The 288,358-nt window shown below is 39.0% G+C and overlaps 1 non-coding gene across 1 annotated transcript; it reads right to left on the bottom strand.

Moving 5' to 3' along the window:
- Nucleotides 1-283,888: 283,888 nt before the first annotated feature.
- LOC127693186 (U6 spliceosomal RNA) lies at nt 283,889-283,995 on the bottom strand. Its single transcript, XR_007979639.1, has one exon. It is a non-coding gene; the product is annotated as a U6 spliceosomal RNA (small nuclear RNA).
- Nucleotides 283,996-288,358: the final 4,363 nt, after the last annotated feature.

Here is a 288,358-nt window from a genome sequence, read left to right as displayed (position 1 = left end):
AAATTCCTGAAGCATCATCCAGAAACACGTGGGTAGTCATCTACAGATCTTAGGAATCTTCAACATAATTCTTATGCAAGCATTAGAAAAATAGGTTCACTTAAACAAACAGAAAATTCATAATAGCCAGAATCTTCAGCCTCTAGATCATACTGCATGTTCAGAAACTACTGGTAGAATAATTGAATCGAAACTGTCTTTTTACTATATTGCTGGTCTGAGGTTAAAACCTAAGAGTTTTGTCCAAGGACTTTGGACCTCCATTGTGATTCTCCCCAGTCCATCCTTCCCTAGAGGAGTAAGTAGGTCAGAGCACCAGCACAACAATCAGAACCAACTAGGAAATAAAGGAAATGCATGTGGCTGAGAGAAGCATGACGTCTGTGAGTCAGAGTGGTCAGTTATGGCTACAGAAGGAGCATTTTTTCATAAAATAAATTTTTAGAAGGCATTTTGTTGTCCCAAATAGAAATTCTAGATCATTATAAACATGTTTAAGTCTAGAAATGTGAATGCTGAGATTTGGAGGAGAGGATGAGGGAGTGGATGAGAGAGTGGAGGAGACAGGGTGGTGTGGGTGGCCTGTAGCTCTTCTTGATGACTTTGTTGCTACAGGAAATGCGGGTATCCCATGAGTGGAAGCAGCTGCAGCCTGACACTGAGGGCAAGAAAGAGAAGTTGTGCAGATATAGCCTCAGAAAGCCACTCCTGCCCTCCTCTTTAAATGTTCTATTTGAAACCTCTCTCTGTACTCTGTAACCCAGTCCCACTCCCCTCTCATAATCTGGTTCTCCCAAGATCTTTAATGGCCTGTAACTGGCCCTTCTAGGTAGTACAATATTGGACTATAACTCAGAAATGGGAAGTCCTGACTATGTCTCCTCAAGCATTCTTTATAAAATATGCATGCATTGGTCTTTGGGAAGTAGAAAGAGAGTGGAGAAGTAATATAGCTGGGTAAAACTAATAAAGAAATTCTTTAAGCAACTATGATAAATGTGATTTACTTGTACATAGACTCATATATAATTTTTTACATGTCATGAGGCTATTTATGTGATTTGGAGATCTTGATGTCAGTGATAGAGAGAGTCGTATGTAGAAAACTGGCAGATGGTAAGGCCAGCATTTCTTCTCTATTTTACAACATGACTTTCATGTTCTAAGATGTTCCTGCACATTTATAAGTCTATGTAAGGATATTTGGATTTTTGATATTCAAACTTGGTTGGTTTTGTGTGTTAATATGACACAAGCTAGAGTTATCATAGAGAAAGGAGCTTCAGGTGAGGAAGTGCCTCCATGAGATCCAGCTGTAATGCATCTTCTCAATTAGTGATCAAGGGGGGAGGGCCCATTGTGGGTGGTGCCATCCCTGGGATGGTAGTCTTGGGTTCTATAAGAGAGCAAGCTGAGCTATCCAGGGGAAGCAAGCCAGTAAGGAACATTCCTCCATGGCCTCTGCATCAGCTGCTGCTTCCTAACCTGCTTGAGTTCCAGTCTTGACTTCCTTTGGTGATGAACAGCAATGTGGAAGTGTAAGCTCAATAAATCCTTTCCTCTCCAACTTGCTTCTTGGTCATGATGTTTGTGCAGGAACAGAAACCCTGACTAAGTCAAAACTTGACCAGACAAAGTTAGGTTTTATTTCTCTTTTAGATTTTGATACCTAACAAGCATTCTGACTGTGTAAATGGAATTTTGGATCACTATTTGACCAGCAATACATTGGGTTGTTCCACTAGAATGTATGTATTTAGTAGAACAGGTAGCTTGAAATTGATGATGGCACCATTGTGTTCTGCTCCCCTACTCTCCCTTAATACAGACTATACAGGTGGTCTATAACTGATCTACAGACTGCCAACCTTATGCAAGAGTAAAAATAAGCCAGCAGCCATAGCATGTGTTAGGAAACTAATTTCAGGGATTATGTTTTCTGAGTTGTAGAAATAGTAGTTATGATTTCAAATGTATTCCTTGTAAGGAGCTATGGAGTGAATGCTAACTCCACATCTTTATGCCTTAGATTCAGTTCCTTATGCTATCCTGGAATGTGGAGGGGTAATTTTAACAGTGGGTTGGTTGACACCGCACAATCTTTTCATGAAAATAAGAATGATGGTGGTGGGGGAGGGTGAGGTGATTCATTTTGTAGAGCACTTGCCTCATAAGCATGGAGACATGAATTCAAATTTGTAGAGCCCACAGAAAAAGCCTGACAAGGTGGTGTGCACTTGTAATTTTAGTAATTGCGAGATAGGAGTGGTATACTGGCAGACACTGGGAGCTCATTCACCAGCTTCTTAGCCTTCTTGGCAAAGCTCCAGGCCAACGAGAGATGGAAGGTGGAAGGAATTCAAGAAACAACAACCACAGTTGTCTTTTGTCCTAGTTTGCTTGCCATTGCTGTGATAACTTTCATGATCAAAATTAACTTAGGAGGAAGGAATTCATTTAATCTTATAATAGAGCACAGCCCATTGTTGAGGAAGTCAGGAGAGAAACCCAAACAGGGAAAGATCTTGAATCGGAAACCATGGGGAAACCAAGTTGCTGTCTTGTTCAGTTGTTTATCCCCTGGCTTATGCTTGGCTAACTTCTTGCAGCTCAGATGGAGCCACCCACAGTTGGCCCAAACCATGATTTTAGTGAATAATTTTTTGGTATCCATTTTGCCAGTGAACCTAGAACTTTTCCTGAAATTGGCTGATCTGTGCTTCATCTGGGATTCTTCACTGAGCTTTTAAGTGGTAAGTATAAACCTGCAGATACCTGGAGAAAGTCGTGAGTACAGAAGTTGCTAAAGGGTCTGATAGGGTGTCTCTGTCATACCCTTTATTTCCAAAGACTTTGGTATGAATAAATTCTTGGTCCAAGCAATATGTAGTTAAGTCAATATCTTGAAGGGTTGATGTTATTATATAGCTTTCTGGTCGGATTAGTGAAAACTAAAAATTTCCAGGCTACTTCAACCTCATCTAAGTGCCTTTAGGTAACAATAGGATTTGTTAAGGATAAATATATTTTCTTAATGTATTGAAGTTCTATCTTTCCATGGCTCTGTGTATACATAGGGCCTTTAGGGTGGTAATTAAGATGAAAAGGAAACCATTTTAAGTTGGGATTTTCACTTGGTAGCAGTGATGCCCTTACCTGAAGAGAAAGAGATGCCAGAATGTTCTTTCCATGGGAGCTCAAGACAGACATTAGCAGACAGAGAAAAGATGGACAAACCAAGAGAAGAGAACTTGATAACAACCTGTCATGATGTCACCTTCTACCAAGGACCAGCCTTAGCTTTGGAAGGTATTCTGAGGAAGGGATGTTTGCAAGCAGTGAAGAAAAGGACTCAAAATCAAATCATGGATCTAAGCTGACGTCCTATGTTCTGCTTGAGACAGCTTTCAGATTGCTTTCTCTATGTTCTGCTCTCTCTGGGGATCTCCAGATATTTCTCTCTCTATGCTCTGCTCGTGCCTGTTCTCCAAGCAATTTTATCTTTTTTTTTTTTTTTTTTTTGGTGTTTTGAATTTGTTTTTTTCGAGACAGGGTTTCTCTGTATAGCACTAGCTGTCCTGGAACTCACTCTGTAGAACAGACTGGCCTGGAACTCAGAAATCCACCTGCCTCTGCCTATCAGAGTGCTGGGATTACAGGCGTGTACCACTACACCTTACAGATCATAAGCCCAGTCTTTTATTTTATGTATCAATCCAGTCATTTACTTCAGGTTTCCTTTTGATTATCCTATGAATCGGCATCCCATGACTCCAGCCCCTTAATTCACAGGAGACAGCAAACTCCCATTTTCTTTTAAAGTTGCAAAATAACTCAGAGATCTGCCTGCTTCTATTAGGTACAGACAATAAGCCTGCTAGGTAGGATCCTGTTCTGAAATTACTGTTTCTACCATTCCTGGGCCTAGCCTTGCTCTGTCCCAGGCTGACCCTAACTCAGGAATCTGCCTGCCCTTGTAAGCATGAACAAAAAACTTAGCTGGGGGAATCTGTAATCACCACTTCCTAAATCTCTTTATCTTTTCCTTGGTATTTTTCTGACAAGTTCACTCACAGTACAGCTGCCTCTGTTCCTTTAGATCTGTGAAGATCTTTTTACAAATCATATTGCATCCTTATATTTTGAATAGCTGAGAAATTATATTTTTATTTTTTTATTTTTTATTTTTTATTCAATATATTCTTTATTTACATTTCAAATGATTTCCCTTTCCTGGATTCCCCCCTCCTCAAAAGTCTCATAAGCCCTCTTCCCTCCCGCTGTTCCCCAATCACATGCTCCACTATGTTCATAGCAGTCCTATTTATAATAGCCAGAAGCTGGAAAGAACCTAGATGTCCCTCAGTGGAGGAATGGATACAAAAAAATGTTGTATATATACACAATGGAGTACTATTCAGCCATTAAAAACAACAAATTCATGAAATTCTTAGACAAATGGATAGAACTGGAAATTATATATTTTTGAACTTGTTGTTAGAGTTCTTTTCCACAGCCTTAAGGGCTGTCCTGAATGTCCCAGTACTTACTATGTTGCTGAGACATTAGCCACATCTTCAGCTCTCAGATATTTGCTGCTTCAATTATCATGAACTCATTAACAAGAAGGAGATTCCTTGAAGGAGGAACAAAAGAATATGTAAATTATTAAACAAACAAGCCACAGCAGCCATGGACATTCCTGGTGGCCCTGCCACAGGAACAGAATCCACATCATTCCACCCCAACCAGGGCCATGCCAGACTCATCAATCTTCATCTTGGATTTCCGTCTAAAGAACTATGGACAAATACATTCCCATTGTTTATATCATTATGAGTATGCAGCCTGGGCAAATGAAAGCCCTGAAGGATTTTGACATGTAGACATCTCAATCCTGATGCTTCCTCCACAGAGACTGCAGTGTTCACAGCCCACAGTCTGGTTGATGGATGTCATCAAACCTATGCATACACATCTCCTTTGGCTGTAGAAGTCCTTATTTCCTTTTATTGCCTTTTATGTAGCCATGTATGCCAAGAAACTATGCTTAGAATTGCTTACATTTCAGAATTTCAGTGGATCTCCTTATATCCATGGAAGAGGTTTTCTGTTCCAAACTATTACAAGGGAGACTCCTAGAGTCCTTTCTTATTTTTTTTGTGAAGATACTACAGCTTTTCTCAACTTCGGGCATAAATTTCTTGTGCTGGATTTTTGTTTGTTTTAAGTTTATAGCCTTGCCTGAATCTCTGAGTGGAAAAAAAAAACTCACAAAAATTTAATGAAGAAATTTGGGAGGCTTACAGCTATAATCCAGAATCTATTTCTAAACCTCGAAAAAACTTTTGCATTTTCTCTTTCAGCCTTTTCATACTGAAATAATGTCATTAAAAAAAAACATTTTTGAGGCAGAACTGGACTTTTAGAAATTTGTATCGACTTAGTTTAGGATTGAATAACCAAACTGGATAATAAGATTTTTGGGGGAGTGTAAAACTAAGATTACATTATAAAGTAAGGGGCTAGCTGTATGTACATATATCCTTGTGTATATGTACAGGTCTGTTCACCTCTCTCTCTCTTTTCCCATATATACATGCATATATATGTATATGTATGTTTATGTATATGCGTGTGTCTACAAAGAGTGCTATAAATAATTAGACTTAAGCAGTGCAGCTACAGCAAGCACACAGGTTTGAAGAGAACAATGTCCATTCCTATTTATTAAATTTCTTATTGTTAAAAATCATCAGTAGAGCAGGCTGGAGAGATGGCTCAGGGGTTAAAAGTGTTTGCTGTTCTTACAGAGGATCAGAAGTCAGTTCTAAGCACCTACAATAGGCAGCTCAGAAGTTCCTATAATTACAGCTCCAGGGGATTTTAAACCTTCTTCTGGATCTGTTGACATCCCTCTGGGTTGCAATTGCATACTGCATACATATATGCACTAGTAAAAATAAATCTTAAAAACTTAAAAATGATCATTAGTAGATCGTCATATTCTATATGTATGAAAATCATTGTGCTCATGAATTAACTTGGTGTTTTTTTCCACTTATTTTATTGTCTGTATTTTGCCATTTCAATTTTAGAGCCTCAAGGTTCACCCACTCGCATTTAAATCTTTGAGTAGGTTTTACAATGGCAGGCTGTGGGAAAAGCTGATTATTAAGACTAAAAAAATAATTGTGATGTTCTGCTCACGAGTTTCATTTCATTATCAATTATAGATTAGAGATAAATATTCCACAGCTAGCCTTTATGTCTTTGATTAGGTCACATTAATTAACATTTTGATTTCTAATTTTCTCAATTGGTATCTATTTTTATATAGTCAACTACCCACGTGGCATTAGACAAGTGTGTGAGGTTTGGAAATAAGAGAAGTTAACTTCAGGTAATTTTATCAACCTTGTATCAAATTTAAGAAAAGAGGTAGGTTGTATCAGAAATTCTAACAGTGAATTCTTTAGAATAAAAAAAAAACTTTGCTAAAGAACAAACATTAAGTATGCAAAAACAAGTTTTGCAAACATGAGATACATGAGGAAGTCCTATGGACAATTACAGCCAAAGCTGGAATTTCTGAGGATACGGTTTTCAGCCTTCCAAACCTGTCAGCTATGCATTTAGAGCAGGGAAGCACACATGAGACCAGTGTGTTGGCAGCACGTATTTCTCAACTTTCTTGTTGCAAAATCTGTGTGATATTTGTATTTCCTTGGCTTCTTTAAAGATATTCCCTGACATTCTTCATTTTTTACTTTTTTTATTCGATATATTTTTTATTTACATTTCAAATGATTTCCCCTTTTCTAGCCCCCCACTCCCCGAAAGTCCCGCAAGCCCCCTTCTCTCCCCTGTCCTCCCACCCACCCCTTCCCACTTCCCCGTTCTGGTTTTGCCGAATACTGCTTCAATGAGTCTTTTCCAGAACAAGGGGCCACTCCTCCTTTCTTGTACCTCATTTGATGTGTGGATTATGTTTTGGGTATTCCAGTTTTCTAGGTTAATATCCACTTATTAGTGGGTGAATACCATGATTCACCTTTTGAGTCTGGGTTACCTCACTTAGTATCCTGCTATACCACTCCTGGGCATATACCCAGAGGATTCCCCACCATGTAATAAGGATACATGCTCTACTATGTTCATAGCAGCCCTATTTATAATTGCCAGATGCTGGAAAGAACCCAGGTATCCCTCAACAGAAGAGTGGATGCAAAAAAAGTGGTATATATACACAATGGAGTACTATTCAGTCATTAGAAACAATGAATTCATGAAATTCTTAGGCAAATGGATGGAGCTAGAGAACATCATTTTTTACTTTTTATTCTTCTCTCGTATATTATATCCCAACCTCAGTTTCCCCATCCCTCCTCTCCCCTTAGTGTCCCTTCTCAACCTCGACTCTCCCCTAGAGCTACTGTTCCCTCTGCCTCCCCTCAGAAAAGAGCAGGGCACCCACGGATAACAACTAAACATGAAAAATCACGTTACAAGAAGACCAGGCACACACCATCACATCAAGGCTGGATAATGCAAACCTAAGATTCTATCACCTTGAAAACAAATCAGTTTTACAGTTTTGAAATTACAAGATAAGATATTAAAACCTGTAAAATCTTTTATTCATCCTTCCCCTGTGCGCGCGCATGCGTGCGTGTGTGTACATGTGTGAGCACATTTGTGTGTGTGTGTGTGTGTATGTTTATAGATGAGTGTGTTCACTGGTACACTCATGTGTAGATTTTACAGTTCAACACTGAGTGTTTTCCCTTATGGTTCTCCACTTTAGGTTTTTGAGACAGGGTCTCTCAGTGGACCCAGAGCTCTCTGGCTCCAGCGAGCAAGGGCTCCCTCTGTCCTCCCTCTGCCCGGTGGTGCAAGGGTAACAGACTTATATCACACTTGGATTTTTTTTTTTAACATGGAGTCTTAGCCAGTAATCTATTGCTAAGAGGAGACACCATGATAATGACAACTCATGAAGAACAGCATTCGATTAGGCCTGGCTTACAGTTTCAGAAGTTCCGTCTGTTGTCATCATGGCAGGCCATGGCGGTATCCAGGAAGGCATGGTGCTGAGGAAAGAGCAGAGAGTTCTACATCCAGATCCACAGGCAGCAGGGAGAGAGGGAGAGAGAGAGGGAGAGACAAAGAGAGAGAGAGAGAGAGAGAGAGAGAAGGAGAGAGAGACAGAGAGAGACAGAGAGAGACAGAGAGAGAGAGAGAGAGAGAGAGAGAGAGCCAGACAGAGAGACAGAGAGACAGAGAGAAAGACAGAGAGACAGAGAGAAAGACAGAGAGACAGAGACAGATAGAGACACACACAGAAAGAGAGACTGGGCCTGTAACCTCAGAGCCCAACCCCTGTGGCATACTTCTTCCAACAAGGTCACAGCTCCTAATCCTTTCAAATAGTACCACTCCCTAGATGTTCAAATATATGAGCCTATGGGGCCATTCCTGGTCAAACAACCATACATGATCTGGGGGTTTTGACCCAGGGTCTTATGTTTGGACAGTAGACAATTTATCCACAGAACTGTCCATTCTTCCTGTACAGAGGGCTTATATTCAAGATATACAAGGAATTCAAGAAGGTAGACCCAAGAGAGCCAAATATCCCCCTTAAAAATGGGGCACAGAGCTAAACAAAGAATTTTCATCTGAGGAATATCGAAAGGCTGAGAAGCACCTAAAGAAATGTTCAACATCCTTAGTCATCAGGGAAATGGAAATCAAAACAACTCTGAAATTTCACCTCATACCAGTCAGAATGGCTAAGATCAAAAAGTTAGGAGAAAACAGATGCTGGCGAGGATGTGGAGAAAGAGGAACACTCCTCCACTGCTGGTGAGGTTGCAAGCTGGTACTATCACTCTGGAACTCAGTCTGGCGGTTCCTCAGAAAACTGGGAATGATACTTCCAGAGGACCCTGTTATACCACTCCTGGGCATATACCCAGAGGATTCCCCAGCATACAATAAGGACATATGCTCCACTATATTCATAGCAGCCCTATTTATAATAGCCAGAAGCTGGAAAGAACCCAGATGTCCTTCAATGGAAGAATGGATACAGAAAATGTGGTATATTTACACAATGGAATACTACTCAGCAACTAAAAACAATGAATTCATGAAATTCATAGGCAAATGGTTGGAACTGGAAAATATCATACTACATGAGGTAACTCATTCACAAAAGAACACACATGGAATGCAGTCACTGATAAGTGGATATTAGCCCAGAAGCTCAGAATACCCAAAACACAACCCACATATCAAATCATTCCCGAGAAGAAGGAAGGAGAGGGCCCGGGTACTGGAAAGCCTTGATGCAGCATTGTAGGGGAATACCAGGACAGAGGAGTGGGAGGGGGTTGATTGGAGAATGGGTGGAGAGAAGAAGGCTTATGAGACTTATGGGGAGGGGGAAACCAGGAAAGGGGAAAGCATTTGGAATGTAAACAAAGAATATATATTAAAAAAAAGATTGACAGTAACGGTGGGCCAGAAACTGCTATGCTGCAAACTGAGTGTCTAACCATTGAACAAAACTGAGAAACATTGGAAAAGATTCAAACCATCTGATAAAAAATGGTTTCCTGTGTCAATATACTCAGCTTTGATTGCTGTGTGTTTCCAAAGTAACCAGAAACTTTCAATTTTAAATTCTGGTCTCACAAATAATTTATTTCTTGCGCCTTAATGTCAAGATGAAAAGGAAAAAAAAAACCCTCTGATTTTAGCCTTTTTACCTTAAGAATATGAAGTCGTTTTGTAAATGCCAGCTATGATGAAGCAAGGATTTGCTGTGAGCACAGGGGAATGTTTCCAGCTGGATTATCTTCTGTTTCAGAGCAAATGGAAAGCTGCTAGCCACCATTGACCTTGGGCTCAGTCCTTAGACTTTTAACACAAGTTTGTCTTCTATTAAAATGAAGAATTTTATATCTTACTTTCAAAGATAACTGTGGATTGTCTGTGACACAAATGAATCACTGAGGATGAGAAATTTAGTTGGTCTTACTAAGTGTTATTGTTCATCCACTGTGTTTTAAAGTCTCTCATGTCTTTTGCTTTTGTTTAAACTATTACTTTTGTATCTGTGAAGTTACAGAAATAGCTTATTATTACTCACAACTCAGAATTTAAACTCTATACCTCTTTGTATTAACAAAGATACAACATAATTTCATAATTCTGATTAGATAGATGAATAGAGTTCATCTTTCCCTCTCCATTTACCCATTACCTCTCTTCCTTCATTCTTTGCTTTCTCCCTTCCTTCCTCTCTCTTTTTCTCTCCCTCCCTTCTTTCCTCCGCCCTTTCTTTCTTGTCCTGTTCTTTTTGCTATGAGCCCTGGCTTACCTGGAAATCATTCAGTAGCCTAGAGTGTTTTGAACTCAGGATCTTCCTCCATACATTTCCGGAGTGTTGTTTTTGTTTTTGTTTTTGTTTTTTGTTTTTTGTTTTGGTTTTTTTTTCACAACTTCTTTTTTAAAAAATTAATTGATTTTTTTTACACTCCATATTTTATTCAGACCCCCCTGCTGTCCACCCTCTGACTGTTCCATATCTCATACCTCCTCCCCACCCCCTGCCTCCATGTGGATGTCCCTACCCTCCATCCCAACTGACCTCTAAACTCCCTGGGGCCTTCCTTCTCTGAATGAACACAGACTGAGCAGTGCTCTGCTGTATGTGTGTTGGAGGCCTCATATCAGCTGGTGCATGCTGCTTGTTTGGTTGTCCACTGTTGGAGAGATCTTGGGGGGTCCGGATTGAGACTGCTGGTCCTCCTACAGGGTCGCCCTTCTCCTCAGCTTCTTTCAGCCTTCCCTAATTCAACAACAGGGGTCAGCTGCTTCTGTACATTGGCTGGGTACAAATATCTGCATCTGACTCTTTCAGCTGCTTGTTGGGCCTTCTGGAGTATGATCTTGCTAGGTCTTGCTTTTGTGAGTGCTCCATAGCCTCAGTAATAGTGTCAGCTCTTGGGACCTTCCCTTGAGCTGGATCCCATTTTGGGCCTGTCGCTGGACCTTCTTTTCCTCAGATACCTCTCCATTTCCATCTCTATAATTCTTCCAGACAGGAACAATTGTGGATCAGAGTTGTGACTGTGGGATGGTCTCTGTCTCCCTCATTTGATGCCCTGTCTTCCAGCTGGAGGTGGGCTCTATAAATTCTCTTTTCCTACTGTCAGGCATTTCACCTAAGGTCCCTCCCTTTGAGTCCTGAGAGACTCTCACCTCCCAGGTCACTGGTGCATTCTGGAGGGTCCCCCCAACCTCCTCTCTCCTGAGGTTGCCTGTTTCCATTCTTTCTGATGGCCCTTGGGGATTCAGTCCTTTTCCCTCACTCAATACCAGATCAGGCTCCCCTCTCTCCACCTACTTCTATTGATGGATTATTTCAATGTTGTGGTGCACATTAATTGGAAATATGCTATCTGCTTATCCCACTTAAAGACATAAATAGTGTGCCTAAATAGTTGATGGAGCTATCTTAACAAAAAACTTAACCTTATTATGTTCTCAAAATTTTAAATCTTCATCTCCCATCACCAACGCCTCCGATTATCATCCTCTCTACCTCCCATTCTTTCCCAATCAACTTTGAGATTCTCGCCCATCTCTTTCTTCCTCCCTTTTCCCATAGACTACAGTTTTTATTGCCCAGCTATTCTTGGGGGTGGGGCCTGCCCTGCAGTATAATCAATCTAACAGGGTTCACATAATTAAAGAAAACTGACTCATCTCTTAGCAGCAATCAAATGCCAGCATCTCCCTAGTTCATTGTTGGATTTCATCCCCACCTTCCCACCTTCAAGCTGGAATTTTGACTGTCTGGAGCTTGTGTAGGTCTTGTGAAAGCTGTTAAAATCATTGTGAGTCAGTCCATATGTGCATCTGCCTTGTTGGGTCTAGGAAAACTCTTCTTGAGTTTTCTTGATGATATCCATTACCTTGGGTTCTTATAATCTTTCTGTCCCTATTCTGCAAAGTTCCATGTGGCAGTGTGAAATAACTGTCCCTTTTAGGGATGCATGTTCCATAGTATTTTCATCTCTGTACTTTGATTAGTTGAGAGCTTCTGTATTAATTGTCAGCTATTGCCAGAAGAAGCATCTCTGATGATGGTTGAGAGATGACCTATCTATGGATGTAGCAATAAGTCATTAGAAACAATTTTAATGCTATATCCATTTAGCAGAATAATAATACTGGGTTCCTCTCTAGGACTTATGTTCTATCTTGCCACAGGTTCTTGAACTCTTTAACAGTGTTACCTGTGGGTTTTCATTTCATGGAGCAGGTCTTAGATCCAAGTAGATAGATTGCTACCATGACAGTCATACCATCATTGTACTAGTAGTTATATTTTGTCAAGTCACTTGTTCTAGCTCTCAGAGTTTATAGCTGGGTGAGATTAAGGATTACTTTTTTTCTCTATGAGTATGCCTTGCATCTTATAGCATTGTGAGCACTATCCAGTAAGGATGAGGTTTCCAGGAGTGCCAGCTTGATTTCTCTTTGATCTATGACTAAAGTGTCTGGTGTCATTGACAGTAGGGTCTTACTATTACATTCTAGAGGGTAGACAAGAACATTGGTTAGAGAATGAAATTCTTGAGGGTCTTTGTGACCCCATTGACCAACAATTCAAAAGGAGGCAATACATTACTGGTACCAAGATTTTTATTTGCTAGCATGGAATATCTAGTTGGGATATTGTCCCCCCATTGTAAGGTAGCTCTATTAAACCCACTTTATGTATGTATATATGTATGTATGTATGTATGTATGTATGTATGTATGTATGTATATGTCTATATTTTATGAAACTTTTATAATGGTAGGCATTCTTATGGCTTTTTCAAAAGGCTTTAGTGTTAGTTGTACCTCCCTATATTTTTTCTTCTACACTGTCCTCCCATCCCTCACCCCAATGTAACCCTTCTTGTTCCATCATTAACCTCTAAATCCTGGATACCTTCACATTAATTCTCTCTATTGAAGGCCCCTATGCCAATAGCCATTTGTAAATTCCTGAAATGTGGATGTTTTAACTAGAATACATAATTATGAAGATTCAAAGCTGTTATTCAGAAAAGAGAGAGAGAACATGCAACATTTAACTTTCTGCCTCTTGGTAACTTTATTCATATAATTGTTTCCAGCTCTGTGAATTTACTTGCAAATTTCATTTTTCTTAATGGCTGGGTAATATTCTATTGTGAAAATCTACCACAAGTAATTATAAACAAAGACAATGTGAGGGATTCTGGTAAATTAATAAAAAATGGTGGATTTCTATCCATACTCAGGCAAGAAAGCTTAATCAAACTTAGTAGCCCCCCCCACACAAAGACAGCCATGAAAGTGGGAGGGAGACTTGTTGGGAAGAAGAGAGGGGAAGAGATGAAATAGGAAAACATGTTGAAAACTGCTAAAAATTACTTTATTAATGGATGAAACTGTCAGACAAAAGCAACAAAAAAGGAAAAGTTATAGGCTTAAATAAACAGTTCAGAACATACAAAGACACACACACACATACACATACACTAGAGACATACAAAGACACAGTCATACATACATATATACACAGACACACAAAGACAGACACACACACACTGAAAAGACACAGACATACACAGATACACAGACACACATAGACACAGAGACACAGACACAAACAGACATATAAAGACACACACACACACACACACACACACACACACACAGAGAACCATCCATCTGCCTCTTAGACTTAGCCACTAAGAAATACAACTTAAAAGCACAATGAAATATTTCTCCCTGCTAGATTGCTGAGCACAAAATATAGTAAAACAATGGGTTGGATTCCAGAAATTTTCCAGGAGAGTAAATTTCAAGTATTCTCACCACACAGGAATGTTTGATTGTGTAACCAGTTCCCCAAATACATATGTCAGAACATCACGGAATAGGTGCAAATTTTTTGTGTCAATCATGCCTCCAGAAAACTGGAAAAAGAACATAAAAATGAACAAACGCAGAAGAGTTTAGTAGTTTATAGACTTGGTGCAAGCATACAATGGGAACCTGACTATCAGTGATGGGAGGAGAAATGGATCCTACAGCCTTTATTAAATGAGAGGCAGAAAGAAGAGGGAGGTAACAGACAGAGGACCAGCCTACAGGTTGTCAGTCAAAACCAGAGGACTTAGTACATTTCCAGGTGCTTGAAGTATTTCTTTTGTCTCATGGTTTTGCTGCCATCCCTCCCTGGTGCACATTCAACACCAACACCAATCTTTAAGGTGGATTAGAATCAATCTCAATTTAACTGAGGTAATGATGAAAGTAAATAGGAGGCCACCTTACAAGATTTTTAACAACTCCAAAAGCTATATATTATGTAAAGTTCTGACAGATAGTTGTGTTTGTTTCTTTTCTGGATACTGAGCAGATAAAATGCTTTTTGTCACTTTCTTTTAGTTCCATTGACAAATAATTTCAGCTCTAAGTTTTTCGGCCAATAACTCATGGCCACAACAAAGTATTTCCAAATGAACTTTGAAAATTGAGTAGGCATTGCCATGTTAGTAAGCCAGAATAATTCCTAGCTGTGCTCTAAGAACTTGTCCTCATATCCGCAGGTAAGTGTAGACCTCTATTCACCAAGGCAACTTCTCTTTGCAACAGATGGAGACCACCATGGAAAACCATAGCAAGTCAAAATGCAGAGTTGTGGAGCCTAGTTACAAGAGACAGTGAAAGCATAGTTCCTGCTCAGAGATCGCTGGGAGAAAGGAGGCAGGAATGATGTATGAGCCGTGAGAACAGGAAATTTTCTGTGAGACTGTGTCTCCTGTGAATGTCAGAAGTTACACCCATAAAATATCCCTAACAGGGCTGCCTAAACATTACCTGAACAGCCATAATACCAATAGACATGCTAAGATGGCTGGGGAAAAGCTAACAAACCTCAAACCTACACACAGACCTACAGGCAACTAAGGGATGCCAAGAACTGGAGAAATAGCCTTCTTGAGGGAAGAGCACATCGATTGGTTATCCAGTACCAAGTGGTCAGCCCTGAAAACACGTACACACACATTACATTGAACAGACTAAGTACACACACACACACACACACACACACACATGAATGACACATCTCAAGAGGACATAATTTATTGAAATTGAGATCAACTGGTCAGGAAGAATGTTCTGAGAATTTCAAATCAGTGATATGAAATGAAGATGTTTTTACACATAATGTGTAAAAAGAAAAGGTTTATCAGTAATTATGTAACATGTATGTCCTTCTTTGTGATTACATCCAGTAAATAGATTTATATATACTTTTAATATATACAAAATACTTTATCCTTTCCTTCCCTTCTCTCTTCCTCTCTCCCCTCCATTCCTTCCCCTTCTTCTCTATGTTTGTCCTCTCTGTCTTCTTTTTTATGGACTTCACATTTTTGTCCCCACAACTTCTGTTTTTGTTGTTGCTTTCACTTATGTCAAGTGTTTCACCTCACCAGGAAATCGCTTTGTTTTATTATTAATTTTTTAATGACAATATCATTGTGTAAACACTGTTGAGAATAACTTACTAATGGATGGAGTTTTGACTAGGAAGAAAATGTAAACTTCATTGTGCTGAGACTGTTAACTCTGTAAAATGCTATTGTTTAGAAATACACAGGGCTTCACATTGAGACATAGATATCTTCTTAAGCTGCTTTCTGTGAGGCAGACACAAAGCTCAGTTTTTGATTGGCAACTCCGAGGGCAGCATCTCTACACAGAGCACAGCTAATTTGCTGCAGTGTCATGATTTTGAGTTTGACTTGATCATCTGTTCGTTGTTTTCGATCAGGGAATTCCCCAGAAGAGCCCCCTTCAGGTCACTGGTTTCTTCAGTAGCTATTGCTGATGACAAGGTTGTTGAGAAGGTACTGTTGGAGTAGAAAGTGAAGTTCCTGGGAAATCTGTGGCCTGGAGGTATGCCATGAGTCTTTGGTGGAGTTTATAGACTGGTTGGAGAGCCGGATATGCTAGTCCATTTCTTTTTACTGAGACAAAACACCCAAGAAAGGCAATTTAAAGAAGGAAGGATTTAATTTGGCTTGCAATTTCTGAGGTTTCTGCTCATCATAGCAGGTAGGTCATGACAGTGCAAAAAAGGCTCACTCATGGTATCCAGGAAGATGAGAGAGGAAGGAGGAGGGGGAGGGAAAGAGGGAGGAGGAGGGGGAGGGGAAGTGGAGGGGAAGAGGGGAAAGGGGAAGAAACCTTTTCCTTTCCCATTTCAATCTACCTGTACCCTTAGACTGTGTGGTGTAACAGCTCACATTTGGGGCTAGGTCTTTCCCCCTTCATTAATTTCTGGAAATCCATTTGTAGAAAGTTCCAGAAGTGTGCTCTACTAACCTCCTGGGCAACTCTCAGTTCAGTTAAGCACATGTTCTAACATGTGACCTTACTTGCCTGGTCATTGAAGGATAGCTACATATTTCTAGCATATACCTCATTGTAGAGAATCTGTATGTTATCCAAGGAAATATAAGAGGGACTACACCAACTCCAGTGCTTAATTTTGGGTACTTTGATATTTGGTCCAGTAATTTAGTTGTTTCTGCGAGGCTCTATTGATAAGATTAACATTTACATTGGTTGATGCAGTGGTTAAACTTGGTTAGCAACCTGACAGGGTCTAGAATCACCCAGGAAACAAACTTCTGGGTGTGTTGGTGAGAGTGTTTGTAGACTGGGCTAACTGAGGGGAAATAACTTACTTTAGCTGTGGGCCACACAATTCTATGGGCTGATAGAATAAACACGGAAAAATGGAGTGGAGCAGAATTCTGTCTGTTTCTCAGATGCAAATGCAGTGTGGACCGGGCACCTCAGGGCCCTGCCTCCGTAACGTCCCTGTGATAACGGACTTTCCCTGTGATCATTGTCACACATCATCAGTGAGCTCCAATAAAGCCCTTCTTCCTTAAATTTTGTTTTTGTTTTTGTTTTGTTTGTTTGTTTGTCAGGAGTTTTGTCGTGGCAACAAGGGAAGCAACTGACACAATAGACTGTGTCCCAGAATGTGGTGGCTTATCTAGTTGGCCTGGAAAAAACAGAAAGACCAATTTACCAGAGAGATTCTCAGGCCAGAAACCTCTGAACTACATCCATGATGCCAGTTTTGCCTGGGTCTACTGCGGCTATCTTTATACTTGAACGTGTGTGTGTGTGTGTGTGTGTGTGTGTGTGTGTGTGTGTAGGTGTTTGTGTTTTTGCATGTCTGTGTATTTATTTGAATCTATGTATACATGTGTGTGCAGGCAGGATCTGAAGGCCAAAGAGGCAGGGAGAAATTGGAGCATCTCTTGGAGCAATAGTTACAGACATGCATGCCTATTACGGGGCTGGGATCTGAATGCTAGCTCTCATGACAACACAGAAAGCATTAACTGCTGAGCCATCTCTCTAGCCCCTAAAATGGGATTTAAAATACAATAATTCCTATCCCTTTGCTTGCTCTTAAAAATTAAAATGTTCAATGACTCTAAAAACAAAGCAAAAATCAAATGAACAAACAAAATCTATGCGGCTCTTAGGTCTATGCTTAAGTTTGGAAACTGTTAGAGATTCTTCTATGTAATCTTGGCTACAAATCTATCCTGGGTTTGGTCAGGGTGCCAGGAAAGTATCAACCAATATTTCAAAGTGTTAGAAGCTGTCCTGAGTTTTTAGTAGACTAGGAGCAAAGATTCTGTGTAAAAATGAGAAAAGAGAAGAAAAAAAAATGCTTTTGCCTCCTGAGCTCAGTTAGATCCAATATGATAAAGAATATAATTCATGAGTTACTACATGTTTTATGACTTCCCACAATTATTCAAACATACTCCAAAGTTTTCATTTCCCTCTGATAAAGGCAGGCTATGCAGTCAGCAACTGGACAGCAAAGAAGTTTTTCTCTTTTTGTCAAATGTCAATGAAGTAGGAGCTATGCCAGTCAGGAAGAGGGGTAGGAGAAGCCAACAGAGTCTGCTCTGCACTGTAAACACTGGGGATAATCAGATTAAAGTGAATTTGAGAAGTTGGCCTCTGTTGCTTAGCCAGGCAAGACGATGTTTGTGTAAGCCACTGGGGCTAGAATTCCACTTCTCTTGCATAACAGCGTTAGGCATTTTATAGTCCCACATCCAAATAAACATGGGATCAGGCACTTGTCCTTTTCTTCAGCTTTTATATGCTAGATTGTTTTTGTGTGTGGATGTGTGAGGCGTCTCCTCAGCTTCTCCTCCTAATAATCTGAGACGGGTTGCTTACTGAGCCTGGAGCTTGCAGAGTGGCTAGCCTGGCTAGCCAGGGAGCCCTAGGGATCCTCCTGTCTCTACCCTTCAGTGCTGAGATTATAAGTGTGATGCTTCAAGTGCCAATCAAAACTCCAGTGGGTCCTCAGGTTTGCATAGCAAGCACTTTAGCCACTGAGCTGCACCCCAGCTTGATATACTCAGTGGCCTTCATCAATATGGTGATGTATCAAGTTCTTTCCAGGAGAAGAAAAAGCATGTAAGAATGCTCACATTTTATGCAAACTGATTGCCTGGATTTTGGAAGTCAGCTTGCCTCTTGGCTGTGAGGCATACCTTTTTTTTTTTTTTTTTTTTTTTTTTTTTTCCATTCTGAGGCAGTGAATGCCTGAAAATGCATGGTCGGTGAAGCCATGGAGATGCAGAAGCCAGGCTGTCAGGGAATGTGCTGGCGGAGTGAAAGCTCATCAGCCAAGCTTCTGATAGCAGTACCCAGCGAGCTTGAATGCTGGCGGCATCAGCACAGATGTCAGGCCTGGGAGCTTTGGGGACAGCATCCTTGTCATGGATACCTTTAGGGACCAGACTGGAGAAAACAGAAGCATTTAAGTCAAAGGGCCTGCTTGGGTTATCCCAAGCCCAAATCCCGATTCCTCAATACCTGCTAAAGATCCTGAGACCCGAGAGGGAATGGACAGCCCTTTTTGACTTAGCTGGTAATGGAGAGGCAGAAGCATGGGAAATATAGCTTGATGGTTAGAATCACTGAAATGGGAGAAGGAGAGCATGGTTGAAGGAGAAGGAGATTAAGAATCGCTATAGGAAACTTCTAGTGAGCACAATGTTTAAATACCTCCGTCTTTTGTTTTCCCTTGAATGTCTCAGTAATTAGACAAACAACGGCAGCAGAATTATCGGTAGATAATTGCTATGATAGATCCCAAACTTATAAATTTAGATAGATAATTGCTGTGATAGATCCCAAATTTATAAATTTATATTGTTAGGGTCAACATATTAAAACGTGAAGTCAACATTTCAGTCTGAGAGTCCTGACTCTGGCATCTTTGGGATTTCTGTTTCTGTGGTAGAAGCAAGAGGCGCAGGATAGACGGGGTCTGCTCAAGCAGTTTTCAGGGGCAGGTTTGGTAGTGAGGGGATGGAAGACACAGTCAGGCTAGACTTGTGGAATGGAACTCAGTGGCAAAACTGCCTAAAGGAGGAGGAGGAGAAGAAAAAGGAGAGAGAAGGAAGGGTTAAGAAACCATAGGAAGAAAATGTGAGAGGCAGCAACAGCTTTAAGCGCAGGCAATGAGCAAAATGAACATATAATATACCGTAACTCTTGTAGAACAGGGGACAAACTAGAGCAGGGTTTTTACATCACTGTAAGAGCTGCCATTACAGGTTCATGACACGCCACTCGACTGCAGGAGCTATGGGCAGTTAGTGGCTATGGCAGGGTGGAAAAGTGGCATTTTCTTCAGTGGTGTAGCATATCAGGAAATTGCACATGAGCATGTAAATAGCCGTTTACCTATGCTACCGTGACTGAAGCCAATACAACTTAAAACAATGTGAAAGGATAAGGGAATTAATTGGAAAGAGGAATCGGGCAGTGGGCTTGGGATGGGGACAAGAGATGAATCTGATGAAAGCACATTACATGTGCACACGAAACTGTCACAATGTAACACATTACGTATGATTAATACATAATAAGTACTATGTATTAATATTATACACATGTGTATAACACATTATGTACAATATATAATTAATATAATTGATAAAATGCAAAATGTATAATATAATTAATATCGCTAATATAAAGCAATCTGAGATTTCCCTTGCCTTTGCCATTCTGCCTTTGTGTTTGGGGATTCCTCGTGATACTGTAGAGGCAAGCAGGAGCTTTTGCCAAGAGCCAGCCCAATCTGGAATGGTTTGAAGCAGGACACAGCATTGAACATAGAGATAGCTTTTAAAGATTGGTGGTTTCTGGACCTCTAGCTCTCTAATTATACTGCCTGCTTGTTAATAATGTCTAAAAAAATCCTAAAAAGGTTTTGCTTATTCTATGGTTTAAAACCACTGGCATGAGCAGCTAATACCTGTTGCCTAGCAGCAGGGAATTAAGAATTCAATGCTATCACCCCCTTCTCTGTCCAGGTAGCCAGAAGCCTCTCTGGTGAGGCTGCTTAACTCTTTGTGAACCAAAGAGAAAGGAAAGGAAAATAATTAAGATGCTTTATACAGGCAAATATGCACACACACACACACACACACACACAGGCACATATACACACATTTACATTTTCATTCACATTCTCATTTACACATTCACATTTTTTGTTTGAATGTGTCTGTCTTCCTATGGGGCTGCCATCACCTTCAGTTCCTTCAGTCCTTCCCCAAACTCTTCTATAGGGGTCCCTGACCTCTGTCCAATGCTTGGCTATGCACAAACACTACTTTCTGCTTTTGATAGATCAATAGTAAAGAAAGGATTTGAAGCATCACCATAAAGCTGGAGACTTAATAGATATCTATAGATTATACTGCCTATCTGGTACCTATATTCAGTTTATATTTTTCCTTGGGATGGACCAATATGTTAGACCATAAATTAGTATAGATGAATGAAAATATTGAAATCACATAAAACATGTACTATTGCCATAAAGGAATGCAATCAGAAGCTAATGACATGAATTTTGAGTATTCATGAAAAACTAAAATTAGAAAATACATAGCTGAATAACCAATGATAAAAGAAAAAAAAAACAAGGAAATTAGAAAACACTGAGCAATGAAGGAAAATAAAGACACAATGAACATTTATAAAATTCAGTTAAAGGAGAGCCAGAGGGAAATTTGTGGCTGTAAATGCTTTTATTAAAAGAAATCTCAAGTGGTTCAGCCTTGAATTTTAAACCTATTGAGGAGAAAAAAAAAGCAAAGTAATCTAAAGGAAGTAGAATAAAGAAAAAAAGTGAAAAATGAGAGTGAAAGTTAAAAAAAAGAAAAATGGAAAGATAATGAAGAGAATCAGCAAAGCCTGAATTCTCTTCTTTGGAAACATCAATAAAGTTGATGGACGTAAAAAAAAAAGCCAGTTGCTCCGTCGGTTAAGGTGCTTGTGGCTAAGCCTGATGATCTGAGTTCTCTGGGCCTCTCCAAGAAGGAGAGAACAACTCCTATAAGTTGTCCTCCGATCTCCACATATGTGCCATGGCATGCACATGCATATACAATGAATAAATGTAATAATTTAAATATTACTAACAGAGAACACCCAAACTAATAAAACCAAGCAGAAAGTGAGATCACTGCTACTGACTATAGAAATAAAAATAACCACATTACTGTGTGATGATTATTATTGATTGCCAATTTGATAGGCTATGGAATGATCTAGGAGACAAACCTCTGCAGGTATCTATGAAGGAGTGCTATACTGGATTGGCAGAGGTGAGAAGGCTTATCCTAAATATGAGCAAAACCATCCCACAGGCAGGGGTCCTGGCCAGAATAAACAGAAGAACTGATCTGAGCACCAGAATTCATCTCTCTGTATTGCTTGATTGCTGTTGCAATGAGACCAGATACCTTACAGGTTCTGTCACCATGCCTTCCCATCATGGTGGACTGTATCTTCAAATTGTGCACCAAAGCAACTCTTTCCTCATTCAGTTACCTTTGTCAGGTGTTTTGACACAGCAATCAGAAAAGTAGCTAATACTCGGGGACACACTCCAAACAACCATATATCACTTTATAGATACTTTCAATGAAATTCCATATAATGAACGAAACTATTTAAACAACTCAAGTAGAAATGGAACATAGAAAAACTTTAGAGATAGAAAGTTGGATATAGACCCCCTAAAATGGCCTTGGTTATTCATGGAAAAGATATACTAAAGTTCTAGCTCAGTAACTCAGAATGGGATCCTACTTAGAAATCAAGTTATTGTAGAGAGTAATTGCTCCAATGAGCTCATATTGAGAAGGAATAGGTTTCCTAATCTAATCTGAGTGCAGTTCTTAGGAGAAGGGGAGACAAGCACAGACGGGGATGATGTGATGACACGGGAGGGGAGATGGAGGAAGAGCTTCCTGTTATGCTGCTGGTTGCTTGAAAACATCAAAAACCAGAAACGTGGGGACAGATGCTACCCTACAATTTCAGAATCATCATGGTTCTGTCAGTCTTTTTGCGGCTAGATCCAGGACCCAACATACCTGTTGCTGGGTGGCATCCTTTTTGGCTATGATGGTAGCCTTAGGAACAATTTAAGAAATTGAGTTTCCAAACATAAGATTTTCCACAAAGTATAATTCAAGCAGGATGGCTTTCCTGGTGCATTAGATCCAATGTTTGATGGTTAATAAGCATTACTTCTTCCCAAAGTCCTAAAAAAGAAAGAATACATTTGTACTGTCTGGTTTTGTGTCAACTTCACACAAGCTGGAGTTATCACAGAGAAAGGAGCTTCAGGTGAGAAAATGCTTCCAGGAGATCAAGCTGTAAGGCATTTTCTCAGTTAGTGATAAAGTGGGGAGGGCCCCTTGTAGGTAGTGCCATCCTTGGGCTGGTAGTCTTGGGTTCTATAGGAAATCAAACTGAGCAAGGCAGAGGAAACAAGTCAGTAAGATTCCCTCCATGGCCTCTGCATCAGCTCCGGCTTCCTGATCTGCTTGAGTTCCAGTCCTAACTTCCTTTGGTAATGAACAGCTATGTGGATGTATAAGCCGAATAAGCCCTTTTCTCCCCAACTTGTTTCTTGGTCATGTTATTTGTGCAGAAATAGAAACCCTAAGACAACGTTATATCTTGTTTTCCTGTAACTGGAATACAAATACTCTAAGAAATAAACATTGTTTTTTATGATTTTTAGACACAAGAATTCTCATGAAATTCAAGAAATCAAGTAACTAAACAAGTAACTAACCTATACTGTTTTCAACTTCGATTTATCCCATGAATATGAGGTTGTTTTAACCTTTGCTGACTAATAAATGTAATCCAGCTTATCTCTAGGATAAAGAACAAAGAATAAAAATGTTATGATTTCAATATACAGAGAAAAGGCATATGAATAAGTTCAAATATTGAGCTCTATTGAAGATACTGAAGAAAACTAGGAATAAAAAGGAACTTCCTGAATAAAAAATATCTATGCATAAAATACTCCTATCTCACACCATGCTTAGTGGTAAAAACTAAATGCTTTCTTTTTTTTAATATTTTTATTTTCTATATTATTTGTTTACATTCCAAATGATTTCCCCTTTCCTGGATCCCCCCTCCCCATATGTCCCATAAACCTTCTCTCCATCCCTTCTCCAATCACCTCCCTCCTTTTTCTCTGTCCTTATATTCCCTTCCCATGATAGATCAATCCTTTCCAGGATCAGGACCCTCTCCATACTTCTTCATGGGAGTCATTTGTTATGCAATTTGTGCCTTGGGTATTCAGGGCTTCTGGGCTAATTAATATCCACTTATCAGAGATTGCATTCCATGTGTATTCTTTAGTGATTGGGTTACCTCACTTAGGATGATATTTTCCAGATCAAACCATTTGCCTAAAAATTTTGTGAATTCATTGTTTCTAATTGCTGAGTAGTATTCCATTGTGTAAATATACCACATTTTCTGTATCCATTCCTCCTTTGAGGGGCATCTGGTTTTTTTCCAGCTTCTGGCTAAACACACCTATGGTCACTTGATGTTCGACAAAGGAGCCAAAAATATCCAGTGGAAAAATGATAGCCCTTTCAACAAATGGTGCTGGATCAATTGGAGGTCAGCATGCAGAAGAATATCAATTGATCCATTCTTATATCCTTGTACTAAACTTCACTCCAAGTGGATCAAGGACCTCCATGTAAAACCAGACACACTGAAACTAATAGAAAAGAAACTGGGGAAGACCCTTGAGGACATGGGCACAGGGGAAAAGTTCCTGAACAGATCACCAATAGCTTATGCTTTAAGATCAAGAATTGACAAATGGGACCTCATAAAATTACAAAGTTTCTGTAAGGCAAAGGACACTGTTAAAAGGACAAAATGGCAATCATCAAATTGGGAAAGGATATTCACCAACCCCACATCTGATAGAGGGCTAATATCCAATATATACAAAGAACTCAAGAAGTTAGACCCCAGGGAACCAAATAACCCTATTAAAAATGGGGTACAGATCTTAACAAAGAATTTTCACCTGAAGAAATTCGGATGGCTGAGAGGCACCTTAAGAAGTGCTCAACATCATTAGTCATTAGGGAAATGCAGATCAAAACAACCCTGAGATTTCACCTTACACCAGTCAGAATGGCTAAATTCAAAAACTCAGGAGACAGCAGGTGTTGGCAAGGATGTGGAGAAAGAGGAACTTTCCTCTACTGCTGGTGGGGCTGTAAGATGGTACAACCACTGTGGAAATCAGTCTGGAGGTTCCTCAGAAAACTGGACATGAGACTTCCAGAGGACCCTGCTATACCTCTCCTGGGCATATACCCAAAGGATTCCCCGGCATGCAATAAAGACACGTGCTCCATTATGTTCATAGCAGCCTTATTTATACTAAATGCTTTCTCTTAAGATCAGGGGCTAGTACAAGGATGCCCACTACCTAGTCTTATACAGATGCCATCCAGGACAGTTGAAAAAGTTATATCAAAATCTTCTGGCTTCATAGCTTTCACAATGCAGGGTTATGCTATGTAGGATGCTGATATAGAAGGCATGATGACCACAATAATGATCAGCTTGGCAAGACATGCCCATTGGTGAAATAATGGCATGAATATTATAGGTAGCCAAACTATTTCTGATTGGATTTAAGGCCCACGCTATTGATGGAACTCAGACCTGTTGGTGTAGCTTGGGCCAAGGACCTGTGGCTGTCTAAGTTACAGGACCCAGGAGAGTTCCTCCTTCTATTTTGCTAAATGGGCATAGTATCAAACTACCATCTAAACACTTGTCTTTGTACTCATAGATTAGTGTATTTCTCTACCTTCGTCAGAGAAGTTTCTTTTTTCAGTAGATGGTAATTGATGTAGAGATCCACAGCTGGTCAAGGCAGAGAATATGAGTCCATGCAATGCTACGTCTTAAATGGAATGTCTATATCTGTCTTACTCAAGATGTCTATTCCTGCACAAAACATCATGACCAAGAAGCAAGTTGGGGAAGAAAGGGTTTATTTAGCTTACAATTCCACATTGCTGTTCATCACTAAAGGAATTTAGGACTGGAACTCAGGCAGGTCAGGAAGCAGGAGCTGATGCAGAGGCCATGGAGGGATGTTCCTTACTGGCTTGCTTCCCCTGGCTTTCTCTTATAGAATCCAAGACTACCAGCCCAGCGATGGCAAACCTACAATGGGCTCTCCCCCCTTGATCACTAATTGAGAAAATGTCCCACAGCTGGATCTCATGGAGGCATTTCCTCACCTGAAGCTCCTTTCTCCTCTCTCCTAACTCCAGCTTGTGTCAAGTTGACATACAAAATCAGCCAGTATAATATCATTTGTACCATTCTCAAGACTCAGAGTCATTGCGGAAGAGGAAAGATTGGAAGAGGCAGAGTCAGTAGATGACTATAGTAAAATGATACTTCCTAGACACCACAGAGCCACGGCACACAGAAATGCACAGCTGCTCTGTTGTCTGCACAAGGTCTGCATAGAATCAAGTTGGCCAAAATTCCAATGTGAATAGGGGAGCGGTTCAGCAAACTCCAGTCCTATATCCTATTGGCAATTGAAAGCTTCCAAGGGAGGAGGAATCAGTTTGCTTCAGGGTTGTGGCCTCTGAAAGGCTGCTCATGCTCCAGTAGATGGTCCTACACTTGTGCAATGCAGGTATCACTAATTGGACCCAGTAGGATTTAAAAAAAGAGGACATGATGTTTGGAGAGAGACATAGAAGTATGGGAAGAGTGGAGGGAGCCAGTTACTTTACTGGGTAGGTATGATCAGAGCACACTGTATGCATGTATTAAATTATCAAAGAATAAATAAAAGTATATTTAAAATTAGCATCAAGTCAGAAAGAATTACAACTCTTTGTATGTTCAGATGGAGTTTTCTTGCACATCAAAGGTTTAAATAAACTAATTTACAATGAATTATAATAAAATTTCTGTGAAGTGGCACGGTGTAAAGTCAATAGATAAAAATCAATCCTGTTTCCATACAGCAGTGTTTGGGGGTTCCTAAGTCAGCTCCTATGTCCTGCAACACTTTACTGGGTTCAGTGGTTGAGAATGCTGAAAGTCAGGCAGAATATATACTGTTCAGAAAGCAAGGGATTCTCTAGCATGTTGCTTGGGAAATACATTGAAAAGAGTTACCTATCTATCTATCTATCTATCTATCTATCTATCTATCTATCTATCTAGAGAGATGATAGAGATAGAGATAGAGATAGAGATAGAGATAGAGATAGAGATAGAGATAGAGATAGAGATAGAGATATAGTTGCTGGAGTGCTGATTAAGTAGTTAAAAACACTTGAGATTTTTGTGGGGAGGGTGGGTTGTGGATCCTGGTTTAGTAATCAGATCCCACATGGTGCCTTACATCCATTTGTAACTCCAGTTCCAGGGAATTCTACTCTCTCTTCTTAACCTATGTGAGAACTGCACACACATGGTGCACTCATATAAGCAAAACACTCATACACAAAAAATAAATAAGCATTAAAAAATGTTATATGTGACAATTTGAATTTTTTCAGACAAAGTTTCTTTGTAAAACCTTGACTGTCCTAGCACTTGCTCTATAGACTAGGCTGGCCTTGTACTCACAGATCTTGGCCTGCCTCTGCCTCCTGAATGCTAACATTAAAGGTATACACCACCATCACTCAGCTGAAAATTTGAAATTTTTTATAATAGATACTTAGATTTGAGAAATACCCTTAGGAAAAACTAAAGAAATTGAGTTAGCAATCAAAAGACTTTGCACAAAGTATAATCTAGGCAGGGATGACTTCCCTGATATATTTCACCAAATGCTTAGCTGAAAGGCTTTTTGTTTCCAGGAGAACTTGTTAAAGCCCAGAAATCTTATTAGAGCTGCCATGTCATTATACCAAGCCATGTTCTTTGTATGGTTAGAGTTTATGCAGCCACTGCAGAGATCAGAAATAGGGTTTACAAGGTCTGTCTCTAGGATTATAGAAACAGTAAGGATTGTTTGGGAGAAGAGATTCTCCAACCTGTAGAGCTGTCTTTGAGTCATGCCGGGAGCACGAGGCATGGAGCCTTCATGAGTGGTCATGAATGCAGGGGGTGGGCCTTTAATGGTGCAGCTGCTTCTGAGTCACTCCTGCTTCTTTAAGTAATTTCTACCCATATTCCCATAAATGGCCTCACTAAAATCTTTGGTTTACTATGTAGAAGTTTGGTGGATTCCTTACTTTGGTCTGTTATCAGTGTCCTGTTTGGGTAGGTAGATATCTGTTTACATCTCAGGAAAAGACATACAACATGGGCCACAAGGCAGTGTTCTACTTTGGTTTACCCGTAGCTGTGAGTAAACACTGACCAAAGTTGAGTTTATTTGGTTTTCATATCCTGATCACAAGCCATCACTGAGGGAAGTCAGGGAAGGAACTAAGGTAATTCTTTGGTTTACATGCCTTGTTCAGCTTGCTTTCTTAAAGAACCCAGGGCCACCTGACCAGGGATGACACTGTTGGGCCCTCTCACATATCAATCATTTATCAAGAAAATGCCCCAACAGACATGCGCACAGGCCACACTGATGGAGGCACTTGCTCAACTCAAGGTTTTTCTCTTCCTAGGTGAATTTTACATGAAGTTGACAAAACCCAACCAGCCCAGTCTAGATTTTTAGTGTAGTCTGTGGTTTCATGTTGCCCTGAAATGAATACAATACTTGTTGCCTAGCCAGTGCCCAGAGCTTGGCATAGCCTGGATGTGTGAGAGAACAATTCTGTTCACCTGCTTTGATATCTTTTCTCTCATTGCCTTTCAAACTCCACTTAGCTGTTTTACCTTCCAAGTGATTGTATAAGACCTGGAGTGTAAACCATTCATCTTTTATTTCACCAATTAAAATTCATCACGTCTCCTCTAAAAAGGCCCACCAAGAACAGAAAAGATGAAGGGCTCAGAGATGCGGACATGAGAGCTGTAACTGGACAATTGCCTTTGGAAACACAAGTCAGTAGGCAGATTGTTATGGCTTCCTAGGGTTCAAATGTTTCTAAAGGTTGATTTTGTTACGTGTGAACATTTCTGTCAGCCACAGCGGTGATCTTTAAATGGGTCCCCACTTTGACACTTGTCACCAAGCAGCTTTCCAGAGAATGCAACTTAGAGAGGTTTTTGCCTTATCGGTCAACACAGAAGGAAAGTTGCCCATCAGAGTCACTGTCATTGCTGAGTCAGATCTTTCTGACCATTCCTCCTAGTTGGATACTACAAGGCACAGAGGTATACAAAGGGTTACAAATCAAAATAGGATTTCACACCCTCCTTGTGGGCATGTCCTAGGATGGAGGGTCTTTAATCTTTCTCATTTATTTTATATCCATTAAATTAACTTGAAAAATTACCTCACTTTTCTGAGGTCATAACCAAGGCCAATAAAGAAGTGGTTTTTCTACCAACTCAAGCATCAGGATGAATGGTAACACTGAATGCGACTTCCTTTTTTCTGGGAGGGCAAGGAGTTTTCAATGAAAGGAGGGTCATGTTCCTCTCCAGCAGACAGAGCCACAGTGGGGCCTCTTGGCTGTTGTACTTTTCAGAAGAGTCTTTTTCAGGTACTGTGCTTGGTTTATGTTCTGAGACAATTGCTGTGCAGGCATAGTTGTGTAGTTCTCCCTGCCCCTTGGCAGTTGACAGATACTGGCTGTAGGATTTGGTTTAAGACTAGGGCTCTGGAAGGGAGTGGCTGGTACACATGACATAGCGTTCAGAACATTCTCAGTCTTCAAAGTGATTGATTTAATTTCTTTCCTGATCACAATTATACAATCTCCTACTTCAACAAGCAATGGGATTTCTGATGAGAACTGTTGTACTAGATTGTTCTCTTTGAATTTGAAATGTAAATAAATAAAATAACCTCTATCTATCTATCTATCTATCAGAGATATCTATCTCTGATAGATAGATAGATAGATAGATAGATAGATAGATAGATAGATAGACAGATAGGAAGGGTAGAAGGCTTGAAAGTAGACAATGTCTTTTTTCAGATTTATATGCAAATGGCTAGTTGACTGATTGTGCTGGATGCCCTGTGTTGACTCTACTAGCTTTAATAGAACAAGGGGTGCTTCATACAAAGCCAGTTTCATAATAAGGAGGAGAATTCCAATCCTAAAAATTTGCTTATCAATTCTTAAGGTCTCACTCTCTCCACAACACTGGCTACAGGTAGAATTTCCCAGCCTTTCCCTCTGCCCCATCTGTAGTCACCCTTCCCTGTTCTCTTTTGTTTCCACTGAAGTTGTACTGTGGTCCCTCAAACATAATCCTTCCCCATGAGGTTCCACAAGCCATTTCTTCCAGTGCCTTGGCATCTTCCCTTTATCATTTGCTTACAGTCCATGCTGCATGGCTATGAATACACTTTAGAGTGTCTGCAAATTCTCTACTTTATAAGCAAAAACTTTTATATGCATTTTAATTTTAATTAATTTTATCTTCATTGAACTTAAAATTATTTTATTTATTCATTCATTTATTTATTCTCTCTTTCTGTCTCCATCTTTCTGTCTCTCTGTGTATGTGTGTGTATGTGTGAATGTGTGTTCCACAGAGTACATGTAGTGATCAAATGATAACTTGTGGGAATTGGTTAGCTCCTTCAATCATGTGGGTCCTAGATACTGAACTCAGATCATCTGGATTGGCAGCAAGCACCTTTTCCTGCTGAGCCATCTTACCTTAACTTAATTCTTGCAAGAAATAGATGCATATAGCTAGAAAATATAAAATAAAAATATAAGCTTAGAATACTAATAGGCTTATGTGTTTGAATACTAGGAACTGTTTGAGAAGGATTTGGAGGTGTGACCTTGTTGGAGAAGGTGTGTCACTGAGTTTTAGTTTCCAAAAGAATCCTGTCATTCCCAGTGTGATATCTCCTGTTTGTGGGCTAAGATGTGAGCTCTCAGCTGCTGCTGCAGCCACCTGTCACTATGCCTTTGTTCTACCATCATAGACTCTAACCCTCTGGAACCATAAGCACAATTGAAACTTTTGTTATAAGCTGCCATGGTGATGGTGTCTTTTTTTTTTAAAAAACTCTATCTACTAGATATTTTTTTTAAAGATTTATTTATTGTATTATTATATGTCAGACACCCCTGAAGGGGGGCATCAGATCTCATTACCAATGGTTGTGATCCACCATGTGCTTGCTGGGATTTGAACTCAGGACCTTTGGAAGAGTAGTTGGTGCTCTTAACCACTAAGGCATCTCTCCAGCCCAGTGATGATGTCTTATTTTATCACTGTAATATATTCTCTAACTAAGACAGCTTATAATATAAAGTTAGCAGTTTCTTGCCTAACCTCTACCCAGTTCACTAGTTCCATTCTTAAGAAGAACTACTCTGAGATATTTCAGGTGTATTATTTTCCTCTAGTTTTATAAACATAGTGTTAACAATTTCATGCCAACTGAGCTACCTATAGAGGACATTTTCCTCCTGGTGAGATGCCTATGTGCTATGTACTATACTATAGGTTTCTAGCTTTCTGTGAGTGGTGGTGCATATTGAGGTAGGATTTGGCAACACAGCTCTCTTTTTGACATTTTTTGCTCCTGTATATAACCCCAATAATATTCATTGGTTCATCAAGTTGGATTTTGATGGCGTATGTTGTTCTTTGTTTTATGGTTGGCGCTGTAGCTGGGGTGAATAGACATCTTTTCCTGTCTCCCCAGGTATAGTGTTACACAAGAACCAACATGCCTGGCTAAATTTCCCAGTTTTTAAAATGTTAGGGAAATATTTCCCAGATTTATTGATGGATGGAATGTGCTACAAACTTTTGAAAGAGCATACTCTAACTGCCTACAGCCCACAACACACAAATTTCTCATTAGAGTTTAAAAAATTCTGGATCTTATATCCAACTAAACTGTAAGTTCTTGCAATTATGTCAGGTTTGAAACTTATGTTTTTAGGAGTTCAAACTCCAGCCTTGGCCTCTTATGGAATACTTGAGCTGTGACGTTGTATGTCACAGTGAACTTCCCTTTGTGAGCATACACTTTTTTTTTGTAATCTCATAAAAAAGAGGAATTTTTAGCCAGGCAGTGGTGGCACATGCCTTTAATCCCAGCTCTTGGGTGGCAGAGGCAGGCAGGTCTCTGAGTTCAAGGCTAGCTTGGTCTATAGAGCAAATTCCAGGGTGGCCAAGGATACATAGAGAAACCCTGTCTCAACCCCTATCCCACAAAACCCAAAATAGTAAATAGACAAACAAATAAATAAATAAAATGCATTTTTAGTTACTAGTTACAACACTTGGCTGTTCAGCTGTCATCCTGCCTTGCAGTTAAAAAAAATAAACCCTATCCTATCAAACTCTTAATATAACAAATAGTTATACTTCACACATGCGTGCACATGCACACACACGCATATACACACACACATGCACACACACACCTGGGTTGTTTATTGAGATGGCGCTTCTTCAAAGGGACTTCTTTCACGACTGTGACTGTACATAGATGATGGGTAGCTTTTCTTTCCATTGACAAAACCCTTTTTATCTGCAAACCAGTGTGAGTTAAAACAGAATTGCCTACGATTCAGCATCTACTCAATGTCTCTTGCTATGTTAAGACACTTTGTTTAAAACAACAATAATTCTTCAACCTTGGCCTCGCCGTAATCTGAGCTAACTTTGAAGAAAATTACATCATTTTGATGTATTCATAATTGCTCTAAAGTACAGGATGGGAAAGCAGGAGAATCCATTTCAGTAAATGGCCTTGTTTGGAGAAGAAATCTCTGCTCCTTCTGTGAGTGGGCAGCCACAACGGCCACTCTTTCTAGCTGGGAATGATACGACTCTCTGAGCGCTCCTTGTGTGAGCTTCTGATGGATAGCTCTTGCTTTCCCAGAGGACTAAAATCAGGTACTCATGGGAGCTTATACATGGGAGAGTCTGCTTCAACAACCTTCCTTCCCCCAACACAGCATGTAACCTCGAAGTAAACATGGGCCTTTCTAAGGGTGTTGGTACACTCATGTTCCCAGTTGTCAGGGGTTTTTATTTAGCTTTGTTATGGTTGCATGTCCATCGTAGAGATCTTATGGAGGGAGCCAGGCAGAGACCTGTCGAAAGTGGAATGATTTCATCTTTGGCTTTGGGAGGATTCTTTCTAATACTGGAGCTGTCCTGTCTCCCTGAAGGTAGCCAATGCTACATGACACAGCCGCAGCACCCATGGACTCACTCTTGCTGCAGTGACCCTGCACAGGACCAATATAAGGGAGGACCTGCCACCTTCTTCTAGGGTAGAGATTTGTGAGGTCCCATCTCTCTCTGAGGGGCTAAAGCCACACATTAGGTATTAGTGCTTCTACTTCTATTACCAAATGAAGTTTTTAATGAAAAGTTACAGTCACCACCCCACCCCCCACCTCCTGCCCCCACCACATCCATGGCTTGCTTTTGGCACTACTATGGTCAATCATGGTGTGAAAATGCTGTGGGAAATTTCATCAATGAGTTATTTTCAGAGAGAAGGGGGTGGGGGAAGAGAGTGCACTGTACAGTACAAAAGTCTCTATTTCAGTACTAGTCACTGTTGCTCTCTCTTCTATACGTTGCATTTGGAATATTCTTCAAAGACTAAGAAACTATCAAGCCTTGATTCCCAGCATGCTTTGAGAAGTCATGGGACCTTTAGGAAGTGAGGTCTGACAATTCACATATCAAATGATGCCCAAGAAGAAGGAAGGAGTGGTTCCTGGTCCTGGAAAGGCTCAGTGCAGCAATGTAGGGGAATATCAGGACAGAGAAGTGGGAAGGGGTGGATTGGAGAACAGGGGGAGGGAAGAGGACTTATGGGACTTTCAGGAGGGGGGATCCAGGAAAGGGAAAAATCACTTGAAATGTAAATAAAGAATATATCAAATAAAAAAAAAAGGAAGTGAGGTATGATAGGAGGTCAGTCTTTTCCTCTTTTTCTTTTTCTATCCTGGACATGAATTGAGAATTTTCATTTAGTATATATACCCATTATGATGTGCTGCCTTGCTTCAGACCCCAAATCAAGGGACCAATCTACTCTAGATTGAAACTTCCAATACCAGAACCCAAAATAGACATTTCCCATTTATAAGTTAATATGCCTCAGATATATTTCACAATAATGAAATTACTGACTAGCAGACTTTTGGTGCCTAATTTATAATGTAAACATTATTGTAAGTATTCACATATATAAGAGACCACTATATACACAGGGTTCAGTAGTCTTTGTGGTTTCAGATACCTACTTAAAGGCTTTGTGATAGATCTTGAAAAATAGTGACAAGTGAATACTAGCTAGTCTTATGATTTATTTTTTATTTATGTATATGTTCAAGCCTGTGTGATTGTATGCCATTTATGTGCAGATGACCTCAAATGTCAGAAGAGGGTGTTGGAGCTATGAGCAGTTGTGCACAGCTCCAAGTGGGTGCTAGGAATTGAGTTCATGTCCTCTGGAAGAGAAACAAGGGCAAGTAACTGCTGAGCTTTCTCCAGCCCCAAACTCTTAGAAGGACTCAACTGGAAATTGCATGCAATCTGTGCGATCTTTTACTTCTATTTATATCCTGTGGGGGTATGGATTAAGCCATCTGATGCATTCTCTAGTTTTCTAAAAATGCTATTATCCTATTTTAATATATTGAAATAAATGCTGACAAATTATGAATATAACTTATGACATATTTATCTTTATAAAGCATGGCTTTGGCAGAACATGTAAATAATAGATATATGGATTGATCAGAGATCTCTGTAATTTGAAAACCAACATTAGGTGAATTACTAGTTAATGTTATGCCACACTGTGTAGGAAAACATGTCTGTAATCCAAGTACTAGAAAGGCTGAGGCAGGAGGATCTTAAGGCTACTGTAAGATTCTGTTTGAAAACATCCAAAAGGTTGGTGTTACTATCATATTGGTAGGGTATACTACATGTATTTCTGCAAATATTTAAAATGCCATGATGGTTCTCCCTTTATCTGTCTGATATCATGGTGCGTGGGCATTTGTATACAGGCTGTTCATGGGCTTACTCCTGGAAAGTTTTGTGCTTTCTGGGGCCAATGATACAAGGTTTGTCAGCTTAAATGCCTTAAGCAGGGGCACACATAGAACAGTTTCCATACACATCTATTCTGTGACAGAAGAGTCAAGATAGACTTTTGGGTTTTGAGTCTAGATCGGTGGGTGGTTCTCAACCTTCCTAACCCTGCACAACTTTTTAATACAGTCCCCCATGTTATGGTGACCCCCGTTGTTACTTCATAACTGTTCTTCTGCTGCTGTTCTGAATCATAATGTACATACATGGTATGTAGGCTACCAGATATGCAATCCCTGTGGCGTTGTGACCCACAGGTTGAGAACCGCTGGTGGAGGCAGTTATGATCACACACACAGAATTGTACTCTAAACCTCTTGCCACTGTTTCATTCTTAATAAACTCATTCCAACAGTATTATTGTATAAAGATAAAATCATCAGGCATAGCAACAAGCTTTTCTCTGCACTGTTTATAAATCTTCAACAGCAAAGAGTTCGTTAGAGCCACCAAAGGCCGCCAGACACAAAATGGGTATTTCCAGTAAGTCACAGCTGATGATAGTTTCTCAGTGGCTGCTTTCCCCACTTCTGACAGCAGCAAAATGGTTCAGAGATCATTTCAGAGAGATCTGAGGGAAGGCGACAGTCACAGAGAGACTGAGAGAATGCCCATTAGCAACCCTTGTTTGACAACTAGTTAATATTTGTGTTCAAGGATAAATTGGTATTAGTGAAAGTAGAATTGAGCTAATCAAAGCCTTGTATCAAAGCTTTAGGATCAGTGGTAAGAAAGCTTCCATTTGTTAGAGAAAGCAGATGGGACTGTGCACATGCTGTGCTCACACAGTGCCTGAGGGGTGGTAACTGCTCCCTGAAGTAAGTCAATATGCTTGACTTCCAAAGGACAAGGGCACCCAAGAGAATCAATGCCCTCCATCTGGGCCTCATTCTTAGAGTTCCACAACCAAGCAAGAGAGGAATTTCTCTCTCTCTCTCTCTCTCTCTCTCTCTCTCTCTCTCTCATTTCTTATTTTTGAGGTTTAGAAAGACCCTGGCTATCACCAATAACATTCTTTGGTTAGTACAGAAAAAAATGTCTTCCTGCTAAGTGGACTGGAAGAAAGATCAGATTAGAGGTTCTACCTGATATAAAAATATTCTAAAAATCTCATGAACCCCACATGACAAAACAAAACAAAACAAACAAAAATTGCATATACTTATCTCTCTCCCAAATGCCCATAAGAGCCCTGTCATTTTTCCTTGTGTGAAGGGCAGAAAGAAGGACGTGGGATATGAAAGAAGAGGATTCCAGAACCCGCATGGCATCTCTTCCCCCGAGGGACCTGTTAATAGTGTTCTGTGCTGGAGGCCTGGCATGGGAACTGACTGAAAAAAGGAGCTGAGACCTGGGACTGAGATCACCAGTTTGGCTTCTTGTATGATTTGAGTACAGTCAGGAAACAGACCTTCCTCCAGTCTCAAAGCTTTCTTCTTCTCAGTCTAGTTCCTCACAGGAGAATCCTTCCTCTGCTGGTGACAACCAGAGCAGTGGTTCTCAACTTGTGGGTAGTGACCTCATAGTAGGGGATGTTGAATGACCTTTTCACAGGGGTCACATATCAGATGTCCTGCATACCAGGTATTTATATTATAAATCATAACAGTAGCCAAATTACAGTTATGAAATAGCAATGAAATAATCTTATGATTGGGGTCACCACAACATGATTTACTGTATTAAAGGGTCACAGCATTTGGAAAGTTGAGAACAAGGGTCTTCAGTCTCTGTTGCAAGGCTGAAGAAGCTGGTTTCTGACACTAGCAGCAGTGTAGATGAGCCCCCAGTGAAGGCGATGAAGGCAAAGGGGAGACCCCCCCAACATTTCCCCTTATGACTTTCTTTTATATAGACCACCTTTGAAAGGTGCCACCCACATTTAGGAAGGGTCTTCCCACTTGAAAATGACCCAGGCAATAAAATTTCACACAGATGATGTGGTGGCATATCTCCCTGTTGAGTCCACATCCAGTTGAGGTGATAAGCAAAATTGACCATTGAAGGACAAAATTTATCCTGTTGAATCTTAGGCCCCAGATACAAAGATATGAGGTCTGGAATTTGGCAACCGTTTCATCACCATAAGGAAGGCAGCCTGGGAATGGAGGTTTCTCCCCAGCTGAGACAGTGCAGTGAAACCATAGGCTTGAGTGCTATTAACTTAACTGCTAGACTATTTCTGACTGGTAGCTCAGAGCTACTTCTGGGCTGCTGAGGTACACAACCTTTAGATTTTATTGTTGAATCCAATATTAGCTGGAGGGTTCAATATTTGCTATGGGTTCAATTCTATTAATTTGTCTCCTGGGGGTAGGTCAGATATCTGACTATAGTCAGTTACCTTATGAAGTGAATGAGGTAATTTATAAAATATCACGTACGATGTCACTAAATATAAATGTCATTGGTTGTAGGGCATACTACTATTTAAGCATGATAAGGAAAGGAAAAGACATGTCCATAAGCTATAATATGAGGGCATGTTGGGACTTATATTAAAAGATGTAAAAAATACTAAAAGAAGGCTTTAGAATATTTAGACATATGTCTTACTATTTATTGTATAATCAAAGGAAGATGAACTTGAAGCCACTTGGTTAAGACCTAACTGACCTCCAGGTTCATTATTTACAGTATTTGGACTCCATTTTCTATTTTGAATATGGAAATACGATTTTATCCTTTGCCAACAGGAGAGTTGATTAGTATAGAATTTCTTAAAAGACAGCTGCATGGGAGAATCCAAGAAATTTTTTCTAAGCCTTGGGTTTGAACCACATTTATAGTCAGTGATAATTCTATCATAAGTGCTGTTTGTCCAGCAGCAGTAATAAAATTCTTACCCATATCTCAGATTTAAACATTGTTTCAATGGTTTGTCAAAGGCAATGGGAGTGAACTTCTGCCCTAAAGTTGACACAATATTGAGCCATTTCATTTCCGTCTTACTCATAGGAATCCAAATGACACTGGAAATGCAGCATTCATATGAACTTAGTTACCTTATTGTTTTTCTTCACCAGCGATGGATGAAAGGCTAAACACGTGAGATTGGTTAGGATCAAGATTATTGTATGCATGTATACAGCTGTCAAAGACTAAATAAAATATGCTTCTAAAAAGAAAAGCAACCAGGCATAGTGGTCCACACACCTTTAATCCCAGCTCCCACAGAGACAGGTGGATCTCTGTGACTTCAAGGCCAGTCTGCTCTATGTAGTGGGTATCAGGACAGTCAGGCATACATGGAAAAGCCTGTCTCAAAGGAAAACATGTGTGTGTGTGTGTGTGTGTGTGTGTGTGTGTGTGTGAGAGAGAAAGAGAGAGAGAGAGAGAGAGAGAGAGAGAGAGAGACAGAGACAGACAGAGAGACATAGGCAGAGAGGATAAATGTAATTATATTAGTATTTGCATTTAGTTTCCTAATAGTTCTAATTAGATAGTCTAATTGTTTTGAAATTTGAAACATTTTGTGAATGTTCTTTAATTTTGGCACCTAAAGATCATCACTCAAAAGAGCACGTTGCCATTTTCTTGAAAACTTCAAGTCATGACTTTCTGACCATCTTAAGATTTACTTTATAGTTAGAGCAACATAATAGAATTCCAGAAATGTCAGGGAAAGTTCATCCTCAAGTGCTTACCTTCAGCAATTTGACTTAAGTCCCAATTCTTCCTCATCAGAGACTCCGTTTGTTGTTTGAAACATCACCTGTCTGTATCTTTCATTAGAACTTAATACCATCAGATTATTAAGTTCTGAAAGTAAATTCTGTGGGATTGCCAGACTGCATAATATGAGTTATAAAAATAAGATTCTTTAATTTAAAATCTATTTTTGCTTTTTTCATAGTCTGAACATATTACTGGTATAAAGAATAAAAAGCTAGATGGTTGGAAATTGACTGGGGAAAATAATAGCTAGCAATAGCATTATTAAATGATTTTCTTAACCTTAGATACAGTGTTGTATGGTGTCATATACAAACTATTGATCCTGCACATTCAATCCAGGGTAAATGGAGGTACTGGGACCTAGCTTGAACAATACTATATAATACAGGGTCTAGAAAGGGGCACACTCCCACATCTGGAAAGACAAGAAGGTTTCAGGGTAAAGATTTCAGGGTAAAGAAGGTTTCAGGCTAAGAGTAAAGAGGGTCAGGAGCCTCAGTACAGCCCTGGGAAACAGGCTAACTCACGCTGGAACCTGCCTCGTGCTTTACCCTGAGCTCTGTACCTGGTAAGTTGTATTGAGGACCTGGAGGAAGAGAAACTGCAGTGGATGTGTGGAGAGTCATTTTCACCAACTGTATAGGGGAGACACTGGTTTCCAGCACGGCCCTGCATCTGTTCCCTGGGCTCCTACTTAGGTGCCATGGAGCTTGTGACTGTAGGACTGTCCCGCATTTCCCTACTGGAACTGGAAAGAGGGGGGACACCTGATCAAGACAAAAGGAATGAAGAAAAGGGAGCACCATCACTGCGTATAATCAGTGACTGGAATGGCTTGTGAGTTCATATGAGAAATTCTCTTAAGGATTCTAAAATCGTATGGGGTCCTTTATAAAAAGCTGTGTGCGTGCGTGCGTGCGTGTGTGTGTGTGTGCGTGTGTTTTTAAAATTCTTCCCTCATATATTACATCCTGACTACAGTTTCCCCTCTCTTTCCTGCCCTAGTCTCCCCCGACCCTGGCACCTTCCCCTCCTCCCAGACCCTCAACCTCCTCTGCCTACCCTCAGAAAAGAGCAGGCCTCCGAGGGACATCAACCAACGTGACATAACAAGCTACAACAAGACCGTGCACATATCATCACATCAAGGCTGGAAGAGGCAACCCCGTAGGAGGAGTAGACTCCCACAGCAGGCAAAAGAGTCAGAGACAGCCTCTACATTCACTGATGGAAACCTCACAAGAACACTTTGCTACTTATCCATAACATAAACAGAGGACTTCGGTCAGACCTCTACAGGTTCCCTGATCTCTACAAGCACCCATGAGTCCCAGTGAGTGAATTCTGAGGGGCTTGGTATTCTTGTGATGTTCCTGACCACTCTGGTTCCTATGATCCTTGCTCCGGATCCTCCACAGGACTCCCGGAGCTCCATCTAAAGCTGGAAAGTTGTATTCTTGTGAGTATGAAATGCAATTGGCAGCAAAACCTGATAGCATCTGTGTGACATCATCTAAAATGGGAAGCTCTAGGGTTCAGGTGTACCCTGCACAGATTGGAGACTGACCTATCTGAGGCAGCAGAGAATGAAGAAAAGAACAGACACATATACAGAGAAGCTGGGATTGCGGGGACTGGGCACTGTGATAGAGATATAGTAGCAGTAGCCCAGAAACCCAATGAGTTTATTCTATATATCTGGGTGGAGAAGGTGCGTTAATTGTATACAAGTGAGTGAAGAGGCAGATTTACCTCATTAGGGTAGCGAATCTCTGTGGGAGAGAAGTCTCAGGCTGTACATATCCAGGAGGGGGGAAGCTGTGGTCAATACTTTCTGTTCACTCTGTCAACATTCTCGCACAAAGCAAGGAAAGTCCTGGCCATTCCCATGGGTCTGAGACATTGAGGTTGCTGCCACGGCTGTGCTCATTTCAATAGCACGTGCTCACCGAGAACTTCATCTGCTCTTATATTCACTCAGGACCTCCAGTGCTCCCCACAGGGCTCTTTGGAAATAAGGCTCAGTTTATATGGATTCATGGTTTACTTGATAATTAGAGCTGTCTATCTCTCCAACTATCTCTTCACCCACCCTTCCATCCATCCATCCATCCATCCATCCATCCATCTATCCATCCATCCACTTAGTGACCCATTCATCCATTTGTCATCTACTGAAGAAAATATTCTAGAGGTCTAACACAGGCACAAACACACACACACACACACACACACACACAGTCACCGACACAGATAGTCAGACAGACACACACACAGAGACAAATACAGACACACCAACACATACAGACACACACACACAAAAACCACACACAGACACACACACAAACAACAAAGATTTTCATGGTAAGTGTGACACCACGTCTTTATTTTTTATTGGATATATTCTTTATTTACATTTCAAATGTTATTCCCTTTTCCAGTCCCCCCCTCCCAGATAGCTACTATCCAATCCTCCCTCCCACACCAGGTCTTCTAAGCTAGTGAAAGTAGAACATAGACTTATCTTTTATTGGAGAGTTGTTGGAGTTGTCTTTGCACAGCTACTCTGGGGAGACTAAATTCCCAGCCACCTCCCCTCCCACAGAGAGGATAGCAAGGGTGTATATGCCTTGTGTGGAATCTGCTCCATTCCTCTGTAATGTAGGCTAGTCTGAGAAACTGCTTCTGTAGGATACAAACTAAGACAATCCAGGCCAATCATTTAGTGTGTGTCCAACACTATAAACACAAAAGGGAGCAAAGCAGACAGTTATTACTGGATAGTTACGACCTTCTGTTTCCTATGGAACCCCAACAGTTCCTAGTTAATTATCATGAAGCACACCTCATTGTTCCTTTAAATTCTTTGTATTTATTTTCTCTCCTAATTTTATAGTCTATAAAAAACATTATCTAAGATCACATGAAAGACTGCTACCCTGGCAGTTTCTGTAACATAAGTTTGTCCCCATGGATCTCATGATATTTTGGTGAATAGTGAGTGAACTCCATCCTATTTAGATTCCAGTATAAATTTAGCTGTTTACAGGATGTTTGTCTGATTAATGGACAGGAACGGATGAATAATGGAAATACAGCAATGTTCATATGATAATGACCCAAAGTATACTTGTGTTATGACACAGATATTAAAGGTCAGGCTGTTCTAGAAATTCAAAATCCATCTTAGAGAACATTTAATCTCTCGTGAGATTGTGGACTTCAAACACAGTGGCCTTAGGCTTTTGTTTTGATGAACGGTTTTGATATAAATTCATATGAACTTCACAGGCCTGTAAGGGTCTGCACCAGGTTCTCTGTGTCTATATTATGGTATCTGTGTTTTATTGTTCTTATGGGATTCCTGAGTGTGCTAATGAGTAGTTTTCTGATTCTTGTGACTTCTCTTGGACTCTTTTCCTTCACTTTATTTGCCTTGTCTAACTCTGATGTGAAAGTTTTAGTTTTATTTTATTTTGTTATATTTGTTATTATTATTATCTCAGAAGCACATTATTTTCTAATGAGAGGCAGAAAGGGAGGCAGAATGTAGGGTGAAGCAGAGGAAATATAAACTGTAACCAGGTTATGGTATGTGAGAAAAGATCCTATTTTTAATACAAGGAAAAAAATAAATTCTTGTGGATAAATCTGTTTGTTGTTGATTAATGTGCCTCCAGATGAAAACTCATTTGTTTTTCCTTTATGTGGGAAACACAAAGAAACCAGCAGCCTGCACAAGGGTATTTGGCATGCAAGGCTGTGTCAATACAACATATTGCAGAAGGTTATGGACTCTGGAGCCTGGCAGCTGTGGTCAAACTGTGGTTTGCACAAACAACCAAACGTTTGATCTTAAGCAAGTTGCCCAACATCTATACTGAACTGCATTCCCTATAGCCTTAAAATGAGGCTGAAATTGTGTCATTCTCCTGAGATTGTTTTGGAAGGAAAATGCAAAGAAACATGTAAAGTCCCCTGGTCCTCATCTGGCAGGTACTTAGTAGGAACTCAAGTCACGTTAGCTGTTGTTATTGTTGCGACAAAGCTTTATCTGATTGTTTTCTTTTCCCTTTGAAGTGCAGAAAAATCGATTCTATTAAACGTTTAGAAATTTAACATTTTCTGTGCCTGGGAAGCAAGACTGCTTCATCTTTAATTCTTCCAAACTTTGTGATAATGTTGAGTTGGGACACTAGTTCCTCACAGAAGAATCTCTTCCACACCAGAGCCACAGTTAAACCCACGATCCTCCATTTGGGGGCTCCCGTGGCATGTGTTCTAATGTTTCTGTGTCACAGGTGGAAGCATCTTACAAATTATACCAATGGTTTGTTCATCTAAATTTACTTTTTACTAAAATATCTTAACGGTTACTGAATGGTTTCTTCCCTCTCTGCCTTTCTTTCTTCCTTCCTTCTTTTCCCCTTGTTTATACAAAAAAGCCAAAAGACTTTGGAGAAACAGTCCAAGAAGGTATTGGGAAATAAAGATGCAGTGTCTTCCCTAGATGAAAGGAATATTACTATTTCAGGCCTGCCCAGCTATATAGGAAGCTATTAGGGTGATGGGCATCAAAGACTCAAAGTTAAACAGACTGTTAAGTTAAAGAAACAATAAGATGAGATGTTCACCCATCCTATTAAAGAAGGAGATGAAATTACAGAAGATGACTTAAGGAGAGACACAATATCTTCTTTAATTTGGAGAGAAATATCAGATATGAAACATGGAGTGCTTTGGTTTTGAAGGAAATATAAATTAAAAGAGACAGTGGACTTCTTACACAGTATGTACCCTATTAACCTGGAGTATGAGGACATTAACTTGTTATAGAAAATGAACTAGAAAAACCAATAATGTGGCATCAGTCGGTACTGACATGAAGGATAGATTTTTTTCAAAACTTTCAGAGCAGTCATCAGTCATCATGTGAAAAGAATCACGGTTGTGGAAAGGGTTGATATCCTTTCTAACAAAAGGAAAATGGTGAGTTTATGTATTTTTTTCATGAAATTTACCTTTGTTCTTAATAAGAATTTAACAGAAAGTTTTTTAACACAGCATTTTGTTAATTATTTGCTATTTCCCTACATGCCATACTATATCTTTAGGTTCTACTGCTTCTTGTAATTCCTCCCACAGACATCTTTCATGCCCACCATGTCCTCTCTCTTTTTAAAAAATAACCCACTGAGTCCATTTTGTGCTGGGTCTTCCACTGGAGGCATGATAGACTTACATTTAAGGGGAGAAATTGGTATTAAATATTGTTGCACCATTTCCTAAAAGTTGTTAAACTAGCACAGCAAATAATACATTAGCTATTGTTTGCAGAGCATAAAGGATTATAAATAAAACCCATAGCATTGGCATTAGCATCTTCTCAAAATTAAATGGTTATTTAGGATTATTGAATGAGAGGCACAGACAAGGGTGAGCAGCTAATACAGTTTGCTTCAAGTTCCTTGTAGCATCTGGGACCTGTCGACATTCAGCAGTCAGGAGAGAAAATTCATATAGTTTGATTTCTGATGCTGTGATAAGCACTTCAGTCAAAATCAACTTAGAGGAGAAAAGGGACTGTTTGGTTTCTACTTCCAGGTCATAATCCAGCACTGAGGGAATCCTGGATAGGAACTTAAGGAGGAACTTGGAGCAGAAATCATGGAGGACTGCTACTCATTGGCTTTGCCTTCAGGCTTGCTCATTGGCTTGCTCTCCGCCTCATGCTCAGCTAGGGTGTTTGTTTGTTTGTTTGTTTGTTTTACATATCTCAGGCCTTCATGTCTAGGAAGATGCTGCCCCTTCATGAACTGGTCCCTCCCTCATCCATCATTAATCAAGACAGTGTCCCACAGACCAATCTCATCCAGCCACTACCACAGGTAAGGTTTCTTCTTTCAAGGTGACTTTAGTTTGTGCCAAGTTGACTGCTGAATCTTACAAGGACAGAGTGTTGGGGGATATTGATGGCTCTCCCTAAGGTATAATGCAGCTCATTTTAGAGATTCATGGTTAATTGCTCATGCATGACAGGAATATAAACTTCTGAAGTTTAATTACCAGCTCAATTTTCATCTCTGGGTATGGCTTCCTCGGTGTTTCTTGGGCCAGTCATAGTTGAAAGCTGCTGATTGACTTGAGAGGTGCCTTTGTCTATGCTCACAGAGTATTCAGAGTAAATCAACTGATCACTTCCTAGAGGAAATTCCCTTGTTCTCGGCTGCCTTTCTGATGTCTGCCATAGCATCCCTGTGACCAAGGGGACAGTTAATCTTCTTCTGAGGTAGGTGTGTCCCTTGCATCCTCCAGGCCCTACTCTGCTCTGCTTTTTCCTTTTGTCTTAGGGTTTTGTAACTGTGAAGAGGCGCCATGACCTTGGCAACTCTTATAAAGGAAAACATTTAATTTAGGGCTGGCTTACAGTTCCAGAAGTTTAGTCCATTATCATCATGGTGGGAAACATGGCATCCTGCAGGCAGACATGGTGCTGGAGAAGGAGCTGAACCTGCAGGCAGCAGAAGGAGACAGTGTGCCTCACAGGGCATGGCTTGAGCATAGGAGACATCAAATCCTGACCCAACCATGATACACTTCCTCCAACAAGGCCACACCTCCTAATAGTGCCCTTCTCCTATGGCTAAGCATTCAAACACATACATCTATGGAGGCCATTCCCATTCAAACCATCATATCTCCCTACAAAACTTTCAGACTACAAAATCGTTCCTAGGAAGGCCCCTCTTACTCCTATATAGCTGAAACATCATGCCACCGAGTCTGCCACTGCCTGTGAGGTGTCATATTACACAAACTTGCTTAAAATATATACCCAGAAACTACATCTTCTCTAGGGTTTGTCTTATATGGTAGCCTAGCCATTTTGCCTGCTGGGCCCATGAGTCCATGTTTTTGGATGGAAAGGAGACCTGAGCTAGTTTGCACCCTTCTGTCTCATCTTCTAATGGACATTCAGTGGTGAATATCAACAGTCATGCTTACGGAATGAAGGGTATATGCCAGGCATATAGTACCAAATGCCTTTTATGAGTCATTTTATTGGGTCCCTGGTGATGTCTTGTGATATAGAATTGACTATCCATTCTCAATGATAGAACTGAGGTTCAGCGTGGCTAACTATGCTGTCCAAGGCCATAAAGGCATTAGTGACAGAGTTGTGAATCCAATGCCAGAGCTTTTATAAACAAACCCATTCTTCTTGTATGTCTGTGCATGTGCATGTGGGTGCATGTGTGTGATTGGGGGCACTTCCCATGATGCAGTGTGCATGGGAAGGTCATAGGACAAATTTATGTATTTGGTTCTTTTCCTCCACTTGTGCATTGTGTGTTATCTGTATGTGTGTTGTGGGGGATCTAACTTGTTAGGCTAGCTCACTGTCCCTAAAACAGCATTCTATTATTATTACTATTATTATTGTTATTATTATTATTATTATTATATGTGTAGTGTGCACACACTACAATATGCATGTGGAGTTCAGTGGACAATTCTGTGGAGTTGGGGACTGTTTCTCTCTTTCCATCTTTACATTTGCTGTGTGTCATAGTCAGGGTTTCTATTCCTGCACAAACATCATGACCAAGAAGCAAGCTGGGGAGGAAAGGGTTTATTTAGCTTACAATTCCACGTTGCTGTTCATCTCTAAAGGAAGTCAGGACTGGAACTCAAGCAGGTCAGGAAGCAGGAGCTGATGCAGAAGCCATAGAGAGATGTTCCTTGCTGGCTTGCTTCCCCTGGCTTTCTCAGCCTGCTGTCTTATAGAACCCAAGACCACCAGCCCAAAGGTGGTACCAATCACAAGGGGCCCTCCCCTTTGATCACTAATTGAGAAGATGCATTACAGCTGGATCTCATGGAGGCATTTCCTCACCTGAAGCTCCTTTCTCTGTGATAACTCCAGCCTGTGTCAAGTTGACACACAAAACCAACCAGTACACTGTGAGTTGTGGAGACTGAACTAAGGCCATCAGACATGCTTTTGCTTGCAGAGTCCTCTGGCTAGCCCCAAACCTTGGGCTTTATGTAGTTGACATATGCAATATGTTAATTACAATTCAGACTCAGTATCGGGCTTAGTGATTCAAACCTTAGAGAAAAGCCATTGCTTTAAAAAGTTGTTTTGCTTGTTACATGAGAATTCAGAGCCACTGTATTCAGATGCAGTGGTCTGGTTACCCTATATGGCAAGTGCAGGGCTGTCAAGATGGGAAGCACCTCTTCTTGTTCTGCATTCATGGTAGTGTGTTCTCACCTTTATAAAGTGTATAGTTTGTAGATTGAGTGGTCTAGACTTAATGCCATGGATATTTTGTAGGGTAGCAGGTATCATTCTGACCCCTTGACTGCTCTTATCTTGGTTTATTTCAGTTAATTAATAACTAGTTTGCTCGTGGTCAAAACAGCTAGAGGTGGTGGGACATACTCAGTCCTTCATTGTCCCTGTCGTTGTGATCACAGCTCTGGAGGATCATAGCATGCGAACATGGATATTGATAGCCCTCAGGCTTGGGTGTGAATCCTGGCTCTGCCCCCATCTATGTAAGTGACTTTGCTCTTAGCATCCAAATATTTTTTATTTATACAGTGGTATACACCAATGATACCTGCCTCATAGGGCTGTAGAGATGAGATAGTTTATATACCATGAGACGTGATATTTTTGAACTCCCTGTGTGAGTGTAAGCCAACTGCCTACTTAGTTTGTTTTCTTAAAAAAACACTCTCATTCCAAGCAAATTTGTAGTCAAGGTCTGTCCAGGATTATCAGTAGCCTGGAAGGCCCTATTTCTGCTAAGTAGATGGTGCAGACAAGATTCATAGTCAGGGATTGGGACAACATTGGTTGAATGTTTTGTGGCCAAGATTGGCGATAACGGGTCACATAAAATGTATTGGTGCTCCATTATCTATTTTACATACAAGCTAATATCCAGTAAATGATCAGGATGGGATTCCAGGGTAAGAGTGAGACAGGCTGGCAGGGCTCTGCTTGGCTTAGTTTAGTTAGTGATTGCCTCCAGTGATCTCTGCCGTACATAGTGATGGCAGATACAAGGAGTGGGTGGGCGTCTGATGACTGATCCAAGCTTTGCAGGCAACAGGATTGCAAGCCTGGAGTGCATATTGGGAAAGCAGGGTGGCAGCAGGAGGCTGAAACCTGGATTTGAACATTTTATTCTTAGGGGCTTCCCATTGTCCTAGAGATGATTGGATTTGGGGCACATTGCTGAATTTTAGTAGCTAGGGCATCAGGCAATGAACAGAGAAAATGTGATGCTGGGTGCTTCATCTGTGCTACAGAGCTAACGAAGCTAGCCCACCTTGGAGAAATATTGTATACAGCTTTGCTAATTAGTGTCAGTAATGATCTTCAGAGCCACCAGTGAGTGCTGAACTGATGCCAATTATTTCTTAGGAATAACCTGACTCAGAGGTGTATCGACTTTATTGAAGAGAAGATCTGATGCCCTCTTAATTTAGTTTCAAAACTTGTTTCCCCATAGATTAAAGGAAAACTAAAATCTTCAGCCATATCAGCAGTTCAAAGTTTGGTCATTTCCCAATATGTGAAGGAAAGGGCGGGATCATTGCTCTGGATCTAGAGCCTTACTTAGCTCCAGAACGAGCTTCAGCCAGCCTGGATCTTTGACTCCCCTCTCTGTGAAGGAAGCGCAGAGGTCAAGACCCTTCAAGACATTTGGCTTTAAGATTCATGAAGAGAGTGGCTTGTTTTTTTCTCTTTAAAATTTTTTTCACTGGTGTGATACATACATGTTCCTGTATGTATGAATATGTATGTGCAGCTGTGTGTACAGGTGTGTGCATCTATGCATGCATGCAAAGGCCAGAGAAAGATGTTGGGTATCTTTCTCAAGCACTTTCTCACTTTCTACATTTTTGGGGGCGTGGGTGGGTGTAAGGTGTGTGTGTGTGTGTGTGTGTGTGTGACACACATGCACCATGGTCTATTGCCTTGTTTCGGAACAGTCTCTTTAGTTTATGGTTCCCTGCTGTATAGACCAGTCTACCTGGCTTATGAATTTTTGTTAACTTCACCTTTTAGGTCTCTGCAGGATTGCACTGGGATTGCAGGTGCACACACCACTGTACCAAGCTTTTACATAGGTTGTAGGTGTGTAAACTCAGGTTTTCAGGCTTGTGTGTCAAGCACCTTTTCCACTGAGCCATCTGCATAATATTTAACCTTATTTTGAGACAGAGTCACTCATGAACCTAGAATTGACTGATTTAGGAAGACTAGCTGCTTGGCCAGCAAGCTCCAGGGATCCTCCAGTCTCTACCTCTCTAGCATGTGGATTACAGGCATGTGCTGATGCGCCCAGACCTTTCTTTATTTAGTTGCAGGGATCTGAACTCAGTACTCGACTTCTCATGCCTGTGTGGCAAGCACTTCACTGACTAATTCATCTCCCAGCCTTCCCTCTAGGCTTCTGAGAGAGCAAATAGCAATCATCAAGTTTTCAGAAATCCTGCCATCTAACTACTCCATATTCAATACATGAATGTATTTATGAGCTTGTTAGACCTGGTAATTACCACCTCCTGACTTTCATTTTTCAAGTAGTTCCATTATTCATTATTTGTTTTGGCAAATGATATCAGGTGTACTGGCTAGTTTCGTGTGTCAACTTGACACAGGCTGGAGGTATCACAGAGAAAGGAGTTTCAGTTGGGGAAGTGCCTCCATGAGATCCAGTTGTGGGGCATTTTCTCAATTAGTGATCAAGTGGGGAGGGCCCCTTGTGGGTGGTGCCATCCCTGGGCTGGTAGTCTTGGGTTCTATAAGAGAGCAGGCTGAGAAAGCCAGGGGAAGCAAGCCAGTAAGAAACATCCCTCCATGGCTTCTGCATCAGCTCCTGCTTCCTGACCTGCTTGAGTTCCAGTCCTGACTTCCTGTGATGAACTGCAACGTGGAAGTGTAAGCTCAATAAACCCTTTCCTCCCCAACTTGCTTCTTGGTCATGATGTTTGTGCAGGAATAGAAATCCTGACTAAGACATCAGGGTACATCTTACAGTCCAAATGATCAACAGCAAAAAGAAAAAAAAAGGTGCTATTAATTCATTAAGGGGATTTGGAAGGAAAAACAGTAAAAGCACAGTTACTTGAAGACAAGGACCTCACTAATTAGCAGAGGACTCCTCCATACTCGGGTACCACCATCACTTCTGCAAACTTGAGTACCACCATCACTTCTTTGTGTTGTTCTGGATTCTGTGCATAAATTCTAGTGTGTTTGATGGAGGAAATCTTTGATGATTATTGCTTGTCTAAGCATCAGTACATTTTCTGCCAGGCCGAGTAGAAAAGAATATGTGCTTTAATTTATTTTATACCTATTCCTTCAGGGAAGGCAGGCTACTAAAAGTTACAGGGTGGTAAATATTTTCCACTTGTTTTCAAGGCTGTGGTAAGTGAGTCATTTTTCACTTGCCTGATATGTTCCTTGCTCAGAAATTCTTTTAGCCATTTCAGTCAAGGCTGAGGGCCCTGATGAAAAACATTAGTGCTTAGCTCCTGAAGCTTGTCATTAATGGGAAAACAGGCTGGATGTTAGTCATGCAAAATAGAATTTTCAACTTCTCTGGAACTTTATGAAGAAATGTGGTTAAGTCCTTAAATTCATTTAAAACTCATTCCCACCCACTTCTAAAGCAGATTTGCGGTGACTAAGAGCCCAAGAAATTGAAGCTGCAATTGAAATTCATCATTATGTGCTGTGCTGGAGGTGATTTGGTTAGTGGAAGCTTAATGGGCTCGTTATTTGGTAAGGATTTATACGTTTTTTTTATCGCTTTTTTATTTTTACATAATTATTATCAGTACTGATGATTTGGAAAACAAATGCAAATGCTTCTAAACTTACAGTTTTGGGGAAAAGGTCTGAAAGCATTTACATGGAATTTTGGGGTAGTGAGGTACGTGCTGGGTGAATACAGTACGGTAGATGTTCTAGTTGCATTATGTTGCTGCGATAAGGGCTTTGACCAAAAGCAACCCAGGGAAAGAAAGAGTTGTATTTTGTATATTTCTAGGTCCCAGTACATCACTAAGAAAAGTCAGGGCAGAAACTTGATGTAGAAGCTGTGCTTGTTGGCTTGGTCACTTACACTCCTGCTTAGCTAGACTTCATATATAACTCAGGACCATTCTTGCAGAGATTGGTTTTTCCCACAGTGGAATGGGTCTTTCTACCTCAATTAATAATGAAGACAATTCCTTATGGACATGTCCACAGACCAACCTGCTGAAAACAATTACTGAATTGAAACTCTTCCCAGATGGTTCTAGGCTGTGTCAAGTTGACAGTTAAAGCTAAGTAGGATACTCGGCTACTTTACAAATTTGACATCCTTAGAATAAAAGAGTTTAAAAAATTCCATTGTTATTATTATGTTTCATGTTGTTGTATCCAAAATTTAAAACTGGTTACTTCTCAGAAGATTTATGTTGATCTGGAAACAGTAGAAATGGAGCTGCCAATGATTTCAGGTACTTTTATTTCTATTTTGCTGTTAGTGTTTAGTATGCTGTAGATTGACTAGAGAATTGTAATCAATTCAAAGGTACACACACCAACATCTCTGAGACTAACACACATCTTAAGATTGCTATCAATAAAGAGATATAGCTTTCATTTACTTTTAAAACTTTACTGTTATTTTTGACAATTGTATATGTGTGGAGAATGCATTGTGATCATATTTACCCCATAGCTCCATCTTGTACCTCTTCCTCTCCTGCTGATTACTGTACTCTTCCTTAGTAGACTCTTACTATCTACTATCGTCATGGTGTGTGTGTGTGTGTGCTGAAGACAGAGTTTGAAGCACTGCCCTCTCTTACCTAGCCTTACAGTGTTTCCTGCCTCACTTTGTGACATGCCTTGAGCCTTGGGGGCAGGTGACATAGATGTCCCATTTAGAGTCGAGCACTCAATTGTCAGTATTCCCAGCAATCTGACCAGTTGTGAGCCTTCATTAATAGTCACCATCTACAAGAAGAAGCTTCTCCAACCCCAGGATGAGAGCAGCACCATTTTATGAGTAAACCCTAAATATTTGGGAGGCAATGCGGCTATGCACCCGTTTGGCAGAACATCAGTAGTACAGTCTCTCCTAGGGGCTGTGATTAAAAGGAGCAAACTTGGTTAGAATTCCTAGTGGAATAACTGATCTCAAAGCCCAAGGTGGCCTCATTCTCTCAGTGCTGCCATCAAGAAGCCACTTACGAATGTTGGAGATAGGCCTTGAATCTGGTTGTTTGGAAACTTTCAATTGGCAACTTGATAAAATGCAGGAAGTACCAATAATCAGAGCTTACAGAATGGGTGTTGGGACTGGCAGGAAGTCCAGAGACAGCCATGGAGAACTCATTCATTATTCCATTGCCAATACTCTAAGCTCAACATTTACTTAGAATAATTTCCTGGAATAAGAAAAAGTCTCCAGGATACCTTAACAAATTTATTGCACTTATATTTTATATACGTATATACATAGTCATAAAATATGATTTATATGGTTATTTACCAGATAGTCTTGTTTCTTAAATGCACATAAGATGAAAATTTACATTATCATATTATAGACAAAATATGAAACTCATATTGTTTCAGTTTCCATAACTAATATGATCGAGGCCACCGATGGCGTCTGGCGTCAACTTAGCCCTGTAATTCCAAAGAGGCCAAAATAGTTAAGAGAAAGTGAAGACATCCTGTGTTATTGTTTCAGGAAGCCTGGTGCTCTTTCCAAAGAGGCCTGTGATTCAGGAGCTGCCTCCTTGATTATGGGAAAAAGTGAGACTGGGGACTACACATGTGTTTCCAATTTGGAGTGGGGCGGCCCGTGTGCCTACAGTGCATTCTATCTTAAGGATCATGGGAATCTATTTTCCAGCCTCCCTCAACCTCATGTTCAGTGTGTATACAACAGTATATTTTTATAAACATACTTTATGCTACCTCCTTGCCCCCTTTTCCCCAACGAATCTGCAGATATTTTTTGTTGCTTCCTCTTCAGGGAATTTTGGGTAAGACATAATAAAGATGGGCCTTAGTTTTAAAGCTTACAATAATGAAGTACATATCTTTCTAAATGTCGATGTGGTGGACAGATGAAATCATCCTGTTTCTCTAGGGAAAAAATACCCTGTAAATCTAGGAATGGTCTCAGCAGGCTACATCAAGCTCAAAGGTAGAACAGGATATGGCTTGAATTGAAAGCTAGGACCTTGGCATTTGGACTTCAGATAGATTTGAACAGCTGACAGGTTTTATGCTACCAGTACTTACCTTAAGATAAAATGTTCAATACAAAATATTTCACGGGCTGTAGAAATGGCCCAGTGACTAAGAGTGCTTGTTTGCTTAAGTATGAGAACTGCAGTTTGGATTCCAGAACCTACCCAAGCTGGATGTGTCTGGGAAAGGCCTATTTTTGCTCTGAGAGGTTTGACACCCTCTTCTGGTCTCTGTGTGCACACCACCACATATGCTCATAGACATGGATGCAGGTATGTGCATGCACACATGCACAAATACACAGGCAAGGAAAGGAAATTTCTTAAAAATATTTTGAATCCTTCATAACCAACACTATCTTTGAAATTTTCTGTTTTCGAATTAGTGCAAATCTGTTTCTAGTTATGAACAGTGGCCTACTTTTCTCCCCTAGTAATTTACATACTCTATTTTAAGGTGATCAAATGCATGGGGCAGTCCCTAATAATTGTCGGGTAATGTCTATGGCCATTATTTTCAAGTCTTATATTCAGGAGAAAGGGCTCTAAAATCCACATGTAGCTATAGGGCTAGTGATAGAGGGGAACCGCAAGACATATAGGGATCACAGTTCTACAACAAGACAAAAACCAAAGAAGGTCAAACTCTCTTCTCTTTGCAACACTCAATATTTAAAAAAAAAAGTTTAAGCATCACTGATATGGCAGGTGCACTCCTGGACAGCTGGGGCACAGCAGTGAACAAAGCTAACCTTTTGCTCATGGAAGAAAAAGTCAAATAACTATAGTTAACTATACATAAATCATATAGTGTGTTAGAAGGAGATGCATTGAAGGGTTAAAAAATTAGAAAATGGGTACTGCTAATGTGTCCTGATGGGAGAGACGCTATTAGGGAGACATAATTAGGATATATATTAGAAGGGAAAATGTGGGCACAAACTTGAGGAAAGTTAGGCAAAATCAATGGGAGAATACTTATCTTTAGGTAGACACAAGAGCGTGAATAGTTTCAGCTCTGGGGCATGTTTGCAGTGTTGGACTGACTGAGCAATAGGAAGGAGTCTGATGGAGGGAGAGAGGTGGGGTGGGTTGAGGGGGCGGGGTGGCTGGACAAATGACAGGTCAAAAGGGAAGGGCTATCATCTGAGATCCAGGACTCTGTGGGTTCAAGCCCTCTCCTGACCGTTTCTCTGGGCAGCAGCTTCCCTCTGACCTTAGACAGTTGAGAGTCACCTCAGTCTTTATACATGAAGCGTCTGAGCTCCACACCATCTTTCTCTACGTCACAGTGTAGTTCTTCCTTTGGAAAAACCCAGGTTTCAGTTTCAAGACACCTCTTTAAAGAGGCCTTTTCTTAACACTGCTGTCCATTCCCACAAGTCGCGTTTTTATCTTATGAAGTGATACCTGACTTCTACAAGAAAACCTGTGTGTTATACAGATCAAACCAAACAACAAAAAATAAACAAAGGTAAACAAAACAAAAACCTCTTGTGATTTCTACATAAAGAAATCTGCTGGTCTCGGAAGGAGTGTACTTTAAATCACTCCTACCAAGTAAACACTGGCGAAGGACTAGGCCTTGAATAGACTTTCTGGAGAAACAGGCTTAAGTAAATAGAGACAACTATCTCAATGAAAGCATATACCCTCTCCACTGTTTGCTGGCTTTGATAGTCTCATTATAAAGCCTAGACTAGCCTCAAATTTGTAATCCTGATCTAGCCTCCCATGTGCTGGGCTTACAGGGGTCTCCCACAATATTTGCCCCATTCCTGGTGTCTATAGTATTGGGCTCATAGTTAATATTTCTTCATTCATTTCTTTGACACCAGAATTCCCTGTTCCACTAACCATTGGCCCAGTTGTAGGTCTGAGGATGGATGGATGCATGGCCAAGTATCAAGAACTGGACCGGTTGTGAGAACTTCTCTGCTAAGGCCACCATGGAGATATTACAGGGAGAGTTGCTAACTATATACTGGGTGCTTTCCAGATGGAAAAAGGAGAGACTGAGATCTGGTGACATGGTAAGGAGCCTGGTGAAATAGTAGGGGAACTGATGTCATGGCTGACATCTGGTAATGTGGTGAGAGACCTGGTAATGTGGTATGGATCCTGGCAATATGGTAGAGGATCTGGTAATGGGGTCCTTACTCCTACTGTACCTGAACCTGTCGTGCTCTTGTTCAATGTAGCTATCATGACATTGGTGTGAGCTAAGTTGCCCTCACAATCAAAGGAATCTTAAGAACACAGGCATCAGCTGGTTTTAACCCTCTTTACCAACAAATAACAATGATTCCCATCCAAGCTGAGGTACTACTAGGCCCTAAAAGTAACATGGCTTCTAGCTGTTAGAACTGGTGTGCTGATTTGTCACCTTGACACCAAATTAAATCACGTGGAAAGAGGGAACCGCTAGAGATGAATTGCTCCCCATTAAGTTGAACTATGGGTACATTTGTGGGCATTTTCTTAAATGTTAATTGATGGAGGAGAACCTAGACTACTGTGGGCGGTGTCATTCCTAGGCAGGTAGGCCTGGGCTTCATAAGAAAAGTAGCTGAGAAAGTCATGGAAGCAAGCCAGTAAGTAAGCAGTATTCCCCTGCGGTCTTGTCCCTGTTTCAGCTCTTGCCTCTGGGTTTCTGCCTTGAGTTCTTGTCTGGGTTTCCCTTGATGTTAAGACTCTAAAGTGTAAGATGACCACTCTCCTCCCCCAACACTCAACCCAGAGTTTTTGTTATGGTGTTTATTAGTGCCAGAAAACAAATTAATATACCTGTTATAGTGATAATTTTGCTCTCATGGGGTTCATGCTGTGCCCTATTGTGGGTTTGGAATTCTGTATACAAGAGTTTCTTCTCTAGTAAAGAGAAGATTTGATTTCCTTCTCCAACCTATGTATCCTTAGTTATTGCTTAATCATTATAAAGATCCCTAAAGGACCTTAGAAAATTAAATTAGGCTTATCAGCATGCAAAATTTCAAGCTCATTAAGGAGGGCCCTAGAAATGCAATTTCTTCATATCTTCTTCCTTCCCACAAATGAAAGTTTTCTAGCTATGAGATACATTTGTTCCACATTTTAAAGCCATTCATGTTATTGGATTTTAAGACAAGCCAAGAGGAAAAAATTGATTTGCCCTTTGCTTGTTTCTTACTTTGGTGTCTGTTTCCCAACATCTTGGGCCATCAACACCATGACCCATGGTGCTCAGAGGAGCCTAGTCTCCTTTGTTGGCCCTGCTGACAAATCTGCACTGTCCCAAAGAAACTACAGAGCAACCCATTTCTGGGTATATATGGAAAACAATTTAAAACAGGATCTTGAAGTGGTATTTGGACATCCAAAGTTATTATGACATCATTCAAAGTAGACATAAAGTGGGAGAAAGCTAAATCTCTGTCAGTGGATAAAAAAGATGAAAAAATAGCATCTATACTCAATGGAATATTAGTCAGGCTTAGAAGGAAAGGAAGCATACCGTATAGCTACACGTGGTGGAACCAGGATCCTGAATCTGGCTATGGATTTGAATCCATAGTCATAGGTAATAATTTCCCTGCACATGGATGCACTTAAGTACCATAGATGACTCACCCCAGGCAGTCGTGGGCATCATCAGGCCTGTGTAGATGCTGATTTAAGTCCAGTTTGTGAATGCAGAGAGCTGACACCTACCTTCAGCCCACAATGTACAAAGCAGATGTGTTTGGCAGCTGAGCTGCCAAATCCCTGATACCACATTGATTAAGCATCATATTTTCCTATCTGATTTCTCTGCTTTTCATGAGGCTATTATTTAGTGTGCAGCAATAAGGGAGAGTAAACACAGCTCTGACTTTTTGGGAAGTAAATATCAGCTAGAATAAGCATTTGGACTCCCTCAAGGCTTTTAAATCTACTGAAATGTCAGGTGCAATGAGATTCTGGGCAAAGGACAGCACAGCAAATCTGTGGATATTATAAAAGTTCCCCCAACGCTGAGCTACTCAAGTGTACCAATCAAGCCTTACCTTGGCTGGAGTCACCTGGGATCATTGGATGACTCTAAATTTATCTCCATTGGTGGTCATGAGTGGGCATTTAACCTAGCTGTCAGTTCAGGTCATTATCTAAACTGCAAGCACAGATCTCTGCCCCAGGGTCTCTTTACCACATCAGGGGCATCATGTGGAGAGGACTAGCTGGCTCCCTCCCTGTTGGAGGGAGGAGAGGGCTGTGAGGCGAAACTTGTAATTAATAGATTTGGCTTTCCTGGGTAATCTTGTTAAAGGAAGAATTTTATTTAAGAGTTTCTAGGAGAAAAATTCCATATTTTTGTTTATTTCCCAGATGAAGGCACAATATAATCTGTGATCTGGAATACCCAGTGGGGGAGGAAGAGAGAGAGAGAGAGAGAGAGAGAGAGAGAGAGAGAGAGAGAGAGAGAGAGAGATGCATCCATCCTTATCACCTTTGATTTTAGACCAGAACCATCTACACCAGGTTCCTTATATGTTCCTGCCTGAATCCTTAGACTTCCCATGTGAATATTCCACATAGCAGTTGGACACTAATAAAAGATGACTTTTCCCATGTGTAAATATTTCAGATGGGTCAAAATTTATGGCTGTGTTTTTATAGGCATTGAAATGAAATGGTTATATTTCTTAAAATATTTTTCCCCATCACTTATATATCTCTAGCCTGGGGTGAAGGGACTTTCAATACTAATATCAAATGTCATGCAGCTGAGGTATAATAATAACAGTAGTCTAAGGTCTCATTCTTGGCACCAAATTGAGTAGAACCACCAGGACAGCTGTAATTCAACATCCTTATTTAAAAAGCATTTCTATTTTCTCTGCATTGAAAACATTGTCAGCATTTACTCCATGTGAATATTGATTAAGACTAAAATAAGTTTCTCTTGAGTATTTTTTTTTTCTTAGCTGTTTCTGTACTTTACAAACCTGTGGAAAGACAGAGATACCTTCAAGGTATACTTTTCAAGATCTTCAACTTACTATTTCTTAGAAGTTAACTTTCCTTTAATTGGAGCTTAAAAGGCCATGCTGGGAACTCATAAATCTCTAAGAAAGCCTATTAATTAAGGAAAGTTTAGATAATTTATGGTAGTTTTGAGAAATACTCAAGTCACAGAAAAAAGTACTCTGAAATTCACATTCTCCTTATTTTGACCTCTGGAAACTTCTGATTTATTATCATGAGCTTGGGTGGTTGATGTATTCCACAGATGACCATTCAGGCATTGAGGGGCTCTGCACAGTGGTTTTTATGACTGTGTGTGTGGGAATAAGGCAGTGATCTGGTGGGAGTAAAGTCAGAGTTATCAAGTCCCTTAGTGTCAAGGAACAGGGTAGTTAGAGGTTCACAGCCTACTAAGTCCCAGACTTGCAGTGATTGCTGCAGTGTCTTCGTTTCTGAGGTTTGATACAATTATTTCTATCCAACTCTTAGTTTTATCCAAGATGCTATTTGGTATTATTCTTTCTTCTATGAACTATGATCTGGATCCAAGGACTCTGATAGCAGCTACACATCCTTTTCCTCCTGTGCTCTTCGTTCTCATGTCCTTTCTTTGAAACCTACATTAAAAGCAGAGACGTTGTCTCCAGAAGGCAAAGAGCACAGTGTAATCTGAGAGGATATGGAAGATGTAGGAAATCATCATCGTTATTATTTTTTAATCTCAAAGAACCTTTTTGAAATCATAATTTGAGGAGACAGACTTTGGTCCTGTGGATATATGAAATTGTGATACTGTTCTGTCCTAAGGAAGAAACAGGAAAAATAAGTAGATAACTTGCCTTTGCAACCTCCTGGATACCTGTGTAGTCAGACTTTGAAGCAAGGTGCTTCATGTTGCTCTTTTCCATTGGGAAGTGTGTTTATCTCTTCTCTATTGCTATAACAGAAGACCAGAGGCTAGGAACTTCATAATGAAAGAGAATTTCCTTTAGCTCACAGCTGGGAGGATCAAGGGCATGACATTGGCATTAGCTAGGCCCTGTAGCAATGATCTCAGCCAGATGGCATCATAACAGTATGAGCACACACACGAGGGAGGGATCACATGGCAAACCAGAGACCCAGAGGGAGGAAAGGAGCCAGAAATAACCTCACCTGCCCCTTAAAAGTCCCTCTCTGTTTCACACTGAGAACCAAGCACACGAACTCTTGGGAACACACTTAAACCACAGAAGGAGATGATCAGGGCATAGATACACAGGTGTGGTGTTTGACCATAACAGGTATGATGGTTGAATGTGCTGGAGGGACATCTTTGAATATAGAATAATGAATCCCCTCCTCCACTGCAATTTATGAAACAAGTTTACGCATTGGATTACAGTGTAGTTAAGCCCCTGTGCCTATAACCAGCACTATTTTAAGCATGCTTCCCAGGTTTGTTTCAGACATTTGTATAGTAAGTCAATAGTTTTCTATGACCCTTTTATTTGTAAAAACACATTTTAATCTTTGTTGCTCTGCTGAACAAATCAGGTTTTACTATTGGCTCATGAAGAATAAATACTGGAATTCTGTATGTCAGCCTCACTGTTTATGAGACTACTGGCATCTGATGATGTTGCAAGCTCAGTTCTTGAATAGGGAACCCATCACTGATTTTATGGACAATTCCTCAGATGAGGCTCCCAGTTCTAGAACCTTAGACATGTGCATATCTGAACCATTAAGTATATGAGTGGTCAGGCTTAATGGCTAGTGGTTTATTATCACAGGTTCTTTATTACTGTAGAGAGAAGCACTTTATTCTGTGAAGACTGCTTATTGAGGGTGAAAATTATGAGTCATTTTGTAACTTAAGCTCTGGTTCATGAGCTCGGGATATGTGAGATTTAAATTCAGAATCCATGGACTGGCAAAGTCAAGAGAGATCCTGCTAGGAGCAGATGCTAATGTCTTTCATGTATGCCATACTATATCAGTGGGAAGGAAAATCCCAATAGTCTCATAAGCAGAATTGAACAGAAACATATGTCGAATTTTACTGGAGCATGGTGGCTGGCAGTCTAGACCTAGTAGGTTCCACAAAATAGTGGTCCAGTGTCTTTTTAATTAATCATGCTTATTGTTAGGGTGTATCCTTCACTTACCTTTATGGTCTAAGACAGATGCTATAACTGTGTCCCTGAATTACCCATAAGAAAATTTCTAGCCTGTTTCATGTACTATTTTCTCTTAAGATCCAAAATTTAGTTTGTGGAGAGGCCACAGAAGAACATAACAAATGGAATGCTTTGACTGGGTTAAAAGAAGGATCAAAGTGTTCATCTAATGCTTGACACTTTCCTCACTAAAAATGGGAAAGATGTGAAGGCATCTACTAATGTATAGTCCTGAAGGGAGACATACGTGTGCCATGAATAAGTCTAGGAAAGAAGGCTTTCTGGATCTGATGATGGGAGAAGTCTAGATTAAAGGGACTTAAGGAGAAGTGTGATTAAAGGGACATTAGAAAAAGGTGGAAAAGTAAGAATAATAGGAAAATCAAATATGGACAATGAATTGGAGTTTAAAAAGAGCAACTATTAGAGCAAGTATTAGAAGAAATAGGGCAGAAGTAAAGGAGCAACATGAATACAGGCTTATCGGTTATATGCCTCCCTTTCTCCTTCTTTGTAGTTCAGCATATTTGTATGACTATGGGCATATTTAGGAGAGATTACAAAATAGTTACACATAAGAGAAGGACAGTCATGACAGTTATCTGTGATAACTTTGAGCAAGTCTCTGGACAATCTACCATGCCTCAGATGATAAGAGGCCAGATGATAGGTAGGTGAACAGAGAGGAGTATTCCACAGCTGCTGGATGGCTGGATTAATGGAAGGTAGCAGTTACTCTTTTAGGGTGTTCATTTTCTCAGTGAGTTAACCAGCCAGGTCACTACACAGTGGTGGGAAGATAAGAAGCAGAAAATACAGAGTAGTTATCTTAGGCATTGGGACATCAAGTTGTGATTTGGAAAATGGCAAAGAGTGGACTATTAACAATATTATCTGCTGATTAATCAGAGGAAGGGCTTTAATGGACTAAGTAAGGAAACCCCATCCCCAAGATGGAGCATGGAACAGAAAGGCAGAGTACAGGACAGGATTGAAGGGTCAGAACTTGTGACAGAAAAGGGGTCTCCTCAGTATTTACTGTAGAGCTTTATGCATAAAGAGGGAAGGAATGAACCAGAAGGTATCAGAACATTATCAGGGACCCACGTGCACTCAGATCTGTAAGTAAAAGGAGAGTGAATGAGATCTGTATTTGGGTCTCAGTGCGGGTGCTGATATTGCGACTATGCTAGTAATAATTCTGAACATTGGCTTTAGCTCTGCATTTCCTGGTGTTCAGGCAAGGAGGCAAACAAAACAAAGTATAATGGCTTGTATGGCTTACAATGTCTGATAAACAATGCATACTATTTTCTAGGCGAGTCAAAGACTGAACATATTACTCCTAGAGAAAATTATTTTGTGGGTTTGTTGACAACAAGCAACTTAATTGAAAATCTCCTTGAGAGCAATTTTACAGAAGACTTAAACTCATTTTACTATGTCCATTTCATATTCCAAATCTACACAGAAGCAGATGGTATTATGTTAATTATTATGCTGAGAAGACATTTATGGAGTATAAAAATAATATAGTCTAGTGGCTTTCTGCTGCTCAGCTCACACAGGGAGAGACCCAAGAGCGTCAGGAGAAGAGTAGAATGCTTGCTGTGTCTTTCAACCTTTAAACACAATTGATCTCAAATGCATTTAACATTTACTTAGGGATTAAACCATCAGTAAACAGGAAATAAGCAGGGGCAGATGCCAGTCTGATATTTATTCATGTGAAATATGAATAGTCTGATTGCCATTACTTTAGATAGACATGAGGACACATTGTTGAACAAAATGGACCAAAGATCCTTGTCCTGGTGTTCCAGACTCTGAATTGCTTCTTGATTGTATAGATGACATTACTGGCTTTGGTGTGGACACAGAGAAAGTAGCCAAGAGAGGAATGATCTTAATTTGTTGTCGTTGTTGTTGTTCATCCATTCTGCAGTTCATCGGTGGTGTTTAACACATGAAGTATGCAATTTTTAATGAATCAACGCCTGATCAGACAGAGATGGGTGGCTCCAACTTAAGGACAGACTGAGAGGCTGTGTGTAAATAGAGATAAATGAAAGTTAATTGGGTCAGTTCTTTGTCTAATAAGATAAGGTTGTCCTTTTCTTTAGAAGTCTTCAAGAATTTGGGTTGTTGGGAATGTGATTCCTTTATTTCTGAGGTGCAAAGCTAAACTAGATGCAGTACAGAGGTGCCTGAAAAGTCTCTAAAATCAATTCTGACTTGGGACTCACTATTCTGCTCTCCAAGTGAACGTCCAGTGTGCGCTAGGTTGTAAGTCTGGCCTTGTTTGTGTGTGGCAGAAGGAAGAACCTAGAAACTAGGAAGGGATTCTGGGAAATATGTGGTTTGACAGGATGCTAATGCTGTGAAGTCTTCATTCCTGTGGTGCTGATCTGGACTGGTTGCTTCAGGAAATGTCTTCGTTTGGGTTTTTGTGCTGTGAAGAAACACCATGACTGTGGCAACTCTTAAAAAGGAAAACATTTCACCGGAGCTGGATTATAGTTTCAGAGGGTTAGTTCATTATCATTACACAAAGAATGGCAGTATCCAGCAGACAGGTGCTGGAGGAGCTGAGAGTTCTATATCTTGATCTGAAAACATCAGGGCAAAACTGTACCACCCTGGGCATAGCTTGAACATATAGGACTTCAAGACCTACCCCTACAATGATGCAATTCTTCCAACAAAGCCACACCTCCTAATAGGCCCATTCCCTGTAGACCAAGCATTCAAGCACATGACTCTATGGGGACCATTTTTAGTTGAACCACCACAGGAGAAGCCATTTCTACAATGATGAAGGAGGACTTGAACAGGGAGTTGAAACATTTTTCTTTGTGTTTTCTTGGCCTGTGTTAGAAGCATTTCCCCTGCTGACTTTTACCTGGGGAGTAAAGAGTGATTTAAAATGGATATTAAATGAATGTGTTCTCAGAGTCTCTCAGTTGCCTGTGTTGATTTGATGTGGGTAGAGGGGACGCTCAGTGTGATGTGCGGTGGTGTATACGAACTCAAGGTGGTGTATACAAACTCAAGCCTGAAGGCAAGTTAGCAAAATAACAAATCATGAGAGGGCAATCATTCCCTGAGATTTATTTATCCCATAGGCAGGCATGAAGGCAAAACTCCTGGTCTTGCTAACATTGTGTCTCATCTCAGAATGCCAGGAGTCACAGAAATCACTGGGTTGAGACCACTAACTCACATCTACTATACCTCGGACCTGGGGACCTGGACACTCTATAACACCAACAATAGGAGTTGCTTCCTGATCAAAGAAAGAGGAGGTGACTGGAAAGTCTGTCACCCTTAGCATCTTCTCCCGGGATTATGGTCTTTTTAAATCCTTTGCGTCCTTTTATTCATCAACCCCAGAAACATTCACCTTTATTTCTTTTTTTTTGTTTTTATTAATTTATTTATTTTTATTTATGTATTTTTGTATATAAATTATATATTTTTATTTTCTTTATTCTTTGTTTACATTCCAAACGATTTCCCCTTTCCCATTTCCCCCCTCCCAATATGTCCCATAAACCGTCTCTCCACTCATTCTCCAATCATCTCTCTCCTTTTTCTCTGTCCTGATACTCCCCTCCAATGCTAGATCAAGCTTTTCCAGGATCAGGACCCTCTCCTTACATCTTCATGGGAGTCATTTGTTATGCTAATTGTGCCTTGGATATTCAGAGCTTCTGGGCTAATTAATATTCACTTATCAGAGATTGCATTCCATAAGTATTCTTTTGTGATTGGGTTGCCTCACTTAGGATGATATTTTCCAGATCCAACCATTTGCCTAAAAATTTCGTGAATTCATTGTTTTTAATTGCTGAGTAGTGTTCCATTGTGTAAATATACCACATTTTCTGTATCCATTTCTCCATTGAGGGATATCTAGGTTCTTTCCAGCTTCTGGCTATTATAAATAAGGCTGCTATGAACATAATGGAGCATGTGTCTTTATTGCATGCCAGGGAATCCTTTGGGTATATGCCCAGGAGAGGTATAGCAGGGTTCTCCGGAAATGTCATGTCCAGTTTTCTGAGGAACCGCCAGACTGATTTCCAAAGTGTTTGTACCATCTTACAACCCCACCAGCAGTGGAGGAGTGTTCCCCTCATCTTCATTTCTTACTAGATAATATTCATTATCTTTTGCAGTTTTAGTGATGTCCATGGTACTAGAAAATAACAGTGAATTTTGGACAAGTGAGAACAGCTATGTGGGGATTTATTTATTTGATTACCATTCACTAATTATCTACCATAAATAAATATTTGGTTAGCAGGAGAATGAAGGCATAAATACATATTCCCCAAGCACTCTAATAATTATAAAGTAAAAATTCTAAAATACTTTGGAAAATAATGGAAAGAACACTGAACAAATAAATATAGTATGAGATCCAATATCATAGTAAAAGATAATTCAATGGCTACAGAGAGTCCAAATAAAACACTACATCTTTTCCCTTCGAGAACTGGATGTATGTGAGGCTCTTGTATCATAGCCTTGAAGACTGAGTTGGTAAAATGCTGGGCATTAACCATGAAGCAGAAATGGAGATGGCATGAATTGAGCTTGTGTTCAATTATGGCACTCGGCAAAATAGGAGAGAGTAGCGAGGTGGGTGGAGCCTCACTATTCAGCAAGTGTGGATCAAATATTTCTGTCAGTCATGTTCTCGTGCCATGGTTAGGAGCCTTGAATATCCTGCTGGTGATTTGGAAGATGATGTCTCTGTGGTCACATTTAAGTCCTAGCCCAAACCTAAGCCCAAGTCCAAAGAGAGAGTGAGACAGAGACAGAGACAGAGACAGAAAGGGAGGGAGAGAGAGGGAAAAAGAGAGGGAGAGAGACACAAAGAGACATAGAGAGACACAGAGATCAAGAGAGCTTAACTGAAGAATATTAAGAAAATTTAGATGAATGATGAGGGACAGTTGACATAATACAATGACAACTGGGCAATAGGGGTAGAAAGGCAGGGTTGGCTTGGCTCCCACGGTAACCACGGAGACTCTGTTACCATGCCACTGCACTTTTACTGTCAGCGATTTACTGTCACTGTACTTGTTAGCCTATAGCAGTGCCAGTGTTGTGAAAAATATTATACTGGAAACACAGATGGACACGTTTGTGTCTGGTCACAATGTCAGAATTTAGTAACAATAAGATAAGCTCCCTCGGTATCAGTGGCTGCGACTCACCAATCAATCTTGAGTTCCCTTGACAGCGTGTGACTGTCTTTGATTCCATTCTAGTTAGTAATATTAACTTGCAGATCATACATTGCACTTTACAGGGAGGTATGTAGTTACAGAATACAAATGGGTTAGAGAGGCTGCAGAGTTCAAAGAGGCTGTACTGAAGGCACAGTGCTGAGAGAGAGGCAAGGAAAAGAGCCTTTGGTGATCAGAAAAGAAGGTTTAGGAAATGTAGGTGCACAGCTGCAGGCACTCAGGGACTCAGACACAGGTCCAGACTGACAGCAACTGAGTGGTTCAGGATAGGGTCAGAATTGGGAGTTCAGATTTTGTGACACATGCACTGCCCCCATTTAATGGTGGGTGCCATAGTACCCGAGTATCAGGTGTCATTCTCTTTATCCAGATGACAAATTGCATCTTTCACTGGTCTAACATATCTAATAAGTTCACGGGCCTGGCTAGCATACCTTTTTAATACCCACAAGTCCAGATGCTTTTTATTTTTTTTAAGATAATTTTGTAAACTCAGAGAAAATGGTATTTTATTTGTGTGAATGAGCTATTTATTAGTTCATTTAATTAAACAGTGTTTTATTGCTCTCTGTTGTATGCTGGAGGGGCTGGAGAGATGGCTCGGTGGGTAGGAGCTCTTGCTGCTCTTTCAGAGGATGAGAATTCAGTTCCAAGCACCTGTACCAAGTAGTTCACCACTAATTGTAACTTCAGGTCCATAGGATCTGTATTATTTTCTCGAGTCTGTGAGTACTCATACATATTTGCATACACTCAAGTGCACACACATGTGTAGACACACAAACACATACAAATAAAGATATAATAAGTCTTTAAAAGGGGAGTATTGGAAACAGAGCAACAACAGATGGCTAATTCACACACCCACTGCAGTTTATTTACTGAGAATGAAGCAGAGGAAAGCCATACAGTCTAGAAAATGACGTGTGGGCATGTGTTGTTTTATTTTTAAACGTATCATTATGTCTTATCTTTAGAGATTATAATATAGTTATGTCATTTCCCTGTTCCTTTCCTCCTCCAGAACTTCCCATGTATCCCATCTTGCTTTCTCTCAAATCTGTGACTTCTTTTTCTTAAATTGTTGGAACACACACACACACACACACACACACATATACACACACACACAAACACACACACACACACACAGAGATCATCTTTAAGAACATACATTCAAGTAACATTATACACACCGAGCAGGTTGCTTTATTTTTTTTATTCGATATATTTTTTTTTACTTACATTTCAAATGATTTCCCCTTTTCTGGCTTCCCACTCCCCAAAAGTCCCATAAGCCCTCTTCCTTCTCCCTATTTCCCCATCCACTGCTTCCCACTTCCCTGTTCTGGTATTGCCCTATACTGCTACACTGAGTCTTTCAATAACCAGGGGCCACTCCTCCATTCTTCTTGCACATTATTTGATGTGTAGATTATGTTTTGGGTGTTCCAATTTTCTAAGCTAATATCCACTTATCAGTGAGTGCATACCGTGATTGATCTTTTGAGTCTGGGTTACCTCACTTAGTATGATGTCCGCCAGCTCCATCCATTTGTCTAAGAATTTCATGAATTCATTGTTTCTAATGGCTGAATAGTACTCCATTGTGTAAATATACCACACTTTTTGTATCCATTCCTCCGTTGAGGGATACCTGGGTTCTTTCCAGCTTCTGGCTATTATAAATAGGGCTGTTATGAACATAGTGGAGCACATATCCTTATTACATGGTGGGGAATCCTCTGGGTATATGCCCAGGAATGGTATAGCAGGATCCTCCGAAAGTGATGTGCCCAGTTTTCTGAGGAACCACCAGACTGATTTCTAGAGTGGTTGTACTAATTTGCAACCCCACCAGCAGTGGAGGAGTGTTCCTCTTTCTCCACATCCTTGCTGTCTCCTGAAGACAAAGGACACCATCAAAAGGACAAATCGGCAACCAACAAGTCGGGAAAAGTTCTTCACCAACCCTCCATCCAACAGAGAGCTAATATCCAATATATACAAAGAACTCAAGAAGTTAGACCCCAGAAAACCAAATAACCCTATTAAAAAATAGGGTACAGAGCTAAACAAAGAATTTTCACCCGAAGAAATTCAGATGGCTGAGAAGCATCTTAAAAAATGCTCAATATCATTAGTCATTAGGAAATGCAAATCAAAACAACCCTGAGATCTCACCTTACAGGTTGCTTTATTTTTAATCATGTCTCACAATGTTAGTTATGTAGTAATAATTTAAACATGAAAATCTTGTAGCCATAACATAATCACATGAACCTACTTGCGGCTTCTCATTCTATAGCTCCATGAGTTACTGAGAAAATAGTCTCATGTATAATGAACATAGAAGATATTTGAAAACATGTTTTATACACAAGTGGGTCAAGTGTGCACACCTTGATAGCAGTTAAGAGGATTTGCTCCTTCAGTACCAGAATTATACAAACTACATATTTAATTCATGATAAATTCTGGTTCTGTAGGATGGTAGGGAAAGACGCCATTTTCTGTAAATAGCTTTGAGTTAATCTGATATCTTTGTCTTAAAAAGGAAATTCAAATTATGTGCCACTCACAGAATCAATTCAAGAAGCATTCAAATCTAATTACATTATAGAAACAATACAGCTTCTAAAGGATAATGTAGGAGAATAAGTTTTTAATTTTGAAATGGTAAAAGACTTCTGAAATAAGATAAAAAAACTGTAATGCAACAGGAAAGCTTAATAAATGAAGTTATACTTAAATCAGAACTTCACTTCTTCACGTAATTGTGAGAAACTAAGCCATAATGTTGGCAATAACTGCAGTATATAACAACAGCATGTAAAGAATGCATGTTAAGGAGAGATAGGTAGGTGAGTGGGAAATTGAGCCTCTGAAAAAAGACTATTCACATGACCAGTGGCATTTGAGAAATTGTTCACCCTCATTAACATGAGGAAAACACAAATAGCCACAATGAGATACTTCATTGAAACACACAGGGCTAAGGAGACAGCTCATATTATAAAGTATTTATTGTGCAATCATGAGGACCAGGATTTGATCTCCAGAATCAATGTAAAATCAGAACAAAAGAAAGCAATGGCAACGCACAAAGCTGGATGCAGCAGCATATGCCTGTAAGTCTGTAATTGCAACAATGAGGAGGTAAAGTGAGCGGGGTCCCTTGGGGTTGTCTAGCAGAATTGGCAAGCTCCAGTTACACTGAAAAACCCCTGTGTCCCAACTATAAGGTGCAAAGGGACTAAGGAAGATGTGTGGCGTAGATCACTGACCTCCCCGTGTGTGCATACATGAACCTGTACACACATGTGGACACACACATGGACATGTACACACACCCACAAGCTTGAAGGAGTGAGGATAAGCAACGGGAAGGTGTTTAGACTTCTGATAGAACCATCCTGGGAGCATGAGCTAGCAACTGCTGCAAGCTGAACAAGACAAATGCTGTGAGACAGCAAATTACTATCAGTGCATACACACACTTCTGCAGCAAGGGACTTGTCGAAAGACATTTGTCATCTCCTCTTCCCATCAAAGCCTCTCACTGAGGAAATCCCAAATTGCTCGTAAATATTGAAATGAACAAACAAGCTATTGTATTCATACAATGGAACAGCATATTGCGGGACAAATTAATCTACAGGTGCATGGAGGAGAAGATAAATCAGCCAGACAGTGCTTAAAAAAAAAAGGAAGCAGCCATACCTGTAAAAAAAAATCAGGTATGACAAATGTGAGGCTGGAGGAATAACACTGTACCTCCTAGTCTGGGTTGTGCTTCCATGATCGTGGTGCGTTCTTATGTCTTATGATTCATCAAGTCATGTACTTAAGGTTGCATTTTTCTTCTGAATGCATTCTGTAGTTTACTTTTTAAACAATTTAGTGATTTTTTTCAATTTCCCTTGGTGGTTTGTTTTAAAGCCATCCTAAGAATTGTAAGAGTGTAATTATTTTAGCCCTCTGACTTTTAAAACTGGTGTATTATTTTTCGGCCATTTCATTGATGTACATAATGTACTTTGGTCATGTTTAGCCCAGTATCCTCCTCTTGTTCATCCCACTCCTATTGATTCTCCTTTAAGCAAGTCCCTTCCCTATTTTGCCTCTCATTTATGCTGTTTTGTTCTTTTGTGACTCACTGGATTTAGAGTTGCTTGGCTGTGGGTCTATGTCCTGGAGCATGGGCAACTTCTTAGCAGTGATACCACTCAGGGAAATGGCTCTCACTCCAACAGCAGCAATTAAACGGTCAAAGCTCCTTGTGGAACGTGATGGGCTCCATCTTGAGCAAGTAACCACTGCAGACATGTGTTCATGAGCACAGCAGTGGAGTGGTTAGTTTGATAGCTGAGCTTGAGTGTCAAGGGGTCACATTTTGTAAAAAGGAAGCCCCCGTTGAGAAATTTCCTCCATCAGGATGAGCTTTTCTTGACTGGTAATTGATACAGGAGGGTCCAGTGCACAGGGAACTCTACCGTCCTATGTTGGTGGGATAGGACTATATTAGAAAAATTCCTAACACAGCAAGCAAGCTAGTAACCAGAGTTCTTTCACGTTTCTGCTTCACGTTCCTGCCCTGCTGGAGTTCTTGCCTTAACATTCCTCAACCATAGACTGTAATGGGTAAGATGAAACAAGCCTTTTCCTCTTCAAGCTGTTTTTTGTCATGGTGAACAGAACAAGAACAGAAAGAACACAAGAACAGAAAACAATCCAGAAAAGTTAGTTTCAGTTGTCAACTGGAAGCAATCTAAGGAATCCTTGATGAGGAGTTTTTTAGATTAGGTTGGGGTGCCTGAAGGATGCCTCTTCAGCATTTGTGGGAGAGATTTTCTTAGTTGGGTTGCTATAGTCAAGAAAAGCCATCTTGAGTGTAGGTGACAACATTTCATGGGCTGGGATTACAATTACAACAACTGACACTTGTAATAACTAATCCAGTCCTGGGACACCTAACTTATTCCTTAAAATAAGGCTGACTCAGTCTCAAATGGACTTAACTCAGACTCTATAAAAGAACATGATCTACTAGAGATAGCAAAGCCCTCAGAGACCTAATCATGTCCATTAGGGCCCATCTCTTCTCAATGTCCTATCCCTTCTCAATATGATCACTATAGAGAGTAAGTTTCTGACACGTGGGTCATTAGGGTGCAAACTATAGCAATCACAGCAATGAGTGGTTCAGTTGCTTAGGTCTTTGACTAAAACTGGTCAGGAAGTTCGAGATAGAACAAGATTCCACAGTTCAATTTATACTTTTCATAACAATAAATGAATAGGATTTCTCCCAGAGATTTTGAATTTCTAAACCAAATTGGTGGTGACATGTGACCATGCAAATAACTTGAGGTCGAACTGAAATGTGGATAGCACCCTGAAGTATCTGAAGCACATGGGAAGGCACCTTTGCACTGTGAATAATAGTTTTCAACTCACAGGAGGTCGTATATTAAATATCCTGCATATCAGATATTTATATTATGATTCCTAACAGTAGACAAATTACAGTTATAAAGTAGCAACGTAATAATTTTATGGTTGGGGGTTAGCACAACATGAGAAACTGAATTAATGGGTCACAGCATTAGGAAGGTTGAGAATCATGCTTTAGAAGAATATTCTTTGTGTGCAGGAAGAGGACTTCAGCTATGTCACCATCTTGGTTTTACAAAGGTAGATTTGAAGTTCTTTTAGCATCCTAATCAAGATTGGGCAACCTCAAAATTTTTCAGGTAAAGATTCAGCTTGGCTCATGGCCATCTTTCCAGCCAAATTTTAGCATGGCTTCCCAGACATACCTGTTGCTGCTTCTTTATGGCTTAGTTTGAAGTGTTCTGTTTTCAGATTGTAACTAGAGTGATTTTTCCCTATACAAAATGTGTTCCAAAGACTATCAGTCTCTCTGGGAATATTTTAAAGTGTTAGTTTGCCATAGGTCTCTTGAATAAAATGAACAGAATGTGTCTTTAATAGAATGATTCCCTCAGAATTCAGGACAGATTAAGCAGCTATGCTTTAGTTAATTTTCAGATTAAAAAAATCCTATTAGTTTATTTGAATAATGGAGAAACCCAATATCAGATATCGATATTTTAGATATTCTCAACCTTTTGCTGAATAAATAACATTATTTTTTAACCTCTCTTTTTGGAATTGACACTTAGAACATTATTTGAGAAATTATATTGGGACCTTAGATATAGTTTATTCTTATTTTCATTTACTGGCATTTTTCAAAGGAATTAAGTGATTCTAAGTACATGAAAAAAATAATGCATTGTTTCAGACTCTGCCATGGAGGAATGGTTGTATGTTAACTAGGGTATAAAGTAGTCTTATATTGATAGTGAAGGAGCACTTGTAAGAAAAATAGAAGGGTTCGGTGGGAAAACGGGGGGAGGGAAGGGGGCTGATGGGACTTTCAGGGAGTGGGGGTCTAACAAAGGGGAAATCACTTGAAATGTAAATAAAAACAGGGAGAAAGTTTCTGAACAGAACACCAATAGCGTATGCTCTAAGAGCAAGAATTGACAAATGGGACCTCATAAAATTACAAAGTTTCTGTAAGGCAAAGGACACCATCAAAAGGACAAATCGGCAACCAACAAATGGGGAAAGATCTTCACCAATCCTGCATCAGATAGAGGGCTAATATCCAATATATATAAAGAACTCAAGAAGTTAGACTCCAGAAAACCAAACAACCCTATTAAAAATGGGGTACAGAGTTAAACAAAGAATTTTCACCTGAAGAACTTTGGATGGCGGAGAAGCATCTTACAAAATGCTCAACTTCATTAGTCATTAGGGAAATGCAAATCAAAACAACCCTGAGATTTCACCTCACACCAGTTAGAATGGCTAAGATTAAAAATTCAGGAGACAGCAGGTGTTGGAGAGGATGTGGAGAAAGAGGAACACTCCTCCACTGCTGGTGGGGTTGCAAATTGGTACAACCACTCTGGAAATCAGTCTGGCAGTCCCTCAGAAAACTGGGCACCTCACTTCCAGAAGATCCTGCTATACCACTCCTGGGCATATACCCAGAATATTCCCCACCATGTAATAAGGATACATGCTCTACTATGTTCATAGCAGCCCTATTTATAACTGCCAGATGCTGGAAAGAACCCAGGTATCCCTCAACAGAAGAGTGGATGCAAAAAATGTGGTATATCTACACAATGGAGTACTATTCAGCCTTTAGAAACAATGAATTCATGAAATTCTTAAGCAAATGGATGGAGCTAGAGAACATCATACTAAGTGAGGTAACCCAGACTCAAAAGGTGAATCATGGTATGCACTCACTAATAAGTGGATATTAACCTAGAAAACTGGAATACCCAAAACAATCCACACATCAAATGAGGTACAAGAAGAAAGGAGGAGTGGCCCCTTGTTCTGGAAAGACTCAGTGAAGCAGTATTCAGCAAATCCAGAACGGGGAAGTGGGAAGGGGTGGGTGGGAGGACAGGGGGTGAGAAGGGGCCTTATGGGACTTTCGGGGAGTGGGGGGCTAGAAAAGAGGAAATCATTTGAAATGTAAATAAAAAATAAATCGAATAAAAATATATCGAATAAAAAACAAAGGAAAAAAATAAAAATAGAATAGCAAAAACATGTGCTTACTGCTACCATAATTATTACCACTGGTCATGCTATCCACCCATGGATAAGGTGCCCAGATATTTATCATAACTGATTTATAGCTGAGAAAAGCCAATTGGAGTGGCTATAACCATCCTAGTTGGAAGTGTCAAATTCAGAGAACTGTACTGACTGATCTTTTAGACCCACTGTGTCATGCTGTCTCTGTTACATTTTCAGTATGAGAGTCTACGCTTTTCAAGTTTCTATCAAAGGAGTCCCAAGAGCTGTAGCTATTCTCAGTTTGGGGTTTGTACCTTTTAAATGCATGCTGCCACTCCCCTTGAGCTACTGTGCCAGCTCACATGCACTGCAGGCTACAAGGCTGGCACTGCACCCCTGAGCTTCCTTTTGCACTCCAGTTCGGGAAGCAAGGACAGCTTGTCAGTGTAGGGGATTTAACAGTTCTGGGGCAGCCATCAGCTGGTAGAGATTAGGAGACAATGAGTGGCCCTTTCTCTGTCTCCAGTGGAAGCATTCTGTATGCCTTTTGTGGTTAGGATTTTAATTGTCAGCTGGCTACCATGTAGAATACCTGAGAAGACTGTTTCAGATGAGGAATTGCATAGGTCAGGTCAGTCCGTGGCTATGTCTGGGATTGTCTTGATGGTTAACTGATGGAGGAAGACCCAGTCCATTGTGTGTGGCACCATCTCATGGGTTAGGCACTAGACTGTACAGGCATAGAGAGGGCTAGCTACAGAGCAAGTAGGCAATGTGGCTGCTTGTGTTTCTCTCTTCATTCCTGACTGTGGACTGGTACTTAAAATTCCTGCCTTGCTGTTCCTGCAATAATGGTCTGTAACCATGAATTGTGAGCTAACTACACCCTTTCCTCCTTGAGTTACGATTAATCAAGAGGTCTTATTGCAGCAAAAGCCACGAGACTGTAGCACCTTTGTTTCTTAGATCTGTGGTCTACAGTGGTGACCACATGCTTCCTACATACTCCTCTTCTCTGTCTCTCATACTCTCAAATCTCCTACTCCTCCTATCTAAGATTTCGTCTCAAAAAACCTCTCCATTACTGGAGTCCTCAGTTCAGGCTCCACATTTATGGAAACTAAGGCCACAGCTCAGTTGACTTCAGGGATCAGGTAGATGATAAAGAAGATGGAAAAAAATGAGGTGTACTTATGTACAGGACTAACTTACATAGGGAACAGAGAGAAATCACTTCTGATTTCTAATGTAACCGTTCAGTGTTCCTGAATATGCCTGCCCATCTTTTTGCTTTCATTTTTCTTTTCTTTTCTTTTTTCTTTTTATTTATTTTATTTATTTAAGTTTTTAAATTTATTTTCTAAATTTTTTGTTTACATTCCAAATGCATTCCCCTTTCCCGGTTCCCCCCTCCCCACATGTCCCATATGCCCTCTTCTCTTCACTCATTCTCCAATCACCCCCCTCCCTTTTCTCTGTCTTGATACTTCTCTACAATGCTGGATCAAGCCTATCCAGGATCCAGGCCCTTTCCTTACTTCTTCATGGGAGTCATTTGATATGCTAACTGTATCTTGGGTATTCAGGGCTTCTGGGCTAATTAATATCCACTTATCAGTGAATGCATTCCATGTGCATTCTTTTGTGATTGGGTTACCTCACTTAGGATGATATTTTCCAGTTCCAACCATTTGCTTAAAAATTTCATGAATTCATTGTTTTTAATTGCTGAGTAGTATTCCATTGTGTAAATATACCACATTTTCTGTATCCATTCCTCCATTGAGGGGCATCTGGGTTCTTTCCAGCTTCTGCTATTATAAATAAGGCTGCAATGAACATAGTGGAGCATGTGTCCTTATTGCATGCAGGGGAATCCTCTGGGTATATGCCCAGGAGTGGTATAGCCGGGCCCTCTGGAAGTGTCATGCCCAGTTTTCTGAGAAATCGCCAGACTGATTTCCAGAGTGGTTGTACCATCTTACACTCCCACCAGCAGTGGAGCAGTGTTCCTCTTTCCCCACATCCCATCCAACACCTGCTGTCTCCTGAGTTTTTAACCTTAGCCATTCTGACTGGTATGAGGTGAAATCTCTGGGTTGTTTTGATTTGCATTTCCCTAATGACTAATGATGTTGAGCATTTCTTCAGGTGCTTCTTAGCCATTTGAATTTCTTTAGGCAAAAATTCTTTGTTTAGCTCTGTCCCCCATTTTTTTTAATAGGGTTATTTGGTTCCTTTGGGTCTAACTTCTTGAGTTCTTTGTATATATTGGATATTAGCCCTCTATCAGATATAGGGATGGTGAAGATCTTTTCCCAATTTGTTGGTTGCCATTTTGTACTTCTGATAGTGTCCTTTGCCTTACAGAAACTTTGTAATTTTATGAGGTCCCATTTGTCAATTCTTGATCTTAGAGCATAAGCTATTCGTGTTCTATTCAGGAACTTTTCCCCTGTGCCCATGTCCTCAAGGGTCTTCCCCAGTTTCTTTTCTATTGGTTTCAGAGTGTCAGGTTTTATGTGGAGTTCTTTGATCCACTTGGAGTTGAGCTTAGTACAAGGAGATAAGAATGGATCAATTCACATTCTTCTGCATGTTGACCTCCAGTTGGACCAACACCATTTGTTGAAAAGGCTATCTTTTTTCCACTGGATGTTTTCAGCTCCTTTGTCAAAGATCAAGTGGCCATAGATGTGTGGATGCATTTCTGGGTCATCAATTCTATGCCATTGGTCCACTTGCCTGTCACTATGCTAATACCGTGCAGTTTTTAACACTGTTGCTCTATAGTATTGCTTTAGGTCTGGGATACTGATTCCTCCAGAAGTTCTTTTATTGTTGATAGTAGTTTTAGCTGTCCTGGGGTTTTTGTTATTCCAGATGAATTTGAGAATTGCTCTTCCTAACTCTATGAAGAACTGAGTTGGGATTTTGATGGGGATTGGATTGCATTGAATTTGTATATTGCTTTTGGCAAGTTGGCCATTTTAACTATGTTAATCCTGATAATGAGCATGCAGGATTTTTCCATTTTCTGAAGTCTTCTTCCATTTCCTTCTTCAGAGACCTGAAGTTCTTCTCATACAGAACTTTTATTTGTTTGGTTAGAGTCATACCAAGATACTTTATATTGTTTGTGGCTATTGTGAAGGCTGTCATTTCCCTAACTTCCTTCTCAGTCTGCTTATCCTTTGAGTATAGGAAAGCAACTGATTTGCTTGAGTTGATTTTATAACCAGCCACTTTGCTGAAGTTGTTTATCAGTTGTAGGAGTTCTCTGGTGGAGTTTTTTGGGTCACTTAAGTAGACTATCATATCATCTGCAAATAGTGATAGTTTGACTTCTTCCTTTCCAATTAGAATCCCATTGACCTCCTTATTTTGTCTAATTGCTCTAGCTAGTACTTCAAGTACTATATTGAAAAGATATGGAGAGAGAGGGCAACCTTGTCTTGTCCCTGATTTTAGTGGGATTGCTTCAAGTTTCTCTCCACTTAGTTTGATGTTGGCTACCAGTTTGCTGTATATTGCTTTAACTATGTTTAGGTATGGGCCTTGAATTCCTGTTCTTTACAAGACTTTTAGCATGAAAGTATGTTGTATTTTGTCAAATGCTTTTTCAGCATCTAATGAAATGATCATGTTTTTTTTTCTTTCAGTTTGTTTATGTAGTGGATTGCATTGATGGATTTCCTTATATTGAACCGTCCCTGCATCCCTGGGATGAAGCCTACTTGATCATGGTGGATGATCGTTTTGATGTGTTCTTGGATTCGGTTGGCAAGAATTTTATTTAGTATTTTTGCATCGATGTTCATAAGGGAAATTGGCCTGAAGGTCTCTTTCTTTGTTGGATCTTTGTGTGGTTTTTGGTATCAGTGTAACTGTGGCTTTCTAGAACAAGTTGGGTAGTGTTCCTTCTGTTTCTATTTTGTGGAACAGTTTGAAGAGTATTGGTGTTAGGTCTTCTTTGAAGGTCTGATAGAATTCTGCACTGAAGCCATCTGGTCCCGTGCTTTTTTTTGGTTGGGAGACTTTCTATGACCCCTTTTATTTCTTTAGGGGTTATGGGACTGTTTAGATGATCTATTTAATCCTGATTTAATTTTGGTGTCTGATATCTGTCTAGGAAACTGTCCATTTCCTCCAGATTCGCCAGTTGTGTTGAGTATAGGCTTTTGTAGTAGGATCTAATGGTTTTTTGGATTTCCTCAGTTTCTGTTGTTATATCTCCCTTTTAATTTCTAATTTTGTTAATCTGGATACTGTCTCTGTACCCTTTGGTTAGTCTGGCTAAGGGTTTATCTATCTTGTTGATTTTCTCAAAGAACCAGCTCCTCGTTTTGTTGATTCTTTGTATGGTTCTCTTGGTTTCTACTTGATTGATTTCACCCCGAGTTTGATGATTTCCTGTCTTCTACTCCTCCTGGGTTAATTAGCTTCTTTTTGTTCCAGTGCTTTCAGGTGCATCGTTAAGCTGCTAGTGTATGCTCTCTCCATTTTCTTTTTGGAGGCACTCAGGGCTATGAGTTTTCCTCTTAGCACTGCTTTCACTGTGTCCCATAGATTTGGGTATGTTGTGTCTTCATTTTCATTAAATTCTAAAAAGTCTTTAATTTCTTTCTTTATTTCTTCCTTGACCAAGGTGTCATTGAGTATTGTTCAGTTTCCATGTGTATGTGGGCTTTCTGTTGTTTTTGTTGCTATTGTAGACCACTTTTACTCCATAGTGATCTGATAGGAGGCATGGGATTATTTTTATCTTCATATATTTGTTGAGGTTTGTCTTGTGACCAATTACACGGTCGATTTTGGAGAAGGTACCATGAGGTGCTGAGAAAAAGGTATATTCTTTTGCTTTTGGATGAAATGTTCTATATATATCTGTTAAATCTAAAAGATCCAAAGCTTCAATTAGTTCCACTGTGTCCCTGTTTAGTTTCTGTTTTCCTGATCAATCCATTGAGGAGAATAGAGTGCTGAGGTCACCCACAATTATTGTGTTAGGTGCAATGTGTGCTTTGAGCTTTTAGTAAAGTTTCTTTTATGAATGAGGGTGCCCTTGCATTTGGAGCATAGATGTTTAGGATTGAGAGTTCTTCTTGGTGTATTTTTCTTTTGACCAGCAAGAAAAGTCCCTCCATGTCTCTTTTGATGATTTTAAGTTGAAAGTCAATTTTATCTGATATTAGCGTGGCTACTCTGGCTTGTTTCCTGAGACAATTTGCTTGTAAGGTAATGTTTGTCTTTGACCCTGAGGTGCGTTTCCTGTATGCGGCAAAATGTAGGGTCCTGTTTATGAATCCAGTCTGTTAGTCTATGTCTTTTTATTGGGGGAATTGAGTCCACTGATGTTAAGAGATATTAAGAAATAGTGATTATCACTTCCTGTCATTTTTGATGTCATTTTTTATATTTGATTGGTTATGTTCTTTTGGGCTTGATGAAAGAAGGTTACTATCTTGCTATTTCCAGGGTGGAGTTTCCCTACCTGTATTGGTGTTTTCCCCCTATTATCCTTTGTAGGCCTGGGTTTGTGGAAAGATATTGTGTAAATTTGGTTTTGTCATAGAATATCTTGGTTTCTCCATCTATGGTGATTGAGAGTTTTGCTGAGTATAGTAGTTTTGGCTGGCATTTGTGTTCTCTTAGAGTCTGCATGATATCTGTCCAGGATCTTCTAGCTTTCATGGTCTCTGGCGAGAAGTCTGGTGTAATTCTCATAGGTCTTCCTTTATATGTTACTTGGCCTCTTTCTCTTACTGCCTTTAATATTTCTTTGTTTAGTACATTTGGGAGGTAATAATGTACTGTGTATAATGATAATTATGTGGCGGGAGGTATTTCTGTTCTGGTCCAGTCTGTTTGGAGTTCTATAGGCTTCTTGAATATTCATGGGCATCTCTCTCTTTAGGTTAGGGAAGTTTTCTTCCATAATTTTGTTGAAGATATTTGCTGGCCCTTTCAGTTGTAAATCTTCACTCTCATCTATGCCTATAATCCTTAGGTTTGGCCTCCTCATTGTGTCCTGGATTTCCTGGATGTTTTGGGTTACACTCTTTTTACATCTTGCATTTTCTTTGAGTCCATGGTTTCTATGGTATCTTTGGCATCTGAGATTCTTTCTTCTATCTCTTGTATTCTGTTGTTGATATTTACATCTATGGCCCCTGATTTCTTCCCAAGGTTTTCTATCTCCAAAGTTGTCTCCCTTTGTAATTTCCTAGTTGTTTCTACTTCTGTTTTTAGATCCTGGATGGTTTTGCTCAGTTCCTTCACTTGCTTGTTTGTGTTTTCCTGTAATTCTTTAAGAGATTTTTGTGTTTCCTCTTTCATGACTTCTGCCTGTTGACCCAAGTTCTTCTGTATTTCTTTAAGTGATTTTTGCATTTCCTCCTTATTGGCTTCTATCTTTTGACCCATATTCTCCTGCATTTCTTTCAATGATTTTTGTGTTTCCCTTGTAAGGGCTTCTAACTTTTGATCCATTTTCTCCTGAATTTCTTTAAGAGATTTATTTATGCCCTTTATGTGTTCCTCTAACAGCATCCTGACCAGTGATTTTACAGCCAAATCTTGTTTTTCTGGTGTTTTGGGGTATCCCAGACTTGCTGATGTTGGAGAGTTGGGTTCAGAAGGTGCCATATTGCCTTGATTTCTGTTGGTAAGATTCTTACGTTTGCTTTTTGCCATCTGGTTATCTCTGGTGTTAGTATGTCTTGTTGTCACTGGCTGGTGCTTGAACCTCCTGTTAAGGCTATTTCTGTACAACTGGATGACTGGGTTTCCTCTGGCACAGATTGCTGTTTTGCTGCCCTCCTCTTGGATGCTGTTGGAGCCCTGGTGTGTCCTGCCCCAAGCAATGTTATATTTGGGTTGTCTCTGTGGACCGAACCTGGTGCTGCTTCTCTGCTCTGTCAGGGCGTGAAGATTGTGGCAGGGATCCCGTGCTGGACCCACACCTGGCTGGCTCACAGACATCCACTGCTCAGCCCAGGACCTGGGTGCAGGCGGCAGCCTGCAGCTTGGTGTTCTTAGTCCCCAGAGGTCTTATACCCAGGATATCTTGGTACCTGGGGTTGCCTGTCCTGTCAGCCTGAGCACAAAGATGGCGGCTGCCAACTTCCCGCAGGACACAGGACTCATGCCTGGCTGGCTCACAGACGAACTGGGCGCAGGCAGTGGCCTACCACTCGGTGGTCTGCGTCCCCAAGGTCTTAAACTCAGAATATTTTGGTACCTGGGGTCACCTGTCCTGTCTGCCTGTGCGCAGAGATGGTATCTGCCGACTTCCCACAGGACCCAAGACCTGTGCCTGGCTGGCTCACAGAGGATCCCCTGCTCAACCTTTCTTTTCTTTTCTTTTCTTTTGTCTTTTTTTCTGAGAAAGAGTTTCTCTCTGTAGCCCTGGCTATCCTAGGACTCACTCTGTAGACTAGGCTGGCCTTGAATTCAGAAATCTGCCTGCCTCTGTCTCCCAAGTGTTTGTACTTAATGGTGTGTACCTAAGAAACATTCACTTTTGTGTTGGTAAAGAACAACATTGCTGCCTGGCCTGGGTATTTAGGTCTTCTTGAGAAACAACAGCAATAACCACCAGAATGGACACCCAATCAAAGGATGGAAGCTTCTTAATCACCATCCCATGGGAGTGTTTGCTGGCTCGGCCAGAACTTGTTGTTTTAAAGCAGAGTTAAAAACCTGATACTCATCTGGAATTTATGGATATTGTAAATACTAACAATTAATTCAATGTATTAAAAAGCAATTTTGGGGCTAAACTATTTAAGATTTCTAATTTGAAGCCAATGTCCCTTATAATTTCTATTTCATTAAAGCCTTGGCATGCTAATTGCAAATAATTATTTTTCCATTGCCTTAATGTCTTCTGTCACAAACCTTACTTTATAATATGTTGTTACCTTGTTTTTGTAAAAGGATAAATGATTTACACCTAAACTGCAAAAATGTATTTTTTTCAAGCAGTATTTTATATTCATATAGCTTCATGATCTGAGCTGCCTTGACATTTCTCCTGTATGGAAACCAGAGGCGACTGCAGCTTTTTCAGTTGTGTTGAAAGCAGAATGGTTTCTGGAACTACACAGATGATTTGACATCATGGGGTTGGTCCTTGTGAGTTTCTCCTGGATCATCTTGTTCTGAAATCACTGTTCTGGGGAAAGGCATTTCTTTGAGTTTCTCCTGCTCCGTGACATTCGGGTTATCTTTATTGCAGGAATGCCTTGTTACATATGGGAAGCCATGGGGAGGAAAAGGAAGGAAGTATACTGTGACAGTTTGAATATACCTGACCCATGGTAAGAGGCACAATTAGGAGGTGTGGCCTTATTAGAGAAGGCATACCCTTGTTAGAGAGGAAGTGTGTCACTGTGGAGACAGAGCTTTGAGGTCTCATATAAATGCTCAAGTCGAGTCAGTGTGATCTAGTCACCTCTCCTAGTACAGGTTTCCATGTTAGTTGGGGTTTCATTGCTGTAAGGGACAATATCACCAAGGCAACTTAAAAACATTAAATTGGGACTGACTTACAGTTTCAGAGGCTAAGTCCATTATCATCATGGTAGGAAGCATGGCAACCTGCAGCCAGATATGGTGCTGGAGTGGCCAAGAGTTCTACATCTTGATCTGAAAGCAGCTAGAAGGAGACTGTGTTCTGCAGGCAGCCAGGTGGAAGGTCTGGATCACACTAGACAGACTGGAGCATATATACAAGGCCTTAAAGCACCACCTCCATAATGGCACACTTCCTTTAACAAGGCTAAGCCACAAATAGTGCCACTTCCCATCGGCCAAGCATATTTAAACCACCATACATTCCTTTCAGGATGCTTCTTAGAGGATCCAAGATGTCCTCCAGGAAGAGTTATGATTAGACCCAAGTCTCCTCTGGGTATTTAGGAGGCTCCATTATTTCTGTTTCTTCTAGATTGTAACCCTCAAGCACCATGAGTCTGGTATTTTATCAGATCCATCCCTAATACCTGTTCCTTCTCCACCAAACCCTCTGATAGATGATTCTTTCATTACTTACTTAAATATTCACGCACTGGGTAACATTCTTTAGTCCTTGAAGGTTTATTCCAACTCGAATTTCAGTCATAGCTACTGCCCTGTAACAAGTGACCAGCATGACTTGCCAAAGGGTTATCTATATCCACTCTGTCCCTGGGCCAGTTTCTTCTTCACAAAAATGCACAGTGCTGTTTAAAAATTAAACTCTGGTTACATCACTCAGTTTCTGCCTTGCCATCTTATTAGGTTCATGATCCTTATCACCTCTACCTGCCCACTTCTTTCTCCCTTACCCCTGCATTCTCACCATACTGGCTTCTCTCGGTTTTTCAAGGCTTCAGGCTGCCATCATCAATTAATTGTTTCCTACAATTCTATAGCCTGGGGACATTGGAAGCTACTACATCTCATGCCCTTGGATGACCAAACTCCTTTACAATTAAACTCAAATGCCACTTCTTTAGGGAAAGTTTCTACCCATAGAGTGGATAAGATCTCTTTAAACAATAATGATGCTGTTGTTGGTGATAATTATGTTATGAATAATTCTCAAAATTTATTGATTACCAGTGATGGCCTGGGTCTCTTTTAAGAACTCCAGTTAAACTTCCTGAACATTTGGGGACATTAGTATTCTGATTTTATAAATGAGGAAATCCAGACATGGGAGGTAAACTAACCTGTCCAAGAGTCCATAGCAACTTTAGTGACACACTGTTATTGTAACATGAAGCTTTTCTTCATATTATCTATTATAATTTATGATTGTACCTTTAAGTTTATAATCCTTTAAGCACTAATGCATCACTTAATGTTGGGCTTTAGGCGATGAGAATCAGGGCTTTTGGGTGCATGTGTATCTGATTACCACGGAGTTTAGTATTCCCTGCCTAGAGGATGAAAATATTCAATAATGGAATGTTTTTGGAGAATATTTGTCACTTAGATAACTATAAGAAATAAGTTACCACATCAACTTTGTTGATTTCTAAAAGCATCTGCAATGAACAAGAAAGAATACCACCTAGAAAACAAATAACACCACTAAAACATGGGTTATTATAAAGTCTCTCTGAAGAAGCATGTACCTTAATTTAACACTGAGCCACTGAGGAGGCAGCATACACTAGCTGGTGTGAGGTCTCTGACACATATATAGTAGATGACTGCCAGGTCTGGTCTCAGTGAGAGAAGATGTGCCCGCCCCTCAAGAGACTTGAGGTCCCAGGGAGTTGAGAGGTCTGGTGGGATCATCCTCTTGTTGATGGGGGTGGGGGGAAGAGGAATGGGATGAGGAACTGACAGAAGGTGGACTGGGAGGGGAATAGTGACTGGACTGTAAAAAAGATTAAATAATACTAATAATACTAATAATAAAATCTAAAAAAAAGACTTTAAGGAGCAATGATACTGGGTGACAGTAAATTATTTCCAAAACCACAGAAGGCTTTGTACTTAGTTTCAGCAAGGATATACTACAAATGAATTGTGACCCATTAGATTTGGGCCTTGTGCCTATCCTAGAAAGTTGCTTTATCCTACATCATAGGACTCCCTTAATTAGCTAAGCCTGACTGTGCCCATCAATAATGGATGATCAGTGTGTCTGGTCACCAGATTATAGGAGACTGATAGCAGACATATTTAGATAACAATAAATAAGAGATACCATGTAGTCCTATATGCTATACTGGCCCTGTTATTAAGGGCTCATTGGCTGATGCTAACATAGAAAGGGACATATATATGAACACACACACATGTATATACACACACATATATATCCTGCATATAATTTGATTTCTCATGGACTCTGTTACAAGATAATATATTCTTTACTCTGGATTGTTTAACAATTTTATTTCTTAGTATTAACATCTTGGCATTTGTATGCCTATGATATATGTGTACGTGCACACTTGTGTCTCAGTGCTAGGATCTCAGGTATGGATCCAGTGCTCAGTTTATATAGTTCTGGGAATTGAACCCAGGGTTTTACACATGCCAAGCAAGCACAACACCATAGAGGATAACTCCAGCCTGCTACACTCTTGACAAATGTTTTATTTCCTTCAGAAACATACTTGGATGGTTGAATTGCCTGATTTCCTCAAAGACTACTCTGTTGTTGTGCTGCTTTTGGAAGCAACAGATTCATTAAAATTGAATGAAGACCACACAGATCACACAGCTTCCTGTTGCTGACCGGGCAGCTTCAGTAAAGGCAGTGGTGAAGGTGAATTGGGGTTCCTGCTGGCTGAACTAATAGTGTGACCTCCACTGAAAATATAAGTGTATTCCCAGTTCATACAAACAAGCTGAAAAGTAGCATAGTTTTAGCAGTGACTTTCTTTTCTTTTCTTTCTTTGTTTCTTTGTTTCTTTCTTTGTTTCTTTCTTCCTTCCTTCCTTCCCTCCTTCCTTCCTTCCTTCTTCTTCTTCTCTCTCTCTCTCTCTCTCTCTCTCTTTCTCTCTTTTTTGTTCTTTCATTCGTTCTCTCTCTCTTTCATTTTCCTTTTTTTTGGCTAAGCAATTCCTTTAGTTTTGTTGCTGTTGTTATTGTTGTTGACAATTTTTAAAAAGTGGAAGGAACATCTTCAGAAGAGCCTAAGAGATGGTTTTTAAGGATGCTTAGGGTGGCACCCTAAGCATGGAGGAATCCATTCCTTTACACTGACTGGTTAGCTTCCTTCCACTTGAGGAAAATCCATCCACAAAACAAACAAGTTTTCAAGTGTTTCAGAATATTCTAGAGGAGTTACTTTGAATTTTATATGTGTTTGAAACTTTTTATTTAAAGATGGCAGTCTTTATATTGCAAATGTGATATATTTTAAAAGTGAAGTCACTGGGGGTTCCAATTTATTGTATTTTCTGGGATTAGTGGGCTCATCTATTTTCTGAGCAGATAGAAATCATAACACCTCTTTCAACCAGGCAGTGTTCTGAGACCCCCAAGGCACGTGATGAATGGCCTGAGCATTCACAACTACTTGAACAGAAATGTTCTTTATGTCACATTACCGAGAGAAAATATATGCTAAATTAGATATAATATAAATATATAAAAATTAAATTAGAAGTTGAAATCACAATTCATTTGCTTCTTTGATTGTGATTTATATTTTTATATTAAAGAAAATAGAAATGTGTTTTAATTAATTGGCTTCTGTAAATAAATATCATAAATCAGAATCAGTAAAACAAATTTATCCTAATGAGATATTTTCTTGGTTTACATACATATCTAAGTAAGGTGTTCTATTGTTCAATTTACCTTCCCCCCCCCCACACCTCTCTTTTATTTAGTGGCTCACTGACAACACAATTTTGTTTTCCCAAATTTCCCAGGATATAAATTCCAAGATCAAGGATATAGCAGACACAATTTCATAAGGGTGTGCTTTCAGGTTCAAAGATGGTTTGTCTTAGTTAGGGTTTCATTGTTGTGAACAGACAGCATGAGGAAGGCAACTCTTATAAGGACAACATTTAATTGGGGTTGGCTTGCAGGTTCAGAGGCTCAGTCCATTATTACCAAGGTGAGAACAAGGCAGCGTCCGGGCAAGAATAGTGCAGGAGGATCTGAGAGTTCAACCTCTTGATCAGAAGGCAAATAGGAAAAGACTGGCTTCCAGGCAGCTAGGACAAGGGTCTTTAAGACATCCACATCTACAACCACACACTTCTCCAACAAGGCCACACCTACTCCAACTAGGCCACATCTCCAAATAGTACTCCCTGGGTCAAGCATATTCAAACCACCACAGTGTCAACCCATGTCCTCTCATAGTGAAAGAGGCAAGCTCTCTTACTCCCTTCTAGAAGACTACTAAGGGTAGGGCTCTTAGAACATAATACTCTCCCCAGTTTCACATCCTAGTGCCACCATTTTGGGATAGGAATTCTTTAGGGGCTGTGTCAACCTAATATTCACAACATAGTACTTCCTATTACTCTTTCTTCATATCGAGTCTTGGTTGTCATTGTACATATGACTCATACTGTGTTTTGGAAACTCTGGACCCTAGGTCTCAAAGTTCTGTGAAATTTCTGCCCTTTTTTCAGAGGGCTTAGATGTCATATGAAGAAAGATGGTGTGGTTTACTGAATGATGAGGTGTCTCATGAAGAGAGGACTAAGCCTTCCCTCACTCCCCATAACAGACTTTCCAGCTCCCACTGACCCATGAAATGAGTCCATCATCCACAAGAGAGATCCTACATAAGACCACTTACCCAAAGATTTTCAATAAATATCTTCATTCATTAGCAGCAATACAAATACTGTTTTGGAGGCTAACCAGTGGGAAAGTTGTGAAGATCAATATAGCCTGGTGGCAGAGCTGCCAGAACACTCACCAGTAAACCTGAATATCGTAGGCTAGCATACCCATAATTCCAGTTCACCAATTTCATTTTCCTGGTAAGTGCTACATTCTTAGAGAAACAAAATCATGTTTGTGGGTTAGATGGGGACTTCTGTAGACTCAACTCTTAGCTGAAGGGTTACTGGAAATTGATTGCTGTTGCGGATGCAGAATTACATTTCTTTGAGCAGTGGTGTTCTCTGATAAGTTTTCCATGCCTCAGTGGATGACTCCGCACTGCATATGTGGGCAGCACTAACTGAAGTCAGTATAGAGTATAGAGAGAACATCTTGTATATATAAGAATATATGGATATATGAATGTATCACCTGTCAATTAAAAAGCTTGTGACTTAGTCAGGAAATGGAAGGTGGAGCATCTGGGAAGAGAATGAATTCTGAGATAGAGCCAGACAGGAGATCTGTCCGGGAAAATGTGAGGAGCCAGACACATGGTATCTGAGCCCTGGTAACTAGCCACTAGTCACACTGCAGAATGTAGATTAAAATAAGTGGGTTGTCTTGTTATGATTTTAGTCAGAGAAGAGCCTAGCTATATGGCCAAGGTATCTGGAAATATAGTCTGAGTCTTATTTCTGAGAGCATGGGGCTGGGAGGAAGAACCAAGACCTAACTTTACACAGAAGGTTAAAAATAAAATTGAAAAAAGAAGACACAAAAGGAAGGAAAGTTTTGTCAGGGATTCTGAAGGGATCTGAACAGGGACAGCTGGGATAGGTATGACAAAGGCATTATGTATAGTTATGAAATTTTCATATAAAATATTAAAAATAATAAACTTAATAAGATAAATTACTAAACCAAAATAAATAGTAGTCACATTTTTGGAAAGTCACATGATAGTAAAAGAAAATATAGATAGTTAAAATTAGCAGTGTATAAAAGAGAGAGCTAAGGGGCTAGAGAGATGACTCAGTGGTTAAGAGTACTGACTACTCTTCCTAAGGTCCTGAGTATAATTCCCAGCAACCACATAGTGGCTCACAACCATCCGTAATGGGATCTGATGCCCTCTTCTGGTGTGTCTGAAGATAGCTACAGTGTACTCATATAAATAAAATAAACCTTGAGAAAGAGAGAGAGAGAGAGAGAGAGAGAGAGAGAGAGAGAGAGAGAGAAAGGAACCCAGATACTAGAAGTTCTGCCCTTGGATTCTTTGCATCAGTGAGGCTGATAAGATCCTAAGAATGACCTATACTTCAACACAGACTCAAGGAAAACACTACTGACACCAATCCATTGAGTTTTAAGGTTTCCAACAGTATAAAACTAAAACACACAAAAATTCTAATCAGAAGCTAGCTGCCAAATATTAGCCTCCTTATAACTCAAGCCATTCCATGTGCTAGGCAAGCAATCTCCCCACTAAGCTACACCCCAGCCCTTCTCACTCTGGATTAATGAAAGTGATATCTGTTCAGCTAAAACCTGTTTTGTATGTAGTCCCCCAAACTTCTGATATGTGGCACTCACAGTGTCAATTACGGCAGTTCTCAGTCAGCCAGACAATCACAAGAGGAAATAAGCAAGTGAATCCAACTGCTAATATGTTTGGCAGGTTCACCATATTCATCGCCTTTTGACTTATGACATTTTCAGCTCACAATGGGTTTATTTGCACAGAACTCCATCTTAAGTTGACGCACATCTGTAGTTGTTTTGTTGTCTTATTTTTACGTAAGTACATTTTTCCCCTTATTACATAAGACACAGCTGAAATAACCATGTCTGAGTAGTTCTGAGAGAAAGTGGACGTAAGAGAGAGTTGTATAATTTTGAGCAAGAATGGTCTTCAGAGAAAGCACAATCAAAAAGAGGCTGTAGATGCTAACAAGAATCACAGGATGGAAAGTACAGACAGGACCCTGCTACAGTCCCTTTGCAGGAAACAGAACTTCATGGAGAAAAGCAGATTGCAGATCAATATATGTCTAAAATGAATGATGTCTGTCAAGCCTTAGCCAATGAGTGTCTCAGAAAATGATTTTCCTTCCTCTTTTTTCCATGTCTTTAATTTGCTGAGTATCTTTGGAATGTGATGTATCTCACAAGACATTTAACTTTCTAGGAACAAAATGTCTCCAAAGCATGTTACAGTCTCAACCCATCTTCTTGCTCCCAGGCCTAGAAAGAATGAGACCAAGACCCACTACAGCTTCCTAATGACTGTAGCAGTTTCCGAGAAGGCTAACAACAACATGGTTTTAGATTGCATGTTCACTCTTGATGCTGTACATTCTACGGGTTATATAGATATGTAATGCAAAGTATCCATCATTGCAGTAAAGTGGGCAACAGTGATATGTTACTGCAGGCTTACCAACTGTAATCAAATTTAATACAATTTTTAATACTATAAATCATTGATATATTAGAATGAACAGCTTTATGTATTTGCAAAGCAGAATATTTAAGCCAAATGAAATACACGTTTTGGTGGGGATTTATTTGTGTATGCAATTTAGTCATTGAGAAAATGACACAAATTCAGATGTGGTACTCAGCATTTAATTAATTAATTAATTTATATGTCTATTTATATCCTTTTACTTTAAAAATTTTTTTGAGATTATAATTATTTCTCCTTTTTTTTCTCCTTCCAAATCTTCCCATATACCCATAATTGCCCTTTTTCAAATTCATAACCTCTTTTTTCCTTAGTTGTTATTGCATGCACATATATATGCATATGTATATATATGTGTGTGTGTAATATATATGTGTGCAATACATATATGTATATATATATATATATACATATATATATTCCTAAATATAACCTGCTCAGTCTGTATAATGGTAACTATTTAATAACTGGGTAACCAATTGCTTTTTCCCTGGGAAAAGACTGTCTCTCCCACTCTCAGCATTCCTTGTTTGCCTGAAGTTCTTTGTGTAGGGTTGAGGCCTTGTGGGATTTTCCCCATATACTTTGGCACATCTGATGCTCCCTATCATGCTCATGACTTTTTCTTTAACTATTATTACTACAAACATATACACATACACATGTATAAATATATAAATACAGCATACTAAATCCACTTAATGTTGTTTGTGTAAAAATGATTTTATGGTTGACCACTTGGCATTGACTAACTGCTTAGAGGCCTCATCTCTGGGCTAGAATAATTCTCCAATTCTTGTCATGTTATTTTAAAAACAATTTTTACATAAGCATATAAAATAATGTGTCTCAGAAAGGTTTATTTATGTGTGTGTATCTGTCCTTGTGTGTGCATGTGTGCATGTGTGTGTGTGTGTGTTGTGCTTTGGGGGGGGGTCTGCCCAAGGAGACTAAAATCAGAGGTTGGATCCCTGGGAGTTGGAGTTATGGGCAGTTATGAGGCGTCCAATGATGGTGCTGAGATTCAAGCTCCAAGTCTTCAGGTAGAGCGATAACCCTCTTACCCTCTGAGCGACCTCTCCAGGCCCAGCAATGGGTTTTATTATGGCATTTTCATGAATAGGTGTTAGGATACTTTGTCTGTCTCCCTCACTCTGAACGCTTTGTGTCTTAGTGTTTATGTGACTCCACTGTACCCCTCCTGCTCTCCCATAGCCTCTACTTCTAAATCTGCTTCTTTCGCCACTTCCCCTGCATCTGAATTCACTTCCTTCACCAAGATCTGAGCCCTTCAGAGTTATCAGTGAGGCCTAAAAATCAACTTGTTCCAGTCTCCATTAATCATTATTTTCTTAATGACATCTATAATGGAAAATACTTTGCGGAAAGTTTTTAATTTACTTTGCCTGGATCCATCAGAAAAATCACTTTTCTATGGCAGCTACAAACTCAAAAATGTCTTTCTTCAAAGCAGCAATATTTGAAAGTCCACACTGTTCCTTAAGTTGCAGAATGGATGTTGTTTTGGCAGGCATAAAAATAACATTAATCTTGTAAATACCCACCAGATATCTTTGATGAGGAGCATTGCCAATGTACAGGAATCTTTTATTCTTTCTAGTGGGTCTTCCCATTGGCCTAAAAGTATTCAGGGAGCTGTATTGTAAATGGACTTAATGTGATCAGGATTTCTTGTTCCATTTGCAGAATATGGGGAGAGCATACTCTGATTCTTAATGGCCCATGACTTTTTAGAATGCTAAATAAGTATGTGCATTAATTTAAACTCACCAACATTAGCCTCTAAACAGAGAGTGAGTGTGCTTCCTGAATATTTAAAACCAAGTATTGACTTTTCCTCTGTAGCCATGACAGCCTGTCTTAGTTTCATTTCCATTGTTGAGATGATAAAATATTCTGACTACGGGCACATTAGTGGAGAAAGGGGTTTATTTGGCTTACATTTCCAGGTAACAGTTTATCAAGAAGTGGAAGACAGTCAAATAGCATCCATGGTCAAGAGTAGAAAGAAACGAAGACATGCATTCTTGTTTGCCTGTTTGATTCTCTTTTGTACTGCTCAGGAACCTCTGTGTAGGGAATGGTGCCACTCATGGTGAGTGGGGGCTTCCTATATCAATTAATGATTAAGACACTTTCTCACAGATCTGCCCATTAGGTCAACCTGGTCCCACTAAATTGACAGTTGAAAATAAGCAGCACAGTTCTAGACTAATTCATTTCAATAGAAAGCTGATTTTTCTACATTAAGTGTCACCCAGTAGAGGTGCCATGTGGTGGTTTGAATAGGTATGGCCCGGAAATTCATGTCTTTCAATGCATGGTTATATGGACTGGCCTATTAGGAGGTGTGGCCTTATTGGAGGGGGTGTGGCCTTGTTAGGGGAAGTGCATCAGTATGGAGGTGGGGCTTTGAGGTCTTATATGTTTAAGCTCTGCCCAGTATAGAACACAGTCTCCTCCTGGCTGCCTTTGGATCATGAGGTAGAACTTTGGGCTTCTCTAGCACCATGTCTGCCTGCACACTGCCATGTTTCTTGATATCCTGTCATGATGATAATGGACTGAACCTCTGAATCTGTAAGACAGCCCTGATTAAATGTTTTCCTTTATAAGAGTTGCCTTGGTCTTGATGTCTCTTCACAGCAATGAAACCCTCACTAAGCTACCCTATCATCAGTGATTACAGCGAGACATTTGGGTAAATAGCTGCAGCTTCTGTATCACTTCCATCTGCTTCCTATACGTCATTGTTCAGGTGACTTGTTTCCTTAAATCTCCTGAGCCAATGCTCTGTTGAGTCCAAACTTTTCTTCTCTAGCTTCTTTGCATCTTGCAGGCTTCATAGAATTACATGTAAGTGGTTGGCACTTTGCTCTAGATGAGGTTTGGCTTAATGGACTGTCGTGGCTGACTTGATGTGTCCTGATTGCTAAAGGCGGAGGCAGTAATTATGCTTTGCTTTACCACTTGTATCTTCACTGGAGTGACACTTTTCATTTCATTCGAGAACTTTCGCTTTGTTTCCACAACATGGCCAACCATTTGGTGCAAGAAGCTAAGCCTCTTACCTGCTTTGGCTTTTCACCTACCTCCTTTACTTTTCTAGCTATTGATTTAAAATGAGAGGCATGCAACTCTTTTACTTCAATACTTGGGGGCCATGGTAGCTTATTCATTGGCTCAAATTTGATATTATGATATCTGGAGGAATATCGAGGACTCCCTAGAAGTAGAGAGAAGAAAGCTGGTCAGTCAGTGTAATACAGATATTTATCAGTTTCACACATGCACACGTATGAGCATGGTTTTTGGCAGCTCTCAAATAATTATTAATAAGGTAAAAGATTATTAACCTTAGGACACCACAAGAGACAAAAACAAGGAAAAAGTAAAAAATACTATAAGCTTACTAAAATTCAGTGTAAAGATTGAAGTAGCACATGCAGTTGAAGAAAATGTCACTGATGGACCAGCAGATTCAGGATTGTCACAGCAGTGGATTATAAAGCGCACTATATCTAGGAACAATAGGAGAATGGCATACCTGTAATGGCTCCAGGAGTTAAAGGTGGGAGATAGGTTTTGCTGACAGAGAAGAGAGTCTCCTGGCCAAGAAAATATGGAGTTAAAAGATTAATGTGCATGTTTCTGTGAACTTATTTTTATTGTGGTATCATTTTTGCCTCTCTGAATATGTGATAGTCACAATTGAATAGTCACAACTCTTTCATGTACTGTTTAAGAATCAGCTTGGAATGTATACTCCAGGAATGGAGGAATAGAATCATGGTCCTTCTGTGTGAAAAAATGGAGTGATGGTGATGAGCGTTGTTGAAGTCATCTGGATTCTTTAGAGAAATGGAATGTGTGTGCTTTCATAATAAGAAAATATATACAATAGGATCGAATCCATATTATTTTGATCATAGAAACTGGCCTGTGTGATGGAAACTGAAGAAGCCAGAAATGTGATGGTATCATCCAAATTAAGTTTGGAAATCCCAGGACCAAGAAGCTGACCATGATTATCCTGGTCTGAATCCAAAGGCTTGAGGACAAGAGTACTATGTACAAAGCAGGAAAAAGCACTGTCCCAGCTCCGGCAGAGATAGTAAGTTCACTCTTTCACTACCCCTTTGTCCATTTGTGTCTTCAGTGGTCGCAGCCCACCTGCCTTGGGGAAAGTCATCTCCTAGTTCATGGGTTGAAATGCTAATTCTTGCTGGAATCATCTCTTAGAGAAATCCTTTCATCTGAGCATTACTCAACAAACAGTAAAGAATCTACTTGCATGAAACCTACATCCTCAGCACATTAGAGGTGATGTGGCTCTGACATGTTAGGCTTGTAAATAGGAGCCTCATATTTTGTACCTGCTTTCTTGTCTGTGTAAAGTGATGGATGAGTGAAGTTTTTGTCTCAGAAACACAAATCCAGAATGGAAGGAAGCTATTATTCCCAGATCTAAGCTCTGAGTGCACGGCCTATGACCATCTCCCATCCTGCCTTAGGTTGTGACGCCAACGCCCAGAGTGCTCATGTGCCTTGCCGGTCATCAGCACGGTGTGGTTAGGAGATGATTTTAAAGCAGTTTACAAAGTTTATTACCTATACTTATTTGTTATATTTTTAAGTTTATGCTTCCCAGAGATGAGAAAGCAGATTATGACTCTTAAGGCTGATCAGAATAATTGTGGTCAGGAGTTTAAGATCGCTGTCTGCATCACGAAACACACTTCTAATGAGAGACACAGATTTTTTGTTTTTCATCTTTCACAAAATACATTTTTTCATATGAAAAGATATTTCATGGTCCAAAGCCTCCCCTGTCTCAGACTAGCTTTAAGCATAATTAGCCCCTTCAAAGCCAGTGTCAGCTGTGTAATGGAAGCTCTTTCCAGCAAACATTCCCATTTGGATGAAATACGGGAAGTGTGTGACACATTCTGCTTTGACAAAGAGAAGATAAAGACTCAATTCTAGAAGCAGGATTCCTGGAATATGTGTGTCTGGGGCTCAGGGGGCTTGGTGTGGGCCTTGCTGTCAGATAGATGATGCTTCTCAGGCAGCCTGTAATCCCAGCCTGTGGCTTTGCTGCACACCCCGGAAAGAAGACTGTGGTGAGCTGCCTAGGCGCCCCACACTGCGGAAATCTGGGAGTCGTCCTTTGAATGGCTTTCTGCTGATAATCTACCTTGTGTTTTTGAAGTTCCCATAGTGAGGAAAACATTCAAGGGTGCAGTCTACATGATGAACTGTCAGTCTATAGCTCATATGTGTGTGTGTGTGTGTGTGTGTGTGTGTGTGTGGTCTGCAGTTCTACCTTCTGCCTGGGCAAACCCTCCTCCCCTCTTCACTTGTATTCTGCACCACTGATGCTTTATAAGGACTGGCTGCATTCAGCCTGTGGTGTTTGCGAGTCTGAGAAGCTGCTATGTTTGTCAGGTCTGCATTTTTCGTAGTTTCCCTGTCTGTGGCATGTTCCTGTCTTTTCCTTAGATGGCTTTTGAGGTCTACCCTCCATTCTTACCTTAGAATATCCCTCAGGTATCAGAGCCTAGACTTATGGGAAGATGAAGAGCAAACTCACTCAAGGCAAGGCGCTTTTTTTACAGATCACGGACATAAGGCTGTTCTCTTCCTCAAATTATTAACACTCTGGTGAGATTCAAAGACTTATGTCTAACTCAGCACTTGGGACTTCTCTTCCTTAACTTCTCAAGGTACTTATCATCCCACTGTTTGACTTGTTAACTGATTGTTTCAGATTCCCCAGGAAACCTCAAAATCAACTCCAAGGTGTTCTGGCTGTTGGTTTCTTGTACTCAGATAAGTATATTTCATACTGTTCAAATATTTATTAAATATTTTTATAAAATTTGTATTCTTTTTAAATAAATTGAATTTAAAAGGGACAATGTTATCGATGTTTACAACACAAAGTCAACACTTTCCTTTATTTAAAACTATTTTGGGGTGATGGTGGCACATGTCTTATTAAGCAGCAGTCAGTGAGGCAAAGGCAGACAGATCTCTGAGTTAGAGGCCATCCTGATCTACAGAGTGAATTCCAGGACAGTCACAGAGAAACCCTATTTTGAAAAACAAAAGAAAAGTATTTATGGCTAAAGAAAATCATGAAATCAAAACACGAGTATTAAACTCTAGTGAGAAACGAATGCTTCTAGTGATCTTACTCATTATAGTCTCACATTAGAAACCATTCAGAATGCAGATAAGAATACAGAAGATAAATAAATTGTAGTTTATTTGTACAATGAAGTACTACACAGCAGTAAAAATGGAACAGACTATCATAACCCTCAACCAGATGCACTGCAAAGGCATAATCAATGAAAGGAGCCAGGCTACATAGTCATTCTCTTTGTATGAAAATCAGGAATGAGAAAAACTCATCTATGAAAATAGAAGTAATAAGAAACAGAGGTGAGTCTTAGTTGGGAAGAGGCACGAGAGTACTGCGCAATAGAAATAGTCAATATTTAAATCTGTATAATGAGTACATCAACTTATCCATTTACTTATAAAATATAAGCAGTAGATTCTCTATTAGTGCAAGTTATTCATATTATATGTCAAAATGAAATTTCAATGGCATATTGGAGAAACCTTAAGTGAAGATTCCTAACATTGATGTCATTGAATCTGAGATCTGCTGTCTCTAAAATTGAGCATAGTAAAGTAGAAGACTTCTAAAGATGTCTACACCCCAAACAGATTTCTTCCTTGGGTTCAAGCCGAAGAGAAAGGAGACAAATTTCTGATTGTGGAGATGAAGGGTGCATTAGCATTACATCGAGATGCTGCCTGACCTCATTGGATAGTCCATCATGACAAGAAGTTCACATCTGGAGGAAATCACGTCATCATTTCCCACTTGTTTTTTATGGTGAGCCTCAGTCCCTTAACAACCTCGAGAAGTCCCATAAGTGTGGAGGTTGTTAGTGATGCTTCCAGATGGTTTCTTGTAATCATTCCAACAGCCTTGATTTTGGATGGGTAGAAACAGCTGTTTAAAGCCTACTGATAGGTAACTCTCCACACCACATAGCTACTCTTTGGTCATAGACAGGGCACCTTCCACTCAGCGTGACCAATGAGAGAAGGTTCTGTGAGCAGCTTCTCTGGATGCTGCTGCACACTACATTGTGGGGGATTGCACATGGTCTAGGGCGGTTTCCTAACTATACAGTTTCTTCCCATTGAAGTCTCATGTCTCTAGGATGGTAAGAGAAGCTAACAATGCCAGAGAAAAATGTAAAGATACATACACACGTTATACAGCACTGCATAGAATTTTGATCTTTGTACTCTCTGTACATCTGTTTTATGCCAGGCCCAAAGGCCCAGCTTTGCTGTATGTTAATAAGAGATATAAACATGAAGAAATTTTGGACACAGAAAAGCTGAGATCAGCTTTCCCTGTTGTCTTCAGTTCTCTACAGAACCATCTTTTTCCCCAGTCCTGGGACCTGACCTATGACCTGCCAGAGCTGTAATAGTACCTTTTATTTGCCTGAAGTAATTGTCATTTCTGATGTTTACTGCCTCTATCATCTAGCCTAGGCCTAGGCCTGGAAGCTTTTAGCCTCTGTACAATTTAATCTAGGTCTGGAACATCTTCAGCCTCTGATACTTGCTGCTGGATAAGAACACCCCCTTCCTAGTTTTTTCCTGAACTCTGTTGGCTGGTTTAACTCAACTGTTCTGCCTCAAACTCTTCTCTAAGCTGACTGATTCAATCTGGATTCTCTCTGTTTCTTCTGAATTTCTCTGTTTGGCCTCATACTAACTTGTGCAATATGTTCTAATTTTCTGGTTCCTTCTCATTCTCTGGTTCATTCTGTCTTCAACCTGTCTTTGAAAACTTCCCTGATGAAACTGCCTCCTCTCCTCTCTGCACTGCCCCTTAAGTTAGCTTCCCTATCTTATCTCTTCTCACTAGAGTTGGGCATGTCCTATTCTATCAAATCTTTCTCTGATTCATCTCTTTGTCTGTCCCTCAAGTAGAAGTCACTTTCAAACATGGGTACTTCCTTCTACAAACTAACTTTACTTTCATTGTTTGGGATTAAAGGTAGTAAGGGGTTGTTTGTTTTCCAACCAGAGGGATTAAAGATGTATACTAAGGACTGATCTAGAAACACCTTTTTTCAGTAAATAACACAATCTTTGGGTTCACAGTATGATCAGATATCCTGCAATACTGAGTCATCTTCTCTACTTTTCAAACCTTTACTTCATTATTTCCTGACAGTAGGTTACAAGAATCTTAACTCTCACTCTCTCTCTCTCTCTCTCTCTCTCTTTCTCTCTCTCTCTCTCTCTCTCTCTCCACACACACACACACACACACACACACACACACACACACACACACACACACAAAAGCATCAGAACAGTAAAGAGAACAGATTTCAACAGATTTCAAACTTTATTTTTCTCTTTCTTTTCCTAAGCAAGCCTCAGTGGGAGAGGTGGGCATGATGACGCTATCTTTGTAAAGGCCAGAGGTTACAAAGTGTCAACTGGAAAATAGTGGTCACTGAGAATATTATGACAGTGTCTTCTAAAGTAATCAGTATTCATCAAATTACCTACTTCTTGTTTTTAACTTTTTCCTACTCCTTGTGTTTTCGTCAAATGATAAATAAATGATTTGAAGAATGTAATTTCAGGACAAAAGTACACTCTAATAGTTAGAAACAAATGTACAATTAATCATTTCCTTATATAGGATGTCATCCAGGGCCATTTACGGTTAAAAGAGAATTAAATGAGATGACGTGTCTGGAACACCAAACTTTATGTGTGTAAGAGCTGAGTAGAAGCACTTCTGAGAGCACCATGTTCACAGGAAGATTAAAATGTTTATTCCTCTGGACATTTTATCTCGGGTATGGGTGTGTAGTTTTGTAGTTTATTCAGATAAAACACTGTATTTCTGTAAAAATGTTATTTAAGAAAAGTATCCATATTGTGCATGTGCAAACTCAAAAAAATGTGTGTGGCAAAAAAAAAAAATCTCAGTGTGGTATTGGCCTGGTGTTTTCAGGTAGGAATGGAAATCTGCACCTCAGTCAATATGCCCAGGAAACTTCCAGATCATTGGAACATCACCACTTCTCATTCAAGAAGTATGGAGCAGAGACTGCCCCACCTGAGGATTCATCCATATACAGTTACCAAACCTAGATATTATTAGGGATGCCAACAAGTGCTCAATGACAGGAGCCTGACATAGCTGTCACCTGGGAGGCTCTTCCAGTGCCTGAAAAATACAGAGGATGATGCTCTCAGCCAACCACTGGACTGAGCACCAGGTCCCCAATGGAGGAGCTAGAGAAAGGACCCAGGGAGCTGAAGGAGCTTGCAGCCCCATAGGAAGAAAAACAATATGAACCAACTAGTACCCCCAGAGCTCCCAGGGAATAAACCTCCAACCAAAGAGTACACATGGAGGGACCCATGGTTCCAGCTGTATATGTAGTAGAGGATAGCCTTGTTGGACATCAATGAGAGGGGAGGCCCTTGGTTCTGAGAAGGCTTGATGCTCCAGTATAGGGGAATGCCAGGACGGGGAAGCAGGAGTGGGTAGGTTGGTGATCAGGTGTGGGGGATGGGATACAGGGTTTTCGGAGGGGAAATGAGGAAAGGGGATAACATTTGAGATGTAAATAAAGAAAATATCTAATAAAAAACCAAGAACTATAGAGAGGTTGTGATTTATGTATGTATGTGTGTATGTATGTATGCATTTATTCTTTTATTTATTTAGGGACTGGATAGTAGGTAATTCAAGCTTGAATCTGATGTAGCCAAGGACCACATTGAATCCTGCCTCTGTTTTTCCAGTCCTGGAGATATAGAGATGTGTAGTACATCAAATTTAATATTATCCCCAACTAAGTTACAGATAAATGAGACTCAGACTATGGTTATTTAACTTGGTTTTAGCAATTACTGGGGGCTAATCCCTACTTTTTTTAAACTGATGGCTTGACTCCTTCCCCCGGCGGTGTACCCCAAATTCTTGCTGCTTCCCCTGGCCATGTGCTCATCATCCATCTCCCCTCATGGTGGCTCCTCCTCTCCTCTCATTCTCCTTCCAGGGGAATCATGAAAAGAGCCCCGAGGGCTGGCCAATTGGAGTTAAGAGCTGCCCAGATAGAACATGGCAATTATAACCTGGAGTTACTGATGGAGAAATAGGCTCTAATATCAAAAAGGGTAGATATCTGATGCACTCTAGGACTGATTAGGACTTACTATAAATATAAAGGTCATGTGTCTTTTATCCAGGAACTGAATGGTCAAAGGCTGGGTAGAAGCCCTGGATTGAGATTAAATATTTCTACAGCAGGCGTGTGGCTCTACATTTAATCACTCCAATACGCGCGCTCTCTCTCTCTCCTTCTCTCTCTCTCTCTCTCTCTCTCTGTGTGTGTGTGTGTGTGTGTGCATGTGTGCATATGATATGATATGTATGTAGTTATTCATATATGTGTGTATGTAAACATGCAAGCACGAGTGTGTATGTATGTATGTGTATATGTGTTCATTGGCATGCATGTACACACACATGGAAGCCAGAGAGAAACCCTGGTTGTTATTCTCAGGAATACCACATGCTTTCAAATGTACTGTGTTAAGAAATAGCTCCAAGGCCTGGGAAGAGAAGAGAGGGTGGGAAGAATGTAAGAGCCAGAGATTAGGGAGGACTGCTGTAAAATCGTGTCTTTTGGATATGACAGGGCAGTTGTACTTATGAACCTGGAGTAGCTCAGGTTGCCTGCACATGATCTTTACAACAACAAGGCAATAACATGATAGCATGGATGGGGGAGAGACTCACAACACCCTACCCTTAAATAGGATCAACTGGCAGTTAATGACATCTAGGGGAGTCATTTTTTGTCAGGGTGTGTCTGATGATAGGTTATCCATCTTCCAGCAGATGACTACACACCCATGTGCATATAGTCAACACTAACTGGACTCTAGATTATAGCAAAAAAAAAAGCTGCTGGGTATCACTTGCTCTTGTTCACTCTGTCCGTATCTCACTGTGCATTAAAAACCCCCACAAATGTACAGTTGGAGAAGAAATATGCCAAGGGCGGTCTTTCTCTAGTTGTTTTTCATTACCTCCAATTTGTGACCCTGAAGGTGGCACACTTTTGTGTCTCCAAGCCTGGTCATAGGGAGGGAAATTTTTTTGTACTGAAAGCTGCCCGGGAAGTCAGTGTTCTCTGTTAGTGACAATTTGTTCCCAGCTGTCTGCAGTGTGATCACATTTTTTTTCCCTTTCTCAGACATGCCTCATTTCAGCTTTATGGGAGCACTAACTATTCCTCAAAAGTACACATTAAAACTGCACTTGTAGCTGGCAAGTGAGACAGAAAAAAATCCCATTTGCTTTTAGTAGACATAGAAGATATGATGGAAATCACACTCCTTATGTAGAGCCCCGGCCTCAGAGCTGCAAGCCGTATTGTTCCCATTGTGACAATGTGAATCAAGAATAAAGTGGCCACCTGGTAAACACTAGAACAGTGCTTGTCAGTGGCCTATGCAAAAATGACTACAAACATTTGGCTATATCCAAAGACATCTTTGATTGTCACACCATGTAGGGATAGCTATTGACATCTGATTGGTAGAGGCCAAGGATGCTGTTACATATCTGGTCAAGACAGCCTCTTGTAATAAGGAATCAGGTGTCTCTAGACATCAGTCCTTTGGAGGACAAGAGAGACTTCAGCAGTCTTTACCTGGGTACAGGTCTTCTGACTCTGAAACTCACCTTTCCTGCTAGGTGGTGCAGAAAACTCATTTCCTTCCTATATATCTTCAGTTTCTAAGAGGGAATGTGGAGTATGGAGGGCAGAACATGATGCAATCAAGAAGAAAAAAGGAAAAGAAAAGAAAAAAGAAAAGAGAGCATAGAAATTAATTATAAACAGTCTTTTCTTCCAGGCACATATTAATTTACATAGTATAATTTGTCTAATGGTTACGTTCATTAAGCAAGTATGACACAGATGACTTAGAATGTTGTCTAGGTCATGGAGTTAGCATGGGTCCTGAACTGGGGTTCATGCAGCTGTGCTGTTTCATAGAAGGAAGTAGAAGAGAAGAGGGACCCTCTCTGAGTGCTTTATCTCTAGAATCTGGTGCATAGCACAGCTGTAATCATATCACATGGTTTCCTACACCCATTCTACCACCCTTTGGATGGACATTGTTGCTTTTTGCACTTATTTAGTATCTGGGTTGCCAGGAAGTTAGTGTGCTACATACCTCAGTATTGTGGCAACTTGTCATTGACTCTGAGCTTCTCTGATTTTTCAGATGCACTATTTACATATCAGTAAAATAAACAAAGTCCGTGCTTTGATTTATTGGACACTGTTAGTTCATACCAGTATGTTTATATTAAAGATACACACATGTATATAATATATATACCATACATCTAGTAGGACAGTGCATGTAATAAGTGGCCACTCTGCATGACATGAGGCTATATTGTATAGAACTCAGTGTGTTGTGAGATCAGTCCCAGAGGTAAGGAAATAAAGTGAAGTCCTTTAAAATCATTAAGTAATGAGATGCTGTTTTAAATCCATAATGCATGTCTAACATAGTAACAGTATTAGACCATACTGACTTAGGAAGCTTAGACTCATATAGACTAATAAGAAGGAAAATCCATTTTTTGGCAGAAGGAGCTCATTCTAAAAGTTATAATTTTGTCCAAAATCATTATTTATGCAGCTGTTGTTAATTGTATAAGACCTGGCCAAAGTCAAGGCAGTTAAAGCTTTCAGCATGGGAACAGGAGGGGTATCTGAGGCTCCACCCCTATTAGCTGCATTGTAGTTGATAACTGCTTAAAGAGAGCTGCTTTTCTCTGGGTTGGGGGACAGAACATCTGGCTCCTATTAAGTCATCCATGCCCCAGTGAATGATGCTATCAATACCTGAGTGTATATTTGACTCTGTGGGTTAAAAAATGATTATTAAAATAAAAATTAAAGAAGAGAACATGCATTAGGAAGGGGATGTGTTCAGAGGTCTCGTGGGAACAGAAGTGGAAGGTAGATCTCATCAAAGAATAAATAAAAATATTATATAAGATCAATGTTTATGGTTACATAAGCAGTATCAGAGTAACTGATTTCACTTTGGTTTTTTTTTTTTACTGTTAAGTTCTAGGTCAGGTCTCAAGACAGCAGTCTATGGAAAGTGTTGATGGAATCGCTGGTAGAATGACTTTTGTAGTGATATTCTTACCCTTCTTTATTTTAAAGCATTTTTTCCATGTGAGAATTCTCCTAGCTTCTTTTGTTCACTTTAATTGTCTCGGTCTACAAAGAAGCAACCCATTGTTAAATGGGCTTCCTGAACAATTCCTGAATTGTTAAATTCAGGAATTACAGGATCCGGGAGAGCATGTGGACTGGAAAGCTAGATTTCCAGGCAAGGATCTTAGAACTTGTCAATGTTTTAAAGTGAACAAAGGGTTAGTTTGGGTATCAAACTGTTCTGGGAGAGTGTGGCGGTGTTCTGTGTGCTTGCGATCAATCAGCATTCCAGTTGAAAGTTAACCAGGTTCTCCAGAATGAAGATGCTTACCTCATAGTAAACACTGTTGAATTTTTGACCATGCCATTCTACTTTGTGAGGTAATATTCTGAGAGCACCATTCATTTGCACTTCTGCATTTTGCCCTTCTTCTGCAGCAGATGCTTTTTTGGAAACCATCCTGTGGAGTGTCCCAGAACATAAATGGGAACATGGGACAATTACTGCCACCATTTTTCTTCCTGCCAGGCAGAAATAATGACTGAGGCATCCAAGAGCTTCCTTCATTGGCCTTTATATTCAAGTAAGAAGGAAGGCAGGGAGATAACTAATACAGGTATCACGCATTGGTCTAGACTACATAGAGATGTAGTTCACTGTGTGTGTGTTTTTGGGAGATTACTTTAGAGTAACTAGAAACATCATCTCATCCCAAATACCTCAGTATAAACTGATCTGAATGATGAAAGGCACCAGACTTGGCAGGTATTGGAGTGGCACTTCAGAAAGAGGAAATGTAACACTGATAAAAGGCCTTAAAGTAGACTCATGAAGTTTCAAACATTAAATATGTGTGCTGTTTAGTATGTGCACATGCACTTATATAATATACATATGAGTCAGGCAATAGGCTGGTTAACCACAGACTGCTAGACAGTGCCATATACTGTTAGCAGTTTTCTATTACTTAGTAGTGGTGTCATACTATCACAGTGTGATAAGGTCACATAGATGATGTTTGTGTTTATTCTGGCATTACGAGACTTATTGCGCACCAGTCATTGTACAGCTGCATCACTAAGGATAGGTGTTTGGACATTGCTTAAAGTGGTGTTGGGAACAGAAGTAATCATATTTCTTCCTTGTACTGTGAATTATCGCCACTTCCTGATATATCCTTACACAATTCCCCTACTTTTTTTTTTTTTAAATTGGGGTTGGCCTAGTTATTTACTTCTAGTGAAACAAAAGTGCCTGAATTAGGTTACTAAAAATGGTGTTGTCTTTCCTGCCATCTCTCCTCCATTATCTTCTTTGCTTGCACTGAAAAAGCAAGCTGCCCTAATATGATCTACTGTATGGGACCAGAGCACCCTGTGGCCAACACACCTGGTGAGAAAATGAAGTTCTTATTTCTCTGATTTTCCAGGAAGTCAATATTGACAGCAAACCAGTTTAGTCTAGGCTGGATTTCTTACCCACGAAAACAAACAAATAACCCAAATGCTCATTATTGTAAGGCCTGAAGCTTTGTGGGCAATTTGTTGTATGGTAACACATAGATATCACATAGCACAGGGCATAGTGAGAGATTTAATGAGTGAAAGTACTTCAGGGGTAAAAGAAAGATTCAAGTGTTTGCATGTTTTTTTTTTTTGTTTTCTTTTTTTGTTTTTTTGTTTTGTCTCAGAAAAAAATCAAATCAAAAAAGTCTGGAGATATTGGAGGATGAAGGAGTCCAGAGTGCAGATCCTTAGAACCTATGGGAAAGGCTGGACAGGTAAAATAGCCACTGACTATTCTCAGCATTCGGGAGGCAGAGATAGGGATCCTTGGCACAAGTTAGCTAATTAGACTAGCTGCTCTATGAGCTCTGGGTTCACTTGAGAGGAATGTACCTCCCCAGTAAATAATGTAGAATGGTCTAGAAAGACATTCAGTGTCAATGTGGGCCCTCCATCCCCATTCACATGAGTACCTGAAAACTCCCATGAGCCTTCATGAGAGTTTTATTGAGAACATAACATAACATGAGAACATAAACAGGAACTTATGCATGCACCACACACACACACACACACACACACACACACGAGACAAGGCAAAAAGGTCTTAATAAAGATTTCTTCAACAAATGGCTTATACCAGAGCCAGAAGTTGTGCTCTGTAGGCACTAAGAAATGGTGTGTTGCTTAAAAATTCATGATGTGAAAGTATGTTTCTGGTTTACTGATAGATGAAAGGATAAGATTATAGGACACGCATATATTTTATTTATAAAACTATAAATATCTGCATGACAATAGTGGTGGTATTTATTATCAAAATGTTAACAGTGGTTGGCTCTCAAGATGGAACTGGAAGTTAAATCTATTCTTTTCTTTGTGCTTGCTAGTTTTTTGCAATGAGCATGCTGAAATGTGAAATCAGTAAAAATGTTTCAACTAAAGCATAACTTCAATAAGTATTCCCTCTGAAAGAGTACTAGAGAGTTGTCATGATCATCTTTGCCTGCCACTTAACTATCATGACCTGAACCCAGGAGACTGCCCAATTCTGTGTCTTTGCTGATTAACTGTGTGGTAATATGTGCTGGTTTAAATGAAAATGACGACTATAGGTTCATAGGGAGTGGCACTATATGGAGGTGTGGTCTTGTTAGAGAAAATGTGGCCTTGTTGGAGGAAGTGTACCACTAGAGGTGGGCTTTGAGGATGCAAAAGCTCAAAGCCAGGCCCAGTGTCACTCTTTCCTGCTGCCTGCCAACCCAGATATAAAATCCTCAGCTCCCTCTCCAGCACCATGGCTACCTGTGCACCACTATGCTTCACACCATGATGGTAATGGATTAACCAGCTGAACTGTAAGCGAGCTCCAATTACATGCTTTCCTTTATGAGTTGCCATGGTCATGGTGTCTCTTCAAAGCAATGGAAACCCTAAGACATGGTGAGATGCAGATATGTGCTCACCAGGACTGCTTGGGAACAGGAGCTGTGGACTCTTCTTTCTGAGGTTTACCTCTGGTGACAGTGAAGGAGCCAGGTTTCTCTGGAACATGTGTGCTTCCCAAGCCAGGGCAAGAGACATCAGAGGTGGTGAGAAAGCTCCCACCTGACTCCTTAATCAGTTCTAATTTTAAGTGCTGATTCATAGGCATCCTTTAAATTAAAACAAAAACAAGAACAAAAACAAAAAAATGCAATTTTTCCTTGCTGAGGGTCTTAGTAAATACTTCTTGGTTTAATATTTGTGATATTATTTTATGAAGGCAACTTGAAATCCTCTCTTTCTACAAGAAGGGAAACTTGATGAGTCCTTATTAATTTGAAAAGGTTTCTTTCCTATGTAGTGTATGTGTGTGTATGTATGTTTGTATTATGTTATACTTGTATATATATATACATATATATATATGTATATATACAAATATATATATACAAATATGTGTGTGTGTGTGTTCATGTATGGGGATGTTTGTGCATACATATGGAGACAGAGTTCAACTTTATGTGTCCTTCGTAATTGCTCTCTACAGTACATTTTTTATGTGTAAAAGCCTTAACCTGGAGATTGCTAACTCGCTTAGACTAGGCAGTCTCTGCCCAGAGAGGCCCGGAGACTCTGCCACTTTCCCCTCTTCAGAGTTGAGGTCACAGGTACAGACCACTCGGCCCTTTTCCCACCTGAGCTATGGGGATCTGAACTCAGGTCTTTATGCTTGTATGGCAAATATTTTACTGACTCAATGGTGTCCCAAGTCTCAATTTCTTTTTTTTTTTTAATGACAATAGAGTACAGAGAGAAGAAAGTATTTTCTTGAAAATGAGAGCAGTTTTCCACTTGCTGAATTCTTGATGGACCTTAAGTACAACAGATTTTAAAATATAATGTAAAGTTATAATGTAAATAAAATATAATGTAAAGTTTGCATTATATTACACAAAATTCAATTGTAGGAAAAGAAACATGTTTTCTATATATTTCAAGATGAAGGAATAATTCATTTTGAAAAATACTCTATGTCTAAGAAGAAACAAAACTACAAATAATTCAGACTTAGATTCTTTTTTACAAATCTAACTTAACAGAGTCAGGTGTAGCTCTGTGGCCTCTGACCCATGGAAAGCTGAAGAGAAAGAAGCACACAAACTTTGAACATCAACGTTGCACCTTTTCTTTTACATGTATTTTGAAGATAATACTACAGAATCCTTGTTAAAAGTCTCCTCTCTCCTTTGTAGACCATGAAAATGCTCCAAGGTCACTGTCAGAATGGGGCCCTGATAATTCTTCTGATCTCTACAAGCCTACTGCCCTGGTGCATTTCCACCAAGCTAATAATGGAACCCATAATGTTAAATGCCTTGACTGTGTAACTTCATGGTGGGAAACATTGGCCGGGGCTCCTTTAATAGCAACAAAAATAAAGTGAGAGGCACCACCGACCCTTCAAGTTTTTCTTTAATGTGTTGTTTTCACTAACGCAGAGATGGACCACCTTCAAGTCATCTGAGTCAATATTCAGATAAGGAGTACTAGGTCTTCTTAGAGGCATGCTGTCTGGGTAGTTATCTAGATCCATTTTGTATGTGTGCATGTGGATGCATATGTGTATGGCTGAACATGCATGTATACAGACATGCATGGGCAGGCCAGAGAACAGCTTAAACATACTGTGGCCTTTGAGATGGGGGGTCTCTCATTTTCCTGGAACTGATCAATTAGGACACAGTGGCTGCTTGGCTCAAAAAGCCTCAGGGAAACTCCTATCTCTGCCTCCCCAGACATTTTTTTTCTCACTCCTGGGTCTTATGTGGGTTTAGTTCAGACCCTCATGTTTGTACTGCAACCACTTCACCAACTGAGCCGTCTTCCAGTCCTCCATTTGGAAGTGCTAACTTTCTGAATCTCTGTTTGGTCTGAGTGAATTAACTCTGTGCATGTTACTGTGTATGTCACATACATAATGCATGTGTCCAGATCTGCCCCCCACCCCCAACTCTGAGTTCTCTTCAAGTACATGAAAGCTGTGACAAAATGCAGGCTTAGACTTGGAAAAATTGAAGTGTGCCACCATTGCTCTTTTTGATGCAGGACACAGGGCATTCTAACATCCTTCTAGTTTAGCATACCACTGGACAGATTCACTCACAAGGCTGGGGAGGGTTACACCATGTAAAGCCTCCATGGATCTCTCCGTGACAGCCGCCGGCTATTCTTTCTTATCTAGGCAGTAGAAAAAAAACCCAGCACAATTTTAATAGAAATGCTTATAAACACTTAGGCAGCTTTCTGCATTTTAAGCTATCAACCCAGTGTCATCATCACAGTGTTAAATGGTGACTTATAAAATGACACAGTGACAGTAAAATGGCTCAGCAGGTAAGAGCATCTTCCATCCAGTCTGATGACCTGAGTTCAAGTCTAGAACTCACGCGGCGGAAGGAGAGGACTGACTCCTTAATCTCTGATCTCTGACCTAAACACACACACACACACACACACACACACACAGAGAGAGAGAGAGAGAGAGAGAGAGAGAGAGAGAGAGAGAGAATAAAATTTAGAAAAACCTAAACAAGTAATAAAGAATAAGCTGGTGCTTGGCTATAGCTTCCCTATCTACTTCCTTTCTTTTCTTTTCAACCATGGCTGTTTTCTCCCATTACAGAGATTCATAGTTGCCCTTACTCTTTCATGTCTTTCCTGTCTTCACTATTGTGATTCATTTTCTGTTTCTTAGACTACGTTCTCAAGAATTATCCTGAAGCACAGTATTTGTCTGCTACATTCTTAGAGTACTTTCGAGCCTGGATAGATAAGGGAAATATTGATTTTACAGTCATTTTGTCTAGTGAGCTGTGAAGGGAATTTCATTTTTCCTGTAGCTTTGAAATATTGCAGAAGGGATGTCTGATGGAGTTCTCTAGCCAGCAGCCACTTTGTTATTGTTGTGGTGTCTGTCTAGAAGGTAGCAACATTTTTTTTTCTGACTTTGTTTTCTGCAATTTGTTTTCTGACTTTAAAAACTCTCTCATAGTATATGCCTAGCAAAAGTGTGCCTGTATTCTTCTCAAAACTATTTGTGCTCGTCAATTTCCTCTTCCTTCTCCTTTTCCATCTTCGGTTTTGAGTCAGGGTCTTGCTGTGCACCCTTGGGTTATTTGGTACCTGATAATCACGTGTGTTCCAGACTGTCAGAGAAACCTGCAGCAATCCTCCTGCCCAGTCTCCCTGGTATGAGGATTACAGGTTGAACCATCATGCTCCTTTGAGCTTATCAGTTTTCGGGTAAAGTAGTTTACTTCTGTGAATGGTTTAATTACTATGCTTCCTAATATTGTTCATGATAGTGTATCTGTTTGTCTATCTATATATCTATCCATCCATCCATCATGTATCTATCTATCATGTATCTATCTATCTGTCTATCTATCCATCATCTATCTATCTATCTATATATCTATCTATCATCTATCTATCTATCCATCCATCCATCATCTATCTATCTATCTATCTATCAATCTATCTATCTATCTAATCTCGTGTGTGTGTTTCTAGTACAGAGACTGAATCTAGAGCCTTCTGCATGGTAGGCAAATGCATAACCCCTGAGCACTCAGATTTCCTTTATTTTCCTTAGAGTTTTTCCTCTGTGTCTTTTTCATCTGTTTGTGATTCAAAGTTCAAATATTAGAAGCAACTGTCATAGTTGTTTTCAAAAGTCATATATTTTTTGTTTGTTTCAGGAAGTCATTTGCATCTCAAATATTTTTTACACACCTTCCTGTGTTGAATTTCTGCTTTCTCCAGCAACTCTGCCTTCTATTTTAAAGATTTATTTATTTATTTAATTTTATGTATGGGGGTACTCTATCTGCATGTACACCTGCATGACAGAAGAGGGGGTATTAGAACCCATTAGAGATGGTTGTGAGGTACTTTATGGTTGCTGGGAGTTGAACTCAGGAACCGTGGAAGAACAACCAGTGCACTTAACCTTTAGTTCCAACACTGCCTTCTTAAGGACTAGTTCAGGATTTTTGTTTGTTTGTTTGTTTAAATCTCCATGGCTGCCAAATCTTCCCAACTGTATGATCCTCACTTACTGAGTTAGAGTCAGGTCTAAGTAAAATGGCTCATTATTGCAAGAAGAGCCATGCCTGTAAAGTGGCAGTCTGGCTAACCCCACAGAGGCATCATAGGAATCTCCATTTTTGCATTCCCAGGACTATGGGTAGAGAATATTAGCACCATTTGTTCAGTAGAAGGGGTGGGGGGTGACCCGCATGATCTCCGCCTGTCTTAGTCCTAGGCAGGGTCCAGAGAACCCTGGGAGCTGGGTTCTTCAAATGCCTTGGAGTTAGGATTGCTGAGACCATCTTATTGCCTTTTTCAGGTCAGCAGCTAGTCCACAAAGGAAAGTGGATCAAAACCCCTCCAGTTACTCATTTAACGGCATGGTTGACTTAATAAAATCTCTTATATCAAGTTAAAATACAGCCTGTCTGCTTGTTAACTTCAACAGAAGTAGGTGGATTGAGGCTGGAATTACACCAAGAAACAATGGGAAATATTATTTTGCTCAGAATTCTTTTCTCTAGGGAAAAAAAAAAAGAACCCTCTCTAAGGATAAGGATTTGTTTATGTATCATAATCTACAGAAATCTCTTGGTATGGAGTCCTCTGACCTATAAGTCATTATCTGCATTCACACCACATTAACATGGTAACTGATGTTCACAGTGGCACTCTTGAGACACTGTGGGATTCTAAAGGCCTTACAGTATTGTAGAAAGGCCAAATTACCCTCAGTACAAGCCTCGCTGTCATCAGATGAGACACTATTCAGATACTTTTGAAAATGTAAACTCGAGGATGATTTCCATGGCAACAGGATGAGCATCAGAATGAGAACACTTGACAAGACTAGTTGGAAGAGTTGACAGGTTATTTCTGTGTTAGGTCAAGAGGAGTTATTCTAAGTCTTATGTAACAGCATAGAATATATTTTTGAGAGATTTACTGCATGATATTATATAACCTTCCCTTTTTACAAATTTCAGAAGGTTGAACTTGAAGCTAGCATTAATTTGGCTTTTCCCCAAACGCATAAGGTTTTCCCACCCCACTCTATTTATTCACTGATTCAAACATACTTCCTCAGGATTCCTAGTAGAGACAGTTTTTGTGACTGTAGCACTAAGATTGGAACATCCCTTTCAGACTTAATTTGCTCTTCTTGAGAGATTAAAAAACATTAGCAATGTGAACCTTGACTTAATGACAATGAAATGAGACAATTTTTTATGTTGCATAATATAGCATTTTTGGTTCAAAGAATATACATAGATGAATGCATAATTTTCTTATTTGTATGGCTTCAAGGAGAAAAATATAAGGACTCTAGTTTGACAAAATGTAAGTATGCAGGCTTTCAATTAGAATGACTTATTTTTTTATTTTCTTTTCTTGTATGCTTTTGGACTTAGTTTCTAATATTTAGAAAGTAGAAAATGGGACTTGGATTTACAAACATGTTTTAGAATGTTTTATGAACATGTATTATAATAGAAACATCACATTTTTATTTTTATTAGATATTTGCCTTATTTGCATTTCAAATGGTAGCCCCCTTTCTCATTAGCCCTCTGAAAACTCCCTATCCCATCCCTCCTTCCCCTGCTCAGTGAGGATATAAAAGAAATATCTTAAATATCATATATCTAGAACCAAGTTTTATACTAATGGTTTTCTCCTCAAGTGATGTCCACCTGGAAGCTCACAATACAGGTCCTTCGAGTATTACAATTAAGGTGAGAGTCTGAAGATGAGAGAATCCTTAGGTAGGATGTGCAACAAACTGGGTGACAAACATCTTCTAAGGGGTAGAATAGGAGAATATTATGTGAAGAACACAGTAAGCAATGAAATAATGCTCCAGCTAGTCGAGGGACCCTAGAACGATTAGACTACAAGAGAAGATGTGTCTGCCCTAGAGTCTTTGGAGGGAATATGCCTAGAAACACCATGTTCTCAGACTTTTGGCCTCCACCACTGAAATAGTAAATTTCTAATTCTTTTAAGTAACCCAGTTTCTTGCACCAGCTGCAGAAAACTAATATCTGAACTTGCTATATCACAGTCTTCCAAATTATAGCACCATTCCCACATGATCTAAAACATTCCCAATGTCATTAGAGTTTCAGATGACTTTCTAATCCTGTTTCCCTTCCACATGTATCCAGAATACAGCTCCTTCTCACCTGCACCCTCAAGTTAACCCATGCAAGCTCCCAGCATCCTTTGCCTTGGCTTCCTGGTCAGTTTTCCTTTCCTTACTTGTGGGGAACTCCTTATATGTGTGTTAGGATGATGCTTTTAAAGCAAAGTCGAGCACTGTGTTTCTCAGTTCCTCTCTGAGAGAGAGGTCTATCTTATAAGGCTAAAGGTGTCAATGACTGTCCCAAATGACTGTTCAGTGTCACCTCCCAGTGAGCACTGAACTTGTTCTCCATCACCCCATATACCTATGCTCAAACAGCACAGGGTGCTTCCCCAGGCTTCCCTATAATAGCAGTCCATATTACTCTAGCACCTTCATTCAGATATAGGTGCCCCTGACATGCTCCAACTTAATTGGCTACTCGCTACTGCCCTCTCCCATAGCCTCAATGCCTCTCCCTAAAAGAGCTCTGCTTTGTTCAGTTGCTCATTTAAAATGGTGGTACAGATTCTTAGAAAACATCCAGCAGTTGTTTATTGAAGAATTTATTGAATAAAGAGCAGCCCAGAATATACAATGAGATTCCATTTGCTAATATTCACATTTAATGCATTAGAAAAAAAATCAGGCATTATTGTCTATATAATTCTTTGTAACTTGTTAGAGATTTTTGTAGTTAATTAGCTTTTTTAAAAAAAAGATTTACTTATTATTATATGTGAGTACACTGTAGGTGTCTTCAGACACACCAGAAGAAGGTGTCAGATTTCATTATGCATGGTTGTGAGCCACCATGTGGTTGCTGGGATTTGAACTCAGGACCTTCTGAAGAATAGTCAGTGTTCTTAACCATGGAGCCATCTCACCAGCTTGTTAATCAGCTTTTTAAAAATAAGTTGAAATAATATTTTGCTGTGGTTGGTTCATAGGAGAGTATTTTGACACAACATTTGTGTCATATATAAAATTCATCTAAGAACCAGAAAGGAAAAATAAAAATAAATTCTATCTCCGTAAGAGTCTCAGTTTTAAGATTACTTTTCTATGAAAACTTTCCTTTGCTTTATAAGTTTTATTTTATTAGCAATTAGCTTTATCCACAGAAAGCAAATCAGGTTTGATCTTTGCTCGCTTTTATTTATTTATTTTTTACTTAAAAGGCATTGAAAACATTTATAACTTTTGGGTTGTCAGCCATGTTGTCCTTTTCTCTTTGTGCTTTTCCTCCATTTCTCTCCTGGGGGGTGATAGCCACAGCCAACATGGAAGCTGGCACTGAACAGCATGTACACATGGCAGAGTTCAGGACTCCTTTGCTTTTCTTTTCAGGGCATTGCCATATCTCCACTTGTTTGCATTGTGGTTTTTCCCTGTCCAAGCACCGATTTTTCCACTCTTCCTTACTGAACAGAATTACTTCTCTTGCCTTCTAAATATGGACAAAGCAATGAAGCTCAGATTCCAGAGCTCCTGCACCTTCTTGGCAGCTTCAGTTAGTACCTTCCAAATGGCCTCATCTCTCCACATACAAGTAAAGCATTTTATGTCTTTTTTGTAGCCAACTTTTATTACATCTGTCTTATGATCTAGACAATGACATTTGTTGTGTGTGTGAGTGTGCATGTGTGTACACATGTCTGTGTAAATGTCTGTGTGCGTGTGTGTGCATGTTTGTATGTGTATGAATTTGTGTGTGTATGCACATGAGTGTGTGTGTGTATGTCTGTGTGTCTGTGTGGACTCATGTGTGTCAATGAATGAGTGGAGGTCAGAGGTTGGCTCTTTTTCTCTGTTTGCTTTATGTTTTGAGACAGGGTGTCTGATTAGACATGGAGCTCAGTCATTGACTTTTAGTCATCTAGACTAGCTTGCCAGCAAGCTCCAGTTCTCCTTCTCTCTCTACCTCCTCAGAGACGGAATTACAGATGGTGCTGCCATACTTGAATATTCTCTGAGTTCAAGAGATCACAACTCAGACCTTCATGATTATGTAGCAAGTACTTTATTGACTGACTCATCTCTCCAGGCCCAGTGTATTTCCAAATCCAAAGCTGTTGCTATCTAAACTTTTCATGGTTGATCTCAAGACATCCCCAAATGTTGGAATCTTTGATAATTTAACTATATTCTGTGAAAAGCAAAAATAATCTAAAATAACCCATTTCTATTATTTCTTAATTATAATAATGCATAAACCCTCTTACTATAATGAGGAGAGTTCTCTCAAGGAAACAAGAAGTATGAGATGGATTTCTGGGGCTGAGATCTCATTAGTCAGTCTAGCTTACAATGAGTTTCACCCCTAATCTGATGTTTAACAGCTGTTTTTAGAGGTTCAACTTGGGCCATTACATGCCTGGCAACAAAGGAACACAAGGAGATGTTCAGGTAACTGTGGTGTTGAGTTTGGAGAAAAGATAAAGAAGTGTCTACCATAGCCATCTTCAAACAGTGCAAGACATTCATGGCTGGTCCAGTCAGTTCTGGAAGGTAAAGATAGTGTTACCTACCACAGCCATCTTCAAACAGTGCAAGACATTTATGGCTGCTTCAGTGTGTTCTGGAAGGTAGAGATAGCATTACCTACCACAGCCATCTTCAAACAGTGGAAGACATTCATGGCTGCTCTAGTCAGTTCTGGAAGGTAGAGATAGCATTACCATGTTTCCGGTTTCAGGTTAAAAAAAAAAAAAGCAAGATTTATGTTGCAGCATTTCCAGCTGTGAAGAAAAAGTCTTGGGTTTCCTAAACACTGCAAGTACCCTTTACTGAGCACTTTGGTATGATGTGGTTGACAGTCTCCTGGATCTCACTGGCAATTTGGCATAAGATTTCATTTCTGTATCCTTTTTTGATTTGAAACTATAATACCACATTTACTTTAAAAAGTACTTCCAACTATATCCAGATGGTCTCATTTGCCTCTCAAAGGGCAAGAACTTCAGTAGGAGTCTTTCTGTCTTCTGACCACACAGCTTCATCCTAAAATGCTTAATACCAGCAAAAATGACTATTTGCCCTAGATGATCCTCCTTCATGACGGAGGACCACTGGATCATTCTTCATGGGTGAGGATGAACAATAGACACTTGGTCCATGTGGGACAGATGGCACTAGGCAATGACAGACTTTGCCTTCTGAATCTGTTCTCTAAGGCTTTGCCACCCATGAGTCTGTGAGCCACCTGGGAAAGCTGTCTTTGTCTTCAGGAAGAACAACCTCAGCACGCTTGTAAGCTTGATTCTCTCAGTGTTTGTAAGGTTGAATGGTAGTGCTTGACACTTAGCACATGCTTGATAATCATTAAGTGCTACATGTATGTCATTGTAGGTGAAATGCAGTACTGGATGTGTTGGATGTTTTGACGACTCAACACATTACTTTCTTTGCTTTGAAGAGATGTTCACCCAGGGAAAGAGCTGTATACATGCTGGTGCTCTTTATGAGAAAGTCTGCTGTCTTCAGAGATATGATGGGTGGTCACTTTGCCTAAGAATCTCCAACTTCTGTTTTCTCTCATTTTTCTAATAGGATACTGACACGTGTACAGATCTAAAGTACCTTTGTATAATTCCAGTTCTAGTCATAAAACATATCTGGCTTTGGAGAGAGTTCAGTGGACACAGATTCTGCTATTTGTCTGACTGTTTTTTGACAATGAGCTGAGATAACCCTAAATGAACTGTGCTTGACTTAAACTAATTTATCCAGAGTTTGTTCTTTTGACTATTTAGAGATAATTAATTATGAGACAACTATGGAATCTGTTAATATTTTTCAAGTTTGCCACTTTTATTTATCACAAAATCTTTTTTATTTTTACTTGTCTTTATAGGTATACTGCTAACATCAAGTTGTTAGCTCAATTACAAATTTTGGTCTTAAAAATGCATTTATTTTTATTAATTAGATTTGCTCTTAGGTAGTTTTGTATATAAACACAGGGCATGCTGACCCCTCTCATTCATCCTCTTCTTGTTCCTGCCTAGTTTTGTCCTCTCCACAGATCGTGTTTATTCATTTGGTTTGTGACTATCAGGGCCAACGGTACAAGCATATGCTGGTGGGCCCAGCAGTAGGTGGTGGACTAAGGACTGATTTCCCCTCTTCCAGAATGTATCAGTAGCCAATGGTTCCGAGGTAACATGTCGAACTAGCTCATGGACTCCTCCTTTCTGACTGACTTTTGGTAGGGCTAATCTTGGGTGTACTCAGTATAGGGACCACAGTTCCTATGAGTTACTAAGCACATTGGTTTTACCCAGTTCTTTCTAAAGATCAAGTGGCTTTGCTTAGTGGACAGAATTGGGTGTGAGGCTGTGAAAACTCACAGATATTCCACTAAGTTTCTTTATTATGCTTCCTCTGCATATAGTACACTTTGAATCTATAAACCTGCTTTTACTAATAATAAAATGGGCTTCGTGTTCTTACTTTAATGGGTTTTTTTTGTTGGGTTCTTATAATCTCTTAGGTCAAATGAAAATATTTCAAAGTGGGAAAAGTCCTTAGTGTTCTGATGATTAATAAAGAAGACAGCTATTTCACAAATTTATTACCAAATATGGTTATTGGCTTTCTATTTTCTGTTGGATGGGCTGTTGGATATACATGTCCCACCAAGTATGGTCAGGGTGATACAATGAGTGTGGAAAAGATAGTTTTTCCAAGCACGTAATGGAAATCTAACTAGCTGAAGAGCATCACATGCATAAGCCCATTTTCTTTAAATATATTTAAAAAATAAAAGCAATCAAATATAATAAAATATAACTACCCAGGGCAATGAATAGTCCCTCTTTTTAAGAGCTAGATATATGTTGAATAATTTGCTAAAGTGGCTCTATTTCAATAGTAATTAAGGTCTGCGATCCTCAGAAAGGCCATATGCATTGATCTAAGATCTGCCACTTACAGTGGCAACATGTCATTTTCTACTGCTTAACTGGCTGTTAGGTCTCAGTTTTCCTCATTAACCAAGTGGATAAAGAGTGGTCCATATCTTATCACATTGCAGAATGAAGAAGACTCTTGGCACACAGAAACTGGAATGAATAATACACGCTGTTCTAATGGATCTCTTGGCCAGCTACCTTCTCCTCCCCTTCAAACTCTCTAATTCTGCTTAGAAAGAATGGTTTTTAACCTCAATCAGTTAATGTATGTTGATGTTTTATAGCACGTCATGGTCTTCAACGTGACCTAAAAATACTATGTTGGCATCTTTTGATCTATTTTAAATTTGAGCCCCCAGTCAGCCACCAGAAGCCCTTAATCTCAGGCGCTGATTTCTTTTGCATTGATCACCTAGTGAATTGCAATAGAAGTCAATTCATTTGGTGGTTAGTGGTTCTCCATAGCATCTCATGGGAAGACGGGTGGTCGAACCCATGGAACCCTTCCATTGAACCCATCAAAAGGGAGTGTGACATAGAGACAACTTCAACATTCTATGTTTCCATCTCATCTTCAGCCACTTAGATGCTTTTGAATTCAACTTTTTCATAAACTAACAATAAAATAATGCTCACTTCATCTAGAATTATCCCTTCCTTTGATTTTGTCCCATGATCAGCTTGCTTTTTTAAAAAAATAAGAAATTATTTTGCTCATGAAAAAGGAGACTACACCACACAGTCTAATCTGATACCATTTTGAGAATGACAGTATGTGCCTAGAGTGGAAATTTGACAATTTTTATATATTTTAAAACATGGTCTTACTACATTGGCCAGGATGGCCTTTAACTCACAGATATGTACCAAGCACTACCTCCTAAATACTGGAGTTAAATATGTGTGCCCCATGCTTAGCTCATTTTTTTCAATTTTATGGATCATTAATTTTGTTATATTGACAATTAAAATAGCGAACTCAAGATTACTTTCAAAAATAAAATCAGTTTAAGAAATAAATAGATATGTATACATTAGAGAAAAATTTTATACAAATTCTACCTCTTATCTGATGACTTTTCTTCATACTTGTTTGCTTTCTTAATGTCATCTGTTCCCATCTTTAGGTTTATCTATTTTTATGTTTTAGCGCTTGATTTTTTTTAAAGAAGGTATTCTTTCAATATGTATTCTTGTTTGATTTCTGTGGTTTTATAAAATACTCTGGCCAAAAGCAACTTAGATGAAGGATTGATTTCATCTTGCAATCCCAAGGCTATCTTTCAATCCATCCATCATTGAGAGAAGTTAAGGCAAGGACCTGGAGACACACTGCTTGCTGGCTTTCTCTCGGACATGCACAAGTTCATGATCAACTAGCTGTTGTATACATCCCAGAAAATGGTACTTCTCTCAGTTGGCTGAGTCTTTTTATATCAAATTTCAATAAAGACACTTCCCAAAAGATATGCTAATGACAACTACTCATTTGAGACTCCTTTTCTGGATGATTCTATGCTGTGTCAAGTTGACAGTTAATTATAAGACAGTATATACATCCTTTTCTATTTTTCAATAAAAGTTGAAACTTTCACCTTGTTAATGGTGTGATTCACTGACAATCTAATTGGCTGTTTTTAATCAATATGATTCACTGATACCTTAATTTAAAAAGCATTCTGTCCAGACTTTCTAGTACCAGTGAACACACAGTGAATTCTAGTAAAAGGGGGTTACCTTCATTTCTAATTTTTAATATCAACATGTAAATATTTATTCCTAAACACTTTATATGCCATCCCTTTTACTCTAGTTGGATTACCTATCTCAGCAAATACTCTAAGAAGACAAAACTCAGTAAATTCATTCTCTATTGTTTTAATCATTCATTTGTTCATTTTATCACAATTATTAACATAAGCATTTCAAATTAATGAGATTCACTCTGAAATTTCCTTACATACAAATGCTGGGATTTTTAAGCTTTATCAAATTTAGATAGTTCAGGATTGAAGTTTTCTTCTCACTGTGGCTCAGATAATAAATTTATTGTGTTAAAAGTTACTTTGACAATAGCAGAGCTGTGCACCTGTTAGCTCACAGCAACTAAGGTTACCTGTACAAAGCAGAGAAAGATTAAGGCAGTCAACATTTGAGCATAGATGCAAGGGGGCCTTGAGTGCGCTCATTCCTATTGGCAGTTACTGGCTTGGGAGACAGCATTAATTTTCCCCAGGGGCGTTATCTGTCATAGGTTGACTGATACTCCTGTGGCAACTCAGTGAGTTCTTTAAAAAAAATGTAAGAAAATACGTTAGAAATTCTGTGTACAAAGGGACCAAAAGGAGTAGGAGGGGACAGCAAGGCATCCCCTATATACATTATATTTATGAATGAAGATTTCAAAGAATAGATAAAAAAATAAAAGTCACTCCATCAAATTCTTCCTACAAGTGGCAGTGTTACAGGGCATTGTCAAGCCTCCATTTCTCTCTCTCTCTCTCTCTCTCTCTCTCTCTCTCTCTCTCTCCTTCCTTCCTTCCTTTCCTTTCCTTTTTTGATGTTTTAATCTTTCATTTTATTAAGATTCATTAATTATATGTATCAATGGAGTAATTATGGTATTTCCACACATGTGTACAGTATGCACAGATCAAATTCAACCATTCAGCTTCCGCTCTTCACCCCTTACACTCTGCTCAGTCTCCTAGTTTCTAGCCTACTTCTGGGTTGACATTTTTAAATTTAATTTTTGTTTTTACTTATTCACATCACTCACTGTCCCCTCCTGCTCACCCCTTCCCACAATCCTTGCCCCATGTCCCATGCCCCATTCTCCCATCCCATCCTCCCATCCCCCATCCCCCACCCCCTTCTCCTCTGAGCAGGAGAAGCCCCTCTGGGATTCCCTCCCTTCCTAGCATTTCAAGTCCCTGTGAAAACTTCCATTTCTAATTCAAAACATTCTGCAAGTTTTCACTGTCTATCTAAGGTATTCACGTCTTCCTAAATGTTATTGAGGCAAACCTTAATAGCTACATTTTATTTTATTTTGTTTTATTTTATTTTACTTTTAATTAGAGATTGTGTAAATGCTTTAAGTTTAAGTTTTTCAAGGTACTAGTCATTGAGGAGTTTAATAATTATTTATGACTAATTTTTAAAATTTAGGTACTTCTTTAAAAAATACTCAATATCATCCTAAATATTTAGGTTAATATAAAAAGACATTTTTTTCCCAATAGATTCTTTCATGGTTTAAGAGGGGTGTTATTGTTGGTTTAGAAAAAAAGAAAAAATGTATTTTCATTTTAGTTACATGTTTATATGAGTGTTGTATAAATGTATGTGCATGTCAGAGAGAATATTCATCCTATTTGGGAATGTGGGGATATCAGAGGTCAATGTCAGGTATGGTTACTCTGTTACTCACTTGCCCTCCCTCCCTCCCTCTGGACTCTCTGTCTACATCTATCTCTGTCTCTCTCTCTCCCCCCTTCCCCCACCCCAGCATCTCTTACTGAAGCTTATCTTTATGGCCGGTCTGGCTGTCCCAGTGAACCCCAGGATCCGCCTCACTCCTGGTGTTGTGGTTATGGCTACATGCCATCACACCCTCCTTTTACATGGGTTCTGAGGATTTGAACTCACGTTCTCGTGCTTGTTCAGCAAACACTTTACCTGCTAAACCAGCTCCTTAGACAAAAACAAACAAATATATATTTTAAAGCTCAGTTTATTTAATGACAAAAATATATGGAGGGTGGTTGCTTTTAGTGAGCATGTAGGAAACATTTGGATATTTTGATAGCCACAGCTTCTTCTCCTGGAGGTAGAATACTGCAGCTTATTTGTATGCAGTTAAGGTTTGTGTGCACCCTGTCATCAATCCCGAGTACACTTCCGTTCCATAGATCCCTTAATTTACTATCATTTTCTACCAACACTTCTCACACTATGCTCTACTAAAATTACATGCGCATCATCACTGCAGGGGGAAAAGAATATGAATATGAATGATTCTCCAATGTTGGATTTTTAATCGAATTTACAATAGCATTCACAATAGCACTGCCTGCTTTATCTTTGAGTCTTCTTCAAAAACTTTCACTCTGATCCTGCGACTTAGATGAAAAGAAAAGTCAAACGTTATTAGAACTAACACCATTTATTTTCCGTTTGAAGCCTCCACTGACAGTGACTAACCCAGCTTCACCCCACAGTGTTCCAAGCTCTGCGGTTAATGGAACCGTCACATTAGCAGGCATCACTTCACTACCTTTTTTTTTTTAAACATGCAGAGAAAATCTGGCACCATAAACAAGCGACATTAACTTTGAAAGTGCTGTCGTTGCATTGAGATGAAGTCATACTTCCCAGAGTGATAGATTACAGCTCTGAAAATGCATTTACTTGATCATAGTTTTGGAGCAGTCATCTTGAATAAATACAATAAAGTAGATTGGGACATATTCTTGATAGATTTGAGCCTCAAAGTTGCTATGTGGAACTGTTCTTCAGGCAGTTGAGGAGTAATGAAGAACATCTTGTACACGTTATATATTCATCACAGACCTTTTATTCTTTCGCTTCTCTTTCTCTCTTCTTCTAATGTCTCCTTGATGGTGAGCCTTCTTATAAAATGGAAATTACATTTAATTCATTACATATGCATTCCCTTTTGAAAGCTCATTACTGCTGAAAGGACTTTATTGCAAAACAAAGATGAAAATCAACCAATAAAATAAATGCAGGGCAAATCTCAGTTCCACGGTTTTATAGCATAAAGCATCGAGCAAAGCCAAAGTAACATATGCACCCAGAATGCCATGCACACTCTCTTGGGGTGTCTACCTCTATTTTAACATTTTTAGAGTTTGCTTGACCATTTCTCTACAATGCCTAATGCCAACTGGCAGTCTAGTTTTCTGCTCTAGGTGGGCTGGGTCATACCTGGTTGCCACACCCAGTGGCTGGTAGAGGCATTGATAACCTATACTACCTTTCCACATGGTCCTTACCCCAGTTCAGGTTGTCTGGCCTGCCTCATTGCAAAAATGAATATCATTGAATGGCAGATCTCAACTGTAGTATGCCTGGGTGGGAGTAGGAAAGAGAGATGGGTGTCACTGCTATTTTTTTTCTGTATTTAATTAACCATGTGTTCAATGGAGCATCTTTATACTGCCAGACAAGACTATAGTAGTAGCTACTGTCATTATAGTAATTGGAAAGAGTTCTTCAAAATTCATCCAAGTTCATTGGAGTGCAACCTGAAACATCATGGACAGGTGTTTTACTCGACAAGACTTTAGAACAAGAGTTAACCAGAGTTGAGGTAGCTACCTAGGATACATGGCTAGGCTAGTGTTATAGAACACTATCCCTCTTAAAGAAAAGAAGCCACTACTTCATCAGATTAACCATCAGAGCAGCCGTCCCAACCAGGCCTATTGACTGTAGACATTCACCCAGGGGTGGAGAGTGTGAGGATATCATTGGACCCTTACCTAAGATCACGGCTATTCTTTCCTGCATCTTCTAGCAATTTGAACAATTGTGCCCTAATTTCATAGAGCCCGGGTTCTTAGGAGACACTAAAGTGTATACACTCGGGGAAATTAACCCAGTATGTCTGACCACTGAGAAGCCATCATTCATGCTAAGGAAAGCCTTCCAGCACAGCGACTTTTGAGTTGCACATGCCCCTGTAAGCTCACCCTCACCCATGCTCTGTATGTGAACCCAGTAGCTTGTTTGTTCCCTAGGGTAAGCTTTGGTGGCATTGTATTTGTGATTGGGACCATTTAGTGGGAAGGGATAGAAGTTAATATCTCTTCAGGGAAGGAATGCTCACCAAAAATATACAGAGATATACAAAAATATACACAGCTATGCTATGAAGTTCTTACTTATGCTGTACCCCTATCACCCCATTGTTAGTGCCGTGCTGTGCCCAAAACAGATAAACACTGATGCCAGATTCTTTTTCGATTTGTAAATTTATTCTCTCATATATTATATTCCAACCACAGTTTCCCATTTCTCCTCTCCTCCCAGTCCCCTTCTCCCACCTCTCCTATCCCCCAATACATTCTTCTTCCATTTCTCTTCAGAGAAGGGTAGGCCTCCCAGGGATATCGACAAAACATGGCATATCAAGTTGCAGTAAGACTATGCACCTCCCCTCGTATTAAGACTGTGTGAGGCAACCCAGTAGGAAGAAAGGGCCCCAAGAACAGGCAAAAGAGTCAGAGACAGCCCCCATTCCCACTTTAGGAGTCCCTCAAGAAGACAAAGCTATACAACCATATGCAGAGGACCTAGGTCAGACCCATGTAGGCTCCCAAATTGTCATTTCACTGTAACCCACTTTGAGCCAAGGTTAGTTGATTCTGTAGGGTTTCTGGTGGTGTTCCCAACCCCTCTGACTCTGACAGTTCTTTCTTGCTTTCTTATGCAGAATTCCCTGAGCTCTGAATAATGTTTGGCTGTGGGCCTCTGTTTCCATCAGTTGCTGGAGGAAGTCTCTTTGATGATAATTATGTTAGGCTCTGGCCTATTAGTATAGCAAAGTATTATTAGGAATCATTTCATTGCCCCCTCCCCCTTTTGCTGCTCATGTCTGATTCTATCACAGGTTTCTGTGTTGTTCAGGCTTTGGTTTCTGACCATCCAGGCAGTGTCTTCACAAGGTCCAGAAGTTTTCATTGCAACAATCTTCAGATAATCCTGGTGACCTTGGTCATCTGGCTGAGGTAGATGCAGGTTCTTTTATTGCATCTTAACTGTTAATATTATCTCTCGTATAATACATCGCTCGGTAAACACACTTGCATGTGCGTTTGTGCTTTATAGAATAAATGCAAGTTAAAGAGGTTACAGAGAGTTCCAGAGGTTTCAGAAGTGGGCTGGTAAAAATTGAAATAGATTCTGTATTGATAAGATATCAGCTGCTCAGGCTGACTGGAGACTCAGGCTTGAGAGCAAAAGCTGCAGGGTTCAGCCCAGCTTCAAGGTGAAAGGGAAGAACTGTGTCAGAGAGAGAATGACAGATCCAGGTCCACACAAGTAGATAGGAAGATGGAAGTTGAGTGGGCTGTGGAAACAGTAATGAATGGAGCTGATCTGAAGCTCCAGGGACAGTTAGGAGTCATCTGCTTGTCACTCCTTAGTATACACACCAGGTATCTGGTGACAGGTTTATGGTGGGTTATGCCATGACAATTTCAGGTCTCCATTGTTTTGTTGGAACCAGGTGAAGAAGTTACATTTGTTTTTCAGTCTTGTGTGCCCAGTATGTCTTTGAGCCTGGTTACTGTGATAATATTTTAATATGTAGTTGTGCAGTCTCCATTCAACCAGGTTAATTTATAGGCTGCCATGTTTTCCACTATGAGAAATAAATAATTTACAAGCTTGTGCTAAATGGGTAGAATCAGGCAGATGGTGATGTTTGTAAGTCCATCCAGGTCTCAATTGTTCTCCACCTTCCAGACAAGCCAAAAGCTACTTGAAAAACAGAATTGTTCAGAGCAAGGCACAGTCTGAATAAAACTGTTATGTACAGTATGAAATGCATTATTTACTTTCTATTGCTGTGATAGAACACCACCATTAAGGCAATTTATAGAAGGATGGTTTTATTTGGACTTACGATTTCGGGGGAGAAAAGTCCATCACTATTATGAAGAAGAAGAATCGAAGCAGGCAGGCATGGTGGCTGGTACATCAAGCTTAGAGTTTATGTCTTTAACTACAAGCATGAAGCAGAAAGGACGATCTGAGAATTGTGTGTTTGAAACCTTGACATCTGCACATAATGGCATGCTTTCTGTAGCAAGGCCACATGTCTGAAACCTATCCAAGCAGAGCACCAACTAGGACCAAGTACTCAAACTTCAAGTCTAGTGGGGGCATGATAATTCATACTTTGAGCAGGGTATAGTCTGATATTAATAGACAGATCCCACTTCTACAGGTCTTTTTATTTTAAGGGAAACAATGTGACTCTCTATCATTTATATCTATGAAAAATAAAGCCAGTTTCTTCTCTGATTAATGGTTTAAATTTCACTTTGCAGGTTTAATGGTAGTTTTAACCAGGTATTCACACACACACACACACACACACACACACACACACACTTATACACACACAATTCAGAGTGAAAGGGAATTTGTTTACAATTATGGTGTTGAAAAGTCATTCTAAAAAATAGAAATGTAGTTGGATTTTAACAAGTTCATCACAATTAGTCTTTATTTTTTCCTAGAAATGAAAGTGAAGTAAGGAACTGGAAGCTGATTTGGAACTGAACATTTTATTTTATAGTTTTGAGAGAAAGCTGGTTTTGTGACACGGTATTAATTTGCTTCTCTGCCATTTTCTAGCTCTTGTACATGTTGCAGGATGTAGTATTTCTTCAACTAGGTTGTAAACACTTTGAAGACTTTTTATTGCGTTATTACTCCATAAATTTTAGTATAGTTTCCATATTGATTTAGTCCCCGGGTTTACTGGCAGGGCAGTCAATAAACCTTCTGAGTGCTTTTACCTGTAAACAGAATCCACTTTTCTTTTCTCATTGGAACCCACTCATCTTTGAGGGTTAGTCCATGAGCAAGGAAATGAACCAAAATTCTTGCCCCCTGAGTACATGAAACATGGCCATAAGGAAGTAAAGGCTTTTCAATAAGAGCAAGCAGGTTGGTGAGACTTAGCCCTCCATAACCCAGTTTCTGCTTATGGAATCTGTGTGTGAAACAGTAAAGTTCATAATCTCAACACTGCAGTGCAATGCCATTTTATAGATGCACAGACCATATAATGGTCAGGTCAGGGTGGAGCATAGCTAGTCCATGGAGGCTTTCATCTTTCCTTTCTCAGTATGCCCCATATTTCAACACCAGGAGAATTCTTTCATCGTAGATTCACATGTTTCTTTGCTGTGGGTGTAAATAAAGGGACTTTCAGATTAGTATTGCCTGGCATATTAGTTACTTTTTCTGTTGCTATAAGATTACCTTCACAGAACAAAATAAGGGAGAAAGGATTTAATTTTACTCATGATTAATAGACTAATATTTTAAAAATTATTTACAATTTTATGAATGTTTTTCAATGACCCATTTATTTCCATGAATACATTATTCATATTTTTTAAGGACTTATCTGGAATTCCAATACTATGGTTACCTAAGATCCTTCTCTCTTTCTTCCCTACCTTTAGTGTTTTGGTTATAAGATGTCATTTTAAATATACACAATATATTTAAATTTTAATTTCAAAAATTTTACTTTTGCACTATGGAAGATCTGTAATATAGTCCACCTCTCCAGAGAGCATTTTCCTTTTTCTGGTATGGAGGTATTAAGTGCTGGCTACCAAGACCCATTCCATATACAAGGTGAAGAAGGGCTAAATTGCCATATTAATAAGGTTAGTCTATCTTTGCTGTGTTCTTCTGAACAAGAGATTGTTAATCCTGATGGATTCTGAACTGCAATTCTAAACCTTTTTGTACCTATAAAAGAGCAGAAAAATCTGTTAAATTTACTAGATTTTGACTTAACTTTAGATATCATGTTATATAAGGATTTAGAATTCAACTCTGTTCTGGGAGAATGTCCTAGTTTCATTTCTGTGTCTGGTGATAACATACCCCAATGATAAGCACCTTAGGATAGAGACAGTTTATTCAGCTCACAATTGTAGATTACATCATCACTGGGAAATCAGTGCAGGAACCTGAGCAACTAGTTACATCCCAGTCAAGGGCAGGGAGAGAACAAATATATGTATGTGTACTTGCTCAAGTCACTGTTTGTACTCATACACAGTTCAGGGCATAGCCTATGAAGTGATGCTACTCACAGTAGGCTGGGGCTTCCCACTTCAATTAGTATGTGTAATGAAGACAGTAACCCACAGAAATGCTCACAAGCCAGCCTGATGTAGACAATCCTTCACTGACACTCATCTTGGAGGTTCTAGAGTGAGGAAGTTCACAACTAAAGCTAAGGATCACAGAAAAAATCTTGGAGGACTCTGTGAGGCTTACTACTTTTGTCTCTTAGCCCCATATAACCGCAAATGGTTGTTCTGGTTTCTCTGATCTTCTACCCACAGCAAACTGTGACTCTAGACTTTACTCCAAGATACTGTGTGGGTTCTTCTCTCTTTAGAATCTTAGTCTTTCCATTCACCTTTCACTTACTAAATCTCTGGTGATTTTTATAGGACATATTTTGTATTGTTACCTTGATTTTTCTAGGTTGGTTTGTTTGTTTCTATAGAGGCACTATTCTGTTGCAAACCAATTCACCCTAACCAAAAGTTAAATGGATAAAGTAAAAACAGTAAATCTAAAATATCATTTCAAAATCATTCTCAATTTGAGCAAATCTTTGTGTAAACTTTTACTTAGAAGATAATAAAAAGTTGTTACATTCACATGTTTTAGTTTCATAAAACCTGGGAACAATTAGAACGAAATTAATAAATAATGATGATCACCTACACCGGCTCCAGTTAACAGGCTTCCTGCCTCCAGATCAGAAACCACAAGAGTCCAGGAAAAAAAAGAAGTTACCACTGTAAAACTCACATTTTTGTTTTTTTCAAACTAGCTGCATGAATTCTTACCACCAATTTCACACTATGTAATGAATTAGTCTTTTGTGAGTTGATTATCATCGGCTCCAGCTATCTGAAAAATAGCTCTAAATGGGTAAGTACAATCTATTACAAGCAGTGACCAGAGTCATCGCATTTTCTCTAGAATCCTCATTAGACTCACAGCACTGATTTTGACTGTGTGTGATATTAGTTTCCAGCTCCTAAGCTGAACTCAACAGCTCAGAAAGGAGTTTTGGGACACCATTAACAAACCAAGAATATAAAGTATGAACCTAGCAACAAAGTAATTTTCATTACAAAGAAATAGGAAATATTTTCAATAAAATGCTAGAACAAAATTCTCCAAATCTAGGGAAATATGTGCCAATACAGGTAGCACAAGAGACATAAAGAACACAAAATAAGCAAGACCAAGAAAAGAAACTCTTTTCTTTATATTACAGTTAAACACTAAAATTACAGAAGAAAAAAAGGGCACTAAGAGCTGCAAGAGAAAGGGGTAATTTACATATCATGCCATGCCAATCAGAATAAGAGGTGATTATTTATGAGGAAATGTAAAGTCCAGAATGGTTTGGAAAAAAATGTTATTAAAATTTTGAAAGCCCGCAGTTACCAGCCCAGACTATTATACCCAACAAAACTACCTTTTATATTTGAAGGAGAAACAAAAATAAAATTATATAAAAGTGTCTTAGTTAAGGTTTTACTACTGTGAGCAGACATCATGACCAAGGCACCTCCTATAAGGACATTACACTGGGGCTGGCTTGTAGGTTCAGAGATTCAGTCCATAATTATCAAGGTGGAAGCATGGCAGCATCCAGACCGGCATGGTGCAGGAAGAGCTGAGAGTTCTACATCTTCATCTGAAGGCTGCTAGCAAAATACTGACTTCCAGAGAGCTAGGACTATGGTATTAAAGCCCAAACCCACAGTGACATACCTACTCCAACAAGGCCACACCTCCTAATAGCGCCACTCCCTAGCCCAAGCATATACAAACCATCACAAAAAGGAAGCTAAAGGAATTTGTAATTAGTAAGCAATATATACAGAAGTTACCTCAGGAATACCTCACACTTAAGACAAAGATAAACATATTTGATAGATCAAAGGGACAAATAAACATCACTATGACAATTAAATGAGGAACCAAAAATATATGAGAAAGTTTATATAAAATCATATATAAATACAAAAAATTTATATAAAATTGGACTTTCCCTAATGAAGTAGCATATTTTCAAGAAATTTATTTTTTCAAGCACTGTATTTTTAGTATTTTATATGGATGCATATAAATTCATGTATTCCAAATTTCTCATCTCAGACAGATGAATTAATTGTGATGTTACTTATTCATTTCATTGCAGTGACTGCATGAAGGCCAAGAATAGCCAACATCATTCTTAACATAAGGAATCTTGCTGAAGAAATCACTATACCAGATCTCAGTATAGATTCAGAGCAATAAAACCAGGATGGTACTAGCACTCAGCAAATTTGTAAGCTAATGGGATAGAATAAAGAATTCATCTACAAGTCTATGCAGCTGTAACTATTGGGTTTTTGTGAAAGGTTCCAAAAATAAATAAACAAACAAATAAATAAACAAACAAACCAGAGAAAAGATACACTATTCAACAGAGGGTACTGGGGAAATTGGATATCAACATGTAGAATGAAACAAGATCTTTATCTTCCAGCCCACACAAAGCTCAACTCCAAATGGATCAAGAACCTCAATATAAAGATAAAACAAGAAGAGAGAAGGGGAAAAAAAGAATTAAATATCTGTAACCGGGGCTAATTTGTTTAGAGCCTTTACTTCCACATTTATTTCATTCTTTTCTACAACTATAGAAAAAACTGTATGTGGATGTGCACTGTTTTCTTTCAAGGATTTTTGAGTCTGTGTTCCATTTAAAGCCCTTCCTGCTTTAAATGGAACATCAAGGTGATATTCCCGGAGATAAGAATAAGATGATGACTGTCTTGTTCTCTTGAAGGCATTGTTCCTTTCTGCTGAGAGATAAGACACCCTGTGCACATTTTTACAGTGAGCTGGTCAGAGGAGAAATAGAATGTTCTCAATATCCTGTTCCTCAAATAACTCAGTGATGTAAATGAGTGACTCAGAGGTAGAGAGGAAAGGAGATAATATGTAATTTAAAGAACAACCATGTAGATCCACCTCCAGTTTCCTCTCTTCAATTGCCTCTTTTTAAAATGAGAGAGAGAGAGAGAGAGAGAGAGAAAGAACTGCCTTTCCTAATTTATGTAGTTCATCTTCCCCAAGGGAAAATATGGTGCTATGAACTTTCTTTCATTTGTCTTGTCATATTTATGGTTTCCCTCTTCATGTGTCTGAACTTCTCTAAAAGCAGTGTTAGTGACAGATTGCAAGGGTCACAGGGACCCCTGATTCCTGGTATGTCTGCTCTAATCTCTCCCTTTTGAGTGAAGCCTGACCTTGTGACCTTCTTGTAGACAATGAAGCTCGAAAGAGGTTGTGGCTGTCATTTTTATGATTGTGACATGTTGCATCTGATGGAGGTTTTTGTTCTGTTCAGAAATTCTCTCCATTCCTGGTTTTGATGGACCAGCTGCTTTATGGTGACTTACTCTATAGCTAATATTATCCTGAAAGAATCTGAGACTCTGAACACAACTGCTTGCAAAGAACTAAATCCCACCACCACCTCCTCAGTGACCGTGGAAATGGATCTCCCTTGGTTGAGTCTTCAGATGAGACCTAAGGCTGTCTTGTCCTTTCTATAAAGCCCAATGAGACAAGGGGCCTTTTCCTGGTTAGCTTTATAGGTGTAGTTTTACTTATAGTTTTGGTGACTGTATATGGTATTAGGAATTGATCTCCAGGCCTTGCTAGGCAAATGGTTTATCACTGAACTATACCCCAGGCCCTGATGGTTATCTTTAAATGCCTCCTTGCCAAGGCATAGAATCACTTGAAAAGAGAGCATGCATGAGGAATTGCTTAGTTTGAGTTGGGGTACAGCATGATTGAGGGGTTTGTCTTGCTTATTAACTGAAACAGTATAGAAAACCCACATCAAGTGTGTGCAGCACCATTTCATGACCCTGGGCCCCAACTGTATGAGAGAAGAAAGCTAGATAAAGGTGAATAACCACAAAGCTGGGGCGATTTCATCTCTCTCTGCTATTGACGATGGTTGTGGCATGACTAGAGGCTTGAGTTCTTGACTTGACTTCCCTGATGTGATGGAGTGTGCCATGGTTGGCTTTAGCTGTCAACTTGACAAATCTAGAAACAACTTTAGAATTGCCTAAATCAGATTGGCCTGTGGCCATGTATCTATGGGGCATTTGCTTAATTGGTAGTTGATGTGTATAGCCTAGTATACCAGAGATGTCACTCTTCAGTAGTTGGGCCTGGGCTATATCAGAGAGAGCTGAAAAATCCAAGAAAAGCAATCCAGCCAGCAACTCTTCAATGGTCTCTGCTTCAAGCTCCTCCATTGATCTCTTGCCTTGCACTCCCCAAATAATGGCCTGTGATCATCCTGCAAGATATATAATCAACCCTACTTCCTGAGTTGTTTTTTGTCATGGTGCTATCAGAGCAACAGAAAGCAAACCAGAACAGACTGTGACATGGAATTATAATCCAATCAAATCCTCTCCTTTGTCACTTTTTGTCAGGATATTTTATCATAACAATAGATGAGGAATGAGGACAGAGGCCATATAGGAGAGAGAGGAAAAACAAGTGAAAAAAAAATACAGAATAAAGTGACCATCATTCAATGTCAACATGTACCTAGTCAGCTAAAGACAGAATTGAAAAACAGATGCAACAGCAAGAGCCTCCTGTTTTGCCTAGAAGCTCACAGGGCTATGCAGAGGCTCATTCACGTCCAGTCCATCCTTTAATGTGGCACTTTAAGGTCCTGGGAAGATACTGTAAATGAGCAAGGCAATTAGGAGGAAGAGTAGCTGATCGAGCCTGATGCCATGCTTCGTAGGTGTCCCTTCGGGTGGGTTCTGGGGGGAATTGAGGAAAGCAATGGCGAAGAAAGGTCATCCATCCACTGTGTGAGCTTCCTCGCTTCTCAGTCAGCACTCTGAGAAGTGTGGGGAAGCATCAGCCAAGAATTTCCCTTTACACAGTAGGCTCTGCCTGCTCATCCCAGAGCTCTGCAGTTTTCATACTTTCTTTCAACGTCTTCTTCTTTTTTTTTCTTTTTTTTTTCCGAGACAGGGTTTCTCTGTGTAGCCCTGGCTGTCCTGGAACTCACTCTGTAGACCAGGCTGACCTTGAACTCAGAAATCTGCCTGCCTCTGCCTCCCAGAGTGCTGGAATTACAGGCGTGCGCCACCACTGCCCGGCTACTTTCTTTCAACTTAATGGTACAGCCTGGCCCTTCTTTCTGGGAATAGGACTTTTCCCTGGGATCAGCTAGAAGTAACTGATCTGCCTTTGAAGGGACAAGTCCTTTCTGTGGTCATGGCTCCCTTAGACATGAGATATGCAACACCCCCTCTTCTCTGAAACCTTCTCTTTAGTTATTATTCACTTTTCTTCCCTTTGTCATAATCTAGTCTACCTTGCATATATTTATTGAACATCTCTCTACTACATACCAGGCTCTCTTCTAGACAGCTTGGAGACATCTGAGAACAAATCAAGATAAGATCAAACATTAAAAAATGAACCCGGACTTTATAAAACTCACTTTTTTAGTGGAATATCCTGACAGTCAGCATAATCAATGACTTTAACAAATAGAAAAAGCAAGAGCTATAGGAAATGCAGGTTATGGGGTCATATGCAGTACTCAGATATACCTCTTTGCAAAGAAGGCAAAGAGCAAACAGTTAATAAAGGGGAGAGTAGCATGGATGTGCTTTTCTGGGGACAGAGTGTTTGACATTTTTGAGGTCCCCAAACACAGCGTGTTTAGTGTGTTGGAGAAACAGAAAGGAGACCTCATGCTAGGAACACAGAGAGATGGTAAGTGATAAAGTTGGAGAGAGGAGAAAAGAGGCAGAGAAGAAAGGAGATCTTGCAGGTGATTTATGCTGTGTTGGGACAGAGCTAGTCAGGAAGGGGGAACTAGACACATGCTGACTCATGTTCTTAAAGGATGGTTCACAACAGGAAGTACCCGTCAGTACTGAAGGTCCCTTGTGATATGTAGCTTGTTTCTGTAGCTGAAGCCTGACGTGCTGTCTCAGTCAGTGAGGCTGCAGGCAGGTGAGTCTGTCCTCTGTCACCATTCACGTTTTACTCTCTTGATGGCAGACATCCTCAGGCCCTAACAGCATTTGAAGTGCTGAAGGTGGCTCCTTCTCAGTACACCCTACATCATCCTCACTGTGGGGCTTTGAAGGTGAACTGGCCTCAAGGAAGCTCATCTATTTTATACCTGGTCCCTGGGTGCCAGTGCTGATTTAGAAGGTTGTAGCTCCCATTGGAAGAATAGTCTTGTTGAAGGAAGTGAATCTTTGAGAGTAGATCTTGAGAGTTGATAGTTGACCTCACTGTCTACCCTTCTCTGCTTCCTGACTGCAGATACAACATAAGCTGCCACCTTACTATACTTCTGTCACTTTTCTGCCATCATGGACTGTGTATTTTCCTAATCTGGAGAACTTAGAAAAATTCTTACAAGCCCAGAAAAACTCTTGCTCCTGAAAGATGCATCTTTGGTTATAGCAGCTAGAACATAGCAGACAGACTCACCTTGCTTGTGTCTAGACTTTATTTGTCTTGGATATTACCTTTCTATTATCTCCTCAACCCCAGCTCCAACAGAGCCCCCAGAGCTCTTTCACCCATGTGCAATTCCCACATTTCCTCTACACTGAAACCCTCTGGCCCCAGAAAAGCACACCCTGTGGTTGAGGTTCCATCTCCAAGCATCTGATGTCATAAACCAGAATGGTGTCACATCCATTTGGCATCACGCATGTCAGCCACACGTCTCAGGCTATATTCTTACACGTGCTGATCTAACTGCATAACCCACCTCTGCTTTCTATGTCATTCTTTACTGTGTCTTGGTTATGGTGCTGTCCATTGCAGATAAGACATGAGGAAAAAATAGAGTAGTCATGCTGATCAAAGTCTTAATGGGCTATATTAATTATCTATGTCTGAGTAATAAATGATCACACACAGCATTTAAAAAATAGTATTGCAAAATGACTCTTCTCATCAGCCAGGCATCTATGAATCATGGTAGCTCTTAAGTTTATTGAATTTAAAAAGTTGGTTTATTTAATAAGAAAATGAGTTTAATTCTCTTTTCTTGTCCATTGGTGAGGAGAAATACGTTTTCAATTGCATTTACTCTAAAAGAATTATTTATTGACATTCTTTTTAAAATTTATTTTAATTAATTATTTTTAATGGTTTCATATAATACACCATCTAATTTCTCCAATCTCTTTTATCTCCCTCTTATGTCAGGTAGGCTCCTTTGCCAAGTTATATCTTTTTTAAGCCTTGAATTTTTGTTATTGATTTTTTTTAGCATAGATAGAAAAATGTGAATAATAAAAACATTGGATCTATCCTGTAAAATATAAAACTCTAAATCTGTTGCACCAAAGACATTGTGAGAGGCTGGTCCAAGGTACTGGTTTTGTTTTATTTGATTGTTGAGGTTGTAGGGTCAGTGACCAAGAGAGTCTGAAACTGGATGTATTAGCTCTTAAGGATCTTCGACTGTCAGTTTGTAGGTTGGCATCTTTCACCTGTCCCTAAAGTTTTCATTTAATAATCAATGGCTTCTGAGAGAAGCATTAATTATGTAATCAATTCATTTCTAAACAGATGGGCTTATGGGAAAAAGATGCATGTGCAAAGTGACTTTGTTTTTTACGTGAAATGTAATGTCTGAATGAAACAAACTCACTATGATATTTTTATCTTCCAAGATGAATAGTAAGTGACAAACTGTAAGTGTTGTATTTGAAATGGTAAACTGAGAAACAACAGTTACATGTACTTCCCTTCCCACCTTTATTGAAGTATCAAGCATTTCAAAGAAATTGGAGCCTCTAGTACTATTTAGTATGAAGGTATGTCTCTAGTCACATTCTCTCATATCTCTCTGAAAGGTAAAATAATGATCCCTACAGATGTCCAAATCCTAATTATGGAAACCCAAAGTATTATTAGCTTATGTATCAAAAGGGAGTTCTCAACATAACTGAGGTTTAAAACCTTACAATGGAATTCTTTTGAATTCCCCACTAGTTCTATATAGTCATCTGTAAGTCTTTAAAGGCAGAATTTGGTTGAAATCAGAGGAGATACCTTGAAGACAGAAGTGAATCAAGAGGCAATGAACAACCCCTAGTTTTCTTTCCTGGTGTGGTGTTAGAATGCTCTGACAAAATCAACTTAATGGGGAAAATGTTTGCTCTGGCTCACTGTTTAAAGGTGGTATCATCAGGGTAGGGAAGTCAAGGCAACAGCATCTGAAGCAGCTGCGTAATACTGCTTCCACCATCAGGAAGCAGAGGGTAATGCATGTATGCTGCTGCTCAACACTGTGTCTTCATTGATACTCAATACTATCCTGTATCCTAATCAGAGGGTGGAGTCACCCATAGCATGCGTGTGAATGCATGCATGAGAGAGAGAGAGAGAGAGAGAGAGAGAGAGAGAGAGAGAGAGAGAGAGAGAGAGAGTATGTGTGTGTGTGTGTGTGTGTGTGTCTACTCAATTAATGCAAATAAGACAACCCCTCACCAACAGGGCCAGAGGCTAATCTAACCTAAACCATCCCTCTCAAGTATGTCTAGTGAATTTAGGTCCTGACAAGATGACAGTATTGGCCATAATAGAGTCTAAACTGGAAGAGGCCTCAAGAATACATAAAGCACCACAGACAAGAGTCTGTAGACATCTTGATCCTAGCCTGGGGAGGCTGTGCTTGCACTTCTGATTTCTAGAACTGAAAGACAATACTAGTTTGAAGCAACTAAGTTTATAGTTAGTAGTTACAGTAGCAACAGAAACGAGCAAGACCTTTAATGGGTAGCAGTATCTAAGTGGCGCCTAGCGTGAGCCTGTAAAACACAGTACATTGTGCATAAATAATTTTATGAGTTTTGAGAAATATGGATCACACGTCTGTTTTGAAAAATCAGAAGTACTTCCAATTTGGGATTCATGGCATTGTTTGATCTGAGCATAAACCAGACATGTATAGAAAATGAAATCTACATTTTTCCCCCTGGCTTACTTCATGGCTTAGTTGCATCTGTATTTTGGTTGGCTCAGTGAAAACATGTCTGCTCCTACAGAAAACATATGCCTATCACCAGATAAATTTTACTGTCATTTCATGTTCTGGATAATCCTTTCACTGGGGGACAACAGAGGTCAGCAAGACATGGGGCAGTTTGGCTGAGCAGTTTAAATACTGTGTCGCACTCCCTGGTGAGTCACTCTCTGCTATACCATTAAAGACAGGAAGTAAAAATTATAATGGGGAAACTCTCTACAAGGAGAGTCCAGCTCTGATGAGCAGACCTACAATGTAGCCAGCATGTTCGCGGGGGAAGAGACCACTGCTGATAAAAGCAAGCAGAGTTGTTCCTGCTGAGAAAATTATAGTATAGAGAACCAAGCCAAGATTCACCAGTTATTTCTCAGTGGCCACGCAACATTGGAAGAAAAGGATAATGTGTTATTACCTCAATGAGCCTCCCAGGAGTTCTCGACAATTTTCCTCTCAATTTTTTTTTACTCTCTCTCTCTAGAATGGCAGGTAATAGGCTGCAGTTTCATGAAATTAGACCAAGGTAATCAGGAACTCTTGATGCCTACTTCTCTTTGGTCCTCTCCCTAAATTTTTTCTCATTTCTTATTTTTTCTTCTTTTAATATTACATTTATTCATGTGTGGGTTATATGTGTATGTGCATGGTAGTGGTGGTGGTGGTGGTGGTGTGTGTGTGAATGCACAAGTCAAGGCATTTACAGGGGTCAGGAATCAGGGTGTAGGTTTGGTTTTTTATTTCCACCATGCAGGGTCTAGGGATTGAATCCAGGTCATTAAGGTTTTAATAGAAAGAACTCTTACATACTGAGTCATCTCATTGGCTCATTTCTTTTTCTAATTTAATATAATTTTTTCATATTTGGCTATTAGTAAGGAAGTGTACATCCACAGTGGGAGGGTGTATATTTGACATTGCTGACTTAAAAAAAAAGCAACATCTGGATTATCAGAAGAGTATTTTCTTGGTATTTTAAAAGGCTATACAGCAATCTTTATTTTATGCACTGATAGATTAGTCCATGTTATGTTTAGTGTATTTATATATTTGTTATTGCTATACAGAAATACAAGACCTGATTCTTTCATAAGGAAAGTACTATATACCCAAATTGGAAGATGAAATCTGAACAGAAAGGCTCTGGTAAGGTCTTCCCTGGCCACATCATCTCATAGAGATAGCACCCTGAAGAAATCCCCTGGGGACAGAGATATCATGGTAAGGCAGGAAGAAAAAAAGATTTAACTTTGGCATCCCAAGAAAATTATGCTAACCACTTTAGTGGGCACAGTGATCTAAGGATGCTCTATTTCTTAAAGGTTTCACCAGCTCTTAACTCTTGAACCCAGAAGACACAGTCATTCAATATAGAAACCAAGATAGTATTACACATAAAAAAGAAAGTGTAACTCAACAGAAGTACATATAAGTTGCTTCTCTGTGTCTCATCCCTAAGGTAAAAAGCCCAAAAAATATGTTTTTATGAGTGTGTTATTGTTTTGGTTGCTTTTTTTTAAAGTTTAGTTTAGTTTTAAATTTTTTTCAAGACAGTCTCACTGTGTAGCTTTGGCTGTCCTGCAACTAGCTCTGTAGACCAGGCTAGCCTTCAACTCACAGAGATCCACCTCCCTCAGCCTCCTGAATGCTGGGTTTAGAGGCATGCACTTATTGTTGTAAAGCCAAAGTGATGATTAGTTGAAATGTCAGCATGTCACAATCTGTAATCACCTGTGAAGAAAGTTGCAATGAAAGATTGTCAAGATGGCGTTAGGTTGGGATGTTTATGGAAGATTTTTGTGATATGATAATATGCAGCTTAAAGTGGGCAGTGGGCAGTACCATTTCCTGAGTTTGGGCCTTGGCTTGGGGAAGAATGGAGAAAGGGACCTAGATGCATTGTCTGTCTGTTCTTGCCTGTGGGTGTGATGTGACTGGCAAGACCCACAATGATGGGCTATAACCTAGAACTGTGAGATAGAATAAACCCTTCTCCCTTAGCTGGCTTTTGTCAGAGTAGTTTATCACTGTAGTAACGAAGAAACTGGTACAGCCACCTTTGCCAAACAAGGTAGCATATGCCTCTAGTCCTAACACTGAAAAAGTAAAAGCAGGAGGATTTATAAGTTCATGGCCAGCCTGGCATGAATAGTGAAGACTTGCTTCATAAACCTACAATGATAGAGACAGAGCATGTGCCCAGACTACTCCTACCTTGCTGCCAAGTGGCATGGGCAAGGCAGAAGATACTCAGTTCCAGGAACCACTAAGAAGAGCAAGTAAGTGGTGGAGAAATGAGAAAGAAAGAGAAGCAGAATGGTGTGTGCACAATGAAGAGAGAACAGGAGTCATGAGGGCACTGAGGAATGGTCTGATATGATTAGCCTGCATTGCCATCTGAGATCATGTTAAGGTCCTGGCCCATACTGCTGCTAAGGATCATGTCTTGGTTCATGACTGCATTAGTCAGGGTTCTCTAGCGTCACAGAACTTATGGGTAGTCTCTATGTAGTAGGGGAATTTGTGAGTGACTTACAGTCTGTAGTCCAATTCCCAACAATGGTCAACAGCAATCGTGAATGGAAGCCCAAGGATGTAGCAGTTGTTCAGTCCCACAAGGCAAGCAGGCAAAGGAGAGACTCTTCCTTCTTCCAATGTCCTTATGAAGGTCTCCAACAAAAGATGTGGCCCAGATTAAAGGTGTGCATCACCACACCAGAATCTGGGACTTGCTTTGTCCCAGATGACTTTGAACCTGGAGATCTCCCTATCTTAATCTTCTGGGATTACAGTCACTATGCCTCAAGATCTCCAAGCCAAGATGCAGGTCAGAGTTCATTCCAGATATACTCAAGTTAACAACCAGACACTGCAATGACTCTGCAGCAGTGTCTTGATGTCCATGGTCCAGGTTGCCACCAAAGACTACAAGAAGGCTTCTGGTCTGGGCTGCCACCTGGGACCATTTTTGATGTCCCGAGGCTTTTTAGAGCTGGCCTCGCCCATGGCCTGGGCAGCACACTAGAGCTGGACTTCATGGTTTGGAGGCTGGAGAGCTGGCCTCAAGGATATAAACATGGGAGAGCTGGTTCTGCCCATCACCTTATCAAGGTAGGAGAGGTGGCCCTGCCCCCTCACTAGGGCAGTACTAGCAAGCTGGCCCCAATGGCATGCATATGGAAAAGCTGGTGGGCTGACTCACTCAACTACCACCCAGGACCAGGTCCTGGTCTTTAAGCTGTCACACCCCCAACATCCACTCCATCTATGAATGACTGGAGTGTATGAAGAGGATGGTCCTACAGATCCAAAGAAGCAGGATCTTCATGATTCAGGGCAACGACAGGATATCCTAAAGGAGTCCTGGTGAGAGTACAGTATTGTTAATATAGCAGAAGTCTGAGGCCTCAAGCCAAACCAATGACTCATTGCAATAAATATTTGTAAATAAAGAGTTTTGACAAAGGGGCATAGTGTGGGACATACCATGATGCATTGAAGTTTCCACAGTGAGATTTTTTAATTATTATTTTTAATTTTTATTTTTGTGTTCTGGTGGGGAGGTTGCAAGGGTGGATGGCTGATATGGAGGGACTAGGAGATGGGGGGACTGGGGCGCATGATGTGAAATTCACAAAGCATAAAGAAAGCGTTTTAAAAAAATAGTGATAATGTCAGAAATGATGACATTTTCATATCTGTTGTTCAAAGACTTACTTCTTACCAAATCATCACATTCAGATGATTCAGATTCCACATGGTTTTAAAGAACTACAGGTAGATATAATATCATATAGGGATAGAATAATTGGGGTAACTTGTCTAGTCTAGGTGGGAAGCTTGTACCATTATCAGTTGGCCCTGAATTTGTTGTATTGGCATCTTATATATTGAGAATTTATTGATAACCAAATCTGACTGATTAATTATAAGCTTCTAGAGTTTTGATTTTACTGGGTTACTGGAAATTGTGATAGCTAACCTTGAAGTGGACAGTCATTGCATTAGGGCTGGCATGGTGATGACCCACCAAGGGAACTCAGGAGCTCCAGGTCAGAGAATCAGCCAAGATGAGAACACCCCTTTGGAACCATGTGGCCCACCAGTGTCCTGCATAGTGCAGGAACTTGCCATTCTTTTTTTTTTCTTTTTTTCTTTTTTTTTATTCGATATATTTTTTATTTACATTTCAAATGATTTCCCCTTTCCTAGCCCCCCCTCCCCGAAAGTTCCGTAAGCCCCCTTCTCTCCCCCTGTCCTCCCACCCACCCCTTCCCACTTCCCCGTTCTGGTTTTGCTGAATACTGCTTCACTGAGTCTTTCCAGAACAAAGGGCCACTCTTCCTTTCTTCTTGTACCTCATTTGATGTGTAGATTATGTTTTGGGTATTCCAGTTTTCTAGGTTAATATCCACTTATTAGTGAGTGCAATCCTACAGCTGATAAACAACTTCAGCAAAGTGGAAGGTTATAAAATCAACTCAAGCAAATCAGTGGCCTTCCTATACTCAAAGGATAAACAGGCTGAGAAAGAAATTAGGGAAATGACCCCCTTCGCAATAGCCACAAACAGTATAAAGTAACTTGGGGGTGACTCTTACCAAACATGTGAAAGATCTGTATGACAAGAACTTCAAGACTCTGAAGAAGGAAATGGAAGAAGACTTCAAAAAATGGGAAAACCTCCCATGCTCATGGATCGGTAGAATCAATATAGTTAAAATGGCCATTTTGCCAAAAGCAATATACAGATTCAATGCAATACCCATCAAAATCCCAACTCAATTCTTCACAGAGTTAGAAAGAGCAATTATCAAATTCATCTGGAATAACAAAAAACCCAGGATAGCTAAAATTATTCTCAGCAACAAAAGAAAGTCTGGGGGAATCAGTATCCCTGACCTCAAGCAATACTACAGAGCAATAGTGTTAAAAACTGCATGGTATTGGTACAGTGACAGGCAGGAGGATCAATGGAACAGGATTGAAGATCCAGAAATGAACCCACACACCTATGGCCACTTGATCCTCGACAAAGAGGCTGAAAACATCCAATGGAAAAAAGATAGCCTTTTCAACAAATGGTGCTGGTTCAACTGGAGGTCAGCATGCAGAAGAATGCGAATTGATCCATCCTTGTCTCCTTGTACTAAGCTCAAATTCAAATGGATCAAGGACCTCCACATAAAGCCAGACACTCTGAAGCTAATAGAAAAGAAACTGGGGAAGACCCTTGAGGACATCGGTGCAGGGAGAAAGTTTCTGAACAGAACACCAATAGCATATGCTCTAAGAGCAAGAATTGACAAATGGGACCTCATAAAATTACAAAGTTTCTGTAAGGCAAAGGACACCATCAAGAGGACAAATCGGCAACCAACAAATTGGGAAAAGATCTTCACCAATCCTACATCAGATAGAGGGCTAATATCCAATATATATAAAGAACTCAAGAAGTTAGACTCCAGAAAACCAAACAACCCTATTAAAAAATGGGGTACAGAGTTAAACAAAGAATTCTCACCTGAAGAACTTCGGATGGTGGAGAAGCATCTTAAAAAATGCTCAACTTCATTAGTCATTAGGGAAATGCAAATCAAAACAACCCTGAGATTTCACCTTACACCAGTCAGAATGGCTAAGATTAAAAATTCAGGAGACAGCAGGTATTGGAGAGGGTGTGGAGAAAGAGGAACACTCCTCCACTGCTGGTGGGGTTGCAAATTGGTACAACCACTCTGGAAATCAGTCTGGCGGTTCCTCTGAAAACTGGGCACCTCACTTCCAGAAGATCCTGCTATACCACTCCTGGGCATATACCCAGAGGATTCCCCACCATGTAATAAGGATACATGCTCTACTATGTTCATAGCAGCCCTATTTATAATTGCCAGAATTTGGAAAGAACCCAGGTATCCCTCAACAGAAGAGTGGATGCAAAAAAATGTGGTATATCTACACAATGGAGTACTATTCAGCCATTAGAAACAATGAATTCATGAAATTCTTAGGCAAATGGATGGAGCTGGAGAACATCATACTAAGTGAGGTAACCCATACTCAAAAGGTGAATCATGGTTTGCCATTCTTTTTAAATAGTTCCTACAAGAGGTGGCACCCACTATTTCCCACAACAAATGGTATTGGATCTACCCTTAAAGCAGATTCTGTACCTACCATATGTCACCGTCTTATCCAGTGTCCCCTCCCAACAGGTCTCCAGTTTCCATTTTCCTCATGTCATTCACATGGAAGCCCGACAGACTCTTAAAATGTGAGCTATGCTTCTCTCTCTCTCTTTCTCTCTCTTTCTTTCTTTTTCTTCCTTTCTTCCCCATCTTTCTTTCTTTCTTTCTTCCTTCCTTCCTTCCTTTCTTTCTTTCTTTCTTTCTTTCTTTCTTTCTTTCTTTCTTTCTTTCTTTCTTTCTTTCTTTCTTTTTTCTTTTTTATCTGATAGAATGTTAGATTTCTTTATTTTGTTTATGCTAGTATTTTAAGTTTCTAAAACCAATACCTAACATAAGAAAGACAGCAAATGAATTTCTGTTGAATGAGTATACATGATTGTGAGTGACTGAGGCCCAATTATGCATCACCTGAAAATGGCTCATTGATAAAATAATGTTTGGTAATTTCTAATTTCTAGATAAGAAAAATGTCAACAGCAAACACAGAAGTGTAAATTAATTTAATATATATATTTGAATGGACTAATGTAATATTAAATTAAAACCCTGCTGCTCTAGCCTGAAAAATATCCTACTATTTTTGTACAGTATCATGTAAGCCTTGTTAGCAAATACTATACATTCACTTATTGGTTATTTTTAGTGAAAAGAAAAATTGTTTTCCAAAGAAAAGTATGAAATGGTTTCCATAGGCCTCTCAAGTCTTCAAGACACGAGTAACTCTATCCATTGGTTCAATCCTCTGCTTTTAGTTTGAATGTTGACAAATAAATGTCAAATAAATATAAAACTGGTGCCCTTATATATTTTAACAGCTATAAAGCAGTGTGTGGTTTGCAAGAGGATCAAGCGAAGCAGATGCAGCATTATCAGGAAAAGAGAACTAATCGTAAAGAGATCTTTCTTGAGTGTTCAGTGTGGTTTTCCATAGAAAAGAGGAGAAGAAGGGGCTGGGGGTTGTCGAACAGGCAGTCTCAAAGCCTCATCTGGTTCCTTAGTGTAAGAAGATTCTGGAAGTAGCTTCCAAGGATGCATGTCCTTGGCCGTGTCCACAGAGTTTTTAAATCTGTCTTGCCTTAGCTGTGTTTCAAATGGGGCCCTTCCAAAGTCCATTCTTTCCAGCTCAGAGGGAGGACAGCTACTTCCTCCATCATGTGACAGCAGGGAGCTTTCCAGGCCAATTTTGAGACACATTCAAGAATATTAGCTAAGTCTGCTTTAATAAAAAGAACTGGAAAATAAATTATATTCAAGACATTGCATTTCTATGCCATTTTGTCGAAACAAAATGGAGAGAACATCCAGGTCCCAGAATGGTGCAAAGCATTGAACCAGCACCATGACAGAGCCACAAAGATCAGGAAGCTGTGGTCTAGGAAATTTCCACTTACTTCTAACCTAACATTTATTTTTGAGAATCTATGAAGTACACCTTGCTTAGCTGATGTGATTAAATTGGATCAAACCATGTAAAAAGCTACTGGGAGTCTTAGGCAATTACTGTACTGCAAAGGATTTACTTTATTGATCCGGATTTATTACATTGGAAATGGAAGAGCTGGGCTTTTGTCAATCACACAAAATGGCAAAGTGAAAGTCCAAATAGGAGCTCAAGATTGCTTCAAGTACAAGAGAAAGCCATCTACAGCAAAAATGAAAAAAATTTAAAGTAATTTTTTGGTGAGCAGTCAGAAGCATGTTTTAAAAAAAAATCTTCCCTAAAGGTGTTCATATGAAAAAATAGTAATTTTATTCTCAACAAACATGCATTTACAATGAAATGCAATGGCTTGCATATAGTTACTTACAAATGTGTTTATTAACATCAATTAATGTTATATAAGCCTAAAATTTAAAAAAACTTGTTTTCAACTTAAAAAACACATTTTTGTTGTTCTTTGAGTATTATTGAACACTTATTAGTCTTATATACTTTCTGAATTTTAGTAATGTTGTAAAATCTAAAGCCTTTTCACTTCAACCCAATCCTTTGCATACTGTCATGAAGTATTATTTGGCCTGAGAATGCTTTAGGATAGACATAGATACGGCTACAGGTACAGGTATATATGATATATATATGCATAGATGCATAAATGCATAGATATATAGATATGTGTATGTGTGTACTTACAAATATGTATGTATACATACATATATATATACATACATTTTATATAAATATATATCATGGTTGAAGAGAAATTTTTACCTGAGTGAAAATAAATTTTGCTAACTGGTTCCAAAGAATGTACAATGATGTGCTACTGTGATCCCCAGCCCTGTGCTACTCTACAAGGTTTTAAAACAACAGCCAGCAGTATGTTTTTCTTTCATTATGAGCTTAAACATTACTAAAGAAAAAAAAACACACTGGAAATGCAGAAAATGTAAGAAAGAAATTTAGAGACAATTACCTACATATTTCAAAAAATCACACCTCTATGTTTACTTTTAAAATTAAATTCATCTTTTTATAAGACCTAAGTCAAATACAGACTCCAGATTTTCACTGATTACACTGCAAAGCAGCAATTCTCCACCTTCCTAACACTGAGACCCTTTAATACAGTTTCTCATGGTGCAGTGATCTCAAACCGTAAAATTATTTCATTGTTCCTTTATAACTGTAATTTTGCTACTGTTATGAATTGCAATGCAAATATCTGACATGCAGGATATTTGATATGGTGACTCTCGGGTTGAGAACAACTACTGTTAGCTGTTTATTAAGATCTTTTTGAGTTCCATATTTAAGCACTGAATGTATTTCCACCTATGAATGACATGATTACTTGTTTCAGCTAATCTATTTTTGTGAATCTTTTGGGTTGATTTGCATTTTTATCACTGTAATGAACATTATAATCACTGGGAATTGTGTATATGAATCTGGATATTTTTGCTTGTTTCCAAGGGATACATCTATCCAGGGACAGTCAGTTTCATCAGGATAAATCAGAAAATTAATCTTTGAGCCTTACTATCCAAAATACAAAACAAGCAAACAAACAAAAAAACCTCAAAGGTAAACAGGCATGTGACATGTGAGAGGTTCTCAGGACTCAATGGGGATGACCTTAGCTGAAATGCCCAACAGTGGAGACAGGGAACCTGAAAGGCTACCTTCAGTTAATAGACAGGGCCCCCAGTGGAGGAATGGGTTCATCAACCTACCTTCAATTTTTTTGACTGAGAATTGTTTCTGACTAAAAGAAATACAGGTACAAAAATGGAGCAGAGATTGTCTACTCCAACTTGGGATTTATCCCATGGGAGGGAAACCAAACCCTGACACCATTACTGATGCCATATTGTGCTTGCACACAGGAGTCTAGAATGGCTGTCCTCTGAGAGACTCTACCAGCAGCTGACTGAGACAGATGCAGATACTTACAGCCAACCATTGGGTTGAGGATGGAGACCCCTGTGGAAGAGTTAGGGGAAGGATTGAAGGAGCTGAAGGGGATGACAATCACATAGGAAGACCAAGAGTATAAAGTAACCTAAATCTCTGGGAGCTCCCAGAGACTGAGCCATCAACTAAAGAGCATACATGGGCTGGTTCATCCCTCCCCCCACCCCCACCGCCCCAGCACAAAGGAAGCCTAGGGCTGCATTGTCTGGCCTCAGTGGGAGACAATGAGCCTAACCCTATAGAGACTAGATGCCCCAGGGAAGGGGGATGCAGGGTAGAGGGTGAGCTGAGGGTGGGTTTGTGGGTGGATGAGGGGGGGTGGGCAGGTTGTGGGGGTGGGAATCACCCTCTTAGAGAAAAATGGGTAGGGGCATGGGGTAAAGAACTCTTGGGGGAGGGGGCAACATTTGGAATATAAATGAAACAAATAAACCTGCCATTTTATATTTATATAAGATATATAAACATAAAATATTAATATTTATGTAAAATGTCAGTTATTTGCAAACAATAAAGAATACATCAGCGTGAAACTGGGAAATATTGGAAATTGCCTTTAACTGCTGACTGCAACAACCACTTTCTTAAGAAGAAAGTGATGCATATTATTTAGAGAGTACCTTTTAGAGGTTTCATCATATTTATCAGTACATGTGTTTTAGACATGCTAGGACACAGTTTATTCATACATCATTGATATCATTGGATCTTTACCAAGTAAAATATTGTCACATAATGTATGGACATAAAAACATTTTGGCCTCACCCACAGTGTAAACAAAAAAGAAAAAGAAAAAAGTAAAGAAAGAAAAGAAACTAGGACTCTATAACAATGTGGCTAAAACTGGGGAAGGTCTGTGCCTCTCTTGCAGAGAGTGGACTTTCAGAAAGGGAATACCAGAGTCAGGAAGTAATAGGGCATGAGGTCAGACCAGCTGAAAGTCAGGTGTCAAGGGACAGGTGATGAAGGAAGCAGGGCCAAGGGAAGCAGGGACTGCCAGTTTCCATGCCAGCTGCACTGTATCCTGAAGAGGACAGGTGCCATGAAAGAATCAGAGCATCTGTGTATCACTCTTGGCCTTTATTTGTCAACAAACAACCAGGCAAACTGGTTAGAGGTACAAGGAATAGGCAACAGCCTATTGAGGTTGGCTCTGGACTGGAATAATGGAACAGAAACTATGGGAAGAGAACTCAGCCCACAGGTTTGAACCAAGAAACTGAGAATAATAATCAAAGAGAGGAAGGAAGAGAGGAGAAGGATTGAAAGGGCTCAGGGTATTCTGTCTGCTCAGATCTTCTAAGGAACAGGCTCTGTGATGGAATTGGCTGACAGAGGATTTGATGAATGAAGCACTGCATGCAAAGAAAGGTAACAGAGAAGTAGCAGCAGGATCATGGTGACAGTCTGAGAAGCAGGGAGGAAGGAATGGTTGCTATGGAGAGCTCCAGGCTATATGTAGCACAGTTATGAGGAGCTGTCAGTCTTTATGAAATGTGGTCCCTGTATAATGATTGATGCTTCCTTGAAATTGCCTCACTTCCAGTAGGAAGGAACTGGTAATAATATATCTACCAGCTCCTTGACTGGGACCCGAGAAGACGAACCTAGCTTTGGGGCAAAGCCACCAATGGATCCAGGGGCGTATCCATATGTTGACCTTTGGTCTGTTGCTAAGTATTGTAATGCTAAATTCTGTATCCCAAGGTCTAGTTGCCTCAAGACATGAATTTCTTCTTAATTTAAAGCTATTGGTTGAATAAAGATGCCCGCCCTGTAGCTGGATAGAAGAGAGGAAGGAAAGTTTGGGTTCCTGGGCTGGGGGGTCTGAGGCAGAGACCAGGAGGAAAAGAGGATGAAGAAGGAAGAAGGAAGAAGGAAAAAGGTGCTTTGGGATAGATGGGTTGTGACTTCATGGCCACAAGGGCTAACCTGTTGGAAAAGAGCAGACCAGGAGGAATGTGGCAAGTAATATCTCAGGGTTACTGGCACTTCTGAGTCGCACTCTAGACTCGGAAGAAGACACAATAGCATAGAGGGTTGATATCTTCCCAGCCTAATGCAGTAAGGCTTACAATAAATATAAAGGTTCTGTGTCTTTTATTTTGGGAACTAAATGACCTAAAGTAGGGTAGAAACCCCCAAATAATATTTATCGAAATATCTATATGGGGTAGATCATTCTAGGCCACATTGAACAATACATAGGTTTCACATTTTCATGCCTCCAAGGCAGTTAGCTGCTGTCTAGCCCAAGAAAGGAATGTCTGGCATAGGGAAAGTACAAAGGAAAGTCAATCTTAGGTATAAACCTGGGCTTCAAAGTAAAGTAGGGACAATTTTTTTCTCATTTGGGAAGAAAACACAGTGCCATTGAAAGAGAAAGGGCGGGAGAGGAAAAAGAGGAACAGAATCAGGCCTGGGAGGAGGTGGAGGAGATGAACAGAGGCCCAGGAAATTGAACGGAGGTTTGTAGAAATGGGGATGGGGAACTGGGGGTAGCAAGCAGAAAGTCCCAGATGCCAGGAAAGCAAGAGCCTCCCAGGACCCCACACGGATGACATTAGCTGAAATACCTCACAAAGGGGAGGGAGAACCTGTCAAGACCATATCCAGAGGTAGGTATGGCTCCCCTGTTGAGGGATAGGGCCACCCACCTATCTCCAAAATTTTAACCCAGAATTGCTTCTGTCTATAGGAAATACAGGGACAAACAGTATAGTAGAGACTGAAGGAAAGGCCACTCAGAGACTGCCCCACCTGGAGATCCATCCCACATGCAGACACCAAACCCAGACACTATTGGAGATACCAAGAAGTTCTTGCTGACAGGAGTCTGCTACAGCTGTCTTTGGAGAGACTCTACTAGATCCTGACCAATACAGATGTGGAAGCTTGCAGCCAATGATCAGACTTAGCACAGGGACCCCAATGGAGGAGTTAGAGGAAGGACTGAAGGAGCTGAAGGGGCCTTTTCTGGCATCAATGGGAGGGGAGGCCCTAGGTCCTGTGAAGGCTTGATGCCCCAGTGTAGAGGAATGCTAGGACGCTGAGGCAGGAGTGAGTAGATGTGAGGCAGGAGTGGGTGGATGGGGGGTGGGGGGGTAGGATCACCCTCATAGAAGCAGGGTAAGGGGGAATGGGATGGGGGATTGCAGAGGGAAAACCAGGAAAGGGGATAACATTTGAAATGTAAATAAAATAAAATAAAAATAAAAGAGAAAGGGCAAAAAATTGATCATGCTCTCCATCATTTTATAACCATGTCTGAAGAGATGGCTCAGCTCTCCGACTCTCAATTGTTTTTGAATTAGACAGTGGGCATTAACAATGCATTCCCCATACTGATGTTTTGAAGATTATTTGAGATTTCATATATATTTGATCACACTGCATATCCTCAGTGGCCATTCATTTCCTGGTAGCTGGAAGAAAATCTCTTGCTTCAGACTGAAGACATACTAAGGGCATAGCTGTAAACTTTGCTTCTTTCTAGCCCTCCCACTGCAGAAAGACTCCCAAAGCCTATAGAGAAGCCACGCCTTTGTCCTCTGGGGTGCTCATTTTACTCTGGGTCTCAGATAATTAACAGATGAACCTTCATACAATGTCGTGTATAGATGAGTCACTGGGAAGGACTTGTGTTGCCGAAGCTTGCTAAAGGCAACGGTACACTCTGTAGTCATTGTTTCTTGGTTATGTAATTCTGGCTGCAGCTTGAATTCTAGAAACTGCTTGAATGAAAATAGGGGACTGTGATCTTTCAGTGGTAACATTGGCAATGAAATTACTATAAACACAGGTTTTACTTAGTGTACAACTGAGATTGGAGATAGAGATAGCATGGCACGGTCCAAACACTGATTTATTGATTTATTTATTTTTACAAAGCTCCCAAGTTAGTCAATTAAATGCTTGTGTTTTTATTCCTTTTATTGCAGCTTTGAAAAACCATGATCTTGATTATCCTGCCTTCTCACATAGACTCCTGTGACAGTTAACATATAAGTACATGTGTTTACTTTCAACATTTATTTTTAATGTAAAGTTGAGATTTATAAAAGAAGAAAACTATGTTCTTTTCAATATCATGAAGACGTCTAATGGGAGCATAATATGATTTGGCCCAATTGCAGACACTTCTACAGGGCGAGGAAATTGTGACTATATAATTGTCTGTCTTCTTGGTCTCAATTGGACATTAGCAGTCTCCAGTGACCTTGGAAGCCTGGTTTCTTCAATTCATCTCATTGACATCACTGTCTTATGTTTGATGGAGGAGTGGGAAATAGCGATTCCCTAGCGATTCTTTGCTGCTGGTTTCCATTGTATATATAGAAAGAAGACGCAAACTCACTGAATTTGGCAAATGGCTTTGGAAAAATGAATACTTTCCACCCAGAGCAAAGCACAAATTCTTGAGAATATTCAGCAGAGGCCATTGTTTGGACTGGATACATGGAGGGAATTAATCGGTTGTCATTTTGATGTCTTGGTGTTTCAAATATCCGTGTTCACCCGTCTGAAATGGTTTTCAGAGGGGTTTGCTGATGTGCACCATGGTGAAGTGTGATTCCTTGTCTCCAACTAGCCTCTCCCAGGTCTCCTCATTCCCTATGCAGACTGCCTTTCATGCAGAGAACTGCAGAAGGTGGTATTGATCGTGGGCTCTGGAGTGAAACATTCCTAATTTTAATTCTGGTTCATGGTAAGCGAATTCTCAATGAAAGTTTGGCCAAATCATTTTATGGATCTAACATCAGTTCCCTCATCTGTACAATGGAGTACTCCTTTATATTCATCCTGTAGGACAAAAAGAAAAGACAGACCTAAAAGTTGGACATTAGGAAGGATTCAAGTGCTGGCAATGGGAATGCCAGTAGTTTAGGAAAGGAACGTGAGGGTCATGGATACTGTTCTCTCCTCATGGTCTCTGTGTGACATTACAGGAAAATATTAGTTTTATCAGACCAAGAAGTCATAGAATCCTCCTTGCTGAGTCATCTTTCTCATTTCCAATCACCCAGACTCCAGAGTCTTATTAGCAACATGGCTTCACCTAAGCCAATAATGGCAGATGATTAAAACCTTGACCTTGAAAAAGCAAGCAAGATGATGAATTATGAGGTAAGGAATGAATCCAAATGTGAATTACACATGTGTGGAATGAAATAATGATCAGTCTTGGGATCTTCATCAGGGACCTTCATCCATTACTCACCAAGTTCCTTTAAAGAGCTGACTTCTGCCAGAAATGTGGAAGCTGACGATGTAGAGGGAGAGGGGTCTTTCTCAAGCATTTCACAGTCTGACACCAGGTGCTATCGATACCACCCTTGGGCTTGGGAGTTCTGGTATCCCACCTCAGCCCAGGAGTCATGGATATCACCTTGCCTATCAGCTTGCCTTCCCCTTTTGCATATACGTGTTCCAAATGTCAGCAGGGAGTGGTTTGGATGCTAGAATCAAGTAGGTTTCATAGGTAAGGAATAAAGGGCTTTGAAGACCTTGGAGGACTCAGAATGCTTAGCATAAATGTCAGAAATGTTAGATGAGAAAAATTGGAAACGTGGATTTTAAAAATGGAAACAGAAAGAATTGGAAAAAGCAATTCTGTTAAGAAAATTGGCAAAAATCATTAAAAGGCCAGAGGGAGGAATTAAAGGCGGGGGGGACTTGACCTGAGGATGATGAACTGCTGCCGGTGAGTCGGGAGCAGTTCCCAGCAGAATAATGATTATATAAGCAACAAGCAAGGGACATTTATTGTGTTCTAGGCACTGCTCTGAGGACTTGGCATCCATTTAATTATTCAGTTGTACAGGGGTTACAGTGAATTGTGCACAGAAAACCTCACTTTGCTGATAGAAGTAGGAGCCTGTAGGGAGACTGCTGCAAGCGATCAATGGTATCAATGGTTAAGAGTTGCCATGGCAGGGATGCTGGAGTAGAGAGCAGGATGCCTTGTCCAACAATGACAAGGAACCTCTGTTTAAATAGAGACCAGGGTAGCTGATAAATTGTATTGAATGTCAAATTTCTTTTCCAAGCCTGGTATAGTGAAATGGCTCAGTGGATGGAAACATGTTCAGAGTGAACCTGGTTACTGGACTTCAATTCCTAAGTCCATAATAGACAAAAGAAGAAATTTCTGAAAGTTATTCTCTAACATCCTTAGGTTCCCTATGGCATATACACACCCATCCTTACACATATTCTTGCATGCAATCATAATAACAAATAAAATAATTTGTTTTTTAAAAACGTATTTTCCAAGTTAAATATTTAATATGCATAAGCAATGTAATATAAAGAAAGCATACTTGAAAGAATTAAAATCAAGTTTAAAATTTGACCCGCTGGACAAAATGGAAGCAGTGGTTCTATTGGTTGAGTGAAAGATACTGCAGAAGCTTTCTTGTTCTACTGTAGGGAAGAAACATCATCTTCCATAGGTTTGCCTGAGGCTCATCTAGAAACTGTGTGTCTGCTATCATTTGAGACGGACAAGGCCAGCATTCAGTACAAGTTGTGATTGTTTTAGATAAAAAGTCTGTAGAGATTTGGTACTTGCTGGTTTTGTGTGTCAACTTGACACAGGCTGGAGTTATCACAGAGAAAGGAGCTTCAGTTGAGAAAATGCCTCCATGAGATTCAGCTGTAAGGCATTTTCTCAATTAGTGATCAAGCGGGGAGGGCCCATTGTGGGTGGTACCATCTCTGGACTGGTAATCTTGGGTTCTATAAGAAAGCAAGCTGAGCAAGCCAGGGGAAGCAAGCCAGTAAGAAACATCCCTCCATGGCCTTTGCATCACCTCCTGCTTCCTAACCTGCTTGAGTTCCAGTCCTGATTTCCTTTGGTGATGAACATCAGTGTGGAACTGTAAGTTGAATAAACCCTTTCCTCCCCAACTTGATTCTTGTCATCTCATGATGCTTGTGCAGGAATAGAAACCCTGACTAGGGCAGGTTTGTATCATTTTGTATTTGTTTCTGCATTTGCAGCAAACCAGCAATTTTCTATTTACTTAAAAAGTACTTGAGATACACCAAAAGAGCTATTTCTCAAACACCCTGTGCCCAATTCACATCAACATATTTTTGCTGTTTCCTTTGTACATAATTTTTCTTTACTGAATCTTTACTGCATGTCCTGCACATGTCACTTTCTATAGAAGCAACATATTTCCCATGAAGTTGGAATTCCAATACTGTTTGTATATGGTCTCTAGAGGTAAACCACGTGCCCCCACCCTAGAAGAGAACTTCTGTATCTTTTCACCTATTCCACATTCACAGATAGCACCAGAAATACTGATTGAGATTTTTATTCTGCTTTACAATTGTATATAAATGCCAGAGAAGAGAATTGACTGGATTTTTCCTCAGTAAAACTCTGTAATATAGAGCTGAAAACACCCCATTAGATGTTGATGGAGACCCCGCAGGAGAAAGTGACAGACATATTTACTGTCTCCCTCCCACATCACATCATTGCTTCAGTTCTTTCTATGAGTTAGTGGATTTGTTTTGTTCATGAGAAGATTTTATGGTTTGAATACGTTCCATAAAGTTTAAGTCTTTGGAGCGATCTACAATGTGATGGTGTTTAGAGGTGGGAATCATAGAAATGTAGGTGACTGGGTCATGAGAACTGTCCCCTTAGGAATGAATTAGCAATGTTAAGGAGTGAATTAGTTACTGCAAATTCCTGATAAAAAGAATTCAGTGAATTCCTGATAAAAAGAATTAAGCTAGCCCCTCTGTCTGTCTGTCTGTCTGTCTGTCTCCTCCTGTCTCATCTTCACTTACTTGCCTTTTCAAATCTATCAGAAACACAACAGAAAGAACCTCAACAGGGGTTCCTAGAACTTTGGGTTCTCCCACTGGAACTACAGAAAAATCAATCCATTATTTTTGGGTTCCACAGCCTCTGTATTCTGAAGCATCAGTATCAGTGCATTAACCGGGTGTTATGGGTTCCAGAGCATTTCTGTATTCTGAAACATGAGCATCAGTATACCACCCCGGATGTTGTGGGTTCCAGAGCCTCTGTATTCAGCATCACTGTCCTAAGTGTATAGAATTTGGCATCTGTTTCTACATTTCACCCACCTGGGAATGGAATAGACACAAATTTGTTCTATGTCTTTAGAAAAAAATAGTCACAGAAGCAGGACGATTATCATCATATGGTGGTATTGTTGCAGGTGCAGGGTCCATTGTAGCCCAAATGTCATGTGACTGTACACGATAACCCAGATGCAAAGGGCCAAAAATGAAAGCAAAATCCCACACTCTGGGCTGGTGAGATGCTCAGCAGGCAAAAGCACTTGCTTCCCAAGCCTGGCAAGCTTCATTCCAATCAAACAAACATATTAGATAATTGAATTTTCCTCTTTCTCTACACTGCGATATGTATGAATAGAGAGATTCCACTTCTTTCTTGATTTGGCTGATTTTTTTTTAACTTTCTCTGCACACTTCCAGGCAATGATTATTAAAATTTTTCCCTAGTGTGCATAACTAAAGCAAAAATAGAAGAACAGAATATTTCCTCATATTTCCCTTAAGCTTAAAAAATGTCAAGTTGCATACTTTTAAAATATTTATTTTGGAGAAAACTCAGGAGTCATGACCTGGTGGGAAACTTCCCTGTCTTACTGTTAAGTGTATATCCTTCCAGAATGAGCACATCTTCTCAGGCAATGAATGTTCACTTAGGTGGAGCTTGCAGTGCTTTGACGCCAGTGTGGTACCACGTGGTGGTAATGGGAGGCACAGGTGGTGGGAGTGACGGCTTGTTGAGTGTTTATGTTGTCACCAGTATTGTGAATGACCTCATTCCTTTGTAGGAATCTTTAAGGTACTGTCAGTCATCAAGGATTTATTGATCCTTGAATAATTAAGTTTATGAAGGCATCCAAATTCGACTTCCAACATTTAATATAGTTTCTATTTGCTTTCTGCATTATCCTGCCTTGTCCTCCTTGTCTCCTCTCTCTCTTTCTCTCTCTCTCTCTCTCTCTCTCTCTCTCTCTGTCTCATGTAGAAATGTATAACTGCATTTGCTCTCACTCAGAGTTGCACACAACAGATGCTAATACACCAGTTAGCTGTGTGAATTGTTGAGTGTGTCAGTCTGTAACCAGGAAGTCACAATCAATTTTGTCATGGTATCTGTGCTGTTGTTATTGTCAAGTGATATTAATATCGAGTGCTATTGATGTACATTGATCAGTGCATAGATAAAGGGGTAGATTCAATGGAATAACAATGTAGTTTAGTGATATGCATTCAATTTTATTCCTCTACAGATAATATAGCTTTAATAGTTGAGCAGTAATGCCTTTAAAATATCTTATACTATATTCTATTTTCAGAAGTGCTAATAAAAATGCCTTGAGGACTAATATCTTTTGAATATAAAGACTGTGGGTTTTAAAAATAATTTTTTAATGTTATTGCTTATTTTTTAGAAAAGAATTGATGAAAATTATGTAATAAAGCAACAGGTATTTCTTCACTTTTGTTCTCTTATTATATTCTATTTGTCATATATTGTGATTTTTATTTTATCTATGAGATATTCCTTACAAAGAGAGTTGGAGATATAACCATATGACTCATGTAACAAAACAACTGTTTTTATTGCATATTATATTATTCCAATACTCAATTTCCCATAAGAACAATAAGAATCACACACAGAACAATGCCAATTGCCATTTCTTCTTCATCCTCTAATTTCAAGTTATGTTATTTTAAGTTAGGGGTGTTTTATTTTATTATTTTTTTATTCGATATATTTTTTGTTTACATTTCAAATGATTTCCCCTTTTCTGGTCCCCCACTCCCCGAAAGTCACATAAGCTCCCTTCCCTTCCCCTGTTCTCCCACCCACCTCTTTCCACTTCCCTGTTCTGGTTTTGCCTTATACTGCTATACTGAGTCTTTCCAGAACCAGGGGCCACTCCTCCGTTCTTCTTGTACCTCATTTGATGTGTGGATTATGTTTTGGGTATTCCAGTTTTCCAGGCTAATATCCACTTATTAGTGAGTGCATACCATGATTGATCTTTTGAGACTGGGTTACCTCACTTAGTATGATGTTCTCTAGCTCCATCCATTTGCCTAAAAATTTCATGAATTCATTGTTTCTAATGGCTGAATAGTACTCCTTTGTGTAGATATACCACATTTTTTGCATCCATTCTTCTGTTGAGGGATACCTGGGTTCTTTCCAGCTTCTGGCTATTATAAATAGGGCTGCTATAAACATAGTGGAGCATATATCCTTATTACATGCTAGGGAATCCTCTGGGTATATGCCCAGGAGTGGTATAGCAGGATCTTCCAGAAGTGACATGCCCAGTTTTCTGAGGAACCGCCAGACTGATTTCCAGAGTGGTTGTACCAATTTGCAACCCCACCAGCAGTGGAGGAGTGTTCCTCTTTTTCCACATCCTTGCCAAGTTAGGGGTGTTTTAATGCTGTAGATTTTCATTATGAAGCTGTGAGAACAGACTCATGCAGGGTCGGTACTTGTCCAAGGTCACATCATCAGAGCAGTGGACAGAGGATTCGATAACTAATGTCCTGGTTCTGCCTTCTATGTTCTTCTGCTTTCAAATTAAACAACAAATAGAGAGTGGGGAGGAGGGAGGGAGGGAGAGAGGGAGGGAAAGAGGGAGAAAGGGAGACGTTGGGGCGGAGATAAAAACATGACCATCCATTTGGTCCAGAAAATCCAGGCTATTATTAGACATAGACCAATCTTGAACAAGGAGAATAATAGCTCATCACAGAGGGCATGATGGGGCCCTGGTACCCAGGCCTCACAGCTTTTATTTTCTATCCTATTTTGTGTCATTCTGGTACAAAGGTTCAAAGAATATTATGTGCCAAGAGGAGCTTCAAGATACTTAGGAAAGCAGACATCAGAAGAGAAGATGATTTGGGCAGAGAGCTATTTGAGACTATATGTTCAAAATGTCTGTTGTTTGGCTCTAATGTAGGCAAGGAACAATTGACCTGTGCAAAGACCACTAATATTCTCTGTGGAAAATTCAATAATATTAATAATAAAGCTTGTATGGAAATACTGCCTAAGGAGAGTGAAAATCAAATGAATCCAGGATAAGAAATTAAATTCCTTACCTATGACTTTCACTACATATTCACATTATTTTTTAATTAATGTTTTTAGCAGAACGATGGGAGAGGGTCTGAGTGACATCTTTTCATCAGCTAAGTAGATATTAATGTGCATATAGTTGTTACATGTCTTTGATGGCTAGTGAAGACAAAGTGGGCTTCCAAATGGAACCTGAAGAAGGATAAGTGCAGAGATTATTAGGACCAACAGGTCTCCAACTACCCAAGGCTTTATATCCTCCTATTGGAAAGCTCACTAATGATACAGGATCCCTGATGTTTGAATTTCAGCTCCGGCTTTCGAGAGGATCTAACTTAACTTTTCTTTAGTGGGGAAAGAAACAAAATAAGTATAATTATCGAGTTTTTTATTGGGAGAAATGAGAAAGAACTATTCTCAGTACTGAACAAAAACAAGCATCATTTTTGCTAGCATATGGCTGTTCCTGGAACCCAGGTTCCAGGCTCTCAGGGGCCTGGTAAGCTCAGATCATAAGTACATGGAGAGAAACTGGGTACTTAGGCAGGCATCGAGAATGACGATGTCCCAGAGCACCAGGGTTGTGTGAAAGCCTACCACGTTGAGTTATGTCAACAAGATGCTTGCTTCCCCTTGTTGTCAACTGCAGGAAACACAACCCAGCACTAAAGGAGTTTGGAGAATTTTTGACTACAAAAATGAAAGTATGTTTGAGTCCTTTGGGACTCATGGCATTGACAATCGACTTTCACTTTAGTCGCCACTGCTTATGTCAAGATGTACCCACATGCCTCATTTAATTGGATCCAGTTAAGATCATTCTGATGGAAAATTCAGTAGATTGGACATAATTATTGAATTAGTGAGTCAGGGACATGGTTAGAAAGAAATTACCACAGCCACCTGACTCTTGTTAAGGTTCTAATTGATTCCGGTTATTGAAGTTGTTCCAATTAAATTAGTGATGTCCATCTCAAACGACATACTCCCTCATAATGTGAAAGTGACTTTGATTTAAATAAAGCTATTCCTTTTAATATTGGAGGGAGAAATGATCTCTATCTCTTAAGTGTATCCATGTTATATATTCTTTCTAGCAATAATACTGATTCCTTTCTTTTCTTTTTTTATGCTGTAGAAATCCTATCTTCAGAAGTGACTCTCTTTTTAAATTAAATTTTTTTTTTTACTTATTCATTTTACAACCCATTCACTGTCCCCCTCCTGGGCATCCCCTCCCACAAGCCTTCCCTCATCCTCAGTTCTCCTCTATGAGGGTGCCCCCCCTAGAAACCCCACTCAACTTGTTGCTTCAAGTCTCTGAGAAGCTAAGCACCAGACATGACTCTTGCAATATATTCTGGATACAGCATTGTAGTGCATTAACCTTCTTCAAACTTTAAATTCAATCAGTGGGTGAGGACTCATGCCAACCCCTGAACTCTTAGGTCAGTTTTGACAATAGGAACTTTCTTCTTACACTGTGTATATGCATTGATATTACCTATCTTAATTGTCTGATGACTGTCTTCCAAGCTTCGCCTTGAATAAACAGGCAATCAAAATGACCCAGTCTGATCTGGAGGAAATCAAAATAGAAAGTAAACTGTCTGTACTTTTATCTACTAGTCTTTGAGCTACTCTGTGGGCTGCAATTGTAGCCCCCTCAAATTCTGAAGTTCCTGTTAAATTCACCCCCAAATCCTTTTCTGCTCATAGATAATCATTTTTAAATGCTGTGTTTCTAAGTCATATTTTTAACCTCATGAGTCTTCCATGAATATGTTTTAGTTTCTTCCTGTCCTTTCAAAGACTTCTGCTCAGAATGAAACACGATTCAGTAGGACAGAGTGTCATTTAGTTTACCTTTCCTTAAAAGTACTTTAAAGCTTCTGTATGCTCTTGAACCTTTTTAGGCAGATGCCTAGGACTTTTTCATCCTGAATATAAATAGTTGCAGAAGATATTGGCAATATTGACTTTAAAAATACGAGTGTTATATTGTTCTTTCAAAGTATCCAAGGAAATAAACATCAAGGTGATCTATGCCCACAATTATGAATTTTGAAAACAAACATATTCTTTAATTTGTTTATGAATGAAATTCACTTCTATTCCTCCTTGAAGTAATTTTATTCCATTTCCTCCACAGAATTTTATGCTAATTTAATATATTTCATATTTAAAATTTTATATATTAACATCACTAATTTTTGTCTGCAATGATTTAATTTGTATTTCTTGTGATGATAGATTGATGTGTTAAAATTTATACATATACACTAGAAGAAGAATATAGAATTAATCAAAATAGAATCATATTATAAATCCTAATAAATGCTCATTATTCACAAAAGATAACATTTTTATTTTAAGTATCTTTAATTGGCTAAATAAATTACCCAAATGAATTATTATCAATTTAATGAGTATCCGGTTGTTCTTTTTCTCTGTGTTTCAAACCTTTTAGCAACACACCATCACACAGTGTACAGAACGGAAGAGCACTGATGGTGGGTTGGCAGTGTAGGAAAATCGTGGTTATTGTCATCCAAGGAGAACAAATTGGCTGAGAAAGAGGTGGATATGGTTGTAGATGGAGATTTCCCTGGACACGGGGTCATTCAATAGCCTCAATATGTGGATTCCCTCTGAAGGCTTACATCTTCTTAGTACCCCCACCCCAATACTGAAGAGCTGCAGCCAGTATGTAGTACAGAAGAATAAACTATATTCTCCTCTTATTGCACCCTTGTTAAAAAAAAAAAAAAAAAACTTTAACTCATTTCTGCTGGATTTTATCTTCTTAGACTTGGCCTGTGGAGCTATTTGAGATTATAACTTATTTTTAATCTACATAGAAAATGTTTCAAGATTGTGGGTATATATTCTAAATAACTTGAATTTGAAACATTTTTCTCAGATTTTATTTTGAACAGTGAAGACACAGTTTGGCTATCATGGTGTTGAACAACCACCACGATACTTTTGTACTTTTTAAAGTAGTTTATCCTTTGAGTATAGGAAGGCCACTGATTTGCTTGAGTTGATTTTATAACCTGCCACTTTGCTGAAGTTGTTTATCAGCTGTAGGAGCTATCTAGTGGAGTCTTTTGGGTCACTTAGGTAGACTATCATGTCATCTGCAAATAATGATAGTTTGACTTCTTCCTTTCCAATTTGTATCCCTTTGACCTCCTTATGTTGTCGAATTGCCCGAGCTAGTACCTCAATAACAATATTGAAAAGATAAGGAGAAAGGGGGCATCCCTGTCTAGTCCCTGATTTCAGTGGGATTGCTTCAAGTTTCTCTCCATTTAGTTTGATGCTGGCTACCGGTTTGCTGTATATTGCTTTTACTATGTTTAGGTATGGGCCTTGAAGTCAGCATGCAGAAGAATGCGAATTGATCCATCCTTGTCTCCTTGTACTAAGCTCAAATCCAAATGGATCAAGGACCTCCACATAAAGCCAGACACTCTGAAGCTAATAGAGAAGAAACTGGAGAAGACCCTTGAGGACATTGGTATAGGGAGAAAGTTTCTGAACAGAACACCAATAGCATATGCTCTAAGATCAAGAATTGACAAATGGGACCTCATAAAATTACAAAGTTTCTGTACGGCAAAGGACACCATCAAAAGGACAGATTGGCAACCAACAAATTGGGAAAAGATCTTCACCAATCCTACATCAGATAGAGGGCTAATATCCAATATATATAAAGAACTCAAGAAGTTAGACTCCAGAAAACCAAACAACCCTATTAAAAAATGGGGTACAGAGTTAAACAAAGAATTCTCACCTGAAGAACTTCGGATGGCAGAGAAACACCTTAAAAAATGCTCAACTTCATTAGTCATTAGGGAAATGCAAATCAAAACAACCCTGAGATTTCACCTTACACCAGTCAGAATGGGTAAGATTAAAAATTCAGGAGACAGCAGGTGTTGGCGAGGATGTGGAGAAAGAGGAACACTCCTCCACTGCTGGTGGGGTTGCAAATTGGTACAACCACTCTGGAAATCAGTCTGGTGGTTCCTCCGAAAACTGGGCACCTCACTTCCAGAAGATCCTGCTATACCACTCCTGGGTATATACCCAAAAGATTCCCCAGCATGTAATAAGGATACATGTTCCACTATGTTCATAGCAGCCCTATTTATAATTGCCAGATGCTAGAAAGAACCCAGGTATCCCTCAACAGAAGAGTGGATGCAAAAAATGTGGTATATCTACACAATGGAGTACTATTCAGCCATTAGAAACATGAATTCATGAAATTCTTAGGCAAATGGATGGAGCTGGAGAATATCATACTAAGTGAGGTAACCCAGATTCAAAAGATGAATCATGGTATGCATTCACTAATAAGTGGATATTAACCTAGAAAACTGGAATACCCAAAACATAATCCACACATCAAATGAGGTACAAGAAGAAAGGAGGAGTGGCCCCTTGTTCTGAAAAGACTCAGTGAAGCAGTATAGAGCAAAATCAGAACAGGGAAGTGGGAAGGGTTGGGTGGGAAAACAGGGGGACTGATGGGACTTTCGGGGAGTGGGGGTCCAGAAAAGGGAAAATCATTTGAAATGTAAATAAATATATCAATAAATTAAAAAAATAGAAAAAAATAAAGTAGTTTATCAGAAAAAAAACTTTAATAGGACTTTAAGAGATATGTAAAATGCTGGGCTCTAATTTTGATTCATTGGCATCACCTGTTCCCTTGTCAACAAAGATGAAAGCCTTCAGCATCCTGGGCTTCTGTGTCCAGCACCATGAATTCAGAGATGAGTCAGTTCTGTACAAACAGCAGGAGTACTGGGACATAAAAAAAAAGTCCTCCCTAGTAATAGTAAAATACTAGTAAGAGTGATAATACAGTCTTATTAAGAAGTGCTATGAGTACTGCTATGCCTGAGGTGATCTAGGGATATCCAGGAAGGGTGCCTGTTCCATATGGGTGAGTATGGTCCCTGAAAGCTTCTTAGAGTTGGAAACATAGGATTTATGGGATAAATAGAAGCAAATATGCAGAAAGCAGAGGTATGCTTAGAATGAGTAGAAGTAAGGATATTGCAAGAAGAAATTATAGCCTATAATATGCAGGCAGGTAGGTATAAAAACTATCTTTTTCAAACTGTTGAATCCGTGGACTAGAAAAGTAAGACTCAAGTAGAAATGTAATGTGGCGACTCGGAATGACTCTTAGGAGGAAAAAGCCAATTTATTTACTTTGATGTCCCACGACAAGAGCCAAAGGTGATAACATTGAATGATGGAAAAAGTCAGAATCTCACTAAGAGTGTACATGGTACAGGTACAGTAGACACCCTGTCCTGTGACATTAATGTTTTCAATGTTCAAGCTGTAAGCACTTTGGCCACTGAACAAAAGAGTAGTTCTTCCTGGATCTCCATCTTGAAAAATTTAGATTTTTCTCCAAGTGTCAGAGAGTAGGGTCCCCAAACTCCTACTCTTAGTGGACATGAAACTTTGTGAACAACCATGATGTCATCTTGTAAAACATTCAATATTTATTTCCACAAGGAAATCACAAGACCTTTGGTGGCATCTCCATGTCAGCTCTGAGTCTCTGTCACCTATGAAGGTGTCTGCTATTTTGGGAACTTAAGTAATGTCTTTTGCTTGACTAAGAGAGGAACACTGTAAAGGCTATAAATAAATATCCACAGTAAAACAGTGCTCATGTTAAAGAAACAATAGTGTGACTGGGCAAAAAAATAATACTGAAAAATACTGATCTGTGGCTTCTAAATAAGGTGGATCAGATGCCATAGCTTAAGAATGTGTGTCACAGCAATGTTGGGTTGATTTGGTAGGGTTCTTTGAATTATTCCCCCTTTGAAGACTAACTTCTTAAGGAAGTACTACTTTGGAATGAGGATTCATTGTTTCAGTTACTAGCTTGCCATGTAACTTTCACAACTGGAGTGCAGAGATACATGAATGAATTGCAGATCTACAACTGGCATTGGTACTGTAAATGAAGTGGTTGATAGGAACATTGAATCGTGTTTGTGTAGTTGCTGTTAGAATAGTGAAAGTCACAGTGAGCTATTGCAAAAAGAAAAGAGCAATTGGTTTCTCCTTGATACAACATCCCAGGGTCACAAGACCTTTGTTTTCACTGACATTGCTATTGCCTGTGCTGAACACTCAGATGGCTGAGAAATCACCTACAAGTGCCCTCACTCTCATTATCCTGCATATTCTCTGCCTGAAGTGGAGAACTGTAATTTTGTCTCTATATATGCAGAATGGCTATAAGGATGGTTTTCTTTTAAAATACCCCCTCCCCCCCCACTCTCTCTCTCTCTCTCTCTGAAATAAACACACACACACACACACACACACAACCCCCCACATACACATGTTGTGGATAGCCCTGGCCTTGTATTTTGATGCTATTTCCACTCCTTGGAAGGGCTGTGATGAGGAGTTGCCTTGTGAACCTTCTCCCCACCTTAATTTTCAAATAAAGGCTTGAGCCAATGATTGGGCAGGAGGAAGGGGGGGAGGAGCTGAGAGTTTGGGGGAGGAGAAAAGGGTCTCCCTGGGGGAAGGGGGGGAGCTACGGGGGGGGGGGGTGGACAGAGAGGCTGCAGAGAGCGAAGCTCGTGGCCTGGAGAAACCGCAAGTTATATGGGATAATATAGATGAGAATAGAGTAGTGTAGTGGGAGATCTGCCCAATCTAGGCTTATATAATAATCATGGTCTCCAACTCAGGATTTCTCTGCTTTAGTTTCCAAAGTACCAGGATTAAGGTGTTTGTCATTAAGCCTGGCATCTTTTTTCTTTTCTGTCATCTATAAAAAGAGTTCCTTTGTTTCCACTTTTGGATCCAGAGGCTGGCTTTGAACCACAGGAAAACATGTGTGACATGTACCTCATGTCAGTCACTGTAGGATTGACCCCCCTGGATCCTCACAGCCACGTAACGCAATCATCAAGGGGTGAGAGAATAAAATGTAGGGAGATTTTTCCAACTTCTAATTCTCTTTCACTAATAATGGATGGCACCTGGAGTCCAAAGGGAAAGACATGCCCGTAATAAGCTTTTAGAACTTCATCTTGGGACTCAAAGTCAAGAATGATAACAGCAAGGTAATCACCATATATTAAAATGAGGCGCAGCACCATCTTTGTCCTCAATAATGTAGCCTAAAACTTCAGCTTTCATGCTGCAGCCACAGTCATTAGCAAAACAAGCAAGCAAAACCCAGCAGAGTTTTTGTTTTGTTTTTTTTTTTCAGAAGGGGCTGGATTTTGGAAACTCCTCATAAAAGCCATCTGAGTAGAACCGTGGTTTCTTTCCCAAAAGAAAGATCCATGAATGGAAGCACCTTGCACTGACATGGAAAATCTAGAGTGTTCCATGTGATAGATGCAGGGTCAGGGGCTTGCCTCACTTGGAGATGCTCAAGCATGAGATGCTGCCTAGTACTTCCCAGATGATAGGACCCGTAGGACTGTGTTCAGTGAGTGCAGGCTACCCATCTATTAGAGGTAAGCCACAGATCTCAGAGAAATCTTTCAAACACATGGATCAATGTTCAAAGCAAAGCTAGAAGCATCACGCAAGATTTGTGACCTAAGTGTTTGTGATGGTGAATTTTATTAAACACTGATGGAGCCACAAGTTGCCCAAACATTCTTCATCCCTAGAATATTTTTTTTCTGAGTATGTCTGTGAAATTACTTTAGGTGGGATTAATATTTCAGTGTGTAGTCTCACCATCAACTGAAGGCCTGAAGAAAATTAAAAGGCAGAATGAGAGGAGTTGTCAGTCTCCACAGTCTCTACTCTTGCCTCCCATGCCTCTCCTCATTCTGTTCTAGTTCCCTGTTTATCTCTTCATAAAACTCTATTCTATCTCCCTTCCTTGGAATAGTACCTCTTACCCCTGGCCACTTACTAGCTACTTAACCTCTGTGGATATTTAGATTGGAAGATACATAGTTTTTCATTTCCTTCTTGATTTTTGTCCTAATCCAATGTTTCATTAGCAGTGGTTTGTTCAGCTTCCACGTGTTTGTGTTCCTTCTGACATTTCTACCATTGTTGATAACCAGCTTTAATGCACGTTAGTCTGACAGGATGCAGGGTGTTATTTTAATAAAATATTAAACATTAATATTTAATATGCAGGGTGTTAATTTAATTTTAATATTTTAATATGTTATTTTATATATCATATTAAAGTTATCAAATATACTTTAATAAATGCTTTCATATCTTGAGTTGTGTTCATTATTTCAGTTGTTGTTGTTTTCACTATCTTCAGTGAACTATTAAGTGTGGTGGGGGGGTGGTCCCTGAGTCCCAGTCAAGAATAGTGTCTGTGGGATCCTCAGTAGAGAGCTTCTCTGTAGATCTGTGGGGAGGTTTTGCCCCACGGAGCCAATTTTAAGAGCTATTCCAATGATAGTTTATGTTCTCAGTCTAAATATAACTGATGGACAGCAAACCACGTCAATAGATTCAGAGACACGAGAGCCTGATGCTGCCATCTAATTCAGGACAGCCATCTGCTGAGTCTTGAAATGTTGCCTTTTCATAGCTAATGTGACATGCTATATCACTGTGGGCCTGCATAAGACATGTTAATACCTGCTAATTAATCTATTACTTCTTGTTGCATAAATTAAGCTATACTTGATTAGAAATGGTCTTCCTTTCATGGAAACCCAAATAAACTTTATGTTTATAAGCTAGGTAAACATGTGATTAACGATTATACACAGTGCTGGTGGCCACCTTAAAAGACTGACAGCTCAGTCCTTGAACAAAAGTTTCCTTCTAGTGGTCCTTACTGAACACAAAGTTGAACACAAAAATGCTTTTTCTTTACATCAAGAACTATAATATTGAAAACATAATGTTCATTAAGCTAGATTCAGTTTTAAGGGTAAAACCAAGCCTGGCCCAATTCACGATTTAAATAATCTGGGGCTTCAAAACTGTTATTGGTTTCAGAGCAACTCTCTCAATGTTGCTTTTATATATTCTGCTTCAAGGGGTTCGAAGTGGCCATGCTCAGTTTTTATATGCTTCCTGAAAGATGGTTGAGAACAAATGCTCTTCTTATTTTCCCAAACTCTGCCATATTCTAGAATATTATTTTTGGACTTTTTTTGTTTTGTTTTGCATAAGTGTGATTTGGTTTGATGGTACTTGTGTGGGAATGAATGACTCAACTTCCACTTAGTTTAACAAATTCCTGAGCAGGAATATAGTTTTGCTTCAGCTTGTTCAGTTGAAGAGACTCATATTTAAGTATTCATTAAGAGGAAGGGCAAGAGAGGGTCTAAACAGGAAATGCTGAGAGACTGATATAGAAGTCACTATATGATATGGAGGTCACTCATTACTAAACATGAGGATCATGGGAAACTCACAGGATCACTAGTTCCCATCAGGAATGGGCATTGTGAAAGAGGGACTCACAGGGCTGAAATGGGGTTGGAACCTTAATCTCTTTATCTACTGTACCAAAACTCCCTTCTGTTGAAGTCAAATGAAGTGAAAGTTTCTGGTTATGTCATGTGATGCAGACTCACATGATGTTTAACTTCGTAAAGGCCAATAGGAGGACACACAATGTTTGGAGAGAATATAAGTGGAACTCAACAGACAGTGATGGGGCACTTGCATAACTAGCTGTTCAAGTCTTTGTCTCCTGTCTTTGCTAATATTCATTTCATTGAGAGAGGCATGGCAGAGAGCTCCTGGTATTCTTGGTGGTCCTCAATGCTCCTGCTGACTTGTGGGATTTGGATGAGGCTTGGCAGTTTCTGCTGGATTGTGCTGTTGCTGCTGATTCATGCTTGCTGACACTTCTGAACTGGACTGCTGGTATCCTGACAACAGAGATTGGAATTTCCCCTAAAGTACTACTTCTAAACATTTCCACATCCCCTTGTCTTATTTACCATCTTTTCTCTCCTACCTTTGGATGAGCTAGAAGTGAAGTCAAAGTGTTTGAGAACTCTTATTAAAGTAGGTTTTGAAAAACCTAAGCTTGCAGTCAAACCAAGCTGAGAGCTAATTGAGCCAGGGAATATTGATGGAAGTCATATAAGTCAGCTGCTTGGGATCTTGGGAAGTCTGAAGGTTCACCCAGGGTAGGGCTAAGACTACTAGGAGAAACCTCTCATTTGCTTGAAAGCTTGGTTTCTATAACTCAATAAATGCAGATTTGGATGAAAAAATACTAATTATAATTTATTCTAGAGCTTTCCTTCAGTTCTATGTTATTTTCATTGAGACCTAACAATGTTTTTTGAGACTAAGTCTCACCATACCATCTAGGGTTCCTTTGAATTCATAATCCAATCTTATCCTTCTGTGTACTAGAATTATAGCCCTGTTTTATCATATTTGGCTTAAATTTGATGTCTCAATTACTGAAAGTATGTTCCCAGATATATCTGACAAACACTTTTGGGCCAACTCCATAAAAGGTTCTAGAACCCAGAAACAAACATTGTTATTCTGTTTAAACAGCTGAAGGAACTGATCATAAATATTTATGAGATATTTGTAGGCATAGAAAATTTTTTTTGAAAATATTTTATTAGAAATGAAAGGTTTTCCGTTAGCATAAGAGTCAAGAGAGTTGATATTTTTTTTCTAGATACTAGCATTTCTCTTGTATAAGCTATTTTCATCTATCTCCAACAAACATAATTCCCTAGTTATGCTAAGAGTTTTGGACAAAGCATGCTAACTTAAATGGATAGTTCTGACTTATTTCACAGAATCCAATTATTTCTTAATTAGGATCTTACTTTGGAAGGCCAGGGTGGTCCAAGAGCTATTATGCCAACTAATTAAATTGGACAGTTAAATAGTTTCTCTGATCCAACATCCTAAAGGCTTTGCCTTGGCAATGGTGCTAAGGAATGTTCCATGGTGAGTTTGCATCTAAGTTATGCATTATCAATTAGTCTTGTTGTATGTGTTCCCCCCCCCCCCACCGTGAATACAGAAATCATTTTCTGAATTTATTACTAACTTTTAATGTAAGTCAGAAAATCTCACCTTGTCAAGATATTTTTTATGTGTATGAAAGATACCAATGGTATGAAAGTAAGAAGTTGTATCTCAGTTTTACTCAGTGAGGTTTAATTTTCTCGGTCTACACATTAAGGAATATCTATCTATCTACCATCTATCTATCTATCTATCTATCTATCTATCTATCTATCTCTATCTACCATCTATCCATCTATCTATCATTTATTTATAGATGTAAATAATATGAATATACATATAGATATAAGTATAGTGTAGGTGTGGCTGTAGATGTAGATATAGATATAAGCCACCTATTCTAAATTGCAAGCCTATCCTGTGTTGTTCAATCTAAGCACTAGATGCATTTGCCAAATGTGAGTTTCATTTTCTCCATTTATACTTGTGCTAAATGAAGGAAAGCCACCCTCATGCAAACCTCCATCAATTATACTTAAGTGTGATAGAGAAGGGGTAAGCTGCCTGGCATGTGTGCTAGGAACAAAACTCACATCCTCTGCAAGTGCTATCCCTCTAGCCCCTAAGGAGCCTGAATGCAGAAAATGCTTCTGCTTCTGTGTTATTTCATTCTTACTTAGCAGGGAGTCATCCTCATATCTCATAATATACATCCCACATCTTAAAAGCCCCAAATTAATAGATGTTGTCCTACAGTGTCACTTATATTTAGCCATATATTTTAATTTCCCTCATACTAGAGATCCTTTACAGCCAGCAAATATTTCATCCTAACAACCAATTGGAAATTGATGAGAAAGATAAATGGTCTGTTATTTCTTATTGTTCTTAAATCTGGAACAGCAAACTCTTATACATTTTTATAGGGTGTTTGTAGTGAAAGTGCTGGCAGGTTGTGATGAATAGTTGGGCAGAAGAGGAAGAAAGATATTGCCCAAACTATCCTGGCAGTAACAGAATGAGCATACATTATGGACAATGGCTTTGTTTAAAGATTTGGCATATACTCCAGTTTTGATTAAACATCTAAATGTAGTAAGCTGAATCCAGAGGGAAATTGCTCTCCCAGAATAAAAAGTAGAATGTCAGACCTCAAAAGGTCACTGGGCGCTTTATTCAATTTACTTGAGAGTGTTAAAAATACTGTTCAATTGTCATCTTCTTTGGGGTCCTGGCATCAGGGACCTGCAACTTATTAAGTGACAATATGTGCAATCTATTACGAGATATTTATTTGGAAATAAAGGAGAGTGGATACATTCTTTAAACATTTTTTTCAAATGGGTTGAGTGTTTTGTTTTGTTTTGTTTTGTTTTGTTTTGTTTTGTTTTGTTTTGTTTCCATCTAGAAGCTACAGACTCCAGGGTGGCAGCTTTGGTAACTGGTCCTCTTGGTGCATATTTATGCATTGAATTTCTCCTGCTCTTCTTTAAAACCTAATTTTTATTTATTCTTTGAAATTTTCACACAGTATATTTTCTTTGCTATACTCCTTTTTGTTTGTGGTATTTTCTCCCACTTTGTTTGTTTGTTTGTTTGTTTGTTATTCACTTTATATCCTGACTCTGCCCTGCCCCCTTTTGGTCCTCCCTCACACACTTCCTCTCCCAATACCCTTCCTCCCCTCTTCTTCTGAGAGGGTTGAGGGCCCCCTGGTTGTCCCCCCTACCCTGACACATCAAGTCTCTGCAAGGCTAGGTGCATTCTTTCCCACTGAAGCCAAACATGGCAAACCAGTTAGGGGAATGCGAACCACAGGGTTAGGGACAGCTCTCTCTTCAGCTGGGGTACCGAGCTGCACATCTGTTACATATGTGGGATGAGCGTATTAGGTCTAACTCATGCATGCTGTTTGGTTGGTAGTTCAGTCTATGAGAGCCCCAATGGTACAGGTTAATAGACTCTGTAGGGTTCCCATTGTCTCTGGGTCCCTCAATCATTCCCTTAAATCTTCCATAAGACTCCCCAAGCTCTGCTCAATGTTTGGCTGTGAGTCTTTGCATCTGTTTCAATGAGCAGCTGGGTGGAGCATACTTATGCTACATTCCTGACTCTAAGTATAACAGAATATCATTAGTAGTGTCAGGGCATGGTGCTTGCCCATGGTACGGGTCTCAATTCAGGCCAGTTATCAGTAGGCTATTGCCCCAGTCTCTGCTCCACCTTTGTTCCTGCATTTCTGGTAGACAGAACAAATTTTGGGTTCAGAGTTTTGTGAGTGGCTTGGTGTTCTTATTCCTCCACTGGGAGTCCTGCCTGGCTGTAGGAAGTGGTCGTTTCAGGTTCCATATCCCTACTGCTAGGAGTCTCAGCTAAAGTCACTCAGATAGACTTCCTGGAAGCTTCCCCATCCCTAGTCTCTGGCATGTCTTAGAGATGTCTCCCACCTCCATCCCCACCAGCAGCCCATTTCCATTTATTCTCTAGGTGCTCTGACCCTCTCTCCCGTGTCTCCCTGTACCTGATAAATCTCATTTAGATTTTCCAATTTTGTGGAGTACAGGCCTTTGAATTAATACCTAATGTTATTTTTTAACTTCCTTGGTGTCAGTTTTTATATCTCCCCTTTATTTCTGATTTTATTAATTTGGATACTGTCTCTCTGCCTTTTAGTTAGACTATGGGTTTGTCTATCTTGTTGAATATCTCAAACAACCTGCTCTTGGTTTCATAGATTCTTTGTATTATTTTCTTTGTTTCTAATTGATTGATTTTAGCCCTGAGTTTGATTATTTCTTCTCCTCTACTCCTCTTGATTGTATTTACTTCATTTTGTTCTAGAATTTTCATGTGAACTGTTAAGTTGCTAGTATGAGATCTCTCCAATTTCTTTATAGAGGCACTTAGTGATATGAACTTTTCATTTAGTGCTGCTTTTATTGTGTTCAATAAATTTGTATATTTTGTGCTTTCATTTTCTTTGAATTCTAGAAAGTCTTTCATTTCTTTCTTTATTTCTTCTTTGACTCAGTAGTAATTGATTAGAGAGTTGTTCAGTTTCTGTGAGACTGTAGGCTTTCTGTTGTTTCTGCTGTTCTTATTGAAGTCCAGCTCTAGTCTTTGGTGATCTGATAAGGCTTGCTTTGTGACTAATGATATGATCAATTTTGCATTAGATTCCATGAGGTGCTGAGAAGAAAGTATATTCTTTCGTGTTTGGGTGAAAGCTGTTAGGTTCATTCAGTTCATAGCATCTGTTAGTTTTATTATTTCTCTATTTAGTTTCTGTTTCAATTACCTGTCCATTGGTGAGAATGGGGTGTTAAGGTCTTCCACTGTTAATATGTAGGGTTCCATATATAATTTAAGCTTTAGTAATATATCCCTTATAAATGTGGGTGCCCTTTTATTTAGGGCATAGATGTTCAGAATTGAGATGGCATCTTGGTGAATTTTTCCTTTGATGAGTATAAAATGTCTTTTCCCATCTCTTTTGATTATTTTTGGTTGAAAGTCTCCTTATTAGATATTAGAATGGTTATGGCAGCTTGTTTCTTGGGTCTGTTTGCTTGGAAAACCTTCCCCAGCCTTTTACTCTGAGGTAGATCCTATCTTTGTTGCTGAGGTGTGTTTCTAGTATGCAGCAGAATGATGGGTCTTGTTTATGCATTCACTCTGTTAGCCTGTGACTTTTTATTGGTAAATTGAGCCCATTTATGTTGAGAAATATTAATTACCAATGATTTTAGTCCCTGTTTTAATATGGTGGTGGTAGTGGTGGTGGTGGTGTATGTGTGTTTCTCTACATTTGATTTTGCTATGAGATGATTAATTTCTTGTTTTTTATGTATGTAGTTATCCTCCTTGTATTGGAGTTTTCTTTATAACATCCTCTGTAGGGCTGGACTAGTAGAAAGATATTATTTAAATTTTGTCATAGAATATCTTGGTCTTTCCATCTATGGTGGCTAAAGGTTTTGCTAGGTATAGTATCCAGGATGACATCTGTGACTTTTTAGAGTCTAAAGGACATATGCCCAGGCTTTTCTGGCTTCTAGAGTCTCTCTTGAGAAATAAATTCTGATAGGTCTGCTTTTTTATGTTACTTGGCCTTTCCCCTTACAGCTTTTAATATTTTTTCTTTGTTTTGTACATTTAGTGTTTTAATTATTATATGGTGAGAGGATTTATCTTTTCTGGTATATTTTCATTTGGTATTTTATAAGCAAAATTTCATATTCAGTGTTCTGTAAGAGATTAATAGCTATCTTTTTCTTTAGATTTGGCATTTTCCCTTACCAGTGTACCAATTTCTTCTATCTTCTATGCCAGAGATTCTCTTTGCCATCTCTTGTATTCTGTTGGTAATGCTTATATCTGTAGTTCCTATTCTTTTTCCAGATTTTCCATCTCCAATTTGCCTGCATTTGAGTTGTCTTTATTGCTTCTATTTCTATTTTTAGGTCTTGAACAGTTTTATTTATTTCTTTTACCTCTTTGATTATATTTTCCTATACTTTTTTATATTTACTTGTTTCCTCTTTAAAGGCCTCTAGTAGTTTGATTGTATTTTCTTGTATTTCTTTAAGGTACTTTTTAATTTCATTTTTAAAGGCCTTTATCATTTTCATAAGATGAGACTCAAGGTCATTGTCTTGCTCTTGAGATGTGTTAGGATACCCAGGGCTTGCTGTAGTAAGAGAGCTGGCTTCTAATGGTGCCATGTTGCTTTGGCTTTTGTTGATTGCGTTTTGTGCTGACCTTTAGCCATCTAGTTGTTTTTGGTATTGGTGTCCCTGGTAATCTCTGGTAGTAACAGGTCTCTGGAACCGTAGGTAGAGTTGGTAGGCCTTAATGGCTTCAGGCCTCTGGTTGTCTTGGGTAGCAGCAAGCCTCCAGGGAGACAGGGTTGTGGCCCAGGCAATGGTGTACAGATCCCAGGCTGCAAGTACAAGTGTGGACTGAATGATTGAGCACAGAAAAGACAGAGCACAACTTGCTATTGCTGTGCTGGCCAGGGGCCCAGCAGGTGGGGGATTGGGGTGTAAGTATCTCACCTTGTTGTTGTGGAAGACAGCAGATCTCCGGTGAGGCAGGCAGATCTGTAGCCCTGGGAATGGAGTGCAGACCAAGATTGCAGGTCACACAGTATATTTTCTTCATATTCTTTCCCATCTCAAATTCTTACCAGACCATCCTAGTCTCCCTCACATCATATTCCTTCTATCTCAAAAAAGAAGTAAAAGAAAAACAACCACTATGCGTAGAATCTAATTTGTGTCTCAGCTTCTCCTGAGAGTGGGAACTGCCCTGGAATGTAGTTCATATACTTGGTGTCATCCCACTGGAGGAAAAAAAATCTACTTTTGCTTTCCCCAGCAATATCATTTGCAAGTATCTTGTCTATAGTGGAACATTTTGCCCTCTTCCCTTCCCTTTTAGAAAATAGATTCTTCTCTTATACAATATATCCTGAGCACTATTTCCTCTCCCTCCACTTACCCCAGCTACCCTGACTCCTTTCTCCAAGATGTTCCCTTCTTTGTGTTAGGAATTTTTCTGGCTTGGGCTTGGATAGGTCTTGTGAATGGTGTCACTGTGTGAGTTCATAAGTTGATCTGCCTTGTTTCCTTAAAATTGTCCACCTCTGGCTCTTACCGTCTGCCCACGCCTTCATGTGCATGGACCTTGAAGGAAGAAGGAATGGGAATGGGGTGGAGGGAAACCTGAGGAGCATGGTAGAGACAGAACATATAATCACATACATTTAATCATTTATTTATTTATTTATCTATCTATCTATCTATCTATTTATTTATCTGTGTGGAGGGGGCACGCCACAGCACTCATATGAAGGTCAGATGACAACCTGTGGGAGTCAGTTCTTTTCATCATGTAAGTCCCACATCATCAAGATTGATGGCAAAGCACCTTTGTCTGCTGAGTCATTTCACTGTTCCTCTCCCACTCTTCTTCACTGAATCTCTCTGCCTCACTCTTCTGCCTGCAGCTGCATATTTTAAAGACTCCTGTGATTAGATTTGACTAGATAATTCAGGATAACTCCACCCCCCCCATTTAAATTCCTTCACATAAACCACAGCTGAAAAGTCTGCTTTGCTAGGTAAGATAGCAATCACAGATTCTGAGAAGGCTGTACACATTTTGGGAGGAAGCATCATTCTATGGGTCATAGCAAACAATTATTGTTACCTCTCTTTTTCAAGTAGAGGCTATATTACAAAATAATGAAAATAAATCTCTTTCTTCCTTCTCTCCTTCACAATGGCAGGGTTCTCTTTCTTACCAACTTTGCTTTGGTGAAGAATCTCACATTCAGGTGTGTGTACCTTTGTATGGCTGTAGGACAAAGCATAGCCTATTTCTGGAAGCATTTGCATTAGAATGCATTTGTAATTAAATGAAAGATATTCTGTGGAGTTATGCGAAGCAGCAGGTTCATTAGAAGAGTTATTGTTGCTTTCTAATTGCTTCTTATTAGCAATCACATATCCCATTTATAGTGGGAGTTGCTCTGGGGATATATAAAGGAATTTTTAGGGTCTCACATCTTATTCATCCACCTAAACCAGAACTGTTTAAGAGATATCACAGACTTTCCAGAAAATTTCTAAGGTTTATAAAGTTAAGTTGTACAAGTAGTTTAGCCATAAACAATCCCAGTACTATGTGCATCTCTCCAAGCCCAGCCTTCTCACTGTCATTGTGAACCTATCAACACAGGCATTTTTCAGGAAAGACTGTATGGTCTGAGGTCCTGGTAAACTTCCTTTCTGCTCTATTTCCTGCCTCTACAATATGGATGTTCCTTGGAGTTTCATAATCCAGTCTCTCAAATCCTGACAGTGAATTTGAGGGAGGAACAGGCCTTGTTTGATTGCTTCATCACATGTCTTCAGCATCAATACACACAGGACATTCTGTGGAGGGTGTGCTGGACAGTGCCTCACAAGTCTGGTGATATCCACATCTTAAAATTCATACTTCAAGTGATCCCATTCCCTTGAATGTGGTTGGGACTTATTGCTTTGTGTCTAACAACAGAACGTGGCCAATCTAAAGAGATGTGACTTCCATGATTCATCTTTTTATATTTCTCAAAGACAAAGATGAAGTGGAGTCCATTGCTTCTTGGTTCATTGATTGTAGATTCACAATGACAGTGATAAATCTGGCCTTGAAGAGATGCAGGAAGTGCTGCAATTGTCTGTGACTAAGTTACTTGTGCAATTCAAGTTTATAAATGTTGCAAAAATTCTAGAGATGAATACTAAAACATATCTATGGCCTAATTTCATCCCATTTTTAAGACAGTATAGTGTTCGTAAATGACCTTAGCCTCTCTTTGTCTTTAGATATGCATTTATTTTCCTGAAAAGAATGTAGTCAGAGCACAGCGCATATCCAGCCTGCCCTGGGGACAGCAGCATGCTTGGAGCTTTGAGGCCTTAAGTTTCCTCACTGTGACTCTGTTCATGTTACCCATTTCCTGTTATCAGTAGTTGTGTTTGACTAATGAAGGTTCTGAAGTCTTTCTGAGGATCTCCATGAAAGCCCTATGTGGTGAAGTGTTTTTATATAAATTCTACACTCATTTTTTTTCCCTGACAATATGTCTCCTGCCTGACTGGGGGAAATCAGTGTACTGAAATCAATGATGATCTTTCCCCCAAGGGCACAAATCTCATTGCTGAATGGCTGCTAGTTCTCAGTGTATTTTTTTTCTCTGTTGCCTCATTGGGATACTACTAATTTTCACTGTAATTGGACAGGAAATTAAGAGAGTAATAAGAGTAATTGTGCTGACTGGTTTTGTGTTAATTTGACACAGGCTCGCGTTATCTGAAAGGAAGAAGCCTTAATTGAGAAAATGCCTCCATAACACTGTGGGGCATTTTCTTACGCAGTGATTGATGCGGAAGGTTCAGCAATTGTGGATTTTGACATCCTTGGACTGGAAGTCTTAGGTTCTATAAAAATGTAGAAAAACCAAATAGAAATTAGGCTGAGGAAACCATGGAGAACAAATCCATAAGCAACACTTCTCCATAGCCTCTGTATTAGCTCCTGCCCAAGTTCCTGCCCTGTGTTAGTTTTTATCCTGACTTCCTTTGATGATGAACAGGATTGTGGAAGTGTAAGACAAATAAACTCTTAACTCAAGTTGCTTTGGTCATAGTGAGTCTCATAGCTATGTTAGGGGGTAGTCACTATGCCTAGGCTCATAAGTGGACACTACTCCTACACCGTTAAGTGGACTGTATACATAGGCAATTTCTACATTTAGAGCAGAGGCCAAGAATAGCAATAGCCAAGACAAGTAAAGAAGTCATTGCACATGAAACTTAAGGGAATTCAAAACTTCTCTTTGATTGAGTTAATATTTTGACACAATACTTCTAAAATTCAAAGATATGAGTTGTAAATGGAGCTGGCTAGTATCAGTGTATCTTCAGACTCTGTCTGACCTATGTAGACTACTCTTTTTATCTCCTGTAGTTCTCCAGAGGACCCAGGTGTCATGTGACATGAATTTTCTTGTAGCACTGGTGAAGCCTGACAGCCTCAGGACACTATGGCCTCTTCTATAAAGGTGACACTTATCAGCTCGCCACTCCCAGCTAACTAGCCCTTCTCCAGGCACAGATTATACAGAATAATCTTATTCCCAAATGTAGTCCATCTTCTCCCTCCAGTCATTGGCACTTCCACTGTGTATCCTGTTGTAGATTTGGCTGTCCTGGATATGAACACAAAATTATATAGAATGTGATCACTGAACATGGATTCTTTCCTTCAGCATTTAGCTTTCAAGATCTGCCCATATTTTGGCAGGTTATCAGTTCTCCATTTCTTTCATTTTTATTGATATATCTATATCTATTTCTTTCTGCCTCTATCTATAGATATACCAATCTATCTCTATCTCTCTCTTTATTTCTATATCTCTAGAGAGATATAAATATTCCACATTTTGACTGTTAATTAATGGGCAATTATATTGTACCCACATTTTGGCTAATGTGAATAATGCAGCTGTGGACATTTATGTGCAATTATTTTTGTTTGAATGTCTAGTTGTCAGATTTTTGATCTATATCCAAGTGTGGATTTCTTGAGTCATCGTCATTAAATGATTAACATAAAGAACCACCAAATTACTTCACACAGTGACTGTGACATTTAGCATTGCCATTTAACTAGCTTTAATAAACTCAATATCATAATTAATGAAAATTAAGACTACACCTACTCTTAGAACTCGTGCATGTCTAAGACATTCCTAAGTCTGCAAATCCTTCCCATGTGGGTGCTCCAGAGACTAGAATGGAACTGTCAGGCATGAAGTAAACTTTGCAACACATTTCTTTGTATTCACTTTTGAGGATCCCTCAAATTCTGCCAGAATACTTGGCTGTGTTTTTTTCTATTATTTAAACCCTTAATGCCTAGTAGGATTTGTATTGTTTAAGTCCTAAATGTCTGGTAGGATTTCTTAGCCATCAGAGACTTATGGATATGGACATATTATATAGATAGATATAGATATAGATATAGATATAGATAGATATACTAGTCCTGAAAAAGTGTCAATATAAACTATCCAGTCCACCTCTTTTCAGGCTACCTTAGGATAATTGTTATAACACAGGGTCCAAGATTCAAATGTTCAAATAATTCCCACTTTTCTAAGTTTCTTCATGTCCTACCATACTGCAAATCAGTAGCTTCTAAGATAGAGATCATGTGACTTTGAGAACTCAAAGTGTAGATCTATAATCAAGACATAAATGACCTTATCAAGATTTACTACTTCTGTGAGACCAAGAATAACAGTTCTGTCTTATCCCTATGTGGTATGGCATGGAAATAATCTGCATAGATTTTTTTTGCTTACGCACATGTGTGCACACACATACACACAAACACATGCACACATGCATGTACTTATATATGCACACATGTATGCACTCTCCAGTCACCTGACTAATTCCTTTCTCTTCCCTGACATCGCCTCACCAGCCCATTTATTTATTTGTGTTTGCTTTAGTTTCTTATGTTTGTTCTGTTGTTTCATATATATCATTGACATAACCCTGATTATATTATTACTCATTTTCAGTCCATGCTGGCCTCAAACTTAAGAAAATCCCTTGCCTCAGCCTCTGAAGTTGAGTTATAGATAGGCACGCACCACCATTCCTGGCTTTCTGCATGTTTATATTTTACTAAGTAGAAATAATATTGTACAATATTATAATTTGTTCTAGAACTAAGAAATTGTTCACAAATATATGAGTTAAACATGGGAAAACATCAATATCATTACCAAATACATGTAAAATAAAATGTTACTTTGTACAAGTTAAGCAGATAATCTATATATAAAGTAGTATACAGAATTTTACATATACTACAGCCATATAAAACATAATTATACTTAAAAACATAACATAAAATATAAGTATGATTTTGTCATTTTACTCAATTCATATTCATAGAATTACAACAATAATCCAATCTTGAGGAGTGAAATTAACACTAAATGTCTTACAGATGCTAAGAAAAATAAATGTTAATTTATATATGTAGTTTTATTCTTGAATAAAATTATGTAATTGCTAAGGAAAGATCTTGAAATATAAAGTATAGGTCTTTGTATAAAATTCTCTAGGAATTGCAGATTTTCAAGCAAGAGTTCCTAATGTAAATGGGATCAATAATATTTTGGACTTGGAAAACAAAGCTTCTCTATGTAGTTAAATGTAGATGGTAAGAAATATATTAATATAAGATCAAAGTTTCACACAGCTTGTCTTTTTGCTCACACATTATTGTTCTGCCTTTGTCATACTTAATAAGCACATAGCTTTTAATGAGAGCCATTTCTGGCTCATGAGGCATTGCCATGATTCCCACACTGTAGACATGCAGCATGGTAACCCAGCTTCAGAACATCCTTTAAGGGAACCCCAATGTATTATTTTTTTCTCACATAAAACTAAGGATTGGCGAGAGTGTTAACCAGTTGTACTACATACACAATGGGTAGAATCAGGCTCTCTGATTTTAACTCTGTGCTTTTCCTATTATAGTACCACTAAGCAAACATTCTAATTTTTGGTTAATGCTTTTTTAAAATATTATTTTATTTATATTTAGGTATGTGTGCATATGTGTGTGTGTGTGTGTGTGTATGTGTGTGTGTATGTGTGTGTGTGTGTGCGCGTGTCCGTGCCTGTGGAAGTCAGAATAGGGTCAAATCCACTAGAGGTGTGGTTACAGGTAGTTGTGAGCCATCAGATATTGGTTCTGGGAATTGCAATCTGGTCCTGTGAAAGGGCAAGAAGTGCTCTTAACCTCTGTGCCATCTTGTCAGAATATAGTCCAAGGATGGAGTCACATGAGAATTCTGAGTGCTTGTGAGAAAACGCCAAGGAAACAAGGTAAGAGTATTGTGGCCTCAGTTTGTTTAAAACACAGAACTGTGCTTGGAATGCGTGTCTGTGCTCACCCCAGGAGTATCAGATAGGAGTGAGTTTACTTCTGCTATTGTTATTCATGTGCCTCTATGAAAAAACGTGGTTTTGTGTGGCTTGTCCTTGTGATTGTATACTTTATTCATGTGACTTCTCTTAACCCTCAGAGTATAAATTGCCCAATGCTCTGAATAAAGCTGGCTATTGCATGAGACTTTAGTCTGCCTCATTTTTCACCAACTAGATGCTCAGGAACACTGTCTCTCTAGCAACTTTTTGTTAACTTTTGATCTGTATATCAAAAGATACTTTCATCTTTGGTTTGATAGATTCTCTGGAGGTAATAAGAAAGGGTGGTGTGAAAAGAAGGGCATCTCTGAAATCTAGACCAGTGCTCATTCAAATTGCATAGGTCCTAGTTGTGCGTTCTTGGGATGTGCATCAAAGTGCTTAAGTGGTTAAGTTTGTGTTTCTATCTAGAAAAGGAGCTGACTATACACTTCAACATGTAAAGCAAGCACGTGCCTTGCAAGAATGAGGACCAGAGTTCAGATACTTATCATGCATGGAAAAGTTTAGTTCAGCAAGCTCTGGGTTCAAGTGAGAGATGCTGCCTCAATGTATAACATGGAGAGCAATTGAGGAAGACCTTTGCCATCAGCCTGAGTTCTCCACAGGCACATTCAAATACATGTACATGGAACTTCATGCACAGTCTGGATGTGTGGATGCAGACATACTACAAACATTTACATGCAAAAATAAACATTTAAAAGAAGATTAAAATCCTCACCTGAGTTAAGTTAAAATGAGGATATGAGGGTTCCTTGTTGGGTACAGGGTACATGGGTTCTCATAGTACACAATGAATCATCAGAAAGTATGTAGTGTGATACCAGGAATATATTAGAAAAAAAACTCATCTCCTTTATATTTCTCCTTATCTTCTTGTCTCTCTCTACTTCCTAATAAATTTGTCTACTCTGTTGCTGCCCATGTCATTGATATCTCTTTAGTATTAATGACTTAGAGAAATGACTTCCACATTCAATCTCATGAGATGATTATAGAGAAAATTGGAAATGAGGCTTAGGATGGAAGAAAGTCATGAAGATCATACAGATGTTTGCTTATCTCCACATATGCTGTTGACATATTAAGGGAACATCTTTCCTTGGTTTCTGTGGGCCATTTAAATTGGGTATTCTGGAGACATAGCACTTTCAAACCAGTAGTACTTAAGGTTGGGAATTTATGTCATGGAGTCTCTCTATTTGGGGATTTGTAATGGTGTTGGTTTGGAGTTGAGGATCATTGGCTGGGCCACCAACTACTAACAGCCTAAGGATCAATCATGATCAGCATATAATGCACAATATGGAATATCAATGCAAAACAAAGCAACTTGGGAGGCATAGAAGTGGTAGAAACCCAAGTATATTCATGGAATTTGTGATGATTCTCCTAACTGGCTCTTAATTCTAAGCCTAGAAGTATTTTTTTTTAGAAATGTTGTCTCTTTTTTATCTTTGTGACAAATACTCAGGAAACACAGTTTAAGGGAAGAGCAAGGACTTCTTTTGGTTCATGGTTTTGACTCATGGCTTGTTGGAGCACTTGCTATTTTAAGCATGGAGAAAAGGTATAGTTGTAGGAAAACCATTTACCACAATTTGCAAAATGAAATAACAAGATGGGGCCAAAGCCCAGTTATATTTTTTAACAGGCATATCGTCAGAGACCACTTCTTCTAACTCAGCCCCATCTTTCACAGATTCATCTTCTAGTAGATGACTGGAATGTTGAATCCATCAAGGGCTTAAACTATTCATTAGGTCAAACTGTTTTGATATAACATCTCTGGGAATACCCTTAGAAATATCCTGAGAATACTCTTAGAATGCCTCTTCTGATCATGCAGATATCTCTCAGTCTAGTCATATTGAAACCAAAATTCACCACCACTGTGCACACATTCTCATTCTGCATCACCTTATATTTGGTATGAGACCTATGGATTTTCTGTGTCTGTGTCCTGTGGATAGTTGGGATACCATTTTATTCCTTTTCCTTATGCTTTAAGCCAGAGCAGGGTAGTTGAGAGTGGTTAAGCTTATTCTTCAGTAACGAGAAAACAATATCTAGGAGTTTTAGTGGGGCATTTCAAAATCCTTGTTAATTTATTTTTTCTGTATTGCTTTATAATTATTTCCATTTTGTCCTTTTCATAATTGAGTTGTAGACATTCTACATGCCCTTGGCCTTTTAAAAAATATGAACTTTGGTCCTCTCTAGAGATGGAAAGAAAACATGAGATAACAATAGATTCATCATTAAATTAACCATGAGAATGAGTCTGATTGGGGTACTCTAAGTCTAATAGATATTCATTATGGGTTTTAGAGAAAGCATGTCCTTCTCTCTTCAACATGCAGTCTGCTGTAAAGGATTCTGGTCCATTTCAGTACCTATGGAGCGGCAGCTTTCTCCACTTTTTTGAACATGAGTATTCTATTCCCTTCTCGCCAGCGTTCCCCTCCTCTGCCAGTTCAGTCATTTAAATCCTGTTTTCCAGGCCCCTGAGGAAGTAATGTGAGCATGATCTACTTTTGTGGGCAACACGGCTTACCATAATCAAGAGTCCAGTTATTTATGGCATTTCTAGGAGATGTTCTATATATAGCCACAAGCAAGGAGAGCCAGCACCTACTTCCAACCCTGGCTCTTCCTTTCTGAACCCTCTGGTCTGTATGTATACTTTAGATTGGCAGATCTTGTTGCTGTGAGCACTTGGAAGAATTAGTGAGGCATTCTTCATGTGCATCCTTTACTGTGGGACTTTCAATTCAAGGAGGTCACTGGGCTTTTTATTGACTTTGATTTGTGTGTGTGTGTGTGTGTGTGTGTGTTAGTGTGATGAATATAGAGAAATAATAAAAGCATCATTGTTTATCTCCTAAAAGTTGCCTACAATCATGTATATTTACATATTTTTTGTATTTTGAGCATTTTTGTATCATTTTCCCTATATACTTTTGTATCATATTATGGGGATGTATAAACTCATTTCAAAATGAATGTAAAATAATTAATTTTTGAAATTAAAATTAACATACAATTTTAAGAGTACTCAGATTGGAAGAAGTAATGATGACAAATTAAGAGAAGGAAATGGGTTGAGCTATAAATATATTTACTAATGAGGCTCGTGGAGGTTGCGGTTTGCACAGGAATGCAGATGCACTTTCAAATGGTTGATTTGAGAGGAGTATAATAAAGGTTGATTACAAAGGCATGTGCAAACTTTAAGAACTAAGGCACAGCCTGGTATGGTAGCTTTTAATGCCAGCACTTGGGAGGGAGAGAAAGTGGGGTCTCTGAGAGTTTGAGGCCAGCCTGATTTTACATAGTGAATTCTAGGAAACACAGAACTACATATTAAGTCCCTGTCTCTGACAAACAAAACCCCCACATAAATAGAAATGGAGCAACAACGAAGTCAGTAAGTCGCAACATGTCAGAAATGCAAGAGTTAAGATCTGGAGGGGCCTGACAGTTAGAGGAAGGAACAGTAACCCAGAACTGTGGGGAATGTAGAGCTAAACCTGGTTGAGGAAGAACTGGGATGGAGAGTGAGGTACCACAACTCCTTGAAGAGTCCTGATCCACTGTACACAGGGTGCGAGCTGACATTGCTCCCAGCGCACTGATGAGATAACACAAAGGACCTAAGGCCAGGGTGGCGGTTGCTTCGCCTGTCCCCAGGGGGTGGGGGGATTGGACCCTCCCCTAAAGGTTGCTCGATAGACCAGTCAGATTCTGCTAAACAACACATGTTGCACCACATTTTGCTCTTGAATACATAAACATAACCTAATTGGCTAAAAAGTTATATATAAGCCTGTATAGTAAACAATAAATGTCTGCACTCTGATGCTGATCTCCAGAGCCTGAATCCTGGACATCCTCATGGGCTCCATCTCCAACACCCCACCCCCCTCCCAACACACACACACACACACACACACACACACACACACACACACACATCCCAGTGGAAAGTAGTTGGATTCAAGGCCCTTGGCTAGAACCTACCTTTGAAGAAGAACACCCTCAGTCCAGAAGGCCAGGGCTCTGGAAAGTACAGGACAAACTACCACCTCAGGCTCCTCCCTATCTCTGCCCTGTTGCCAGAATTCCTAGAATATCAGAGAGATGGAAAAGAGAGCCCATGAACTCAACCTTCTGTCTCTGGACTTAAAGCAGGGGGTAGAAGATAAAGCCTCGACCAACAGAAAAGGCCTGTCAAAAGTACCTGTTGACTAAGGCTTCCCATTTCCTGCCTCTAATCTAGTTTATAAGAATGGCAGACATTTGCAGACCTGAGCAGTAGACTATTGGAGGAGTGCAAAGATCACAGTGTAGAAAAAACGAAAAAGAAAATAAGAAAACAGAAACTTCATCAGAAACACTTCTGCAAACACCTAGCATACTCATTTTCAAAAAGTAACTTAAGATACCTGTTCCTTGAACACTCATACAATGGGTATGATTGAGCAAGCTTCCAATGCTATTTTCACACTTTGTAGGAGTTGAAACTGAAGCAGACAATTAAATAACATAGCAACCAAAGACACTAACGTTTCACTTTTCTCATTTCTCATCCATTTTTCCCCCAAATTTCTGAATCATTCCCAGGGGCAGAATTAGAACATTTTCTAGAAATACTCACCCAAACAAATGTCAATAAATATTTCAAATGTAAGCAAAAGGATACTTGTTCCTACAGCAAAACTGATTTTAGAGTCAGTCCAGTCATAAGACATCCAGTTAAGATCCAGAAGCCATGGATCTTCTTTGGTGAAGACCTGGTGTAAATATTCAGAGGAGAGAGGGGGGGGGGGGAGCAAAGCCTTCCTATGTGCTCACTTCCTGTATCTCTTCAGAGTTCTACTCAATCTTCCTGTTAGTCTATGTATCCAAATAAGGCAAGCATAACTCTAACTTAAAGTGACATAGTCCTTCTTCATAATATTGTTTAGAGCATTGTTAATGTCCCTCATGGCTTTCACATATATTACAGTAGAAAGAACTGCATGTTAGACTTAAGTCCTTGAAAGTCTTCCTGAGTTAATTCTTTGTGCGTTTGTGTGTGTTTGTGTTTGTGTGTGTGTATGTGTGTATTTTGTGAGTATGTATTTCTCCTAACTCTCAAGATCAACATTAAGTATAAACACTTTATTTGCTCTTATGTAAGTATACACAGGTAACTCAGGCTTAATTCAATACTACAAAAAACCCATTTATTTTTGTTTTGTTTGTTTTTATTGTTGATTTGATGTGCTGCTCATAAGTATATGTTTTTAGTGCTAACAATTTAGTACTGGATAACTTATCAGGGTACCCATTCTTAGAAAAAATGGACTCTTCTCCCTCAACTGTTGTTACTGCTTGTAAATCTCCATCTGGGGGTAGGGGCTTATGAGATTTTCTCCTTCCACACTGGTAGGTCAACTGCCACTGTTGTTCACATCTTTTTAGGCAGCCATATTGTTGAGATTTTATAGGTGTAGCTTCCCTTGCCTATAGAGAAGACACAATCTCACAGCAGATATCCCCGCCCTCTGGCTCCAATAATCATTCTACCCAATCTTTCAGGATGTCTCCTGAGCCTTAGGCACCAGAGTTTTTCTGTAGATGTATTCACTGGGACTGAAGACCCTATGGCCAGTTGTTTTCTTCATTTTGACCAGTTGTGGCTTTCTCTAACAATCTCAGGCTTCTGAAAGAAAAAGATACTTCTTGGATGAAGGTGGATATAAGGACCTATGTGTATAAGGGCCTACTGATACTGCAGCTAGAGATTATATGGATTTGATATCCTAGCCAAATGCTCATGGCTAGTGAGGTCATAAAACCAACAGGGAAACCTATTATGCCCAGTATTTTTAGACCTAAATAGGTCTGTATTTAAAACTGACTTAAAATATGTATATTATTTAATAATAGCTATCTTTAAAAAAGGAAGTCACACTAGGGTTTCTTTTTTTATTCTTTTTTATTTAAAAAGGAAGCAAAACCATTTTATGATAAAATTAAGGATTTACGTGAAAAATATTTCTAACAAAATTGAAGAAATATATAGAAAAACATGTTAAAATTGACAATTTTCATGGAAAATTAAAAAGTAAAATGGTAGACATAAAAAACATTGCTAAGGGCTGGAAAGATGGCTCACGGGTTAAAAAGCACAGACTTCTCTTTCAGAGGTCCTGAGTTCAATTCCCAGTAACTACATGGTGGCTCACAGACATCTGTAATGGGATCTGATGCCCTCTTCTGGTGTGTCTGAAGACAGCTACAGTATAGTATACTCACATACATAAAATAAATAAATAAATCTTAAAAAAATTGCTAAATTAATTGGAAAAGGAGGTAGAAATATTTTATGATAGAACTGAAGATTTATATGGAAAATATTTCTGATAAAATTGTAGAAAAATATAGAATAACGTTAAAATTGAAGATTATGGAAAACTACAGATAAAATGGTAGGCATAAAACATTTCTAAGTTGATTGAAAGCAGAATTATAAATATTTTCTGATAAAATTGAAGATCTACAAGGAAAATATTTCTGATAAAATCAAGGAATATCTAGAAAAACATGTTAAAATTGACTCATTCATGGAAAATTATACAGATAAAATGGTAAGCATGAAAATATTTCTAAGTTTGATTGAAAGTGGAATTATAAACATTTTCTGATAAAATTGAAGATTTACATGGAAAATATTTCCGTCTTTTTATTGGGGAATTGAGTCCATTGATGTTAAGAGATATTAAGGCTGAATAGTACTCCATTGTGTATATATACCACATTTTTTTGCATCCACTCTTCTGTTGAGGGATACCTGGGTTCTTTCCAACTTCTGGCAATTATAAATAGGGCTGCTATGAACATAGTGGAACATGTATCCTTATTACATGCTGGGGAATCTTTTGGGTATATGCCCAGGAGTGGTATAGCAGGATCTTCTGGAAGTGAGGTGCCCAGTTTTCGGAGGAACCGCCAGACTGCTTTCCAGAGTGGTTGTACCAATTTGCAACCCCACCAGCAGTGGAGGAGTGTTCCTCTTTCTCCACATCCTCGCCAACACCTGCTGTCTCCTGAATTTTTAATCTTAACCATTCTGACTGGTGTAAGATATACACAATGGAGTACTATTCAGCCATTAGAAACAATGAATTCATGAAATTCTTAGGCAAATGGATGGAGCTGGAGAATATCATACTAAGTGAGGTAACCCAGACTCAAAAGATGAATCATGGTATGCACTCACTAATAAGTGGATATTAACCTAGAAAACTGGAATACCCAAAACATAATCCACACATCAAATGAGGTACAAGAAGAACGGAGGAGTGGCCCCTTGTTCTGAAAAGACTCAGTGAAGCAGTATAGAGCAAAATCAGAACTGGGAAGTGGGAAGGGTTGGGTGGGAAAACAGGGGGGGGAAGGGGACTGATGGGACTTTCGGGGAGTGGAGGTCCAGAAAAGGGGAAATCATTTGAAATGCAAATAAATATATCAATAAATTAAAAAAAAAAAAAAAGAGCAATGGCTGCTCTTCCAGAGGTCCTGAGTTAAATTCCCAGCAACTACACAATGACTCATAACTATCTATAAAGAGATCTGGTGCCCTCTTTTGGCTGTGCAGGAATGCATGCAGATAGAACATTGTATACATAATAAATAAATCTTAAAAATAAAAACAAACAAACAAACAAACAAAAGCGATATTAAGGAATAGCAATTGCTGCTTCCTGCTATTTTTGATATTATTTTTATGTTTTTGTGGTTACTTTCTTTAGGTTTGTTGGAAGATTACTTTCTTACTTTTTTAGGGTGTAGTTTCCTTCCTTGTGTTGGCATTTTGCACCTGTCACCCTTTGTAGGGCTGGATTTGTGGACAGATACTGTGTAAATTTGGTTTTATCATGATTGGTTTTATCATGGAATATCTTGGTTTCTCCATCTATGGTGATTGAAAGTTTTGCTGGCTATAGAAGTCTGGGCTGGCATTTGTGTTCTCTTAGGGTCCATATGAGATCTGCCCAGGATCTTCAGGCTTTCATTGTCTCAGGTGAGAAGTCTGGTGTAACTGATAGGTCTACCTTTATAAGTTACTTGACCTTTTTCCCTTACTGCTTTTAATTATTCTTTTTTTTATTTAGTGCACCTGGGGTTTTTATTATTATGTGCTGGTAGGACTCTCTGGTCTGGTCCAATCTGTTTGGAGTTCTGTAGACTTCTTCTATGCTCAGGGGCATGTCTTTCTTTAGGTTAGGGAAGTTTTCTTCTATAATTTTGTTGAAAATATTTAATGGCCCTTTAAGTTGTAAATCTTTTCTCTCTTCTATACCTATAATAATTAGGTTTAGTCTTCTCATTGTGTCTTGGATTTCCTGGATGTTTCGAGTAACAAGCTGTATGCATTTTGCATTTTCTTTGACTGTTGAGTCAATGTTTTCTACGGTATCTTCAGCACCTGAGATTCTTTCTTCTATCTCTTGTATTCTGTTGTTGATACTTGCATCTATGACTAATAAATTCTTTCCAAGGTTTTTGATCTCCAAGGGATTTTTATGTTTCCTCTTTAAGGGCTTCTACCTGTTGACTCATGTTCTCCTGTATTTCTTTAAGGGATTTATTTATGTCCTTCTTGAAGTCTTCTATCAGCATCATAAGATGAGAATTTTTAAATCCAACTCTTGCTTTTCCAGTGTGTTGGGGTTTCTGGACTTGCTGTGGTGGGAGAACTGGGTTCTGATGTTGCCAAGTAGCCTTGGTTTCTGTTGATAGGGTTCTTGGGCTTGCCTTTCACCATCTGATTATCTCTGGTGTTAGTTGGTCTTGCTGTCTCTGACTATAGTTTTTCCCTCCTGTGGGCCTGTAAGCCTGTGTCCATTCTCCTGGGAGACCAACTCTCTTCTGGCAGTGTCTGTGCACAGAAGGCTGTGGAGCCACTTGGCTTCCTGGTGAAAATGGCGGCCAGAAGGGAAGACTCCTGTCCCAGCAGCTCCACTGATCATATGCCATGTGCACTCCTAGCTTTTGCCCTCCAGAGAGAAGGTGGAGATCTCACCTCTGTGCTCAGAAGTGAGAGCACTGCTGGGATATCACTTTCTCCTGGTGGGCTGTGCACAGAAGGTTGTGGAGCCACCTGGTTCTCTGGTACCAGATTTTCTTTTTATTTGATTTTTCTTTTATGGAAAAAGTTAGTTATAACTTTGGCATAAAGTTTGTTAGTAGAATAGACTTTTTCCTCTCTGGTCAGAAACTAAAACTCCCTGGTGATTTAAAATATTTTTATTTATTAATTTTCATATAGCAATACTTTATTAACTTATATATGCTCAGGGGTATTCTTTTTCTAAAAAATCACTCATATGTTATTCCTAGAAAGAATTCTCCAGGAATCACATCTCTTTCATCAAGAAGGAACATATATAAAAAAAAAGTTTGAAAACCAGTAAATCTTTTATATGAAGGAATACACACACTCATGAAAACATGAAGTTAATTCAGTATATGCTTCAACCTATAAGTATGAAACATGCATACACACACACACACACACACACACACACACATACTACTACTACTACAATTACTACAAGGACATAAAAATGGTATAAATGGTGTTTCCTTCTGGTTAATGACCCATCTTCACTGTACCTCTTAGATTTCTTATTATCATGAGTTTTAAAACCACAAAATGAATTTATTCCTTAAACATGCCCAGGAAAGGAGCCCTATGTGTAATAGTGAGGAAAGGATTCCTTGTGGAGCATGAGTACATAAAATAGGCTTAATGCAATAGAAGGGGAGTGTGGTGGCCGACTGGCTAGTGCATTGTGGTTGAGATGGTCTGAGGAAGAAAGGTGAGTGAGAACAGCAGGATGCCAAAATGCTCCATCGTGGTTCTAAAAATGTCCACTTGTATCAATCACTTCCTTTATCTACAGAGGCAAATAATTATGCATTTGTCTCTGTGTCTGTGTGATGTGGATGTGTGCTTATACTTGTTTGTGTGTGGTACATGTGTGAGCATGCATTTGGAAGCCAGAAATCAAGGTTGGAGCCAGGCGGTGGTGGCGCACGCCTTTAATCCCAGCACTTGGGAGGCAGAGGCAGGTGGATTTCTGAGTTCGAGGCCAGCCTGGTCTACAAAGTGAGTTCAGGACAGCCAGAGCTACACAGAGAAACCCTGTCTCAAATACATAAATAAATAAATAAAAATAAAAATAAATTTAAAAAAAGAAATCAAGATTGATTTCTTTGTCAATCACTTTTGATCTTGATTATTTATGTGATCATCTTCCACCTTAATTTATACTATGTATAAGAATATTTTTGCTTGCAGGTATGTGTGCACTGTGTGGTGGAGGCCAGAAGAGGGCTTTGGATGCCCAGAAACTGGAGTTTCAGGCAGTTATAAGCCATAGAGTGGGTGCTGGGAACTGAGCCTGGGTCGTCTGAAAGAGCAATAAGTACTCATAACCACTGATTAATCTTCCTACAGCCTACTGCCTTATTATTAAAGAGAAGATCTTTCACTGTATTTGTGTTCACAGATTTAGCTAGACTGGCTGGCTTGTCCATCAAGCCCCAGGATTCCTGTCTCGCTCTTGCCAATGCTGGGGTTACAGGTATATACTGCCATATGCAGATTTTTATGTGTATGTTGGTGATCTGACCTCAGGAACTTGTACTTGGCATTTAAGCACTTTTCACTGACTGGGTCATTGCCTGACTGTTTCAGTATTTATTTGATTACCTTAGATATAAGTGTCATTTTATTTTAATTTGGTATGGCTATTTTGCCTACATGTATATGTGTACTGTGTGTATGCCCTGTATCTGTGGAGGCCAGAAGAGAGCATCAGATCTCCTGGAATTAAAATTACAGATAGTTTTGCGCTACTGTATAGCTTCTTTTTAAACCTTTGAAAAAAATCAGCTAGTATGTACATGGGTATAGAGGAATCTGCAAAAGCATGGACTGCATCTCTTGTAAATGTAAAACGCTACCCCATCAGTTGTCAGTCCTTCCTCAGACAGTGGTGGGACTTCATCCCTTCCCCTGGCTTAATCTTGTACTAGCCTTATGCATGCAGTCACACCCAACTGTGAGTTGGCATGCCATGCTTAGAAATTACCCATGACTTCTGGCTCTTACAAACATTTATTTTCTGCAATGATCCCTGAGCCTTCAGAGATTGATATAATATAAATGTCCCATTTAGCACTGAATACTCCACAGCGTCTCCTTATCTGAGTCATGACCCATTGTGGGTCTTTGCACTAATTGCATCTACTGCAAAAGGAAGCTTCTCTGATGAGGGCTGAGAGACACCCCATTCATGCTTACTGCAGCATCTTGAACTGATTGGCCTATCACAGGCATGATAGGCCAAGCTGAGAGAGTTTCCTTCCTAACAGAAAATGGGACCAGCTAGCTTCTGTGGACTCTGCATTCTCATCTTTCTTGACAGAATTATCTCTTCCTCTCAAAAGTTGTTTATCAGATTTAGCTCACTGTTTTATGATCTTTTCTTCAAAGGCTGATGATTCAGTCATTCTTTTTAACTGTGTGAAGAGTCAATGTTCCTTCACTGACTTGATAGAGTAAGTGCTCTATAAATATTTATTGGTTGCTTTATTTCATATAAATAGCTAAATAAATTTGGACAATTCAAAACAGATAAATATTCACAATGACAGCATCCAATGATGAGGCTGGCATGTCACATATTTTATTAGATTATGCCCTGAATAACATCCAACCCACATAATGCAGAGAACAAGGTATGAATGAACATAGTTAGTCTAAGAAGGAATTTTAGAGGACATCATATACATTTGAGTCACATAGCACTCTCAGGGATTTGATTGCTCTATTGTCTCTCATTCATTGTCAAATTTTATCTTTGTCATCTAATAATATACATGGAATGCAAAGTGAAAGTGCATGTTGAGGGTTATTAGCTAAACGCTAGACAGCCAAAGAAAGATTTTGAAATTATAGCAGAACCTTTGGCAATATGCAAATTCTATGATGACAAGTACTTTTGTGCTTGAGACAGCCATAGTTCTCTGTAATTCTGTTATTTTCATTGACTGTACATGGTAACCTAAAAAAATGGAAGATATGCTATTCTTTTGAAATTATGGCAATAATTTGAATAACTTATGTATCTTTCTCTTTTTTCTAAATGTTACGCTTTTTCCATGTGGGAAATATTCATCAGGTCCCTGCTTTGTACACATTATTCATAGGCTGGATACCAAGTTAATGATAGAAAGCTTAGCTGCTTTCAAATTGCAGGCTCAGTGACTAAGAGGCAGTGTCTTGTCTAACAGGGACCTATAAGTAAAGAACATTAGACAAATAAATGAATGGCTATTACTAGGAATACAGTACTTTAAGAAAACTTGATATAAACTTTTGGCATTATGAAGAGACTGTATGTGTGTAGTGGAAGGTACCTTAACTCTTTAACCCTGGCTCACTTGGAACTTACTATTTTAGATATCCATCTGATTCTATCCCTCTGCCCAAACAGCTGTTAGATATGTGTGTGTGTGTGTGTGTGTGTGTGTGTGTGTGTGTGTGTGTATGTGTGTCTGTGTCACAGCAACTAACTAACTTTTGGTTTTAAAGAAGAGATAAATTATACCTTGAAAAGGAAGATTTAGAATTCTTCTACCTTATTATGGTCAGGCTAAACCATGCTACACTAAAGAGTCAATGACACAAACAATTTACCAAAGCAAAGGCTGGTGTTATCTTCCCATTGTGTGGCCATGGTATGTGCATCCAAAAAAAACAAATCCATTCCACACAATCATTCATCCACTTTATCTCTGTATTTTGCCATTTAAGACCACTAACTAATAGGGTCTCTGAGACAAGGGACAGGAGAGATTGCACATGGAATCTTAATTCAATTCAGAAATGACAGATGTCACTTCCACTCACATGTGACTGTTTGGAAGTAGGCACATGTTTCTGTTTACCTGAATCAGGACTAGAAAGTATGGTTTATTCGGGTACCCAGGAACGAGAGCAGAGCTGGGCACACATGAGCACTGATTTCAAATGAGTTTTCTAAGGGAGAATTGAGAGCATTTAATGTGATTCTTGAAGAAAGAATGGAAATTTGAGTGTTTCATTCCATGAGTATTGTGACATGCACACAAGCGAGGAGTGTAGAAGGGGTCAGAGGGGACATTCAGAAAATTACAAATAGCCATCTTTCCTCATGATATAAAATGAGAAAGTAGAGGAAGATGCCAGAAATATTAATGAATACATAGCCTCAAAATATAACACAGAATGCTATATCTAGGTAAATGCATGGGTACAAAACTTCACTGGCAATGGGTTCATATTAAGATCTTTATTTAGAACTTACTGAGTCTTCTTTAAACAACCATTAGGGGTAACACAGAGTGAGGAGAGATAAGAGGTATAGAAAACATTTGCAAGATAATACAAGTGATTCAAAATATCAGGGCTTGAAAAAAATAAAAAAGAAAGGAAAATTAAGAAGGATTTAGAGGCAACGTGTACAACTCCCAACACATGGCTGAATTTGGAGGGGTGGAAAGAAAGAGGAACTGACCTTAAAGCCGAGTCTCTGAGGTTGGAACCCATGTTTCAACCAGATCACAAACAAAAGAAAGGAATGCTAGCCCCCACCAAATATGTGCTTAGCTAGAAGTCACCTCTGTAAGGGAGTGGTAGTTAAGGTACAAGACTGAGGCTCTAAACATCAAAGGTCTTCAGTTTCACATCCTGTGTCGTTTACCAATTGTGTAGCTAGCTTAATCTCTCTAAACTTCGTCATCAGAAAAGCAGGAATGCTAAAGATAAATTCACCATAAGCTTGCTGTAAACACGAGAGAGTTTCCTTGCAGAAAATTTTGAATATATTCCTTTATTTTATGTGAGCACACTGTCGGTCTCTTCAGACACACCAGAAGGGGGCATCAGATCCCATTACAGATGGTTGTGAGCCGTCATGTGGTTGCTGGAAATTGAACTCACAACTTTTGGAAGAGCAATCAGTGCTCATAATCCCCGAACCATCTCTACAGCACCCCATTTTTGGGAAAAAATGAGATGCATAAAAGTATTAGGTTAATAAAATTACTATTTAGGTGAGATATGGAAACAAGAACTGTCATGTGGACAAAGGGGAGAAAGCAAGCTCAGTGTTCCAGAGTCTGCCAGCTGAGGGGTTTGCTCGCTTTGCTCCGCCCATCATGCTCACGTAAAGGATGCTTCAGTGGTACACGATGCGAGAATTCCAATGTAATTACACTAGCTGTGAAGATTGCTGTGGGAGTTTGAATGCTTAGTCACCAGAAAGGAGAAATGTTTGAAAGGATTAGGAGTAGGAGGGAGATGTGGCCTTTTTGGAGGAAGTGTGTCATTGAGGTGACCTTTGAGGTTTCAAACATCCATGCCAAGTCCGGCCCTCTCCTCTCTTCCTCCCTCCCCATCCTTTTCTCTTTTCTCTCCCCCTAAAGATCAGAATGTATCTCTCAGCTACTACTTCAGTGTGTGCCTACATGCTGCCATGCTCCCTGCCATGACAGTCATAGACTAAACCTCTGGTACTGTCAGCAAGCCACCAGTTAAATGCTTTCCTCATATAAGAGTTGCCTGGGTCATGGTGTCTTCCCACAGCAACAGACAGTGGCTAAGACAGTTCCTGACAGGAAGATAATATATGAAAGTAATAATATTATGATTACAATGACCCAGATTCCGTGTCTGAGCATATCTGACCTCAAGTGTGGTTTCATTGTTTTCCTGGATAATTTCTAACAAGGCCACAATCAAGATGTCTAACTTTTGTATACAATAGTGACCATCTTACCTCTTCTGTTATCTAGAGTTTTACCTTCCCAATGGTATCTCAGTCCATTGCAAACAAGAACCACCCTGACATCTTATTTTAACACTTTATTAGCATGTTGGTAATACAAACTTCAGAGTTTGCTGAAATTGTCTATGTTACTATTATAAAGGCGTGAAGTGCAACCCCCTGCTGAAGCCCAAATGTACACTGGGTATGTTTTATGCTTTTTCTGAACATCCCTGAAACCTCTGTGCTGTCCTAAAATTCAAAACCCTTGACTTTAACTGGGTGGTGGTGTTTAGGTTTCTTTTTCTGTAGCTATGATAAAATATCTGGCCAAAACACCACAAGGGAGGAAGAAATTATTCCATCTCATGGTTAATTTATACATTCCACCATGATAGGGAAGTTGAGGTGGTGGGAATGTGAAACAGTTGGTTGCATCACACATCTGTAGTCAAAAGGCATGGGGTGATAATGTCAGGCTTCTGCTCAGTTCCCTTGTTCTACTTATAAAATCCAGGATCCAAACCAGGAAATGGCACCACCCACAGTAGAGAGGTCTTCCCACCTCAATTAATATAATCAAGATAATGCCCAGAGCCCCATTTCCTAGATTCTGTCAAAACTAACAATTAATAATACTTACTGTGACAAGTATCTTCTAAAAACTCAGGCTGCTACGGGTAGCATTGTGAGATACACCTCTGTCCTGCCCCTACTGTTACTGCCATGGTGACATAGAAAGAATAGAGCCCATATCTGTTTTATAGAAGAAAGGAATGATGGTTAAATTTGATTATCTCTGGCACATAATGGGCTTCCTGCAACTTCTGCTGTTGGTGCTAGAAATTCATCAAGAAAGTGTGACACAATTTGTTGGGATCAGAACAAATGAATATTTTCCCTATTCTTCTGAAGTTCATCATCCAGAAGGCACATGAAAAGCTTTTATGTGGTTCAAGGATTCTTGTAGAAATCAAATGCTTTTCCAGAACTGCTCCTCATTTGTTGTTACAACCAGTCCAAGATTATTGACAAAATGATACTGCCTGTGCCCGAAGAAAGACTAACTGAACAGTGAAGAACTTTGAGGTCAAGGGAAGACCAAGATGAATAATGTTCCTTAGACTTGGGAAAGGTTGAAAGCCTTTGGTCCTGCAGATTTGAGGACATGGATTTACTGTCTGTTTGCATGTTCCAAGGGGGCAGAGTTTGCTTGAAGAATTAGGTCCAACACTTGGAGAACTCATACTTGATAATTATTGCTTTGCCCCCCATGTGGGTTAAAACCAGCAGCATAGTTCAGCCTGATGAGACCTCTGACCTGAAATGGAGGTGCTCAAAATAAGGACAAGTGAGAGGAACCAATTTCAGATAATTTTGAACTCTACTAATTCTGTGAGAGCAATAGACAGCAGCAAGGACTGTGATTTGCTATCTCCTTTGCCTGGTCAGTCACAGTCAGCTTCAGGGAGCTAAACATTCCTAAAATATGTACTCCCAGGACCACATATATGTGCACATTGTTTGCTTGTCAAATAGAAAATGATTTTTAGTCTTGGGTGGTGATAGGGACCAAATCTAGTGTCTCACATAGGTTGGGGCTGCTAGACTGCTCCCTCTTAGTCCTCTGAGCTGCATACTTTAATATATAAGCCTCATCCACATGCGAATGTCTTATAAGAGGCTAAAAGAAAAGCTTAAACAATATCAGTTTATTGACTAAAGCAATGGTTCTCAACCTTCCTAACACTGTGACCCTTTAATGCAGCCTCTCATGCTGTGGTAACCTCCAACTATAAAGTTATTTTGCTGTCATCATAACTGTAATTTTGCTACTGTTATGGATCATAATGTAAATATCTGATATGCAGAATATTTGGTATGTGACCCCTGTGAAAGGGTAATTTGAGTCCCCAAAGGAGTCCGCAACCCACAGGTTCAGAAGCACTGGACTAAATAAACATCCAAATCAGCACAGTAGAAGTACAAAGGCAAAATCAAATCAAGTATTTAGTAAACAACAGAATGTGTATATGACAGTTGAACCTTCTGGAAGACAAGGGCCATCTTGAATAAATTTTATTTTCATAAAACTGCCTCTATATCATTTTAATCCTCTTAAACTTATTGAAAATTATTTTGTGCTTTTTATCTTGAAGAAAGAACAAATATATGCAGTAAACTTGGGGGTTACAGTATCCTAGAAATAAAATTTACATCAAAATGGATCATAATGTTATTTAATCTCCTATATTTTCAAGTCCTTCCTTTTCTCCTATTTCCTCCCCTTCTCTTCTTTCTTTCCACTTCTCTTTCTTTCTCCCTTTCTTTCTTCCTCCCTCCCATTACCCCATTCACTTTCTCTTTTCTGTTCTTTTGTCTGTGTACAATAATCCTAATAATAACTAAAAGATGAATATCTCCTAATGCAATGGCAGAATTGTCTGTTTCTTACTTTAATATGCACACAGACAGACACAGAACACACACACACATTGTGTTTAGATGGATACAAACTTTAAACTTTTAGGTCTTCACGAACAAATCTATCATTATGAAGCACTCTATTTCTGGCTTCATGTGAAGACTTAATCATTGATATTATTATATCCTATACAATCCTGTTATTTTTTTCTAGTTATATGTCTTTCCAACCATTCAAACTGACTGTGTCTTTGTATTTGTATTTAAAGAGTATCTCACGTTTGTAGCTTTGAGTCAACTCTTAGATTTTATTTATTCTGAGAATCTAAGCACCTTAGTATTTGTACAGTACCATGACCTGATTAAGGTAATTTTAGTGTATTATTTTTAGATTATTTTAAGTAATAATTTCTGGTTTTAGTTTTCTTTCCTTGGCTTATTATTATTATTATATTATTATATTATCTGTGTTTAGTTATTAAATATTGTCTGTTAGCTATATCTGGTCAATGCACTGAAAACATTGAAAAAACCATATTTGATTATTATAATCAAAGCATGAAAATATTGACAATTACATTTACTATTAGGTTCTTTTTTATTTTCTTTTTTTTTATTCGATATATTTTTTATTTACATTTCAAATGATTTCCCCTTTTCTAGCCCCCCCACTCCCCGAAAGTCCCGTAAGCCCCCTTCTCTCCCCCTGTCCTCCCACCCACCCCTTCCCACTTCCCCATTCTGGTTTTGCCGAATACTACTTCACTGAGTCTTTCCAGAACAAGGGGCCACTCTTCCTTTCTTCTTGTACCTCATTTGATGTGTAGATTATGTTTTGGGTATTCCAGGTTTCTAGGTTAATAAACACTTATTAGTGAGTGCATACCATGATTCACCTTTTGAGTCTGGGTTACCTCACTTAGTATGATGTTCTCCAGCTCCATCCATTTGCCTAAGAATTTCATGAATTCATTGTTTCTAATGGCTGAATAGTACTCCATTGTGTAGATATACCACATTTTTTGCATCCACTCTTCTGTTGAGGGATACCTGGGTTCTTTCCAGCATCTGGCAATTATAAATAGGGCTGCTATGAACACAGTAGAGCATGTATCCTTATTACATGGTGGGGAATTCTCTGGGTATATGCCCAGGAGTGGTATAGCAGGATCTTTTGGAAGTGAGGTGCCCAGTTTTCGGAGGAACCGCCAGACTGATTTCCAGAGTGGTTGTACCAATTTGCAACCCCACCAGCAGTGGAGGAGTGTTCCTCTTTCTCCACACCCTCTCCAACACCTGCTGTCTCCTGAATTTTTAATCTTAGCCATTCTGACTGGTGTAAGATGAAATCTCAGGGTTGTTTTGATTTGCATTTCCCTAATGACTAATGAAGTTGAGCATTTTTTAAGATGCTTCTCCGCCATCCGAAGTTCTTCAGGTGAGAATTCTTTGTTTAACTCTGTACCCCATTTTTTAATAGGGTTGTTTGGTTTTCTGGAGTCTAACTTCTTGAGTTCTTTATATATATTGGATATTAGCCCTCTATCTGATGTAGGATTGGTGAAGATCTTTTCCCAATTTGTTGGTTGCCGATTTGTCCTCTTGATGGTGTTCTTTGCCTTACAGAAACTTTGTAATTTATTTTTATTTTTATTTTTTTATTCGATATAATTTATTTACATTTCAAATGATTTCCCCTTTTCTAGCCCCCCCACTCCCCGAAAGTCCCGTAAGCCCCCTTCTCTTCCCCTGTCCTCCCACCCACCCCTTCCCACTTCCCCGTTATACTGTTAATTTTATGAGGTCCCATTTGTCAATTCTTGCTCTTAGAGCATACGCTATTGGTGTTCTGTTCAGAAACTTTCTCCCTGTACCGATGTCTCAAGGGTCTTCCCCAGTTTCTTTTCTATTAGCTTCAGAGTGTCTGGCTTTATGTGGAGGTCCTTGATCCATTTGGATTTGAGCTTAGTACAAGGAGATAAGGATGGATCAAAAAGAGTTAAATCTAAAAAAAAAAACAAAAAACAAAAAAAAACAACTATTAGGTTCTTTTAGAAAATTGAAATCTTTTTAAAAATCTATATAGTTTTAGAAAAGTGGAAAACTTATGGGGAGCCAGGAGAGAAATCAGAAACAACAAAAGAGCTGTCACAGGGACCAAAAAAAGACAAATGAGCAGATACATTTGGCCTGAAGACGAGAAAGCTCAGAGATAACATTTGTCTTTAAATCAATGGAGAGTTTCATATGGCGACCAGATGTTTTCATCTTTATCCAGAAGAAAAGAAAGTACCATTAACTGTAACAAAGTGAACTTAACAATTTCTGGGGGGCAGGAGAACTATATGAACTCCTCAAATGACCTATGAAGATAAAGTTCCTGAAAAATAGTAATATTCACTATTCACTGTGGTGCCTTTAAGACTAATTCTTCTTAGTTCCTGTTGTCTGTCATTTCTCATTTTTCTTAAACGATGCCTGCAATCATTTAGCCTTCGGTGATTTTTATCAGGTATTCATTACTGATATGGAGAAGAACAGATGAAATGAGATTGGTTAAATCCTTAAGTGGCACAACCAACTGCCAATGTTGTTTTCCCCTTGATATGACTAAGACAAAAAGTACAAAATAAAATCACATGTTTATTCAGGCATAGGGTTTCATAAAGATTTGGTAATCAACAATAACATGCCCTGTCAAATTAATACGTTATATTAATGTAACCATGTCTCAGGGCTGGGGAGATGGCTTTGTCAGTAAAGTGCGTTCTGCTCAAGCATGAAGAAAGCCAAGCATGATCCTATGTGCCTGCCATCCCAGCGATGGGGAAGTGCGAACAAGAAGTTTCTTGGGGCTCACTGGATGGTCAGAATAGCTTAAAAATGGTGAACCCCAGGTCCCAGTGAGAGACCTTGTCTAAAAAATAAAATGGATGCAGCTGGGTGGTGGTGGCACACACCTGTAATCCCAGTACTCTGGGAGGCAGAGGCAGGTAAATTTCTGAGTTCGAGGCCAGCCTGGTCTACAGAGTGAGTTTCAGGACAGCCAGGGCTACACAGAGAAACCCTGTCTTGAAAAAACCAAATCCTCCCCCCAAAAAAGATGGATGACTACTAAGAAATAATATTGGAGGCTGTCCTACAACTTTTGCATGCATATGCACAGACAGACACACATACCAGATACACAAATATACACGTCCATCCAAGCATATATTCATATTCATATTCATATTCATATAATGGATATATTATTAATGTTGTTAATATATGAACATAGTTGGCTTTACTTTTCTATAAATACTAATTATATTAATATTAACATAATTAATATGTTATTAATATATGAATGTAGTTGACTTTGCTTTTCTGAGTGTACATATATGTTTGTATGAACATTTTTTTCCAGCCAACAAATCTTTCCATATTCTGTAATTGATGATATTACCTTCTTAGAAAACTTCTTCTTCCATCTGGATGTCCATTATTAACTAAACAAGGCAACTTGCAGAAAGATGTGCATGTAAATGATTCTTCTACATATTTAGTTTTAGAAGTCATTATATGACGGCCTATGGATATTATAGAGTCCTATAAAAGGAGCTGCCATAACTTACCTCCTCCCACTCCTCATGTTAAATGGTGGAATGTAATTCCTGTCATTTTTAATCCAGGTTGGTTTTAGTAATGTGTCAACCAATAATATTTTGGCAGTGACCTTCCCAGACCTTTGATGTTGACTCATAAGATAACTTAAAAGTTTCTACCAGAGTCTGTGGCAATGCTCACTCTTGGGTTTTCTGGTAGACACATTTACAATGCTACAAAAGGCTCAAAGCATATCAAAAAGTCACATTTGGTGACAACTGAGGACCTTTGGAGTGGTCCACCCTGAACACTCTGTCACTAACTGAATCTCAAACTGCTGTAAGACTGCTCTACGCAGCCTACATCTTTGAACAATCCATCCATGTCTGCATTTACTGAGAATCCTGCTATGTTGATTCAGAACCCCCTCGTACTTGGTGCATGCTCATATTTTTAATGATATATAATAAAATTCCTCATGTATAGCTGACCAACAGGAATCCTGTTCAGTTATTCTAACAAGACTCCCTCTGCACCAGCTTCTGTTCCCATGGCCATGGTAGACTACCTGACAGAAGTAAGTTAAAGGAATAAGAATTTATTTCAGCTCATGGTTTAGGAGAATACAGTTCATTATGACAAGAAATGTACAGCATCAGTAACCATCTTCCATACAGTGGGAGCTGGTGTCCATGGCTTTCTCCTATCTCTATGATTTCAAGAAACAGAAAGCTCAAGAGGAAATGTTGTTTGCCTAGATCCCTTACATCCCAGTCCAAAAATTTCCACAGCTGACCAATTGGTTCCTCTGTGGACCAAAGGTTTAAACACATGAATTTAAAGTAGTCTTTTTGTTGTTCCCCATTCAATATGTCCATCAGCTACAAATATTCTTTTATACACACACACACACACACACACACACACACACACACATATATATATATATATATATATATATATATATATATATATATATATATATATACTTTTTGTACTACTTTAACTATAGATTCAAAGCTGAACTCTGTTTATCTCTGATGTTGGTTATCACTGGACTATCTTTGACCTGTAGGTTCCCTAATAAAGACACAGAGACTTATTTATTGTAGCTTAGGTCTTAGATGGATACCTTCCAGCTACTTGCCTAACTTATATTAACCCAACTATTCTAGTCTCTGTCTACCACATGACCCATTCATTCCCTCTCATTCCATCCTGGCACGTGTTCCTTCCATCTTGGTGTCATGCTGGTGAATCTTCCCACTTCATGATCCTTCCCCAAAGACCCCCTCTCTGCTGGAAGTCCTGCCTTTCCTCTCCTGCCTCAACTATTACCTATCAGATCTTTATTTAACCAAACAGAAGGTGATGGCCCTATATGTTTACAAGATACTGAGCTGGGTGGCAATTTATAAGAATAACAGTACTTTTTTTCTATTTTAGAATATTTTTTATTTTTTTAATTTTTATTAGATATTTTCTTTATTTACATTTCAAATGTTACCCCCTTTCCTGATTTCCCCTCTGAAAACACCCTATTCCATTCCCCTCATGCCCTGCTCACCAACCCACCCACTCCTGCTTCCTTGTCCTGGCGTTCCCCTATACTAGGTCATCAAACTGTCTCAGGACCAAGGGCCTCTCCAGCAAGGCAATTCTCGGCTACATATGTAGCTGGAGCCATGGGTACCTCCATGTGTACTCTTTGGTTGGTAGTTTAGTGCTGCACCCTTCCCTCCCAAAAAAACACTACTAAAGTCTGGACAGTACTCAACTCTCTGCAGGAACAGAAATAACCATTTAAATAATACAAAGACAACCTTTACACAGTACGTAAAAAGACTGCCCCAATAGTTGTTTTGTTGTTGTTGTTGTTGCCATCATTGTTGTTTTGCTTTGAACAGCAGTGTCCAGCCCTGCTAATCTCTCTGATGACTGTGTTCCTGGGTAATTGCAATGAAAAACTGTGTGAGCTTCCCAGAGGAGACATTCAATCTTTAAAACTGTGGCAAAAAATTTCAAACTGTTATTTAGAAATACTAAATTCCGTAGTGGTTTATTTTGCAGTAGAAACATGGAATATTTACGAACTTTCTGAAAAGTTATCTTTTTTAGTAAAAATGCACCTTGGTAGATGCACACAAACACATGTGTGTATGCTTTCCTAGTTAGAAAGCAGATGTGGGGCTACAGAGATGACTCAGCATTTGACCATGCTCACTGCTCCTGCTGAGGACCTGAATTTGGTTCTCAGCACCACCATTAGTCAGTGAGTGAATACTCAGTACTCCTGCTCCAAGGGGTTTGTAAACTTTGCTTTCTATGGGCACCTGTATATACATATGCATGCCCACACACAGACACTCACAGATACACATAATCAAAATGAAAATAAGTCTTTTAAAAGCAAAGTAAGTAATGGATAATATTGGATGGCACTTAAAGCTGTATTAGCACGAATAGAATCACTATCATTTATCTTTATTGTATAGCTCAAAAAATTGAAGAAAAAGTACTATCAATGACTGATGCTCTAGTTTTTGCGATGAAGTCTCACCATGTAGCACAGGCTGGACTTAAACCAACAGTCTTCCTAACTCAGCTTCACAAGTGCTGAGATTGCCCTTTTATACCACAATCCCCAACAGGCACCTTCTTGCATCTTCTCTTCCATTGTTAGCTTCATGAACATGCTCATAGTGTTCTTTAATGTGGAACTTAGTGATGCTGGTGTCTTTACTTCACTTACTGAAAACAACACAGAGAACTGAAGTCCTTGGATAATTGATTCAGTTTTTCCTGGTTGAGATTTAAATCAATGTGTCCTCATTCTCAAGTTTAGGCTTTTTTCCAGGAATCTCGGCCCAGACCGAGTTTAATAAACCAACACCAAATCTGGAAACATCACCCTTGGTTTCTGAGTTCTGAGGCCATAACTGCTTTGAGGAATGTCTCGCTTTTGGGAAACACACATTAGGAGAGAGTGATGTTTTCACAAGGAATCACAGAACAAAGAATTCAGATCAAATTTCACTCCAGACAGCCTAGCTTTGGTGTTTTTCAAGATTAAAATTTGATTTTTATTCTAATGAAAACAGAATGTCATTATATAAAAGGGAATATGAGACCAAGAGAGGAAAGAGTCTGGCTCAAGTTCTCAGGATAGACTGGCAGTAGAGAAGCTTCTAGAATCCCCATCTCTTGTTTCCTATTGCAGATGCCGTCCAAAATAGGTCTGAGACAAAGTATTATAACTTGGCAAATACAAATGAGTTTTCCAAGGAATCTCAGCTAACATCCTCACATGCATAAAATCAACACCGTTTCCTAACTGAAGAGATGAAGGGACATTGCTAGATACGGTGTCTGTCCTAGCTTTGCCTCTGTTCACTGAACAGCCTCAGCAACATTGCTTGACAACTAACTTGACATATTTATTTTTTGTAGTAGACCATCCTTTCACTAGGAAGATGATCTACCATTCTGCCCTCCACCAGAATGTTTTTGTCAATAGGAATGTTTTCTGCTTAGTAGGGTGCAATGTGACATCCACAGTGTTTATTGGGTATTTGTGATATGACTAATGTGACTGAGAAAACCGATTTTAAATTCTATTTCGTTATAGTTAATTTGAGTAGCCTATGTGATTAGTGGATGCCGTATAGAACAGCCCAGTGTAGGTCCCAAGAGAAACTTCTCTAATTATGTAAACTGGGGGGAGGTGAGGAGCCAAAGGGTTTCTTTTCTTTTTCTGTTGCTTTGAATCAGGATGCTGATTAAGCATAGACCATTGGCTTTGACCATATCCAAGGATTGTCTTTTTCAAAAAAATGTTTTTTTTAAATGGTTAATCCAATAAACTAGATGAAAACTAAACAACGTAATCTAGACTGGTTTGTTGTTCCCACTCTAAATCTAGAGAGTGTGAGAAAGAGAGGAGAGTAGAGACACTGCTGGGTCAAATACCAAAATCACAGTTAAAGTTAAGGTAATGGCACCCCCTACAGCTACAGTGTTTAAGACATTGGAAAGCTTGGGGAACCCTCAGTTCTTAAATGTCAGAACCTCTAACCAGGATTAGCAGATCAGGCCTAGCACCTACTTGGCATGTCTTAGATTATAGGTTCAATTCCCAACCCCCAAACAAACAACAAAGAACTAGGATGTTAGGGGTTTCTCAGAAGTGCTTTATATCCTAGCTTGTGGCCACTGTCCTCCCCCTCTCTTCAAGAATACTTGCTCTACCGTCTTCCTACTCTACAGATGGTAATTCTATCTGTTTGAAGGATTTCTAGAAATATGACCAAGTTTGCTTCTGGAACAAGCAGAGAACCACGGTGGATCTCTAACTGTCTGATCCCACTGGAACCGAAATGATATAATCAGTGTCTCTCTGCGTAGACAATTCTGCTTATGCGTCTTCCTTTTTCCTCTAGTTTTTTCTAAGCCTTCCCCCAGCCCCCTCACAGGATCTCCACTCCTTAGTCACACCTGAATCCTGATTTTAGCCTCATAACCATGTGGTTCTGTCTGATGTTCTTGTCAGCATCTGAATCTCCCAGGACTTGATAGATTTTTCTTCGTGACTAGGTTCTCCACCTCCAACTCAATTTGATATGTTTCTTCTTTCTTATCTCTTGTGAGCATAATTCTTCATTAGTGTGGGAAGCTCTCTATGCCTTCACAATGATTGTTGCTTGCTTCTGTTTTAAAACTTAACTAGTTGTTCTCAGGAGGAGGAACAGTGTGAATTATCTATCCTGTCTATCTTAGTCAGTGTTCTCTTTCTGCTAAGAGACTCCACAACCAAGGCAACTTATGGAAGAGAGCATTTAACTGGAGACTTGTTTACAGCTTTCAAGGGCTAGGCCCCATCAGCAGTTGTGCAGGGGCAGGATTGATGTCATCTCATCTGGTCCAACTGGAGCAACGCAAACCTAGTCCTCTTTTGCATATGCTACAATGATTTTCCTAAAGCTTCTTTATGACCTGGGATCATGAGATGCTTGTATTTTCTCTGGAAAAGGAATTGAATATTGTTATTACATAGCAGTAGTTTCCCATGGAAAATATATTTGTTAGTTGAATGGTTGAAAACATTGATGTGGTCATCTCAGTTTGGGACCAAACTGCATGGATCTTTGTAAAAACTAGTTTTGGATGTCACGGCGACTTCACTTTCCTATGCAGTCATGTATCACATAAAGTACCAGACAACCATTCCAATGTCCTTGACTTTTTATTTCTCCTGGGTTGTGCTTTCTGTTCTCTACCGACAGTTCCAATATCCCAGACTCTGATCCTCAGTATCAGAGGTGGAGCCTAGATGGTTGTACTGGATGGTTTTGTGTGTCAACTTGACATAGGCTGTAGTTATCACAGAGAAAATAGCTTCAGTTGGGGAAGTGCCTCCATGAGATACAGCTGTGGGGCATTTTCTCAGTTGGTGATCAAGGAGGGGAAGGTATTGTTGGTGGTGCGATCCCTGGGCTGGTAGTCTTGGGTTCTATAAGAAGGCAAGCTGAGCAAGTCAGGGGAAGCAAGCCAGTAAGGAACATCCCTCCATGGCTCTGCATCAGCTCCGCATCAGCTCCTGCTTCCTGGACCTGCTTGAGTTCCAGTCCTGACTTCCTTTGGTGATGAACAGCAGTGTGGAAGTGTAAGCTGAATAAACCCTTTCCTCCCCAACTTGCTTCTTGGTCATGATGTTTGTGTAGGAATAGAAACCCTGACCAGGACAATGACGGTTCAAGTTTGTTTTCTAAGAGACTTCTGCATTCTGTTATCTTTACAATTATAACATGATAAAATATTTAACCAATATTTTTATTAACCTTTTTATAAAAAGAAATTCATATGGTTGATGAAAGATGGTTGGTGGAGCTTGATGGTTGGTGGACTATCTATTGTTTTGGGTTTATTCTGTGTTTTACTTTTTTCTCCTTTTAATTAAGTTCAGAAAATGGGTCCTTGTGTTTGTCTCTGGGGAGGGGTTCTGAACAGAAGAATCACAATATTTGTATGTATGCTCTGGCTAATGAACGGTCCTCTTCCCTCAACTCTTTGCTCTTGGGTTGTTGTGCAAGTAGCACCTTAACTTTGGTGATTTCTAGTTAAATTTGTTTTGTTTAAATGACTCATATTTAGGGGAACAAAAGAAAAAGATCCTTAAAGTTTTGTTTCAACTCCTCTTAAAAACAACAAATGAAATAGTAGATGTAAAAACAAAAAAAGGTTGAATGATTACATCTTAAATATATTGTAACTCTTTTATTCAAAATATATTTTTATCAACTCAGTTTATTTTTATTGAGACATATTTGTCTTCTTTGTGAAATACATTTTGGCAATTTAATGCCTGTATGAAATAAATAATGACCAGGTCAAGATCAGCAGTTGAATTTCTTCAAACAGGAATCATTTTTATGTGTTGTAAATTTTGTAGATTTATAGACATTTTGAAATATTTCAGAGGTGATTTTAGCCAATAATTGCTATTTAGTCTTATAGAAGAGTAGGAAACAATGATTCTATTCCATGTTTTGCTAAACTTCCGAATATATCCCTACATTAGGTTGGGTGCTTGTATAATGTATTATTCTACCTGACTCTCCCAAGTTTAGTTTGTTATTTTTCCTTCCTTAAGTAGGATAGATCTTTACATTCCTGCTCCTACAGACCAACTCTATGGACTTATTGATGCTGTCCTTATTTGAAGTGTATTGAATTCTGTCAAATGCTTTTCAGCATGTCACATTGTACCCTCAGTCATAGCCCTGAAGTAAATCCTTGCCTGATCTTAATATTTAAAAAAAATCTTAAGAAAATATACAAAAATACAGGACATTCTCATGCAATTTTTTTCTGCCCAGTGCCTCCCATGATAACAGCTGAAAATAAGATCCAATATTGAAGCTCATATGAGACAGACTGAAATGATGTTTATTTGTTTCCATATCTCGTGTTACAATCATGGTTTTAATAACTTTCTGTCTGACTCACCAGGAAGAGCTTGACATATTTTTCAGTCCAAGTTTCTGAAAGTGTACTTTATTTCCTCTTCTCTGGACTTTAATTTTCTTCCTGCCTTTGTCAGTAAGGAAAGCTTGTCAGTAATTTTATTAGCTCCACAGAAAAAAGGTAGGAAAAAAATCTTATTTCTGATACAGCCTGTGGAAGATGTGATATGCCCAGTAAATAATTCAGTGGGTTTTTTTTAAAGATGCAATATATTTTCTGTGACTCCCTGAGTATCAAACTCCTCTCCTTTGAAGCAGCTTAATGAATGCTACAGTGATTTAACTGAGGTCTTTTTTCCTGATTAAAGTCACATGTCATTGTTTTTCCTTATATAACATACCACTGTAAAACTGGAAGACTTGCTTCCATAAGGGTAGGAAGCTCTGTCCACCTTCATGTTGTATTCTACATGTTTAGAATTGGCTGGCACAATCATAATCTCATTGAATATATGTTAAATAAGCAAATGAATATAACACTATAGAACTTTAGACTATTAGAAGAGTGGACACACTGAGAACCCACCCTCCCCCAACTGAGCAAGCAGAGACATTGTGATGAATGACCTCCAGGTCAGAGTCAAAGGTAGAGATGAGAAAGATATCCAAAGCATATCTGAGCTGTGGTTGCTACCCTTTACCTCCTTCTACAAAGCCCAATACAGTTCTGATGAGTTTGAAACTGAGATATGTTGGGGTCCAGGAATCACCTCACAAACCACTAGAACACGGATCTTAGCCAGACAGGGATAGTTTATTGAGCAAACATCCCCACGACTGGTCAATCAGGGCCTTGATCCCAATTTGGGAACTGAACCATGGCAATAAGTTAAGATCCTAGAAGGTATTTAAGCCCCAAATCCACAAAAGTCTATGCCAAGTTATTCTACCAATCAAGATTTAGGGATAGAGGAATTTCCTTAGAAACATGTCTTTGTTGTACATTTATCCTGCTTCCATTGATTTGTGTACTCAACTGGGGCAAAAGACTTGCCTTTTCTAACATTCATGTCTTAACTTGTCTACCAGGATGGGACTTGCCTAGCATTCATGTCTTAACTTGTCTACCAGGATGTCAGTTACTCACATACATCTCTCTTTCTGCCAAATAGGATGTCAGTTCCCAGGGAAGTCTTGGGAACTTAAACTTTACTGACCACTACTCAAAATGAAAGTCTTATTCCAAATAGTTTCTTATATTGGTCCAGGTGTCTCTCTTATGTTGGGATCCATCCCATGGGTACTTTATATCATAAAAGCTTATACATAGGTATAGGAAACACTATTGGGTGATTGGTTCAGGTCCAAGTTTATTGTGAGTAACTATACAAAACAGTTCTACTGACTTTTACAGTGATTGTTTTCCAAGGGCATAGAATATAATAGAATATGTAATCAATCTTGTCATTAGAAAGTTTCCTAGTAACAGCATATGAGAAATATATGAGAAACATATGTGGAATGTTCCTTATAATTACAGGCTAGACATGAAACTGGTACTCAGCCTTAACATTAATTTTACTTAGGCTTTAACATTTTATCTAAGCCTTAATATTTTACCTAACAAGATATAGGACCAGGTCCCACACCAAGGTATCTGAAAGCCACAGGCAAGCTTCCTCCAATATTTTTAGGGTCTGTAGACAACCTCTGTGATAGTTTGTATGTGCTTGGCCCAGGGAGTGGCACTATTAGGAGGTTTGGTCTTGTTGGAGGAAGTGTGTCACTGTGGCTGTGGGCTTTGAGACTCTCATCAACCAAAGAGCATACATGGGCTGGTCCTAGGTCCCAGCACATGAAGCAGAGAACAGCCTTGTCTGACTTCAGTGGGAGAGGATGTGCCTAATCCTGCAGAGACTTGAGGCCCCAGGGAAGTGGGGAGGCTGGGGGAATAAGAGGGGGATCTCCAAAGGAGATGGAGAATGGGAAGAACTGTGGGAGGGAGACTGTGAGACGACATCTGAAATATAAATAAATAAAATAATTCATTAAAAAAAGACTCTCATCAAAGCTTAGAAGTCAGAATTCTGCTAGTGCCTTCAGATGAAGATATAGGACTCTTAGCTTCTCCTGCCCCATGCTTGCCTAGATGCTGCCATGCTCTCAACTTGATGAAAATGGACTGAACCTCTGAACCTGTAAGTCAGTCCCAATTAAACATTGTCCTTTATAAGACTTGCATTGGTCATGGTGTCTGTTCACAGCAGTAAAACCCTAACCAAGACAACCCCTTTAGCCCTCACTTACCCTTCCATCCTCATCCTCATCATAGTTATCACCTAGCTGCTTTATTTGGAAGATAGAAAGATCTGGCCACTGGCCACTATGCTTGCCCTGGAACGACCTGAAGAGCTGTCATGTTTGAGTACCTAGAACTTGAACTCAGTTGAACTCACCTCTTGTTAAGTATTTCTTTTTCTTCCTTTCTAATTTAGATGGCTAAGGAATTACCTGTTCCCTTCCCCCAAACTCTTATTCAGTGCTTATTTCTGAAGAACCCAAACTTTGACAATTCACTTTCTTTTTCTAAACACAATAACAATATTGGAATTCCTTTACCATGGTCTGTTGTCTCTATCAGAAACTTAGGTCCCCAGTATAGTCGGTGTTTTTCCACAGATACCAGGGATTTCACTGCCTTGTGTATTTCACATTGCAGTTCATACCTGTCTCCATTATCCATTGATTTTTAAAAGCGAATTTTCAGTTGTGTGGTTTTTCTTGGGAGTCTTTCTCTAACCTAGATAGAAAGAACAGTGATTGGTAGTCAACTTGACACAGCTGGGAAGAGGGTATGCCCATCAGTTTTGCCTGTGGGGTTTTGCTTAGGCATTTTCTTGATTTATGAATGTTGTGGGGGGAACTCATAGAACTGTGGGTGGTAACGTCCCTGGGTAGCTGTATAAGAAAGATAACTGAGCCAGCCAGAGGAAACAAACCAGTAAGGAGTGGTCCTCCATGGTTTCTGCTTCCAGATTCCTGCTTTGAGCTCCTGTCCTACCTGTATTCCCTCAGTAATGAACTCAACCTGTAGGAAAAGCAAAATTCTTACTTGGTTATCATTTTTATCATTGCCACAGAATAGCGAACTAATACCATGAAACTGGGTACAGTATGATATCCCTGTCATCCCAGAACTTTGGAGGTTGAGCCAGGAAAATCAGGAAGTTCAAGGTCATCCTTGGCTCCATAGTCAGTTTGGGGCCAGTCTTGGTTTGAAAAGACTCTGTCTTTAACCATTCCTGTTTTTGAGTATAGATTAGAACAGGCTTAAGCACAAAAAATTATGCAGGCTTAAGTACAAAAAAAGATGTTGCGTAGATAATGAAATCTCAATTTAATGAAAAAGTAAACATTATTTATAATAGACTAATAAAATGCTTTTGTATATACTTAAGTATATACTTTAAATGTTTACATTCTAAATTATAATTTTTATTTAGGTTGGTAAATGCAGTTTTATTTAAAGGATATAGCTGCAAATGTACAAACAAAAATGAATCATGAAGAATGATTTGATTACTTTATGTTTGTTTTTCTGGCTATTAATATTAAGTGATAGCCCTTTTTATATAACATCATTCCTCCTTTTAAAAAAAAGTCATTGTTCTGATCATTCATACATCTGTGTAAATTCATTTGTTTTAATCAGATATGCCTGTATACATTTATAGTCTAAAACTATAATCAGTTACAATAGCAGATTAATAGTATCCCACTAATGGTATGTGATTTAGATTTCAATAAAGCACATGGCATGAAAATTTCATGGTACATAACATACAAAACAAAGATAATCAGCATCATTATAGATCAAAAACTTTGTGGCTGGCTTGGTGTTTCTCCCTTGATAGCCTGTAGACTACTTTCTTGTACCAAAGATACTAGTGCATGGGGATATAGGCTCGATGTAGGCACTAACTATACTTCTTCATGTTCAGTGAGTTGTGTAGGTGTTGTCTTCAGCAATAGGGTCTTGATGTCAGTTTATGAAGACTATTCTATAGTCTTGGCAATAGCTTGGGTTGTTCGGGGAGCGGTGGTTCCTTTGAGGCCCCTTTGGCTCACAATTTAATAGGATGTAAACGGTACCGGAAGCTTTATTTGGTAACAAGAATTTTGTTCAATTGGGGTTCTGCCTCCCTCATTATTTGGCAATTTCATTTAGATCATCTTTATATATGTGTACATTTAAGAGGTTCTTCCTGTATTAGGTTTCCATACCACCCCTCAAGTGGCCCTTAATTTGTCACTCCCTTTATTTTTCCTTGTCCCTCTCTTCCCTCCCCCAGTTGATTTACCTGTTACAGTCCCAGCCCCCCACCCATCCATCCATAATCATCTATTCTACTTCCCTATTCTAGGTATATCTGTCTCCTCCTAGTCCCTTACTTTATATCTAACCTCTGTGGTTATATGGAGTGGAGCCTCATTGACATAATAGCCGATACACACATATAAGCAAATACATACCAGATTTGTCTCTCTGGATCTGGTTATCTCACTCAGAATGATTTTTTACAGTTTCATTCATGATTTATTTTTTTTCTTTTATTTTCTTTTACATCCCCCCAACCCCTGCCCATTTTTGCTAAGTAATACTCCATTGTTTAAATAGGCCATATTTTCTATGTCTGTTCATCTGTTGAGGGAAATCTAGGTTGTTCCCAGTGTTGTCTATTATGAATAGAGCAGCAATGAACACAGTTCAGCAAGTGTCTTTGTGGTAGCATCGCGTGTCCTTTGTTTATATGCCCAAGAGCAGTATAGCTGGATTTTTAGGTGGCTTGATTTCTATCTTCCGGAGGAACTGCCACACTAATTTTCATAGTGGCTGTACTAATTTGCACTTTCACTAGCAATGGATGAGGGCTCCCCTTATTTCACATCCTCAACTGCATGAGCTGTTACTTGATCTTATTGATCTTAGGCATTCTGACAAATACAAGATGAAATATCAAAGTACTTTTGATATGCATTTCCTGATGATGAAGGATGAAGTGTTTTCTGTCATGTGAATTTCTGCTTTTGGGAATTCTGTGTTTAGATCTGTACCACACTTTTAAGTTGGATTATTTATTTTCTTGTTAACCAGGTTTCTTTAGTTATTTACATATTTTGAATATTAGTCCTCTATCAGATGTGTAGTTGTTAAAAAATCTTTTTCTATTCTTTAGGCTGCCAGTTTGTCTGAATAATGGTGTCCTTTGCCATGTAGAAGCTTTTCAACTTCATGAGGTCCCATTATTATCTCTTGATCTTAGTGCCTGTGCTCCTGTTCAGAAAGTCTTTTCCAGTTTTTTCAATGAGTTCAAGGCTATTTCCCACCTTCCCCTCTATCATGTTCTGTATATATGTTGAGGTTTATGTATCTATTCTGAATGTCTTTTATGCAAGGTTATAAGTTTGAATCTATTTGGATTCTTCTATATACAGTCATCCAGTTTGACCAACACAATTTGTTGAAGGTGCTGCCTTTTTTTCAGTGTGTATTTCTGGCTTCTTTATTTTAAAAAAAAACCAGATAATTGTAGGTATGTGGATTTATATCTGGGTCTTTGATTTGTTTCATTGATCACTATGTCTGTTTTAGTGCCAAAACCATGCTATACTGTTATTATTATTATTATTATAGCTCTGTAGTACAATTTGAGGTCTATATGAAGCTTAAAATTGTCATTCAAGATCTGTGAAAGTTTATGTTGGAATTTTGATGGGGATTGCATTAAATCTATAGATTCCTTTTGGTAAGATACACATTTTTATTAATCCTTGATTCAGGAGAATGGAAGATCCTTCTATTTTCTGATATCTTCTTCAATTTCTTTCTTCACTGTCTTACAGCTTTTATTATACAAGTCTTTCACTTGGAGTTTTTAATCATTCAAGTCTTTCACTTGCTTGGTTAGAGTTATCCTGTGATATTTTATATTGTTTGATATATATTATATAATTATTATATTATCATGAAGGGTGTTGTTCCACTTGTTTCTTTCTCAGTCCATTTATATATAGGAATGCTTCTGATTTTTTTGCATTAACTTTGTATCCAGCAACTTTGCTAAATGTGTTTATTATCTGTAGGAGTTTCCCAGTGGAATTTTTAGCATTCCTTATGTATACTATCATACCATCTGCAAATAAAGATACTTTGACTTTTTCTCCTATGTGTATTACTTCAGTTGTCTTAATTGATATGGAGACAGTGGACAACCTTGTCTTTTTTCTGATTTTTATAGAGTTGCTTTGAGTTTTTCTTTATTTAAGTTGATGTTGGCTTGCTATAAAAAATGCCTTTATTATGGTGACATATGTTCCTTGTATCCTCAATGTCTTGAAGACTTTTATCATTTAGGGGTTTTGTCAAAGTTCTTTTCTGTATCTAATAAATTGATCACATGTTTTTTTTGTCTTTCAATTTTTTCATATGGTGAATTACATTTACTGATTAATGTATGTTGAACCATCCCTGTTCTCTGGAATGAAGCCTACTTGATCATGGTGGGTGATCATTTTAATGTGATTTTTGGATTCAGTTTCCAAGTATTTTATTGAGAAGTTTTGCATCCATATCCATAAGGGTAATTAGTGTATAAATCTCTTACTTTGTTAGTCCTTTATGTGGTTTGGGTATTAGGGTAACACCTCATAGAAATGGCCCCATAAAATGAACTAGGCAATGTTCCTTTTATTTCTATTTTGTGGAATAATTTGAGAAGTATTTTTTGAAAGTCCAATAGAATTTTGCACTAAAACCATCCTGTGTTTGCTTTTTTTTCTTTTTCTTTTCTTTCTTTCCTTCTTTCTTTATTTGGGGGGGGGGTAAACTTTTAATTATTGCTTCTATTCACTAGGAGCTATTGCTTTTCAGATCTTAGCTTACTTTTCAATTGGCTTACAATTGGCAGGAGTTAGTCCCTTTGTAAGCACAGGATAAGCTCAGTATAACATGGCTGTGTGCTGAGAGGGCTGGAATGGCACTCAGGTTTGAACATTTGCCTAGAGCTTATGATGCCCTGGGCTCAACCTCCATTCCTGAAGAAAGCTAAGTGGTAGAGGGAGAAAGAGAAAGGCAGAGATAAGTGAGAGAAAATCCTTGCTTGTGCCATGAAACTGTTTAAAAATTCCTGGGCAGATCCTCACAGGCTTCTGGTTTTCTGAGAAAAAAAAAAACAGCAACTACAAAACCAATTTTAAAAAGCTGTTTCTATTATTTTAAAACCACTCTTTTCCTTGTTTCAGTAACCAGATGCTAAATGTGTTTTCTAAGTGGTAAGAGAGTATACTTTGCAAAAATAAACTAGATGGGACCATTTTTCCTCTAATGTAAACTACAGACAGCAAAATTAAATCAATCCTCTTTGTCAGATGGAGACTATAAAGAGAAATCTTAAAAGAGATGAGGAAGACTGGATTCTAGGATGGAAGGTTTTTGAGAATTGAGTCTGCTTTATTCTCAGCTATTTTTCTGGTGCCTTGCACAACGTGAAGCACACTGAGATATGACCAGTAAGCTCCACTTGCTGGTCACTGGTCCAGTGTCAGGACTAGAAACTATGCACTCCCAGAAATAGAAATGAAGAAACTCACTCCATTCTGTGAATGAATGGACAAAACTGGAAGGATCTACAAGGCTATGCCACAGGAATATCATTAATTAACTTCTTGGAGAGATATGTTAATGGAAGGGAGGCTAACTTAGAGAAAAAATAGAAGAGAAAGCTGACACTTCAGAATCCCAAACCTGCTATAACTTTGAGAATCAGGATTAGGGTTAGGATTATTTTGTAGCATAAAAATTTTAAAAAATTGTCAATAGGTGCATGGCATATAAGCTAGTAACTTATATGAAGGAACTCACTTCATATAGTAGTTTCCAAAAAAGCTAATATGTTCTCAGTCTTTTACAAATAGACATGATATAAAGTCCATGAATGAAACCAATACTACCCAGGTCTACAGGTGGACTTTTGGTTTCTGTAATAGGTGACATTACTAAGTACTAAGTACTATCTCAGCCAAACCATCTAAGGTCTTGGAAACACAGGCAAGGATGGATAGGCACAGAACCATAGTACTTGATGAGTAGCTGGAGAATGTAGGAACACTCAAAGAAGAGGAAAAATTCAGGAAAGCGGAATAATGTTCTTTGGATTCTTGGCGGGGCCTCTTAGGTTAAAAGGCTCAGGGTGCTGTGTGCCTGGTTTTCCATTACTACTCCAAAAAAATGACTACATCTCTTAGGATCATGCAGTGGTTGAGTCCTGGGGGTCAGAAGTTAACATGGTCACCAGACCAAAATCAAAAATATGACAGATTTATGACCCTTCTGGAAGGTCCAGAAGATAACCATCCTTGATTTATCTTCCCCGAGGTTTCTAGAAGCTGCTCCCATTCTCAGCTCATGCCTTCGCCATCTTCACAGGCAACATGGCAGCATCTCTCTGACCCTGAATGCTCTTCATACCTTGCTTTGCCATTGCTCTCTTCTGTCTTTATCCTCTATGTTTAAAGGACTCTTTTGATTACAATGAACCCAGTTAAGGAGTTCTGACTAATTTCACCTACTGATTATCAACTGTGACTCTGGAGACTCTGAAAGTGCATTTCTATCAAGTGTCCTGAAGACCCTTTGACCTGGGTTTAGGACATTGCAGTAGTGGAGAGATGGAGCATTGTAAGTCTGAGGTCAAACTTATCTTAGGTTTTGTCTTTTTAATAACCAACTATTCTCAATCTCTGACTTAAAATGCTCATGGCACAACTCCCAGATACTATCATTAAGTTTACTGCAGTCTCTAGTCCCTGCCAACTCTAAAGCTGGGAAAGCTGTAACATTTGAGACCTGAAAGAAACTATCTCCCTGCTTTGATGTAACATAACTAAGTACTATCTCCACTGAGGTGCTTATTAAGTAGAAGGATTTATGACTTTCTTTGTTCCTTGACTGCAGAGGTTCACATAACATCTTTCCATGGTAGAGTTTGTAATTCAGAACTGTGAAAAGCTGCTTCTTAGCCACAGTCAGTTATATGGCTCAGGAAAAACAAAACAAAACAAAACAAAAGCCTTTCTTAGTTCCTTTAAACTAGTTTTATCACTTTGTATTAAATCAGCCTGAATTTCATTTGCAGCCTTAGTCCCTCCTTGCTATGTAACATATGTTCGTGTGTCTTGAAAATTAGAAAGTGGTCAATATTTTTCTTACCTGTGCTTATTGCTAATCAGCTTAACTATTGTGATTCAACTACTTTAGTAAGTAGACTGTTTCCCATCTCTATAAACCCTCAATCACAGATGTGATTAGCAAGAATGTTCTAGAATTGTGTTACCAGTCTTATTAACTGATTACTTCAAGAGCCTAGCAGCCACCCAAGACTGGCTGCTACTCAACCAGACAGTGCAGAAACCAAATAGCTGTGTTACTACCAAAATCTAGTGGACAGCACATTGGTGCCACTTAGCTTATCTGTTTGCACATTGAAATATTATTCAAGAATTAGATGAAATTCTTTGGAATTGCAGAAAATCTTCCCTGAGTTCTTTATTTTGAAAATTGTTTTTTTCTTGGTGTTGGAGGGATAACTCAGAGGATAAGAATGATTGCTGCTCTTCCAAAAAACATATGTTTGGATCCCAGTATCCACACTGGGCATCTCACAGACACCTGGAACTCGAGCTTCCTGGGAGCTGATGCCATCTTTGGTCTTCATAGACATATGTATTCATTGTTAAGAAAAAGAAAAACCAAGTAGAGATTTAAATCATATACAAAAAAAAAACAAAAAAAACAACAACAACAACAAAAAAAAACGTTCTTACCAGATAGATCTACATTGTCACCAGTGTTACCAGAGTTGGTGACAGGACCTTACAAACAAGGCCAGGTCCCCTGACTTCTCAGCTCTGTCTCCACATGTTCAGACTCTCTTCTCTCTGCCAATCTAAGTGTTCTCTCCATTTTCAAGCTTGTCTTAGGTCCAAATGATCCTTGCCTCACACTATAGATCACAGTCCCTTCCCTGAACTTTCTGCTGAACATTTTCTCCTCGGTCCTGAAAACTGTGTGCCATGTCTCCCAAGTGTACTTGCATTTTAATGAGAACTAAAGGAGAGAGACTAAACGTTCTGAGTCACGTGACTCTGGGAAACCTTCGTCTTATATTTCTCTTTTTATATAAAGTAAAAAACATTTTGGACTATGATGTCTCTTCGGATCCAAATATTATGATTGCATGCTGCAAACTTTCATGCAAATAGAAAAGCCATAATTCTCAAGGACTTCAAAAAGCGTTCTAAATTATTTTAGGCTCTATCACAGTAATATGCTGATTTGTGCCAGAGACTAATAGCTCAAATACAAGTAGCCATGGGGGTGCTTTCCTTGTGACTCAGTTTTGATAAAGCAAGCTCTTAGTGTCAGGTCAGCTCAGAGGCCTTTTCTCTACCTAATGAGCAGCTACTTTGTGGTCCTAATAGTTTCTGCTATTTAGAACATGATAAGAGCATAATTTCCCCCCCCCCAGCAAATTGGATATCCATTTTTCAAATGTTCTTTCTATTTCAGATGAGAGGCTCCTTATCTTTCATTATTTTAATTTTGGAAACGAGGGACTCGAGCTCTGATTCATTGTCCTTTTTCATTTAATGAGAGGGAAAAGGGACACCAGCAAATTTTCTATCATTTTTATAAATTAAATTTGAGTTATATGGTAATTTCTAGGGAACCTCCACACCATAAGCTTAGTTTTATCCATGGTATGTGTCAGGTACACAGGACAAATGAAAAACCAATGTTCAAAAAGCTTATAAAATAGATTTCCTTATTACATTTCTAAATATTCTTGGTGTAATTTAACCACCTACCCTCCCACAAACCTAAGACATTCCACATTGGTTCTCCCTTTCCCAATGCACAGCATCTGTGTTCTGTCCTTCTCTACATAAGTCTACTGTCTTAGATATATGGATATACTATTTTAAATATATAATATATACTTTCTAAAGCATATGTATAAAGTTTAACTGGGGTTACTCTATATGGGTATATGCTCTTCCAGAAGTGATAGATTCGCAAACAAAATGTCCAGTGTCAGATGTGAGATAATATTCCTTTGAGCTGTTGGTTGAAGCAGTCCAAGAGACTCACACAATAATATACACTCTGATATTATTGTTCTTAGTGACATACCAGAACCTGGGAGTAAAGACCATGTTGTTGTAGACAGCACACATATCAGTCACAGGACAGGTCACAAATGGTGATCTGTGATTTCCACTGACCTGGAAACGTAGGCTGTTTTCACCATATTGACAGGTCCTTGGAAGCTACTGAAGCAGAAAAGTTATCAGTGGTCCCGCCCAGCTGTAAATCCTGTGAGCTGTAATAAATAACAATGTAATGGCACAGCTAGATATGCCCAATGGCATGATAGTGGCACAAATGTCTTAGGAACTAATGTCAACAAACAGCTGTCTTGTTAGAATTGAGGCCTGCTTAATGGGAGGGAAGTCATGTTTGATACTGTAAACCTAGCCAAGGACCTATGACTGGAGAAGTCATAGACAACATCATTTTTTTCCCTAAAATGATATAGTAACTACCTACCTTCTGAATCCTGTCCTTACACCAATAGTTCTCTCTGCTCATCAAAGAAGCTTCTTTTTGCAGTGAGTAAGGTCATTACAGAGAAGCACAACTGTCCAAATTAGAGAGAAGAAATGACTACGGAGTGTTCAGCCTAATGGGATTTGCCTATCATATGCCCTCTCCCCAAGCCTCAGAAAATATTCTAGAAGAATGGATATAAAGACTATACATTGAGAAAAACTACTGAAAAACTATCTTTCAGACATAACAGAACATGTTGCAGTGCTGGCTGTTATCAGTAACCTGCAGAAGATCAAGCTAGTCTGTATTTTAGATTGGAGGTAAGGGGGACTTGGCAGGCATTGCCTTTAACTGGACAGTTGTTGGAAATTGATGGCTGCTGCGGGTCAGTTTTCTTCAAGAGTGCAGGCCTTGCTGAAGTGGATGCCTCCAACACGGATGCATCTAGACAGCACTAATTAGGCTCAGTGACTTTAAAGCTGACAGAGAAAGCAGGACATAAGCTTGAGAGGGGACATTGTACAAATGGCATCCACGATGAGTTGGAGAAGATAGAATGGGTAGATACGATTGAAATACATTGCAGATAAGAAATCATCCAGGGATAAATATGATAAAACAGCCATGATTTGAGAATTATTTAGCTCCTGTGGAGACAGGTTGAGCTGTACACTATTCACTGAGATATGGGAAAGGGAAACAACACATAACAAAGCCACAGTTTTCCCTCAGACCTGCCTGACTACAGTCCAAGGTTGCACAAAGAAAATATCCTTTTAAAGTTCACAGTGGAGATGAAATTACCAATTAGGGTTATGCTGAAGTTTGGTTTGTGCACTACTTATTTTTCAGAAGCACTAGTAACTCTGCCAGTTGTCAAAGCATCAAATTACTCTTTAATCAAAGGTAACAGAATACCTTCTCTTTGATCTGTGTTTTGATCATTAATTTTCAGTATGTGCCCAATTGGCATTGCTGCTGTTAATGAGTGAAACCAGATGCCCTGCAAGTAGAGGGTAGGATTGGAAACTTAAACCTGCCAATCACTAACAGAGTCATGCCGGCCTTAGATTCTACTATGAAAAATAGCATATTCTTCATGAATTCTGCTCAGATAAATGTACTTTATGGGCTAAATGTCACAGTTTCTATGAAATTCAGTTTGACTGTTCTTTCACATGTTAAGCACAGAATTACCATATCACCCAATGGTACCATTCCTAGGTATACACCAGAGAAAAGTGGAAATAGGGGCCCACATAACAGTTACATGCAAATGTTCTTAGTGGTACTAATCCTAATAGCCAACAGTAATAGCCAACCTCAGTACACCAATGATAAATGGATAAATAAGATCCATCATATCTATAGCCCGCAATATTATCAATCAACAAAAGGAACAAAATACTATAATATTGATACATAAATAGAATATATATACATATACCAAATGGTTAAGGCTAGCATAACAAAGTATCAGAATCCAGGTAGCTTAAATAATAAGGTATGTTCCACACAGTTCTAAAGGCTAGAATTCTGAGATCCAAGTGTCACCTAGATGGATTTGTTCTAAGGTGCCTTTGGTCTGTAAGTGGCCATTTTTTCCTTGTTGTTGTTGCTTTTACACACTCTCCTTGTATGCATGTATCCTGGTGCCTTTTTATAAAGGTACTAGTTCTATTGGATCAAGACTTTCTCAAATAACTGCTGATCTCCAAACACAGTCATACTCCCAGTTTTAAAAAGCAAGGATAGCAACATGTTAAGGATTCCTGAGAAACAACTCAATCCAGAAACCCCAGCATCATTGTAGCTAAAAAATCAACCTAAAAGACTCTCTCTCTCTCTCTCTCTCTCTCTCTCTCACACACACACACACACACACACACACACACACACTCACACACATACACACACACACACACACACACACACACACACACACACACACACACACATATATATATATATATATATATATATATATATATATATATATATGGAGAGAGAGAACAGCAAATTTTAAGAATAATGTTCCATAAACGGTTATACAGAACCATAATTATACTAGAACCTTCTGGATTATACTATGTAAATAAGTACAGTTTAGGGTATTTGGATTTTAACATCCCAAGAAAACTATTTAAAAAAATACATGTGCCACCAATGCAATACACATTTCCATAAGCTTCTCTGTTTGTGTCCTTTTTTCTAGCCATTAATAATGTACGCTAAATTACTTTAGTCTCTTAAGGCTTAAGTCAGACAATTTAGTAGTTTTCTTTTCCCTCTTTGCTGCCTGCAATGGCATCTAAACTTACATGGCTTCAAATATTATTGTCAAGAGAAATCATCTGATGTGTTCATGCAAACAGCCCCTGAGACCTACACTGAGCCACCAAGTCCTTGGGTGTAGCTATCACTGTAGATTGATATTGTATGTTGGAGTATCCACTGTAGTGGGACTCATGTGTTCCCAGTCCCTGGCATCGTTTTTTTCATTCCTCTGGTGCCTCCTTCATCCCAGAGCAAGGCTTAGACCCCTCAGCATGATTGTCTTCTTATGGCACATGGAAGAGCCTACCTCCAACTGTCTACCCTCAACAGTCTTCTATTCTTGGATCAGTGGGCTTCAGTAGAATGGCATGTCTGAATTTTAGTAAGAGATGGACTCAGCTTCCTCAGTCCTCATAGCCCCCAACATTTATCCATTGCACTACCATTTTTGCTTTTGACTGAATACAAGCTATAGGTTAGGAGTAGGGTGCAGAACATTTTCTGAAATCTTAGTAGCATCTGCTTCTGTTGGTTTTAAAGACATATTTACCTCTCATGGGTTGGCCTGGGAATAGTTATGTGAATAAGAATGAAAGCCAAGGATGGTATAGCAAGAATCCATTCAATCTCTTTCTATGTTCTGAACTCATTCGTCTCAATTACGATGTTTCTGATTTCATATATGACAAACCATAGTTCAGCAAGGTCCTACAATCCACGGTGGCACCCAGATATACTGATCAAATTCCTTATACTAGGTACCTTGGTTGGATAAATTACATTTGTATATATTGAAATATCAAATAACCACTAAAATTCACTGTGGAGAACAATATTAAATGCCATAGAGAATAGATCTCAACTTTGTAGAAAAATGTATATGGCATTCAATAAAAACCTAAATGAATATCAATAAACAATGTAATTATCTCTAGGTGGTAGGATTATACATGATTTTAATTTTATTTTGCTTCCATTCTTAGTACTTTCAGACCATTTTAATGAATGTGCATTACTTACATGTTTTTAGAAAAACAGAAAATTGTGATAAATGAAAGAGATCCTGTCTTACTGGGAGCTCTTTTCCCCTGGTAATACTGAATGAAGTAAGCTTTGTCCTCAGGATTGATTCAGAATCCTCCTGGCATTGGTGAAAGACCATAGACAGTTGATGAAGGAAGTGTTCTGAACAAAAAGTAACTTCCTGTCTCTCCATTATTATGAATGTTAAATAAAAAACTAAAACAGACAACAAAACAATTATTAGGTGCTCTGAATTGAGTCTTGGAACACTGTATTGGTCAGGGGTCTCTAGAATAATAGAAATGACAGAATGAATCTTTCTGTCTCTGTCTCTGTCTCTGTCTCTGTCTCTGTCTCTCTCTCTCTCTCTCTCTCTCTCTCTATATATATATATATATATATATATATATATATATATACATATACATATACACAAACATCAGGATTTATTAGAATGGTTATGAGTTATGAATATTCTAATGATGACTGTCTACAAGAATCCAAGAGTTGTTCAGTTCACAAGGCTAGTTGTCTCAGCTGGTCTTCAGAACACCCTGGAATCCCAAGACATAAGCTCTAATACCAGTGAAGGGGTGAACTTGTCAGCCAGAGTAAGGGTAGGTAGGCAAAGAGAAAGCAGTTCTTTTTTCCATGTCTGTATATAGGCTTCCAGCAGAAATCCAGGCCCAATTTAAATCTGGGTTAAAGAAATGTCTTTCTACCACAAGATCCTGATTAGAAGTAAGTCTTCCCACTTTGAATTAAGCAGAAATCCCTTACAGGTGTGCCCTCCATTTTGAGGTTTTAGCTAATTACAGATATAATTAAATTGACAACCAAGAATAGCCAGTACCTAACCCAAACCCTAATCCTAACCCTAACCCTAACCCTAACCTTCACCCTCACCCTCACCCTCACCCTCACCCTCACCCTCACCCTAACCCTAATTCTAACCCTAATGCCATTTACAAATAGTTTTCCAAACATATAAAAATGTTAGTATTGGAAGACAAAGACTAGAAATTTTTCTATGTTACTTACTAATGATAAATGGTGATTATAGGAAATGAGATAATTCCAAACTTCATTGCCTTAGGCATGCTGCAACACACAGAAGCATCATCTGTACACATAACAAAGCAAATGCCTTTCTTTTACCATTAGTCTACATAAGGCTTTAAACTTCTATAAATGCTGTCTCATTTCTCAGTAGGATAAATAATTTCAACACTGTCATGAAGTTAAATGAAAAATTATTTGAACAGTTTAGTGTCTATTAACCCTTTTCTCCTTTTAGAAACCACTCTGCAAAGTAATGCTTCCATACATTTTTCTGAAAACCCACTTTTCAAACTAACTGTATTTATAATGTACTCTTATCAATACAGTAGTAATCCTTGTACTATCGATGCTTTGAAGAGCCAGAGAAGAAGTTTTCCTTTGCAGTTCGTTTTTATAATTACAAGGGTGTTAGGTGACCAGTTGTCCCATCTATCTGTATATATTATCATCATTCCATGTAATGGTTAATCTTCATATGAGGTCTACTTATCCCTGTGGTAAAACTTGAGCATTTGGGGAAGGCAATAAAGAAATGTTTCTAATGATGGCAACACTTTAAGTTAAAATTCAGATTTGGAGATCAAGCATAATTTTATTGTATCCCATCTGTGACTGCCTTCACTTATATCTTTGATACCTGCCTCTCTGCATAAACACACAATTAAAATAACAACAATACCATTTTTATCTTCAAAGTTTGTGAGATCAAGAGTAAAGTTCATTATAGACAAGATACAAAGAAATAATGGAAAATAGCACTGGGGGAAAAAACAATGAAAACAAGTTGCTAATTATGGGCTAGCCATTATAAACTCTGTTCAGCCTCACAGACATGATGGTTCTCTGGTACCAGAAGAGTATGTAAAGTAACAAATAATAAAGAATCTTTGCAGACTTCTTTGTTCATTTCCTTCTCTTGTTTGATTGTGTTTTCCTATAATTCTTTAAGGGATTTTTGTGTTTCTTCTTTAAGGGCTTCTTCCTGTTTACCTGTGTTTTGCTATATTTCTTTAAGGGAGTTATTTATGTCCTTCTTAAAGTCTTCTATCATCATCATGAGAATTGATTTTAGATTCGAATATTGTTTTTCTGGTGTGATGGTGTATCCAGGACTTGCTATGATGGGAAAATTGGATTCTGATGAAGCCATGTTACCTTGGTTTCTGTTGCTTATGTTCTTACTCTTGCCTCTCACCATCTGATTATCTCTAATGCTACCTGCCCTTGCAATATGCGACTGTAACCTGTCATTTCTGTGATCCTGGTTGTTTCAGAACTCCTCAGAGTCCAGCTGTCTCTATGGTCCTGTGATTCCAGGATCCTGTGATCCCAAGATCCTGGATGTGTCAGAGCTCCTGGGAGTCAAGCTGCCTCTGGGGCCCTGGGATCTTGGTGTGACCAAGCTCCTGGCATCCTGGGATCCTGGGATCCTGTGAGCAGAGGTTCCTCTGTGTGTTGTGATGTTGGATAGGGAATTCGCTCCCAAGGTAAACCAGCCCAGACTGGAAGGAACCTGTGCCACTGGTAGAGTGAATTTCCTGTGTCCCTGGGTCCCACTGGTCACAGTAACTCCTAGTGGTGATGGGACAGATGTTAAGTCCTCCTCACCTCTGCTCCTATGATCCTGGTCCTGTTAGAGCACCTGAGAGTGGAGGTTCCTCTGGATGTGGCGGGCCCCTACAGACTTCGTAAAGCCCAGAGATCATAAAGACTTTAGTCTGTAAAAAACAAAAACGTGTAACAAATATTCTATTTCAGTACCTTAAAAATGAATTAGTACATTCAATGAAAGACTCATCAAGAAGACCTCATGCTAAATATAAACTAATGGCCATAATTATTCACTGTAATCAGTGCTGTTTGTTGATCTGTTTTGGAGAAATTGAGGCTTACATGCTTCTGTGATTCTGTGGTTATCCCAGAGTCTTCCTTTGGTTGGTTCACAATGAATATTTTAGAGACCTGGTACTTGATACTGTTACTACACCCACCCCTGCTCTATGATATAAAACCAGGTTCAGTATGCTTTTTTCTCTCCACTTTGGTTATTTATGAGCATATGAGTTCACAACTATCATTATAGGTAAATCATAATTTCAATGATGATAGCAGTGGACCCAACAAAAGTAAATTTCATCTGTGGAGTCAGAGATGCTGATCTTTGAGGCCTTTTCTATTCTTTCTTAGTGATATGATGTCCCTTATGTCCTCTCACTGTACTCTTCTTACACTTCATTGATCCCAGGTCAGGAATCTATGACATCATTTCTTCTAGGATCTTCTATCTCCATAAATGAGAGAAGACAGAAATCTCAAACTTGTGTCTAATGACGCAACATGCAGAGAGGAAGCACTCAACACAGATGAGAGATTGGGTGTTACCTGTCATCATAGCAGACAAGGAAGAAAATATATGAAGATCAGCTGTCTGACTTTTTCAGTCCAACCCTGGGGGGACAATGCTATGAGTCATTGCAACAACCAATATTTAGATCAGAGAATAAATTCTGATAGCTAGAAAAGGAGTTTATGGGCCCTGTGTAGTTCTCCTGTTTTAGTTTGCAAGACAATAATTCATATTATTTCCTTGTAGATGCTCTTGTGCCTAGGATACAAAAGACCTCTCTGGGAAGAGGGAAGTTCTGTCAAAGACAAGTTGATCCAAAGAAGCTATAAGTTTTGTTACCTAAAAGGAATGTTTGGAACATTTTTTGCATGGGTAATAAAATGCACTTGAACTCTCTGGAATTAACTTTAGCACTGATTAACTACCAACAAGCAAGCTTGGATGAACTTTGCTGAGCACAAATTGCCACGCCCAACCCTACTGCAGAATTGATTGTTCCAGGACTTAGCAGGAGCCTGGCAAAGTACAAATGCAAAACAAAACAAAACAAAACAAGCAAACAACATCATTGCATTTTGATTCAATGACCATTTCACACACTCCTGACTGGCTTCAGAGGTGATCCAGAGAGCAAGGAGTGCTGTAAATGATTGCTAGATTGACCAAGGGGACTTCTTTGGAACTTTGTTTGGCTTGTGGTTTTCATCTGTCCAGAGCTCTATATTAGTTTCTCTGTAATTCTTATCAACTGGGTAGCTCCTAACCTTTGGAACATATTTAAATCATTATTAAATTTTACAACAAACTATTGGTAAGGTGATACCAACTCAAAGGTAAAAGAAATAGTAACTCAGATGGTTATTTTCCTCAAACAGAAACTCGGAGTAGAATAAAAAAAATAAAACTTGGTCATGGATCTTATTCCTTTTAGTACCTTCTCACTATTAATATATGCATAAATGAGAATGCCTTTTCCCACACCCTATCTCCCAACCCTCCACTCCCTAACCTCTATATTTGAGTGCTTAATCATGAAGGAGTGATGACTATTTGAGAAGAATTAGAAGGATTGGAGATATAGCCTTGTTGGAGGAGATGTGTCATTGGGGGTAGACTTTGAGGTTTCAAAAGCCCATACCAGGCATATATATATGACTGTATCTGGATATGGCTCTCAGCTAATACTCCATCACCATGTTGATGATAATGAAACTGTAAACTTCTGAAACTGTAAATGAGCTCTGAATTAATTGATTTATTTTATAAGACTTGCCTTGGTCACAGTGTCTCTTCACAGCAATAGAACAGTGACTCAGACAAATATTGTCCTTTCTGGGTTTTGTTGTCACCTTGATACAACATAGGATCAACTGCAACTTCCTCAGTTGAAGAATTGCCTAGATCAGACTGCCTGACGCCATGTCTATGAGAAACTGTCTTGAATAGTGATTGATAAGTGAGGGCCCAGCCCACTTTGGGTGGCCCAAGCCCTAAGCAAATGGACTTGGGTTGTATAAGAATGCTAGTTAATCATGAGCCAGAAAGTAATCCAGTAAGCAGGATTCCTCCATGGTTCCAGAGTTTCTTTACTCTAGTTTCTTTACTCTAGTTCCCTTGATAGATTATCACCTGGAATTGTAAAGTGAAGTAAACCCTTGGATACTCTTATTACTTTGATTGTGGTGTTCATCATAGCAACAAAAAGCAAAGTATGATAAACATTAACAGTTGCTAACTCTAAGATCAAGGACTCAAGCTTGCAAAAAGTAATCACTTTCTATCTGTGTCAAGATGTTCCTGACATTAAGCAGAATCTTAAAGAGATGAGATAGTTCCTTCAAGGTCTCCTTTCCAGGCATTTCCTCTACCACTGTACTTTTTTTTTTTCTTATTGCATTCAATAACACTCACAGAGGTATTTTCAATTATACTGTTGTTACTCTTCCCTTAAAAAAGTTTCTCAAATTTTAGTGTTTAAAGGAGTCATTTAAGGAGTTTGCTAAAAATGTACATTTCCCAAGCTGTGTTCCTGGAGATTCTGGATGGGAGGAAGTAGGTCACCAGCTGAGAGTCTGTTTTGAAAACAAGCAGGTAGACATATGTTGGACCACCTCTGAGCAACTCTGTTCTAGATAAGTGGTCCATGCATAGGAACTCAGGTATCCAGTATATAGTTACTTCAAGTTAGTTTTTTTTTTTTAACATTTGCCAGACCCTATGATTCAGCTTTTTGGAGATGATTTCAACACATGATACCTTTCCAGAGATGCTGTGATTAAACTTTAGTCATAGACACGATGCCTTCTCAGTGCTTGTTATAAGTTTGATAATTTTTACAGTCTTCTTCGTAGGAAAACAAAAATGATGGAAATAACAAATTGTTGGAGCTAGGTATTATTCTCAGCTTAGTCATACCAAGAACTCTAAGTTCCTATTTCAATGAATGGAATCTTCAGAACTTTCAAGTCTGTTTCCTGTGAGTAATTTTCACCCCCTGCCCTTTGATGCCAACTTACTGTAAATATGTTGGCAGTTAATAACCAAAGAGAGATCTGCCTGTGTAGCCTTTTGCAAAAGAACTGGTGGTGGCATTGTAATTTGGTTTCATCATTTCCAAGAATATCTGTTGGTGTTGGGGAAGGAGGCTGTTAAGAACTGCCAAAATGTCCTGACCTTTGAGAAATTACCCAGATGAGGCCAAAGTGGGGGAAAGGAGATAATGTCATGGTTCTTTTCAGATAAGACTAGAAAACTATTTCACAAGGATGACATGTGCTAAGTCTTCATGGCAACTATAGACATGTCACTCTACTGAGTCTCTGTGGTAACCACTGATGTGTCACTCAGCTTTTACTATAGTCTAAAGAAAGAGTATCCCCCTCTGATTCTATGTTTTTTGAAGACCTGTATTTGTCTTGTGTACATGAATGCTAAGCCCAATTTGGAAAATTAAAAGTCACTGAACTCTTCTTGAATACCCGCAAATACACAAAAGTCCATAAGAAATGCTGAAGAAGACAGGAAAGAAATTAGATTTAGAAGGTAGAAGTTTTAGTTTAGGAACCAGAAGCCAGCTTCCTAGACTGCCAAGGATTTAAACTGACATTCTGCTCAACAAAGGATGTTAAGAATATTGGCTATGAGTCAGACTCCTAAGGACTTAATATCTCCTTTGCTATCTCTGACAGAGAAACTTGAGTAAATTGTTGCCTCTAAGGCTTCTGTCCTTATTTGAAAATGGAAGTAACAACAATACATATTATATTAAAGAAAAAAATTTCACCAAGTGAGGGAACAAAGACTCCATAAACATAATGGTTGAACAAATAAATGTTTCCCCAATTACAAGGACATTAAGATAGCTGTAGCTATAAAGACATGACTCACTTTTGAGTATATGAAGCTTCTCCCAACCATTGCTTCTTCTTCAGCTTGACAAAATAAATTCATCATGATTGTAGGTTCGATGTTATCATTTCCTTAAAAGGAGGCTGTGACTCTCTACATTTTAAGGAGATGAGGCAAGGAGTCAGGGGAAATGAATCAGTGGAGAGAAGTTAACAATGAAGTTTCTGCAGAAATTAGAGTTAGTCAATGAAAGTAAGGTACATTAGAAAAGTAAGATGGTGGATAAATATGTGTTTTGCTCTTTCTGTATAGTTTATGAGAAATGTAAGTGAAAGATTTCAGGTATTTTAAAATTATATTTGCTGTCTAGGCCAATTGCTCTCTGCCAAAATACAGTTCTTGAATTATAGCTCTGCAGCATTAATAGAAGTTTTACAACTTGTGATAGAAAGACTTAAATCCTAAGAAAAGGATCTACCTACTAAATCTACCTTGCAAGCCCTTTATGTGTCCTATATCCCACCTTTGGATGACGCACAGTGCATAGATATATATCTTTCTACCTTCTGAAATCACAAGATGTTTCCAAGTGTATCAAAGCTATAGGAAGGAATTGGAAAGCTATTCCTACTCTTTGGGCTGTGGCAATCTGCTCCAAACTGGAGTCTATCCCTTCATGCGTACCACTGTGTCAAACTACAGCCAGATTTTGTTGCTTAACAACTTCTGACCAGCATTTCTGGTCACTACAGGGTGGCTAAAACTGACGTACAAAAAAATGGACAAGAGATTTAATATTCTTCTTATATGAAGAAATTTACCAACAGGGATCTTAGTGAGCTCCAGGGCCAGGATGGTGACACTGCTAGAGGTGCTTAGTAGCACAAAATCAAACTGCTATCTGTCTCCCCCTACTGTTAGACAGCATGCCTTCCCTAAAATTTACTAGATGCTGAGACCATAGGCTTCAAAATGTAACATCTCATGAAAAGATGGGTTAATACAAGACGTCCCGTAAAGTACTCCCAGAATTTTGTGGATGTGTCAGGTTGATAGAATGACAACTTTCCCAAATATCTAAGTGCTCAAAGTCACCAGAGAAAAGATGTGTTATAGAACCAATGTCAAACCAGATAGGAAATCTACAGATGGGAGAGGACTTCTGGCCAGAGTGGAGGTGTCTCCTATCTTTTACTAGGTATATGATAGGCTTGCTAAACTATTTTTCCTCTGACAATACATTTTAGCTGCCAAATTATAAACTGAAATTTACAGTGGGAATAATATCTATATTTAATTAAATTGATAACAAGGTGACAAAGTACTCAAGTTACCAAGTTACAAAGGAAAATAAAATTGTTTATGGAAAAATATCCAAGTCAAGTGTCATTATACTTTTAAATATTAATAAAAAATAAGGATCAACACTTTAAATTATTGAGAATAAGTAAAAACTTTAATGCTAAAAAGAACAAAAATTAATATTAGAGGCAGTAAACATTAGGGGGAGTCTAAGACAAATGCTTAATTATCAATGTTTCTTCTGAATTAGAAGAAACTAGAAGGTAAAAATAGTTTTTAAAAAGAAGACATGATAAGCATTAAGAACATTATGAAAGGATTAGGGAATGAAAGTGTGATGTTTCAAATTTACTAACTAAAGAAGTTACAAAGAACAGTAAAAATATTTAAGACAGGGCAACAATGGCATTGACTCAAAGCGGAATCAGTCTGAATGCATTACTTAAGACATGCAGGGCAGAGATGCCCTTAGAGCTATTGACTCTGTGGCTAAATAAGGTCTTGGGAAACTAAAGACTAGAACCATCATCCCTGGGAACAGCTGGATGGAATTAAATATTATAAAACCATACGTCACAGCAGAGTGATGATATTCCTCTGTTTTGAGCTATGTAATATATGTCCATGGATTTTGAAGGGACCCACAAAAGACAAACCATGAATGTTTGCTACCATGTAAGAGTGAGAGTTTTCTAAACACAATGTGAAGACAGAGGTGTTCTGGGAAAGAGGAGTAAATCATCAAATGCTTGAGGGCACTGAAAGAGTGGTACAGCTGGACTAATTCTCCACACCAGCGAGCACAGAGCATAGAAAGACTGGAGAAATAGACAAGTGCTGGATCACAGATGGTTATAGATTTAAATTTCCATTAAGATGAGGATGCTATGATTGTCCAGGCCAAACACGTAAGTGAGAATTAGAAAGAAGACAGACACCTGTGAGATCTACTAAAGAGAGAATCATTGGGGTTTTCAGTCTTTGATATCTATTTGGAATAATGGGGAAGGGAAGAGCTGAGGCTTGCTCTGTCTATCATCATTAAAGGGACCTTTGTGTGAAATATGGATTCTTTCCCCTTTCTGTGTGGATCTTCAATCTCTCTACCACCATTTATTGACAATGCTTTCATTTCTTCCCATATTCCAGAAGTGTTCATGTGCATGTGGTTTCTGTTACAGACTCTGCAGATCCATCGTCTCTTTTTTTGCAACTGATTAAAATATTAATTAATTAGTTAGTTAATTAATATAGCTTCTAGTAAGCTTGAAGTTCAGTGTCATAAATTCTTTAACTCCTCATTAAAGCTACATTCAGGATGTTTACATTTCCATGTAAACTTTGAAACCAGATTTTCAATTAACATAGAAATCCTCTAAAAGAGATTTACAGCAACATACAATCTCCCAAACTGTTACACAAAAATGAGGACATATTAAAAATGCTAAGTTTTTTTTTAAAGAACAAGCAAGCAAATTTGAGAATGTAGTGTAATCCTTCTACATATAGTTAAGTCTTACATAATTCAATGGTCTTTTATTACTTCCATATTAGTCAATAGGCTTCTCCAACAGCCCTAGATATTTTGCTCCTATTTTTGACTTTAAATGAATACTTTAGTTAGTTTTGACAAAGGTCATCATCAAAATAACCAAGATATGAGATATACTCTTCAATACCCCCAAATTTTCTTTCATCCCTTGTAGTCATTTATATATCCCTTCTTCACTTCAGCTTCAAATGTGCTTATCAGTTTAATCTTTCCAGCCCTAAATTTTCATATAAATAAAATTATACACACATGATATTCTGTACTTAGTGTAACATTTTCGATCTTTGTGTTTCTGTGTAGTTTGCCAACTTATAAAAAGGCAAGATTTACTTAACAGTATCTGTTTTGATATTAGAGATTCCAGTCCATAATCTAGTAGTACAAGTACTTCGAGCCTTTCCTATGGGTAATATGTGATAAGAATGGGCAACTTCTTACTTAATGTGTCTGGTTATAACATGATCTAGGAAGCAAAGATTGAGAAAAAGGGGTAGAGATCACTGTTCTGTAACCCTTCTTCAGGGCAGTCTCTGACTTAATGACATTATTCTACCCCCACCCCCACAGGTCCCCCATAGATCCTATTGATTCCAATAGCACCATCATGCTAGGAACCAAGTCAGTGACACTTGAACCTCCAGGGAAACAGTTATGCAAATGGTAGCAAGTATGACCTATTGATTTTTTTTCTTGCTGTGAAGTTTCCCACCAAATGGTTAGACTACAACTTATTTAGCTCTTCCTCCTTTATGTTTGTTTGTTTTTGTTTTGGGAACAGGGTTTCTCTGTGTAGCTCTGGCTGTTCTGGAATTAGCTCTGTAGCTCAGGCTGGCCTTGATTTCACAGAGATCTACCTGCCTCTGCCTTCCAATGGTATGATTATAGGTATATGCCACCACCTCCCCACACTTGCTCATATTTCAACAGAACATTTGCTTCATTTTACTCAGTAGTGGGATGTAAGTGAAAGTTTAGTTGTTCCCACATCCTGTCTTTGTTTCTTTTTCTTATTTTTGTTTTGGTTTTTATAGCCGTAAGAACACCAGAAAAATGGCCAAAAGAATTGATAATAGTTATAAATTTTCTTTTCCATTTTCAAGAGGAACTGTTTCAATGTTTTACAATTATATATAGACACATTTTATAAAATATTTTAAAATCCAGACTTTTCTTTATTGGATTGGGAAAAGTTGCTTTCTCATTTTATAAGTCGTTAAAATTCTTGTTTTAGCTCTGTTTTATTTTCCAAATGCCTTATTGCATGTAATGAGTATTTTCTTTCCCCACATTTTATTTTAATCTAGTAAAATGTATCATAGTGCTTTAAAATACTATAATTAATCCATTTGTGGGTGATTTTATGCATCATTGGATTTTACTGATATTATTTTGAGAATTTTTACAAATACATTCATTTAAATTTTTTTTTCTCTTTGGGGGCTAGAGAGATGGCTCAGTGGTTAAGATCATTGATTGCTCTTCTAGAGGTCCTGAGTTCAATTCCCAGCAACCACATGGTAGCTCACAACCATCTGTCATGGGATCTGATGTCTTCTTCTGATGTGTCTGAAGAGAGCTACAGTGTACTCATATAAATAAGAGAAATACATCTAAAAACACTATCTTTAATCTTATTTCATACTAAAGTCTGTTTAAAGTTTGGAATCAAGATGACACTGACCTCATGAACTTAAAAATATTTCTCTCTCTCTCTCTCTCTCTCTCTCTCTCTCTCTCTCTCTCTCTCCTTCCCCCCTCCCTCCTTTCCTTCCATCCTTCCTTCTTTCTCTCCCTTCCTTCCTTTTTTCCTTCCTTCCTTCCTTCCTTCCTTCCTTCCTTCCTTCCTTCCTTCCTTCCTTCCTTTCTTTCTTTCTTTCTTTCTTTCTTTTTGATGTCTTCGAAGGTTTTTTCACCCCATAAATGTTTGATAGGAATGTATCAGAGAAGCCATCTGTTGCAGACATGTGTTGTGGGAAGGTTGTCATTGAAGGCTGAGTTTATGAGTAGAGACAGGATGGTAGAGATGTTTCTCTTTTCTCCTGCTTTGATTTTGTAGATGTACTTTTCCAGGTATTTTTCTGCATTTAACTTTTAACTGTTACTGTCCAGTTTTCTGACATCATCCTGTTTTCTTTCTAATGTGATGTCTACTCTTCCATTTCTGAAAACTGGTAGCTCAGCTCTTTCACCCTTTGCTCTCCATTAGATATGCTAAACATTTGTAAACCTTGCCTCTGCTGATCTCTCTGACACTGATGTTCTATATCATAAGTTCTTCTATTGGTACTGGTCATTCCCCCCCCCCCCAATTGAGATCAGTATTCTTTTCTTCCTTTTGAGATAGATACTTCAGCCCTTCATTAATTCTTAGCCTTCTTTGCCTATTAATACCATATGTATATCAAGTAAAATTTTCCTTCAGTACAAAGCTGTATATCCTATAAGGTTGGCTATGTAGATACCCTGATTATTAACTGAAAACATATTTTAATTTTCACTTATGTTTTTCTACTAAAATGTTATTTAAAACATGCTGTTTTGTTTTCAAATATATTTTTATTTGAGTCATTTTAAGAATAAGCTGTTTATGGACAAACCTTTTTATTTCTAAAAGTTTTAGAATTATAAAAATTTGCAGACATAATACATAATCACACTGCACTTGTAACTAATGACACAGTGAGGTTACATCACTATAGACTACTATTGGGGTATTATTGCTCATATGGAGTCTCAGGTGACAAAAACGTGTCAACAGGAACCAGCATGTATACATATTAAAGACACTTCTCCATATTGCCATATGTATCTGTAGTAAGACAAACATGAGCCCACACTTGTGTCTGCACTACAGCCCATTGCCACATGGATCCTTCTCCCCTTCTCCTTTGCTTATCTGTATTGTTTTACTCTAGCAAAATATTTCTTTTGCTCTTTTTAAAAATATGCTTGGTTTATTCTTCTCTCTCAACTTTATACATATTTATAACATGTTTTCAGTACATGTCCATTGTCCGTTCTTTTCTCCTCCATATCACTGACACTTGTATTTTTGTTGTTGTGTGTAGTGGCTATTCCTGATTGTCAACTTGACTATATCTAGAATGAACTATAATCTAGAATTGGAAGGCCCACCTATGATCCTAATCTGGAGGCTCAGAGATAATAAGTTTCTGACATGGATCTTGGCATAGAAATCTTGAAGCATAGTGGCTATGAATTTCAGAAGATTAAGACAAGGAGATCTCCGAATTCAAGATCATCTGGGATTAAAGGCATGGAGGCACACGCCTTTAATCTGGGCCACACCCTCTGCTGGAGACCCACATGCCTGTAATCTGGGCCACATCCTCTGTTGGAGACCTACAGCCTTTAATCTGGGCTACACCCTCTGCTGGAGATATATGAGGACATTGGAAGAAGGAAGATTTACTCACTCACTCTTCCTTGCCTGCTTGCCTCGTGGGACTGAGAAACTGCTAGATCCTTGGACTTCCATCTACAGCTGCTGCTGACCATTGTTGGGGAGTTGGACTATAGACTGTAAGTCATCGACAAATTCCCTAACTATATAAAGATTATCCATATGTTCTGTGACTCTAGAGAACCCAAACTAATACATTGTGTAAGACCCCCCCCCCAAAAAAAAACCGAGGGTGCCCCAGCACCCCATGCCTCGGGAGGCGACACCCATATCACTCTCGAGAAACGGTCTTGATGCAATAAGCAAGAAGATTTTTATTCCATAACTCTGGGTTCCACAGCCATACACCGCACAGGGGTAGAGGACTGTGGACCCCCAAGAGTGCAGAATTGCGACAGCTTTTATAGGTTTTCAACAAAGCCCGTGAATCACAAACCAATCATTCATTAGCATCAAGAGCCCAAGAAGTGCAAGCCAATCAATTTGTACCACTCCATAGTTTTTAGGCCAATCAGTTTAAATTATCGAAGCTCGCGCTCTGTGGACCAATTAGTTTCCTATGTTCTTGAATGTCTATAGCTGTGTGAACTCCTGCATAGGGGTAATGGCATAAGTTTACAGAAGCAAGATAAGCTTAGCCCATTTCCAGTTACCTTATCGGCCAGGATCACCTATTCAAGGCCTTTCTGCTAGCTCCAAACAAAGGGCGGGCTCTGGAATGTGACCTTTTACCTAGTTTCTAACAAAGCGAGATAGCATTTTAAACTTCAGATTTCTTGGGGTCATTAGAATTAGGCTGTATTATTTTCTATCCTTTCAAAGGGATGTTTTGGTGTTTTGCGGAGGGGACATGTGAGAGGACAGGTGATGTTTGTTGGAGCAGACACTTGAGAGGGTGTGTCATGTTTGCAAAGAGTATACATGAAACCCCATAAACAATGACAGGTTGCTCTTGCATTGCAACACTGTGCAATGCTTTTCTGGTCTTGCTTCTTTGCTAGTCTTCATTTTGTAAAGAGAAATGCACAAGAGACCTTCTTGTGGTGTTCCAACTGATTCTAGCAACTTCTGCTGACTCATGCTGATTCTTCGAAGCTTTGGGGGTGGGAGGGTGGAAGGGGATAAAGGGAGGTGTTTGCTGGATCATGCCAGTTTCTGACTTGTGTTTGGTGTTTGCTACTAAACTGTACTGCTGGTATCCTGACAACAAAGAGTAGAATTGCCCCCCCAAAACTACTATAAAACAGGTCCTCAATTCCCTTTTCCTATTAACCTTCTTTCTCCCCAACCTCTTGATGCTGGGTTAGAAGGGAGGTTGAAGTGTCTGAGAAGCCTAAATAAAGCACGTTTAGAAAAATCTAAGCCCACAGTGTTGGTATTCTGTCTAAGCTCCATCCCACACTTACCTGGCCACAGCCAGGTATGCCCTGCCCCATAGACCTGGCCCACTATAAAAGGGGCTACTTGCCTCTCCTCTCTCTCCACTCTCTCTCATCCTACTCTCACCTCTCTGACCCTTGGGCTCTCCACCCCTCCCCCTTCTCTCTACTCATGGCCGGCCTCCACTACTCTCTACTCTCTACTCTCTCTCTCTCTCTCTCTCTCTCTCTCTCTCTCTCTCTCTCTCTCTGCCTCTCTAACTCCCAACCTCTACCCTGAATAACCTCTATTCTATACCATGCCTGTGTGTGTGTGTGTAGTCCCTCAGGGGGAAAAGGTGCTTGGACATGGGCCTGCCTGGGCACTCCCTCCCCCGACACCGCCGCGCCACACTCCCTTAACCCCCATTCTCTCTTCTTAAGCCCCCTTCATTGGTGCATTGGCCCTTCATTGGTGTGTTGGCCCTACATACAGTCTGCTTCAAACAAAGTTAATATAGTTTGTCTGGAAATATTCTGATTACTATTGCCATGGTGTACTTCTTGCTCCATTATTTTAAACTTAATTTAAATATTACATATAAAGTGAGCTTCCTATAATATACATGTAACTGGTTCTTCTTTGGTGATCTAGACTGAAATTCTGTTTCTCTATTGATGGATTCAGATCTTGAGACTCATTAGGAAAGAACTGGTTCATGAAACTTTTGATCACATGTTTTATAAGAGGAAAGTTTTGTGGACATATTTCTGTTTTTATCTCTCTTTATCCATATTCCTGCTATTTAAATTATTTAAAATTCATACTTATGTAGCAATGCTAAAATTGTATAATTAAATAATGTGTGAAGTCTGACAGACAAGAACTTATCATATTTCATATTATAAAATAATGTTGCTTTCAATAATGTTGGGGCAAATTTCCTCCTTTCATACATCAGTTTTTATTGAGAACTAATCACATGTAATTGCACTTTGATGATTCTCTCTCTAACGCATATAGTAATATATATTAGTAAAACAGTATATAGATTAGGTAGAGGGAGGTAGAGAGGGAGGCTGGCCGAGAACTTGCTGTGTAGCAGAGGATGGCCTCAGTCTCCATCTTCCAATGTTAGGGTCACGATGTCTGATTCTATTTGGTACCGGGGCTAGCACCCAGCACTATCAACTTAATTACATCCCCAGTCCTGTTTAAGGTCTTTACAAATGAATTAGTAAGTCACAGAAACACTTCAACAGAGAGTTACACTCCAAGGTCATAAATACTTGAATGTGCGTTTCTCTGGAAACTACTTTATATTACTCTCCACATAACAGCATTGTTCCAAGCATTCATTTTCAAAATGATATTTCTGTGGCATGAGTTTTTCACTTATTACTGAAATGTCATCTTTACCTTGAAAGGTACAGATTAAGTATATTTACATTTTATAGAAATGTTGTCAAGGTTACACAAACTGTTGTCAGAAAAGGTCAAAACTTTTGGAAAAATCATTTTGAGAAGCATAAATTCATGGTTCATTTAAGCTCAATAACCTCTATGTACTTTTCCACATTAATAAATATTTTGGGCAAGCTAACCATTTGGTATGCAGTGAGTTGTTTGCTATTTTAAAATTATTTCATATAATTCTTTATTTAAAAACTTCTATCTTTTTTGAATTTGCAAGTGAGGGAAGCTAATTTCACATAGTAGTTTTTGAGTTTTAAGAAATATTCATTTATTTATTTACTTACTTACTTACTTATTTTGATTTTTCAAGACAGGATTTCTCTGTGTAGCATTGGGTATCCGGGAGCTTGCTCTGTAGACTAGGCTGGCCTTACTGAAACTCACAGAGTTCTGCCTACCTCTGCCTCCCAAATGTTGGGGATTAAAGGCCTGTACTACCAACACCTGTTTTTATTGTTTTTCTTTGTTTGTTTGTTTTAATCCAATATCACTTAGAAGTGTTTCTCAGGCCAGGAACAACAGTTGTTCATCAAGGGATGTAAGGGATGTATTAAGAAGAGATGCCAGAGTGAAGGGAAGGGTTGTGTGTGTGTGTGTTTAGGAAGCAGAAAAGGGAGGAAGCCAAGCTATGTGCAATTTTAATGGAGTCACAGCCTCCATTAAATCTGTGTTAAATCTGACAGACTTATTCCAGGCAGAGTCCATGCTAACTTCTTACTGGCTCATTGAAAGAGGAATATTTACTTCACAATTAGAATCAACTTAGAAACTTAACATGTTTCTATCATTGAAAATTAAGACTAGCCAATACCTACACGGCACTTACGGAGTTGTGACATCTAAATGCTCGTTTGTTAACTTCTAAATGCTCGTTTGTTAACTTCGTATACCATTTATATACTAACCTAGTAATCTTTGCTTACTCCTGAAGAAAGTGAGACACAAAGAGGGTAAGAACCTTACGTAATGCCTTTTAGAGCATGGAAGAGATATCTAGAGTGTACCCATTTAATGGTTTTCACTACTGAGAAAGTGAAAGTTGGGTTGGGCAAAGCGGAATAGAAGTCAACTGTGACTATTCTTTGCATATGTTTTTAAATTTTAATGTGAGTGGTAGATACTATGCATATTTTTGGATACAAATTTCAAATTTTACATGATGCCAAAGTACAAAGGATGAGCTTGCTAAACCAAATCATCTTTTCTTCCATTATGTCTATTTTAATACATTTTAAGAAAGTATGAGAATCTCATGTTTTTTCTTTTTTCTGTTTTGTTTTTTTTTTTCTCCCAATTTGGACTTTAGTAAAGGCAGGAAAAGTTCAAAATGGTCACTCTTTCAAACCTTTTATAGGCACGGAGGCTGAGAAAGTGGCTAGGCTGGACATTTACATTCTTCTTGCCTAAAAAGGAGAATGTGTCAGAAGTAGATACCAGAGAACAAGACTAAGACACCCACGGAGTGGCCACCATAGTGGTTGAACACTGACCACAGCTGTAGCCAGCTCCTGTGGCAACCTAGAGTTTAGAATTGTTATGGACCAATAAATGTGATTGATGTTTCTGTTTTCCTTTCTTTTCAATAAGGATGTCCTCTGCAGGTGTAGCATGCTTTGACATTGGCCACTGAGGACATAGAGAAAGGATAACTTCCCCCTTCATAGATCATCATCAAGATAAACTCTTCCAGGGGAGGCATGTTTATTTGTATGGGTCCATGCATGGCCAATTTTGAGTTGGTCATGCAGGTTCTACAAGTGATCTCAAAATAAATGGCTATTATTTCAAGATTTCAAATTGATGCCTTACGGTGTGATTATACATCTATTTTCCTGTGCCACAGAACTCCACATCTTCCAGAGGCAGAGACACTTCCACAAAATTTGTTATCTATTCTAAGAAGAGAATTTTTTTTAACTTCTTTTGCAACCAGGAAAGATAGTATAATTCATGTCTGGTCAGTGGATTTGCAGTGGGAATAAGAGTTTCCCTATTCAAATCTGCCATATGAAATATACCTGTCAGAATTTCTACCCTTTCCCCCTTAATTTTGTAGCCAACTTTCACAAAGAACATAATACTGGCTATAATTCTACTGAAAAAAATCAAGGGAAGCATTAAAAAATAGAATAGTTTTGCATGCTTGTTAAGAGTCAGGGTTTTCCTTAATACTGTGTCACCAACAGGAGGGGCTAGCTGAGTCCTTCCCATTTGCTATTACAGGAAATAATACAAGCAGTAAGCACTAGCATTAATTAATAAGTCAGAAGGCTACCAGAGTTATCACATCCTTCTTACCCTTGTGACCGTCAACCTAGTCCAAACTGTCAACATTGCTGGTAGGACAACTGTCACAGTGCCTCATATCTGTCCTTGCTATATTCTAATGTATCCCAGCATTTTGGTGAAAGAGACTTTTTCAGCTAGTTCACTCTTTCCATTAGATCCCGGAGGTCCTGCCTTGGCTGGCAGCATCCACCACAGCAGTCTTGTCACAGATCGTTCTTGTTCTAGCTTATTTCACTGGAGCTCCACCAGCTTTGTTCCAGTTCTCCGAAGTTCTAGGCTGTTTCTCTCCATAGAAACTTCATTTCAGCCTAGGCTTAAACTTATTCTGATATTGGAGTTCCTTCATCTTATATTATAATTCTTTGCATTTTGCTCACTCTGAACATATATGCAGAATGAATGCTTATTAATATTCATATAATGTTTAAATAATAATCATATATGTTTATATGTTCATATGTTCATATATGGGCCCATGGTACCCATATAGTTGAATGATTAGTCATCAGGGAGTAGAACTATTTATAAAGATTAGGAGGCTTGACTTTGTTGGAGGAAGTATGTCACTTTGAAGTTTCAAAAGCCCATGCTAGGCACAGTTCTCAATCTCATTCTCTCTCTCTCTCTCTCTCTCTCTCTCTCTCTCTCTCTCTCTCTCTCTCTCTGTCTCTCTTCCCCCTCTCCCTCTCTCCCTCTCCCTTCCCCTCCCTTCTTCCTTCCCTCCCCTCCCCCTCTCTCAAACACACACATACACACACACACACATACACACACACACACACATACACACACATACACACACACACACTCACACACACACACACACATACACACACACACACATACACACACACACATACACACACACATACACACACACACATACACACACACACACACATACACACACACACACATACACACACACACACACACACACACACACACACACACTGCAGATGAGGACATAGCTCTCGGCTACTGCTCCAGTGTCATGAAAGCTCCCCTCCATGTTCCTGTCAGGATTAGAATGAACTAAACTACTGAACCAATAAGCAAGCCTCCAATTAAATGTTTCTTTTTTAGAAGAGCTGCCTTGGCCCTGCTGTCTCTTCACAATAATAGAATAATATCTAAAATAATCATGTTATCAAATATTCTTCAGGTAAATACCATATTACATTCTTAACTAATAGAAAATTCATGTACCACAGTTAGAGTGAACGCTAGGGTAAATATGGGCTCTGAGTGTTCCTGATGTGTTATTGAACATTCAATTGTAACCTGAGCTACCCTGATGGGAGGAATATCATGCAAATCCTCTGTACTTTCTATTACATTTTGCTGTGAGTCTAAAATTTCTCTAAGACAAAATCAGTTGAAAATTAGTGAGAGAGTAAAAGCTACGGATGTAGCTCAGTGGTAGAGTGCTTCTGTGGCATATAGGAGACTCTGATTTTGATCTCCAGCATTGAAAAAAAACATCAAAACACAACAGAACATCTATTTTTTCTGGATCTTTGCAACACCTGCTTTTTCCTAACCTACATAGCAAATAGCGTCATTCTTGAGAAGTTGTGTGTGTGGGGGGGAGGGGGCTGTGACATTAGTAGTCAAGTAAAATCCCCACAGATCTACAGTCCCAAAGTCGGGGTCTGTTTCTCTCCTTCAAACCTCGTATATTATTGGTTGGCATTATTATTGGTTTGTGTCAGTAGGTTGCCTTCCTTGAGAAAATAGTAACCAAGAAAACTTGACTGGCAGCCTGTGTAGATAGACCTTCGAGAGGCCAAATGAGTCCAGAGAAAGATGGAAAAGGAATTATTAAGGGTCAGTAAATATTTTTTATACAGGGACAGATCCTATTTGAGGCTTTGCAGTCTACGTTGCTTTGATTGCAATCCTTCAACTTTTCTGTTTAATATAAGCATAAAATGCACAAAAGAATAGATGTAGATTGTTCCAATCAATCTAACTAAATGCTATCTCTAAAATCAAGTAGTAGGTCTGACTTGACCTGCACTCTACAGAATCTAAACTCCCATATTAGCACAGAGCAACAGTCACTCACTATCGAGGCCATCAGAATAATGTCCATGTTGTCCCAGTGAACACTTGAAATAAATGTTATCTGCTCTATTTCCTACTGATGCACATTTACAGCAGTTCTAATACTTACCATCATGAACAATGTGTACAGGGTAACCCCATAGCACATGGGATAAAGTATCTGAAAGGTTAACTTCTGGAAGTGAACTTTCCTGGACAGCATGTTTATGCATCTGAAGTTGTGATCAATGGCAAAGTTGTCCTTAAAAATGATGCTGATTAAAATCTTGTACTACAATTGATGAGACTATCTTTTTTTTTTTAAATCACGCTAAGAGGAACACTTTTATTTATTTATTTATTTATTTATTTATTTATTTATTTATTTATTTATTTATTTAGGTTTTTCCAGGCAGGGTTTCTCTGCATAGCTATGGCTATCCTGGAACTCACTCTGTAGATCAGGCTGGCCTCGAACTCAAGAAATCTGCCTGCTTCTGCCTCCCAAGTGCTGGGATTAAAGGCGTGCACCACCACCTCCCCTGAGACTATCTTTTTTGATAGAGCTTTTCACATGGAACATGATAAAAAAAAATCTTTGGCAGTTTTGACATGGTGAGCAGAATGGAGATATACAAAAATTTAGCTCTAAGTTGTAGTGCTGGTTTGGTGAGAATTTCACACAACTATTCATGTGTCTTTCCTGTGAATGGTTAATCACATACTTGATCCATTTTTCTCTTAGCCAGTTTGTTGCTGGCCATTTTCTTATTGATTTCTCCATATTAGAGATTAATACTTTGTGATATAAAAGACATTTTCTTTTCTTACCATGTGGTTGGGCTTTGATTTGGTGTTAGTTTTTAATGTGTAGGTATGTTGTGGTTTGAATGTGAAGTGTCCTTCATAGGCTCACAGGTTGGAACACTTGGTCCCCAGTTGGTAATGATGTTTGGGAAGTGAAACATTTAAGAGGTGGTGACTCACCAGTGGGAATAGGTTACTGTAAGGGCTGCAAGCTGAAGGCTTTCTAGCTTAGCCTTACTCTGTGTAAGTATAGATACAATAGGAGCTCAGCTTGCCCCCTGTTTTTGTCACCATGCCTGTGGTGCCACATGCCTGTCATGCTGGACTGACTATGCCCCATCCCCCAAAACTATGAGGCAAAATGAAACCTTTTCCCCTTAAGCTTCTTTTTAAAAGGTATTTGAAAATGCAACAACAGAAAAAATTGAGACATAAAATTGGTACCAAGAAGTGGGGTTGTTATTATAAACCTGGCTATGTGTTCCTTATGGTTTATAGGACAAATGTGAAAGATTTTGAAACTATGAGCTAGAAAAGCCCTTAAATATTGTACATAGAATATAATGGGCTACTTTGGAGGTCTGGCCCATAAGTTTTCCAAATGGGGAACAAAAACATGTTGAAAACAGCTAGGGATCACCCAGGTTATAGGATCTTCTAAGCAAAGAAATTTTTTTCCTTTAAAATTAATCTTTTGAAATGTTTGTAGATTACTCTGCTATGTATTGTGAAGTATTGGTTCACAACACTATCTGGTTTTCCCAGTACCTTATGGGGCAATATGTTTTCACTATTGACTTACAAGCTTACTGTTGCCTTACTCTGGATTCTGTTCTGCATTTTGTTTTGATTCTGAAATTGCTATTCTGGACCATAGGTCATCTGTCTGTCTGTATGCACACACCACACCCATTTAGTCAATAACATTTTCTTTCTTTCTGTTTGTTTTGTTCTATTAAATGTTCTTATGTTTTTATTACCCCATTTGCTGATATACAATGATATCGTGTTGTACCCATTGTGGCATCAGCATGTTTATTCTGCCTCCAGTGTATTTTTCTCTCATACATGACTTCTTCTCATACATGACTTCTTCTCACACATGACTTCTTCTCAAACATGACTTCTTCTCATACATGGCTTCTTCTCATACATGGCTTCTTCTCATACATGACTTCTTCTCATATATGGCTTCTTCTCATACATGGCTTCTTCTCATACATGGCTTCTTCTCATACATGTTTTCTTCTCATACATGGCTTCTTCTCATACATGGCTTCTTCTCATACATGGTTTCTTCTCATATATGGCTTCTTCTCATACGTGGTTTCTTCTCATACATGGCTTCTTCTCATGGCTTTTTTTTTAGATGTTATAATTTCCACATTACAGAGAATAAATGCTTATATTTCCTTTCTGTCCCTTTAAATTCCCAACTTGAATTTAAAGTGTAAATTTAAATTCTTCACTAGATCTATTGCTGAACAATTTAATCATTATCATATCTTTTTTTAACCAGTTAGCCTCAGTCATCTTGTCTTCACATGACCAACCTGAAGAGTAAAGATGAGGATGCATAGATAGCAAATGTGGAGATGTAAAATGATGACGCAGACTGTCATTATTCATAAATGGACCTTGAGTCTTAAACTATAAAAGGAAGGAAGTGAGACCAGAATGGGATTGAAGTATATGTTCTTTAGTGAACAATCGTGCATTAGAATTTCTGTCAAGAAGCAAGAACTGTGGTGTAGATGTGTAGGACATTCACAGAGATATGGCTACTGCCAGAGAGGGGAGTCACCTGATTTAACTTCTCGCTTCTGATACCAGAGGTTAGAAACACCTGATTGATCTTAAGGTCCAGGATATGAGTATATAAGTGATTTCTGAGAGTCAAGAAGATCTTTAGATACAGAGAGGTCAGGAGGCAAAGGACAGAGTAGAGAAATCATTGACACACAGCAATGAGAATGCATGGTCCAGGAATATAGCCAGGATTAGGTCAGGAGAAAGGCTCCTGCCAGCATACCCGAGGCTTTGATTTGGAGATTGCTGGAGGTATGTGCACTAGACAATAGGCTTTCATTTGAAGGTAGAGGGATACATATCTGAAAGTCATCTTAGGGGGAAAGACTGCTTCCGTCTTGGTCAGGTTAGACTTTTGTACCAAAGCACTGGGCTTTCTGGTGGAAAAGACTCATCTTTCTGCCAGTGTTAGTGTCTGGGTTGTTCAAAATCAAGGTACAAGCACATTCTACATCTTTTTACAAATGAACCACCTTCTTGCTGTGTTTCCTCTTTGTTAATTAGTTGCTTGGATTTCAGGAGGGTAGGAGGACATTGGGTATTGACTCCTTCTTCATAATCTGCTGCTTGACATACTGAGGACCAGAACAGCAGGATTCAGGTTACTATTTACTGGAATGGGACCTGAGTCATATTTTTCACCTTGAGAGGAGACATAACATTCTTAACTGTTACAGTTCAATGACTATATAAATACGGTTTTTCAGGGAGCCCTAGAACTTATGAGATTACTGTACTGCACAAGGCCAGCTCATAAACAACAAGGTCATACCACTGTCTCTCCTGTTAAAATTAACCCAAATAAGACTATCTGTTACCTGGACAGAAAACATGCTTTGTAAAAAGCTGTCTGCTCCAGCAATAGTATAAAGCCTGCTTCAAATGTAGAGTGGTCCACTGGGCTTTCTGGTTAGTCCACTAGAATCCTTTAAAATGTTCCACTTCCATCTTTGTATTCTCTGCACGGCACTCTGGATGCCACTTGTAAATTCTTTTTTGATGGCGATCCCAAGGACCAGGAAGTTGAGGTGTCTACAGATTGAGGGGCTCCAGTGATAACCTGTAGACAGCAGGGAGAGTATTATTCCTACTTCTTTATTTTTATTTTTTAAATCAGGGCTTCACTCTCATGCCTTCATTTCCCCCCAAAGGCTCCACCTCTTGGTACTCGTACCTTGGGGTCTACAATTTCAGTGCATGACTCTGGGAATGGCATAAGCTGTCAGTGCACAATCTCTGTGTCCTTGGTCTCCTCTCTCTGCCTTGAGTACTGAGAGGGTAAGCTCTAAGGAAGAAGGTAGAGAGTCTCCCTGGGACATGCCAGCTTTCCATTTCAATGAGGAAGAAGAAAGACTTGCATCGCATCAAGAAGAGGCCAGAGATGAAAAGCTTGTGTTTGGCTTGTGCTGAAGAGGAAGCATCAGCTGGCAGAGTTCAGGAGGAAAATTAATGGAGTTGGCTTAAAAGAGACCAAGAGTGCCAGTGGCAACCAGCGCTTGCCTCCGGGAGAACCTGCATCCCCAACAGACTACATTTGCAGATATTAAAGAATCAGATGGAAATGTGTCCTTAGGGCTTGTCATCATTTGTGTTGATATTGCTTATTATGTGCAGTTTGAGAGATAATTGCTGTAAATTTCCTGGTTTTTAAATTTTCCTTATTTTTTTCAAGAATTTCATAATAAACATTGCATCTACATCACTCCACTCCACTCCCCCTCCTCCAACTTCTCCAGTGTCTCTGCAGTCCTTTCCAAATTTAGGAACTCTTGTTTAGCTTTTATCATTAGATATATTAGATATACATACTTGTATGAGCAACCCACTGAGCCCCATTAGGATTGCTTAAATGTGCATGTGTCCAAGACTGATTTTGTGTTTTAAGTCAATTGGACTCAATGTTCCAAAGAATAATGTAATCAAGCTACATTAGAAGTAATTGAGTAAATTGTGTGTGTGTGTGTGTGTTTTACTTACTTATCTCTATCTCTCTACCTCTCTCTCTCTCTCTCTCTCTCTCTCTCTCTCTCACATGAGTGTTTGTGTGTGTGTGTGTGTGTGTGTGTATGTGTGTTTGTGTGTGTGTGAAGGAAGCAGAAGAATGCATCAGGTGTCATTTCCCACTCTCTGTCTATGTTTTTTTTCAGGCCTCTCTGTGAAGTTTGAGCTAGCACCTTCTAGACCACACAGGAAGCCAGCACATCCCAAGGACCTTTCTTTGTCAGACCTTCTTCTTCTTCTTCTTCTTCTTCTTCTTCTTCTTCTTCTTCTTCTTCTTCTTCTTCTTCTTCTTCTTCTTCTTCTTCTTCTTCTTCTTTTACAATGTATCCTCTTTTTGTTCCTATTTTCCCCTATAATCTTTGTTTACATTTCAAATGATTTTCCCTTTCCCAGTTCCCCCCTCCCCATAAGTCCCATAAGCCTTCTTCTCTCCACCAGTTCCCCAATCAACCCCGTCCCACTTCTCTGTCCTGGTAATCCTTTTTTTTATTATTGATATATTTTTTATTTACATTTCAAATGATTTCCCCTTTTTTGGGTCCCCACTCCCCGCAAGTCCCATAAGCCCTCTTCCCTCCCCCTGTTCCTCCATCTACCCCTTCCTGTTTCCCTGTTCTGGAATTCCCCTATACTCTTGCACTGAGTCTTTCCAGGACCAGGGGCCACTCCTCCATTCTTTTTGGACATCACTTAATTTGTGGATTATGAAGAACCCAGGTGTCCTTCAACAGAGGAATGGATACAAAAAATGTGGTATATTTACACAATGGAGTACCATTCAGCCATTAGAAACAATGAATTCATGAAATTCTTAGATAAATAGATGGAGCTGGAGAACATCATACTAAGTGAGTTAACCCAGTCTCAAAAGATCAATCATGGTATGCACTCACTGATAAGTGGATATTAACCTAGAAACTTTGAATACCCAAGACATAATCCACAAATTAAATGATGTCTTGGTAATCCTTTACATTGCTGCATCAAGCCTTTCCAGGACCAGGGCCCTCTCCTTCCTTCTTCTTGGGAATGATTTGATACGTGAGTTGTGTCTTGGGTATTCAGAGCTTCTGTGCTAATATCCACTTATCAGTGACTATATTCCACGTGTGTTCTTTTGTGAATGAGTTACCTCATTTAGGATGATATTTTCCAGTTCCAACCATTTGCCAAAGAATTTCATGAATTCATTGTTTTTAATTGCTGAGTAGTATTCCATTGTGTAAATATACCACATTTTCTGTATCCATTCCTCCATTGAGGGATATCTGGGTTCTTTCCAGATTCTGGCTATTATAAATAAGGCTGTGACCTTCTTAGAGTTAAGTATACAGGCATTTATAAGTATATAACTGGTTATGTAGGTGCTGGAATCCAAGCTCTGGTTTTCATGACTGTAGAGCAAACACTCTTAACCACAGAGCCATTTTTCTAGGTCTAATATGAAATACTTTAAATTGTTAACCCTAATATAAATGTTTGGTGTTGATTTGGTATTATTAAGCAGTGCCATTATAATTAACACGGTCTTGAGCAACATTATCAGAGCCAGTGTAGAGAAGTAAAGAACTTACTGATATAGTGAAACAAACCTAAAAATATGGCCAAAGCCTGTGATTTCAAGGATTCTTTGTTTTCCTGGCAAAGGCTTCTTCTAAAGAAACAGACAATCCAGAGCTTGGAAATCTCTCTTTTTTTACTTGTAGTTATGCTTGTTGAAACAGACTTTGGCTTTTGTTTTTAATGATAAGCCAATGTCTTCAGCCTTAAAACAATTGTGTCTGCATTCATTCCTGGAAACTGGGAAAGATACAGTGGATTGTTACTAGGCAGGGTATGTTGTTCTGGAGTTATATCTGGAAAGAAATCATCACAAAAATATGTGTGCTATAACTAAATGACACGTGAGCTTTCCTTTACAGTTGCCATAATTGGAAGGGTGGAAGCATATGCTGCTTATCGTGATGAATCTGGCTCTAATTATCACCAAGAAGATACCGCCGTGCACGGATGGCGTTTGTTTCTCATCAGAGGGTATGCAAATGCTGTGTCACTTTTTCTGCCCCATATGCTCTTTTTAGAATCCAACACAGCATATTAGAATTGGCCTCCTTGACAAATCTTCACCATCCAAATCCTCATATAACCAATGGTGTAAGATTTACTGAGTTGCTCCTAAATACCAAAATGATGGATTGTATAAAACATGTCTATTATTGGAAATTATAGCAGTTGTTTGTGTGTGACGTTTTGGTCAGGTTAGTCAGTTGTGTTCAATGGAAGCACAGACTGAGACAGAGTTCTGGGGAGAAAAAAAAAACATTGATTAGGCATCCAAAATTGCAAAGAAAAAGACCTGTAGGCTTTATAGAGAAAGAAGCCAAGTAATAGGCAAAGCTATACTGCTTGGCTGAAAGAAAGTTCTGGAACAAGTGTGGACACTCAATGTATCCTGTACTGGGCTAGATGTAGGTGGCCCTGGGGAGAACGTGGTGGGTGAGAACATGGCTGTAGGAAGATGGGGCAGAGACAGAAATTCCTAAGAACTGGAGACTGTGTGCTAAGCACCCCTCTATAGCAAGTGCTTCTTGAGGGAGAGATGGAGACTGTGCTGAGTATCTGCCAGAGGACAAGCCGGACTAGACCAAAGGGCATGACATATGTGTGTACTTCCTCTACTTCCTACGGAAATCCCTCTTCTTTCTGAATTTATGTCATGATCATTTCTACTGGATAGAGGGACAATGTTGACAAGTTGATTAGTAGTGAATGAAGGCATCAAGGAGTCATGAGTCCAGGCTTACAGTTGTGTGGGCAACTTCAAAGGCTCCATTAATAAGCAGGAATGTGTTCTAATATGGAACAAGATAGTATGGATATGAATTGGTTTTGAAGATATAGGCAAAATGATATTAGAGTTTAAGAGGAGCTTTCCAAGCAAGAATTCTAGATGTCATTCTATTTATTTTAGTCTTCTTTATATTAGTATAGAGTTAAAAAAAAAAAAAACAACTACCAAAAGAAGGACATGACATAAAAATTAAAATAGATTTTAGCTGTGATACCTTACCAGGTAGACAAAATGCAGAACAAAATAAAGGTTAATAATGAGAGTTTTCTTCTCAGGACAAAATAAAATTAAGAACAACAAATTAAGCCTACAGTAAATGCCAGGTGACAGGCTTAGCGCTCTTTGCATCCCTACAGCTCACCCTGACTTCATTAGCCTTGGCACTCTATTATGGCCACTCTAATACCACAGCATCAAATCCCTTGTGGAAATCATCTGTATCCATGAAGGCTTCTCTTGGACTTGGGAGTACCGTGATTGACTAGGAGTCATGAAGTCAGGACTCTTCCTGATGTCAGAACTATAATCCAAGGAAGAGGTGGTATATTGGGGAACAAGAACACTGAAGTTTACACCCTTAACTAGGGCTCAGACTTCTTGAAATGAGAGTATTTGGCCATTTGCACCAGGGAGCCAGGAGACTCTACAGCCTTCTGTGCAGAGAGAGTGATCTCCCAACAGCTCTTTCACTTCTGAGCACAGAGGTGAGATCTCCACCTTCTCTCTGGAGGGGACTTGCTAGGAGCACACAGGGCATAAGATCAGTGGAGCAGCTGGGACAGAAGTCTTCCTGCCACCATTTGCAGCAGGGAGCCAGGAAACTCCACAGCCTTCTGTGCATAGCCCGCCAGGAGAAAGTGATCTCCCAACAGTGCTTTCACTTTTGAACTCAGAGGAGTAAGAACACAGGCTTACAGGCCCACAGGAGAACAAACTCTAACCAGAGACAACAATACCAACTAGCACCAGAGATAACCAGATGGCTAAAGGCAAGCACAAGAACTCAACCAACAAAAAACAAGGCTACATGGCAACATCAGAACCCAGTTCTCCCACCACAGCAAGTCCTGGATACCCCAACACACCAGAAAAGCAAGAGTTGGGTTTAAAATCTTATCTCATGATGATGATAGAGGGCTTCAAGAAAGACTTAAATAACTCCCATAAAGAAATACAGGAGAACATTGGTCAACAGGCAGAAGCCTTTAAAGAAGAAACACAAAAATCCCTTAAAGAATTGCAGGAAAACATAAACAATCAAGTGAAGGAACTGAAAAAACCATCCAGGATCTAAAAGTGGAAGTAGAAACAATAAAGAAATCACAAAGTGAGACATCTCTGGAGATAGAAAACCTTGGAAAGAATTCAGGAGTCATAGATGAAAGCATCAACAACAGATTACAAGAGATAGAAGAAAGAACCTCAGGTACTGAAGATACCATAGAAAACATTGACTCAATAGTCAAAAGAAATGTAAAATGCATAAAGCTGGTAACCCAAAGCATCCAGGAACTCCAGGACACAATGAGAAGATCAAACCTAAGGATTATAGGTATAAAAGAGAGCAAAGATTTACAACCTAAAGGGCCAGTAAATATCTTCAAAAAAAATTATAGAAGAAAACTTCCCTAACCTAGAAAAAAGAGATGCCCATGAACATACAAGAAGCCTTCAGAATTCCAAATAGACTGGACCAGAACATAAAGTCCTCCCAGCACATAATAATCAAAACACCAAATTTACTAAACAAAGAAAGAATATTAAAAGCAGTAAGGGGAAAAGGGCAACTTATAAAGGCAGACCTATCAGAATTACACCAGACTTCTCACCAGAGATGATGAAATCTAGAAGATCCTGGGCAGACCTCATATAGACTCTATAAGAAACAAATGCCAGCCCAGGCTACTATACCCAGCATAACTCTCAATCATCATAGATGGACAAACCAAAATATTCCATGATAAAAACAAATTTACACAATATCTGTCCGCAAATCCAGTTCTACAAGGAAAATTGATGGAAAATGCCAACACAAGGAGGGGAACTACACCTTAGAAAAAGCAAGAAAGCAATCTTCTTCAAACAAACCCAAAAGAAGATACCCACACAAAAATAAAAATAACATCAAAAATATCAGGAAGAAACAATCACTATTCCTTAATATCTCTTAACAACAATGGACTCATCTCCCCAATGAGAAGACATAAACTAGCAGAAATATTTCTCATGTAAATCTTCAATTTTATCAGAAAATGTCTGTAATTCCCCTTTTAATTAATTTAGTAATGTTTTTATATCTACCCTTTATCTGCACTACTTTTCATGATAATCTTCAATTTTCATATCTTTCTATATATTTCCTTTATTTTATCAGAAATGGTTTTAATGTAAATTTTTGATTTTATCACAAATGTTTCTAATTTCACCTTCAATTAATTTAGAAAGAGTTTTTCTAGCTACCATTTTATATGCAAAATTTTCCATGAGATAGTCAATTTTAACGTGTTTGTCTATATATTTCTTGAAATTTACCAGAAATATTTTCCACATAAATCTTCAATTGTATCTGAAAATGTTTATAATTCCACCTTCAATCAACTTAGAATTATCTTTATGCCTATCATTTTATCTGTATAATTTTCATGATAATCTTTAATTTTAACATGTTTTTCTATATATTTCTTCAATTTTTATCAGAAATATTTTCCATGTGAATCTTCAAGTTTATCAGAAAATGTTTATAATTCCACTTTCAATCAACTTAGGAATGTTTTTATGTCTACCATTATTATATCTACATAAAAATTTTCCATGATAATCTTAAATTCTAACATGTCTTCCTATATTTTCTACAATTTTATCAGAACTATTTTCCACATAAATCTTCAACTCTGTCATAAAATGTTTCTATTTCACATTTCAATTAATTTAGCAATGTTTTTATGTGTACCACTTTACTCTTTAATTTTCCATGAAAATTGTCTATTTTAATGTAGTTTTTTTTGTATCTCTTCTATTTTATCTGAAATATCTTTCATGTAAATCTTTAATTTTATCATAAAGTGTTTTTACTTCCCTTTTGAATAAAAAAAAAAGGAAAAAAAGAGAGTATTCATTGAGGTCCTGAGGATTTAAATAATTGATTTATTCAAATATACACCTACTGTCTTAGAAATAGCAGCAAACCAAACCAAACCAATATAGTCAGTAGGAAATGGGTTTTCCCTACTCCTGAAATGTAATTGAATTGTGAATCTGTACAGGAGCCCCTTAAAATAATGATTCAGTGCTTCTGCCTTCCTAATACTCTTCCTCCTTTTTCCCTGGTCACTGAACACACTCCTCCTTTCATCTGTGATAGCCAGTCTATGAGTCTTGGATGGCAATGATCACTTCTGTGCTGGCAAGTGCTATGCCAACTTGACACAGAAACTAGAGTCATCAGAGAGGAAGGGGCCTCAGTTAACAAAATGCCTCCATAAGATCCAGCTGTAAGGCATTTTCTTAATTAGTAATTGATGGAGGAGGGTGCAGCCCACTGTGTATGGGGCCTTCCCTGGGCTGGAGATCCTGGGTGTTATAAGGGAGACAGCTGAGCAAACTATAGGGAGCAAACCAGTAAGCAGCACCCCTCCATAGCCTCTACATCACCTTCTGCTTCCATGTTTCTGCCATCCTTGGGTTCCTGTCCTGACTTCTTTTGATGATGAACAGTAATATAGAAGTGTAATTCAAATAACCCTTTCCTACCCAACTTCCATTTTGGCCATGGTGTTTCATTGCAGCTATAGAAACACTAACAAGGACAACTTCCATAATAAACTCAATTTATGGGTAGAAGCAATTGACCATTGGTAAAATGAAGAACAAAAGAACATGAAGAATATTACCAAGTGAGTCTTCCAAGACTTAAAAATACAAAAATTGGTGGTGACCCACATGCAATCCTTGCTTTTATCTGGACTAATCATGAAGGAGTCCACCATGCAGTGAGCCTATTGAAAGATGGCAAGCACCAGAACTGTGAACCCCAAGACTGAGCTATTCCTGGAGACAAATTCCTGTTGCTTCTTTTATCTACTTTGAACTGTATTTCTTTCTTTTCTCACTTATAATGAAATTGGCTCTGACTATTGAATACTTGTACATGGAAGTGACAAAAGCATGTTAGAGCAGTGTTGTCTACCATCCTAAGGACCTATTATATGTGCTTTGCGTGAAACTAGACACTCTCAATTAATTGATTATTAGAATGTTATTTCTTTTTGATAAATTTATATATGTTGACCACATTTATGTCAACTCCTCATATTCTTCCAGACACACCCAACACAGCCCCTCCTACTCTCTCTCTTTCTCTTTCCCCTCTCTCTCTCTCTCTCTCTCTCTCTCTGATAACCCATCGGATCCATTAGTGCTGTATCCTATAATGTTTGCTGATCTTAGTTTTATATTGTGTGGGTCTTGTATAAGGCCAGTTCATGAGTGAAATGTCCATGTCATGTCAAGAAGACAGCCCTTCATATATACATTATATACATATTAATGTATATTTATATTCATATATGTATTATATACATATAATGTATGTTCATATATAATGTATATTCATATATGCATACAGATATGCATGTATATTTTATGAAGAATGAAGAGATAGAGACTAAAATAGGTTATGAAATTCAAATATCTTGTTATAAGCTACAGTACTATCTCTATCCATTGTATTGTAGCATGCTGCCTTCTTCCATATATGTATAGACAGAGGGGGTGCTGTCTATGCATTTATTCCCTATGGCTCACTCACCCTACCGTCTTATAGCACCCAGGGCCATTAACCGAGGGATGGCACCAACCACGATGGGCTGGGCCTTTCCAATAAATCACAGCTAATCTTTTGGATTCATGTTCTCAATTGATATTCTCTCTCCTTCGAGGAATCCAGTTGTGCTTAGTTAGTATAGCTAGCATAGTAGTCTTGTTCACTCTTACCCATGTAATACTTCTCTATTATCTCTTCTAATGAAAATGGTGAACTCTAGTAGGCTGGGTTGTACAAAATTGTTTCAAGTTGTCTATATTTTAGTTCCATTATTGGTTCTTCTATCAATGAGCCATAAACCTCCATTTTCTTATCTATAAAAAGGGGACAGACTATAAGCTGTAGCATTTGAAAGAGCAGATCCTATATACAGCTCATCTGGGCAGCAGAGTACTACAGAGTATATGCGCCTCATCTGGTGGTAGGGAAGCAGGTAAGTGGGCCCTGAGGGCAGAGGACACAAGAGTTGGCCCCTCCACTTGCCACTCATCTGCTGTGAGGTGGTGTGGGTGCAGGGGCGATGCTCTCTCCCTTTCTCCCTTTCTCCCTTTTCTCCTTCTTCCCTTGCCACCTTGATGGGAGAGCTGGCTGTGGGGCCTGAGAGCAGGAGAGCAAACTTACTTTCTCACTGTCTGTAGCACTCAGGAGCGCAGACCTTGTACCATGCCTGGGCAACACAGTGTAGCTGGCCCTGATGGCAAAGGCTGAGGTGCGCCAGCCCCAAGGTTGTGAGAGCAGGAGAGCTGTCCCAGACCCTCATCGGTTGCAGCACTTGGGAGAGTGAGCCCTGTACCTGGACTGATCCACACAGTAGATCTGGCTCTGGAGGTGTGGGTATGGCTGAACTGCCCTGAGGACATGAGAACAAGAGAGCTGATCTTGCTTCCTGCCAATGGCAGCCTTGGGTGGTCTAGCTGGAGCCGTGCTGGAGAGTTCCTCCTGGTGGTGTGAATACAAGAGAACCTGGGGAGTGACCAGCTCAGCAATCAGCCAGTCCCAGATTCAAAACCATGAATTGGCTTACTCCAAAATCTATATCATCTGCAAATGGTTTAGATGAGTGAAGGGTTAGTCCTGCTGTTCCAAAACTGCAAGATCTCCATGACACACATGGCAACAACAGGATAACCAGGAAGAGTTCCAACGAGGATCCAATATTGATGGTGTCACAGAAGCTAGAGACCAGGAACCAGACCAGTGTGACTCTTTGCAATGAACATTTGCATGAGAAGCTGTGTAGGCAGAGGGATTTACTGTGGGACACGCTGCTTCCATGATGAGATGTTTTCTATGCTTTTTGTTTTGTTTTGTTTTTATTGTTGTTGTTGTGTTTTGTGTGTGTGTGTGTGTGTGTGTTATTTGGATGGAGAGATTGCGAGAGCCGGGGGGGGGGGGGGGCTATTAAGGGATTGGGAGATGAGTGGGACTGGGGTGCATGATGTGAAACTCACAAAGAATCAATAAAAATTTAAAATTAAAACCATTCGGGCTGTAAACCTCAGAACTTAGACAGTACCACCCACCAAAGCTAAAACAAGGACCCACTTCATCAAAGGCCTTAGTTCTACAAAAGTCTTTAAATGTACTAACCTTGCTTTTTGGCGTCTGTGGTTCTGCTTCTGGGTAACTGTTCTAGTTAACTGAAGTATGACGACTCAGGTCATGGTGTTTGTGTTTAAAAGCTCACCCTGAGAAGCTCAGGGCTAAAGTAGCATCCTGAACACCCAGAGTAGTCTCTGTCCAACTAATACAAACTTTCTATTGGCTTTAAAAAAAAATGGGGGAGCATCCTAGAGCTGCAATAATGGGCACGTTGAGAAAACTCAAAAGCAGATCCCTCCTCAACTTCCTTACAGCTCTCTAAGACAAAAGTAACTTTAAAAAAGATTGATTGCAAGGAAAAGGAAGGGCTCAGATGTTGAGTCCTTGCTGCTCTTGCAGTAGACACATCTGTTTTCTAGTATGTGTATCAGGCAACTAGCAACTGTGTGTAATCCATCTTCAGTGAATCCAAAGCCCTCTTCTGGCCTACATACACACACACACAGAGCTACCTTTTGTTTTTGTTTTTATTTTTAGTTATTAGAAGTATTATTTTAGAAATAATTTTACTATGAACTCTATAACTTCATATTTACCTATTGGCTTTCTAAATTCCTAATGAATAGTTTGCCATTCCATTTATTAAAGCTTTATTTACCCACAGTGAAAACTTGGGCATTATTCTACCTAGGCTGAGCTCTAGACTTACACTGATACAGAAGAAGATAACCTGACCTGTCTGCACTGAGCTAGAAAATAGTTCATTCTGTTCTATGAGCTACTTGGTAATGCTTTCATTTATTAAAAACAGACACAAACTACACTGAAGTATTCCTAAAAATACATGCTCTCTCTTCTATTAAGAATGGTAGCACATGGCAGCTGGGGCGAATGGGCAGAGTGGTCCCTCTAACTTAAACTGGAGATAGAGCTGTGTGGACAATACAGATGACAATTTTAGCTTTCAAAATATATATTCACACCTGACACTCATTTGACAAAGTGATTGGCACTTTTTAGGCTTTATACGAAGTAGCTTAGTGCAAGGAACAGCTAAAGAGAAAAGGGTATTACAAAAAAAGAACAGAACCCATGAAACTATAGGTACTTTCCCCCTTGGTTCATAGTTTATGTTTTCTTGTAAAACTTCTGTTGACTGGCATTACATTATAATTGGGAAGGCAGTTGGGCTCCTTAGAAAGGTGCCAGTTAATCTTAAAGACAGCCGCCTTTTCATTTTCAGCTCTTTTCATGAACTTGTTTTCTTTTAAAAACAAAGCTCAAGCCAGGCGCGGTGGCGCACACCTGTAATCCCAGCACTTGGGAGGTAGAGGCAGGTAGATTTCTGAGTTCGAGGCCAGCCTGGTCTACAGAGTGAGTTCCAGGACAGCCAGGACTACACAGAGGAACCCTGTCTCGAAAAACCAAACCAAAACAAACAAATAAAAACAAAGCTCAAATTTTTACTACCTTCAAATTGTTCCCTTTATTGTGATGCAAAGTAATTTCTATTTCCTAACTTCCTTAGTCTAAATTTGCTTAATATTTAAGAAAGCATGGCAAGCCGTGTGTGGGACCCTTAGTATTGATCAGTGCTGATGTGACCCAGCCTCTGTGACTTAGTTTGTTGATTTCGTTCAGGAAATATATTTCGAATCCCTAAGCCTCCGTTTCGAAGTTTCCAAGTGTGTGTTGGGATAGTATTAAAGATTAAATCAGCTAATAAAGTTTTAATTGCAGTAGAAGCTATCAGTTGTGTCCACACAGAAGTCCTTCTCACCCCTTCCCCTTTTCCCCTCCCTTTTGAATTATGCATGGAAGAATCTTCGGAAGACTCCATGTTCTGAAGGACTTCTCTTTCCAATTAAAATAACAAAGCTTTTCTTCTGTCCCCCTCTCTTATTTCAGAAGTTGTGGTACCCAGGAGTAAAGACAGTGCAAAAGGAAATTAGAAAGAATGCCCTCCTAGAGAGAGTTGACATGTGCTAATTATCTCAAGACCTGCTAGGGGAAATCAATAGCTTTGACTGACAGAGTCACCACCAATTTTATGTGACTCATAAAAAGTTGTACTATTTCTATATAACTCAAGAGCAAAAGTGACCTCCAGAACATAGCAATATTTAAAGTAACTTGTCCTTTTACTTTCAATGTGAATAAACACCATTAGTAAGAGAAGACTCCGTGTGTGTGTGTGGGGGGGGTGTTTGTGTGTGTGTGTGTGTTTGTGTGTTGGGGTGTTTGTGTGTGTGTGTGTGTGTGTGTGTGTGTGTGTGTGTATTCAGGTATGCAAGGACACATTTGTGTGAGTAAATCAGGTGTCAGTATTGGGTGTCATCCATGTTGTCTTTGAGACAGAGTCTCTCACTTTTCCAGAGCTTGGCCTATGGCTGTAAATATAAACAAAATATAAACATCAGTCTATCATATTAATTTCTTTTCTTTCTCCACTTACTTATGCCTCTTATTTCTCTGGGGTAGGAAATACGTGACTTTTTACTAAATTTGTCCCATTATCAAGTTGTATTGAATATCGCTATGTGTTTTTTTTTTTAATCCAAAACAAAAATTATTTTTGAAGACTGAGGAAAACACCATCTGTGGCAACTGAAATAATATTAGCTTTTTTTTTTCTATTCTCAAAGCACATGAATGTTACATAAAGAAAGGAGAAAAGCAGCGATTCGTCCCAGGCTGACTTTTTTTGGTGCCAAATAAGTATGCTAATTTTGTTGGCTAGATTAAAAGACCCTGAAATCAGAGGTTCATGCAGGGATTTGTGAAAGACAGACTACTGTGAAAGACAGACTACGGGTTTACATCTGCATCTGTACACTTCAGGCCCTGGTGTACTAAAGATGAGTTTGTATGCTAGAAGAGAAATGAGAATGAACACAGTTGGAGACAGACGGACAGACACTAGGCAGAGCATGCTTTCTGTCTTTAACTTGAAACTAGCTGAAGGTTTGGATGAGTCTACGATGGCGGTACAGTGTCGACCCAGAATGCCTCGAACATCACGCTTCTTTTTTTTTTTTTTTTTTTTTTTTTTTACTTCATTACAAACTGAAAACAGCTTCTCCCAGTCAGTCCTGGGGAAGCTTTCTTTTTTTTATTTTTTATTTTCTATATTCTATGTTTATATTCCAAATGATTTTCCCTTTCCCGGTTCCCTCCTTCCCATAAGTTCCCTAAGCCCACTTCCCTCCGCCCATTCTCCTATCAACTCCCTCCTACTTCTCTGTCCTGGTGCTCCCCTACAATGCTGGACCAAGCCTTTTCAGGATCCGGGACCTCTCCTTCCTTCTTCTTGGGAGTCATTTGATATGTGAATTGGAAAGAACCCAGATGTCCCTCAATGGAGGAATGGATACAGAAAATGTGGTATAGTTACACAATGGAATGCTACTCAGCAATTAAAAACAATGAATTCATGAAATTTTTAGGCAAATGGTTGGATCTGGAAAATATCATCCTAAGTGAGGTAACCCAGTCACAAAAGAACACACATGGAATACAGTCACTGATAAGTGGATATTAACTCAGAAACTCTGAATACCCAAGACATATCATGCTTTTTAAAACACATCCACATTAATCTCGTAACAGTTCTGAATCTTCGACACTGAGTGAGAATACTGAAGGTCAAATAAGTCAAGGGAAAGAGGCAAAGGCGGTTTGCAATGAAGAGGCTCGAAAGAGCATTTGATGCAAGATACAGCCTCCTCCCACGGAGAGGAACGTGCGTATCCATTTAAAGTCAAGTGGGCAAAGAGAGGAAGGCTGCTGTGGAAGCGAGCTGTTCTTGTCCTGAAAATGGGCAAAAGCTTTATAGTTTTCTCCATCAGATATAGAACCTGAAAACAGGGTTTGCCTGGGCTATTCTAAATGTAATCTCTCCCAGGCATGACCTTGAAGAGTCAGACTCGTGGTTCAGGTGAACATCTTGAGGAACGAGAGAGAAGTCATCAGGGGTTGGTCTAGAAAGGGAATGACAACCAGAGCTCCTCTAAGGTGGTCCCACTCCTAACAACTGTCCACAAGCTGCAAGCAGCAAGACCCAGAGAAATGATGCTGCTTCCTACAAAACTCCTCTGCATGGTTGAGTTGTTCTCCTTTCTTGTCATCCATGCGCATGTGCAGTGAGATGCGCCCACCACACTCCAGGTCAACGTTAACAGATAGTGACCATCACTGTCATTCCCAGCCCACTGCCCCATCAGATTTTTGTCAGAATCAAAACATACACTCCTGAAAGAAGCAGGGATGCTTGCAAGACTTAAGAAACTAAGGAAAACTCATAGGCTTTTCATGGTGTCAAAACTTAGGAAACCCAGGAAGCTCAGAAAATCATGAGATTCACAAGGCTCTTCTCAAAAATATAAGCACACTAAATGCTGGAGAAAAGTCGGTCCTTTAGGGGAGTTGTCTGCAGGTTGTGGGTGGAGCTTGGGGATTCGGCTTTAACAAGCTGTCACCTGTACAGGATGGGCTGTAATACAGTTACCAGAAATACCCCATAAATACCACCCCCATCCCATTCCTGTAAGTAAAGTGGATCAATTCATTGGTTCACTGAGCTAGAAATGGGTGGGGTTGTTTCTTTGGTTAATTGTTGGCACCCTGTCAGGGTGAATGAGATTTGCTTGTAAGTGCCAAGAGAAAGTCACAAAAGAAGTTACTAGTGCAAGTATCGATTTTGCTTCATAGCAGAAATGAAAACCGTTATGAAATGAAAGTGGCTTCCATGTCCAGCCTTACTATTAATTGTTCCCATGATGATCTTACACTGATTACAAAAGGAAGACTCTGAAAAGAAAAGTAATCTATAATCTCTTTTTATCCCATTGACTAGATTTGATGAGAAACATGTAGAATTTGAACTCCAAACTGTTTGGTACTCTGTCACTTCTCTTTTTTTTTGGGGGGGGGCGGGGGGAGGGAAAGAAAGAGGACAATTTTATGTGTAAATTTTTGTAAACAAGAATTTAAAGAGAATGAATTGAGTTTTAATAGTTTAGAAGTTTCTTCCTTTGGACAAATTGTTGTGCCAATTGAAAATTCTATTATATAAATTGTAATTATAATGAAAGTTAAAGAAAAAAAAAACAAATTTCTCTTCCTGACATTTTATAATGTAATCTTGCTATCAATTTGGATTTGTCTCTTTTGGAAACCAAGTAACATCTGAAGGGCTTTTTCTACCCTCAAAATTCAAATGCTGTAAGAAACTTCATTTGATTGAGATATATTTGACTTTTTTTCAAATTGAACTGAAAATAAGTTAGTAAGATAAAAGAACTTTCCAACCTTTTCCCAAATGAGAAGAATCCATTTTATCTTATTTGATGAGGGATATTAGGCAAGGAAAAGGTCCAGGAACTGGGAAAAAAAACGTGCATTTCTAGGAAAACTGATAGGTATTCTCAACACCCTTGAGAAAATCAATAATGATGGTTATTTTGTTTTTGTTTTTTACATTCTCTTTGTCTGTTAAGGAGAGATCACAATGCTTGGCATTCTCAAGATCAAACAAAAAAGCCTTATATCAAAGCACAGGCTGGAACTCCGGCTTGGCTCTTCCTTTGTTTTTCGGTTTTCCTGCTGCCTGCTCCGTTGATAGATGTTGGCACGTCTTGCATTCAGCTGAGTCTCTGCTTCTGGAAACTGCAGCAGGAAGCACTCCATCAATTGCACCAAGTCTTCTTGAGATCGATTGAGGCTCTGGGCTCCAAGCTACGCCAATTCTTCTGTCAAAATGCATGAAATAAGCACCTAAGACATGTCAGCTCTGCCTTCTGTAGCAGCAAGGATGTTTATGAAACCGTCTGAAATCAGCAAGTCCTCACAGGAAGGGGAAGGTATACAGGTGTTCTCTTTCAAAGCAAAGTTAGACCATTTCCCCCGAATAAAGAGTAAACACTTCAAAGTCTGTCTGGGCTCCATTGGGTGGCACAAGTTTTCACTTCTTTCATCAACCCACCAGGCTGCTCCCCTTACATGACAGTCTCTGGGGACTCTCTGCTCTGCCTTCCCTGTCTCCTCTTTGTCATTTTGCTTCTGCCCTACCTGTGCCCCACCTCTTGTCAATGAAAGAACCATCCTGAACCTTAAAGGAACAAAAGAGATGTCTTATTCTGGAGGTAAATTTTAGTGCCCATGACCCAGGGATAAAGATTCAGATTTTTTCCAAATACCAAGTTCCAATGACATAAGTTTCATAAAATTTTTTAGAACCAAGAAAGGCAAAGAGTAATGCACCTTTCAGGTGCGTTGGTGGGTACATCAGGTTAGAGCAAAATGGAAAGAAAACTCTACTATTTGCTGCAGATGCTGCTTGACAATTCTTAACTCTTTGGTTAGTGAAAACTGTGCATTCCAGAAGATTTATCTAATAGTCAGAAATATATTAGATTGCATAGGGGGGCAATAAATAGCTATTAAAGGGGAGTAAAGATTTCTCAAGGTAAGTTGCCATTGTGCTGTCAACACTGCAATTGCTCCACATCATTGAAGTTCTAATAGTCAGTCAGCCATCATAACCCCAGCTTCTGTCCAGAGATCCCCTTCCTCCCTCCCTCCCTCTCTCCCTCTCTCCCTTCTTCCCTCCCTCCCTTTCTCTTCCTTCCTTCCTTCCTTCCTTCCTTCCTTCCTTCCTTCCTTCCTTCCTTCCTTCCTTCCTTCCTTTCTTTCCTTCTTTTCTTCCTTCAATTTTTCCTCCCCATGGTAACCATGACCCATGGAATGCCCTAGCTCTTCTTTCCTTCCATTTTTCTTTCCATTTTGTCTCTCCTCTTCAAGTCAACTTCTTTCTCCTTTCTCTTAGAACCTCACAGGATCCGATTCTCCACCTTTGTGCCTGCTGTTGGAGATAGCATTTTTTTCCTTCCACTGAAATTAAAGAACTTTGATGCGTATGTTCTATGTGCCCTTCTGGGCAAAAATCAAAAACACAGCCACCAGTTAACACGAAGGGCCAAGGCTTAGGACACCCTACAGTGAAGGGTGTGTGTGTGTTTGTGTGTGTGTGTGTGTGTGTGACCTTTAAATCTGAGAAAGCTGCATTTGGAAGAGTCTTGGAGATAGATTTCATGAAAACATCAAGTGATAAAAATGATGCAGAGACTCAGAGAGGGTAAATGGCTCCTTTTCCCCAGACTCTCAGGACAGTGCTCTTTGGTTTTCTTCTGAAGATCCAAGATGGAGGGATGCAGTTAGGCATGCATTTAAAAAGTACAGGAAGGGAGAGACATGACATCCTAGGGCTACAGAGCTTCATCCATGTTTCTGTGGGCATGTTCATTGCAATCTCTTCCCAAGCGTAGCTTTCAGGCATTCTTTTTTATTGTTTTCTTTATTTCCTCTTCCCACAGAGGCAATTTCACCTTTAAGAAATTTTTGTTTTCCTCTGCTTTCAGTCATACCATGATCTGTTTTCCTAAGAAACTGCTTGTTGTGGGCAATGGGAGTGAGATACTTCCTTTACACAGTCCCAAGAGTCCTTCCTACATTCTACATCTATTCCTAAGGATCTTTGCTTGCCTTTAATTTCTTTAAACTAACTTTAATCATGTTGCCTTTTTTTTTATGGGAACAAACATTCCACTATTTTGGCCAGAATTTAACTCTTGACAATTCTGCATTGGATCCTGTGCTTCGGCGGGTCTTGGAGGCGTAGTGGGAAGAGATGCAAAGTGCCAGAGAATGCAAAATTGATCGAGCATACTGTGAGATCTGGCATGGTATCCAGCAGCCTTCCCCCAGAGAAGCCCCCCGGGAATGTGGACCATCCAAATCAAAACAGATGGAGCCGATGATGGAATTATTAGTGAAGATTAAAGGCATTTTTGTGGCATAGAAAAATAGGAAAATATGTAGACATAGATACAGATATACTAATCATTTTTTCCACACCCGAGATCAGAACAAATGGTGTGACCCACTCTGAGTCTAATAAGGGAAAGGTGTATTGGAAGGAAGGACTTTCCCAGAAAGCACTCTGTGTGCACGGGTGGAGGTGGGGGTAATTTGGCAAGCATTATACAGAAAGAAGAGCAGAAATGACAGACAATGATTCTGATCAGAGAGAGGAGGGTGAGGTGGCGAGAAGGCGGTGGATAGGTCTAGGGTAGTGCCCAGACAACCTGGTTTTCTAGGAGGTGATGCGGTTTTGATGACCACACTTGGACTATTGCTCTACAGTCTTGGTCCCATTCATTTTTGTACTTTAAATACCTAGTAGCAGACACAACCAATATTTGCAGATATTTTACATAGATACAAAGTTATTTAGTCTCACTGACATCTTCCATGATCTAGCCCCTCCGCCTTTAGAAAATGTGTCTTTGCAACACATGAAGACTATAAGAGAAAACCACAACCAATCAAAAAACAGAATTATAGAGCCCATTCGTACATACATTATGTACTTGGGAATTATATGTGTATATATATGAATACATATATGCATATATGCATATATGTGTATGTATGTATATGTAATATATTCATGTGTGCGTATGCATATGTATATGCATATGATGCATATGTGTATGTATGTAACAATAATTAATGCAAGAAGAGGCCATGAATTTTAATAAAGCAAGAAGTATTTGGTCAGGAAAGTATTTGGGAGGAAAGGGACAGGAGAATGATGTAAGTATAAGCTCAAAGAGCAAAAGAAATCATTTTTTTTACATCTCTTCACTGATCTAATACAGGCGTCATCACCCTCTTTTGCAAATGAATCAGATGATCTCAAGCACTTAGCGACTGATTCAGATCTTTCAGAAAATCTACAGAGAATTGGGCATCCTTGGAGCTCTAGACTCAATCATGTCAATTCTTTCTTCAAAGGCTTATCCCCTGAATGGTCTGGAGGAGTTATTGTGCTAAGAATAAATGCTGAAACCAGTTAGATCATGTCTAAAGCTCAGTCTCAGCTCTTCCTACCTTTGTAACTTGATCAAGAGTGCTATCACAGACACTTAATTTATTCTATCATGAAGAATGACAGAAATGAAATGACTCCCATATATAAAATAGCAGAAAGACATCTAGCATCTTTTGTCAGATTGAAAAAGGATTTGACAATGGTGGGTCAAGAAAAGAGCTATGAAGGTCATTCAGAAAAAGTGGCACTACAGTACTTTTAAACATAATGCATTGTCTCAAAAATGTGTCCTGCAATTTCTTGTGACTTGAATTATCTGGTGGATTTATTCTGTAAGAAAATTGTGCCAATGTTTTTCCAGTGCTCTCAAACCAAGCAGTATATCTAAATTTGAAAAATTAAGTATATATTTATAAATGCACTAGACCATTATTAGGGAGATATTGTCAAAGGTGAGATTAAAACTCTAAAAGAACTCCATTTGGGGAAGTCTAGGATTCTTAAAACACCCTTCCACCCCCTCCCCCACATTTTTCTAGAAGAGGTAGAACACAGTATGCTCTCTTTTCTAAGTATTATTTTATTTCTGGCAAGAGCGCATTGTATGTTTCCACCCACTGGCTTTTAATGACACACAGGAAACAGTGATTCATCTCAGTCAACATTCTAATATTATTGAAATATCTCCCTTAGTCCCTAACACAATTTTCAAAACCTGTGAATCTAAGTGAGTGAAAGGTATATCAAGCTGTCTTTGAATAAATCATTTTCCAGTCACTTCCTCTCAGCTCAAACTCCCTCTGAACTGTACATTATCAACCGAGACTAAGGCAAAGGTTGGAGACAAGTTTCTAGTTAACTCACCAAGCACTTTCTAAAGTCACTTAGAAGCACTCAATACTGGTCACTGAGGATCCACACTGTGGCTATTTAATGGGCTTCCTGGATCCAGTTACAATTTTGCTGTGTGCAAAGAATGAATATAAAATCCATGTTAGCCCAAGATATATTCCTAATGAAGCATGGTCTCATTTGGACGTGATGACATCATCTCCCCATCATCTTCCAAGTGTGATAAGGAGCTATAAGACCCACAATGGCTGCTCAGTGCTCCTGCTTTTGTCTTGTTTTGAAGTAGAAACAAGTCAGAGGTTTCCCAAGGACTGCAGCAAATGCCTCCACTAAGCCATTCAGTATCAAGAAGCTGTCATTCATAATCCTAATGGAGCTCAGCCCCTGACCCAGACTTAAGGCCTTTTTAAATATTTTAACATTCCAATTTTGGCTTCCAGCCTTGCAGATTTTTAATAGTCACAATAGTTAGAAAGCTAAAGTGAAGAATTAATTAGTGCAGGCACATGGGTCTGAAAAGGATTTGGACAGCCCTGAAATAAAAGAAGCTAGATGCACTTAAAAGATCTAAGGGCTAGGCTCTGGGACCACAGTATGCACAAGCCCCAAGGCTTTTCACTCTTCCTGTCTTTGGCAAGATAGGCAATCCTCTTTCCTTCCTCTGCCCCTCCTCCTTCCTCTTCCTTTGCTCTCTTATTCTTGCTCAAAATTCAGGATTCTCTGTCAACATTTTGTGTTGATTCCAGAAAGACATTCCATCCATCCATCCATCCATCCATCCATCCATCCATATATACATACTTGTATTAATGCATTGAAATTGATCAGCTTCAGAGGCAGCCAAGTTAAAAAAAATTATTGCTAAGGCACTGGTTGTATTTCTCAAGGAAATCAGATTGGAGTTTCTCTGACAGCTTCCATGAATCCTCTTTCTTTTAGATTGTGTCTAAAATGACCATGAGGATGTAGCAAGGGAGATACACACTATTATTTTGTGCTTAAGATGCTTAGAACTGGAAAGACTAGAAGTGGGGGCTTTTCTTTCATTGTAAAGTCTTAGCAAAGAAACCCATTCCACTGATGAAATATTAACACTTTGTGCCAGTTACTTGCTATGTATCTCATGGTTATTTTTTTCATGTGTTGACAAACCAAATAGAGGTATAATGATTTACACAATATGCTGCTCATGTTTCAAGTGTGATTTGAGATTTATTACATATAATATCATATTGCCACTAGCTCAGGTAACATGTAAACCATGTGCATTATGCAAAATGGTCCACAGAACCTTGATACTTAACCGGTACCTCCTGACGCTTCTACCATGAGAACCATCTGCATTGATCTATGTTGCATGATTGCTATACTGTAGATTGTTTCATCTGCTCTAGTATTTCATAAAAATGAAATTACCCAATATATTCTCTATACAATATAGGCTTTTTATATATAGCTCTTCTGCTCTGCACATCAGCCATTTGATTTTTTTAACTCACTAAGAACTGTTCCATTATAGGAACAAACCAGTTTGTCTACTCATTCTTCTGTTGTTGGACATTTGAGATGTGTTGGGATTAGTCTTATGCACTGTGTACTCAGAAGCTGAGTTCTGTGCCCCCGTCCAGACTGCAACCTGATCTTGATACATTGTCTTATTCATTGTGCTGTAAAGAATGTTCCCCAGTAAACCCTAGGACTGGGTTGAGAGGATAAGAAGGCAAAACTTGAGACAGAGTTGGGAGTCTTGGGTAGAGACCACAAGGAGAAGGAGAGAGGATAGAAAAGAAGAAGGTCACCAGGAGGCAGGATGGGCCATGAGAATGGGTCATGAGGATGGACCGTGAGCATGCGACCAAAGAAGCTTGAATTGAGGACACACACAAACTCATTACTTGGCAAGACTTAGTTGCCAAGTAATAGGGTATCTATCTGATTAATAGCCTAGCCAGATTTTAATAATCTCAGAACCTGCCCAGTCTGGTTTTGTAGCTTGTTAAAAATTTCTGAAGTTTCTGTGTTGTTTACTTGGCGGTTAAAGGGGAAAGTTGTTTAACTTGGGGGCTAAATATAAAAATATTTCAGTAGAGTTGTTTAGAACAAATAAACTATTGATTCACAAGCCTTGTAAGCCTTCTGTAAGCATACATTCATTATTCTTAGATAAAAGTTCCTTGCAGCTGTGGGCCAAATATAACACAGCCTAACTTTGTAAGACTGGATTGCAATCCTCCCAGAATGCCTTTAGGGTTCATGCCCTTGCCAAGACTGGTAAGCTTTGCAGATGAGTCCCCTCCACTGGATGTTAACTGTAGAGATTAATTGTCGCAATGCATGTTAAGCTTATAAATTGTGATGTGCCCCTTCCTAATGCTCAATACTGCTGATCACTGTTCTGTGCTCTTATTAAGCCATTCATAATGTTATTTTATGAAGAGTTCATTCATAGAATGGATTCTTGAGTTGCAACCATTTCCCCTGTGCTCTGGAGAGAAGGTATTTGTGAGATAGCTGCATGTTTCTCTCTAGCTCTTGTCTTCTTATTTTGGTTTTATAATAATCTTCTGGTTAAACAGAATTTTTTTAACTACAAATCCAATTTTTAAATTCTTTTGCACTTAGAACCTTTATTTCCCACCTGTTTCTGCTCTTACCATGACTGCAGATGTTTTCTTCTAGAAACTTTGTTTTAGAAGCTTTGTTCAGAATGCTTTAAAAGCAGCTTATTTAGTGTTTGTCTCTCAGACTTCCAATTCAAATTGAGTTGATTGGGGATGGAGTAGGGGCCAAGATTATAGTCCCAGCTTGGTAAGTGAGCACACATTCCTGGTTTTCCCCACACTGAATAAGAACATGTCCAATGTTGCATCATTATAATATGATGATAGCCATAAATACCTCATAAATGAGCAGGAGTTCTTTTATTTTGATGACGGCTTTTACTTAGTTGATTGATATTACTGGTCTATTAAAGAATCAATTTTGAATGATTTCTTTCTATGTGTTCAGCTCTCTACTTTATTAATCATTGCCCTTACATTGTCTAGTTACTCTTTCTGGTCCCCTTTGGGTTTTACTTGCTCTCCTTTTTTTCACTTCTTGAAATAGAAACTTGTAGTATTGTTCTTAAGTAATATTTATCTAATACAGTCAATTAAAACTATGTCAAAATATTTAATTTAAAATTATTTATGTTGTAGGGTTGTTGGAAGACTGTTTTGTAAATGACAGTTACACCACACTGAGTCTGTATCTAAAACTTTTTAATCTTTCTTGTGTGTATAGGATGTGTGTATTTATGATGTGTGTGTATGCGCACATATGTGTATGAATGTAGCTGTTTATATGTTTATGGGCCTGTCCATATGACAATGAGTATGTGGAGGACAGGGGATAGCCTCAGGTGTTGGATTTCCTATTCCATCTTATTTGAGACAGTCTTTCTCTTGTTACTTCCTGCCTATGTCAGGCTACCCAGCCTTTAAGCTTCTGGACTCAACTTGTCTTCTTGTCTCTTATCTCGCTGTGGGGTTTTGGGATTATAGATATAGAATACTGTTTCTGGTTAGATATGGGCTCAGGAAATTTGAACTCCCATCATCATGTTTATAAGGCAAGCACTTTACCCTATTAAGCCATTGTCTCAGTCCGTATTCTTACACAATTCTCTCAACTTTTACTGAGAGAGCATCGGTAAAAATCCTCTATTTCTTCCATTTTCTCATGTTTTCAGTCTTCCTCGTTATAAAACTACTTATTGAACATTGCTACATTTTGTCACTTTATCATTATAGATTCATATTCTTGAATGTTACTTTGATATCCACATGGTTTTCTGTTGGCTTGGTTTTTTCTTTCTGAAGTTTCTTGTGGGCATGATCTGTCTTTCTTGACCTTGCTTTCACATCTGAGTCTCATTTAGAGGCCATTTTTATGCACATACAAACCTCACAATCTTTTTATTTGAATGGATATTTTATTTACCTTTAGAAAACTATTGCCTGCCATTAGCAATTATTGGTACAGTTGGGATTAGTTCCATCTCACTGTTACCTGCTGTCTGTTCCACCTGTGTTTTGTCTCATTAATCTTGGTCCTCTTTTGTTCCCATACTTATTTAGCTTAATTGATGCCATAATTGCTATGTTTGTTTTCTTATTCTATTTTAAACTCATGTCATACATTTCTAATAGTTATGTCAGGGATCATTATATTAGTTATATGACAAAATACATTTAGATTTGCTATTTTTCTACTTTAGCCCACTCTCCATACATTATAGTTTACTCATTCATCTCTATTATGACCATTATAATGAAGCAGTTCTATTTCTACCTACTTCTTCCTTCTTGCTCTTCTGGTATTACATTTTACTTCACCATAAATTTTAAATATCTTTGTGCAGTGACTTTATTTTCTTGTTCTTGAAAATGAATCTTAAAAAAAGAAATACATAAAGCTAACTTTTCCTATTAGGTCTTTTTTTTTTTTTAACTTCACTGTTTCTTATGTTCTTTGTGCTTCCTGTCTTTTTCAGCTATCCACATGGTGTCATTTTTTTTTTCTTTTTACAGCTTGGCAAATGGTCTCATGTATTTCTTGCCATACAAGTACATTTCTAATGCATTACATCAACTCTTTAAAGTTAGGGAATTATTATAATTGCTTGCCCTGATGCACAAAGATTATTTGAACCTAGGAATCTCTGTTTTGTCTTGTTTTTCTTTTTCTTTCATTGTTTTAGAATTGCCATTTAACTGCTTTCCTCCCATGTTATCGCTGATGAGAAATTGAGTTTAAATGAAGCACACTTTGTTTTGTGAGTAACATGACTTGTTTTTCCTGTTGTTGTTGTTGTTGTTGCCTTCCGAATTTGGACTTTGGTGGATGTTAGTTGCAGAATGCTTTTGTTTAGCCTCCTTTGATTGACTGAGCTTCATGGATTTCTAGGTGGACATATTTGCCATATTTGGGAACATTTAGACAGTTATTTCTTCAGGGATTGTCCTGTGCCATCTCATTTTTCGCTCCATCTGTAGCTCAGTTATTCATATGCACTGATAATGCTTAGTTTCTCATCGGTTGCTGGGATCTCTATATTCTTTTTTTTTTATTCGATATATTTTTATTTACATTTCAAATGATTTCCCCTTTTCTAGCCCCCCACTCCCCGAAAGTCCCATAAGTCCCCTTCTCTCCCCCTGTCCTCCCACCCACCCCTTCCCACTTTCCCGTTCTGGTTTTGCCGAATACTGCTTCACTGAGTCTTTCCAGAACAAGGGACCACTCCTCCTTTCTTCTTGTACCTCATTTGATGTGTGGATTATGTTTTGGGTATTCCAGTTTTCTAGGTTAATATCCACTTATTAGTGAGTGCATACCATGATTCACCTTTTGAGTCTGGGTTACCTCACTTAGTATGATGTTCTCTAGCTCCATCCATTTGCCTAAGAATTTCATGAATTCATTGTTTCTAATAGATCCTGCTGTACCACTCCTGGGCATATACCCAGAGGATTCCCCAGCATGTAATAAGGATACATGCTCTACTATGTTCATAGCAGCCCTATTTATAATTGCCAGATGCTGGAAAGAACCCAGGTATCCCTCAACAGAAGAGTGGATGCAAAAAATGTGGTGTATATATACAATGGAGTACTATTCAGCTATTAGAAACAATGAATTCATGAAATTCTTAGGCAAATGGATCTCTGTATTCTTATTTCACATCTCTTGATCTTTGTTCTTCACAAAAAATCCTATAGCTCTGTTTTGTTAGCCAACCATTGGCTTTGGCCTCTGCAAGTTACCATTAAGTTTGTGCTTTGAAGATTTCTATTTCAGATACTGAACTTAGTATTGTTAGAACTTCATTTGGCCATTTTATTATTTCCTGTTTGTTTGTAGAGACTCAAAATTTGTTCATACAGAAGGCGCATTTTCCTAGTGTTGAACATATTCTGAGTAACCACCTTGGGTTGCTGCCATCTTTGCAAATATAAGCAATGGTGTCACCTGGGAGGTCTGTTCACTGTTGACTACTTCCTTTCTTGAGGATGGACCACAAGCTCTGGCTTCTTGTTCCTCTAATTTCCGACAATATCCTGGATGTTATGAATATATTATAAGATAGGTGGATTATGGTTTTCTCCTTTAAAATATTAAGTTTTACATTTCCAAGATGTTAATTTCTACCAAAACTTTCTATATTTTTTATCAAGGCCAGAGTTTGGACTTTATTTTATTTGTATTTACTGAGTGGATCTAATTTCCTTACATCTTAGTTAGTTAGACAACCTAGGTTCCTCTACCTCTGCTTTGAACACCTCAGCTAACAGCACATCTACCAACCCTGGAGCTTTCTCTTGACCCACTCTCTTCCTCTCATGTTTCTGTTATCAAGCATGCTCTTCCGAGTGGCTTTTCCATGTGGCTGCCTCTTAAATTTCAACACTCCCCACATCACTCAGTGTTATGCCAGCTTTCTCCATCATCTTTCCTTTAGTATGTATCATCATCTGACATGCTACATGTCTTAGAAAATATTTTAAATGCCAGCCTGGGGTTTCTACCCCTGTTGGTTATTGAGTTCCCAGATAAAAAACATACTTAGCCTTTATATTTTTAATAAGCCCTAAACAGCACAAGAGCTAGACAGATGCCTACCCGCCATGCTGTTAGAATCTGCTTTCCTACTGATAACCTTGAGTTATTAATTACTACTTACTATGCTCCATCTGGGCTGCTCTTAACCCCAATTGTGCAACCCTCAGGGCCACACTCTCTTGACCCTTATCCCATGGCAGGTTATCCTTCCTCTTCTCCTGCACCTTTTTCTTCTCCTATGACTCCAAAACCTAAACCCCACCTATGTCTCTTATGCCCAGCTATTGGCTGTTAACACCTTTATTCACCAGTCAGAATTAACTTGGGGGCAGAATCACGGGGGCTACATGCAGACTCCAGGTCATGGGCCTGCACTTGGCATTATGATAGACAGTACAAGATAAGACCTCAACACCACATGTTTTATGTTAGAAGCATCCCGATACAGGCTAAAAATATTGCTAACACCTAAACCCAAGAAACATTTCTTAGGAAATAGATGGAGATTATAATAAAACACACACACACACACACACACACACACACACAGAAAACCTCACAGGAAAGAAACATTCTGTGAGAACAATGCAGTAGGAGAAGTGGGGCTGGGTAGAGGACTTCAAGAAATAGCATGGAGCTATCAAGGGAAGAAGGGATCCCTTGAGAACCAACCCCTTGGGAAGTAGTAGGAGCTATCAAACACCTTTGAAAATAGAAGTTGTGACACTGGATCTGAATTCCATTGAACCTTCTACAAACATTCCCTCTTGGATTAATCACGAATCAGTGATTGTTTCCCATACTTTTTAGGGAGTCCTCCATTATGCTGCCTTGAGGATGGTGGTAAGGTGGGTTAGTACATTCTTAAACCACAACACAAGTGCAGTACATGTTGGCCAGGTGCCTATTTGCCAAAATGTTTGTTGTATTTTAATTACTCTTATTTATAGCTCCCCCTTATCAACCTACCTCATCCAAATACACACTAACATGCTATTGTGTAGAAACTAGAATAAAAGCATATTTGTTTTGCGTTAGCTCTTTCAAATCTTCAATCACATATAGATCCTTCAGTTACTTATTGTTGTGTGTTTGCATGTGTGTGTGTTTGCATGTGTGTGTGTTTGCGTATCTCTGCAATCTGTGAATAAGTGCTGGTATGTGTCAGATGCAGAGGGCAGATTTCAGAGATTAACTCTTTCCCTCCACTGGGGGTTTCAGGTATCAACTTAAGTAGTCAGGCATGCATGATGATTGTCTTTACTTGATAAGTTATCTTTCTGGTCCTAATATTTTTTGGTCAAAGAAAATAAATGCAAATCTAATCTAGCCCATAATTCAAGTAATTAATTAAATGGCATACCTTACTGGTTTCTGAGTCAATCAAATAATGTACTAAGTTGTTTCCAAACAGTGTTTATTTCCCCACACTTGACATGGTCATTAAAGTTTACTGAGCCATTGCTCTAGGTAAAATATCATCTCAGACAGTCTAAACCTGATGTTTAAAAGCCTAACTTTATTAAAATGGTCTATCCATGAAGTCATTCATCAACTGTTTCAATGAACAATGCTTCTGCTTAGAGGGTGGCACAGACATTAGATGAGGGTAAGATTCTGTTTCATTGGCTGTGATGATTTTGAAGAGCATTCATCTCAGAAAAATAAGGTCATCTTCTTTAAAATTGATACAATGATTATAAATATTAAGCAAAGCATTTAGTCTCTTTATTATTCTCTCAAAGTCACTTCCCAAATTAATTTTCTATGTTTCTTTTGGCTGTATAAATAATTTTGAATGATATAAACTGTTCTGAAAGCCATAGTATAATATAAAAACATCAAATAACGGTCCTACTTATAGAGAGGCTGAGATAGGAGAAGCACAATTTCAAGACCATTATGTGGTACACAGAAAGACACTATCATGTACAAACAAGCAGAAAGTGTATGTGTATTGTACAATATTGGACATATCTATCCAGTTACCAAATTAAAGAGGCCACTGAATGACAGCTAACAAATTTCTAATTTTTCATATTTTTAAATTTCAATCAATTATGATATGTTAGTAATATTAATTTTCATATTAAGAGATATTAAGGAAAAGTGATTGCTACTTCCTGTTATTTTTGTTCTTAGAAGAGGAATTATGTCTGTGTGGGTTTGTTGAAAGATTACTTTTTTGCTTTTTCTAGGGTGTAGTTTTCCTCCTTGTGTTGGTGTTTTCCATTTATTATCCTTTGTAGGGCTGGATTTGTGGAAAGAGACCATCTTAATACACACACTATTTCTTACATGAATGTAATCTGTTTCCGGTGGGCTGAGAATGATGACGATCACTCAAGTCAAATAGCTTTGACCATAGCAGGAAATCTGTATCCATATAATTGGGCCTACAATTCATTCTTTGGCACAGCAAAATTGTCAACTCTCGGCTTAGCTACTATGGAGGTAAAATCCTTTGGGGATGTGAGGGACATTAAAGTACAGCCTTATTACAATGAACTCCAGTGTCTAAAAATTATTCTTATTTTGGGTTTCTACCACAGTAAGAGTCAAGATTTTAAGCTCTACTTAAAACAAAATGAAGAAACCAACAAAAAGAGTTTATCTTTTTATATTCATTTAATATTATTTCCATTATTTTTATGATTGGTATAAAAATATATATTATATTGAATATAAAAATAAAAATTAAAAAAAAGCCTGGCTTTAAGTAGTTTATCATTTCTGTGATCTAACTGAAAATCTCCTTTCCTCCCTTCTCTTCCCTTCCCCTCCCCTCTCCTCTTCTTTTTCCTCTCTCTTTCTTCTTCCTCCCTCCCCCTCTTCTTCTCCTCTCTCCCTCAATTATAAGTGAATGTAACTTAGATTACATTCTCTTTATTTCCTTTTGTTTCTTATTACTCTAACTGGAACTTCAAGTATTATAATGAGTAGATAGGAAGAGAGAGTTGGCAGCCTTGTCTTTTCTGGGATTTTAGTGGAATTGCTTTACATTTTTCTCCATTTAGTTTGATGTTCACTTGTTAGCTTGTTGTATATTGCTTCTATTATGTTTAGGCATGTGCTTTGTATCCTTTTTTAATTTTTTTTATTGATATATTTTTATATACATTTCAAATGATTTCCCCTTTTCTGGGTCCCCACTCCCCGCAAGTCCCATAAGCCCTCTTCCGTCCCCCTGTTCTTCTATCCACCCCTTCCCACTTCCCTGTTCTGGAATTCCCCTATACTGTTGCACTGAGTCTTTCCAGAACCAGGGGCCACTCCTCCATACTTTTTGGACATCATTTAATTTGTAGATTATGTCCTGGGTATTCAAAGTTTCTAGGCTAATATCCACTTATCAGTGAGTGCATACCATGATTGATCTTTAGAGATTGGGTTACCTCACTTAGTATGATGTTCTCCAGCTCCATCCATTTGTCTAAGAATTTCATGAATTCATTGTTTCTAATGGCTGAATAGTACTCCATTGTGTAAATATACTACATGTTTTGTATCCATTCCTCCATTGAAGGACATCTAGGTTCTTTCGAGCTTCTGGCTACTACAAATAGGGCTGCTATGAACATAGTGGAGCATGTGTCCTTATTGCATGCTGAAGAATCCTCTGGATATATGCCCAGTAGTGGTATAACAGGGTCCTCAGGAAGTGACATACCCATACACCATACTGATTTCCAAAGTGGTTGTACCATCTTGCAATCCCACCAGCAGTGGAGGAGTGTTCCTCTTTCTCCACATTCTCGACAACACCTGCTTTCTCCTGAGTTTTTGACCTTAGCCATTCTGACTGGTGTGAGGTGAAATCTCAGGGTTGTTTTGATTTGCATTTCCCTAATGATTAATGATGTTGAACATTTCTTAAGGTGTTTCTCAGCTCTCCGAAGTTCTTCATGTGAAAATTCTTTGTTTAGCTCTGTACACCACTTTTTAATGGGGTTATTTGTTTCTCTGGGTTCTACTTTCTTGAGTTCTTTGTATATATTAGATATTAGCCCTCTGTCGGATTTAGGGTTGGTGAAGATCCTTTCCCAGTCTGTTGGTTGATGTTTTGTCCTCTTGACAGTGTCCTTTGCCTTACAGAAACTTTGTAGTTTTATGAGGTCCCATTTGTCAATTCTTGATCTTAGAGCATAAGCTATTGGTGTTCTATTCAGGAACTTTTCCCCTGTGCCCATGTCCTCCAGGGTCTTCCCCAGTTTTAACACGGTGTGTTGGATTCTGTCAAAGGCTTTTTCAGCACATCATGTGATTTTTTTTTCAGTGTCTTGTATGCAGGAGAGTGATGGATCCTGTTTTTGCATCCATTCTGTTAGCCTGTGTCTTTTTATTGGGGAACTGAGTTCTTTGATGTTAAGAGATATTATTGGACAATGATTGTTACTCTCTGTTTTATTTTGATGTGGATGGTGTTTTGTGTGTGTGTGTGTGTGTGTGTGTGTGTATGTGTGTGTGTGTGTGTGTGTGTGTGTGTGTGTGTGTGTTTGATTGTTTGGAATTACTTGTTTCCTGTGTTTCCTTGGATGTAGTTATCTTCCTTGGTTGATAACTGGAGATGGATTTGTAGATTTTTTGAGTTGTCTTGAAATATTTTGTTTCTTCCATTTATGGTAATTGAGAGTTTTGCTGGATATAGTAGTCTAGGTTTGCATCTGCATTTTTTTTTTAGAGGTTGCGAGATATCTGTCCAAGCCCTACTAGTTTTTAGAGTCTTTGTTGGGAAGTTGGGCGTAATTCTGATAGATCTGCCTTTGTATGTTACCTAGCCTTTTTCTCTTGCCCCTTTTAACATTATTTCTTTGTAGGGGTTTTTCTTTACTGTTCCAGTCTAATTCTTGTATTTTTATAGGCATCTCTCTCTTTAGGCTGAGAAAATTTTCTTCTATGATTTTGTTTAAAATATTTTCTGACCCTTGGAGCTGGACTCTTTACCTTCTTCTATTCCTATTATTCTTAGGTTAGGACTTTTCATGGTATCCCAAATTTCCTGGATCTTTAGTGTCAGGAATTTTTTAGATTTAACATTTTCTTTGACAGATGCATTAATTTCTTCAATTGTATCTTTTATACCTGAGATTCTCTCTCCCATCTCTTACATACCGTTAGTGATGCTTGCATTTTTGTTTCTGTTCTCTTCTCTAGGTTTTCCATCTCCAGGATTCCCTCAGTTTGTGTTTTCTTTATTGCTTCTATTTCCATTTTCATGTCTTGAATGGTTTGATTTATTTTCATTACCTTATTTATTATATTTTCCTATGTTTCTTTATGGGGCTTATTTATTTCTTATTTTAAAAACACTATCATCTTTATAATTTTGCATTTAAGATCATTTTCATTTGCTTTGATTATGTTAGGATATCCAGGGTAGTACGTAAGCTATGTTGTGAAGGTGTCATGTTGCCCTAGCTTTTGTGGGCTGTATTCTTTTGAGATCCTTTAGCCATCTAGATGGCTTTAGTGCCTGGATGATCCTCTTATAGTGGGTATTGGGAGATGGCCTAATCTTGATGATCCTAATATTTCAAGCCTCTGATGTGTATGGTTTCAGATCAATAGATCTGATGAATGTAGATGGAGAGTTGGTGGGAGACTAGGGGTTCAGCATGGATAGCAGACTGCTCAGGGTAGCTAGGGATGCCCCCAGAGGACTCCACAGGCAGGGAATATGGGTGCAGGTAGGGAATCTAACTTGTATGGTCTGATTCCAAACTGCTTTCTTACAGTGAGTGATCCTGTGACTATTTTCAATATCAGCACATACACAAACTCTGAATATTAAAAAATTAATTAGTTGATTTAATGTGTAGAGTTGATTTAATGTATTGTTTAATGTGAATAACATTAACTGATTTAATGTTATTTCAATCAGTTTCTTGTTCTTTTTGAACAGTTTCATTTTGTTTTTTAATTATGTGTATTTGGGGAGTATGTGCATGCCTGAGGACAGGCATTCATGGGAACCAGAGGAGAGCATCAGATCCCATGAAGCTGAAGCTACAGGTTGTTGGAAGCTCCTGACATGTGTTCTTTCCAAGAGCAGTATGTCCTCTTAACGGATAAACCATTTCTTCAGCCCCTGCTATTTTGTCACTTTAAATGAGTACATTTAGCACTTGGTTTTTAGTGCTATTGAATACAATTAAATCAATTCTGGCATATGCATAAACTGAGATGTGTTCATTCACTAAACTATGATTTTTGAAGATTATTTATATTCCAGACTAGACATTTCATCAGCTTCTAAATGAGATTTACCAGAGGTTAACAGCATAATTTTATAGGTGCTCTTTATATTAAAATCAATTTGTACATAAATTTTAAATTTTACAGTTGTATCAGATTATATTGGCATATATATGTATATTAGTATGACATAGAAATAGTTCTTTTTCTATTATGTGAGTTTGACCTTTTAAAATTCAATATTTTTGATGCAACTCTAGTTAAAATTTCCATTTTATCCAAATACCCACAGTAAAATTCTGCTGTCATAAGTAGGAAAGGTCAATGTAGAAGCAAACCAATCTTAATGGAATTATGTGGTTATATTTATCTTTACAAGAGAGTCATGGGCACATACTAGGTGCTGTTCTGGTGACTAACATTGCCATTCCTTGCTGAGACAGTCTTGCCATTGGGTTTAATAAAAGTCTTTGACTTTAAACACATATTTAGAGCATGGCCAGCTTGGAGAAGGTGTTTCATCTACTGGCAGGCTGGAGATCAAGCAATATGGTACATCTGCACAGCCACACATGACACTGCACCATGTGTAATCCCAGGACTGGAGAAGTAGAAGAAGAAGGATTTCTGTGAGTTCCAGGTTAGCCTGGGCTGCAAAGTGAGACTTTGTCAGAAACAAAGCAAAACAAAAAGCAAAGCAATAACAGCTAAAAACAAAAGGTCCAGGAATTGACTGTATTACTTCAAAGTACATAATTTTCCTGTCCCCATTGCCTTATCAAATGCAAATGAGGAGTCTCAGCAGTGTCTATGAAATCTTCAGGTCTGCCCAACCAAAAGAGCTAATAAAAATGATTGGTGGGGGGGGGGCTCAAAATTGTATAGGTAGTGAGATACCCTCACAAAAGTCTTTATAATTAAATTAAAGTGAGCAATTCTTGGTATGCTATGAAGTAAGCATTATACTTTTCAAGTTCCTTAAACATTCCTCAAGGGAAGGTAGATGCTTTGGCTCATTGCAGGTGTAGTTCAATTCATGACCCACGTTCTTACCGCTACTTTCATGTCAGATTTTTTTCCAGTGGTCCAAGAAAGTCTGAAACATCCTTAGGATACACAGACAATGAACATGCTTTGTGGTAGGAACAGTTCCTGTATATGTCACAAGTGGCAGGATGCTGGTGTGACAGATAAACAAAACCCTCTCCATAACCTGTTTGTCTCATGAGAGTCAACTTTTCAGACACAGAGTTTATATATTTTGTCAACCTGACCCAAATTCGAACCCCCTAGAAAGAGGAAGCCTCAATTGAGGTACCGCTTCCATCACATTGGCTTGTGGGTATGTTTCTGAAGCATTTTTTTTTGATTGATGTTAATTAATGTTGTACATGGGCCAAGCCTACTGTGGGTGATGCCATTCCTAGGCCGGTAGGACTTGGCTGTATAAACAAGGTAGTTGAGCAAGTCAGAGCAAGCAAGCTCATGTGCAATGTTCTTTCATCGTCTCTGCTTCAGTTCCTGGCTCCCAGTTCCTGCCTTTAAGTCCTGGCATAGCTTTTCTCAATGACAGACTACAACTTGTAGGCCAAATAAAGTCTTTTGTCTCTTGCTTTTAGTCCAAGTTGCTTTTTACCACAGTGTATTAGTTAGGGTTCCAGAGGCAGGAGCTGACACAGGGAACATGGAAGGGTGCTGCTTAGTGGCTTGTTTCCATGGCTTTGATCAGTCTGCTTTCTTATAAAACCCATGATCATAGGCCCAGAATGGCACCACCCACAATGGGCTAGACCCTCCTCCATCAATCACTAATTTTAAAAAAGTTTCACGGATGGATTTTGTGGAGACAATTTCCCAATTGAGGTTCCCTTCTTTCCAATGACTCCAGTTTGTATCAAGTTTTCATAAAACTAGCCACATAGTAACTGATTAATATGCTAACACAAAGAAGCATCAAGAATCAGGAACAACAGATGGTTTCATTGTAATATCATGGTAACAATTTGAAAATAAATTCTTATATTTGCTTTAAAAAACAGCCAATAGAAGTAAGATGTTGTGAGAAAACTGCTCCACAAAGAGCTCTTGGGTTTTAAAATGGCATTTTCTAACAGATGAAGTTTTATCTGAGGTCAAACAGATCAAATTAGAAGGCATTCTGAGTATCCATAGAAAGGTCAGGTGCTCACTATTTTTAGGAGAGCCCAGTTCCATCATCACAGCAACAGCTGAACAGGTTGACTCAAGAAGTTTTATTTTTACATTTATCTTCTTTTCTTGAAGGAGCCTGGCATATAAGAATGACATGACCTGCCTTTGAAGGGCTTTCTTAATGGTAACAGCTATTAATACACCTAAGTCTTTGAGTTCAAGGTCTATTTAACATGCTGGGAACTAAATGTGCTTTTTCTTGTTGTCAATGGATGGGTGACTGTGGAGGGAGTGGGAAAAGCATCAATCTCAAACCCCAGCTGTTGTCAAGCTTAGCAAACACTAAAGTTTTAAAGACTTTCTTCCCAGCACAGTATTGATTGGTTGTGGGAACCCAAGATGAGTGTAATTTTAGTAGTCATCTCAAAGTGTCTTGTTCAAACTGAACTTTCACACCACCATGATTTGTAGAGCAACTTGGGTCTGGGTAACTGTGTAAGAACTCAAGGGCATCTTGCATGATGAATGCTGTTCAATATTTCTTCACCATTTTCTACTCTAGGTGAAGTATGGTCCTAGCTTTCGAGACAATTGATTCATTGACTGGATCTGGGGAGAATTTTTCTTGCATGTCTTAGATCTAAGATGTTTTGACAAGTCTGTTAAGTAATGGATGATGCACATCCTGTAATGTGGTATGGATATGTCTCAAAGCAACCAGGTCTTTGGTAAGAGCCTTTTAGGTCTCTCTGTGAAAACTACTGGAAACTTTAGGAAGCAAAATAAAATATTCACAAAATACTGGGTACATGGTGGTTAATGAAATAATCTAGTCTCTAGCAGGGTTCATGGAGATCTTGAACAAAGTTGATCTTGAGGAAGTATTGTGGAAAGAATCTTCATTCATTGCAGATATTCCTTGAATCCTGTGATATTGGTCATTTCCAGTGATATTCCAATATTTCCCAATGTTAGCTAATCTAACACTGGAATAGATGTGAATTTATACCCTTTCAAGGTTTACTTGAGCTACATCTACAATCTTTGTAAGTCTTTGTAACCCTGTGATAATTACTCTCAGTAGTCAATGTGACTGGACTGATAGAGACCTAGGAAACCACTAATGAACACTCTGCCTGTGCCTACAAAAGTATTTCCAGAAAATACTGACATATAGATCAGTCAGAGAAAAATGACTTACCCAATGCTAGGCACCAGGATGCAACTAGATAAGCTAGAAAGAGGAAATTTAGATTTAGACAGCAAATTTGAACTTCTTCATGAAATTCCCCTAGGGTTCTCCTGGACTTTGAGCCTCCGTGCAAGCTTTTTTTTTTTTTTTTTTTTTTTTTTTTTTTTTTTTTTTTTTTTCCCAATGTGGCATAAGCTAAAGTCATCTGAAAGGATGGAATCTCAATTGAGAAAATGCATCCATGGGACTGGGCTGAACATTTTCTTAATTGGTGATTGATGTGGGAGGCCTCAGCTCATTGTGGGTGGAGCCACCGTGGTCCTGGGTGCTATAGGAAAGTTGGCTAAGCAAACCATATAGAGCAAGACAGTAAGAAGCATTCCTTGGTGGGCTTTGCATGAGTTCCTGGCTTCAGATTCCTGCCCTGTCTGAATTCCTGCCTTGACTTCCTTTGATGGACTATGATTCAAGATATGTAGACGAAATAAACCCTTTCCTCTCCACCTTGCTTTAGGTCATGGTGGTGTTTTGTCACAGTAATGATTACCCTTACTGAAAGTGCCTCTGAGCAGGCTACATTTTATTTTTACCTCTTGTGTTCCAAGTTTCTTGAATAGACCATCTACTAGGTTCTTCAGCTTTTGAATATACAGATGACCACTGTGGAGTTATTCAACCATTGTATATAAAAATCAGTCTGGTAAAAACATCTCTTATAATTATATTTACACCCTGCTGCCTCTATTCTTCCAGATTCTCTGACTAAAACTCTGTTAGCAAGAGGACCACTCCGCTGACATTCACACAGATGTGCCTCTAGATTACAACCTTGTCTTTATGCTCACATAAAGAGCATAAAACTTTATGCTCATGAGATATGAGTGGCTGTCAATACACAAGCATTTACTTCTGGGTCATGTACCCACATATAACAGTAATATAAAACAGACCCATTGCCCTCAACATCTCTTGGAAGAGGAGTTAGTTGGCATTTTTTTTAAATTATTACTGGACTTGTAATTTTATCTTTATTTTATTTCTCCTAAATTAACATATTTTTAAAATAGCTCAAGGTTCACATTAAAATTGATAAGAAATGATAGAGAATTCATACTGACTCAGGCCACTGTAGACAGGTCCATTGTACCTTCCATCCTGTTTCTTCTAATGATAGACTATGTGATTGTTATCATAATACATTATCAAAACCAGGAATCTGATGTTAATACATCACTAATTAAGGTTAAAACCTCATTTCATCAGTTTTTATAATTTATCAATTTTGGTTCGTATATATAATTCATGAATATATGTAGATTCAGGTAATCTGAACAGTCAAGTGAAGCTACAGAACAATCTCATGGTCACCCCCATATAACATATTCCTGCTTGTTGATTTCTCAATAACGACATTGCATCCCTAGACCCATACTTGGCAATTACTAATCTCTTCTTCACCACTCTAATTTTGATGCTCTGAGGATGTTTCATAAATTAAACAGTATAATAAGTAATATAATAGGGTACACTTTAAGAATGACTGTAAAAAAAAGTATAATTTCCTTGATATCCTCCCAAGTGCTATATGCATTAACAGTTTGTCCTTTGTAAAAGTGAGTAGTATTTCTTTCAATGGCTATAGAATCTTTTTTTTTATTCGATATAATTTATTTACATTTCAAATGACTTCCCCTTTTCTAGCGCCCCCACTCCCCGAAAGTCCCGTAAGTCCCCTTCTCTTCCCCTGTCCTCCCACCCACCCCTTCCCACTTCCCCGTTCTGGTTTTGCCGAATACTGTTTAACTGAGTCTTTCCAGAACAAGGGGCCACTCCTCCTTTCTTCTTGTACCTCATTTGATGTGTGGATTATGTTTTGGGTATTCCAGTTTTCTAGGTTAATATCCACTTATTAGTGAGTGCATACCATGATTCACCTTTTGAGTCTGGGTTACCTCACTTAGTATGATATTCTCTAGCTCCATCCATTTGCCTAAGAATTTCATGAATTCATTGTTTCTAATGGCTGAATAGTACTCCATTGTGTAGATATACCACATTTTTTGCATCCACTCTTCTGTTGAGGGTTACCTGGGTTCTTTCCAGCATCTGGCAATTATAAATAGGGCTGCTATGAACATAGTAGAACATGTATCCTTATTACATGGTGGGGAGTCTTCTGGGTATATGCCCAGGAGTGGTATAGCAGGATCTTCTGGAAGTAAGGTGCCCAGTTTTCGGAGGAACCGCCAGACTGATTTCCAGAGTGGTTGTACCAATTTGCAACCCCACCAGCAGTGGAGGAGTGTTCCTCTTTCTCCACACCCTCTCCAACACCTGCTGTCTCCTGAATTTTTAATCTTAGCCATTCTGACTGGTGTAAGATTAAATCTTAGGGTTGTTTTGATTTGCATTTCCCTAATGACTAATGAAGTTGAGCATTTTTTAAGATGCTTCTCCGCCATCCGAAGTTCTTCAGGTGAGAATTCTTTGTTTAACTCTGTACCCCATTTTTTAATAGGGTTGTTTGGTTTTCTGGAGTCTAACCTCTTGAGTTCTTTATATATATTGGATATTAGCCCTCTATCTGATGTAGGATTGGTGAAGATCTTTTCCCAATTTGTTGGTTGCCGATTTGTCCTCTTGATGGTGTCCTTTGCCTTACAGAAACTTTGTAATTTTATGAGGTCCCATTTGTCAATTCTTGCTCTTAGAGCATACGCTATTGGTGTTCTGTTCAGAAACTTTCTCCCTGTACCGATGTCCTCAAGGGTCTTCCCCAGTTTCTTTTCTATTAGCTTCAGAGTGTCTGGCTTTATGTGGAGGTCCTTGATCCATTTGGATTTGAGCTTAGTACAAGGAGACAAGGATGGATCAATTCACATTCTTCTGCATGCTGACCTCCAGTTGAACCAACACCATTTGTTGAAAAGGCTATCTTTTTTCCATTGGATGTTTTAAAAATATGGAACGCTTCACGAATTTGCGTGTCATCCTTGCGCAGGGGCCATGCTAATCTTCTCTGTATCGTTCCAATTTTAGTATATGTGCTGCCGAAGCGAGCACCTATAGAATCTTTTATGTGTTCACCCACTAAAGAACATTTGGCTGGGTTCTTGGTTTGGGGTTTTACAAATAATGCTGTTATAAACATTTGCATATGTTTTATGTATTAAAATAGCCTTTTATTTCTTTCAAGATGAATATCTAGAAGGTAGGTGGTTGGGTTGTAAAGTGGATGCTTGGGATTTATTTATTTATTTATTTAATATTTATTTATTTATTTATTTATTTATTATATGTAAGTACACTATAGCTGTCTTCAGAAACTCCAGGAGAGGGTGTCAGATCTCATTATGGATGGTTGTGAACCACCATGTGGTTGTTGGGATTTGAACTCAGGACCTTTGGTAGAGCAGTCAGTGCTCTTAACCACTGAGCCATTTCTCCAGCTCCAGATGCTTAGGTTTTAGGAAATCTCTAGACTATTTTCCAAAATGGCTATGCCATTTGTCTCCTCTCAAGTGGCATGGGAGTGGCGCAGCTTCTTACTAATGTATAGCAGGACTTGATTTTACATTTTATTCCTCATTTTCTATTTTGCTTTTTACCCAGTTATGAGCCAGTAATCTCACTGATCTTTTAATTTATGTTTTCCCAAAGGCGAATGACAGGGAAAACATCTTCATTTGCTTATTTTTTACATTATAGTCACCTTTTTCAGTGTGTTGGATCTTGACTTTTTCTCATTAGTAATTTGTTTTCTAAATTTTTGTCCTCATTTGTTTGTTTGTTTGAAATCAAGGTCTCATACTGTAGCTCAGGCTGACTCCTAACTCACTCTTCCTTAGCTTCTATACTGTGGAGATTACAGACCACCATACCCTGCTCAAGTTTTGTATACTCATGGATCTGAGTAGTTTTGAGAAGTGTGAGGTTTAACTTGGGAGTGTATTGTTTGCCTTTGTTGTCCACAAGCTCTAGTATCAGCTGCGGAGAAGACTATCTTTTACTATGTTCTTTTCCATGCCTGTCAACCCCCAGTGGGTGGCACTTCAGAAGGGCTGTCTTGTACTGTTTTATCTTGTTCTGTTGATTTGCCTGATCTGCTGCCAGCAGCACAGTGACTTACTGTAGTTGTGGAAACCTGAAAATCATGTAGTTTGATTCCTCCAACTACTTTCTTTTCTGAATTTGTTTGAGTGATGTTTCCTTTTCTTTTACACGAAAATATTAGAATTGTCTTATCAATATCTGCCAAGAGCAGTCTAGAACTTTTGTAAAGATTATATTAAACTGCTAGGATAATTATAAAACTAAAGATATTAAAGTGTTTGTTTGGTTACCAACACCTGATCATAATATATCTCTTATGTGTCTACGTCCTCATTTCCCTTATTAGATTTCTTTAGCATAAAAATTTGGAAAACTTAAGCCTATGCATTTTATTTTCTGTAATAGGATGTACTTATTGCATCATGTGTATAATTTTACTTTCCTGTTGCTGATTATTTGCCTGTAGGAAAGTGATTGACTCCTTTATATAATCTCATATTTCACACTCTTGCCAAGTTCACCAGCTATGTCTAGGAGTATTTCTGTAGATTCTTATGGTTTTTCTGTGAATGAAGTATGTCACTCACAGATAGGATTGGTTTAGTTTCTCTTTCCGACTGGTATGGATTTTCTCCCCTTGCCTTTCCTTTACAGAACTTTTAAATAAACAAAGACCATGCCTGCTTACTGAATCTTGAAATAAACCATCCACGCTCATGTAATAGGGCCAGAAAGGCAAAAATGTTGTGTAACTGCTTCTAAGTGAATTGCTAATAAACATAAGCAAGGGTTACAAACAGGTACAGAACTTAATGTTTATTCTATGCTGCCTAAATAATTATTAAAATAGAAGCATAAAGAAAAGCACCCAGAGATATTTTGATGAAATTGAAAAGGTACTTACATTTGAAGTGCACCCAAGAAACACGGAGTATGAAGCTAAACTGTGTTTCAAAGTGACCAGAAACATAGAATTGGACATGGAGAGGATAAGAAATGGTGATAAACAGAACCAGGAAATTGATTCTAGCAGATTTCTAAGGGCCTTATTGTATAAGGCTGGTGTACTTTTCAGTGTAACACTAAAGAAACGTGGCACCCTTTAATTGCCACCTAAACAAAAGCAGTTTTCTCTCTCTCCGTTCCAACTGTTTTAAAGGAAGTTGCGTCTCAGGCATGCTTGTGGCTTTGCATGCACACCTTGAGTAAGTAGGTCACAGATGAGAATCTAATGAAAGAGTATTTAAGGGACCGAATCCCTGGGCTCCAGCACTCACTCTCGAGGAGGTGGTGCATATTTAAAGGGGATGGTTCTCAACCTTGTTGCCAGTCTCAGGCAAAAATAGGTTTACTTTTGGCTTCTCCATTAGCATGCAGGCCCCACCTTCTCCAACCACCTTCTGGGGTACTCACCACTCTCTAAATAACCCACTTAGTCAACAGAAGCCCTGCAGAAATTAACCCCTCTAGGATTCAGGCACTGTTGGGTCTAAGGCCTATGGCCCCCTTTTTCCCCCCTCTCACTTTGGAATGATGCTTCAGAAAATGCCTTCACAAGAGAGTCAGGATAGGTACAACAACATCCAAAACCAGGTAGAATTTGTTTTTTTTTTCAATTTAACTTGTTCTAAAAAGAAATCTGATCAGGGGTTGCATGAGATTAGTGACAGTGACGATTTCTCCAAAGCCAGGAAGATTCAGTAGAGGTGTCCTCACTGGGATGAGGGCACCAGGCAGTGTCAGGGGGCTCTTTGGGATGCATTCTTTTAGTATTTCCCCAGTTTCCTTATGGGTGTGGAGTTCTTAATGCTGCAAAGCTATGATATCACTCCCCATGCTTACAGGCTAGAAAGGCACATTTCTGTGGAGTCTGTTTAGCTTCTTTGCTTCAAGATTAAAAAGCATAAATCTGGAAATGAATTCCAGGAAGGAATTTGGCTGACTACAAACTCTGCTGTCATCAAAGAGTTCGTGTTAGCAAAGTCACATAAGTCCTGGTAAAGTACACACAAGGGCTTGCGGTAGGAGGCCGGCATGACAAGAATCCCTGCCAGAGTTCAGCTTTCTTTTAATACATTTTCATTTTCCTTATTACAGGATGACAATGAAGTGGAGTTGATAGTAATTAAGAATCAAAGATTTTCATCTCAGACACTTAATTAGGAAAGACAATTTTAAATGACTGAACACCAAAAACAAAGCCAGCAAAATCTGAACTTCCATCCCACTAATTGACTCAGAACTGATAAGTCACTGATATGCCCTGGACGGAGACTGCTATCTCTAGCCCAAGCTTTTGATTCCAATCAGGGCTCATATATAAGATAGAAGCCCTTCACGCCTAATTGTTTATTCTAGCGTTACCTCATTCTGGCGCATCTGGATGAGACCTCCTTCCTCCATCTTCCCCACAAAGCTTTCAGAAGATAGCAACACTGTCCTTCCAGCCAACTGGGCACTCACCCCTTCACAGCTGTTTAAATTAGGAACTAAAAGGACTTGACACTGAGATAACGCATGCATTGGGTTCTTAAACAAACACAAACTGAATAAAAGGAAAATGGTAAACCAATGGTAAACACAATGAAACACCAGCTCACCTCTAACTAGGGATTTACCACCTCACCCCAATTGAAATGTCTTTTTCTTATTCCTCAAGTAATTTATGAAAGTTTCGCTTAATCTCCGCTCCATGAATCCCCAGTGTGATTGAACAATGGCATTCTATTATTTCAAATAAGCTTCTTCTAATTTTCTTTTGAAAATTTATTTCTACATACATTTTTATTAAAATATAATTGCCTGTTTCATTTGATATGTCTAGGTTTATCTTTGAGCACACCCCATGTGAAAATTTCAAGAAATCTCTACTCAATTTGTCATCAAACTAGCATTATATGCTGATTATATAAATTCTTTGAGAACCTTGTAATGTATTTTGATGATATTCACCCATTCCCTTAACCCCTCACAGTTTCACCTATCCTCCCTACCCACCTGTCCTAGCTTGGTTTCTATTACTGTGATAAAAACCAAGTCCAAAAGCAACTCAGAGAGGAAAAGGTCTAGTTCATCTTACAGCTATAATCATCATGAAGGGAAGTCAGGGCCAGAACTCAAGGCAGGAGCCTGAAGGCAGTAATTGAGGCAAAAGCCATGCAGGAATCCTGCTTTTTGGTTTGCTCCCCATGACTTACTCAACCTGATTTCTTATACACCCCAGGATCACCTATCCAGAGTTGGCACCATTCACAGTGAACTGGGGCCTCCTATAACAATCATTATTCAAGAAAATGTCCCATAGACATGTACACAGACCAATCTGATGGCATCCATTATTCAATTAAGATTTCCTCTTCAGAGCCATGTCTAG

This window comes from Apodemus sylvaticus, chromosome 9 (genome assembly GCF_947179515.1).
Source record: "Apodemus sylvaticus chromosome 9, mApoSyl1.1, whole genome shotgun sequence".
NCBI lineage: Eukaryota > Metazoa > Chordata > Mammalia > Rodentia > Muridae > Apodemus > Apodemus sylvaticus.
The sequence above is the reverse complement of the archived record's forward strand: the minus strand, read 5'-3'. Positions and strand labels throughout refer to the sequence as shown.